The following is a 288,358-nucleotide window of genomic DNA, read 5'->3' as shown; positions in this document are numbered from 1 at the left end:
GACGCATTGCACTTAAAAGTAAAACTTATTTATTGCTGATGTAACAATAATGGCGATATCATAAAATTGCCACACTATCGTCTGCGTCATGTCACGATATTAAAAGCGGCATATCTCTGGCCAAAAAAAACATTACTTTTCGCCCGCTTCAGATGAACTCCATAGGCCAGGAGACTTGGCCCCACTGAGCCAACAGTAACGCATGACAACGAAACGACTGGCCATGCCAATTTCTTCGTCACTGCTGTTATGATAAAAAAAAACCACAATATTGTGCTTTTTTTTCAATATTATGAGCTTTTTTTTAAAACAACATCTTAAGTTTTTATGCAGTATTGTGAGATTTTTTATATCACCAACCTCCCTACAATATCATGATAATTCTCGTATCGTGATGTTTGGATATGTTAAATCCCTATTATTTACATGAGCAAGGCGTGGACGCTTCTGTGTTCTGCTCACCTACACCTGAGCGCTTGTATGTACTTATTAGTACATTCCATGGGGCTTTGCATCTGCAATAGTACCTCAGAATAACCAACAACATGTTGATCATTGTGAACTTTATGCACCAACACGCCTGCTAGATAGCGATGACGGATTTATTCAGTTCCACAATAGTGAATATAAGGGACCACTACCCACATGTCTGCTTTTACTTGTTTCATTACCTTTTATCAGCGCCCAGTGGACGGTTCACTATTTCGAGCAATGGCAAAAGCAGCTAACGGCTAAGCTAACTCGCTTTCCTCCTACCTGATGGCGAATCTGTCACATCCAGCTGCGCGTGGCTGCGCTACTCTGCATGGCGGTCGGAGGTGCGGGAGCCGCGGCCCGCCTAATGACGATGATCAAGCAAACGTGACCATTCTCAGACCTCCCGCTGCCTTGCGACAGGTAACTTTTTGGAAGCGTTCTAAATATGCTTCAGTAATGTGGCTGTCGTAAATCTCACAAGCTCGCTCACTACTTTTAGGCTCAGGAGGAAGCAACAAGCGATTTTGACAGTTCATGGACGCGAGTAAATGCGTCACGCAAGGGGGTGTCCCACGCGTCAAAACTGTAGTAACACATTCGTAATCAATAATTGGCCGCATATTACGATCATTTCGGACTACTGGTTATTTAACAGCGTAGTTATTTTTTCACACTTCGTTCATTAGGGGGGCAATAAATAAACTTTGAACCAAGGAGAGGCATACTACTACCCTATTGTACGCATGGATCAGTCCAGAAGAAGCAAGGGTAAAGGAGGGGGTGCCTGTTGCCAAGGAAACAACATTGAATCTCTCTGAGGGAAAAGATGTGGCCACTGATTTCTGAACAAGTCACTGTCTGTCTATCAAATAGTATGACGGGAACACTAAATGTACTATATGTATCCTGCTTTAACACCCAATAAACCCCTGTAAGGCACATTTAGGATGATCATGATATTAGTAATTGTACCAATTATTTACTATTTAATTTAGCACTGGTCACAACTACATCCACTAACACAATACATGAACTCGAACACTAACACTACTAACTATTATTTTAATCTCATAATAATACCATCATAATTTTCAGAGACGTTTTAATTTAACAGCAGGTTGGTTGTTGTAGTCTATTATGGTGTACAACTACAGTGCAGCTGTTTCTAATATTTGCAGCCATCATGTGGCTAACCAGTATTGTTCAGTTTTATACAAGTAAAAGTAGCGTTTTCGATAAGCGTAGCCCACTTCCATCCAATTTGTACTGTGTAGTGTGACTAACATACTGTGAAACAAAATTACAATCTTTGTGTATTTGACTTGTAACACAACATAATTAGTAAAGATGATCAAATTAATTAATGATCATTTTTATCAGGGTGCGTGAAATGCTATTGAGTGAATTTACTGATTTGAGTATCCTTTCCCACTATAGGACATACCATGTCTGAGTGTAAAGTATGTTGAAAATATTTCTGCAATGAACACAAACACAAATTTAGCCCTACTGACTGCTATCCTTGCTGTGTGCTTCCCAATGAGCGCAGGAACAATGCACAGAGCAGATGCACGTTGCTCTGTCAGGGTCAAGGCGAAATGCCATTAGAAGGAGATGTCACAGTTTGTCTGGACACAGACATTACGAGTCGGAAGCCATGAAGACATTACTGTTTGATATTGCTTGGGCGGATTTGACAAACAAGAATTCTGATGTAGTTTGTTAATGAATTTTGAAATGTAGGTGTGGTGAAACATTAAGCACGGTATGATCCATACAAACTAAACAAAATGTAACAAGGAAGAATTATGGGTAGCGGCACACATACTGTAGGTCGAGCTCCTTTCCCAAGGCCAAATGTATTGATCTTAATAGAGGGAAGGAATTTGTAGGGGGAGGGTGGGGGTACACTATTCCTGGCATACTTTTCAAATTGTCTGTAATACACCCACACACTAACAGTATAAACAACCAAAGAAGCAAACCTTGAGACATGCACTATACTTTCTTGCTGCACAGCTTGTAGATATTTTCCTCATTTACTTCAATGCAGAGCAAAAACCAGTAAGGTGATATACTGAAGCAAACATTTGTGTCATCCCCATTTGACTTTCCCCTTTCAACCCTAATCTCATCATGCTTATTTAAGACCACTGCTTTGATCAACTGCACCTAGACCTTGTTATTTGGCATTACTGAATGTATTTGTAGGAATATATAATTGCAAACAAAACATATCCAAAGTAAATATCTGATATTGGAAACAGGAAATAGAGTACTTTTATTTTGTTAGTTCGCACGAACAAGAGAATGACTTAAATCAGATGTTAATGTAAAATAGATTTTTTTTTTGTGACTAACATTGTGCTGAGTGGACCTCCAAGAAAGTATTCACCACACTTAGTTAATGATCCCAGTTGGAAGCAGCTTGCCCGCGCAAACAAGAAACGGGCACTCACACAAGCAAATATATATTAACACGCTCACGCAAAAAGAGCCCATGTTTTGACTCAGGGTGGCCCTGAGCTCCAACTACACATTCATATGGTGGGCAAAGCTTTTTCATCAAGGAAAATATTGATCTTGGACATCATCAATTGAGAGCGTATACCTGATTATGAAAGCTTTTAACCCAAATGCTTATTGCAGCAAATGTTTAATGGAAAGAGCTTAGTGCAGACTCAAAGCTCAATCGACTGTGTGCGTGTGCGTGTGTGTGTGTGTGCGTGTGTGTGTGTGTGTGTGTGTGTGTGTGTGAGAGAGAGAGAGAGAGAGAGAGATGTGCTTATTTCATGCTTGCAGTCAATGTGATGGATTGTCAGGTGATCACCTGAGCAGTTTGCCTACATACTGTGTCTTTGATGTCCAGTGGACTACATTACACAAGAAGCTATGAATTGAAAATGCATGCACACTGTGGCGGGCCAGTGTATTCAGAACACATAACAGCAATTTGAGGCAGACTCCAATGCCTCATAAATCAACTGTGGCAGCTTTGCTCGTTTTACCACACCCAGAGACCTTCATCACTTGACTTGCTGTTTTTTTTAAAAGAAGACGGTTTTAAAAGTATCAAATGTGTCGTCAGTACTTGTATTGTATACATATTGCATATGGCTGGAGTCTCTGCTTGGCATATTTATTGGAATAATTTCAGAAATGCAAGATCATCACTGACGTTCATCATTAGTAAACAATTGTGATTACATTCTGTCTTTCAATGATACACACACAGTACAGGCAATGGAAAGAGAAAGCATGCATTGTTACCATGACAACGTCACATGTGGCTTCTGGCACATCAAGGTTGCTGTGTGGTGTTCAACTGCAATAAGAACAAAGCAGTGATGATTGCACTCAGCTGGGAATCTTGGCTATAAATATCCCATTTTGTTTTTCACTGAACTTCAGTTGACTTCTTTCCTGAAATTGCTTGACAAAAAAAATCAATGTGCCTTCATAAGCTCCCCCACCACAGTGCAAAGTGCTTCCAAATACAGTATAGGAATTGTATTATTCATGAACATCATGCTGATGCAAGGCCAGCGGCTCAGCCCCGACTCCTTGATGTCCGAACTGGCCGTCATCACCATCGAAAACCTCCCTGTGATCCCGACTTGGTGGTCACTGAGCTCAAAGGAATGATACTTCTTTGTAATATTCAATAATGCACTCAGGAAGAAGTCAAGCCTTTATGCTTTGTTTCTCACATACACATGCAAACAACAATCATAAACACAGCAAATTGGCTTCAGTAATTAAGAATGTTGTTATGTTGACAAGCTGTTGTTGTTTTTATGAATTTGAATATTGAATTTGATGATTTAAGAGATGATACACAATGCTGTCATGCATTTCTATCACCACAGAAACAATAATAAGCTATGGCTCGGCCACCCATCCGCTTAAAATATTGATGCCTGTGCTGCAAGGCCGCTTGGTGCTGCCGCAGGTTGGAAGGACACTTCCCCTCCAATATAGTGAGTTCTTCTCAGGCCCCAGTCTGAACAAAGTGCTGTCTGGCTCTTTCACAACTATTTAGATGACACTGCATTTGTACTTACAGATCCTGCCAGAATGTTTCCAAACTTAATCCTTGAATGAATGACACAATACTAAATCAGAGCAGAATCAGACCCTATCATATGTTCCCTCACAACAAAAGGAAATGAATGTAATACTACCCATAGAGTGAAATCTCAAAGATCGTACATTGCTGAATTTGATCTCCATTTGATACACACAAACTCGATGGTTTGAGCCACTGACACGCAAGACGTCATATGAGACCTCAGCAGATCTCATCAGACCCCAGGCAAAAGCATTAAGGCATTTCTGTGGGTGTCTTTGACATTTACTCCAAAAGAAAAACCAAACGGCCTGAACAAGCACTGTTAAGAGAGGAGTGTGAGAAGAAAAACATATCTTTCAAGTTATGTGAAGTCATCATTTTAAAGTTGTAAAGAAATTTGTAATGTTTTGAAATTTAACTATTAAGGATGACTGTGTTGCTGATGTTTTATTTGATTGTTAACACCAATAATTCTTTTTTTTTTTTACCGCAATGTTTAACTGTACGGTTAACATTGTTTTTTCTGTTGCCCCTTCCAAGCTTTGAAATATAAACACATTAGTTTAATGGTACAGTGCAGTGATTCCCAACCACTGTACCGTGGCACACTAGTGTGTGCCATGAGACCATTAGGGGTGCCGTGAGAAATGAACAAATGTAACTTAATTAGTCCAAAAATTATTGTTTATTGCAAATAACGTTAAGCTATCTTTGTTCATCTACAGTAGCTTTGCCACTAGATGGCATAGTATCCATTGCCATCCATACAACAGAATTGTGTTCAACTAAGCACGGCCAAATTTCACACTGAGTACATTTGTAAGTAAATTGAACAAAATCATCATTTTTCCAGCTTTATTTTTTGTGAAATTTTTATTTGATGGTGCCATTTTTTTTTTCAAATGTAAAATAATTGTTATGGCATAATAGAGGTTGGGTAACTGTGTAGTGTTCCAACTAGGAGGGTAACAATGCTATTGCTACTCTCCTTTTTCAGATTTTCCATCTGCTTGGAAATGAATTGTACGTTGCACTTTCACTCTCATCATCAATTTCTAAATTGCCACTCTAACATCGTCAGTCAGTGCCCCCTCCAAGTACTGTGATTATTACATTACAGTAACCATGGTGATTTATATGCTGCATGATTTTCAGTGGAAATGTATTTATGGAGGAGAATGTGGGTGAGCGTGACAATCAGTGAGCGTGTGTGCCTGTGTACAAGAAAGAGTGTTGGAACCTAAAGCAATTACATTTTGCACGTGTGCCCAAAAACACACATTAGATAGCTGCAGAAAAGTCAGTAAATTATGTTTGTAATCAAACGCACGCACAAAGAGTTTCAATCATTTATTATATGCGTGCAATTATGCACTGTAATTCAATTTAATATCATTATATTTACTTTCATTCTATTTATTTTTGAATAAAAAAGATCAAATAATAAAGACTCACTCAGTTTAGAACTGTACAAACGTCATATAGTGTAATAAGGCTAATAATATCAATAATGAGTTTATGTCTCCATCTAGTGGTTAGACAATCAAAGTAAGAATTAAAAAAAGGCTCTTCCGTAGTCATCTGGTTAATCTGGTCGTTTTCTGTCTAAAAGCCTATTTGAGCCACTACTGTGAATCTTTTACACAGGTTTAAAAACACAAACAAACAAAAAAAAAAACATCATCAATCACATTATCATCTAAATATAGTGTTATGACGAACTGCACAAACAATGGTATGCGTGTAAACGGGGTGAAAACTATTAATAAAATAATGTCGTTTTAATGTGTATAATTGCATTTGCATAAAGTAATCATCCCTTTAACCCTTTCATGCACAGTGGTCACTACAGTGGACAGCTTTTTAAAAGTTGCTTCCGCCTATATTTAGTAATCGAAAAAATATATGTATATTTTAAATAATTACATCAAATCATAATTAATGCATGAAAGGGTTAAAATATTTTTTAAAGTTTGGATTAATTAATATAGGCGAAAGCAACTTTTAAATAGCTGTCCACTGTAGTGACCACTGTGCATGAAAGGGTTAAAGTGATGATTACCGAACTATTTACTTTAATTTTCACGAAAATAAACAGTGGTGGCTTCAAGTAGCATGATTCGTAGTTAATGACCATGCCCGATCATGATCATTGATCATGCCCTAAGATGCATTTATTTATTTTAGCTACAGGGGGCAACGTTGCTCCACAGGAATGAACACTGGCATTCTTTAGTCAGCTTTCTTTAGTTATTAAAGAGGGTGGAGCCGATCTCTGAAATAGAGCCTTTATGAAGGGACCTATCACGACCTATCACATTACCGAATGTAATGCATCTTAAATTTACAAAATCATTTGTCAGATCCATTTGCATCCTCGCTTTAGTCAGGCAGTGACTGAATGACTCGCATTAATTGTTAAACTGAACCAAAGTCTTAGCCAGAACTATTTCAGTGGGGTAGCTATGGTGACAGAGGACCCAGTGAGATGTGGCTAAGTGTAGTCGTTCGTGCATTTGTCATTCATTATCATAGTCAGGGTTTCATGACATGTGCCCATCACACTCAAAATCACATTCAAAGTCAAGCAAGAACAAATCTAAGTAAAAAGCAACATTTTGCTGACCTTAATTTAGTAGATAAGGACATTTTCTTTGCAGCGGTTTTGCTTTTGTGTACTATCGCATAGTCTACGTTAATCTCATGCGTTTATTAGCAAGATAATACCAAATCAAGTGATCAATTGTCACAACCGGCTGATGCTATTTTGCATACTTTGACAAATACCTCATTCATTGAAATTATATAAAAACCACAAAGACACAAAAGTCTCCTAATGCTTCCTGATTCTAAATGCTGCTTTTTACTTAGGTTTGTTCCTGCTTGTATTATGAATGTGCGTACAAGATTGGTATATGTGTACATTTTATGTCACGAAACCATGACTGTGATGGCCATGTTATTTGCTTGCTATGGATCGAAAGTAATGATTTTGATTGATGTTGATTGTAAGAATTGAATCTTCTTCCAAAATGTCTTTATTTAAAAAAAGCTCAAATTCCTAGGCTGATTTTCCAGCCCAGTAGGCCTAGGTCCCGATTGAGAACATTTGAGCCAACCTGGCAACCAAGTCAGCATCACTTGTTGATGTGAAGTGGCTACATTCAGTAAATTCCAACAGCAATGGGAGCAGCCATAAAGATCATAGATTTGAATTAATGGATGAAGACCACTCTATGGTCTTCTCACTCATGGTTTGCAACTCACAGAATGAAGACACAACAACGACAATATCTAAATTAATTAGTCACAACAAAACCCATAAAGATAGGAAACATTGCAGTTTAGCTAGCAATACGAAGATTGGTTTAAGACTGATGAAAACTCTGTGATTGTGAACATGTATGTACAGCTAAGTAACATAACTAGGGATGGGTTGGTTTACAGCAAGGGTGTCAAACTCATTTTCGTCGCGGGCCACATCGTGGCCGTTACGACTGTTAACCCATGTAAATGTTTGATTGCCTTATACACAACAAATTGATGGATCACTAGTTTTGAAACTATTTTTCTAAGTATTTTAAATGAAGCATTGGTAACAAATGCTTGAAATATTGAATATGTTGTGTTAACATTGAAGACAATTTAAAAAAAACCATGTCAACACATGATTTGTCTTCGCGGGCCACATAAAAAGATGTCACGGCCGGATCTGGCCCCCGGGCCTTGAGTTTGACAACAGTGGTTTACAGTATGACAATTCTCCAAACCATTTGTTTTGATGCAGTTTGGTTTGCATGTGGGTTCGCATAGTCATACGAAACTTCCCCCTCTCGCATTTAATAACCAGATGTAGACTTTAAAAGCAACGCTTATGCACCTTTAACACGGACGCCAACCATCCATCCATCCATCCATCCATCCATCCATCCATTATCTTCTCCGCTTATCCTCACAAGGGTCGCGGGGAGTGCTGGAGCCTATCTCAGCCGTCTTCGGGCAGTAGGCGGCGGACACCCCGAATTGGTTGCCAGCCAATGCAGTGAGTAAAAATCATTTTAGTGGATGACGTCATTGCTAGAGCGCACCACCGAGCATTCCGTGAATTTGATGGGCCTCGTACTTCTTGTAGTGTAAAAATCCTGGTACTCCTAGTGTTAAATTAAGCTCATCAAAATGTTGTTTTTTACTTAGATTTGCTCCTACTTGATTATGAGTGTTGATGGCCATTGTTCTGGATATGTGTGCATATAATTTCATGAAACCCCGACTGTGGATAGTATGATAAAGAATAACAGGTGGTGCGGCTACCCCTGTCTGCCCTTCACTGAGGCGTTGTGCCACTCTGGCCAACTCACCAAAAAATTTCTAGCTACACCCCTGGCAATAAATTCAATCAATCATAATCTCATTTGTTTATTGACCTTTTTAAGGTGTAATTATACTGTTTAGTGTTCGGGTTCGTGGAAAAAAACATTTTATCACTCCAACTGAGCAAGATTGTATGACTTGACTTACGACCTGCTTGAACCAAGTAACGATGACTCGACTTGGAATTTGGTGATGTCTTGACTTTTTTCACGCAGTAACTTGGGACTTGCTTGTGACTTGAAGGGTATGGCTCAAGACTGGCTTGTGAATTTGCACATATTTGACTTACTCCCAACTCTGGCAAATACTTGTTGAGAGATGCACAATTATTAAAGAGAGATACAGAAAGTAGATAAGATATTGCGTTCAAGGTACCATCCTTTCTATCCAGTTCAATTTCATTAGTGTGTGTGTGTGTGTTTTCCTATTTTCCTTCTTCCTAACTGGCCTATTTGGACAATATGTGAGATCTGGGACCTGTGCAGAATACCAGCAGGAAAGTGTGACGGGCGGAAGGTCATGAATATGATGATGTGGCTGGACACAAAATGTGGGTCTCACGCACATGGGTGGAAAAGACTCGCGGGGGGACTGAAACCAAGAGGATGGATTGTTGAGAAAAAACAGGATTTTGACTCTGTATGAGGCAAATGCAAACCAAAATAGAGGTGGTGACAGCTTCCTCTATCAAGACCCAGTGGGAGCGCTTATTCAGTTTTGTGCTGCGAGATAAGGGGGAGATTTATTTATTCAGGCTGATAGCGCTGGCACACTTTGAATGATAAAGGGGTATGTTTGTGTGTGGTGCGCGCATCCACTTTCAAACTGCCAGTCAGGATTAAAGGTCACAACCTGGAGGTTAAAAATGTGGAGCCATATAGGAGAATTTTCTGAAGTTGTGTTTGTGAACTTCTTCCTCTTTCAAGCAGCCTGGTGCGCCTGGGTACTAACATCAAACATCATTCTGTACATTCCCATTCTAGCATGTGGAAAAACAAAATCCACATCAAACATAAAGATCAGATTATTTTCATCCATTGTTTGCAGAAAAAAACACACATCTAAGGCAGGAATAAACGGAAAAGGCGCCTTTTGTTGTGGTTTATCCTCCTGGTGGTTTAAAGGAAGGTGGTGGGATCACTATGGGAAAGGAGTGTGTGTTATTTCTGTCCAACAAGACATCTGTTCTGTAGTATGTCACATCCGTGTTAAGTCGCTGGTTCAGATGCTCCCCAGCTTGCTGATTTATTTGTCTCGCATGTTTAGTGTTTGGGTCAGTGAGGTATAGCGCACAGTGCTGTTGGCACAGCTGAGCTGGCGCCAGGGGAGTGAAGGCCTCCAAGAAGCACATTATTTTCTATTATGGAACGCAAGGAGAAAAATCAACAATCAATGGATATTTTGGCCGTGCAGTCCTGTTCAAAAATCTCGGGTCACCATCAATTGATGTCTTGCTCCACTGGTTGTTACTACTGACCCAGAATGAAAAACAATGGAGTCAACTAGAAAACTTTGAAGAGCAGAGGTGGCATTGAGGTCCCATCAGGGGTGTGTGAAAATGCCGTAAGGTGGAGTGGGGGGTTCTTAAGGTGCAGATCTGTAGGTCAAGCCACCGCTTTCCTCTTCCCTCTTCTGGGAGGGAGCGCAGTGTCAGTTACAACAGGAAAAGACTGAAGGTCAAAGCACAGGCCTATTGTTTTCCTTCATGTGACAGACGCCTGTCTATTTTCACTTCCTGTGTCTGAGGAAAACACACACCTGAGCACAGAGGAACACAGTCAGACTGCACTATAGTCAGTTTATAATCTCAGCCCATAAAGCCCTTTGCAGTACAACTTCCTCCCCGCGAAAGACACACATGGCCTCCATGATAAGAGAGCTGTGGTAATGTTAAAGACTAGGCAAAGTGAAGCTCTTATAGTGTCTTCAGCCCAACAATTTAAACATCTTTTTCAGCAGATAAAATGAGAAAGCTCAGGAGACACCCACTGGTGCCTTTGTACACTGATTAAGGAGACTGGTGGATGCATATAATCAGCATATTATTGATAGTCTTAATGAGAAAGGCTCTGAGTCACTGAAGCCATTAGCCACCATAAGAGAGGCTTAATTGTTTTGTGTGCACGTGTTGGTACGGCTGTGATGTTGTGCGGCGTGCACGCCTGCCTGTGCAAGGGCTGAGCTAATTAAATCCACTTCTTTCGTTCACAACTTTTCCCTCTCTTAATTAAGAGGGTTAATTATGGGCAGAGCAGAGGTCACCTGCGTGTCTGCGTGCACGCGCATGCTCCACACTTGAGCAGGATGCGATAGCTTTTTAAAAAAGGCATAAATTACTCTGTGTGCTTACATGGTTTTCATTTGACAGCTTTTGATATTTGTCAGTGCAGTTCAATAAAGGGGCGCATCCTGCAAGTCTTGTGTGTGAAACATGTGAATGTGTTCAGTCTGGCAACGGGCACAGCACCGCACACACAATCTTCCACGAATATTCGTGAGCGTCGTCCTCATACTAGAAGTCTGTCATAGTTCGCAGACCAACCTGTGAGAAGTAGCATGGTGCCACAGGACATCCAGACTGCCAGAAGAAACAAAATACTCTACAAAGAAAAGAGTAGTGGTAGAAGATGACATAGAAGCCAGGTAAACTGTTATCTGGCAACTACAAAGCGGTTGGTTGCCAGCACTTCTCCTTGGCATTTTATTGTACAATTGCATTCTCATAAATCCTATAATCTGCAGAACAAAAGCAATTTTGTTTTGATGAAAAATGTTTTGAAGAAAACACTTTCAATATCTTCAGTCATTATAATGGACTTTATTTCAGAATGTTATATTTCATCCCAAGATATATTACGAGTGACCCAGGCCATGACATCAATTGTAACATTTCACTCCTTGTTTTTGAGATTACGTCAGGCATTTTCTGTTTGTGTTGTACAGGCATTCTCTATGCAAGTTATTAGTACACACTTGAAACTAGCTTGCATAGCAGTTTGAACAACCTAGGTTGAAACAGCTCATAGAGACATAAATGGTACGTTTGTCCCCGGCCTCCCCTATTTGAATATTACTTGAAGCACTTTGTGTTTGTCAAGTTTGTTTGTTTGTTTGTTTTACACTTTATTGCACACCTTGAATTTTAATTGTATTCATCGGACCTGTGGATGCTTAATTTGTTTCTGTAATTTAAAAAATATACATTTTAAATATTTCTATATAATATGAAATGTTTTTTTAAATGGAGAAAAGGTTGCTAATTGTTTCATTGTGAGTGTGAATTATTGTTCATCTATGTCTGCCCTGCAAGGTTATTATTGTAAATGAAAACGAACAAAATAACGAAAACTAAAATTAAAAAAACATTTTCGTTTACGAAATAAAATAAAAGAAAATGTTTTTTGAAAAACGATAACTAACTAAAACGACATTGTCTGCTCCCAAGACTAACTAAAACGGGCCACATCGGCCCGCGAGAAGGGTTTCTACAACCCCTGGGATGATATTGCTTTATTATTAGATCCGGCCCGCAGCAAGCCGGTGTGGATAGCAGATCTAATCGGTGCTTCGCACCTGCCGAAGACGTCACGCTTTAAAATATATTGTAGCGACTTCAAAGAACACGCCGTCAGACGTATTTTAATTATCACGTTTTTATTAGTCCAACCGGCTGATAAGGGCCGCAGCCGACGCAATACAGTATGACAACCGTTCAGTCAAAAAAGAGTTCGTCCTCCGCTACTCTCGCTCGCATGCCCTCCCATCCAGCGAGCCGCACGATGCATTCAATAACCTCGGAAACAAAACACACATTTGACCACAACACAGATAAACCAATTCGTTATACTATTTCTGTAATATATTTCTTTACATCAATGTTTGCCACCCCATGGCTGTTCTACATGCCGACTGAAGACTTCACGTCACTTTTCGTGGCTTTCGGAATCAGATTGTGGTGAAAACTTATTTGGAGTAAAACACATTTGATCAGAAATACTTCATGTTAGAAATCTCACGTTGTTTTGATATTAGTAATTGTTGCCATTTGATAAATTCATTGAGTTTCCATGTAGTCCTGAGATGTCCCACACTGTGAGCAGGCATTGAACGCTATTCGAGCGCTAAGTGTTGATAGTGAGTGATATTTTTTTTATCTTTCCTCCTTCAACACAGCTAGTAGTTTGTTCGTGCCAGCAAATTCAGTAGTTGCAAATTGCCTGTGTTTCACCACATTTGTTGTTGTGTGTAAATGTTAAAAGGTGAGTTTAATAATTTAAGTTCGTGTCAGGTAACTGCTGTACATAATAGCCTAGATATGTTCTCGTGAGTGATGTCACGTTGATGAACACTAGTTAGTTATTTTGGCTCATATGCTAACTATTTTAGTGATGAAACATCCATCCATCTATCCATTATCTGTACGTACCGCTTCTCCTCACAAGGGTCGCGGGGCGTGCTGGAGCCTATCCCAGCTGTCTTTGGGCAGTAGGCGGGGGACACCCTGAACTGGTTGCCAGCCAATCGCAGGGCACACAGAGACAAACATCCGCACTCACAATCACACCTAGGGGCAATTTAGAGTATCCAATCAACTTACCATGCATGTTTTTGGAATGTGGGAGGAAACCGGAGTGCCCGGAGAAAACCCACGCAGGCACGGGGAGAACATGCAAACTCCACACAGGGAGGCCGGAGCCGGGATCGAACCCACGACCTCTGAACTGTGAGGCGGACGTGCTAACCAGTCAACCACCGTGCCGCCGTGATGAAACATGTGAATGTGTATTGGATGTATTGTTTGGCTGATTAATTTCTTAATACATCCATCCATCCATTATCTATACCGCTTCTCCTCACAAGGGTCGCGGGGCGTGCTGGAGCCTATCCCAGCTGTCTTCGGGCAGTAGTCGGGGGACACCCCAAATTGGTTGCCAGCCAATCGCAGGGCACACAGAGACAAACAACCACACTCACAATCACATTTAGGGGCAATTTAGAGAGTCCAATCAACTTACCATGCATGTTTTTTGGAATGTGGGAGGAAACCGGAGTACCCGGAGAAAACCCACGCTGGCACGGGGAGAACATGCAAACTCCACACTGAGAGGCCGGGGCCGGGATCGAACCCACGACCTCTGAACTGTGAGGCGGACGTGCTAACCAGTCGACCACCGTGCCGCCTAATTGAGACATCATATCAATCATATGATCCTCTCTGTTTTACTTCACATTATGTACAGTTCATACAATCTTGCAGCCCGAGTCAACCAGAAAATAGTTTCCAGTATGGCAGGAGAAACGCAAACGGAAGTGACGTACAAGCTGCCTTGCAAAAGTAGCAGTAATGTACTTTATTTCATTTTTTATTTAGTAACTCCGAAGATAAAAACACAACAGCCAGGGGGGTGACAAACATAGACACAAAGAAATATATTACAGATATATAAAGCCTGACATCATCAGCAGGCGCAAAGGACCCGATCCAATCTGGACATTTAAAAAAATGTCAATGAACATTCTATCAGTCGCAAAATTTTGTATTTGGCCCTCCGTCCATTTGACTTTGAAGCCCCTGATTTAAAATGTAAAACACGGCGCTGCCGGTTTTACGACTGATGGGTATAAAACAAAACTAAAACAACATTATAATGGCGAAAGTTGGGAGAAAAGGACAGAGCCCCATTTGGGATTATTTTGATTATGATTGTGTGTCGGACAAAAGCAAATGCATTGTCACAGAGAGGGGTCTCGTGCGGCATATTGCTCGAGGGGGAAAAACCTCTCTCTATGTCTCTCTCTGTCTCTCTCTCTCTCTCTTTCTCGCACACGCACCCACACACTTTCAATATGGAAGGATTTAAATTTGTTGACATATATTCTGATGTTACAAGTCTGCACTCTCCTGTTCAATTGCCAGGTTTTTATGTTATGTTTTATGTTGCTTGTTTCATCTGCATTTTCACTTTAGAAGCAGCATTAATGCACTGCACTTTTCTTGGCCTTTTATATACATTGTTTGTAAGTTAATACATTTTTCAAATGGTATCTTTATTTGAATAAATAACGCTTACTGTAAAAAAAAGCCGCACCTGACAAATACATCAAATTCTAAAAAACTAAAACTAAAACTAATAAAAACTAAACCAAAACTAAGCATTTTCCCCAAAACTAAAACTAATAAAAACTAACGAATCTATTCTAAAAACTAATTAAAACTAACTGAATTAGAAATGGGCGGCACGGTGGTCGACTGGTTAGCACGTCCGCCTCACAGTGCAGAAGGTCGTGGGTTCGATCCCGGCTCCGGCCTCCCTGTGTGGAGTTTGCATGTTCTCACCGTGCCTGCGTGGGTTTTCCCCGGGTACTCCGGTTTCCTCCCACATTCCAAAAACATGCATAGTAAGTTGATTGGACTCTCTAAATTGCCCCTAGTTGTGATTGTGAGTGCGGATGTTTGTCTTTGTGTGCCCTGCGATTGACTGGCAACCAATTCAGGGTGTCCCCCGCCCACTGCCCGAAGATGGGATAGGCTCCAGCACGTCCCGCGACCCTTGTGAGGAGAAGCGGTATCGATAATGGATGGATAGATGGATGAATTAGAACTAAAAATTCAAAACGAAACAAAAACTAAACTAAAATGAAAAATCCCAAACTATAATAACCCTGCTGCCCTTTGATTGGCCATCAGTGGTAACCAGTTCAGGGTGTCTTCCGCCTACTGCCCGAAGTCTAGAACTAGGATATAGGTTCAGCAGCCACGGATTCATTTATTCACAGGCCCCCAAGATTTATTTCGTTTTTGTAAGCCAACTCCCATTTTTCTTGGGAAAAATATATTGAAGGTTTATCTGAGTTTTTTTTAAATTTTATTTTAAATCTAAAATTTTAATTATTTTTTTCCCTCAATGTGTTTCATTGGGCATCAATGATACCTGGATTTTCGCTATTGTCGGGCCCCTCATGCACACATTTTTGGGATCAGGCATCATTTTGCCAAGTTTGTCCTCTGAACATGAAACTCCTTAAAAACAAAAAAAAAAAGGGTTTTTTTTCTGGGTTGTAACCATACCCTCAAAAGTTCACCCGCAAAAAACGCAGTCACGTCCTTTCTAGATCACGTTGCATCGACGCAAAGCAAACAGGCCTGCTGCATTGCCACAAGAAACTCCCTGTACATCAATGCAATACAATTTCCCAGCGGTCTCACACTCTCCATTTCAGTTGATGGCGTCTGCTCAAGCGTACAAATGCATGAACAAGCATCGCGTATGCTTGTGCCTTTCGGGGTCATCCATCCCATCAGTGGGTTTACAAAAGGGGACGGGGGTTCAGTAACAGCTGCCACTTTATCAACTTGGGTCCCGACAACATTAGCACTTGTCTGCAGGCCGAAAAACAAGTCCTCTTAAGCTGTCCCTGAGTTTTGGATGTCCCATAAACGCCAAATACATGGTGTGTTGGAGGAAAAAAAATTAACATTGCAGGAGGCCCATTTCATGAACATTGTGGGAAGATTACCACTAAAATGTTTTATATTGTCTCATTAACAAATATCATAAAAAAAAAAAAGGCAAGCCCCACCTCATCATTGATTCTTTTTAGGGAAAACCTTATGGGCTTTCTTCCCCGTGTCTCGGTGTCACTGTCATGACTCCGTGCTGGTGTATCATTAGATATTTCTTTTTACGAGCCTCTGGTGTGTTGCCGTTGGGAGGGGGTCAGCGTTGCCCTGGCAGTAAAGCAACGCATCTGTCGGCTCTGCACACAGGAGCAAACACCCCATTAAATCAGGCCTCCACATATTACTGTAATAAAAGCCTCCGCTTCGCTTTTATGGGCTTTTTAATTATGTCTATTCGTCTTCTCGGGCTCATGAGCAACAGTTCATGATGAGCCCCATTTTGTGAGGACTCATCCACTGGCAGAATGCTAGAGGGGGCTGCTGGGCCAGTGGGGGGGATTTACAGGGAGAAGCTAAAATATGACTGCTGTTACAGGCATTGCACTTTGCGTTTTGGCTCGCAGCGAGGAACTAGTGCTGCTACATTTCCATTTTGCTCATGGGGTTGTCTTCCTGTTTGAGGTCTAAAGTGAGCACACTGTGCAGACTTGATCTCTTATTTTTCATTACTCCGGAGCTTTAACTTCTGCATCCATCCAGAACCAGCACCAACCCCTGTAGATTGATGAAGCAATAACTTTCCTTGGAAAACACGGCATAGATTTTTATGGCCTAGCCATTTTCCACAAGGCTGGACATAACTTAACCCCTTTTAAAACTAACCAGCTCATAACAACGCAAAATGAACCAAGCATCCACCTGTGTACTGGATATGTTGAGCAGGAACATCATTTCCAATTGTGGACCTCAGCGGGGGTATAAAAAGACCATGAGGCTTTGGCGCAAATCCTTTATTTTCCTCAGTTAGGTACAAACCTTTACAGTGGGTTTGTGCACTCTGCCGCAAATGGCTGCACCGCCGGCAGCACTGTACCCAGTGCGACTAAAGGTGGTGAGAAAGCTGAGCAAGGAGGATGAAGAACAACATAGCTAAGAATGACGTAAATGCACACCATGTCCATGCTGTGGCTTTATACCAACTTGCGTAACTTCTGGCATCTGAAGAGTAGAACTGGATTCTAGCTGCGACACGTTGTCCTTCACTTGGGTGTGGCCTAGATGAGCAGTCGCCTCGCACTGTACATGTGGAAAAAGACCTGCCACTCCAAAATCAGAAATGTAACAAGCGCATTAGTGCATTTAACCACAAGTGGAACAGGAGACACTCCAACCTTTCCCAATGTTGAGTTCCTGTCAACATACCGGCATCCTCTTGGAGGTTCCTTTTCCATCTCTGCTCACTGCAGCTGCTTTCACAACAGCTACACACATTGTTGTCCCCACCTGACGCCACCCATCTGCCCCCAGACGAACATTTATACAGCATTAAAAAAAAAAAAAAAAAAACTCACAAAATGAGAAGTGTTCAAGATATTGCTTCAATGAATTGCCTTTTTGAGCACTAACCTTTTGGCTTCAGCTAAAAATGAACATGCTTTGTACTGCGGGTTGACTGGAACAGAGACTGATGTTGCTTTCAGCCGACATGTGATGTAAAGCTAGGAAGGAATGGAATAAAAGTGAAATGCTGTACTAATAGTGGATTTGAGTAATACACTACTTACATAAAGTTTGGGATATGGATGAACCTAAAAATGTGCTATAACCTGAACCTCATTTGCCCTTCGGAGCTTTTTGAATGCTCATCCAAGTGAATGTTTCAGTACTTTTTTTTTTTTTTTTTTGCATAACATGTCTTTCTCTAACAAGTAAAGCAGCAAAAATTCACAACAGATGTTGACCCACGAAAAACTCCAAGGATGTTGACTTCTCTGCCTTTCTGTGACTCGTGTCTCTGACATGGCGATGCCACTCTGTGACACTAAGTTCAGGGGCCACTTTCCTCTGCGAACATCCTGTTTGAGGCCTCACAGTGGTGCGAGACCTTTAGGTGTCTCCTGGTGTCAAAACAGTGAATATTGTGACAAAGCGGTGACATGGCATCTGTATTCCTACTTTGTCTCTCATCTTCTTTGGGTACTTCTTTTGCATAGTGTTCCTAGTGTTCAAACTTAGACACCACATAACTGAAATGCCTTGTGTGACAGGCTAAATGCGTGGAAAGACTGGCTGGATGTTGTAATAGTAAAGTAGTCATTACACTACACTAAAAAGTGCTAGAGCTTAAAAATACATTATGTTCAAGAAGTTGTTTGATTCAAATAAGACATTTTCGTTACAATTGCAAGGCGTAATGTCATTATCAAGTATCGGTACTCAAACAAGTGCTTTTACTCTGTCTGGGGAAGGGGAGAAAATCAGCATCAGTGGATCTCTAACCACCACCATAAATACTATTACATTCATACCTCTATGACAGTGTCACTCAACATTATCTTTAAAAAGGCAAAGGTTTGAGACCACTCTGCATTGTATCTCAATGGCACACAATGTGTGTACTTAATATCTATGTAATTCTCACTTAACATTGGCCAACAGAGTATTTCATGCAAAGTTATCCCCCTCAGGGTATTGAGGGCTTCAGCCAAAACATTGTGCGCCTCATGAAAGACAAAACGATAATAAAAGGCTGCTCCCATTACATCACGTTTGTCAGATCACCTGAAGGGAAAATGGGTCTAAATGTCTGGCTTGCATAGTCTCGGGTTTCAAACTGCACTACTACGCGGCACACACACACAACCGGCACTTACCGAACTCTTGTGATCTTTGTGGAAATTGAAGGCTTTCAGCTGGAAAGCGAGTTTATTCTCACTGCTTCTCTGCATGAAGTAGGCCTTGGCTCCTGTCAGCTTAGCATCTATCAGACACCTTAGAAGGCAACATGCAGGCGCGGGATCCACAAACACAGATGCTCACACTTATTCACTAGCAATAGAGTAAATGCTGAATCGCAAGTCAAATTAGTCGCAATTAGGATGCTTTTATAGACAAATCAATAATCGGCAACTTCTCACCCATGATTGTCGATAAAGGTATATGCTGGTTGAGAATTTGGGGAGGCGCTCATGGTGGCCACACAGCTGTCAACGTAGACCCTCAGCGGAACATGATGGCCCTGGAGGGCCGAGGCTTCGATTTGCATCATCTCGCCCACGGAGTAAACACCGGTGGCCCTCTGCAACTGCCATTCCTCTAATCAGTCAATCCGAATACAGAATAGACGTAATCTTGAGGGAACTTGCGCATCTAATAAGATCAAGATGCATCACATACACCCATGATCATCAGACATTCACAAGCATCCATCAGAAGCATCAAGTGTTTAAAGACACTGTATATTATGTAGCATAACGAACAAAAGCAGTCAGTCCAATAAAAGGTCAGTTTTCAATTATTCCTTTTCTTTGCAGACAATATCACCACTGTGTGTGTGTGTGTGTGTCAATGAATGACGTGAAATGGACGAGTGACAAATCATGAAAATGTGTTCATGTAGCAATTTGTTTAGCAATCATTGTGAGTGTATGGTTTGCACTGCATGATGCAGAGAGAAGCCTCTATTATTTTGTCCTTCACATGGAGTTAACCAAAATGCATTACAGGAAGTCAAATAATTGTCACAGTATTTCAATAGTAAATTCTCACTGAAATGATCACACATTTAAAAGTATGATGTTAATCTTAATTGCCAGTTAAATGTTTAACTCAGAATTGTTTTGAACACAGTCGAGAGTGTACTGCGGGCATTTATGGAAATTCAGTAAAAACACAGTGATGGTAAAGCAAATTGGGACATTGCAAAGACTAAGGCAGAAATGAAAACGCACATTGCATCACAGGCCGGCGGTACGCATATTGAACATTGCTAAAGCTTTGTGGTATTAGTTATAAAAACTATTCAGGTTTAAATAAAAAATATTGTTGGGATTTTACCAAATTGTCTATTTTTCAACAAAGCCCATTTCATTTGTTTGCCTAGGGCATATAGTTACTCATATTCAAATTTCAATTGATTGGTACCATACCCCAAACCCCCCCCCACCAAACACCCGGTGCAGTTATAAAAACAGTACTCTCTAAGATGCTGTGCAGTCCTCCACCGCTGGAAACTACAACCACATGAATAACCTTTGTTGAATTATCTCGGACAGTGTCAATCAAAACTGAAACAGAATACATACGGATGATAACTTTAATAGTTTCATAACATCAATATTTGGTCAGGGCCAGGCCTAGATTGGCAGCCCACCCAAGTGAATAATAGCTAGCCAGCCATCTGGCTGCAACTCAATACAATGCCGTACCTTTTTCCTTTTTAGGCTTTATTGTTTTGCTCACCTGTCATGAGCCTCAGGGAGAAGTGTAGCTGCTGCTCTGTTAACAGGCTGGACGCAAACTGCTGCCAATGAGGCATAATGGCATCACTGCTCACATAGTGTCTCCTTTGACAGTTAGAGCAAAGTGTGAGCTCATGAAGGCAGCGTTTTGGATTTGTTGTATGATGAGTTTGAACGGTGCCAAATGAAATGCTTTACCTTGGATAGTGGCATTCAATTAGCACCTCGGAAGGGTTAGTCTTAAAAATTAAGGTGCTGCCAACTGGCGTTGGAGAGTAGGTGAGTGAAAAGGTGTAGACAAAGGCTTCATCTGTCATCTAATGAAGAGGAAGAAGAGTTGCACTACCTTTGAACGGACAGGAAATGAAGCGTCCAAAAATAAAAACCTGCCTTCTTTGTGCTGCCACAGCCGTGCAGCTCTGTCCGGAAACGTAGTATGTGGTCGGCTACGTGAAGCAGGGAGCAGCCACCTAAGGTCAGATCGCTCGGATGGATCAGCTGACCATTTCCTATAAGAACAGAGAGTAACAGGGCTCACGTAAGATGCCATTTACCCGGGTCTATTTTTTTTTGTCCTGCTCCAGTCAATAACACTCAAAGCAAGTGCAGCTTTCTTAATGCATGGCAATAAAGTCAGTGCCATTTCTCACATTCTCAGAGTAAAGAAAAAGGAGGACCTATTGATCGCCAGGTTTGATGTCTGTACCATTTACGATAATCAGCATGGAATGTCCTGTCATCACAGTTTTTCTAATGTTCCAGTTCTAGCCTGCTCAGAGGACATAATGCGGTGAGGGTGACTATTCATCAAGCCCCCCCCAAAAAAGGGAAAATAGCAGAAGTTGAGTACACACATACCGATAATCAACTTTAATTTGAGCTTGATCACCCCCCTCTGCCCTTCCAATTAAAAACAAGATTGTCTTGTGCAATAATCCTGTTGTGTGGGGTGTTATGAGTGATTTTTTATTCCTCCCAGATCCGTGCATAAAATTCTTAGAACCAACAGACATAAAACTATATTAATATTTCTGATCGCAAATGCAACCTAATGTGTGCGGCAAACACAGGCCAAGTGAGGCCACGATTCTGACTTGAAATGGAACATTAGCCGATCAGGAAGCTTGCTGAATCTCACGTTGTTGCCGGACACGAATAGAGGGGTACATGATGCCTCAAAAGTCACTGACCACAATAAAAACGACAAAAGTTTACCACCACCATGTAGTCGATGTGTTAACAGCTAAGGTAGCTTCGTTTTCTTCTACTAATCTTTATATTTTTCAGCAATCTGGAGGCCCCGTGGCCCCATGTTGCCTCTCACAGAAAGTCTTGGTACTGCGGCAGACATCTGGTTTGGTAGAGGAGACTTACGAATGCAACTGGAGTGGATATGACGTGCCATGTTGTGCTTTGTTTTTCCACAAAGAAAAAAAAAAAAATTAAAAATCCATGTGATTAAGCTTAAATAAGCAGTTACCCAAGAAGTTCTGCTTGACCTCTACGATGACCTCTCCCTCGCCACATTGCACCGCCAGGCTGTCAGCTGGCACGGGAACCCGCTGCTCAAAGTCAACCACCATCTAAAACACCATTCAAAGACATTCAAACTAGCACTTTGATAAGCAGTTGTGCATGTGGAAGCAGCAGGAAAGGCAAATGTTATTTCTGCAAATACCTTTGGATCCGCGTCAGCAGGTGGGTCAAGATCTGGGCCTTGAATTATGGTCTTTAAAATGTCATCTTGGACAGAGGGCTGCGGCTCACTGGCCTCCTGTGTTTGCAGGCTTTTGGCATAGTCTTCAACAGCAGGCCTCTTCAGCTGATGGATCCAGAGCCGGTGGCTGACAGGGGAAGGTCCTCGTTTGCTCGGCTCCGTCCTGTTTGACTGATGATCTGTTGTCTTTGGCTGCGTTGGCGGCTGTGTCCATGTCCACACTCTTTCATTTGGGATGCGAGTGGTGTTGAAGCTTTTTAAAGCAGCACAAAGACTTCCACCTGACAAAAGGAGCCCAAACAAAACTCCCCATAACCCCATTACAACAATCACAGAGAAATAGGGTTTTGGGGTGCTTTAAAGGAGCAGCACTGCTTTTCTCTTTTGACCAAATGAAAGATATGAAAGCTTGGCTCCGACTCCACCCACACCTAATGACTTGATTGCATTCCAGCCTGCAGGACTCATCCTTTGAGGCTTTCCCATCTAGCATTCCTTTTTACCAAGTAGAATTGCAAATCTGTGCACTCTAAGGTCACATTTATAGATAGATTTGAACCTCGCAGGCTGATCCAAAAGCTGATGATTTCTTGCTTTCTTTTAAGGGAAACTGCAATTAAAAAGCATATTCAATGACATAAGATAAATGAATGGCGACCTATCATAACAGAAATCAGGCTAAGCCGGGGAGCTTGTTCTCAAATCAATGAGCATATTGGTTGTCAGTCTTTGGCCCCTCTTAAAAAAAGAAAAAAAAAAAGAAAAAAGATCACAAACAGCATGTCACGATCAAAGCCATTATCTTGGCTGACAGAAAGCAGGGGCTGGGCCTTGAATCTGCGCCACAATCACACATTTAGGATGGAAAAAAATCCCTGTTATCAATCATGCATTGCTGAGTGGCAAAGCGTGGCGGCACTGAAATATTTTATATTAGTTATTTGTAAAAAGACACATGATGCACAAAGTAGGTCAGTTTTCCACTTGTCTAATGGCCACTGGAATTTCCAGTATCACGAGGCTTGATCAAAACCAAATGTAAAGACGTAAGAACAATAAACACATAAAAAAATGAAAACAGAAACAAAAAAACTGTTGGTGGCTTAAACCTCTTATTCCTGCATCCAGTGAGTACCAGTGAAAAAAAAAACATAGCAAAGGGAAAATAGGGCGGCACGGTGGTCGACTGGTTAGCACGTCTGCCTCACAGTTCAGAGGTCGTGGGTTCGATCCCGGCTCCGGCCTCCCTGTGTGGAGTTTGCATGTTCTCCCCGTGCCTGCGTGGGTTTCCTCCGGGTACTCCGGTTTCCTCCCACATTCCAAAAACATGCATGGTAAGTTGATTGGATACTCTAAATTGCCCCTAGGTGTGATTGTGAGTGCGGATGTTTGTCTCTGTGTGCCCTGCGATTGGCTGGCAACCAATTCAGGGTGTCCCCCGCCTACTGCCCAAAGACAGCTGGGATAGGCTCCAGCACGCCCGCGACCCTTGTGAGGAGAAGCGGTATGGATAATGAATGAATGAAAGGGAAAATAGGCAAACTCTACATGAAGGTCTGAGATGAGATTTAACTCAAAACTACTTGGTCATGAGGCAGAAGGCAGATGTTCTAACCTCTAGTCCACAGAAGCAACCCATTCCTTGTTTCCCACTCACAATCATGCTTTCACCTTAAGCCATTGAGGCATTCCAATTGTGGGGGGGTGGGGGCCTTAGAGATCAATTTTCAGTTCCAGCATGACCATGTGTGCTTGAATGAGTTTGATGTGGAAGAATTTGAAAGAGCTGATGGATGTAAATCCCATCAAACACAGACATGAACAGCAATTGTGAGCGATCAGTTACCTCTTCTGGATGAATTGACAAAAATTGCCTTAAATGCAATCCAAGGTCTTCCCAGAAGAATGAAAGCGCTTTCAGCATAATGTTGTGCTTTTAAATTATTTGCTGTTACAGCGGCCCGGGGAGAAGAAAACGTTTGGTGTCCACCAACTTTCCACTGCTACTATGAATGATTGGTCTATAAAATTCTTAGTCCACCTCTCCATAACATTGGATTGTGCGTGTATTAACATAACGGAAAACAAAAAAGAAAAAGAAGTGCATCAATTTGCCGGAAATTTAAAAATGATTAAAGGAATGAGAGCACCATGCCGCCACTGCCACCTAGTGCAATAGATGTGCAATTACACTTTATTCATTCATTCATTCATTCATTATCCATACCGCTTATCCTCACAAGGGTCGCGGGCGTGCTGGAGCCTAATCCCAGCTGTCTTCGGGCAGTAGGCGGGGGACACCCTGAATTGGTTTCCAGCCAATCGCAGGGCACACAGAGACAAACATCCACACCTAGGGGCAATTTAGACAGTCCAATCAATTTACCATGCATGTTTTTGGAATGTGGGAGGAAACCGGAGTACCCGGAGGAAACCCACGCAGGCACGGGGAAAACATGCAAACTCCACACAGGGAGGCCGGAGCCGGGATCGAACCCACGACCTCTGAACTGTGAGGCGTACGCGCTAACCAGTCGACCACCGTGCCGCCACACTTTATTCAATTTGAGCAAAAAAACAAACAAACAAACAAACAACGAAAAAAACATGTTCACCAAAGTCACACGTGCCCCTCTCGCCCCGTGTCTCCTTGCTATTTGAGAAGGACTGGCATACTGTGATAATGTGCCCATGTACTTTAGTTCATTTTCTGTTTACACACCTTATTTAAGGTTGTGAAAAATTTTGATCCATTGCAGATGCATTAGAACCATGTTCCATGCAGACAGACAGACACTACATAAAACTACATAAAAATATTAAAAGGGGAAGTATTATACATTATTATGGAAAATGTACTTTTTAATTGTATACAAGTAGTTGGATCTTTGAATTGCCTGCCCATCCATCAAGTGTGAAATTAGCAACAAATATTTATTTTATTTTATTTTTTTTCATTTTTGAAAAATTCTGTTAACAAGCCCCTCTGAATTTTGCCGCAGTGTGACATGTTAAGCCAAATTTATTTACATATTTTATAATCACAAAACAATCTCAAGGGACTTCACCTGCCCAAAGTTGACAAATATTAAAGGGATCATCCAGCCGGGATGGTCCATTTTTCAATAAGAAGCTAAATTTATGGGGTTTTTTTGTTTTTTTTTAATAAGGAAAGTGATAAATGAACGATATTACTTAGTATTAGTATTTTTAATTATCCCCTCCCTCCAGGTCTTCGTGGGAGTCACGCCAGGGACAATCACACTTTGTTCATTCAAAGTCATTGTAAATACGACGCTGTCAAAATAACGGGGACCGACCACCCCCAAAATGTATGTAGACATCTCTACTTGGCACTGATAGTGTAGTGGTACACACGCCTGAGTTGTGTGCGGGCAGCGTGGGATCGATTCCTGCTCAGTGACGGTGTGTGTGTGTGCCCTGTGACTGGCTGGCGACCAGTTCAGGGTGTAGTCTGCCTTCGCCCTTCTCTACTTGGGCTCACTTCAACCTCCGTAAATATCACAAAACGATGAGCCTTTGTATAAGAGAATGAGGAAATGAGCAGCTTACGTGAAGTTTGTCTATTTTTCTGTCTGTCATGTCTTGTCTGTTTTCTTTAATAATTCAGATAAAGATACACAAACACAATACACTGTGAGAGGCTGAGAGGTTAATTGCTAGTAGGTCATTGAGTCGTTATACATTAGATTTTAATCCATAAACATTAGCTTGACTTACTTTTTTTCAGCAAGGCCAGTCAGGGGCTACACCTGCACCACTCATCCGAAAATGACGCTTTGAACGTGCGGCCACACTCGGCTGTAGAGTCGGCCTCCTTGCTGGAGCTTTGGTGCTCTGAATTTTTCAAAGTCTGTCCATGCATCCATTTTCTGCACTGCATATCCTAACTAGTGGTGTACGCTGGCGTGCTGGATTTTTCAAAGTCCAACTTTGAAATTTCAGTGGTAATTGAATTTGAATTTTGGTGGCAATTGGTCGTCGTTTCAGACTACAGAAAGGGGCAAACCAAACAATATTACAATGCTTGCTTCCCTGCTGTGACATAGACATGCAGCTAAGATGGAAAAAATAACAAGAGTACCAAAGGGGGAGTACCAAAAGGAGGAGTACCAATTTGGCGTAAATCTCATCCACACAAAGCCCTTGAATCACTCCAGATTCTTTTAGGGGTGTGAATTGTAGTACTGATGCAATTTTTACATGCATACTTGCAGACCACATGCATAATGTTCAGCCCCTCCAAGTGTCCCTTTATTGCCATCCCCTGATCTTAAATCCCAGGAGGGCAAGGAAAAAAAAAATAAAAACATCTGGGGAAGAATGAAAATCCTTCAGAAGGGGTGGCAGATGGGCAAATCCCACTTCCAGAATGACCAGGCTGCAATGGATGCCAAGTGGGCAACATTTAACACATAATATACATGATGCAATACAATGAGTTGAAACAGCGTGAATGGATGTGGTCAACCACCGGTCTTGTACCAGTCAGTTTCTGGAGAATGCAAAGAGCGAATTCCATGTCGGTCCCTGAGAATCTAAGGAACAATGTCTCAAAATATTCAACAATATATCAATATAATTGACATTATCTGAATAAGAGTTATGCACTCTTTTAAACATGTTTTTCAAGACTTTGTACCCCCGGTTCACTATGCCGGTTCACTATGACAGAGCAGATTGTTACCCAAATATGTACATAGCATAAAAATACTGCATATCCAGAGATGGGCATTCCGTCCCAGGGACAGAACGGACGCCCATTTTGTGAATGGACGAATGGAGGATGAGAAGTCTTTTAAAAAGGACGGACCAAGCATGGACGGAAGTGGGGTTTTGTTTGTCCATCCCAGTAATTGGCCCTAACCGGGTCAAGTACCGACTGACGTGTTGTGTTTGGTTCTTTGAAAAAGCAAGATCACTGTTCTCTTCTGCACGTTGATCAACTGTCTGAACAACACTTTTCATGTACGTTCCCTTCCGTAACATTGCACAGGCATAATCTGCCATTTAGTGGTTCAACACATGTAATACCCATAGTACGCCATTTCACTCACAGATGACTGACAGAAACATGCCCTGCCTGTCTTGTTTGTGTAATCTGGGATAAAGTATGTATTGGGCATAGGGAAAAGGTGGACAGCAATTTTGTTTTGTTAACCAAAGCAATCTTAAATATTCTTATTCTTATTGACCGACGTGGTTGTGTTGGCAGCTCAATGCTATCTTGGTTTAACAGTTTTAAATAATTCAATCCACTCCCATAATACTTGCAGCCAGTAAGTGGATGTGAATAAGCGGTATCGATATATATATATATATATATATATATATAAATAAAACTCATATTCAATTCATACTCTTATAGTCAAGGCTGTAGGTGGGAAGTATAATATTACTGACAGTAATTTATAATGGTACTGTGATGACTTATAATACATCTAATACATGCAATATATGTAATTGTAGATTGACATAGGGGTGGTCGTCTGGTTAGCACGTCCGCCTCACAGTTCAGAGGTCGTGGGTTCGATCCCGGCTCCAGCCTCCCTGTGTGGAGTTTGCATGTTCTCCCTGTGCCTGCGTGGGTTTTCTCTGGGTACTCCGGTTTCCTCCCACATTCCAAAAACATGCATGGTAGGTTAATTGATCACTCTAAATTGCCCCTGGGTGTGATTGTGAGTGTGGATGTTTGTTTTTCTCTGTGTGCCCTGCGATTGGCTGGCAACCAATTCAGGGTGTCCCCCGCCTTCTGCCCGAAGACTGCTGGGATAGGTTCCTGCATTCCCTGCGACCCTTGTGAGGATAAGCGGTGTAGATAATGGATGGATGGATAGATTTGGGAATTACAGAACTGGGAATTGAAAAAAAAAAAAAAAACTGTTTGAAAAAAAATTATTTTACAAAAATTTTATCACCTTCCGCCTGCAGCTGGGGTACCCTTTCGCCGTCCATCCATCAGGCCGGACCAAATAGTAATCGACTATAGGCTGGTCCGCCTAGTATTTTAAAATGGGCTTCTGTTAGCTTTCCGTCTACCAACTTCGACCAACTACCATTTTAACCACACCCACCCCCCCAAAAAAATCAGGGAAACTGAAATGCGAAAAAACATTTAATGCGCTAGCTCTGCAGTTGAGTACAACACAATTCTCAGTCCTTGAACATGTTCTATCTTGAAACATGCATAATGTATTTAGAAACACATTTCAGAATTTGCTTTACAGGGTCTTTAGCCAGTGATTGCATTCATTTGCGGAATGTACGCAGAGGGGCGAACATCCCATCCCCTGCTCTGGTGGGAGTCTCAGAGTCTCCAGATGTCTAAATTAACGCCACTAAAGGTGTAAGATTTTTTTTTTTTAAATATGAGCTGACCTACAGAAATGCATGATTTTTCTTTGTCAGATGCCCAAACAGATTCTGCTGTTGTCAGGAGGTTGCTTTTATCTAATGCTGATCAGTGGCAAGACAAAGACACGAGGTACGCGCATGCGTGTGCGTGTGCGTGTGTGTGCGTGAGTGTGTGGGTGTATGGATTGAGATCAGACCTTCCCTGCCCGTCAGGCCTTCTCTGCACATCTCTAAACTCATTGTAGCTACCACTAATTTGCTCCCCGGAGGAGGAGGAGCCACCAATTCCATACACATTAAAGTGAAATCCCACCATCCTCTGCTTCCAGTTGTCTTCATACATGTGCAGGACAGAATGACCAGATCAGGTAGTTGGACATTGTCAACCAATGCGGCAGATGCAACCGCATAAAAGCAAGAAGACATAAAAGCAAGGCAGCTTGGCAAACAGCGCACCATACAGACTACTGTCCTGCAGCCTCATTAAAAGCATGTTGTGGGTGAAGGATTATTTGTGTGCGTTTTGTCAGCTCGGGTGGGGGCCTGAATAGATGCGCGGCGGGATATTTGTGGAGAAGGTTTTGCCTATTTTTTTTTTTATTGTAGTGCTGTCTGGGTGTTTTGGCAAATTGTCTGCCATAAGTCAAAGATGAAATATGTGCTCAGAGCAAAAATAGTGTGAGAAAAGAAAGTAAAAAGGCCCGAAACAAGAAAAAAATGAGAGTGGGGGAAGGGCGGAAAATGGTGTAAACTAAGCAGGGAAAGAAGAAAAATATGGCTTGGGTCAATGAACCTCAGGGTTAGGGATAACAGACGGCAGCTGGGTCCAGTGGGAGCAGTGTGGAATAACAGCTTCCACAACTCTGATTCACGGCCCATCGGCAGCCGTTTCCACACAAGGTCGCAAATGTTGTTTCCGCACATTCGAACGGACACACGCACGAGCACACGCACGTGCGCCCACACAGGCACCGTCCATTACACAAAGACGCACCCGCTAATGGACTGTTATTAAAGACATGCATCACACCACGTCGCCCACGACCACACACGGAGGAGAGCAGCACAGTGCTTACAGACACACAATAATGGAATTTCTGTGCACAGCTGTATCATTGAGCAAAGAGTCCTCAGTCACAGCAAGGCTCTCACACTTCACATCCGGCTGTGGGCGGAGCCTGCCAAAACTTTTCCGGCCACTTTTATCACATCATCCCTGACATTTTTCATGAAAGGACAGGTGGGAAAAAGCATTATTTCATGCAATGGCCTTTGTCACCTTGCAAAGGTCGTCAGCGACAGATGATTGACAGCTGACACCGCTTTGTACGGTGGAACACGGAAGAACAATGTGGCAGTGGAATCGACCTTTCACCTTCGCTCAACATCACGGCCTTCGAACTTTCTCTCAAGGGGACAACTCTGCTGTTACCTGAATGGAATTTGCATTATTTCTCACCGATGAAGACAATCATTAGATTTATTCAGCCTTGATGCTTCTTTGTTGTACATTAGGTGCTAGACCGTTTACCATGGACAGTACGTCGCTCTGTAAATGATTAATAATTAGGTCTGAGAGGTGCTATAGCTCTGTCAGAAATCTGTCTAGCCACAATTTAAGTTTAAAAACATTACAAAGTTCACAAGTAGTCATTTTGTTCAAACACAATTCCTGTTCCCCTGTTTGTGTTGCAACTGTACCCCGTATGTATTTGTGAGGGCAGCGAGGGGCAGCGGAGTCTTTCAATTACTTGGACGATAGGCTGGAAGCTAGACTTATGCTGCGCTCGGACCGAACGTGTGCCGAATGTTTCTGGCGCAGTTGCGCGACCGGTGCGTTTGAAGTGTTTGAAGCAAAAATGTTGCTCCTTTGCCCATTCCGCCCACATCGGCTGAGGTGAACATTTGGCAGTGTTGAGTCGCAAAACACAAAAACAAAAAGAAAACACGACAGCAAATGAAAAAAATAAAATGACAAAAAAAAAAAATAGTTAAACAAAACAACACTGTCCCCCTTTTCCAATCAGCCATAGGTATGCCCCCCCCCCCCCCCGTTGTTGCTGTTGTGTTTAGTTTTTTTAGTTGTTCTTGCACTTTTTCATCTGTGTTTAATTTATTTTTGTGTTTTGCATTTGCTGTTGTTTTTTATTCTTGTGTTATTTGATATCGTGTTGCAGGGACGGAGCCAGAACGTGGCTAATGAGTGGGCCTGGAAAAATCGGGGTAGGCCTGAATATTTCTCTCACTGAGCACAATCCTCCTTAGTTCAGATCTTCCTTAGACAACCACAATTACGCCATTCTTAATATTCATCCATCCATTATCTGTACCGCTTCTCCTCACACGGGTCACGGGCATGCTGGAGCCTATCCCAGCTGTCTTGGGGCAGTAGGCGGGGGACACCCCGAATTGGTTGCCAGCCAATTGCAGGGCACACAGAGACAAACAAACATTCACACTCACAATCAGGCCTAGGGGCAATTTAGAGTGTCCAATCAACCTACCATGCATGTTTTTGGAATGTGGGAGGAAAACGGAGTACCCGGAGAAAACCCACGCAGGCACGGGGAGAACGTGCAAACCCCACACAGGAAGGCCGGGGCCGGATTCGAACCCACGACCTCTGCACTGTGAGGTGGATGTGCTAACTAGTCGACCACCGTGGTGCCAATTTAACAATAATTTTCTAAAAATTCAAAATTATATATTTTTTTTATAAATCTCACTGGGTGGGCAGTCTGTCAATCTGGGTAGTCCATGTAATGTGCACATTTGTAAATCCCTTTTGAATCCGTCTCCATTTTGCTGCAATTCAAGCCTTTTGTCTGATAAAGAATTTGTCAGTGATGCATTGAATGGCAGATGTAATTTGATTGTCTGCAAAATGTGTCTAAGTTGGTGTGCGAGCTCTGCCTTCTCTTCGCCCTGCAGGTGCGTGCATGTGTGCATCTGGCCGTGGGCAGGGATGAGCAGAATCCCAAAGGCTTGGCAATTATAACTAAACGGCATAATCGGACATGATGGATGACTGTTGCCTTTTGCCGATGTCTAGACCCTAGCTCCAACAGTGCAACAAGGTTACAACAGAGTGGGAGGTGATGAAATTTTTAATTGTTTGGTCTGCTCTGCTCCAGCCTGGTGCCACAGCAACATCTCAAACAAAGGGCTGGTATGCTTGTTGCCGTGGGTACACTTACGGTTGGTTATGTTATTGTACTTTATTCTACAATTTAGATAAAATAGGCACAGGTGTTTGAATACAAAGATTTCTCAGACAACCCAGGTTATTACGAGTTTAGAAAGAAAAAAAAAAAAAAAACATTGCAAATTTCATGTTCCGGAAACAGCAGCACCTTAAGTGGTTGCCCTGCAGGACAAGCAGCAGTTTGTGGACGGCGTGTAAAATGTTTACCCTATTCCCTCAATAGGTGGCACTGTGGGACCAAACGTTTTCGTCTTTTGGTTTGCGACTCTGGGGAGGAAGCAAATCATTTGTCCAGTCCACAATATTGCAATATTGGAACAATGAGGTGTGATGTCTGTTGTTGTGATTCCTGAGGTTGCCTTGTTTAAGTTTATTTTGCACTTCTCCAACTCAGAGGACACCTACTAGAAGGGTAGGTGCTAGTGGTAGAAGCCCATAACTGATCAATTTGGTCAAATGTCAAATTGCTGGAACAATGAGAATGATTGCATTGAATCACATGGAAACAGCTGAAATAATAAAAAAAACATTTTGTGATAATTGTGTTAGTAAAAAAAACAAACATTTTGTGTTGATTAAAGGCAAGTGGACTGCACTGCACTTTCGATTAAGAACTTGCCTGTGCTTTAAGCATAGAGTGTTGCATGGGGCAAAAAAGAGTAGCGGCCCGCTCAGTTTTACGCTGTCATTACACAGAAGCCCGAGTGCTTGGCAAAAGTGAGGATCTCCGAGGGGGTAAACTGTTGGTGAATGTGAGGTGAAGACAGGTGATCAGGTGTCAGATGAGCAAAACAGACATCTTGCCTAAAGAGATGACAAAGAATGAGGTCATTCAGCACTCTCATCATCCGTAAAAAGAAGTTGCAGCTGCAGAGAGGTATTTTGCAATGCAGCACTCATGTTCCCTGGCATCCTGTCAGAAGAGTCTTTGATTGTGCATGTTCTTCCTGATTCGTGACATCACCAAGCGCCACGTTCCCCTGAGAGCTTCGTTACCCACGATCCCAGAGGTTGACAGCGTTGTTGTCATCAGCCGAAACGTTTGTTCTTCTTTTTCGGCACTTCGCGCTTTGCCAGTCACTGCAGGCAGCGCTGTCAGTCGGAAGCATCAGACAGATGCTCGCCAAGAGAAAAAAGTAACAAAAATAGACGTGATCCTGGAGACAATGCACAATTCACGTCAAATGAGGTCTGCACCGCTTCTGACCCGGCTGTGAATGCTCGCTACTGCATGTGGATCATAATAATCATATTCTTTTATAACATTCATATTTTTCCAGGCACGGCTCACATGCGCTTGATTTAGCGGTCGTGGAGATGAGAAAGCTCTTGTGCGCGGCAGCGTGTCAACGGGGACCGTGCGGCCTCGTCTCTTTGTTGACTCGTCTCTGTTGCCCAAGGAGGAAAATGTCCTCAGGCAGTGGGCAAAGCTATAGCACCTTTCTCAAGTCTTTACCCTGCCCACGCATCAGTTTGTCTCTGATATTTCTTCCCTCAGAGGTCCTTTTAGCATGATAACAACAAGCCAGTAGCACTCCAGTATGTTTGCTTCAAAATGTCCATTCCCACCCAGCACCGGACGTCTTCTGGACGTTGAATTTTGGGCTTAATCTGGTCGGTCCGTCTTAGACTTGATTTAGCCCAGAAGTAGTGGTTGAAAATTGGGCTGTGTTTGGATCATCCAAATGTGTCCAAATTTAGTCCAAAAATAGTCGTTGAAAACTGGGTTGTGTTATAGCACCTCCAACATAGTCCAAATTTAGCCCAAAAATAGTCATTTCAATTTGGGTTGTGTTTAGCCCGACCAATGTGGTCCAAATTTAGTCCAAAAATAGTTGTTTATAATTGTGTTGTGTTTAGCCCGTCCAATATGGTCCAAATTTAGTCCAAAAATAGTCGTTGAAAACTGGGTTGTGTTATAGCCTTTTCAATGTGGTCCAAATTTAGTCCAAAAATAGTAGTTGAAAACTGGGTTGTGTTTAGCCCGTCCAATGTGGTCCAAATTTAGTCCAAAAATAGTCGTTGAAAACTGGGTTGTGTTACAGCCCGTCCAATGTGGTCCAAATTTTGGCCAAAAATAGTTGTTGATAATTGTGTTGTGTTTAGCCGTCTTTGTTGTGATATTATTGTTTTTTTTTTTTTATATGTAATGTTCTTTGTTACAGTTGCAGCTGTTGTGAAATGCGCTATATAAATAAAGTTGTATTGCTTTTAATGCTGCATGATGTTAAGAAACTATCGTCTCGAAAATGTAATTTTTCTTTGCTATCGTAATTGGCATTTATTAAAGATATTTAAACTATATGTCACTCCCATGCACCACTTTGAATGGGGATGGACTTCCTGGCTGGCAGCCAATCAGAGTGATTTGCAGACTGACATAGAATTTGCCTCAATTCTAAACACTACTTTTTAATTTAGATTTGTTCTCACTTCCACCATGAATGTGCTGAACAAAATTCTGGATATGTATGCATTCTACTTTATGAAACCATGACTGAGCACCGCACAACAAACAATGACCTCCCTGCCATGTTAACATATGCAAATCACTGAGTTAGTTTGAGTTTGGCCAACTCGTATCCATGTCACATGCATGAGGGCCGATTGGTGGGCTGGACTAAAATCCTCTTCTGCTCTTACCTAATCAAGCCCCTTTTTTTTGTGTGTCCGGCCCTGAGATGCCGAGCACTGTCTTTCACTTTTCAACCAAATTTAGACTGTAAAAGGACATCTTTTCAAAGACGTCTTTTCAACGACATGAAAATGACGTCTTTTCACCTTTCACTTTTCAACCAAATTCAGATTGTAAAAGGACGTCTTTTCAAAGACGTCTTTTCAACGACATGAAAATTACATCCTTTCACTTTTCAACCAAGTTCGAATGTTTTTCAACAGACACAAGTGAGGTCTTTCCTACATCTTTTCAACCAATTTTTGCTGGGTGGGTTGTTCTCATCAGGGTGAGCTGCGGCCTAACCACGCTGACTTTATGCAAAAGATGAAGTACCCATTTGCATGGGTACGTTTTGATAGCTCTCCCGTGACGTCACATACGTTTGGACGTGCCCGCGGCCGCCATTTTGTTGGAGTTTGATGCAGTGTTTTGTTCTGGTGCTTATTGAGTGTTTGAATAGATACATCTGATAGCCAAAGTCAAAAATGGTAAATTACTGTGCAGTATGGCTGCAATAAGAATTGCAACATTTCTTTTCAACATTTACCGGCACCAATTTCGAATCAGGGTGAGAGGACTGAACATTTGTCAAGGAAAAGAAGCAGATTGTGGCTGTCAAGAATCAGCAGAGCTGATGTCACTCTGGCCAGATACATCTACCGGTATGTTTGTTCTGAACACCTCAATTAAGGTAAGCTTAGCAATGTTTGAAAACGCACATACATACTGTACACACAATACATACTCTATGTCCATTTTCAGAGTTTACATTTTAGTTTAGTACTCTTCAGTAACACATTTATAAAATGTGTACACTATCTTGCGTTAGATATCGGTTGATGTTTGCCGTGTTATTATATAAAACGGGCATACAAGTCAGAAATGTAGAATTATTTGATTACCGCTATCCAGAGCTGGGCATTTTACAAAAAATGTGCGGTCCGCTTACCTACAACCGAGGTACCCTTCCGGTTTCCGTTTGTCTGCCGTTTTGTCCGGCCAGACCAAATAATAGGCTACTCGCCTAGACCTGTCCGACTGTCAGTTTATAAGGCCTGAAATGTACCAGTTATAGTTTGGCAGTTATAATCAAAATAATGAATTGATCATTTTAAAGAAAGCCAATATAACCCCCCAAAAAATCAAAGTAAAAAATAGAAGAAAAAAACACTATAAATAGTGTATCACCTATGACTTGTTTTGTCATTCAATATTTATAGTTACTATTCTTATTTTAGCATTACACTAAGTGCTAAACATTGATCTGAAATATTGTTTCTATTATCCTTTTTGAAATTAACTACATATCATTTATTCACACCTCAAGCAGCATGTTCTGGATGCACTGAATCTTGATTTTTGCTGACCCCCCGGGCAAAATCACTCCTCAATAACATTCTAGATTCACACTTAACACATCACCACTCCTCTACTCATTACATTATCTTTAAAATACTCCTCTCGTTCTCATATCTTTTGCCTTCCATCAGTACATCATCATGTGTTAATGTTGTGACCTTATAACTAGTCACATTTCTCATCTTTATGTTTCCTCTTTATTAAGTGTTTTACTTCATCCAGAATGTCCTACTGTCCATGCACGTTCATCCTGCACTCAGCTTTTGAAGGATGCTCACAAGATTTTTAAGATGTACTAACTGAATACACTTCTATGTGAAGTCAACACAGAAACGTGTGCCCAGAGGTTGTGGTTCGATCCCCGGCCCTTGTGACCATGTCAAAGTGTCCTTGATCAAGATACTGAACCCCGAGTTGCTCCTGACGCTGCGCCATCAGTAGGTGAATGTGAACTCAGTGTGAAGCGCTTTGAGTTGCCTTCATTGGTGGAAAAGACGCAGAGTTGAGCATTTTACTACATATTGAGTGTCCGTTATTCATCATCCGTCTGCAGTGCGGGCACCCTTCTGTCGTCCGTCATTTGCCTTTTTTTCCGGGGCATAAAAAAAGGACCTGTATATAGGCCGGTCCGCCTCTTAATTTTATACGTCCGTTGGCGAGTCCGACTACACTTTCAATCGCACCCTGCATACCCAAGACGATGTTTGAACAGAAATAGTGACTGACTGCGCTTTGGAAGCCTGTTCACAGCCTGGTCTTTTACTCAAATCTGTCCCCCAAGCAACAACAACTCACTATTTTCCTCCTCGCGGCCATCTAAGCCTCGCCACGAAAAATAGACTAATGACGAACTGCAGATGAATGGCGGACTTAATGAAGGGTTTCCGTCTTTGTTCAATCTGTCTATTTTAAAAATGTTCCCATCATTTGTCAACTATTGTCACGTGACGCTCGGGATTTGGACCCATACGCAGACATAACACGGAAGTTGTAGAGTAAAAAGTCTTTATCAACGAAAATGCAAAGTAAATACAGAGAGCTGAACTGGAAGACAGTTTGCATCCTCACTCAAAGAAGGTTTGACTTACTGACAAGTTGTGACAACGTGTCACTGAGTAACTCAAGCTTATAAACTGTTAATACATCAGGCCTATACGACGTAATAAAGAACACAGCATAAAAGGACCAAAGAAACTGCATAGCAACTGATACATCACACAACAACCAGACATAACAAACGTCAGTAAAACGGGCGGTGACGGATAGATGGACCGGTCCGTCACATAGACGGAATGCCCAGCTCTGCAAAAGCACTATACAAGTGATAGACCATTTACCATTCTTTGATTAAATTCAGACCAACTTGTTAAAATGTGTTATCAACTGACAAACTTATTTTTTATGCATAGAAAACCCCTCATTTTAAGCTTTCCTTACCAACCCCATGAATCATTTTTAGAGTGTTATATAGTCAGCGACTATGTTTTTGTTATGAAGAAAAACACGAGTGCGTTCGTTAATTCGTAGAAGGGGAGCAGCGCACTTACCTCTTGGAATGCTCCCAATCTCAGAGAGGTGCTGGCGTCAGAGTGAATTTCTGAACGCACCAATGAAGTGCAGTGAACAAGCCCTTATAGATCAAGTTTGAAGTAAACTTGGCCAACCATCTTTTGAGTGATACTAAAGGCTAATACTATTGTAAGCATACCTTTGTTAGTGTTCATGACGCAACCCACCCAGATTTATAATTAAACCCATAGCAACGCGCTTAACAACGAAAATGCAAATGTTCGGCAATCTAAGGTAAGCCAAGTGACGTCATTTGAAGGGATCGAGTCACCAGTCACCCATTGTACTGCATTGTTCATTGTCCCGTTAACTGCCCTTTGCCGTTGTAATCACATTTTTTGTCGAAATGCCTTGACGTTGTGTGGTGATGCATTGTTCACATTCAGGCCAACAGTTGTTTGAGCAGCGAAAACATAAGAATATTGAATATTAAGAATATTGCACATAAATTGGCCAGTTTCGTTCTGCAAAGAAAATAATAGTGTTACAGTTCAACTGGCTTCACCACTGACTGGCTCGCGATTCCAGCTGTGGCCGTCCGGGCAATGCCAGTCCAGTAATTTAGTTTTTTCTGTCTGAAGATTCGTCCTATGCAACATCACAACTGTTCAACTGCATACCTGTTCAATTCTGCAATAAACGCTTGAATCAAAACATCTCGTTTACAACTCCCAACTGGCTGCAAGATATTATAAAGATAGTCTAAATAAAAATATAACAGTAGAGAGAGGTATTTGAACCCGTGACACTTAGGGGAAAAAAGAAACAGCACCACCAGCTCCAACACTCTACCCACTACTCTACTAATTTACAGCACAGCACAGCATTGAATTTCAAACAATAACACTAGCCTAATAACCATAGCCTATATAGCTTACCATTGTTCCAATCTCGATGGGTCTCGTCTCCATTCCATGTCTGGTCGTTCGGGGACCATATTTCAGCATCCTGAGCACATGGCTCGTACATGTATGGTCCAACATACATCATGCCAATAACCTCCTCTTCCTCCAACTCATCAAACACCTGGATCGCCTCGGACAGAGCATTTCACAAAAAAATCGTGGTCTGTTTATTGCCTTCTGCCCACAGCCGGGGTTGTCCGCCGTCTGTTTATCCGCCATTTTGTCAGGCCGGAAAAAATAGAACCCACCTACGATTTTAAATGGGCTTCCATTAGCGTTTCCGACTACAAAGTGCGACAAGCAACTACTGTCGAACAGACAGCCCACTGTGTACTGAAAAAAATCATAGTCGAACAGACAGCCCACTGTGTACTGTTGCGGAGAACTAGCACTGTATGGTAATTTTGGGGAGTTCACTGGAGCACCTCAGTGGTACAAAACAGCCTGGCTTTACATTTTTCCTCGTCATTCATTGAAGTCAGGCAGGAGGAGTAGGGCCAAACGCCAAGCAAAAAAGAAAGAAAAGTCGTCTGCGAGCGCACATCTACATTTTTCTACAGTCTATGTTGTGTTGTGACCCACTCGATGTGACGTCACGGTGCATGCTATTAGGACCCATTAGCTGACCAAAATCCTGCCTGACGTAAAATACACAAATCGAGCAGCAAATTTACCTGCATCAAACGAAACAATAATCATCAATGTCAGGTTATAGACAATTACATAGATGGGCGAAAATCCACTTCTGCTTATGCTTAATCTGTCTTTTTTTTATCTTTTATTTCCTGTTTATTGTTTATCGGTGCCACCTCAGTTCCGTTTGAAATACTGCTTTCTGGGTTGATTTCTGACTGGCTTTGTACACTTTTCATGTACACCGGGATCTCACTTCGGGAAAACGATTACTTTGTCGAATACTATACCAAATAGAAATGATTTTCTCATGCTTTCTTTGTATGATGAAATTTACCGTATTGGCCCGAATATAAGACGGTGTTTTTTGCATTGAAATAAGACTGAAAAAGTGTGGGTAGTCTTATATTCGGGGTCTAGGCATTATACCATTTCACGACGCTTGATGGCACCAGATATCATTGAAGCGAATGCTGAACTTGACTCCGCAGGCCAAAGCAACCCCTGTCACATAAGGATGATGTTCTAAGGGAGGAGCCAGAGGATGGGATTAAGGACAGCGACACTGAGCACAGCGAGGCAGATAATTGTTTGTGAGGAGTAAGGTTCTGTTATGATAGATCTCAGCTACTCTCAAGTTAAACCAGTTTGCATTATTTTATTGCAATGTTTTTCCTTATTCAGATTTGTTTCAAGACTACAGTTACCTAGACTTCACTTTGGTGGTTAATGCAGTTATTGCAATTTTGTTGTTTGATCACAATAAATTGGTTTATTTACATTTCAAAAACCAGAAGCCATTCATTTACGAATGTGATTCCACTTTAGTTTACATATTTAAATGTTGAGATATTAAGATTTGAATGAGGCAAAATAACATGCCTTTTCTCTCAAATATATTGTTATAATCATTTGTTTCTGATGTACTGTAATTATTTTCTGTATAAAAATTGATTTGGTGTTCAAAAAACTTTTTTCAAACTTGAGTCTTGAAAAAGAGGGAGTCGTCTTATAATCAGGGCCGTCTTATATTCGGGCCAGTACGGTACTTTACTTAGATTTCATTTGACATTTTCTGAAATTACTTCACACTTGAGCTTTAAGATACACCATGCAAAAATACCGTATATTCCGGACTATAAGCCGCACATTTATATAAGACACACGCACTCTATTTAAAAAAAAAAAAAAGAGAAAAAAATGATATATAAACCGCACCTTTCTATAAGCCGCACCATCTATGTTGAAAAATTAGGTATTTACTGCATTAACAGAATGATTATGAACTGTAAATGTACATGTATTTATATAGATATAATAGATTTTTTCCTAACAGTGCCTTTTAACACAGCATCAACTTTGCTGATTAAAACGGGACAAAACCAAGAGAAAATAAAGTACGTATCTTCATTTCACTGCCCGCTGCCACTCCAGTTTATCAGCTCTACTTCCGCATACCATGTAATTCATAACGTAGTGCTTACCGCCCTCGCCTGTTGAACTCCTCCACCTGCAGTCACATCCTGTTAATGGCAATCGTATTGTATTGTATTGTAATTCCGGCAAATGTTTTCTTCTTCCTAAGAGGGATAAACAGAAAATAATTGAGAAGCTAATGAACTAATGTAACATGCATGCTTTGGGGATGTGGTAGAAAATCTTGAAAAGCAAGAACAAATTCCACACAGAGATGTTGCAAAAGTGATGCAAACCCGGACACCCTTCCTGTGAGACAGATGTGCTCAACACAATACATCCATGATGCCGCAACCAAAACTCATTCAATCCATCCATTATAGTTCTTGACCTCATTAGAATCGTGTGACTGATGTGGCGCCTATCCCAGTTGTCATCAGGCTAGATTTGGGGAACACCCTGGACTGGTCACTAAGATGCAAACAAGAATCCACACTCACTCGAACATTCATGTTTTGTGAATGCAGGACGAAGCCAAAATTCAAATTCTGGACCTGTGCTGACCACTACACCACACGTGCTACAATGTTACCACGACGACGATCATTTCAAACATGGCAGAAACAAATGAAGTGGTAAAATAGCCGCTGGCAGGGAAATCATTTTGGCCCAAATGTCAGTACCGCTCTGACAGTGCATAACAGAGCAGTGAGGGAAAGTAGTTTCACCCTGCTCGCCTACTGCCATGACATTCAGGGAGATATTTACCTTGTAAAGATCTTGACATTTAACTGCACGCTCTAAATATGTCCTGAAATATGAATGAGGAGTGAAGTGAGTGGGAAGGAGCCCCTCAGAGCTTTTGTTTATAGATATTGATTGATACAGTGGCGGGCGGGCGAGCAGCAGGCCACCGGAGGGACACAGGGAGCCACTCTCTACTGATCATCTGTTAACCATGTCAAAATGTTTTGGTGGTGACGTGGTTAACATGTCTGCCTTGCAGTTGAAAGCTCCTAGGTTTGAATCTTGGATCCAGCCCTCTTTTGTGGAGTTTGCCTGTTCCCCATGTGCTTGTGGGATTTTTCTCTCACTTTCTTTGCATGTGTTTTCTTTCGCTTTTCCTCCCACAACATGACTGCCTCTTGCCCAAAGTCAACTCGGATGGGCTGCGATTACCCGTGACCCTAACAAAGACAATTGCTTCAGAAAATGGATGGAGGGAGTTTTGTTACTGATGGCGCCACTAGCTAATTCCCCCTCAAGGAAACTTACAAATGAGTTTAAAGTAATTGCAAGATTTTTTTAGAAGTTGCAAGCCGCAGATGAATCAGTATACTCGACTATGCAAGATTAAAACTTAGTTTTAAGTGGCCCTTAACATTACCTTGTATCTCTTCACTGTGGCCATTTCAGAGATTTTGTTTTGGTACATATCTTGAAAAAAAATTATTATAAAGTTTCTTGAATCTTAAATGATCCATAAATTCAGCGTTTTTGGATGAACGTGAAAAGGATGAACGTGAAAAGGATGAACGTTTCTTTTTGACACCCATTTGGTTTCCATGTGAATGAGTGTCGATGGTGCTAGCAAAAACAAAGTATTGTCAATCCTTGACCCAAGATGGGAAAAAAACTCACTTATCCTTGAAGTATTTTTAAAGTGGTGCAGGGTTGATAACACACTGACCACGTGTCCAAATTAATCCTGCATGGCTCATTTTGTTCTGTTACGTTGTAACATACGGGCTTAAAACTGTGAGTGGGATGGCAGTATAGGACAAATCCTCAAGTCAAACTGTGCTAATGAGCTTGATCCTGCCTACGCATTGTTGACTCACAAGTACTCATTGATCTCTTTTAGTCTTCAACAAGCGGTGCCTTCTCTACCCATTTAGTAACCTTCCAGACCCATCTTCTTAGGATGTATATTTTTAGCAAAGTTTTTATGGCTCTTTACTTTCTCCATTCCAATTTTCAAAATGATCGGTTGTGATTTCCTTGGCCAGCACACGGATCACAAAAAGCCCTGCTGGTTGTAGTGTTCGGAACCAATCACATGTTCAAACTGGGTTTACCTGGACGGCAGGCCATGTTGATTTTTCATGAAGTGATTAAGTGAGGCCTTCCATCATCTGTTTGAAACTCTTGTGAAAACACTCAAGGTTAAGACAAGATTTAGATCCAGTTGGCATTTGACCTACGCGACCTGAACTCTAGTGAATACCACCACTTGTATCTCACTTCGCATCCTTGCACACATGAGGGGACATTAGAGGAACTCCGGGTTAGTTTTAGGCGATTAAGTTCCCGAGACGCACTGGCTATCATCGGCTAAAAACAAGCACTCGAGTCCTACGGCGCACATTGTCGAACGAACTGGCCCCTCTGACTCTTTTAAAAGTCGGAACCTTGAAGACAAAGGTTTGCCCACCCCCTACGTTAGATCGTGCAGGTACAGTATACCTAATAATGTACTGTGAACAGGTTTTTCTTCTTTTTTTTTTTTTTTTGTGGTATAGAGACATCATTTATTTCAGTTTCCCACCAGTATCTTGGTGGTTTTATTTTTCATGCGCTGTGTTTTGTGTGTGGATGTTTCTGTGACAGCCAGATTTACAGGCCAGTGGTGTGTTTAATGGAGCCGATGAAGCAATGATCGCTCATCCGATCCCTTCTGCCCTTCCTTCCGCTCTGGCTGGGGATGATCCCTCCATGCACATAAGATCTGTGAGATGCAGGACACACACACACACACATACAACCACCCCTCCGCACCCCCCCCCCCCACACACACACACATAAACAGAGGAATCTGGCATGACTGTGGATAATCCAACAGCCAATTTGCTAGAGGGATATACTTTTTTGTGTATTCATCCATTACCTCTCCTTTTTACATGGCAATTTGTTTGGAAGTCAGCTGGAATAAGAACCAACAATTCCATTACCATACCCCACTCTAATAACAAAATCGTGCGCGCACCCCCCCTCCCCACACACACGCACACCGACGCACACATACGCACTTATGCTCCATCCACTCACCAGATCATCCTTTTAAGATTAAGCCGTTACCTCCCAAAAGAGGTGCAGTGTAATCATGAAAGTGTCACATTTCAGCTGAGAAAAGAGGAAATGTTGCCGTCAGGGTCACTCTGAAATTTGTCCTTCTTCCTTCTTGCCTCTCTTACCATCTGGCACCTGTTCCCCCTTATAACTCAGCCTCCATCTCTTCATTCGCCTCACCCAATTCCTGTTCTCTTTAATTCTCTCTCATTTCTTGTCGTTCTTTCTTGATGTTGTCTTTCTCGTCCATTCCTCTTTGGTCTTATTATGCCCGCCACCGCCTTCCTTTCACCATTTTTCGCTTGTTGTGACAGAGGTACAATAAGCAGCGCCTTCAGGGTTGTCTTGCACAGTCAGTGGCCAATTACCCACACACTCTCCCTGTCCTTGGGGATGGACGGGATTTGCAGGATCTGTTGTCTGAGCTGACACACACACACAAGCACATATTTGGGTCTTGGACACCTGTCGTTTGGGCCCACACCAACCAACATTTGCTGGCCAGACAGCCAGACGGCGGTGGTGGGACAGGAAGAAGCAAACTGAACGCATACACATGTGAGACCGGCAGACATCGGCACAAGGCGGTGCTGATAAAACATCTGGAATGGCGGAGTCAGCAGTGGTACTTGTGAGCTTGTGGAGCAGCAGGGACCAAAACCACTGGTTGCGTTCGCAGAGTAGCAGGTCACGGATGATTCCAGAGGTACTGGCCTGACTGTAGATCTTGAAGCCAAAACGATGAGGCTTGTTTCGGATGAACTGACGCAAATTTCCTGCTCTGGTGCCTTTGAAAGGAACCGTGACCTCATCCACTGACTGCTTGAAAGTCGATGGGATTTCGAGGCACTGCTTTTGCAAGATGTCAAACAGTGAGCGCATCTTGTAGAAAAGATCGGGTCTCTCTGCAACTCGCTGGTTGTCATCGAAATGGATGAAACGACGTAGCATCTTGAAGCGGTTTTGTGACATGATTTCTGCAATCATGGGGACATGTGATTCCATGGCCCTGTAGTCTTCAATGCAGGAAATTCAAATACTCCCATGAATAGTAACATAGCAAGGAAGTGTTCCATCTCTGCATTGCTTGTGTTGATTGGATCCCCCAATTGTTGAGCAGAATAGAGATTGGTGTGGTAGACAACGTGCCTGATCATCTCATCCGTGAAAATCGTTTTGAAGTAAGTGAAAGGTGTCTTCACTTCTTTAAGGAGGTCAAATATTTTTTCTGGAACCAGGAATGGCTCAACTAGATACTTGAACTACAGGCAAAAGGTATTGTTGATTTTCAACAAGGTCCATCAACTTGCCTTTGTCCACAGAAATCAGAAAAGTTCAGTGACCAATTCACACATGCCATTCTTTGGTTTAGACAAAGTAATAAGGCTCGCTACAAGGCTTACATTTGAATGGTGGGACAATCATGATTATTTGGAGTCACTGAAACACAAGAAATGAATACTGAAGCTACTTTGTGTCTGCAAATTCACCTATTGACTGAGATAACCATGCACATAATATTTGCAGAGACAGGCAACGTGTATGCCCTGTTGCTACATTCTAATGCCTAATTCGTCCAGAGGATCCGTTTGGCACAGCTTGTTTTTGAAAAATGATTGCTTCCCCATTTTTTGTTTTTTTTCTCCAACAAGTGACCTGATTATGTTCAGTAGTCAATCCTAAACGACAATATGACAAAAAACATTCCAACTTTTGAAAAACCAACCAGAAATATGTTATAAGCGAGGGGTGGGTTGAGAAAAATTTCCATCTTGCTGGAAGCCCTACTTAAAGTGCATCATGCTTCTCCCGAAAAAGGTTTTAAGTGTATTTTTTGGGCATAACACATGTATACCAAGTATAAGGGAAGGTTTAATGAGTTACAGTTAACTTCTAAGCAAATTTCTATATTTTAAAGCAATCTAAAGTTAGTGTGCCAAACGGATACTGTGGCCATTAAAGGGTTAAAACACAAAGTTTGATTGGCATTAAAACCCTCTGGCCTACAGAGCGCTGTAGGCTGAGGCTTGTAGTGGGAGGAAGCACCAAGCTTGTCATTATACACATCATGCCACCTCCTTTGCACAATGTTATCTTATTGGGAGTGTAGCACTGAGGAGACTCTTCATTTAGTCTAACCACACTTGTGATCAACGCAAGGTGCAACCGCATGTTGTTCGTGCGCGTGCACCTTGAGTTTTAATAAACACCCACCAAAATGAAATTGGCAGGTGTTAATTTAGAACCATGCTTCCATATAATAGAGAAGCTACCCCTCATGTCATTCCTTACTGTTACTATCCTGAAGGAAAGGTATTTACAGTGTCACAATAAAGCAGACATTTAAATGCATTGTAGCCCTACTGATGCAGGTGGTGGATATGCAGCAACTAGAAGGGATCAGGGCTTCCTCACGGCAACTTGAATTTGGACCATGACTGTGTCACTTTCCTCAGGCTTTTACACCTTGAGTCCTTGTGAAACTGTAACACAAAATTGCCACAACAAATGTGGTTGCTTTGCTGTATTTCACCATCAGTTGAATAACAGGATAATTGTCTACAGCCAAAATTTGAAATTTTTGAGTCAATTAGGGTCACAAAAACAACAACAGACTTTTGATGTCATAAAGCTGACAGCGCCTCTAGAAGTGACCAATTAACATGCTGAATCACTTCGCTTGAAGCTAATGACAAACAACATGACAGCATCATGTTTCGACGTGACAAGTTTAGGCTTAGAGGATGTTGACTTAATGGTCGTTGGAAAACTCACTGCACTGTGTCATAATTTAGGTTAGCCATTTCTTAAAAGTGACAACTTGAGGGTCTTTTCTTTCGTTGCAAATGCAAATTAATTGTAAATTTGAGTGTTTCTTTGAATAGTCCTATTTTTGTAAAGCTAATCAGGAATGGCAAATACCTATGTTTCATCACAGCTATATTCGCCATCCTGTCTTTGGTGGAAAGGACACCTTATTAATTCCATAACCATACAAAAGCTTCCTGGGAATACATATGTGTGTTTAGGAGCGCAGCGAGGGGAGTGACCAGCAACGTTGCTAGGCATAAAGCTCTACTGGGGCACAGGCACCCTACTACACTGACCCACAACAACGGGTCCGCGGCACGGTACTGCTCTCCGGGACACTCGATACTGCGTCGCAGGCATATTTTTAAAATATAATACAAATTCCATAGTGGAGAATACATGCCCTAAATCATGAGTGCCCAACCAGTCGATCGTGGTCGACCGGAAATCCGCGAACTGGATCCCAAGTTGACCGCGGTGGGTGTAGGGGGAAATGAAAAAAATATGTATATTTGTATGTGTGTGTGTATGCGTGTACTAACATTACATATTTTGTTAGCGTACACTGCACCCTAGGCATCCTATCAGTTTCAAGTCAACAAAAAAAACCCCAATTTAAATAAGATAAAAAATACGTTACCTTTCAGTGAAGACCGTAGGGTGCAAGTGTGGGTATTGGGATTGGACATTCGTTATCTTTTGCAACGGCGAAGTGAGTGACAGAAAGTTCAGTGGCAGAATAATATGGATCTATTAAAACTTTTAAGACACTTTAATTACAGACACGGCGCCACAAAGAATTGCCTGTGGATTGGTCAACTCATGCCAAGAATGTAAAGTGAAAGACAGAAAAATCTACGAATTGGGATTTTTAAAAAATTATTATTGTTATTTTTAATTCTGATAGGCCCTTGAGTACCATAGGCAACTTGGCTCAAGCCCAGGTAAGCCCGTTGCTTAAGAAGGCCCTTCTACTACTACTACCACTACTGCACTTTCTTCTTTGTATTTTCCATCAGTCTGGAAGTCCTGTGGTACTGTGTTGTCTCTTACAGGTCCATAGTGGTATTATAGATATCTTGTTTGCAATTGTCGATAGAGATATGAATATGTGTGTGGTACGCTGTAACATCTTCAGCAGGCCTACATCACACAGTACTAAGCGCACACACGGCAATATTTTGCTTGTAATTTGGTGGGTTTTACACATTTTAAAAACAGGTTAAGATATTAAAAATTGTTTCTTGTGTACCTGGCTCAAGATGAACAGATTGAACCCATGCAGTAGGTTCTAAAATTCTGTAAGCTTCGTTGAAAGTAGTCTTGTACTACAATATTTGGAACATTTTCCATGTCAGCTGCTGTAGCCTTGAAGGGAAGAGATTTGTCTCTACTGTGACTCCGCTGGCCTTCCAGATTAGAATGAAGCAAGCCACATCTGAATCAGTCTGTCACCTGGAAACCTTCCATGAATTTCCCCCCATATTTTTCCCTCTTAGTGTTTGCCGAGAGAGGCTGAAAATGATCTGTGGGAGAATTGGATCCTTTCCTCTGCTTCCAAATCCGTCTATGGGCCCTTTTGAACTCAGCCACGTCAAGGCCGGCTTATCCCGCCACTTCAAAGAAACTGGAGATGGTGCATTACATCAGGACCATTGTGACCACTGACATGTTCACCAGACGATTGGAAACAGAGAGGAATGTCCTCTAATCTCCAGGCTGCAGAGAGAGCCTTTCAATGAGGCCTGGCACTTTGAAAGGCAGGTAAGTGGAGGAAGCATGACCTGCAGTCCCTGGTGATGTGCGAAATACATGTTTACATTTCCAATATTATTTGTAATCAAATAGATTTTGTGTGTGTGTGTGTGTGTGGGGGGGGGGGGGGGGGTAATGCATCCATTTTCTATTGCACTTGTCCTCATTTGGGTTGTGGGTAGACTGGAACCTATCCGAGTACGCCCTGTTGCCAGCCAATTGCAGGGCTCATATAGACCGACAACCCTTCACACATATGGACAATATGTCTTCAATGAACCAAACATGCTTGTTTTTGGACTGTTGGAGGAAGTCTGAGTACCCATACAAGAACTGCGAGAACATGCAAACTATGCAAGTGGAAGAGTGGAGCTGAGATTTGAAGCCCAAACACACACGCTAATCACTCCCACATTTATTCATAATTATGACGCTACCGGGCGGCACGGTAGTCGACTGGTTAGCACGTCCGCCTCACAGTTCAGAGGTGGTGGGTTTGATCCCGGTTCCGGCCTCCCTGTGTGGAGTTTGCTTGTTCTCCCCGTGCCTGCGTGGGTTTTCTCCGGGTACTCCGGTTTCCTCCCACATTCCAAAAACATGCCTGGTAAGTTGACTGGACACTCTAAATTGTCCCTAGGTGTGAGTGTGAGTGTGGATGTTTGTCTCTGTGTGCCCCGGGATTGGCTGGCAACCAATTCAGGGTGTCCCCCGCCTACTGCCCGAAGACTGTTGGGATAGGCTCCAGCACGCCCGCGACCCTTGTGAGGATAAGCGGTATGGATACTGGATGGATTATGACACTACCACTCGCTCAAAGTCAGCTGAGTTAGGTCCCAGCTCACCATGACCCTAATGAGGACAAGCACTATACTGTAGATATTGGATGGATGGATGGATGATGACTGTACTCTCGTCCTTCTAGTTCCAAATCCCTTAGGCAGTGAGTGAAAAGAGCACAGTTATTTTGGACACTTACCGGTACTTTAAATCATTTTATTTCTTGCTACTAGAAAATCAGAGCAATTTACAACAGTGAAAAGGCACCAGGCGGCCACAAAATGACTATCATTTTGCACCTCTCCTTTCTTTTTAAGCTCTTCTTGATATTGACTGAATGAAAGAGGCGTCTCCAAGTAATTAGGGAAATTATGGCTGGGCAGAATTGTAGACTAGCTCAAGAATCAGTGCTGTATAGATTCCTCTCTAATTACAAAGGAGAGCTTGACAGAAATAGTTTCTTCTTTTATCCTCCACCATAGACGAGGCTGCTCTAAGCCTGGACTTAGCCCGTTCATCGACCCGCACGCCAAGACTTTATTTCTAAGCACCAACTATGTTCTTCCATCCACATTTCTTTTGTTCTACTCCATGGGAAAGCTCCTGTTTGAGTTTCATCAGGATGAGAAATGGTTGAATGTGCAATACTATACGATTGCGTGGATTTTATTTTTTCACTAAATGTTGATTAAGAGACAGTTACATTTTTCTGGATTTGAGACATTTCAGTAAGAAGTAGATACAACTACTATAATGTTAAAGCAGTTAAATACGAACATTCAACCACAAACAATCTGGAATCACAAATAATGAAAAAAATATCAGATTCAGATTCAAAAGGCTTTAATTGGCCGGACACTTAGCAACGCTAAAGTTTTGTTAGACTCCAGCCGCTAGTCCCCTCAGCTAACAGGTCAATGCCACTGCAGCTGTCGAGGCTCAATTAGTTTTTGGCCGCTGATACAGCTAAGGTGGCAATCATAGTGGAGGTAATATTGACTATTCCTCATAAGAGTTCACATTTATGTCATGTCAATGAAATCCTAAATATTGTGCTGATCGCTTTCATATTTTCACAGGTAGAGGTGGACATGAGTAGAGCTGTGCATATGAATTTTGGTGACTATTGGTCACTGTTTTCAGACAGGTGACAACAGAACGTGACAAAACAAACCAGGAAAAAATATTACAATGCTTGCCTCGTTCCCTCAATGACGCTGACAGGCTGAGATGGAAAAAAAGCTTGCCACGCCCATAAAAATTGGGCATCATGAAGATGTGCTGAGTGTAGTAATTAAATTAATAATAATAATAATAATAATAGTAAAAAAAATCACAACCGAGTTTTTTCCGGGGGTGAATTTTAGTGGTGACATAATTTTTATAGAGACCTATTAAAATATTGCCAATATTCAACTCAATCAAGTGTCACTTTAAGGGTGGGAAAGGAAAACTGGTTAAAGGTTAAACATGAAGAAACAACTTGGTTGATGTGGTTACATTTAGGAGTGTAAAGCAGGGTCGGAGCCAGAACGTCGCTAATGGGTGGGCCTGGAAAAATCAGGGTGGGTCTGAATATTTCTCTCACTGAGCACAATCCTCCTGTCTCGACACATCACACATTCAAATAAAACGACAAACTGAATAATATGAAGTTTGGAAATTTCTTAGACAACCACAATTATGCCATTTTTAATACAATACAATTCAATACAATTTTATTTATATAGCGCATTTCATAACAGCTAGGGCGGTAACAAAGCACTTTACAATACAATAAATAAAACAAAAACAATAAAAGGCTGTGGTACATGTATGAATAAATATAGACAAAAATAGTATATAAAGTATAAATAAAATATAAATAAATAAAGCCAATAAATTGACATAAATCACCATGTACAATTGATACCGGAAAAGAGCCGAAACATTCAGGTCTGATCAAAAGCCAGAGAAAAGAAATGTGTCTTCAACTGGGTTTTAAAAATGGACAGAGAGGGGGCTTGACTAACAACCAATGGGAGGTCATTCCAGAGGGAAGGACCAGCAACAGAAAAGGCTCGATCCCCTCTGAGGCTCCGCTTGGTCCTCGGCACCTCGAGCAGCCCCTGGTCCGCAGACCTGAGGCTGCGGGAAGGTGCGTAGGAATGAAGGTGAGGTACGCCGGGGCGTGACCATTTAATGATTCAAAGACAAATAGGAGAATCTTAAATTGAACCCTGAAATGCACTGGTAGCCAGTGAAGGGAGGCCAGAATTGGTGTTGTGCTCGATCTTCCGAACTCCAGTTAGTAGGCGGGCAGCAGCATTTTGGACCAACTGGAGACGTTTGAGGGAGGACTGGCTGACTCCAAAATAAAGTACATTGCAGTAATCTAGCCGAGATGTAACAAAGGCATGGATGACTGTTTCTAAGTGCTGACGGGAAAGGAGGGGCTTTACCTTAGCTAGCTGTCTAAGGTGAAAGAAGCTTGACTTTACAACAGCGCCTATTTGCTGGTCCAATTTAAGATCACTGTCCATTTTAAAACCCAAGTTTGAGACTGTTGGCTTCAGATGTGAAAACAGGGGGCCCAGGTCAACAGGGTGGGATGGAGACGAGCCACTGGGACTGAACACCATAACTTTTGTTTTCTTTTCGTTGAAATTTAGGAAATTTAGTGACATCCAGTCTTTGATTACCTCTAGGCCAAAAGTAATTCAATAATAATTTACTAATGATTTAAAAGTATATATGTTTTTCATGAATCCGACTGGGTGAGCAGTCTGTCAATCTGGATGGGCCTGTGCACACCCAGGCCCACGCATGGCTCCGCCCCTGGTGTAAAGCAACTTTAGTAAGATTATGTTTGCATTTATATGTAAGAGAAAAAAAAAGGTCAATTCATGGCATATTCAGCCTAAGTCACTTTTATTTGTTAAACAATTAAGGAAGGATCTTCTTCCTTTTGCTTACTTGTCGACACATCTGGTGTTTTGCTACAATATCAATACAAACTATTAGAGTGTTTTCTAAAAATTGTGTTTTCTTGTTTTCCAAAAACATTCACATATGACTAGGCAATTGCACTCCAGTGCAAATGTCGCTGATGATCTGTGCATGTTCAAGGGCTCAAATTGTTTAAGTCTGGACTGGAGCCAATGAACATTACCAAATTCTGAGTTTTATTTCCTGAAGATGCTTTAGCAGGCCTTCACAACAGCGACGTTTCAGTTGCTTTTTGTTTGTGGGTCTTGCTGCCTTCACCTTTGTCTTCACTGAGTGACTCTATTGGGTTGAGATGAGGCCACTGACTTGGGGGGTTATAATATGCCGTAAAACAGTCTCAATTTGTCTTTTGGAATAACTCGCAGTAAGACAACTAAAGTGGATGACAGCATTTCCTTGGTGAATAGAGCAAGGCAAGCCAGCTTGATTTATAGAGCACATTTCATACACAGTGCAACTCAATGTGCTTCTAAGCAAGGAAACAACCCCTATAAGCTTTTACAAACACAACAGTTAGTGACAGTCACAAGTAAATCTTTGTGGTTCATAGTAGGATTACAGCTCTTTGGTCGGTACTGCTACCTACTGTATAGGAAGCACAAAGCGTTTTCATATATAGTCAATGGAAGCAATCTTGCTCGTTTTCAAACACACGAGGCCGTCTTGAATATAAATAATTTCACCAAGATTTAATAGAAACCACAACTATTAAGGTTTATATGTTAATAAATACTCATATATAAAACATTAGACTGAAACAAACATTGTTGTCATAGCAAAGTGAAGGGATGTCTTCTGGTTCCACCTCCTTTTAACCAATCACAGTCAATCCATTACATTCCCCACAGAAATCCTACTGAAAACAGGATCATTCACTCTTACAAATATATAGTCAATGCACTCCTCTCTAAGAAACCCCCCGTAAACAAACACACACGGGACAGGTGTTGTGTGTTTCTGTCAGTCGTCAGCAAAACAGGTGTCCGTCAGTGACGGACTGAGATGTCTGTCGGTACTTGACCCGGTTAGTGACGACTACACTGATAGACAAAAACTCCCTTCCTTCTGTGCTTAGTCTGTCTTTTTTTTCCCCATCTATCGTCAATCGCTAGCAAAACGGGCGTCCGTCCGACGGTCTGACCTCTGTAAAATGGTTGTCAGACTTTTTACAGTCAACTCCTACAAACGCGAGGCGTTGTCTTCTTCATCTCTTTGTCCTTCTTCTTGGTTTACTGGCGGATTACAGCCCTTTGGTGTATACTGCCACCTACTAGCACAGGAAGCGCACAGGATTTCCATATATCATCAATGGAAGCAACCCTGCATTTTTTTCAGCCCCGCCAACAAAGACAGAATAGAGGCTGAGCGTGTTTCTTTCAGTCGTCAGCAAAGCGGGCATCTTTCAGTCACAGACTGAGAGGCCCGTCGGCACTTGACTTGGTTAGTGAAGATTACACTGACAGACGAAAACCCACTTGCGTCAGTGTTTAGTCCTTCATTTTTTGGTGAGTTTCCCATCATTCGTTAGCAAAACGTGCGTCAGACGTCAGAACTGACAGAATGCCCACCTCGGCTAATAACATAGCCATTCTTTGCTCAAATGTTCTAAAATTTTGAGGAAATGTGTAAAATCTAATAAGGTTTAATGTCAGTTTAGCATTCTACCATTTTCTTCAGTGTGAATAATGGCATTAATCAGCAAAATAAAGGCATTTTTTAGGAAATTTGACAAAAGTACAGTAAATGGAAATATGAATTAGACAATTCAAAAAAGTAGGCAAACTGAAAAACATTTTGCGGTTCACATACTGACAATTTGTGAAGCTTTGTGAAAGCAATTAAAATAAAATAAAATCTACATTGATTTGAATATGTTGCTATTCACACAGTGGTACCTCTACTTACAAAATTAATTGTTCTGGAAGAAAGTAGTAGTAGTAGAACATTTTGTAAGTAGAGACGTGTTTTCCATGTAAATGCCCTGATCCGTTCCAAGCCCCCCAATATTCAGACATAAATGTTTTTTAAAGCATAAAAATGCATCAACACATGTAACAAATACATGTTACAATTAGTTTATTGCACAATAAATGAGAGTTGCGTGTAATATAAAAAACAAAGAATAGAGTAAAGAATAAAAATGATCGTCGTTTACCTTTTAATTATTGTCCTCATCGCTTTTTGCCATCTTTGGTTCATGTTCTCTCTCAGAAGTGGTTTTTGCCTGGCGTTTTGTGAAGAACTGATTTAATAACGTGGCGACTGTCGATACATTACGGTCGTGTTCTTTGGCAAGATCAACCAAACGCATCCCTTTTTCATACTTTTCTATTTCTCCTTTTTTTCTTTTACTCGTTTCTAATTCACGTAAAACTATCGGAACACCTCATGGCCCGAGGGGCGAAGTACGAGGACGCTGCATAGACATATCTATCACATATATATCTATCTACCAGTCCATCTACACTCATAGACACAAACGGTAGAGATCCCTCTTTGCCATTGGGATGGCAGGAAGATGCTAGGTAATAGCCAATGGCAGAGCAGCTATGAGTTTGTTGCGTTCAGGAAACTCTGGAGCTGCGACTAGCAGTCCATACTGTAGTTTTACCTTTCGTATCCTGAAATTTCTTTCGTAACAAGAGGTCAAGGGCTCTACATAATTTATTTTCCTGTTGAGGCGTTTCGTAACTTGAAAATTGCGTATGAAGAGACGTTCGTAAGTAGAGGTACCACTGTATTTCAAAAGATGTCAACACCCTGAATTATAAAGAAGAAAGGATATTGTGTCTGTGTGGCATGTGGGTTTTGTGGCTACACTATTTCAGTTGTCAAAATGCCAACGAAGAAGTAAAACAAACTTCATTTCAATTCTTTAGATCAGCGGTGGGCCACACCTGTGTTAGATACTCACTCACTCACTAAGTAAGTATTGTGTGACATCACACAGGATGATGATTTCAACGTTTTATTTGCACATATTTTGATAAGTAGGTTAACATCTTTGACTTCTGAGGTGTGTACTTTCGTCAAATCCACAAATTAGCAGAATAGCCATGGTGGTGACTCTTCAAGCCACAGACAAGGCTACACCCTCAAACACACACATGCAAACACGCATACAAACACACATACATGCATGCATGTGTCAACACACACACAAGAACACACACACGCACACACATACACACACACACACACAGAGCTTGGTAATTGGTGAAATAAAAACAATATAATGGATGGATGCATGAATGTCATTGCGGTCCGAAAGGTATTTACAGCACTGCCCGCTTCCGTTACCAGCCAGGATGACCTATCAAAAGATTAGGTTTGGAGAGTCATCACCGTACTGTCGTGGAGGGGGTTGTCCCAATGATCCTTGGAGCTAAGTTGTCTGGGGCTTTATGTCCCTGGCAGGGTCACCCATTGCAATCAGGTCCTAGGTGAGGGACCAGACCAAGCATGGCTCACAGACCCCTTATGATGAGTACAAAAATTAGTCCACGTTTTCCCTTGCCCGGACGCGGGGCACCGGGGCCCCCCTCTGGGGTTTGCTGGTGAGCGCTGGGTGGTCGGGCCTGCACTCATGGGGCCCGGCCGGGCTCAGCCTGAAAAGGCAACATGGGTCCCACTTCCCTTGGGTTCACCACCTGTGGGAGGGGCCAAAGGTCGGGTGTTCTATGAGCTGGGCGGCAGCAAAAGGCAGGGAGGGACCTTGGTGGTCCGATCCCCAGCTACAGAAACTAGCTCTTGGGACATGGATTGTCACCTCTCTGGGAAGGGAAGGAGCCCAAGCTGGAGTGCGAGGCTGGGAAATTCCGACTAGATTTCATCGGGCTCACCTCCACACACAGCTTGGGCTCTGTTACCAGGCCTCTCGGAGGGGTTGGGTACTCTTCCACTCTGGAGTTTGCCAAGGTAGAGGCTCGAGCAGGTGTGGCCATACTTATTGCCACCCCGGTTTGGCGCCTGTACATTGGGGTTTACCCCGGTGGACGAGAGGGTAGCCTCCCTCCGCTTTAGGATGGGGGTATGGGTCCTGACTGTAGTTTGTGCCTATGCACCAAACAGCAGTGCACCCTTTTTGGAGTCCTTTCAGGATGTGCTGGAGAGCATTCCCCATGGGACTCCATCGTTCTTCTGGGGAACTTCAATGCTCACGTGGGCAATGACAGTGAGACCTGGAAGGGCGTGATTGGGAGGAATGGCCTCCTGATCTGAACCAGAGTGGTGTACTGTTACTGGACTTCTGTGCTCATCACGGATTGTCTATAACGGACACCATGTTCAAACATAACATAGGCCACAGTCCGATGATGGACTTTGTAGTTGTGTCATCTGAGTTGCGACCACATGTTTTGGACACTCGGGTGAAGAGAGGAGCCGAGTTGTCAATTGCACACCACCTGGTGGGGCACAAAGCCAGTCCTACCCGGCAGACCCAAACGTATTGTACGGGTTTGCTGGCAACGTCTGGCAGAATCCCCTGTCAGAAGGAGTTTCAACTTCCATCTCCGGCAGCTTCTCGAAAGTCCCAGAGGAGGCGGGGGACATTGAGCCCGAATGGACCATGTTTCGTGCCTCCATTGTCGGAGCTGTGGCCGTAAGGTGGTCGGTGCCTGTTGTGATGGCAATCCCCGGACCCGCTTGTCCCATCTGGCTCTTTTGGCCTGTGGGATTCCAGAGGCAGCTAGCAGATGTTGGCTGGCCAAGTTTAATGCGGCTTCGGTGGTCACTGAGGCAAAATCTCAGGTGTGGGAGGAGTTCGGCCAGGCCATGGAAAACGACTTCCAGACGGTTTCAAGGAAATTATGGACCAACATCCAGCATCTCAGGAAAGAAAAGCATTTCACCATTAACTGTGTATACTGTGTATAGTGGAGATGGGGTGCTGCTGACCTCGACTCAGGATGTCGTGGGTTGGTGGGGAGAATACTTCGAAGACCTCCTCAATTCCACTGATACACCTTCCATTCAGAAAGCAGAGCCTGGAGACTCAAAAGTAGTGTTGTTCCGATGCCATTTTTTGGCCCCGATACCGATTCCAATACCCAGCTGTGCGGTATCGGCCGATGCCGATACCGTACCGATACCAGAATTTTGAAAAAAACAAAACAAAACAAAAAAAAAGAGTCTGTCAGTTTTTTTTTAAATTTCCTGTCATTCCTCATTCGCCATCAGAATGGGCATTAGTGACGAACTCACAGACCTTCCGTCTGTACTGACGGAATACCCATATTAACATGAATACGATGGCCAATATGTGACTTTTTAGCATAACTGGATTTCCAAGTGAATGCTCAGGCTCACAAGGCTTTTTGTCCCTCCTGCTTCTGTATGCAAATCATCATCGGATCAATCTGCAGTCATCTGACACACTAATTATGCAGTAATTGTTCTTTTTTTCCCTCCTTTAGTTGGAAATGTCTTTTTCTCTCCACTGATTGTGAATGATAATTTTTGGGTAGAGGTCTTCACTCTCTTTTCAGCCACACTCTATTCACCAGAAACAAATTAATCTACAGTAACCCATCCATCCATTATCAATACCGCTTCTCCTCACAAGGGTCGCGGGGTGTGCTGGAGCCTATCCCAGCTGTCATCGGGCAGTAGGCGGGGTACACCCTGAATCGGTTGCCAGCCCATTGGAGGGCAATCTGCAGTAATGCCTAACTGTGAACTGTTTTTTTTTTTTGTTTGTTTTTTAACAGGATGCAGAAGGTTGAGCGGTACCAGTTGTGCATATGCTCAATTATTGCATTTGCCTGCATGCTGAGAGTGGGGAGACGAATGATCAGTGAACATTGAATTATGAGTCAATGAGTGCCAAAAAGTTGCCATTTGACCAATCATGTCATGCCACTGTCACTTTATAATGTCAGGCACGCTAAAGTTAGGAACCACAAAATAATGCGGTGTTATCCCGGGAATCCTTTCTCAACTATACAACTGTTTGACCGAATGCCAAAGCTGTGAGAAGTGTGTTTGGACCCACATCAAATACATTTTTGTTCATCATCTTGAATAAGTCAATATCTTATTTTATTTATTCATAATTTTTATTTATTTTATTTATTTCTTATGTGCAAGTTGTACAGCTGTAGAGTTAACCATTTTATCACTCGCTTTTCCCAGTTAGCAAGTAGCAACAAGCCACTCTTGTTTGTTCAACTCCCACGGCTAAATGAGTTGAACACAGTGTCATCATCATCAGGCGCAGCGAGCCAGACATCATTTGGCCAAAGATGCACTGTAAACTATGACCTCACGGACAAGTGTGAAAAAGTGGGGTGAACGAACTACGTCAGGACCCCAATTGACTCTACACCAGATAGACCTGAATGAATTCAACTATTATTTTAGAAGCTATACGGTGTCTTCCTAATAAATGTGTTATATGGGTTCAGAAGGTTATATGTCTGTTGTGAGGAGGTAGCTCTTGTTGTTTTTTCCCTGTTCTTAGGTAAAGGCAGGCTATTACTCAGGTATAAGTGAATCCTCTTCCGAGACTATTATGAGCCATAGACAGAGAAAAAGGTGCTATTTCAGAGCCATTAAACTATTTAGATATGTCGCCTTCCCCTTCTCTGCCCTGCTCCCTTTTACTTCCTCTGAAAGCACTTAATCCTTGATCCAAACCCTCTCCCCCAGCTTTCTGCTTTTCAAATGTAGCCCCATAATTGTCTGAATCAATGCTCAGCGGGCCTCTCGCTGTGATTAGGCAAGAATTGAGGCTATGCTGCTGGTTGTCATGGTTTCCAGGCAAAGGCAATTTCTGAAAGGAAATCTGCCAAGTGCTTGATTGACAGAGAATAATGAACATAAATTAAAGCATTTTCCCCCTGCATTTAAATGTTTGATTACCCTGAGGGTATACGATTGATGGTTCAAGGAATGACTGAAATGGATGGTACTGGTGTTTACAGTATGTGCCATAATACACGCCCACTGGGGGGCTGTGTGCGTTTCAGTATCTTTGCAACCTGCTTGGTTAAATAGGAAGTTTTCACACCCATCATGGAGTGGGATGAAAAGGGGCTGAATATTGTTAAACTTGACAAAAATCACATTCGTTTAATTAGGTGTGTGTGACAGTCGAAGATCCCCTATGCAGCTTTCACCCTGATGAATGTGAGAAAATGGGTTTCTAGCTTGAGCCGGGAATTAAGTGCAACCCTGATAATAACTCACACCCACAGTCAGATTTCTTCCTCCCAAACCTGCTAAATGATGTTCTTTGTATAGCTGATGAGATCATTATTCATTCAGGTTTCTCTGCCGCAAGAGAAAGTGATGATCAGCTTCTGTAGAATATTCATCAACAGAAAGTTTTTTTCTGTTTCAGATATCATTTGGCATTTACAGGACAGCTAAGGTTGATTACAATCTGTTCGGGGGTATTGAAAGTAATATGAAATAACGGAAATAGAAATAATCCCATCCAGGGTCAAACTGTACCCACCATAATACCCTTTTTAACTGTAAATGCAGATCTCAAGTTACACTTTAAACTTATTCTCACTGATAGTGTAGTGGTTCACCTGCCTGACTTCGGTGCACTCCACTTGGGTTCTGTTTCCGCTCAGTGACAATGTGTGACTATGAGTGTGTGTGTTTCTTTTTTTCCATGTCTGAATAAGAATCGTTTTTATTGGTAAAATATCAAAACACACAAAGAATTTGTCTCTTGTACTGTAGTTGGAGTCACTTTAGTACACACATCAAAGTCAATGTCCAGGATCCAGATCTTGGCCCACCACATCATCTTATGTGGCTCGCAAAGGCAAATCATTTGAGTCGACTTCATGCTTCTTGCTAAAATACCACAATAGCAAATTGTCTTCACTTTCAATAATTTTGAGTTTTGCAAGCATTTTTTAATCAATTCCCCTTTTAAAACAAATTCAACTGGCTTCTGATTTGAAAATTAGTTATTCACCAATTTATTTTGTATATGTGATAATATGAGGGGATCAGGCCTGGGCTCACAGTTATTATGGCCCTACAAGGGAAAGCATAACGCCAATGTTGTCCATCAAATGAGTTTGCAACCCCTGACCTAGTACTTAAAAAAAAAAAAAGACATGAGAACAAAATATTTACACATACAAAATATACGCATACACAATAATGCAAAGTTCGTTATGCCCCCCTCCCCCCTCTCTCTCTCTCTCGATCCATCCATCCATTCATCCCTCAAGTCCTTTTGACAAGTGTCAGCCGCCAGGACAGGCTCCAGCTTCCTTTGACTCTAATCTGGGCAAGCAGTATCAAAGGAGGGATCGATTTAACCAATATGAAACTGTATGACAAATAAGCCAGTTAGTAAGCAAATACAATAACAAGCAAAATTTTGTAATCATTAATGACAAATCTCTAATGACACGGTGAGTCACCAAATCATTGTACAGTACTTTTAAGCATTCCTGTGGATTTATTACAGCTTTTCTCCATTGGTTTTGCTAATTTATTAATTTATTATTCTTCAAACTCAAAGGTCGTTTGGCCAAACAGTCTTACAGTCTGTGCAACAATACAGCTCATTAGCAAAAGCTCATATCTCTCCCGAAACTGTTCACACAAGCTTCAAACAAGATCCCTTTCTCTCAAAATCAGTCAATACCACCAAAATTGCAAAGATCCTTCTCAATTACTTTGGCTCATTTTCATTCACTTTGTGCTTTTGCCAAAACTAACCTGGATGGTTCATTCCAACACCATGGGAAAAGCTCATGTCTATCCCAGAGCACTTTACACGTGTCAGAATAAATTCCTTTCTCATATAAATTGTCAGGCTTGCATCACTTAGGACACTACTATACAACACACAATGAGGAGAGAAGACACTCAACTCAACACAATATTGTCTTTTTGCTCGCGAGGAGAGCGAAGGGAACTGTACAATTACAATTCCTCATAGCGCTCTGAAACAGCCCCTCCTCCTCCTCTCTTTTTTCTTGGGTGCTCCCGAATTGTATACATCGAAATTGCTACTCTAAAGGGTGGGGGGAACATGTAGCATCGCAACAAACAGTTCGAAGACGGTGTGTGTGTGTGTTTCTTGTTATTGTTATATTCTGTCCCAAGGACTCAGAGTGTAACCTTCGATAAGAGCATCGTTCCTATTTTGCAGCTCCATCTTTCTCACATTCCACTTTCTTCACAATTTCGATTTAAATGATTCAAACACATTTATAATGCTGAATAAATGCCTTACAATACATATAAGAGTACATATGGGTTAACCTATGTACAATTATTTTTACATTAATAGTCAGTGCGGGCGGCACGGTGGTCGACTGGTTAGCACGTCCGCCTCACAGTTCAGAGGTCGTGGGTTCGATCCCGGCTCCGGCCTCCCTGTGTGGAGTTTGCATGTTCTCCCCGTGCCTGCGTGGGTTTTCTCCGGGCACTCCGGTTTCCTCCCACATTCCAAAAACATGCATGGTAAGTTGATTGGATACTCTAAATTGCCCCTAGGTGTGATTGTGAGTGCGGATGTTTGTCTCTGTGTGCCCTGCGATTGGCTGGCAACCAGTTCAGGGTGTCCCCCGCCTACTGCCCAAAGACAGCTGGGATAGGCTCCAGCACGCCCCGCGACCCTTGTGAGGAGAAGCGGTACAGATAATGGATGGATGGATGGATAGTCAGTGCCCCCAAAATGCATTGTCCTTTTCGTGTTGTTTAAAAGAGCTGCAAGTCCAAATGCATTGATGTTTTGTCGATATGGCAAGAGGACTAGCTAACAGAATACAATGATGTATAAAACAGAGGGGGAAAAAATGATTTCCCCAGTAGAAAAAAGCAAAACAAAAAAAGTCCAGCATAGACCACCATGGTTTTGTTTGTTTTCATGCTGGTCTTAGCAAGACCCAAACAGCAGCAAAACCAAAACACAACAGCCAAGATTTGAGCAGCCAAACTTTCGGTCACTTGGAAACATGTTCTATATCAGGGGTGGGCAATTATGGTCCTTGAGGGCCTGCAACCTGGATGTTTTACACGCCTCCCTGCTGCAACACACTTGCTTCAAATGATCAGATAATCAGCAAGGTCTGCAGAAGCTTGATAACGATCTAAAACATCCAGAACTCAATGAACAGAATTGCCCACCCGTGTTCTTGCCGCCCAGCAACACCAGCATGTTGCTGGGGTCCAGCCTGGAGCTGGTCACCAACTGCACTTGCTGGTTTCACCAGCTACCAGCAGAGCAACAACAGCATGTTGGTCTTGCTGTGTGGCTGTGGCTCAGTTGGTAGCGTGGGATGCCCCTTGAATGCAGGTTTGACTGTTCGAATCTTGGCTATTTTGCTTTGCTTTTGCTGCTCTTTTGCCCTTGCTGGTGACACCAGCAAGACCAGCACAAAAACACAACAAAACCACACTGGTCTGTGCTGCTTTTATTATTCACACACAACGTAACTTCCACACATTTCGGTACAGTACATACAAAGAAAATGTATACAGTATTCTGTAAATGTAATAGATATAAACACAAACAACAAAAGAAAATATCTATCTATCTTAGAGTGCTGTAAATAAAGTTTCACAACTACAGTAACACTTTCCCTGGTCGCTGTAGTCACCCTCCCTTCTCCTGGCCACCATTCTCATCCTCCTGAACCATACATGCGCTGCTCTCAGTTTGGCCATAGATTTTCGTCCATATTGCAACAGATCATTTCCATTGCGATGCAGCGAGACAAGAACTGGTGCAAATGTATCAACCAATCCCCTACACTGATCTCCTGTGATGTCTTCGCACGCAGCATCCATTGCATGGGGCAGGGACCTCAGATCCTGAGCCTGACACTCTCAACCTACAAGTGGGCTAAAATAAACTTCAATCAGACTGAGGAAAGCAGGGAACGGTGGTAGTCACTCCATTCCATGAACATTTTATCAAATGTTCCAAGGAATTCATACTGTATATGGTGTTCCTGGTATTATATTGTAACGGGGCGTCACATCAGCCTATTCCTACCCGTTGTATGGCATCTATGGTGTGTGTGTGTGACGACTCAGTGAACATGCTCCTATTGGTTCTCGGGCTTCGCGGGTTCTGTTGTGGTTTTTTTCAGCGCCTCCTGCGAGAAGTTAGTCAGTTGTCTTCTGGATCCCGCAGAGTATAGACGTCGAGTGATATATCCTCCGCCTATACCAGGGATCAAAGACCGCTCAAAGACTGAAGATCACAGACTGCCGTTACCACAACGAGTGAGTTCCAACGGGCCTACCTGTATGCCGTCCGTCCTGTGATACGTTTGCCGTTCTGCCAGTAAACGCACCTGACTGCCGAAATCCTTATTGTGGCATTATTGCCCTCACACTCGCCTCCACCACCGCGCCGGTACAAATACGCCCACGACGAATGGTGTCAGAAGCGGGATAAGGTGAAGAAGAGAGAGAGAGAGAGAGAAAAAACGGAAGAAGTGGCTTGCAGACCGGACCGTATTCTGTCTGCTAATTGTGCCAGCTAACTGCCGTGCTTTGCTGTCCCAGAGACGTTACATTTCCCACCGGTAGTGGGATCGCGTCGCGCTCGTTACCAGGTTCTCCCAAAATAAACCCGAAGTATTCTGGTTGCCAAGTTCTCCCCAAATCAGCAATCTCTGCAAGGATAGGTGGATGAAGAAAAATAAAAGTCTGAAAGTAAAAAACAAAGAACAGGAGATGTCATCAAAAGGTGATGAGGGGGCAGGTGCCGGCCAAGAACAGGCCCCAGCTTGGCTTGGCATCTTGCAACAGATGCAGCAGCAAAATCTGCAGATACTGCAGCAACTGCAGAGGATGGAGGAAGCATTCCAACATCAATCAAAGGGCTTGAACGAGGCAGGCAGTAGCCAAAACGTGGGAGCAACTGCCGCTACTCCCGCTCGATCATCTACTCAGATGACCCTCACAATATGGTGACCTTTGAAAGGCAAGATGCATCGACCTTGACAAATGAGGGAAGCCCAGACTTCACCCCAGAGCTAGGTGTCATTCGCCAGCGCACACTTACCTCAGCCCCTTCTGCTAGGCCGTGGAACATGGGACACACCAACATAGATCCAGTCATCCGCCGACGTCATTTCAGGGGAGGTGGGACTGCACTGCCGGACACAGCCACATTCCCCCCTGTCAGAGCCCCTCCATTAATTCCCCCATCAACAACAGAGGGACATGCCTTGCTCCGGGAACACTCAATCCCCAGCCAGATGGCTCCAGTGACCGACAGGTCCACAGCAGACACTCGCCATGTTGCTCCAACGCAAAGCTCCTTGCCCCCTTTGATGTAACTGAGGACTGGAGCGCATATATATATGCCCTTTGAAAGAATGGCTCAGAGACACGGGTGGAACCACATGGAGCGGTTGGATAAGCTCCATGAGTGACTTAGGGGCCCTGCCATGAGCTTCATTTGTTCTCTCCCAGAGCAGCAAAGAGAAGACTATGTGCTCCTCACAGAACAACTAAAACAACGCTTTGGTCGATCCGACCCACCCTTCGCTGTTCGCCGCCGTCTCAGCAAACTCCGTCAGCAGAAAGAATCCGCCATTGAATTTGCTGCAGAGGTCCGCCGACTGGTCACTATGGCCTACTCCAGGGTCGATCTAGTGATGCAGGACCAGCTGGCAGCTGATGTATTTCTGAAGGGACTTATAAACCAGCGGGTTGCCTATGAAGTTATGAACCAGGATCCCCCCCACACTCAGAGAGGCCCAAAAGTGGCAACCCAGGAATACAACCCAGGAATACAACTATAGGGCAACTCTGAAATAGAAGGGAGAGAGAAGGTTCGGCGCATATCCTGGGCAGATGACCATCCTGAAGTCATGGAAGCCTCATCAGCGGTCCAACCATTGCAACAGGAAGTCCTGCCGATGCAAAGTGAAATCAAATGACTCAAGGATAAGGAAGCATAAATTGGAAATGAACTCAGTCAACTCAGAGACCATATGGGGCAGCTGCAGTTCACCAGTACATCCAGGGTCGGAATGCACCCTGCTGCCAATGCACCTACTTCAATCCGTGCCCCACAAGTCGAACAGCAACGTGGGAGGTCGTTCAACCAGCCCTTCCGCCCGTCAAAAAGCTACGTGCTATAACTGTGGAGAGCTGGGGCACTTCAAGAGGGAATGTTCGCGGTCACCCAGCCCCAACAGGCCGGAAAACTAGACTTGGTCAGGTCCAAAGGCCTGGGCCTGGCCAGCAATGCAAGCGGCCGTGCTATTCTTTCTCAAGAAGATATCACCCCCATTACCCAGACAATTAACTAAATTGAAGTTTTAGTTATGTAGACTAACACTCTGGAGCAGTTTTTCGATTATGGTTTAGCCTATCAAATATTGCATGCTTCCATGTGTTCTGTTGTTATATGTTTTGTTCTGAATAACTCAGCCTGAAGATGGTGAAGGGACTCAGCAGTCTAGAAGGGGGGTAGTGTAACGGGGCGTCACATCAGCTTATTCCTACCTGTTGTATGGCATCTATGGAGTGTGTGTGTGACGACTCAGTGAACGTGCTCCTATTGGTTCTCGGGCTTCGTGGGTTCTGTTGTGGTTTTGTTCGGCCCCTCCTGCGAGAAGTTAGTCAGACCCAGATTTATTTGCATATGTGCTTCCTACAATGTGTTCCCTATTCCTTTTTAAACAGAAGCAGATTACGCAAATACAACTTCCGCTTACAGTTTTACATTAGTTAATTATACAATCGAAAATTGCATGGCAGTAGTGATGATCCCAAAAAAGTGTTGTTTCACAAAAGTGAGTACATCCCTCATATTTCTGTAAATATTATATAATGTTTTCATAGGACAACAGTGAAGAAATGACACTTTGCTACAATGTAGTCAACACAACAAGTAGTCAATGCACAGTGTCTATAACAGTGTAAATTTACTGTCACCTCAAAAAGAACTCATCAAGAAACCATTACTGTTTAAACGGCTGTCAACATCATTGGCATTGGCAAAAATGTCCAAATTAGGTCACAGGACATGGATCTCTGGAACTATGTCCTGTGGTCTGGTGAGACCAAGATAATTGTATCTACTTTATTCCTGAGGGCTCTGATGTAGAAACAATTATGAGCATGACTTTCTGTAAGATACCGGAAGCAGTGGTGAGCCATGTTTTACAATGGCTTTTGTACCCGTAGCTGTTTATTCATAAACGTTTTTTTTAAATATGATATAAGCCCCGTAGCATTTAAAAATATCTTGCACAGATTGAAGATTTGTTGGCATTTGTACTAACAACCAGAATAAGTCAAGTTTGCGGCTACAAGAGCAATATTTGGAACATGCATCCCAGATGAGGAGAAAATGTTGTTGTGATAATAGGTACAGTTTCCAGTGCCTACCTGGGGATGAGGAGCACAGAAGGATTCGGATGAAAATCTTAATTTGTTCGTGTGCTCCTTTTATTTTATGGTCAAAAAGCACGGACAGCACGGTGACCGATTGGTTAGCACGTCCGCCTCACAGTTCAGAGGTTTGGGGTTCGAATGCGGGAACCGGCCATATTGTGTGGGGTTTGCATGTTCTCCCCGTGCCTGCATGGGTTTTCTCAGGGTACTCCGGTTTCCTCCCACATTTCAAAAACAGGTTAATTCAACAATATAAATGGTCCCTAGTTGTGTTTGTGAGTGTGAATGGTTGTTTGTCTTTGTGCGCCCTGTGATTGGCTGGCAACCACTTCAGGGTGGACCCTGCCTACTGCCCGAAGAGAGTTGGGATAGGCTCCAGCTTGCCCGCGACCCTCGTGAGGATAAGCTGTTTGGATAATAGATGGATGGCTGGACAAAAGATAAGATAAGATAAGAAGATAAGAATGCCTTTATTGATCCCACAGTGGGGAAATTTTCATTGTTACAGCAGCAAAGATATAGGTCACACAGGGACGGCGGCATAATGTAGCCATTAATATATAACATTGACGGCAAAGCCCAGGGAGCAACATACACATCAAACTTTGTGCTTTTGTTACGACAAAGAGGTCTAGAGTCTGTGCGTGTGTGTTGGGTGTGTGTGCGTGTGTGAGAGAGAGAGTGTGTATATGAATAATGTGGTCTTTTGCCTGTTTTGTACAAGATGTGGATTAAATTGTTGATGGTAAACAAAACTTATCACAGATTTATTGCGCAGCCTTTCATGCAGATGGCACAGATTCAATTGTTGACCAGTGTCCTAATACCGAGCCACTGCTGGTCCCAAGCCTGGACATAAAATGGGTGGGTTACAAGCTGAACGTCACAACATAGAAGCTGTACATTGGCTACTTTAAATTGTTGTGAAGTATCATTTGGTCACTGTTGTCCCATTAAAGCAGGGTCCAGCAACATTTTTCAACCTGTACTTATTTGGTAATGGTTAATGAAAATAGGGAACAGGTTGATGCACACTTCTGAAATGTGCTCAAACTACCATTAATATTGTTATTATTGATAATTACTGATGTTGATTTTTTCGAAGACACTGATCTTGTTAATGAGTTCTCCAACAATTACAAAATGTAAATGTACATAGGCACATTTTTTTCTCAAAATCTATGCCAATGTTCATGTTTTCAAATGATTACTTCTACAACATTCTGAGGAAATCACAAGGTCCCATCACAGGCGATTTATTAGTAGTTATTTTTGACAGGCCCGTGGGCTACTCATGTGGTCCTTGGGGGCTTCCGTGAGCACCACATTGTTAACCCCTGCATTAAAGAATACAAAATATATTTACAAAAATGTATGTATGTATGTATGTATATATGAGTGAGTAAAAGTGAGTCACTTTTGTGAGCTACTGTATCAACTTTAAGCTGTGTGCGTTAGTTTTTTTTTTCAAGCACAAAAAAGTAAACTTTAAATCATTAATTTGATAACTCTTACACCTGACTTATTTTTGCCATCACTATCTAGCACAGGGGTCGGCAACCCACAGCTCCGGAGCCGCATGCGGCTCTTTCATTCTTATGTTGTGGCTCTGCGTGCCTTGGGGAAAATAAATGAAAACTGTCCGATTGACGTGCATGTTATTTACCTCAAAAATGTGTATCATGTCTTCTTGTTAAGTCAAAGTTTTTGGCCACTTTCATATGTGGTAGATTAGAGACCGATCAGATTTTTTTTGCTTTGTCTGAAACGCGGCATGTCGCATATAGGTCCGATGGGGCTGTTTGATTTTGCCTAACATGAAAATAAAGATTATTTTCTCTCAAACCCGATTTTATGATTACAATTTGTTTGTAAAATAAAAAAATTATGAAAAATGAAGTATTTTGAATTAAACTTAATTTTTTCTTTGAACTCAAAAGGCCAGTTAGTTTAATTTAATACACACAGAACAATCCATTGGGATTAACAGCATTTTACTTACACAATAGATTTCAGATCTGTTCTTAATTAAACCAATAATGAAAGAAGAAAGTGCATATCCCATCTGAAACAAAATCATTAACATGAGAGAAGGTAGACAGTCAAGTCTGTAAACCAAACAGTCTGTCAGCAAGTCATTTTGCCAACCAGCTAGTGACTAGCCTTTCACCTTTCTCCCTGGTCTTACTTAAACATAAATCAATGGTTAGTGCAAAACTGTCACTCAAAATAATACAATGCACTATCAAGCTTAAGTACGGATGCACCGCCAGAGGTCCGATGTAGAGGAGAAAAAAAGGGACGCTTTTCAGACGTTGAGTTTCTTGCTCGCGGGTTGTATTGTACATGTGGGGCACACACTACACTACAGATCTATATTTGCCCGATATATTAACTAAATGCTCAATTGCCTGTAGCAGAATCGCCGGTAGCCATGGATGGTGTTGTAGTTTTTCCGGTATGTGCGCTCGTGGGAGGTAGCGGAAATGCAGAGGAAACTACGGTGGCTTAGATACACCAAAAATAAAAAAATTGAACGTGCCAATTTGAACGTTTTTAACATCGTTTTATCCAGAAAATTCGGTTTCTGTTCAAAATCGCTTAATCGAGCAGCCCTAAGGTACGACATTGACGTCTTCTGGAGTCCAAAATGCCCTCCGCGGAGGCAGAGGGAAGATGCTGGCAGCAGGGGATCGAATCTTCAAAGCCCTATTGACTTTATATTTTACTTTACTTTAATCCCACTTGAAACATGATGCATAAAGTGGAAATTTATGGTGATAGTAGTAATTCAGCCACGGCTCAGATCGGCTCATTTTTTATGCCCGATGATGACGTGACATCATCTTTACTGATGTCTCCATGAAATGAGATCAAAAAGCCTCACCTCATAATTTCCCCACAAATACTGTATTTCTACCTCCTACCGAATAACCTCACTGTCGAAAAGCCCAGACTGTTAGGGTTTCGTGGAGGAGGACCCAAACGCAGGAGGCAAAACTGTATGCAAGATTAAGTATCTAATTTAAAAAAAAGGTTAAAAACAAGGTGCTGGGATAATAAACTAAAAAAAATGTTGAAGTCTCTAAAAAATAACAAGGAACAAAACAAACTAAACAAACACTAGGACTAGGACTAGGACTATGACTGGACTGGACTAGACTTTGACAAGACTTACAAAGACAGGATAAAACAGACGAACCAACAAGGGCTGAAAAAAAGCTGGCAACTAAATACAGACAAGTTAACGATACAACGAGGAACATCTGGACAAGACACAGAGGGTAGGAGGAAGCTGGTTGGTTAACACAAGGGACTGCATGACACAAGGAAAAGCATGAAACACAGACCATAACACAGACACAGACAGCCCTGATTTGCAGATGCTACGTGTTCAAGGTTCAGGAGCAGAAGTCCCATTAACCAGGTCAAATAAATATTCAGGCAAATATTTGCAAATATTTATCTTCATTGTTCAGTGAACTAGTGTTCTTTTTTGTCATTGTATTTTTGAATTCAGGTCAAGTCTACACGCTCTGAAAGCCAGGACGACGGCTCACAGCATTTTTGTTTGCTGGATAGATAATTTAAGTTCAGATTTTTAATTCATTTGAAAAAGACCTTCATATATATATATATATATATATATATATATATATATATATATATATATATATATATATAGCCACATTGTGCCTATCATTGTTGAGTATTGTCAACAACTATCATAAAACGTCACTACCGAAAAGGTCACTACCGTTCGGTTGTGACATAATGGTTTCGGTAGTGACAATATGATGTTTTGTTTTGAATAAAGTAACTTTTAAATAATATAATACATAGATACATATCTCATACATAGATCTTACTGATTTTAACAATATTCTATTCCATATTTTATCTTAATTTGAAGGGAAAAATAAAAACTAAACAGTCACTACCGAAACACACAGATAGGTTTCAGTTGTGACATAATGGTTTCGTTAGTGACAATATGATGTGTATTTTTTAATAAAGTAAGTTTTAAATAATATAATACATAGATACATATGTCATACATAGATATTTCAGATTTTAACAATATTATGTCATATTTTATCTTAATTTGAAGGGAAAAACACAAAAATGCCAAAAAGCCGAGCAGAGACAGAGTACCAGCAAAGGGTTAGAATGACCCAGTGAAATCCGAAGAATATTTAATAAAGGAAAGAGAAAGAAATAAGAGATGGAAGGAAGAAGGAAAGCTGAAGTCTACCAATGAATTATCCAGCAGAGAGTCAAAAGAGCATGGAGGAAAAGACAAGACCACCGGATGTCTCTCAAAAAACAGAGAGAGAGGGAACATACATACAGGGAAATGTATCTTACAAAAATGTTTGTCATTCCAATTAAATTATCATTTGGAAGATGAAACTACGCCCTGTGATTGGCTGGCAACCAATTCAGGGCGTCCCACGCCGACTGCCCGAAGACTGCTGGAATAGGCTCCAGCTCTCCCCGCGACCCTTGTGAGGATGAGCGGTATGGATAATGGATGGATGGAGATGAAACCACAGTTTTTCAATGATGAAGTGCCCTGTGATGCACTGGTGACCGGTCCAGCGTGTAGCCTGCTTTTGCCCTAAGTCGGCTGCGATCAACTCCAAGCCCCCGCGACCCTGAGTACAGCACAAAGCACTAGAAAATGGAAAAAATAATGTTTCATCAGTTATAATACACGTTAAAAGTTAAAATATAGCAAAAGTAGTTAAGTGATTACAATGCTACCCTCACACAAAGTATTACTGCAACAGCAGCAACAATATGGTCACATCTGAAATTTTGCAGTCACTACCGAAAAAAATGATGTTTTAACAAAAATAAAAAGTATTGAATTATCAACCAACATTTTTTGATACTGATTGTTTAAGGGTATGTTTGTTTTAATTAATGATGACTTTTGAAGTCAATATGATCAACTTTCTACATTTTACAATGAGAAATAACATATACATTTTGATTTATTTCAGAAAAAGTAATATTAAATTCTGTTAAAAATTCATTTAGATGTATTTTGATGTCAAAACCATATATATTAATTTATAAAAATACTCTGTAGAGGGGGGAATGGAAAAAAATATGAATCGGCTAGTAGAATTATTTTTATTCTTCTGTAATTGTGTGCTTCGGTAGTGAAACATTTTAGGGACAGGCAAGATATTAGGGAAAAGCTAGAAAATACTATTTGAAAATTGACTGTACTTTTACTATATATGTGCCCCTTAGATATGGTGCAACATGAATACAATAAGTATTTCTGGAATAAAATACAAATTTCACACATTTTCCAACTCTGAATTTGAATAAATTCAGTAGAATGGCCCATATATATATATATATATATATATATATATATATATATATATATATATATATATATATATATATATATATATATATATATATATATATATATATATATATATATATGTGACGGATCGGTCCACTTGCGTATATGGTTTGGTCCACTTGCTTACATATATATATATATATAATCTTCATTTCAGATGTCAAATTGCGGCTCCCAGTGTTTTCTTTTCCGTGGAAATCGGGTCGAAATGGCTCGCTGAGTGAAAAAGGTTGGCGGCCACTGGTCTAGCACATATTTTCCCAATTGCAATCCTCGATACTGACTTGACTTGACTGATAAAGCAGCGCAGCAGGAAGTGAAGTAAGTCACAGCTATTGAACGGCCTTAGTCTCAAACGGAACAAAAACGCGAGGGCGGTGGTGCTGCCGCTAAGAACGTCAATTTTGCTCTTTAGAAAAGGGGCACTGCTCAGAGAGTGAAAGCAAATCAACACAATTATCGACCCAGACAACCCAACCCTGTAAATTGCACTCAGAGAGACTAACAAAACAACAAAAACCATCACTGGGCTTTTATTGACAGCAAGCACTTTGGCTGGCACACTTCACTTCCTGATTGAAAAGACCCAAAAGACACACTTGATAGTGTTTGCTATGCATTTCTTTCTCTCTTTTTTATTTTTATTCCCATCGCTTGCATCTCATGTACAGTTACTTCACAGCATTGTGGGTGATGGTGTAATAGTGTGACATCAGAGTCAGTAATACTCTTATGCAGACACTGCAAAGAGGCTTTGTTATCAAATACTGGTCATCAACACCTTTCTTTTTCATGGGGGAAATGTAATGTTTGTAATCATTCAGCTTTGTGGACATGCTAACATGCTATCTCTTATAGTTGGAATGGAAAAACAATCTGCTATGCCCTCTTCTTTTTGGGTCTTTTATGGCTGGTGTTGGGCAGAATCCTTGTAACGGCAAAATCATCACTTTTCAGAAAACCAACAAAAGAACATGAACTGTACATTGAGCCAATAACATTACATTGTCAAAGAGATCAGGCCATTTTTAACACTTTAGATTAGTTAATTATCTGAAAAAACATACCCATGTGGGGACTGACCAATAGACCCCTTTCCATGTTTGCAAACAAAGGTGACATCATCGGAATGTGCATGCCTTGTTGGTGCACTAACTGGAAAGGATTGCAAAATCCACTTTAATAAACCCTCAGTAACAAATGGAGAGCAACTTTCTGATCCTTATGGGATTACAAAGTGGGAGGAAGAAGTTTCAAAGTGGCCCAATGTCCAATGGCCAGATATTCATCTGTACTTACGTGGAAACACCCAGTATTTATGCGAGAGAGAAACCGCAAGCCTAGTCTTTGGATGCTTACAAATATGTAATGTGTGGCCATGTACAGAGCATAAAACATCACAATTTCGATTTAGAGTTTTGCGTTTTCAGAACTAATGTTTTGCCACGCCAAATTGCAGTGCAACCCATATTTGCCTGTTGTTTGTTTGGCTGTTGTTTGATTCCCACACGATGGCTGGCAACAGACGACTGGCTTATCCCGGTGGACGGCTACCCTGTGTCCCCCATTTCTCCCTCTCCATCCATTCACGTTTAGGCAGCCCACAAAAAAACCCCTGATCTTCCTAGCCAAGCAACATTTTTTTGCATCATATATGCGCGCACAGCTTTTGATGATGTAGACTGGAAAGTGATCGACAGTGCAGATCTGTGAAAAAATATTAAATTGACCAAATTTTGGCCTGACTCTGGCATTATGTAAACATTGCAGATGACTAAAGTCACCTTGAGCAAATACAAAAGCTTCTCTCTTAAATAATGCTACACAAGCGATCCTGTGAGAAATCCATTGCTCGTGTGTGTGCATGCTTATGCGATTTGTCAGCCTTTAGGCCCAGTGCCGCATGGCAGCTATGTGAAGGTGCTGTTGTGCAGGATTCCTGTGTAATGAAATCAGACCGGCGTTGTATCATTGTCACATCCGGTGGCAGAAGCAGAACATTCCCAAGTGAAACTATGACGAATATGAGCAGACAGTTGAATAGTATGTGCTATCCAGTTGGCTCTGGGTGTGTGGCAGAGACCTTTTAAAGGTGTTGCTTCTACTGTCTCACATTATTCTCATCTCAAACTGACTGGAGATGATCACTAGCAACAAGTGAAGTCAGACTACTTAAGTCAGCAGCGGCAGAGAAGCGGTGGGCATTCTGTGCATTGCATAGTTTCTCTGCAAAGAAAACGTTCAACCAAGTGACCACCTTGTGATCAGAGTCCAGGGAGTACAGGACTTCAAAATTGTGGCAAGCGTTTGAATATGGATTTCTCTATTTGCCCTGTATTCAGACGACCGCTCAGCCTCTTTCACATACTCCTAATCGGACTGAATTGACCCTTCCGGTCAAAGTTGGCAACTATAGGATTACAGCATGCCTCTGAAAGACTACCCTGAGTTATTTAGCTCCCGTTTAGCACATCATGTTTGAATTTTTCCAAACCATGACGTCATCAGGCCTTAGGCATGCTATAGTTGTAGCAACATACACAAAGAGTCTGCTAAGCTTTTTTCCGGGTTTGGTCACGTGACATTCCGCATATAGATGATGCAATGTGCAAGGGTAGTTGTGATGTTAATTTCAGTCTACAGCAGGGATGGTTATTTCAACCAACATGGTGGCTCCCTGAGATCCATGAAAATTGATAAATTCATCTATCTGTCTTCATTCTTAATCTGAATACCATGTGTAGACCAGTGTGGGCACCTTTACATGGACATAAGTGTTTTATACAGGGCAGAGACTATATGTATGTGTATATATATATATATACATATATATATATATATATATATATATATATATATATATATATATATATATATATATATATATATATATATATATATATATATATATATATATATATATATGTATATATATATATATACATATATATATATATATTCGATTGGTTAGCACGTCACAGTTTAGAGGTCGTGGGTTCGATCCTGGCTCCGGCCTCCCTGTGTGGAGTTTGCATGTTCTCCGTGCCTGCGTGGGTCTTCTCCGCGTACTCCGGTTTCTTCCCACATTCCAAAAACATGCATGGTAGGTTGATTGGACTCTCTAAATTGCTAGGCTCCAGCACGCCCTGCTACCCTTGTGAGGATAAGCGGTATCGATAATGGATGGATGGATGTATATATATATATATATATATATATATATATATATATATATATATATATATATATATATATATATATATGTATATATACATAAATGGCTTATTTCACCTTCAACCACATTTTATAGTACTGCAGCATATTTTAAACATCAAGTAGCTCTTCAGTAACTAAGCTACTTTGTTGACATCGAGGTATACATACAGGTATTTATTGAAGTTTACACAGCTAACATAGCACCAGCTAGCAACATGGTTTTGGCAGCACTATAGAATAAAACTGTGTGTGTATGTGTGTGTGTGCTTGTGCGTGAGGGGAATTTAGGAAAGGAAGGAAAAATGAGAAGACAGATGAAACTGAAAAGTAACTTAGGGTTATGTTACTCATAAATATTTATGCAGTTTATTTCTCTACAAAACCAAATATTGTAGTTGTGGTATATTTAAATCAATTTGATATTGTATATCTTAAGAAAGTTCAATTAAATAGAGGAGAAGAGTGTGAGTGTGTTAAAAGATAGAGTTTGAGATTTGAGCTGGGAGTGAGTTTATCTGCTTATTTCTTCTGGTTGAACACTTATGGACAGGCTATATTCAATTCAAACAGACACGTGCCATTTTAAATAAAGACATTTACAAGAAAATACACAAGTAACTACAAAGAGTGGGACTGGAGAAATTCTGACTGGAAGAAAGTTTGACATACTAACAAGGTGTCACTGAATAACTCGAGTTTATAAACTAAGACATCAGGCCTATATGACATTATGACCTATATGAAATTGCAGAGCTGGAGGTGAATTCCGTGGAGCAACAGGCCTTCTTGCAAACCAGAGGGGTGGAGTTGGACGTGGAAAACATCGAAGCAAGCCACTCTCTCCCCAGGAAGAATAACGGCGACACACCAGCAATAATACTGAGGTTTGTGAACAGGAAGCATAAGAACACACTGATGAAACAAAGACGGAAGCCGAAAGGAACTAACATATTTATGAACGATCATTTAACTCAAGGAAACGCTGCAATAGAAAGAAAAGCTAGATATCTGAGGAAGCAAAAGAAAATACAAAACACTTGGGTCACCAATTGTAAAATATGTATTAAACTGAACGGGGCACCAGAAGAGGCCAAAGTTTTGGTAATTGGAAGTATGCAGAAGCTGGAGAAATATGAATAAGAATCAACTTCATAGCCTACGAGATACAGGACAAATACATTAAAAACGCCTTTTCATTTGGAAACAGCTTTATCTATTATAGGTGACACTGGTGACACTAAACACGACACGGGCTTGGGGACATGGCAGGGAATTCTGGACTGTGAACTGATGGAGCTGAAGCAAGATGCAATGGCCACGTTGAAGAGAGTTGGTTATATGCAGTGTGTATTGACTCACTGTCAGAACTATTTGAGTAATTTGATTTACAGATTTAAAAAACAAAAACGTTTTTTTTCTTTTTTCTTCCATACATGAACAATAATGAACAAAATTGGACCTCGGAAGAGGAAAGTAGTGATATTTCAGATAATGAAACTTTTGAGTTTGATCATGGGACAAATGTACACTTTTTTTCAAGTCAACTGAATATAAATCATATGATTTGACTAATGTTGACGCAGACTCATATCTTTATCACAATGACAAATGTAAATCTCACTATTATACTGCAAATAAGTTTGATAAATTGAATATAAATGGGTTTTCACTTATACATTTCAATAGCAGAAGCCTCTATACAAACTTTCATCAAATTAAAGACTTCTTACAATCATTGAAACATAAGTTTATTAGTTTAGTGAGACCTGGTTATCAAATGACAAGGGCTGGAATTTTGATGTAAAAGGATAGAATCTCACCATGGCAAATAGGAACAATAAAAGAGGTGGTGGTGTGGCATTTAATTGTTCAGAACGATTTTCACTGCAACGTTTTTGACATAACAGTTATTGATGATATTATGGAGGGTTTACAATTGAGATTTGTTCTTGTAAATATAAGAGTATTTTTCTGAGTTGTATATCAATCAATCAATCAATCAATCAATCAATCACATTTTATTTATATAGCACTTTTCATACATAAAAATGCAACTCAAAGTAAATATATATAGGACACCTGGTCCTTGTATTGATGCATTTGTTAGTACTGTTTCTAATATTTTGACAAGGGTTAGCAATAAGAAGTTATTATTTGTTTGTGGTGACTTCAATATTGATTTGATAAAATGGAATGAGCATACTCTGACAGCCGACTTTCTCAACAAAATGTTTAGTTTGGGTCTCCGGTCACTTATAGATAAACCTAGTAGAATAACTAGAGGAAGCGCCACACTTATTGACAACATTTTTACAAATGCTCATTATCAGGAAATAAGTGGTTTACTGATTAGGGATGTACGTGATTATCTTCCTGTTTTTGTCATCATACAAAAAATACATGTAAAATGCCTCACGGATAAAAATCAAGAGCAGTGCAAGCTAATGAGATTAAGAACTGCTGAGCGAATAGATGCGTTAAAGATTGATCTTCTAAGCTATGATTGGGGAAAAGTGTATGTGGATGATCCAAATCAAGCTTATGATTTTTTTGTCTATATTTTTGAATTTGTATAACAAGCACTGCCCAATTAGAAGGCTCAGGGTGAAGAGGGTGCCCACAAGAAAACCATGGATGACAAATGGTCTACAAAGAGCATGTAAAAAGAAAAACAACTTTTGTACAAGTGAGAACTGATGATAGTGAAGAAAAGTATAAGCTGTACAAGAACAAATTGATGCAAATTGATGCAGGGTGCAAAAAATGAATTATTACAGTAAATCCCTGGAAGAGTGGAAATTTGATATACGAAAGACTTGGAAAGTAATAAATCATATTATTCAGAACAGACGTCAATCAATGGACTATCCGACTTCGTTTATAAGGAGTGGTGATAAAATAATAAGTAACTTAGATGATATTGCCAATGAATTTAATAATTATTTTGTGTATGTTGGCAATACACTGGCTCAGAGAATTATAGGTTCCGATGATAAAAATGGGAAGTATAATAACTTGATAAAAGCTAATTTAATGTCCATGTTTCTTAGTGGTGTAGATGAGACAGATATATTAGAAATTGTAAGGAAAATGGGAAATAAAAGATCATCCATCGATTATCTATACCGCTTATCCTCACAAGGGTCGCGGGGCGTACTGGGGACACCCTCAATTGGTTGCCAGCCAATCACAGGGCACACAGAGACAAACAAACATCCACACTCACAATCACACCTAGGAGCAATTTACAGTGTCCAATCAACTTACCATGCATGTTTTTGGGATGTGGAAGGAAACCGGAGTACGCGGAGAAAACCCACGCAGGCACGGGGAGAACATGCAAACTCCACACAGGGAGGCCGGAGCCGGTATTGAACCCACGACCTCTGAACTGTGAGGCGGACGTACTAACCAGTCAAACACCGTGCCGCCAAATAAAAGATCAAATGATATAAATAATGTTGACATGGAAATTGTTAAGAAGCTCTGGAAGCATTGTCAGACCTCTGACCTATATATGTAATTTGTCATTTCAAAAGGGAGTCTTTCCTGATAAAATGAAATTGGCAATAGTAATTCCAATCTTTAAAAATGGTGACAAACATTGTATAGAAAATTGTAGACCAGTATCTCTACTTCCCCAATTTTTCCAAAATATTAGAAAAGTTATTTGTGAAACAATTAAATGTGTTTATTAATAAAAATAAAATTTTGAGTGAGAACCAGTATGGGTTTAGGGAAAATAGGACCACTACGTTTGCAGTTATGCATATGGTAGAGGACATTGCAAAAGCTAACGAAGATAACAAATATTCTATTAGTTTGTATCTCGATCTACATAAAGCATTTGACACAATAGATCATAGAAAACTACTTTTGAAATTGGATAAGTATGGGTTAAAGGGTGAGAGCAATACGAATTATTAATAAGACTCACTATTATGCACATACAGACCCACTCTTTTTCAAATCAAACATTATGAAGTTAAAAGACATATATTATTATTATAAAATCATGCAAATAATGTTTAAAGCAAAAACTCAATCTCTTCCTCACTCTATACAAAAGCTCTTTGAAATCCGGGAGTCTATTGCTTAAGAGGTGTTTGGAAGTTCATTCTGCAAAAAGCAGTTAAGGGAATTAAAAGAAGATGTGTTTCTATTGTCGGGGCGAACTATTGGAATGATACAAATATACATTGGAAAACCTGTGAATCACTTTTTTTTTTTTTTTAAACTTGTTCGCAAAGCTATTTTGGAAAGTTGCAGAGAATGATTTAAATGATAATTTATTTATTGCTATTTTGTTTTGTCTTGTATTTGCATAAAATTTGAATAGGTAAATGCAGTTTTACATTGCCTTAAGGGGGAGAAAAGGCCAGGCTTAAATAAGCTTCAGCTTCTGCCTGTGCCATTCTGTCATGGGACATGTGATTGTAACTGTTATGTTGTGCATGTATTATGGATTGTAATGATGACTGATGACAGAATAAACTATCTACTACTATTACTACTACGTAAGAAAGGACAAAGCATAAATGGACCATAGCAACTGCATAGCAACTGATACATTAAGGAACAACCAGTCACAACATACAATGCTAAAAGTAATTTGTTCTTTGCATCTGCTTGGGGAAGTTTTTTTGGGGGGCGGGTGTGTGTGTGTGTGTGTGGGGGGGGATCATTCCAATTAAATTTTCATTTGTAAGATGAAACCACAGTTTTTCAATGATGAAGTGCCCTGTGATAGAGAGGTGACCGGTCCAGCGTGTACCCTGCTTTTGCCCTAAGTCGGCTGCGATCAACTCCAAGCCCCCGCGACGCTGAGTACAGCACAAAGCAGGAGAAAATGGAAAAAATATGTTTCATTTGTGATAATACACGGTAAAAGTTAAGATATAGCAAAACTAGTGAAGTGATTACAATGCTACACTCACACAAAGTATTACTGCAACAGCAGCAACAGTATGGTCACAACCGAAACTTTGCAGTCACTACCGATAAAACAGATGTTTTAATAAAAATAAAATGTATTGAATTATCAACCAACAAGTTTTTATAATGATTGTTTAAGGGTATGTTTGTTTTAACTAATGATGACCTTTGAAGTCAATATGATCAACTTTCTACATTTATTTTATTTTGGAAAAAGTAATATTAAATTCTGTTTAAAAAATCATTATTATTATTATTATTATTATTATTATTGTTATTATTATTATTATTATTATTATTATTATTATTATTATTATTATTATTATTATCCATCCATCCATTATCTATACCGCTTTATCCTCGCGAGGGTCACGGGGGTGCTGGAGCCTATCCCAGCTGTCTTGGGGCAGTAGGCGGGGGACACCCTGAACTGGTTGCCAGCCAATCGCAGGGCACACAGAGACAAACAAACAGACACACTCAAAATCACACCTAGGGGCAATTTACAGTGTTCAATGAACGTACCATGCATGTTTTACCATTTTTTGGAATGTGGGAGGAAACCGGAGTACCCGGAGAAAACCCATGCAGGCACGGGGCGAGCATGCAAACTCCACACAGGAAGGCCGGAGCCGGAATCGAACCCACGAACTCTGAACTGTGAGGCGGATGTGCTAACCAGTCAATCGCCGTGCCACCCTATTATTGTTATTATTATTATTATTATTATTATTATTATTATTATTATTATTATTATTATTATTATTTTGCCAAACATCTCCACAGTATGCTGACCACCACTGCAAAAATTTGCCACATCCTTGATCAGATCATTCAATTCTACCCCTGAAATGAAATGATTAATAAATATATGATCACCATTTGTTTGAGTTTTTCGTGTTTTGTGGGGAAAAAAACCCCTGAAAACATGACTAATGCCATTATTTTGTGAAGGTGATGTGACTGGCGCTGCGAGTCTCCTCACGCGAGTGATTTCCTGAAGCGCCTCAGCCGCTGTGATTTCTTCCGGGTTTGAGAGGTGTTTGTTTTGATTGTTTGTCGGCCCAACATGACAGAACGCGTGCCGTTGTGACCGCGTTTGTGATCCGCAGGCGGCGGGGGACTATCACGACGATGTTTCGCGTGGATTTCCACACCTGTGCCGACCGGTAAAAGCTGCGAAAGGACTCCAACAGGTGATTCTTCCCCGACTGGGGACACCTGCTGCTTCACTTTGGACGCACAAGGAACACAGGCCAGCCATAAAACGGACTTTTCCCGTCCCCCTTGCATGATATTTCGAGGAGTACATTTGTTTCGCAATTATGAAGGTCACGGTGACTTTTGGGGACACAGCGGTGGTGGTTCCGTGCAAACCCGAATGGATTGTACGGGATTTAATTGACCAATCCACGCGAAGATACCGTAGGATTTTGGATCAGGTAAACACACTTTAATACCGTATTCAATTTAGAAAAACATGCACACGTTTTCAGTTGTTTTACATTGTGTGTGTGAGAGAGAAATAGTATTGAACCTGCATATGGTCAAAAAGTATTCATTCTTCATTTTTGTGTTTTGTTTTTTATTAACACATTTTTAATCAACAATTTGTACGTCACATACCATAACTTCACACAGAAGAGAAATAACTCATTCTTCATTCTCAATTTAACCAACTATGATTACGGTTACGTCATGTGTCACGTGACATGGTAACACAAACCAACGTTCAAAAACCGGAAGTTTCCTGTTGAACGGGAGACTGCTTCTCATTTGGTATGAAAGAAAAACACAATCATACTAATGTTTTTCTTTTGTTTTTTTAAATTACATTATTACATGATTAGAAGCCAGTCAAGGAAAAAAGGGGTCTGCACTTCCTGACATAATTACTACATAGTTTACATGTAAAAATATAAGCAAAAAGCAAGTAACTGCACCCCATGTTGCTCTTTGCCGAAAATATATAGTAGGCCTATTCATATTTACCATTCACCAGGGGCACAGGTGGGATTTTGGAACTGGGGAGGGACAGGGACTATTTATACTATACACACAGTGTGTATAGTATACATATATATATATATATATATATATATATATATATATATATATACACATATGTATATATATATATACACATATGTATATATATATATACACATATGTATATATATATATACACATATGTATATATATATATACACATATGTATATATATATATACACATATGTATATATATATATATACACATATGTATATATATATATACACATATGTATATATATATATATACACATATGTATATATATATATATACACATATGTATATATATATATATACACATATGTATATACATATGTATATATACACATATGTATATACATATGTATATATACATATGTGTATATACATATGTATATATACATATGTATATATATGTATATATACATATGTATATATATGTATATATATGTATATATACATATGTATATATATGTATATATATGTATATATATACATATATATATATATATGTATATATATATATATGTATATATATATATACATATATATGCATTCTAAAAACTATAGAAAATCTGTTGAAGTTCATATGACTTTCCAAAAAGATGTTGTAATTAGCGGAACATGAATCACTGGTTTCTGGACTGACCTTGGATTAGTCAGCAGAGTTAGTGCCATTAGTGTCTGTTGATATGTTTTTCTCCTCAGTGGGGATGCGAGATGCCCCGGCTGTCGACACGGACAATAGCTTCCCCTTAAAAGCTCCAGTATCTCAGCGGGCAGGTGGAAGTTGACTGTTTAATGCCCCTCTATGTGGCCATGGTCTGGGATGTGCGCAGCAGACAGAGGTCTTTGTCCTCTGAGTGATGGGGGATTAGGATTGGTGACAGGCTGCGCTCTTATCATCTGGCTGCTCCGCTTCATCCTGCCTGTGCGGCCTTTCCCTCGGCAAGTGGCGGGGTGACAAACACACCGAGACTCACGCTTGCGCACACACATTGGGCTTACTGACAGCCCACTCAGCCCACTGGCCCCAGTTGATTCTGAAGAAGTCTAAATGCGAGCGTGTGATTAGATTACACCCGGGGCCTCGATCCCTCTTTAACGGGCATGTTAATTAGCCGGCGTGGACGCTGACTCAACAGCCTGTGGCCTCCTCCTAATTGAAGCAGACCATCATGAGGACGCTGCAGCTTTGCCAACAACACCCACTTAGCAGCCACGTAAACTTCACTTCCTTAGGACAGCGTCAGAAAGCTGGTTTTAATCACTGAAGCTGGGCTCATTTATGGTGATGCGAAGAGGCACGTAGACCTTATTAATGAGATGTTTACTTCAGCGGGAGCTTGGCTGTGGTGCTCTCCAAGTTTTGACTTCCTCCCAAACTGACAAAGTCGCAAACTCACTACAGCCGGTAGGTCTTTGCAAGACCGTGATTGTATGTGATGAGTTGAGCTTTTTTCCTTGCGGTGTTGAGCACCAAAATGTTCATTGCATTGTGGATAGTAGCATTAGCTCCGTGGTGCGGCGGGTCATTAGCACATCAAATTTAGATTGAAGTAAGAGACGCTCTTTGCATACATTCGGCGAAGCAGAGACTGCATAAATACTATCAAGTTGTTTAATTTGTTTCCTTAAAGTAGCTAACTTTTCATTCCTTAGTTTATTCTCATAATGAAAAAAAAAAAAAAAAATAGGAATAACGTAAATATATCAAATAAATAAACACGCAGCTAAGGTTTGGTATAAGTAACGTAAATATGTCAAATAAATAAACACGCAACTAAGGTTTGGTATAAGTACAGTATAATAAATCCAGTTAACTACCCATCATTCAAAATGAAAGTTCACTATGATTACTTTAACATATGTAGTTGGGAAACAGAAATGACCACAGATTAACATCAACAGAAGTATTACTTAAGTAAAAATAGATTAAATAAAAAAGAGTGAAAACAATAGTAGGCTAATAAAATAAATCCTAACAGTATAACTCCCAAGAGTTACAGCAATCCCCAAGTACAAATGCCAGTCCTGAGTATATCAAACAGAAGGGAAATTTTAAACAGAGTCTGGGGCCACCACAGCTTTTATATTTTTTCAACAAAATCCATAGCGAGTGATGGGTCCTCAAACCTCTGAATTTGTCCATTTGGAAGAGTAATCCTCAGTATGGCCTGGTAGAAAAGGCCAAATTGAACGCCTGGGCACGAGTGGAGCTCCCTTTTAACCGTAGAAAAAGCAGACCGTTTCTGGGCAACTGTGGGGGTGAAGTTGGGAAAGATAGAGATCCTCTTCCCGTTGTAATTGAGAGTAGAGATTTTGGCAGCTTTTCGTAGGATTTCGTTGCGTTGTTGAAACATGCTGACTCTGACGACAAAGGGGTGAGGAGGTTTCCCGTCCACAGGTCTAACAGGAGGGTCCGGTGAGCCTGGTCCAAAAAGGGTTTGTTGTCCAAGCCAAGTAGTGTTTGTAGCAGTGTAGCCATAAAATCCATGGGGTGGTTGCCCTCCGATCCCTCAGGAACACCGACCACATGTGCATTATTCAATCGAGAACGTCCCTCCAAGTCTTTGCACTTCTTTGCCAAGGAGTCAACCAGATCCGTCAACGATGGAACAGTAGCTTCGAGGCTAGTTAGCTTCTCATCGTGGTCATTAGCCGAGCGCTCAAGGTCCGCGATAGCTTGATCGTGTGACATTACTTTAGCTTCCATTGGAGATAGAGCACTCGTGATTTCCCTCTTCACTGCCTCTGACACAATCTCGTCAAATTTACTCACGAGGTCCGAGCGCATGTCCCCCAACATCACCTGCATTCTCTCTAGCAGACGATCATTAGCATCAGGTACAGGAGCCGCATCGAGCTCAGGCGACAGTCGCGGCTTACTGCGGCCTACTTTGGAGGCATCAGATTTCTCTCGGTTTGCCATAGTTTAGACAAATAATCAAACAGGATAAGCACAAACGCCAAACCAAGGCGTTAAAAGTTATGCAGGTGTTGAATATTGTTCAACAAATCATGTGAACACAAGATTAAACAGTCACATCTCTGCGGAGCTCCTGCAGACACGTCCTACATGCTTGACGCTCAACCGGAAGCCTTGATGTCTATTTTTAAATATATTTTAAAATCTCCTGTTCCCCCCTGAATTGCCTTCATGTACTCCCAGGTGTACGCGTACCCCCATTTGAGAACCACTGGAGTCGTTGATGATGTCATTGATATTTTGCTCAACTCAGTGTGTGTGCGAATGTAAAAAAAAAAAAAAAAGAATTAAAAAATAGCTTTGCAAATTGTCCCTTTCTCACCCCCTCTTGCTGACGCTGGCTTCTGCCTTTCGGTTGCTGTCCTGAAGTCACATCCACATCCCTTGACTCGCTCATCCAATAATGTTAGGATACCTTCACGGTACTCTCGGAATTTGTACAATTTTGACACCAATTCATGAAATACAACAAAGCATTGCTACTTGTTACAGTACCGGTATACAATTTAAAAAAAAATAAAAATAGAGGAGCGGGTGTTTTTTTAACAATGTATTTTAGCAAATCTTCATTCGTGTTATATGGATTATTGTTGCATGAGTTTGTAAGACCCCGACTGTCGCTGAGAGTCCTTAATGTATGTCATGCCAGAGGCATTATAAGATGGGAAGAGAGACGACAGTTGTGTTGACACATTAACCGTTCATTTTTACATTAAAGAGATCATTGACTGACAATGCCTTGTCTCTGTGTCATTGTGCAAACAGACATGACAGTATATTGCCTTAACACAACTAATGTGTGAATTTAAGTCAGCAAGCAATAGCGACCTCGCATTAATACTTTTTCAAATGGGCACTAGTGTCGTGCGGCTCCCAGAATGGATTGCCAGGCACAAGGTCATACTTGTCATTCTTGTGTATTTATCGTATTTATAGTTGGTTGTCATTCTTGTTTGTTACCTGTCGTTCGCTGAATGTGTGGCCTAATTATCTGTCAGCTTCCTTTTCCTGTTACTTTGTTTGTCAATATAAAACCTGACTGACCTCCGTGTCAGTTTTGCTGTACAGTATATCGACCAAACAAAGGCAACATAGTATCTTAGTGACTTTCTATGTAAGATGATTCCATGCCTCTACTAATGTGTGTTCCCTAAATACGTATTACGTGGCAAGCTAAAAGAACCTCTGATATCCTTGAGATTACGGAAGATTTTAAAACTTTTTTTCTATTTATTTAGAATTGACAGTGCCTCCATATTTTTCATTATTTATTCTTTTAAAAATCATTTTACTCGTCAAACTATTCCAGTCAAGTTTTAGGTGTTCATATTCAAGCAACAAAATCTCCGAAAGCAAGTTTATAAAAGGGGCCCTTCCTGGCTCTCCCTCCTCCTTCTCCAGAGGGCCGGCTCCCCAATCCATTGATCTTTTCTGGAAAAGGCAAGGTACATATTTTTAACGAAGGCTACCATTAATCTTGTACTAAGCTCTACGCTTCCCAGGCCACCAAACTCCCTAGCCTATACCGCTCATCATGTTCAGTCACGGAGCTGGATTCAATCCCAGCTGACTGTGGTCTTATGTCCGACTACACCCTGGACTGGTCACGAGTCAAACCCTAGAACACTTGTGAATTGGAGGCCATTGCTAGTGATGAACTGGACAGAGTCTGGTGTTTGCAGCAGATCATAACAACAGCATGGTCCACTAAGTACGAAATATGATTGATGAAGTGGTTAAACAATTTTGAGCATGGCAAACCGTTGAAAGTGAACTTCTGTGTTGAATTTGAAATAACAATTTGTTATTGTTAGTTGTCTTGAGCGATTTGTATTGAACTCAATTTTGTTGTTTTGCATGTAAGTCATAATTTTTCATTGTATGTTAACGCAATTTTTTATTTGTTTTTTGTTTGTTTTTACTGTACATTTGTCTCTCTTTAAAGTGTCATGTAGCGATACCTTTTCATCATGAGTAGCTGGGAGTAGGATTTTGTTGGGCTATCCAGGGTTGCCCAAATAAGACTGTTGCTAATTAGCTGATGGACAGTCTCGTGCTTTCTTGGTGGAAAATCATGCTTGGCATTTCTTTATTTTTTTGTGTCATCGCTGCATGTGAGCTACTTATTGTTTTAAGTTGCACTTACTCAATCCCAAGTACACGCCTGAGACAAATGAGCAGCGGAAGAATGTCACCGATCAGGTTTGACCTGTTTGTCCTGTGATGTGCACATGCTTTGCCCTGATGTTGTTGCAGATGCAGGCTACAACGTGCTACTGTAGTGAACTGGCTACAACACAATCAGCACAATTTAATGAAATTCACTCGACTCAATTTGCTAAGATAAAAGTGATCAATATTTAAGCACTTTTTAGTGTCATTCAAATACATTCTTTCGAATGCAGAATTTCAGTCTAGTATCCCATTAGATTGTCTAGTTGTACCTCATGAAATGTCCAGTTTATACATAAAGTAATAATAAAGAACATTTACTCGGAGGTCTATGAGGCCATCTTACGATAAACTGTCTCACAAATGAGAGGAAGATGCATTTGTCAGTGCATTTCCACATCGATGAATGTTATTTTTTTAACAGGTCAAACATTGTAGCCTCCTCAGTGTCACAGCCCTAACAGGGTGTGTATGTTTTGAAATCTGCATTGTGATAATGAAACCAGCCCGGAATTTGACTGCTAGCACTCCACCCACATAACTGAAGAACTGTTTTTTTTCTGTGCAGCACTTGCAGTGCTTTAAAACAATGGCCCTCAAACTAAGTACTACTTAAAAAATTATTAGCTCTTAGAGACGTCACAATATCTGCAATAGAAAAGTTGACAAATCCAACATTTTCTTCTTTTGCAAGCATTCACTGCTCAGTGAGATACCACTTTTAAGGATTAAATGCGATGTCTTAAGCCTGCCCTGCTCATAGCGATTCAGCCAAACGTGACTGAATTGCCCCGCAGTGTGCCGGGTTCTGCAAGGAGCTGCATGAGCTTCCAACCGTCTGTAACTACTTTGGCTGCAATTTAAAATATGAATCATGGGTGAGTGGTGTCGCAACATCGGCCAATCAAGAGGACATGTTTTATCATATGACCTTGCATAACAAAAATGACATTTCCAGGTACCAAAGGAGATCCAGATCTATTTTTTTCTTTTATTTAAATTACTATATTATTTATCATTTCATGTGGCGAAAAAGCAAAGCACGTAGAGTTTTCGGCCGCTAAAATGCACAATCAACTATGAGGCTAGCAACTGCTCAAATATCCACACTCTCTTCTTATTCTCCTCTGTTTTCTGTCTTCGTATTTTTAAAACTGCAAGTGTAAAATGCCACAACCTTCTGTATTATTTTTAAATATAATGGTGCCGCATGCGAGATGTAAACGTTGTCAATAAATGTGTTAGTTACTGTATTTCTTCTTGCTTCTCTGCGCAGCATGGTAGGAGTGCCGTGAAAACCCTTCACCTGGAGTATACCGATGGAGGCATCCTGGACATGGATGACCTGCTGACAGACCTAGTGGATGATAGGGACAAGGTAAGTCAAGGAAGGGCTCTTTATTACTGCTAAGTGAGCAAAGAGAAGCCATTTGTCACCCAGTTTTTCTTCATTTCGATGTCTTAGCCTGCCAGGATGATTGTGACTGGGACTTTGCGCAAAACTTCAAGTCATCTGACAGTCTCTGCCTTCATTTGTTTTAAAGACTGAGCGTGCGGCAATGATGCTTGAGCTTTGGGATTAAGCTGTCATGTAAATTTGCACGAAAGCAGATAAAAATAACCTTTCATGTTATGACAAAAAATAATCCAAATGGAATGCTCTGATATCACTTTCTTACATGGGGAATGTGGAATTTCTCCTTTTAATTTTGTTTAAATGTATTGTACGGATGATGTTTTCTAATGGGGAAATTCACAAATAAACGAGGGATACTTTGTCAGATAGAAGACAAATTGACAATTTGACAAGTACTGTACACCGTCCTCTTGGTAGTTTAACGTGTGTGAACAAAAGTTCACTTGTATCTGTGTGTGCATGTAGGGTTGCAACTTTGCCAAAGCATCTTCCGTAAAACAAAGTGACAGAAGTGATTAACGGATGTGAAAGTGTCTGCAGAGGTGGGAAAGACGCTTTTTCAATCCCTCACAACAGAGGCGTCATTTTCTGGCTGCATCGTAATAATATGCGCATCATGTTTGTGACTCACAGGTTTTAATGAATCCATTCCCAGGCTCTGTCTCGCAATGTCACAGCTCAGTTCCTTTGCTAACAAGTCATACTGGCGTCAGCTGCCTTCCCTTAGCTGTGGTTCTTTTGGGCAATTACAGGCTTTGCTAGAACCTTTGCTTCTGAGGAACTGTCCTATTTACCTTGTTCAGCTTCCACCCGATTCTCGAAACAACTTCCCCACTTTCATCTCCACTCTAATTTTATTCTCTTGCTTTGCAGCTGATGACAAGAAGGCAAGGCAGTGATCCTCGCCATGTGCCAATCATCTGACTTTTTTCGTCTCTAGGCTTCTAGACACTTTCAGCTTGCGCAGATTAATGAGCTGTTCCTGGTTCTTCTGATTAACCTGGCTTTCTTTTGTTTGTCTGTCTTTTAATACCTTGCCACAGCAGAGAGATTCTGTCTTTCGTGGGGTTTTTTTTTGTTCCATTATTGTGGCCAACGGCATCATGCCATCAATCATACCGCAGTGGACGCATTGTGAAGGCGCGCCCCAGCACAGCATGGGCCCTGTATTAGCCCCGGATGCTAATGAGTTACAATGGCTGGCTGTTTACGCATGCATGCACACATGCATTCATGTGTGCACACACACACACACACACATGCGCACACACACACACACATGAAAACACACCACACACACGCAAGCACACCCCCCCACACGCACGCACACACACACACACGCGCTGTCATTAGCCTCTCAACCACCAGCCTCATAAATGTGAGGCTTAAGTTAATTTTCAGAGAGTACAAGTGCTGCAGTCAAAATTAACTTCTTTTTATCAGTTTCTTCTATTTATATTTATGGGTGTCATTTGCAATTGCCAACCTGTCAAGATGGCAGACTGTCGATCTATTTGGTCTTTTTTTTTGTCAAGTTGTGCCCATTTAGGGACACGTTTCTTTCACTTTGAAAAAGTATGAACGTTTCTTTCACTTTGACTTCCGTCAACCCAAAAATATGACATAATTTGTAATGTGACGATATTCACTCAATAAAACTAATAAGGCTGTCCTGAATACAGTTTTGATAAAAAGTATGTGATCTAGGGCCCGACAGATATGGATTTTTTTGAGGCAGATCCCGAATATGATATTTGGCACACAAAAAAAATACAGACAACCAACAATTTAAAAACCTATCATGGTATCATGATAATAAAATTCTTTTTTTTTTGTTCCCCTATATATCCTGGTATAGCATTTTCCCCTTAAAATTACATTAAATCAGTGTCAATTTTGAGTTTTGTTCCATTTGTTCTTCAAATACATATTTTGTGTAGAACACACAAAAAAAGAGTACAAAAGTAAATAAGTAAAATGAAACTTATATCCAGTGGCCAGAAAAAGTATCAATCAAAATATGTGGTTGTACAACTTCTTTTCAAGGAATGCAGTGAAGTGCAAAAATTTAAATTGGATACAACAGTGCTTCAAGTAAAATTTAGTTTAGTTTAGACCATAGTTTGTCATCTTGTGCTAATGACACCGTTTTACCCAAATGTCCAGAACTGGGCAGTCCGTCCCCCTGTCCCGGACGCACGCCCATTTTTTTTCAACAGGAAATACAGCACGAGTTCTAGTAGTACGACAAGTGAGAAGACCCAGTAGCGCGAACACTGTTAGAGCCAGCACACCTGCGAGTGACGTCAGCATGCCGCTTGACTGTCCGCTGCTGGAGGAGTACGTAGCTTTAGTTGTGCTAAAACTAATGCAAATAAATATTCAGTCACTGCATGATCTATTCTACGGAGGCGCCTTCATTAATTGCCTGCACAACACTTTTCATGTGCTAACCAGTAGTCACATCGCACATGCATATTCTGACCTCTAGTGGTTCAACACATGTAATTGCATGGATAATGCCACAGGAGTCAGCTATTTCACCTCACTGACAGAAACATGACCAGCCTGTCTTGTGTGTGTAAGCCAGAATAGTTTTGTTAACTAACTGTTCACATTTAGTACCTTATCCCTTTGCTTGCAGAGTATGCCCTTGTGTTGGACACCTTTAGACCGCAAAATTCTCTACCAGCATATACATTTAGAAGAAAGTCTTTTTTTCCTCTTAAAATAATCTTACGTTATTTTGCAATAACTATTTTACTAAAAAAAAAAACGTCTTCCTTTAAAACACAAACGTTTTGCAATAAAACGCAATAGTATTGCGTTATTACTCAATCTTAAATATTCTCTTGATGTCGCCTGATTTGCTCCAGTCGGCATCATCATCATCACTTCACGACGGGCTTGTGTTGCAGCTAAATGTTATCTTGGTTAAACAATTGTAAACAATTCAATCCACTCACGATACTCCCATCAGGTAAGTGGATGTGCACAGGAAATTAGCCAGCTAATGATCTTTAAATAATGTTTATGAGTGCACAGAAGGGTTTTTTTGGGGGGTGGGGTGGGGGTAGGACTGATGGAATACAAGGACGGAAGCGCTTTAAAAGGACGAGGCCGGACGGGGTCGGAGAATAATCATTTTTATGAGTAAGGACGGAAGGGTAACCATGTCGAGGACGCAGGACGGACCGGCAAAAAAGGCTCAAGTGCCCAGCTCTGCAAATTTCACAGTCCTAAGGCATGTGGGAGACACGGACTTACGGACTGACAATGCCGTGAGAAGCGAAGTTTTCTACAGAGTTTTAACATTATTTTCTCTCTCTGTGGCAAAAATGCCACAAAAATGCCACAGTGTGTGGTGTACGGTTTTCCCAATAATTCTGGGGGAAGTGCTACATGCACATTTTATCGGTAAGAATGTGATTGTAAATATTCTCTTATAAGGTACATCTCTGAGTGCTACTCAAAGATTCATCTTCTTCATCGCCTGAACCATGAACAATGAAATTAAAGTAAAACCCATCAGGAAAAAAAATCTGCAAGATGTAACTCACGATGCACGATACTGAGGTGATCTCTTTATGGTCGATACAAACAGTGAAATTTCTTCTCTAATTACTCCTTACAGGGATCCTGCGTAAGACACACTGATAACAGTGTTTTCATCAAAAAAGGGAACAGAAGTTTTCAGTAACAGCGGTAATGTAAGATGGCTTCCTATGGCTTCAGCTGTGAGGAGCCAATTGTGAGTCCATTCATATATCAGTCTGTGGCGGGAGAAAGTATCAGGCGTAACATTACGGAAGCCTGGACGAAAGGACAGAAAGAAATTAGAGCATCCCAGGAACAAGACCCAATGAGCCTGATGGGAATTTAGGTGCTTGCATTATGTTTTTGTGGCCCGTTAATACCAGAAAGGGGATCTCAGGTCCTTCCAGCTGATGTTTCTCCTCCTGAAGGGCAGTCACCACAGCCAACCATTCACGGTGTCTTTGGGGAGGACAATGTGAGTGAAAAGAATGGACAGGGATGTATCCTTTGGTCGCTGGAACTTCTCTGGGAGAGCACGGCCCCCATCCCCGGAGTTCATCATCCGCAGTGTCCACCCCGATGATGAACTTGAGAGCAGGATCTGGATGGACGTGGACCGGGGTAGAGGATAACAGTTGTTTGAAGGCAGTGTCAGCTTTGGGGGTCCATAAAGAATAAATAAGAATAAAGCCGTTGTAGAGGTGAGTTGGGCAAGGTTTGTAGCGATCTTGCTTAACTCACGGATGAACCTCCTGCAAAAGTTCGCAAATCCCAGAAACTGTTGGAACTGCTCGCAGCATGAAGGGACTTGCCAATTAGCCACTGCTTCAGTCTTAGCGGGATCTGGCCTAAATTGACCCTGGATGCGGATGTAGCCGAGAAAACTAATAGAGTGAACACGGAACTCGTGTTTATCTGCTCTGACCAAGGGCTTGTTGCCTATGAGGTGTTGTACAACTAACCAGACATGCTGGACGTGTTATTTGGGAGAAAATCAAAATATCTTTGAGATAAACATCCATAAACTGGTTAAGCTTATCTTGAAGAATGCCATTAACTCATTCGCTGCCATTGATGAATTTACTAATCTCAGGAATTTATTTATATTTTTTTCCACATTTCTTCAAACATGAGGGTAAAAGAGGGTGTGGAACTGTCTGGCAGTGAATGAGTCAATGACATTTCAATATTAAAATATTTGAAATGTCCAAGGGTGGTTTGAAAGGCTGTTTCATCCCCCAAATGATAAGCTTTGCCAAGATCTTGTTTGGTGAACACGGTGACTTGGTGGAGGGGCTCAAAGGATGGGTTGATGAGGGGAAGTGGATATGTATTCTTAATGTTTTCATAGGTCCTCTTTAGTTGATAGATGTCATAGGGTCTTGTCTTTTTTAGTCATAAAGAAGAATCCAGCTCCAAGACATGAGGGACAAGGGCTGGGTGATTCAATATCAATATGCATTGCGATAGTCACGTGATCGATTTAGATAAAAAATGCCTTTGATAAAATGTTTGAAAAATATCAGAAAGCAAACCCTTGCTTTACTTCCCCATTGCCTACCTCTCGGGACATGACAGGTTGTAAAGTCTACTACAAGGTTTTGGGGGCTCCGAGGAGTAAGTCGATAGCACAGTCATACGATAAGTGAGGGGGCAAAGAAAGTGCCAAAGACTTTCTAAATACTTCCCTCAAGTCGTGATATTCAGGGTATCAAGGAATGATTGGGAGGAGAAGGATGGGACATTGGCGATGCGGAACGCAGAAAATGAGCCTAAAAGAAATTGCTCCAATCAACTATGGACGACGACACCCAGTTTATGTGCCTTTTATAAAGTTTTAACCTGGGTAGCCCAATAACAATAGGGGAAGAAGAAGAGATGACCAAAAACCTGATGTGTCCCTGGTGGTTATCCGAAATCGTGAAGGGAAACAGTCTGGTGTGTAACAGTCTTGAGTGGGCTTCCGTCAATGGCACTGATTGAGGCGAGTCTAAGAAATTAGCATGAGCAACAAACTCTTGATCACTGAGATTGTTGTCTGCCCTTGAATTTACCAACACCTGAAGAGAGACGGAGGAAACAGTGGCAGGCACGTTAGCCTGATAAGAAGGTGCACTGGAGGATTTGTGGGCACTGAGCGCGTTCTTCCTAGTAGAGGCGGGTTCTGCTTGGTTGTGTGGGTTGTTCCCGAGTGGAAGCAGGTGTCTCAGGGCTTTTAGAAGGCTGCGTGACCAGTTGAGAAGAAGCGGCACGAGGAGAGGAGGGGCGGGATGGTCTTGTGTTCTGGCGGCGTTCTTTTATGTAATTGTCAATCTGAATTACTAGGGAGATTAACAGCCTCAGACTCATCCCGAGTGGTCTTGAAGCTTCTCTGACATTCCACAAACAAAAGTTGTCTTTTTTCTGATCTCATTTCACCGACTCTGAGGGATGAAAATCTGAACTTGATACCATAGTGTGCATCTGATTGAGAGATCTGATGTAATGGCATCAGCTGTTTGGCGGAGGGCTGAGTAATCATAAAGTTCTGATCAAAGACTCTATGCAGCTCAGAAGATAAAGACTTAAACAATTGTAATTTCTCCGACTTTGATTCCCATAAGGAATAGGCCCACGACCCTGCTCTTCACTGAAGCAAATTAATAACATTAGCCAAACTGGTGCAATTGTCCGAATGAGCAGTTGGTTGCTGATGGAAAACCAAAGAATAGTTCAACAATCTGTCACAAACTCCTTTGGGTGACGGGATGGTTGGCTCCCGGAGAAAAGGTTCCCGTTGACTGGGAAGTTATTGTGTTGACAGTGGTGGAAGGGCTCTTAATAGTCTCCAGAACCTCCCTCAGGATTTGCTCGGGTCTGCCGAGCAGGACTCCCTGAGTGCTGATTGTTTTGTGTCTGAGTCTGCTGGGTACAGGACTGGCCACAACACATTGTGACTTGAGGAGAAGAATTTGAACACACAAGCAGACAGGAAATGGCAAAGCAAAAGTCTGTATATACAACAGTGCAAACCAAAATCACCCAACAGGTGATGAACGGCACAAACAAACTAACAACAATGAACAGGGCTGGAGGCGGCAGTGGTGCAACGCCTGACGAAAAGGCATTCGAGAGCACTAGATGTTCTGGCGGTGTGTGACTGACAAAAGACAGCACCATAGCGACTGACAATATAAAGGACAACACACAGTCACAACACTGAAACAGCTTTGTACAGAGAATGGTCCAAAATTCCTGCTGACTGTTGTGCAGGTCTGATCTGGAACTTTGGGAAACATTTGATTGAGGTAATTGTTTGCCAAAGGAAGCTCAGCCATTTAAATCCAAAGGTTCTCATACCTTTTTCACTCTATGCTGTGACATCAAGTTGTGTTCAGTGAAAACATGGAAATATATAATTGTTTTTGTAGTATTAGTTCAAGCACCCTGCATTTGTCTATTCTTGACTTAAATGAAGATTAGATCTTAATGCAAAAATCCAGGTAATTCCTAAGGCTTCATGTACTTTTTTTTCTTGCAATTGTAGATGATGGATGATCTTGGTGCTGCTCTAAAAATTGGAGGTGCAGGAAAATGCAGGGAGGATAGGGGAGTTAAGTGAAAATGGCTTTACTTGTTATAAAAACTTGACACTCTTCCCAGAAGAGTGGAAGTTTTTATAGTGTTCAACATAAAATGACTACACCTGACAGATCTTTTAGAGAAAACATTGTCTTTTCAGAATCTATATTTTGTGGCATGCTATACTACACAATACTCCCACAAATGTGGGCCATTATCTTTTAGTGAAAACATTGTCCTTTCATCTTCGACTGTCACTCTTCATTCCATGAGTGTGAACGCTCATAAACAGTGTGCACTGAAACCTCATATGGGGGTGAGAATAAACAAAAAATACCTGTATGTAAAGCCATCTATCACATGCAGCCATACAAAGATTCTAATTTTGTGGTAAATGTTCTTTATATAAAAAAAGGAGATCATCACACTTCATGTCCCTTTCATTAGCTATACAGTTTTCAATTACGCAAGTGCACCTGTGAACTCTTGATGCTGTGATGCAAAGTGTACTAGTGCACATCCCAGTTGATCATCTTACAAATGTCAATCACTCCTTTGGACCATACTGTGATGTCACGTTAACCACCCTGTGTGGTCAGAATGAATCAATATAGTGTAACTGGATGTTCTATTGAAGTAAATATGTGTGCTAGATGTGGGATTAGCAGAGTAACATCGGATACAATATTTTCACCACCTATAAATAATTTTTAATGATGCAGCAGTTACGCAATAATATATACTGTATATCTCATCTGATGCATTGTGACATCTGTGTAACTGAAGTAGCGATAACTTGTGGAAGTATTCTTGTCCATTAAACAGAAAAATAAGTAAAATGATTCAATAGAAAACACACTTTACCCCTCATAATGTTACGATATATACTGTGGTTATTTGAAAAGCTTATTTATGCAATGTTTTTTTTAAAGACTAAGAGAAATTTAAATCGATAATTGAAAGTGTCGGCAGCAAATTTCATGATTGATTCGTTGTGTGAAGCAATTACTAGCAGTTACCCGCTGTGTCGCATGATTATTACATCAGCGTGTTGCTTGCTCCATGGCCTATTGTAATTTGAGCTCAACTTTTATTAATTCTTTTTAATCATAATTTAACTTCAACTTCAAGAAGTCTAGTATGTTCATGCAGTAACCTTTGTGCAATTTTCTGAACTGCCAATTTGAAATAATGTGCCGTTTATTATGGAATATATATATTTTTTGTCCCATTTGTCAATTAATCTAAAAAAAAAAAAAGATAGAATAATCTGTTATTAAAATAATCAGTAGTTTCAATCCTACAGTTTAGTATTTTATAAGATTACAACAAATTTCTCGTAATTCACAGTCGTCACTCTAAGATGTATTTCAACACTTATTGTCTACATACTTTATGTAGAAATAAGAATAATCTATAGTCCCAAAGACCCAAGCGGAGATTTACTTGTAACCGTTGACGTTCATGGACGTGACCGTGAGTGGCAGCTTGCCGGCCTTCTTCACCTTGAAGCTTTTTGCGGATGGCGGAGAGCGGCTGGTGGAGACGTAGAGTACATGGAGATAAGTTACTCCATGTACTCAATGTCTCCACCCATTAGGGCCGGCCGGGTATAGCCCAAAAGCGTAACGTGTATCCCCCTTCCCATGGGCTCACCACCTGTAAGTGAGGCCAAGGGGGTCGGGTAGGGTTAAACGCAGGGAAAGGAGGAGACGATACCATCCCGTCCTCCCGTCTGTTATCATGGGGAATGTTAGATCGCTCCCCAACAAGATGGACGAGCTAGCGGCGCTTACCCGGCACGAGAGGGACTTCCGGGAGGCTAGCCTGATGCTATTCACGGAGTCGTGGCTAACAACGCTAACACCGAACGCGGTCGTAGAATTGGATGGCTTCCAAATCATACGCGCGGACAGGACGCTGGAGAGTGGAAAGAGGAAAGGAGGAGGGCTGGCTGTGTTTGTGAACGATAGATGGTGTAATCCTGGGCACATCACGATTAAGGAGCAGCTTTGCAGCAGGGATATTGAGCTGCTAGCTGTTGGCATGAGGCCATTCTACATCCCGCGAGAGTTTAGTCACGTGATCGCGGTGACCGTCTACGTCCCACCAGCTGCCAGCAGCGACACAGCCTGTGATGTCTTGACTGCAGCAGTGAGCAGGCTACAAACACAGCACCCAAATGCCCTGGTACTCATCTCTGGTGACTTCAATCATGCCTCCCCTTCCTCCTCTCTGCCTTCATTCACACAGTATGTCACCTGCCACACCAGAGACAATAAAACACTGGACCTTTTCTATGCCAACACCAAGGAGGCATACACATCACTGCCCCTCCCCCCGCTGGGCAAAGCTGATCACAACCTGGTGGCTCTCCAGTCTGTGTACAAACCTCTGGTCCGCAGGCAGCCAGCTGTGACCCGCACGGTTCAGAGATGGTCTGGAGAGGCCGAGGAGGCCTTAAAGGACTGCTTCAGCACAACTGTGTGGGAAGTATTCAGCGATGCTCACGGGGAAGACATTAGTAGTCTAACGGACACTGTTACAGACTATATAAATTTCTGCATGGAGAACACCATACCCACCAGGACAGTAAGGTGTTTCTCCAACAACAAACCCTGGATCACACCAGACATAAAAGCTCTCCTGAAGGAGAAGAGGAGGGCTTTTGCGTCAGGCAACATAGAGGAGCGGAGGACTGTGCAGCGCCAGCTGAGGAGGAGGATCAGAGAGGGGAAAAGGTCCTACAGGAAGAGGATGGAGGAGCAGCTGCTGCAGAATAACGCCAGGGGAGTCTGGAGGGGCCTGAAGACCATCTCAGGCCACGGACAACCCAAGACCCGGACTGGGGGGGACCTGCAGTGGGCAAATGAGCTAAATCTCTTTTTCAATAGGTTCGATCAGATGCCTGCCTCCACTCAGGCTCTCCTGCTGCAGTCTCCACCTACTCCTCCTGCTGGGCGTGTCACCCCCTCCCCTCTTTTCTCCACAGTCTCCAGCTCCCAGCTACACCAGATAGCCACCACTCCTTCCTGTCCAGCCTTGGCCTTCACAACATCTCAGGTGAGGAACCAGCTGAAGAAGATGAAGGCGAGGAAGGCAGCAGGTCCAGATGGCATCAGCCCCCAGCTCCTCAAATCCTGCGCAGACCAGCTGTGTGGAATTGTCCAGCACATGTTCAACCTGAGCCTGAAGCTGGGCAGAGTCCCCCAGCTATGGAAAACATCCTGCCTGGTCCCGGTGCCAAAGACCCCCCACCCGAAGGAGCTCAACAGCTTCAGACCAGTGGCGCTGACGTCTCACCTGATGAAGACCCTGGAGAGACTGGTCCTTGTCCACCTGCGCCCCCTGGTGAGCTCCTCAATGGACCCACTCCAGTTCGCATACCAGCCTGGCATCAGTGTGGATGATGCCATCATCTACCTCCTCCACACTTCACTCTCCCACCTGGAGAAGGCGGGGAGCACTGTGAGGATCATGTTCTTTGATTTCTCCAGTGCTTTCAACACCATCCAGCCCACCCTACTGGGAGACAAGCTGGAGCGGGCGGGGGTGGCGCACCACCTCACCACATGGATCCAGGACTACCTCACAAACCGGCCACAGTATGTGAGGACACAGGACTGTGTGTCTGACGTGCTCCTCTGCAGCACGGGGGCCCCACAGGGAACTGTCTTGGCTCCCTTCCTGTTCACCCTCTACACCTCGGACTTCAACTACAACACCCCTACCTGTCACCTGCAGAAGTTCTCTGACGACTCTGCGATTGTCGGCCTCATCACAGGTGGAGATGATCGGGAGTACAGAGAACTTACTCAGGGTTTTGTGGACTGGTGCCAGTAGAACCGCCTCCTGATCAATGCGGGGAAATCCAAAGAAATGGTGGTGGATTTCGGTAGGCGCCAGCACTCTTCACCTGCACCAGTGAATATCCGGGGAACAGATGTTGAGAGAGTCTCAATTTACAAGTACCTGGGTGTTCATCTGAACAATAAACTGGACTGGTGCGACAACACAGACGCCCTCTATAGGAAGAGTCAGAGCAGACTCTTCCTACTCAGGAGACTGAGGTCTTTTGGGGTTCAGGGGACACTCCTCAGGAACTTTTATGACTCGGTGGTTGCATCGGTCATCTTCCAGGGAGTGGTCACCTGGGCAGGCGGCGTCTCGGCCCGGGACAAGAAGCGGCTGGACAAACTGGTCAAGAGGGCCGGCTCTGTCCTGGGCTGCTCCCTGGACTCTGTGGACTCGGTGGGGGACAGGAGGATGTTGACCAAGCTGTCATCAATGCTGGGCAACCCGGACCACCCCCTCCAGGGCACCCTAACAGCACTCCACAGCACCTTCAGTGACAGACTGTTACACCCTCGCTGTGCAAAGGAGAGATTCCGCCGTTCCTTCTTGCCTGCTGCTGTCAGACTCTTTAACAAGAACATTGTGTAGTCTCTACAAACTGGCGGACATTAGTGCAATTGTGCAGTCCTGCACCTGAGCTCATATCGTGCAATACCCAATATTCCCCACTACTGTAATACCGTGCAATACTCAACATTCCCCACTACTGTTAGTCTAGTTTTATTTTTATCCAATGCTGTTCCTTACATTTCACTACAGCACTGCAGCACTGTCACTTAGAGTATTTTTTCCTCTGTACTATGTACAGGCCGAAATGAGTGTTCCTCATATTTTTTATGTAGATGTAGGTTGGTGTGTATACACATGTGTATATACACATGTTACTGCGTATATCTACATAGGTTTGATTCTAAATGTTTGCCGTCAATGTTATACATTAATGGCCACATTATGCCGCCGCCCCTGTGTGACCTATATCTTTGCTACTGTAACAATGAAAATTTCCCCACTGTGGGATCAATAAAGGCATTCTTATTCTTATTCTTATTATTACAATGTGAGCTGGTTCAGCAGCGGAAGACAGGGACCTTGGCTGTGTGATCCCCAGCTACTGAAGCTGGCTCTAAGGACGTGATAGGTAAGGAACTCAAGGTGGTGTGCAATGTTGAGGAATTCAGAATAGACATAGTCGGGCTTACCTCCACACATAGCTTGGGCTCTGGTAGCATTCCTCTTGAGAATGGTTGGACTCTATTCCACGCTGAAATTGCACACAGTGAAAGGCGCTAAGCAGATGTGGGCATACTGATTGCCTCTGTACATTGGGGTTCACCCCATTAGACAAGAGGGTAGCTTCCTTTCACCTTTGGGTGGGGCAATGGTTCCTGACTTTTTTGTGCTTATGTACAAAGCGGCAATTCAGAGTACCACTGCCTCTGGCTGAACTTCACCCACATACTGGGGGAGGCAGGGGACATTGAGTCTGGGTGGTCCATTTTTTGCCACACCATTGTTTAGGCAGTCAACTGGAGCTGTGGCTGTAAGGTGGTGGGTGCCAGTCGTGGCGTCAATCTCAGAATCCGTTGGTGGACACCAGCGGTAAGAGTACATCAATTTGAAGGAGTCCTATCGGGTAGGCCTAGAAGATTAATCATAATTTGTGATTTAGATTTTGGCTTCACTCAATCTTTATAACGTTAGAATCGATGAGAAACAATCAGTCCCTTTCGCGAGATTTCGCAAAGTTGCGATCACAACTATTAAGACAAAATCAAGAAAACCCAACAAAATCCCACTTTCCCGCAATTTTCTTACAACACCCCAACTTTCCCGTAGCAACTATGTTTTAAAAATGAACATTTCATGTAACTTTGGGGTTATTTTGCCTAAAATGGCTCCGTGGTCGCCCTACGGGCAATAGAAGCAGGAGCTTAAGTCACAAAGAAGAAAATCACTATCATTCAATCATTCTGTTTCAGAAGCTGGTGCCCGTCGACAGCAGAGAGTCGTGAAGCAAAGAAACGTGAAGCATTTACCATCCAAAAACACGGTGTAGCACTGTGCAAACCCGGATCTCCTGCACGAAAGCAGGTGTAAACTATTTTGTTCGAAATTCTGTGTAATGATAGATTATAAAAGAAAGTCATCAATCGACAAGCCTTTCATGACTGTATAATTCCAATTACACATGAAAGGTTTTGAAAGAAACATGCACTCTACAAATACTCATGCAGGCGATTTAGCCGACCCACGTGGTCCCGGTCCGTTCCTCGTTGGCGACAGCCTGTTGGCGTTGAGAACTTAATGTACATGTCACACTCAGGCGCTGCACAAGCACACATGCGCCAAATACAGAAAAAATATCAAATGAAAACAACAGACAGACACACACGCACAGCGTGGTGATCGGTGAAATAAAAACAATATGGGGCATTTGTCACTGTGTCAATGGGACCGAAAGGTATACCTGTTTTATCTTTATTTTTCCTTTATTTGGCTGCGTGTCAGGAGTGTGGCACATGTGTGTGACGTGGTACCGATTAAGTCCCTTCTTGACGCTGTTTGGCTGACTCGGACGGACTGGGATCACGTGGGTTGGCTAAATATGCAGACGCGGAACTTCGTGACGGTTAAGCGATGCCGAGCTCTGTGAATACTTTGTTTAGAAATCATTGAATAATCTTGTTCATAATCGTGATTTCAATCTCAATTCAAATAATAGTGATTATTATTTTTTCCATAATCGTCCAGCCCTACTATCAGGCCTTTTTAGCCTGTGGAACACTGGAGAGAGCTAATGGGTACCAGCTGGCCCAGCAGAATGCAGCTTTGGCGGTCGCTAAAGCAAAAACCTGAGACCATGGGAGGAGTTTGGTGAGGTGGGGTGTTGACCCCCCTTTTTAAGAAGAGGGACCGGCGGGTGTGTTCCAACGACAGGGGAGTCACACTCCTTAGCCTCCCTGTAAGGTCTGTTTATGGTTGCTGTAAATTGAATCTCAGGAGCAATGGTCTGAATTTTGTCCTGGTCGTGGAGCAGTGGACCGCATCTACACCCTCGGCAGGGTCCTAGACAGAGCTGGGCATCGGCCCTCTGTCCCCGGTTTCCGTCCTGGATATTCTATCAGCCCACGTGGTCCCAGTCGGTCGGAGTCAGCCAACCTGCTTCGAGAACGGACTTTACCGATACCGCGTCACATGCAGGTGCCGCACTCCTGGCACGCGGTCGTGTAAGGAAACAATAACAAATAAAAGAGTGTGGTGTACCTTGCGATCCTATAGACGCAATGACATGTGCCCCATTTTCTTTTCATTTCACCGATGACAACGCTGTGTGTGTGTCAGGTGTTTTTCTTTCATATTTTTTCTTTGTTTGGCGGCGTGTCTACTTGTGCGTCACCTGCGTGTGACGTAAGGATTACGTAATCGGCGCCTATTGGCTGACACCGATTGGCTGACGCCGATTGGCTGTCGCCGGCGAAGGACGGGCTGGGACCATGTGGGTCGATTGAATATGCAGGATGGAAACCGGGGACGGAGGGCCGATTCCCAGCTCTGGTCCTCGAGTGTGCATGGGAGTAAGAAATAAAGGTACTGTAGACCAGAGATTATCAATGAACTGCGAACCTGTGCACACATCTGACTGGAGACTTGAAGTTGATAAAAACACAACGCAGTGGATAAATTGTCACAATTGTTTAGCTCAATGGGCCACCTGACTCCACTCCCACAGTGGTTGTAAGCAAGCAGGTATATTTCTACTGTCAAGGGGAGGTGGAGGAACTGAACTTTGCACACCTATCGGGCCTGGCAAATAATTATATTTTCATTCAGATGGATTTTTCTCTCGAAATGCATCAGATGAATGCTTTTAAATATGAAATATTCAATTTTTTTCTTCCAGGGGTTCATACCCCCGGATCCCCTAGAGGGGTCATGCACTTCTCAGCCCTGACCCGTTTTCATGCCTGAAAAAGAATAGGTGATCACAGTAAACATTTTTTTTTTTTGTGGACTTGAGTAACACTGTCACCCCAGTTTCTGACGTATACATATTAAATACAGGTAGGTGACAATAAAGCAGCTCTTAATTTCTGTTAATCCGACAGATAGAAACTTTGTGTGAGTGAAGATGATGTGATCACGGGGTGCACTGATAAGCCTTTGATGCTCCATGGCACCTCAGCCCCGCCCACCCCCTTGCTCCTCAAAAATCGTCACGGTGAGCAGCGTTTGATTGACATGTGAATAGTGGCTTAGGAAATTGGCGTGGGGCTCAAGTGCTCTAATCAGAAAACATCAGATGCGTGCCAGCCTAATCATCAGCTATACACTCTTTGCATGCTAATTATTATCCATACATCTTAACCTGTGAAGATGTTCAACACCTTGTCATTCTGACATGTTGGGATATTAACTATGACTAAAGTAAATCAGATGTAGTACATCTGTTGCTCTGCACACCCTGATTTTTTTTTTCCCTACTTTTTCTTAAATTAATTTACTCTTCAACCTCCACCTCCTCGCAGTTCTTCGACTAATCACAACAAAAGCCATTCCCACAATTGTACTCATTCCTTGTGTGCTGCTTAGCTTCTCATTCCAAGCAAGTTTTGCCTCTGAATTCAGTTAACGTGAGCCACTGCGCTAGCTTCCGACTTTGACTGATGGAGCCCCTCCAAAGTGATTTGTCGGCTCACCAAAGCAAAAGAGTGCAATGGAGCCTCTTCATGTCCTTCCCGCATCGGTGTGTTGTGACTAACGGAGGCGGCGCGGGGTCAACACAACGTCAGATCTTGTCCCGCACTGGCCCCTCCTGTGACAGTTACCCCAGGGTTATTCTGTCAGTATCGCATCACCCATTAGCTGCTATGGCTGCAGGGTCACAGTTATGAGATCCCAGTGGGGATGCACGGTCAGGGGCTACCTTTTCAAAGGCATACAGACCCAATCTTTGAAGGAAGAAAAGATGAATTAGCTTTAGCAAATAGCTGGCATTTTGGCCAACAAGCCTGCTGAGAAGCAGTTCACACCCTGTTCATGCTTAGATCAACTTATTTACATCAGACCTTCTCTGACTGGACTCTTTGTGTGTTTGCCGTCTGTTGTGCTAAAGACTCAAATCAGTTGAGAGTCACACTCTGGGTGGGGGCAGACTTTCACTGCAGCGGTGGGGATGATGAATGTGTGTAAACCTAAATACAGCTCATTTAGGCTAAATGTTTAATGATTCTTTGGTTCGACTGCACAGCTAAACCCACACCTGCATTCAGTGTGAGAACATCACCATTGCATAAACATGTCTTGTTATAATATGATTCTATTTTCCTGACTCTTAACACTCATCTTCAAGCTAATTAGCCAAATGAATTGAGCTCCACTGCCGCTAATGTGTCTGAACAGGCAACTTGAATTATCCTGTCAATGTTTAACGTGGGAGTGCCGCTTGAAAAGGGAGGTGTGTTGTTTAACCCATTAAGGCCTAAAGCGCCTGGCTCAACAGCTCCCCAAAACCTAAGGTCGTGTTTGGAATTACCCTTGAAAACCTGAAGCTTTCCCAGAAATTCAACACCTACAAAATAAATATCTCAGCCCCTGTAGCAGACAGAAACATAATTCCAAAGTAATTTGAGAGCTTAGACATTTATTTATTTATTATATTTTTATAGTTTCTTCATCTTTACTGTTTCAATCGAAGAGGTAAAAATAAAGTGTCAGTGCAAGAAGAGCACTACGTTTGATTAAAAAAAAATCGAGTGGTAATTACCATCCTCTTTTCTATTACAAAGATGTCAATATTGTCATTATCTACAAACATATATCTTAACCATATATCACATTCGACTGGTTCTACTGGTTCAAAGTCCACAATCGTGTTGTCTATATCACTGCCATTATTCCTTTCAGACCTCCCGCGATCAATTGCATCCGCCATGACTGCTCGAAAAAAAATCTGGATATCCTCCAACAACTCACTACACCGTCACATGTCTATTCTGATGCATCTCATTGGTTAAGAGACCAAAAATTAAATAATAAATAGAAAATGACGTATACGCTCTCCCGGCTTTAAGGGTAGAAAAACGCAACGCCGGTCCCGGCTCCAGTGGTAGAAGCGCTGCCGTCCTTAATGGGCTAAAAGTTATGTGATGTACACTATTTTGGACTTCTATTTTGTTAGAAAAATGCTTTATGGAGTCGTCAAGTGTTACCATAATTTAGGTAGCCCTCCTAATGTTCTGAGGTTTCATACGTTCCTTTGAGAAAATAAACAAAAAGAGAGTTTTATGGCGTCAGTAGCTGGCGAATGCAACCAGCGTCATGGTCCATGAAACAGGCGCACCATTCCAAAAAACAAAAATCGTGACCGATTCTCACACAAATTTATGTGCACATGGGTAGGCATGATAATCATTCTTTGTAATATTTGTACGGAACTCGCAGTATTTTTTTTATTCTATTCACGTAGTAAGGTTGTCTCTTCTAGTTGCCTCGTAGAGAAAAAAACATTACATCACTTAATGTACAAAAACCGGGACCGATTGTCACAAAAATGTATGTGCACAAGGATATGGATATCCTAATTGTAGTCTGAAAATATTTGAACAAAACTTTCAATATTTTAAGGTTGCAAATGTTGCCTTACTCATATGCATATCAATGAAGCAACGCTTAGGGCCATACGAATTTAATAAAATCCATTTTCCTAATGGAATGGTGCACCTGCTTAATGGACCATGGGACTGGTGCATTCACTAGCTACTGATGCCATAAATAAATTGTTTTTTCTTTCTCAAAGAAACATATGAATCCTGAGTTGGATCTAAATTGTGGCAATACTTGACGACGGCATACGGAATTTTTATAACACAACAGGGCAGGAAGCAAGTCCAAATGTGAAACAGTAGAGTGTCGCAGGACGCAACACGTCACAGTGATTGTGAACTGTTCAAAAATGTTCAATATGGCGGCGTAAAAGTTATGTCATTATTTTTTATACTTAATCGGCTAAAACTTTTTTTTTTTTTACAGGGAATCTGATGCCATTGATATTTGCACTTTTAAGGTTCATACTTTATACACATTCCCTAATAGAATGAAGGAAAAAATGAAGTGAGTTCCTAAATATCAGATCAACTCGCACAAGGGCGGACGACATATCGAAGGGGTCCATGTCGCAAATGTAATTACAGCACATCAGAACTGTTTGAAATTATGAAAAAAATACATGTCTCCTTTTAAACTATAGTCTTTTGTAAGCTACACCTGTTAGTTTCCTCAACATAAATACAGTTCTTAACTCTTTCCACTCTAAATTACAGTGCCAATTGGGACAGTTTAGTGCATTTGTCTTTTTTTTTTTTTTTTTTTTAAGTCGTGTATAATATCTGGGTCATTTGCAAATGTTTGCGCAATGTTTAAACAGCGGCGTGGTTTACTTTGCTGCAGTGGATGGGTCTGTCAGCAGCATCAAAGCAATGTTATGTTCGATGTAGATGTTTTTGCTTCAATGTGTAACTGCTGGCATCTCTTCAAACGACAAGCAAGAAAAATGTGAAAGTCGTTGTGGCGGCATCTCTGCATAAAATTCATTTTTTAAGGAGTCCTTTACCACAGCCTTGACAAGACCGATTAAGCATCTATTTTTGCACTTCACATCATGTTGTGTATGTTTCTGCATGTGTGTCTGTGTGCTATCCTATCAGGTTATCCTCCACATCTGCTACTGTGACGTGTAGATTTAGGATAGAATAGAAGGCGGATTAGCCCCACGCTCACTGTTAATACATCAAGTTTTCTACTGCTGCTACTACTACTACTACTACTACTAAAAAAACACATGCCAACAGGACATATGGTAACATGGTTATGTATTAGGACAATTTGCACAATAGTTTAAACAAATTCACACTTATTTTCATCAATTTTCTTGGCTGTGGGAAAATAATTTTTAACCGCATTTAGATAGCGGGACCCGCATGGATTGTTGTCGGCTCTAGCAGGCGCCGTAGGTGGCGGAGGCAACGTAAACAAAAGGGGGCTGCCTAGATAGACTATGCAGGCTCGGCGAAGGTAAATGCAAGCCGCTCACACGCCGCTGCCGAGACACCTCTCTACATCCAACGCCGGATCTGTAACACACAGAATGGGTGATCTGGAGGAACAACGAAAGGGAACTCGCTATGTTCAGAACTGTTGCATTTGTTAATCACAGAAACCTGGCTATGCGCTGAAATTCGCCGAGATACGCTTCAGTGCAACTGTACTTCGCGTGGCACAAAGTTTCATCGCCGGATTATCATGTCCTAATCCGCAGACTACAACTAACGACAACTTTATTGCACGCTGGCGGCCCCGGTTAGGAAAAGTGGTTCAGAAAATGGATGGATGGGTGGATAGCAATGCTATGACATTGCACTGTTTCGTTTCTGTCATAATAGTAATTAATACTTGTTGGAATCCAAACGGCCACGGCTCATTAAAGCGCAGCTATATGGTAAGTGATATTTTTATAATTTGTTTGATTTGGTCATGCTTTTGCATGAAAATGGCTATTAACACTAAAATGATTAGGAGCCTGCATTTATTCAAAAACATGTGTTCGCATGTATGTGTGCAATGTGCATTGTTGAACGGTCACTGCTAAGTAAATAATTCTGTGGGTGATTTATTCTTTGAAGCCTTAATATTAAATAATTATTTACAGTAAAACATGCACAGTCCCTGTAATGTTCCTGACAGAATTTTAAAAATAGCAAAATTAAAATAAACTGTTCAGGAAGGAAGGAAGAGAAGGAAGGAAATAAAAAAACATAATTTTACTCTGCCACTACAGATAGTACTGTATGTGGTGTATGTGTTAATATTTGTCGAAACTGAGCCTGAATCTTTTTTCGATTACATTTAATTATTGATTTATTTATGGATGATATTTTGTTCTTCTACAATTCAATGCAAATGTTCCATACCCAGGAGAATTGAAAGATAATTGCACTTAAAAAGATGTACACTTATTACTTTTGCTCTAACATCATCAGCATATCAGTGTCATTTAAAAAACAACAACAAACAAATGATACTATCGTTAATGGTAATAGTTTCTGGGTAAATATATCATCCGCAAAAATGTATTATTGTGATAGGCCTACCAATAATTACGTTTCGGAACCACTGGGATCGTCACACTTATTCTGTTACAAACGACAACGGCCCCCCCCATCAGAGAAGGGACACGTGATGTGGCTGCCTGAAGCTGCTTTCCCCGAGGCGGAGCCACGACCAACGGGCCGGGTGATCACCGAGGCAGCCTTGGTCGTGGCTTTCAAGCTTCGATTGGAATAGAATGTCATGTTTTATGCGTGTATTAGTCTTGATTGAGAAAAAAAAAAAATCACAATGCGTCTCTGGCATTGTTCAGGGGGCCGGGCTAAAGGTGGTGGAGGGCCGTACCCGGCCCGCGGGCCGTAGTTTGGGAACCACTGCTCTAGGAGAAGGTAAACCATCTTGATATGCTCAAAGGAGGAAAATGTGTCACCATTATGGAACGTGGCTACCGTACAGTCTCCATTGTCATTCAGTGGACTGTACAGATAATTCGTCATGCTGATTGTAACTCCTCATTACAAAATCCTCCTCATTATTGTAAAAAAAAACTTGGATTTTTGGTGTGTACTCATGCTAATGCAAATTTTTACTGTAACTACAATCTGTTTTTTTCAAGGGTACAGCAATGTTGTAAGAAACTATTAATATAGGCAATTCTAAAACGAAAAAAGTAGGTGGGCGTCACCATTGGGACGTCGTATTACTATGTTGCCTATCGTTTGTCATTTCTCATGTAATGCCATTGATATCAAGTCTTTCAATCTTTTCCACTCACTTCATTCAAAGTAAATTTTGCCATGTGTGGCCTCTTGATGCATTGCTCTGTGTGTGTCCTCCTTTTAGTGTTTTAGCAGATTTTCCCCCTGAGAGTTGAGTATTACACTCTCTCTGATTGATTGCCGATGCTTAAAAACAGTCTTTTTCATTTTTTATTTAAATGTGCAGCCACGCACACGCATGTGCGAGAGAAATGATTGGGTTACCATTAGCTGTCAGGATGCAGCATATGCCTTCTGAATTATGCATTGTTCCTTCAAAGAAAGAATGAAGGATGGAGAAGGGGGCACTTGTGAGATGGATGACAACAGCACAAAAGCAAAGTATCTCAATAGACTGGTACCTCACACACGTACTCAGTGGCGCACACACACACACACACACACGCACACACGCACACACATACCCACGCACACGCACACACACCCCGACACACACACACACACACACACACACACGCACAGACCACAGCCGAGAAGAAAAATGAGCTGATTAGTACGAGGCAATGAGAAAAGGAAGTGAGTGTGTTTTTAGGCTGTCTGTGCGTGCGTGTGCGCAACTGATATTGACTTTTGCGAGCATGCAGGCCTGTTTGGCTAAAGCAAGGTGGCACTGTTCATCCTTTATGCAGTGCAATGTGTTTCAGTCTGCATATTGTCCTATTAACATTCTTTATTTTTATGTGCAGATTAAGACATCAAGTAAACCCCAGTTTAACGTGAGGAATAAGTTCCAGTCCCAGAAGTGAAACTGCGAAATTTAAACAGTTTTATTCCCCCCACATACTTTAAAACATGTTAACTTGTTAAAACATGCTTAAGACTTAAGACACACTTTAAGGTATTCCTTCGCCTGCTGTTCTGTCTTTTTGTTAAGAAATGGGAAACTATTGTACTGTATATCACTTGAACAACAAGAAATTAAAAGAAGATACTTGCACAGTTCTCCAAATAATTCGAGGAACATCGCTTGCTTGCTTCAAGCTGTTTGTCGCTCATGGTTGAAGTTAACTTTAAAACTGACACTCAAACAAAAAAGTAATAAACATTGTACAATATATTCAACCCTAACACAAAAATGTTCAACCAAACCATGTAATTTTTTTCTAACAAAAGTCTTCTATCTTAAAGGAAAAATTGGATGAGCTTAACATTGGCACTTATATAATAGGTTTGCATGTAAAAATGACATCAGTACTAAAATGGAGCTCGGCTTGTTATTTTTTCGGTCTCAGCGGTCTACGTCACGGGAGGAAGGCAAGCGTGGTAATATTGCTCGCTTTGTCAGTTCTGTTGTCTAAAACGGCGACCGATCGCCACCAAAATGCAAATGCACATTACTACTCTTGTCCACTTCAACCTGTGAAAGTATAAAGTGTTCTGCACAATAGTTTGGATTTATTGACATAAAACGTAACATGGTGCCAATTGATCACCGTTTTTGGACATTATAAGCAATGAAAGTACAATGATTTCCAAAGGAGAGTTTCTAATCGGTCCCCCCGGTGACTCCGACTGGGCAAGGATAGAACGGTAGGGGGCGCGGCCATTTTCCTCATTAATAAGAGGCGTTATTCATGGAGTCACTTATTACCTAATTTCTCCCAAAATTATTGATAGCATAGAAAATGACAACTCTTTTAATTTTCCTGATCAAAAAATATATCAAATGAACTTGTTAGTGAAAACATGGCCATCCCGGCCCAACCATCCCTTTAATGCTAACATATAAATGCACAATGTCATAGGTGGGCCTTCGAAAATTACAGTAGATGTTAATGTAGTTATAAATCTGCAAATAACTACTACTTTAAAAGACACAGGGCATCAACACATGCAAAGAGTGCACACAACAACACTCACAGGCATAGATTGTCTCTGCTCCAAGGAAACAATGAATATGAAATGGCAAAACGTGCTGAGGTATTTCACTGAAGGGGTGACCTCTACTGTGAGCCGTTAGTTATCCTGCATCTCTTACAGTAGACCTCAGTGCTTCCTTGCATGTTGTGGCAAAAGTGATACCAGACTGAAGGTGCGTTAACTCTAAATTTAAACTTACATGTACATTGTAAAAATGCATGAAAAAGGATAGCTGAAAATTCCACGATTGAGGTGGGATATAAACGATGAACCGCAATGTAGCAGAAAATCACTGCAGCTTCATTTTGTGTGTGTGTGAGCGTGCGTGTGTCTGCGTGTGTGTGTGTTGGTTGGGTAGGGCGGCTGCTTTCTCTACTGGCTGTATGGCATTGCATGCAATTAATTTCAGCAAGCGATTGAACACTGTACATTATTAATGACACACTGCCGTTCCATCTGTGAGTTGTAGCATGTAAACAATGTCTACTGTTTCTAACATCTGCGTCTCATATCTGCTTATGCTAAAGATGGAAACAAAATGATGCACACAGAACAGTGTCAGCAATCAAAATAATGTGTTGCCTGAGTTTTAATGACAAGATTTAATGTGGCACCAGGAGTTAAGTGTCTGTTAAGCAGGGCCGTTTATTTTTGCGTGTGCATGAGAGGATATTTGATTCTCCAGCAGCTACTGCCTTTTTGTCAGAGTGCATGCAGCTGATTGCACAAATTCACACTACGATATGAACGGACAACACAGGCATCGCGCTCTGGAAATGTTGTCTGACAAACAGTTCAACCTTTGCAGAGGTTTAGGACCTCTTCCTTAGTTTCTCAGTGAATAATGTAATTCTTAAATGTATAAAATTAAGTGTTGATGCAATCAAAATTGGGTCTGCACTCTACGGAGTGCCGAGCAGTTTACCCAAGCATCAGGTGGCGCAAAGGCCCTCTTGGAATATATAAATACATGCCCTGACCAGTTTTGCTCGATCAACCTGAAATTCAGAGGACTTATCTATCATAGCAGTAAACACCAAATGGTCTCAAAGATCCATGCCTGCAATTGAACGGGGACTTTGACATTTTGCTTTACAGTGGCTATTTTGGGTGAATTTCAGGGCTTTTGCCCAAATGAGCCAAATTGGAAGCAGTCTTCCTGACAGATGGGCGATGCTAAACTGCTTAACTTTAGTCCCTCCGCCATCTAATGTGGGTAGAACATGATGTGTAAAGTTTGATCAGTCTCTGCTTCTTGTATTCGCTGCTTGTAGCTTTTAATTATTTTTGTCATTGGCAATTTGTTTATATTATTCCTGGTAGCTAAATGACGACAGAATGTTGGTGTCCATTTTCATCTTGGCCTGTATTGAAGTGCTTTAGAATTGATAGGGATGGAAGGGCATGACAAGGTCCAGAGAGATCAAACCTGCTTGCCTCAGGAAAGCTGTTTAATTCTCCTTTACGTATGTTTTGCCGCATTTGTGTGCCGCATTCATCCATTTTGTTAGGAAACAATCACACGCACAGTCCTTGCATCTGGGGTGGTCATGTGTATCTGGAAGAGGTATTGTCGACCAGATAGCACCTCAAGTCCACACCAAGAAACAGGGTTGGGAGGGTCAAAAGGTAATGCTACTAAAATATGCACCAATCTAAATAATTTCAGATTTGGAACCCTTGCTGAATTCCCTTTCCAACAATACCTGTATTGTGAAAATCGACCGAGTAGTTCCTGAGGTATAAGGGTTCAAAGGGAGGTGGCCATGCCCCTTTGTTTTTGTTTTTGTTTTGATTTGTGAAAATGTCAAGATTTCGCGGAATGTAGCTTCAAAAAAAAACCTGCTCCGATTGACCTAAAAATAGTGGTTTTGTGTTGTGTCATCACGATGACCAAGTACACTAAGTTTATTTAAAATCAAAATATGCTTGGCTGAAATACTCATGGAATGACCCTGAAGACAAAATAAATTAAATGTCGCTGCAATTTATTATGACCGGGAAAACAAAATAAATTAATTATCACTGCAATAATTTGTTTGTGTTTGACTTGTCTTTTTGGTCTTATCAATGTTTAATATTATGAATGGTTTTGGGATGAGGAAATGAAGCCAGACCTCCCAGAATTCAAATTCAAAGCCTCAGAAGTCAGAACTGTTGGCAGATGCAAGGTGGTATAGAGATATACAGCAGGGATGGATTGATGGATGGATTGATTGATTGAAGGTCATTTGAAACAATTGCTTAGTTTCCTGAGGTAAGATGTTTTCAAACTGTCCCTGAAGGCATCACCTCACACCTCACACCTCACTCACTTCATCTATGATATGCTTGCTCCACAACAAAGTTGATATTACCAGAGATATGGGCACTTTACGTTCTGTCAATCTGTCCGCATGGAAATTGTAATCCTGAATAATAATCCCCACTTTTCATACCTGTAACCTGATTGAGTTTTTTTTCTGTAACTGTAATGGAATACAGATGTTTTTATTTGTATCCTAAATATATAATGCCAGTACATTTGCTGTATTCCGTGACTCCCCATGCCTGACAGGAAAGCCCACGAGTGCCACTAAAATACGATGATTGAAATTTCAATTCTCCACTGCTCTTCATCAAGGCCACTCCCCTGCTGTGTTAGCGAGAAAAAAAAGAAATGATTACCACCTTTCCACACGCTGACAGAAGTTTCTCAAAATAATGAATGCTAGGCTAAGCTCATCCCTACAACTTTGTGCGCGTGTGCACATTGGTGTGTTCTTTCACACGTACAGCACTCAGCCCCTGAGCATCATCTTTGATTGATGCAGTCAGCAAGCTCAGGGGGAAAGAGATGGCCGCTGGGGATGGATGGAGATAAGGAGGGAAAGAGAAAGCTGATAAAGGAGAAAGAAAGAGCTGCAAATGCATTCATCAAGCGGCACAATCAGATTGTTTTCCTGGTGTCAAGTCTTTTTCCCTCATCCTTTGCAACTGCCAGTCCCTTCAATTCCTCTCTCCAGTGCACACTTGTGCACATGCATACATGCGCATGCCTGCACATACGGGAGAGTATTCAAGTGTCAAATCTTTGTGTGGCGAGGTGTCATGCTTATATTAAATCATGGGAGGTTGACGTGAGAGACGACATCATGGTGTGAGAGAAAATGTTTGTCACAATGCCTTAGTCGGTGCGAATAATTTACACACACACACGCAGCCCTTAACCCCTTTTGTTGCTAACTCACATCCTTCATTTCTGTACTCCAGCTCCAGTGTTCCATTGCAGTATTGCTTTTTATTAAGTGGTTATATTCTATGCCTTATATTTCTAATGAGACCACCTACACACACCCATTATCCACATTAAACACATCCACAGATCAGCAGAAGTGTTGCCCCACCGTTGATATAAAGGCCTTCTCATTTGATCTCTTTCTTTATTAAGATGTTTTTTTTGTCCTTCTGCCCTCCCTCTATACTGTTTATCTCCTGTGCCTGTCTCATTATGCCACCCGTGTCATTGTGTATGACAGCTTCTCATTTTCGTGCCCATTTCATACACACACCCACACATGCATACGCACCCCAACACACACAACCTCAGAGTACTTCACCGGCTTCTAATGTACCAAAAACATGCACACAAAGGGTGAAAATGATCTGAACGTGTGCGGGCAGTAACAAAAACTTTTTTGGTTTTTTAAATACTATCAAAAAAAGATGCTGATGGTGTCGTGGTACGCTCGTCCGACTAGTGTACACTGTGCGGGCAGTGGGCATTAACAAAAACTGTAACTTGACTTGTGTGCGGGAAGTGGCAGTAATGATGTGTATGGTTGTTCATCCCTGTGTGCGCCCTGTAACTGCCTGGCAACCAGTTCAGGGTGTTGCCCGCCTTTTGCCCGAAGTGAGCTGGGAAAGACTCCAGCCCCCTCCCCCCATTAACCCATAAAGGCCTAAAGCACCTTTATAAACATCTATCTAAAACCTAAGGTCGTCTTTGGAATCACCCTCGAAAACCTGAAGTTTTCCCGGAAATTCAACAGCTAGAAAATAATCAATATCTCAGCTCCTGTAGCAGATAATAAGAAATTGAAAGGTTAGACATGTGGCTTTCAAACTGGCCTGAGTTTATTAATCGTTACTGTTTCAATCGAAAATGTAAAAATAACTTTTTTTATCTATTTTTTTTTAACATTGCAAGAGAAGCACTATTTTTAATTTTATAAAATCGAGTGGTAAATACCATCCACTATTCTGTTACAAAGCCGTCGATATCGTCACTGTCTACAAACATATATCTTAACCATATATCACGTTCGACTGGTTCCACTTGGCATCTTTTTCACTTGGACGGCATCCGCCATCACCGGCGGACATTACTGACATCCTTCGAAGAGTCACAACGCCGTTACGTATTTATTCTGATGAATTTTATTGGCTAGGAGACTGAGAATTGGATTTAAAAAAACAAAAAGGATGTATACGCTCTTCCGGCTTTAAGGGTAGAAACATGCAACAGCGCTCCCGGATTTAGTGGTAGAAACGTGGAAATGTGCTCCCGGCCTTAATGGGTTAAGTAAAAACCCACGACAAATTTGCCATTCCTTTTATATTCTGAAAATCCTTCGTTGTGGTCATTGAACTTGTACCAACTTTTTACGTGGGGATGTGGTATTTCATTACCCAAAATGATGGTGAATGAATCGATTTATGGGCCTGGGCTGTTTTTTTTTTTTGAAAGGATCATTGCAGGACTGTCTAACCTCACAACTGTAGAATCACTTTTTGTGTATTTGCATGTTTTTTGTCGTGAATACAGCGTAACTTGCAATGATTCACAGATGCACCCTTGGCAGAGTGCACTACATCACGGCTATTCGCAGAAGCAAACATAAACACGTCTGCCTGTTTTGTGTCAGCAGCATATCGTCGCTGTTCTGTGAAAAACACTTATGTCCAATTTTGGAAAAAAAAAAAAAAAATCATGTTAATGCGATGTCCGTAACGTTCAAACACCATTCACATAAAGATAAGAATATTGAAAAAAAAATGGACATAAGTGTGTTTCACAGGACAGCGCCGATATTCACAGCTAGAATCCCCATGTTTAAATGCTGCAATAGCAGGAAGCTCGTTTTTCTTAAAGTGGAAATCAACCCAAACATTTTTTTTTCAAGAATATGTTCCCAGCAGGCCCACTAGTTGAAAAACGTCATTCTTATTAATATTGCGTTTGTGGAATATGACTTAAGCAGCAAAATCCACCCCTTTTTAACCATCTCAGGGGGCGGCCATTTTGACTGACCTGTTTTCTGAAACTGAGCCGTGATTGGTCATTACCAGAGCCCTGAGCAGTTTTGATGTCATTTTCCGTCGACAGAAGTGACAAAATGGCCCCCCCCACAGATGGCTAAAAACGGGTGGATTAACTCTTATTCCACAAACGCATTTATCAGAATGCCTTGTTTCAACTAGTGGGTTTGTATAGAACATTTTCTTGAAGAAAATATGTTTGGGTTGACTTCCACTTTAAGGCCGCCGCACACTGATCTGTCCTGCAGTGTGCGGTGTTCGCCAACTGATTTCATGAGTGGCCAATCACTCAGCCACTGGCTTTGTGAAAATTCAAAATTTAAATCTCAGTTGCACAATGTGGTGACATCGAATATTACAGCCAGTCCAAATTAGGGCTGCCAAGACTAGTCGACTTGTCACAACTAAGATGACGATCAAATCCGTTGACAGCTAATTTAGTAGTCGACGTCATTTTGCAGTTTTGCTTTTCTTCTCGAAACCCCTGCATCGCCCGCTGCTAATTTTGGGTGTCTGTGACGCACATGCGCAGTAGTGGTAGTCCAGGTCATCCGTGATGTAAACAGAAGCTAAGTGTCACAGGAAAGTTAGTTAGCACACACGGGTTACGGTGTGTGTTTGATGTATCGTCGTAACCCGATGTCGTGTTTGGTTGAGCTACTGTAATACCACAATGACGCTGAAACACGAAAAGCGCACGTACTCTCTCGCTCTGTTTCTCTTTCTGTCTCTTCCTCTTTCCCACACCTGGGAACAGAGTGATGCGTTGGGTACTCTGAATCAGGAGCACTCAAAGTAACAGAACTTGACATGTTTACCACAACCCCTCAATGGCAGCACAACAATAAAACACACTTTATCCAGTTGATTACAATATACCACATTCCACTGTTTTAAAATTATGGTCCTCCTAATCTTTAAAGGGACAGTGTGTTGTTTGTTTTGACAAAGTTTACTCATTTAAAAAAAACAAAACACTATTCATTTCAATCAAGTATACAAAAAATATATATTCTATCACATCAACGTATTTTTTTTTTTAATATCAGGTAGGTCTAGTAATTCCTAGTAAAATTCGGAATTACTAGACCTACCTGCTTGGTAGGAATGAATTACTAGACATACCTACCTACCTATATTGTTTGTTTTTTTGCGGCGGGGTGGGGGTTGGGCGGTCGAACCGATATAATGACAGAATCTCTTTAAAAGGACGAGGACGGACGAGGCGGGAGGACGATAATTTTTAGGAATAAGGACGGATGTATGAGGACGAAAGGGTACCCTGGTTGCGGACGGACTACGGACCGGCAAAAAAAGGTCAAGTGCCCAGCCATGCTGTTAATGACAATTGTATTGTATTGTATTGTAGACCGTCCCTAGCAGTGGAAGAAAAATCCACAGAATAGCCACACCTTTAAATAAGCCACATGGTTCAAAACCTAGGAAAAAAGTAATGGCTTATAGTCCGGAAAATACGGTACTTGATTTTGATTTTGTATATCAATTTAACACTTTTGAATTATACCTACAAGTGAAGCAAAGCAAAACCTTTGGGATAAATGAAGGTTAAATAAAAACACATACATACATACATAACCAGTACAGGTTTTTATTTTTGTTTTCTTTAACACAGTGCCTTTTCATAACTTTACTCATCTGATTTTTTTCTTCTATGTTAAAAAAATGATTGATGCCTGAGAATAGTGAATTATGTTTCCAAATATTTCTTTTTGCATTTATAGATAGTTTCATAATATTCATTGTACAATTATGCATCGTGCGCAGTTTTTGGTTCCATTTTAAAATGCACTTAACATTTACAGCTAAAAATTTTAAGGCCATAGTATCGTCTTCAATTTAAGTTGCACCATCATGTATTAACATGTCAGAAAAATTAGTTCAAAGTTCAGTAAACGTTAAATCTCTATCTTCCTAATTTTTCTTTATTTTTAATTTGCACATACCTTAAAATATTCCAGCTCTTACCTAATAATGGTTATAATAAGAGCAGCTGCTAATGTAATATGCTACTATTTAGATGTGCTCCAATAAGTCGACTAATCGTGACTACTATCGGTGACTAGTCAAATAGCAAAAATAGTTGTTTGTAACCGCCCAAGTCAAAATGCACAGAGGCTATTAAAAACACATTTCTGGGGTTTATTTGAGCGAGATACAATGTGGCTGCTAAGCCACATGGATACAGTTTGTACTGTACAGTACACATTATACAACACTGTTTAATCATGTTTATAATTTCACATGTAGTAAAAATGTACGCAAATGGTCTGTACTGCACATTAAAAAAAAATGGGAGTGAGCCCCACCTTCCAATAGATCCCCACTTTCCTCTTTGTCACGCACATCTTCTGTCACAAGCAATTTGCATCTCTTTCTTTAACTGATACACTATCTCTATATGGATTAAAAAAGTGGTACAGTGCTACATATTGTATGGGGACCCTCAGAACCTGATAAAGTCTGAAATCGTCCAATGTGCAGGGGCCAACTGTCATCTTTTGCGATGGTGTGGCCCAAGTCGGGTGCGGAAACATCACGCAGTGTGCAATGGCCCTCAGCATTCAATCATGGTGCTCAATTGGATACTTTGTCTTTTCCAGCTGGTGGCGCTGTTCGAAGTGCAGCGCGGGATGACAGACAGCCCCAGGGAGAGCATCTCAAATGGCGATTCCAGTTCTACACCCAGTCCAGAGCCCCTGAGCTACTATTCACACCTGCAGCTCCAGGAGCCAATCAAAGCGGAGATAGAAGTCAACGAGGCCGTTCTCAAATCCAGTAAGTCACACAGTGTTCAGATTCATGAAAATTCACATACTTTTCTTGTTGTTGTTGTTTTTCATGTGCTGAGTCATCTACTGATTCATGACATGTACCTAAAACTCCAGGCTGCTCAATCAATCTATTCATTAATAACTCAATTGATAAACTCATAATTAGGAAAAAAGTACAGTATCAATAAAACAACTGTTTGACTACAGCAAACAGAGCTTTCTTCACATCCAAATGCATAGCCCATGTGAGTGTAACATCCTCCATCTCTTAGCTGGACAGATACACACTTGTAAGTCTGTCCCCACACCCTCACAAGCTGGCCCAGTCCACTCTCATCAGCCGTGTGTTACCCACTCTGCTATTCAGCCTGTACCACCTGCCATCCAGCTAACCACCCGGCCTCTTGAGCCCTGACCTGACTCCATCTCGTTTCTCTTTGCCCTCCCAGTCTCTGCACGATCTCAATTCCTAACTAGATTATAACTGAAGCCTGTTGGCTCGGCTGAGCATGAATGGATTAATTACAGCCCCCCCCCCCATCTCCCACCCTCCTCCTTCTCCTCCTCCTCTCATCCAACCTCTCTAGCACTATGCGAAAAAGTAAATGCACCCCTGACACACAAAGCGAAGTAGACTAAAAAAAGAAATGCATCATGTCACAAGCTCAATAAATTCAATAACAAATGTGAAACATAGTTATTGAAATATATCAGTACAGGAAAGGTTAGAAAGCCATTTCCGTCTGCCATACGGAAATGACCTAACACACATTTTTGAGTTTTACCCATGAATGTTGGTGCCGCGTGGCGGCGAATATCGGACTTCACCACAGAGCATCAAATTGTTGTACCTCAATTCCAGAAGTCAGAGCTTGACACTACGACCTTTATGCGCGCAAATGCTCCCATTTTATTTCAGTGTGTGCTGGTAAAAATGTCATCCGGTCACACAGTGCGAGTGCATATTTTAATGCTTCGACAGGTACATACAGTGAAGGCGCTCCAACTCGGCGTCCGTCTGCCAGACTGCACACAGAAGGCGGAGCACGTGTCAGGTTAAATCCTTCCTGTATAAATTAAATAAATAAATATCCAAGTATGGATGTGTACTTGCCACGTTAACGGCCGTCTAAGTTAACGAGCGTAATTTCCTTTGTAAAGGACGGCTTTCCATTCAGCACGCCCAGGCGCTCACGACCCGCTCTGCATTTTGGCGATGGTGTCTGCTCGCTTGTCTATTTACCGTGGTACATGTGGAATTATCAATACTGTTGGTGCTACTGTTGGAAAACACAATATGTATATGGGTGGTTGAGTCTCGAACTATTAACTTGTATCAAGCGATCGCTATCTTAAAACACGGAAACTGTTTTATTGTGTGTGTTGCGGGCTCCTCACTTGGACATGCAGAGGCTTGTGACTGAATATTTGTATTATCGTTTTTAATACACTCCATTTTTGTGGTTCAAATGGATTGGGTCAATAGTGAGGGCTTTCTATCAATCTTTAAAATAAAAATAATGAAAGCGCTCACATTGGATGCATTATTCATGCACTTGCGTTTTCACACTCTGGCGGCGGTGAACAACTTATGTTGCCACAGCTGCCCTGGATCAGGCTCACAGAAGCTGACATATATCAAGAAGAATCATAGGGTGAAATCACTTTGCTATTTTACTTAATTGCAATCAGTGGTATGGGCGGCACAGTGTTTGACTTGTTAGCACATTAGTCGTCAGGTTAGCACGTCCGCCTCACAGTGCAGAGGTCCACGGTTCCATTCCGGGCTTCCTGTGTGGAGTATGCCCTCCTCGTGACTGCGTGGGTTTTTTCCGGGTACTCCGGTTTCCTCCCAAATTTCCCAAAACTTGCATGGTAGGTGAATGGAACACTCTAATTTTCCCCTAGGTGTGATTGTGAGTGTGATGTATTTGTCTCTGTATGCCCTGCGATTGGCTGGCAACCAGTTCAGGGTGTCCCCCGCCTACTGCCCCAGGTCAGCTGGGATAGGCTCTAGCACGCCTGCGACCCTTCTGAGGATAAGTGGATCAGATAATGGATGGACAATCAGTGGTCCATTTAGTCGCTTATATTATAATACCTAATCAAACCATATTCTGTCTAGTGGTTGGTATGTCAGACGTTAAATATTCAATGAGATTTTATACTCCCCAAAGGCTTAAATAACAAACAACAAATATTTTGGTGTCCTAAGACTTTAAAAGTTCTGGATATAAATAAAAATATCAGTAGTGTCCAAAAAAATGTCAAATGTTTTTCGTGTTCAATTGTTCTAAAGTGTTTAAAAATGTTCAAAATGTGTGTGTATATATATATATATATATATATATATATATATATATATATATATATATATATATTTTTTTTTTACGATTGAAAGCAATCTAATTTGCATCTTCACAGTAGTTTTTTGAACTAGTACAAATAAAAACAAATTTGAACTTGTTTAGCTGACAGTTAGCCCAAACCCATACTGATGTTTTACGTTTTTGCCGTGGTATTGTTTCTTTATTTTGGTCTTCTTTTAAAGTTATATAAAATAGCCATCCTGTTTGTTCCACTTGCTTATTGCAAAGTTGTCGTTACAGTCAAATATTTGGCGAATATATCTTCAGTCACTGTCAAGTTTTACAACATACGAAACTACGGTGTGCCAAGTGTGACAACAAATACATCAGCAAAATGGTCAGGCTGTACCGCACCAAAAAAGGGTGTGACCAATTCCTGTGCTAGCGCGACCAACTGCAAAAGTTGGTTGAAACAGTGCTACCAGTGCAAAAGTTAGTGTAGCGCCCTGGAACATCAGGTCTTCTCTAAAATATCTTTTAGTGATTCCCAATACTTGACAGAAATGTATAAAAGTCGAAACTACTGAATGTACTGTACGCGCCAATTTCCTTCCAAAGCTGTAGTTGTCCGTCAGCTACGAAGCTTGACCATCATGTGCCCCGTGGGTCGTAGGAGTGCTATGGCTCAGTCACCGCTGTTCACAGCTTTAATTATGTATTGTGTAATTTATTTTCAAATTACTGTCATCCCCTCAAAAATATATGCACAGTGCCACAGAACCCTTGAAAACGAAAATCGATGCATGCATTAACAATACAAATAACCGGTAAATGTTAGGCAGCCAGAGAAGCTGTGTGACAAAGATGTTACATTTTTTTTTGTGGGCCCCATTTTTTAACCACAATGTAAACTCAGTTTTCCTGGAAAGTCAGATTTATACTAATTCCTTTATTGGCATGCTTCCCTCCGTTTGATTATTCACAGTAATGCGGTTATAGTTAGCATGTAATTGCGCTGAGTGGTGGCGGAAGGAACAAGGAGTAATTCTGTAATCAGTTAGGCGTCAAAGTGTTTGTGTGTTTGTGTGTTTGTGCGTGTGTGCGTGACTGAGCGGTTTGTTTGAACAGGATGATTGGACTTCACACTGGCCCAGTGGGATGATTAGACCTGCATTGATTTGCTGCTACACGGACACACACACACACACACTCCCTAGGAAGAGAGTCCTTATCGCATCATCCCATGAGCAGCCTGAACCGGGTCGCTGGGTCGATTGCCAGAGAAACAGACCACTGGGCAACAGACACACGTACACGCATGCACACACAAACGTACTCTGTCAGTACACAGTATGCTTGCAAGATAAAGTCACCATCAGTGCCGCTGACATGCTCATAAGCTTTCAAACAGAAATGTCCTTGTTGTTACAGTTGCCCCCGCAGTGAACCAGCACTGGAGTGGTACTGAACTTTTTCAGAACCGACAACAAGAGGAAATCCTTGCAGTATACCTCCCAGAGCTGTACAGGCAGCCTAGTTAGCAGATGGAGAGTTCTAAGCAGATACGTTTGTGAGTCCCCTTTGGGTCTCTCTGAAAATTCACTGGAAAGTGAAGAGTTGAACCATACATTAACCTTTTTTTAACCTTCAACCGCAATCAGAAATGTCTCCTAGGCAATTTTGTTTATGCCCTCAGAAAGTTGCAACTGTCACTCTCATCAACATGCTGTATATGAACCCTGGTGCCCAAAGGTGACTTTAGCTCAGGGATCAAAGATAGTGGCCACTATGCTTCTTCAAATAGCTGAGGGGGGCATTGGACATGAAACAGCAGGAGGACTCGGATAAATGAACGCAGGAGGATTTATGGGACTCAGTAATGACCCTGGCTGTGACCATGGACCTGCCATGGCCTCTTTGCCATTCCACACAAGTGTACAGTATGTACGTCATGTACTGGCTTCAGGATGATATCACGTAGTTGTCATGGATCAGCACAGAATGTTTTCAAGGAGACTAATTGACTTTTCAATTGCTTGTATATAAATAGCTGGGGAGTTGGGATAAATTAGCCAGTGGTGGCATCAAGCAAGCGCCATTAGTATGCAGTTAGGGTGACCATATGTCCCGATTTGCGTGGGACTGTCCCGCATTTTAATGAATTTTAATGCGTCCCGCAAATTGACTCGCTGTCCCGCATGTCTGATCGTCAGGCACCAATTTTCAAACGTGCATCTAAAATCTTGTTATTTATTAAACACCTGTGTGAGGAAAGCAGACAACACATGGTGGAGGCTATTATGGGGGCGCGTCTCGGGCTGTGTGTGTGTGTGTGGGGTGGCGGTATGGTGTTCGGGCGGGTGTGACTGTCTGTGTGCGGGACTGTGAGAGGCAGGGGTATGCTGTCAATCAAACAGCCGGGCGCACATGCAGGCAATAGTTGTTTTTAAAGATGCGCCTACCAAAAACAAGCATTTTAGCGACGCGTTCCATACATTTGTGATGAATTAATGAAAATGGAGGACTCTAAGGAAAGTAAGAAGACTGCAAAGAAAATGAAATGCAGTTACAACAAGGTCTGGGAACTCATTGTCCATGGGTGAAGCCAGTGAAAGACAAGTTAGATAAAGCTTTCTGTGAACTTGGTGGCTGCTTTTGCTGTTACGGAGAAAAGTGAAAGACTTGAGTTGTGGTTGACATAACCTCAAGTGTTTCATCAGTGCTTTCCTTGCTTCTGGAAGTGCATATTGCTGCTCAGGTGTACACGTTTGTTTACAACTGAATTGATTGTAGTTACAGTATTGTTATCTCCTTTTGATATACTTCTTGTTTTATTTTCGTTTTATGCTGTGGCTGTTTAATTTGAAAATAATTTGAATTGCAGTAGTTGTAGTAGCCTGTCTGGATTGTCTTGGATTGTCTTTTTTACTGTAGTAAATTGTTAATGCACTTCATGCTCTACATGTTGACTTGAGATTTGACAAGGTACTATTGTGTGAGTGCGACTATTGTTAAAGTGCATCTAACTCAAGATATGATGAGACTGACTAATTGCAGCCTTTATTGTGAACTCCTATTGATATTAATGTCTCAGAGATTTACCTTTTTACTAGCAGTCTGTGTTGTATTGTGTTTAAAAAAGAAGAAAAAAAAACAGTTCAGAAAGCTGTAGTAAAAAACGCCAAGTATCTCAAAAATGTACCAAGCTTATATCACGAAAAGCTTCTTTGTACTCCCGAGTAGGCGCAGGCGACAACTGCCGCATCACGTGACCGACGCATTGTGCTGCGCGGCATGTGACGTCAGAAATTGTTGCTGCACGTAGAATGTCACACGGGTTCTTTCTCGTGATCGGTCCGTTATGTCACATGCTTTGTTGACATACAGTTTTCCCCGGCTCGATTCTTTAAGTGGCAAATCAACCCAAACATGTGGAATATGAGTCAAGCAACAAAATCCACCCCTTTTTAGCCATCTCTGTTTGCGGCCGTTTTGTCACTTCTGTCGATTGAAAATGACATCAGCTGCTCAGGTATCAACCAATCACGGCTCAGCTTCAGTCAGTCGTGACTGGTCGTTGCCTGAGCCCTGAGCAACTGTGATGTCATTTTCAGTCGACAGAAGTGACAAAATGGTCGCCCCCAGAGATGGCTAAAAACGAGTGGATTAACTCTTATTCCAAAAACGCAATATTTATCAAAATGCTTTGTTTCAACTAGTGGGCTTGCATAGAACATACACTTGAAAAAGAAAACCTTTAAGGGTCATTGATTTGTCACCACAGAGGAGAGGATCCACACCACACAAGCTTGTTTCTGCTGCGAAGCAAACAAGTTGTCTCGGCGTGTGTTATGTCACCTATGTGTGTGTAAGGAAGCCTACACACGCACGTACCACCTTCGCCACCACCTTCCTGGTCGATTTTGCAATACAATTAAATGCATCATCTAGTCATCTAGGTCCCTTCGTTCTAGCAGGCACAATATCCATTGTTGTCGCTGTCACTTAGTACGTTGCTCGGTAGTAAAAATGCCGACCGGAATTGGCCAGAAAAGGCAGAGAAAATTCCACCCTGTGGTGTCCTAGCTAATATCAGCCGTAGCGACAACCTCCGACTTGGAGTGAAACTTCATTTTCAAAACAACGCGTTTGGGTTGCACACGAGTATGAAGACAAACTGTGCGGGGCATTGCCGCAGTGACGTGCGCGCTGACGTTTCCTGCGGGGTAGTGTAAGAATGGAACTCGTTGTTAAATTGAGGACCTCCTTGGCCCGGTCACGGATTTTGAGTCAGCAAAAAAAAGTAAAAATAAAATAGAACTTTGTCTTCATTTATTTTATAAAACGCTTTTACCCATAACAAAAAAAATCAACTCCTAATGTCTATATGGCCATTTAAGATTTAAAAAAGCAACTTAATGCCGTGTAAGAAGGGATACACTCTTATTTTATACGCGATACAGTGTATAAAATAACAAGGTATCCTGCCAGACATTTTGAGCTGAATGTTTTCTAAAAAAATATTTAATGGGCAAAAGTGTTTTATAAGATAAAAGTTTTATTTACATCTTTTTTACCCCATAATGAAAAAAACTTCAAAGTGCAATTTAAAGTGAAATCTACCCAAACATATGTTTTTCAAGAATATGTTCCCAGCAGGCCCACTAGTTGAAACACAGCATTCTGATCTGATTCTGATTGCGTTTGTGGAATATGAATTAAGCAAAAAAAATCCACCCTTTTTTTAGCCATCTCAGGGGGCAGTCATTTTGTCACTTCTGTCGACTGAAAATGACATCACAACTGCTCAGATAACGACCAATCACGGCTCAGCTTCAAGAACAGGTCAGCCATTATTAGACGTTACCTGAGCCCTGAGCAGTTGTGATGTCATTTTGGATGAATCTTATTCCACAAACGCAATATTTATCAGAATGCCTTGTTTCGACTAGTGGGCTTGCATACAACCAGAGCTGGGCATCGGCCCTCCGTCCCCGGTTTCCCGTCCTGCACATTCAGTCGACCCACGTGGTCCCAGTCGGTCGGAGTCAGCCAACCGGCGTCAAGAACGAATTTAACTGATACCGCGTCACATGCAGGTGCCGCACTCCTGATAGCGGTCGAGTAAGTAAACAATAAAAAATGAAAGAGTGTGGTGTACCTTGCCATCCCACAGAGGCAATGACGTGTCCCATATTCTTTTTATTTCACCGATGACAACGCATGTGTGTGTCAGTTGTTTTTGTTTGATATTTTTTCTTTTACACCATTTGGTTGTCGCCGGTGATCAATTGAATATGCAGGACGGAAACTGGGGACGGAGGGCCGATGCCCAGCTCTGCGTACAAAATATACTCGAAAAAAATGTTTGTGTTGACTTAATCTTTAAGGCACATTCCCTTCCTTTAAACATGTAGAATGCATTACAAAGTAATGTATGTCCACAATATTGAAAAATAAGTAAAAAAAAAAAAAAAAACGTAAGCCTAGGAACAGCTGTTGGAACTGGCTACCACTAACGACTTACCATACAATGAAGGCGTTTTGTTAGTGTTTTGTTAGCTTCCTGAATTAGCGACTGAGCATGATTTCGGGATGGCATTGTGTTGATGTTGGTACAACTAAGTAATGTGGATTAAAACTCCAATAAACGCGATCTTAAACGTTGAAAACGGAAGTCAAGGTAGCTGATACAGTACCACACGGGCTAACGTCAAAGTAAAAGTCTACTAAGGCCAAATTGCATTGGCATCAATGACTCAATGTATTATTTTGTAAGATATATTTTGAAGTTAGCCTTTGCAGAGACTGTGTGTGTTAGTTGAATATGTTTGCAGCGTCCTTGACATGTCTGTCTAAATGATGGTGTCCTGACAAGAGACAGAATAAAAAAAAGTCCTGTATTGTTAATTTGAGGACCCGTTTCACCCCTCCCATACATGCGATGTACGTGATCCATGAGGGTTTTCAACTTCCTCTGATGCTATTACAGTGAATGCGGACTAATCATGTTGCCTTAAATGTGAACGTGCACAGTTTTTTAAATTTTTTCTTTTTTTTTTTATTCTCACCAACCATTCCGAGGATCGTGCCCGGCCCGAACCGTGGTCCTTGATTGCACTGGCGCTATCCTTTTCATTTTTTTTATTTTTAAATAGTTGGTTGAATGTCAGAGAAGTCACTAAATACACCGACAATATCGTTAAGTTGGGCAACTCTGGGGACAAGTCGTTGAGGAGGATGGGTTGGAAATAAATGAGCACCAAACAAAAAGCTAGCACATCAAATTAGTTGTGTGCACCCCTGATTATAGTACTCGTTTCACCAGTCACTGTAGGGGAGACACACTGTGTGGCAGGTGAGACTACCATCTGCAATCTGAACTGTGGAAAATAATTTTTAGTAATTAATATGAATTGCTCGACAAACCCGAACACATCACTGGTCGAGTGATACACGTGGAAGCTGTTTGAAAGGGTATTTGTGACCATTCTTAACAGCTACACACACATGCACGCACATCCACACACATACATCAGCTTTTTCATTCCAACTTGTTTTCCTCCTTGACACTCTATTCTTCCCACGTTGGATCAGGACCCTGTCACTGCCCCCTAAAGAGAGATTGATTACAGGAAAGGAGAGGATTTTGCTCGTATTCCCCCCTTTTCTCAGTTTTCTCCTTCTGTGTCACAATCTCTCAGTGCACTACTCTCATTTATCCTGCACCCGCTCTAATCTTTCTTTTTTCTCTGTTGGCTTCAGTGTGACCACACCCCGACAGAGCATTTTATATCACACCAGCTCCCTTTAGGCTGGATAATAAAGGCCCAAGGCAACACAAAGCTCCAAATTAGATTCTTTTGAATTGTTTCCTGATGGATTCAAACCTGCCCGTGCCAGCTCACTCTGCTGCTTCGGGCAGTGGGAAACATTGATATACGTGTGTGTGAGTGAAGGTCTGTTTTTGTGGGCGCTGTGAAAGCTTTGAAATTATTGTTAGAAGGATGGGGAGGTGGTTTTTCGACACTCCAGGTTCGTGACACAGCCATAAATAACTGCACACCTCATGTTATTGCATCCATTTTTATTAAAACTGCAAGTTATAAGTCTGGATTTCAACAGCCTGGTTTTGTCCGAGCAGTGCAATTCTGTTTAGCTCCCCATGGGACTGTTTGGAACCATAAACTGTAATCTGGCATCTATTTTCACTGCTGTGTGTGTTGGTGGGATGGCAATAGCTGTTGTTCGCTGTGTAATGTGACACGGTGTGTAACACATGTATGTGTTCAGGAAAAAAAATAGGCTGTAACTTGACAGCCGGGGCAAAGTGGTTAACATCATTGACTGCCACCCTGGAGACCCGGTTCAAGACCATCCACCCACAACATTCCCCAGACAAACAGTGGTGGTGTCCATGAGCAACACAAAATTCCTGGGTGCTTAAAGGGGGGAAATCAACCCAAACACATTTTTTTCAAGGATATGTTCCCAGCAGGCCCACTAGTTGAAACATGGAATTCTGATTCATATTGCTTTTGTGGAATATGATTTAAGCAGCAAAATCCACCTTTTTTAGCCATATTAGGCGGTGGTCATTTTGTCACTTCTGTCGACTGAAAATGTAATCACTGCTCAGGGCTCAGGTACCGACCAATCACGGCTCAGCTTCAGAAAACATGTCAGCCGTGATTGGTCGTTACCAGTTGTGATGTCATTTTCAGTCGACAGAAGTGACAAAATGGCCGCCCCCGGAGATGGCTGAAAATGGATGGATTAAGCCTTATTCCAGAAACGCAATATTTATCAGAATGCCTCGTTTCAACTAGTGGGCTTGCATAGAACATATTCTTTAAAAAATATGTTTGGGTTGACTTCCCACTTTAAGTAGCCCCATGCTCCAGTGTATGCCACTGTGTGTTTGCCATGTCCACCATTGTGATAGGTCAAATGCAGAGGACAATTTTTGTCTACATGTCCGTGACAAATAATGATAATTCTTCATCTTTTCTTCTAACAGAGTGGACATGCAGCCTTCTATGCACTTTCTTCTTTGCGTGAGGGCTACTTGTTTATTAATTAAAAGTAGGTTTGTTTGTGAAAATGAGCTTTTTGTGTTCTCCAGGTTCTCTTTGCTTTTCTAATTGGAAGTGACAATATCATTTTGAGCTGTACTGCTTGCTGGAAAAAGGTTACTATGAAATTAAACCTCCCTCTTTTTCTCAGACACACCCCTTTTGGTGAGGAGCAGCAGTGACTCAGTCTTGGCTCCTCCCATTGAGATGACCACTGCATCGCCACATGATGACCAACCCAATGAAGCCTCCAAAATGGTGAGCGTTGTGTCACTATGGAATACGTTTGCTCCTTTACATTTCACTGAATTCATTTGTTCCTGAAAAGGAGATGAGAACATTTTTAGTATTCGATTAAAATGTCGTGGGAAAAGAAAAGAAACAAGTAACTGAGGCATGAAGATGTCCCATTTGCCATTATGCTGTTTGAGGCATGCCGTCTTCGAGGACAAAGACGAAGAAGCATTCAACCCAAGCCTAGCACTGTGCTTCGGGCTGCACTTTGAAATAAAGTGCACTCCATCTTTTTCAAAGAAGCCGCCATTTATCAGCACAGTGTTGACTGTTTGTGTGTGTGTGTGTGTGTGTGGGTGTGTGTGTGGGTGTGCGTGTGCGTGTGTGTGTGTGTGTGTGTGAGAGTGAAAAGGGAAAACACGGTATCAACATAACACACTCAGCAATGACTGAGCATTACGGGAAGTAACTGCAATGAACACTGGCTCAAATATACCTGCATTGCATCATTTCCGATGACAAAGAACATTTTATGCCATTTTCCCACTCCAAGGTGTCTTACTACCATGTCTACAATTACCACCCTCAAAAAAACCCAAAGGGTAAGGAATAAATGCATATTTTATAAACCATTTTTTCTGGTAGCTCTTTTAAGTGGGCGGAGCCACAAGTGAGCCAGCCCTGATGCCATCCCACATACTGCTGGGTCAATGATTACATATGTCATCAATTGGATGACTAAGGGCTGAGCTAAAGGTGGCAACACTTGGATCTCTAATGGAAACAAGCAACTGTGAACGACAAAGTAGACGCGAGCTGCTGCAAGACAGATTGTATTCTATTTTCCTTCATGGAGTTAGCCCCAGGTTGCTGAATTACACTTTATCAATTATTGTGCGGACTGCGTACTTACTACTAAATGTGTAGCAAACTCATTGATGTCTGGGCAGGCACTTCAGACCCCCAACAATTTGTATAATATGATAATTTGTAAGTCCAAAAGGTTATGGGTTGCATAAAAAAAAAAAAAAAAATTCCATAATGTCCCCTCTAATGCTTGACTTCAGCTAACGAAAATAGTCGGGTTCGGTTCATTGCTTGTGCACATGTGCAGGGGAGAGGCCTTCTCAACTCTTGACCATATATAATTCTTTACTTAATGGACTTTTGTAGTCAGTACTAGGGTTTAACAATTAATTGCTTTTGAAAACGTATGATTTTGTAATAGCGAAGGCTGCGGTTTAGTCATTACTTTATTGACAACGGAGGGAAGACGGGCATTTGCAGAATGCGAAGCTAATGCTGTTGAGCTCGCTTTCATCCGTTCTAGCTTTCTAACATGCGTGATCCTTTTCACCTCACATGGTTAAAGTTTTCCATCTGTGGGGAAAAAAAAATCTTCACCGTGTACGTGTTGTGTATTTTGTGATGTTTTGGCCGCCATCGTATGTCGTGTGAGGAAGTGTCTGTCATTGCTGTCGGATGTGTGCCACCGTTGTAAGAGTTGACTTTGATTTACCTGTCTTTGAAGTTTGAGCACACACACGGACAGACGATGGTGTGTGCCTCCTTGAGCCACAACAAATAAGAATGCACCAGTGCAAAGTTATCAAGCGGTCAAATATTAAAAGGATGAATTGGGGCCATATGTTTCGAACCATAAGACAAGACGAAAAGATGTTTGATGATGAGATGCTGCAGAGTGGTAACGCCTTCTGGCGCTTGATATGACATCATAAGTAGGCATTATCCTACTTTTTTTTACCGGTTGGCGTGTGTGATGTTAGTAAGTGGAGATCGGATAAGCTTTAAATTTATACGTTGTATGTTTTATTAATTCTCCGTCAAGAACAGGGCTATTGAACTGGCGGTCTGGGAGTGACTTCAGGCACGCCAAGCATGTTGGTCCGGCCCGCGGATGATTGCCAAAAAGAATAAACACAGACGCTCGCCACATTTACACATCCTTATGTTACACATCGCCTGGGAAGGTAGGAGGTATTGTTGCGTTGTGCATTGCTATGCCTGCCTACTGACAGAAGAAAAAAGAATAAGGAAGCGGCTTCAGAGATCTTCTTCCTGCACGTGAAATTGAGGAATTACAGAGTGGGAGAGGCCGTGCATTTTCACGGTGAATATTTCCCCCCACAGCAGGAGGAGTAAAGGAAGAAGCCTGAGTGAGCCACGGCGGAGCCTTGCTGGGGCATCGATAACCGGGAATCGTGATGATAATCACGGTTCTCCCAGAATTGTTCAGATTTTAGAATGTCGGTGCTAAGTTTCGATTAGTTAGCCGCGCGAAAGAAGCACGAACGAAGCACGAACGGATAAAAAATGGGTGCGCGCGGCGTACAGCCTCTCCTGCCGCCGAAGTTGCAGTGCGAGTGCACAGCAGCTTGACCACACTATCTGCACCTCTCGGTCAGCACCTCCGCTCGCTGCGCACTGGCAATTGTGACTCTGGACGTACGCCGGGTCCTTTCTTATGGATCTCCACAGCTGCGGCAGCCACTGTGATCCTGCGGTGGCAGCAGTCGCCCTTTGCGGGGTCGGTGTTTGTGCCTGGCCGGCGGGCTGCCTCGGCTTAAAATTGTTGGCAAAGGTCTTTGCGACCATTTGCATCCTTGAACGAGCCCTGTTGAAAAAAAATAACATTCACTGTGTGCGCACATTTGCAAACTTTATGACATAGGTGACATATGCCCTTTCGACATGCTCACCATAGAGGGCGGCACACGCTTCTGTTGGTATGTGTAATATGTGTGACTTAAGTGCAACTTATGCATTGTTTTTTTTTTTTTTACAAACAACAAACAACAGGATGCGCCTTATATACCTAATCAATTTCTGTCAGACTTCCTTCCCTCCAATAGCTTTGTCAGATTTCCATCATCTTGAGGTACGGTGTTAGTGCTGCTGGGAGTTACACCTACATATCGTCGCTGTCATGTGAGAAACACTTACCTCCATTTTTTTTCACTTGCTTATTTTTACATGAATGGTGTTTCCGCGTTACAGACATCGCATTAATGTGAAAAATAAAAAAGTTCCCAAAATTGGAGATACATGCTTTTCGCAGGACAGCGACGATATGTTACACTATGTGTGGTGTTAATGTTCCCTGTGATGTAAATGTTGTAAAAGTTGTGATGAATGTGACGATAGGTGTCAACGAAGAATTGGCAGTATGCATTTGCACACCACAAACACTTTCTTCCATACCCAACATGCACCGTACGACAACTGTACACAAAAGACACACTGCATTACTCATGCTGCTGGCACACACCGACACGCCCACACACCCCCCCGGCCCCCCCCCACACACACACCTCATTTGGCAAGTCTGCATGTGGCTGTGAAACACACACACATACAGTATATGCACGCAATAATTATGACAATATTATCACATAACTAACATGCTCGCATGCGTGATAGTGATTTTTTTAATGTTTTGAAAGTAGGAATATTACGACTCAGAAATACTATGTTGATTTTATGACCAAGCAGAATTGCTCCTTATCAGCGGATTACCGTCACACTGGGCACTGTGGCTTGATCCTTTGTGTTTGTGTGTGTCATGTAGTGTACAGTATGCATTTTACATTATATATGGACTTTTCATTTAATATCCCATGGATATCAATTTGTGTACATTTCAAGTCTTAGCAGGTGCAAGTACAAAGTACATGAATGAGACCACAGCGTGTGCAAGTGATCACCTGCGCTGTTTTGCAGAAGCATGTGTTGTTAGGTGCTTGACAGCAGCCCATCTTGCGATGAGGTCACGGAAAGATGCTCAGCAACAATAGTGCCTCTGGCTCATCCCCCTGCAACCCCCACAGCCTTAATATACACTCCATTGTGAGATAATCTCTCACTGCCCGCATAAGTAGGTCACAAATTTTTTCAGGCGACATATGCATACGTGTATACATAAGTGTTTTCTCTCTCTATTTTTTTGAATCAACATTTCCAAGCTAGTAATACGTTTTGGGATAATAGTCATACAGCTTTGATTTACTGTGACAGAGGGTCGTTTGGGGAGTTGGTTGTGTGTTCTTCATTAGGGGATGGGCGGGGTGGTCAGGTTGGTAATGCTGGGTGTGTGTGCGGAGTTAGGGAGCTGGTGGGCGGGAACTTTTTTAGCCATTAGTGCTGGTGACAAAATGAAAGTGACGAGGCAGAAGGACCTAATTGTGTCCTTCTTGTCCTTTAAAAGATTCGGGGGCATTTTCCAGAGTGTGTCTACGGTTCTTGCAACAGTGGATGCTGCAGTTACCCTCAATTTATTTGCACGTCTCACTCCTCGTCCCGTCGCTCAAGGCTTGTTGACTTTGTAGACTCAAGAACTAGATCCTTGCTTGACACGGGACTGTGATGCAGCGTGGGGGTGGGACCACTAGAAAGACATAAACACAAAGGTAGTGAGGGAAGGAAAGCATCGCCTGGCGGAACTCAGCGTCCGGCGGTCCACAATTTGCGAAGGTGATTGATGACAGTTCTCGTTAACTGCACTAATTGAGAGCAGTTCGCTTTGTAGTAATTGCTTGCTGTGAGAAGTTAGTAGTATTCTTATTTTGCTGTGTTTATATGTCTCATTGTGTTTTCTTTGGCAGTACTGAATGAATTTGTCCTTTCATCATTACAGGAAATCAACCATGCGCTGAAGAGACGTCCAAAAAGTCCCACCAAGATGAACCAGATTACATTTAGGTAAGCTTGTGTGCAGGTCATGTGCGTTTATATGATGCCCCTCTAGAAGCTATCAGAAATATTTGACCCATATAGCAAAAACAGATTAATGACTGGACAAAAACAGGATCTGTTTTTTTAACTGACATTGCTGACCTTCATCAGTGTTTTTCCACTTTATTTCAATGCTCAGATACAGTAGACCACAAACTTTGATTTGGTGTGCCGAGGTTCTTCATGGTGAAAAAGCTGTTATATCGTTTGTATAATTAACATGTTTACTGGGCCCTTGCAGTCCCATGGCATGATGGGATGTTAGCGATATCTGTCACGTAATAACCAAGTCAACAAGTGACTACCACCGTTGGGTGGGCACTGGTTGGTGTTGTCATCATTTTACAGCACAGTGATATCTTGACAGCATCGTGACGGAGTGGAGGCCCACCTCGCACAGGTAGTTTGCCATGGTAACAGATGGATGGCAGTAGAAGAAGCCTCGTTTCAGCGAGCTCCAACTGCAAATTTGTTTGTCTCTTGGTCCCCGTTGATGTAGAGAAGTCAACCACGAGTGGGAGCGCCATCTGTCTCACTCCTTGTTGCTCTTTCCATTCATCCTTGAGCACCCCCCTTTCTCCTTTTGGTTGGATGACTTTGTTTGTGTGGGAAGTGGGAGGCTCAAATGGCTGAGATATTCTGCATATTAGCATGTTGCACTAACAAGCTGTGGCTTAATTTGATGAGCTGTATTCCACTATAAAATACAGTATATATGAATGTAAATAACTGAAGTATGTGCATGTGGGCTGCTACATGTAGTATTGTGAGACTATACATCATTCATAACCAAGTGCATGAGCGCATACTTTATCGATCTGCTTCTTTTTCACCACTATATGTGTATCTTTTAGTTAGAACATGATGTACCTCAATTGAAATGTTGTTACATAAAAACTGCTGTTCATTTTCAAAATTAATACAGTACTTATCTCTAGTATACACCATGTGGCAAGTATCCAAGTAGGTAAAACACGGTTTTACCCTACAGTTCAATTAAGGGTAGAAATAAACTACATCACTGTTGGTGAGTAAAAATTCACATATAGCTCCTTATTAAAAGACATTGAAGAGCAAAACTGCGAATCACAGATGGATAGGCTTTTCCGAATCACAGAAACTGTCCCAAAAAGCTTTGCTGGGATGGACGCACACGTTAACATTGCCACAATGCACTTACGTCACCTACGTAGGCCATTGAGGCAAGTTGGGTGCTACTTAACGCCAAAACCAGCAACCAGACCTCAACCAGGAAAAAAATTAAAGTTAAAAAAAAAAGAAACAGTGCAGTGCCATACATCTATAGATAGATAGATAGATGGATAGATAGATACCGTATTTTACGTTTTTTTCATAGTTTGGCCGGGGGTGCGACTTATACACTGGAGCGACTTATGTGTGAAATTATTAACACATTATATTGTATCTCTTTCCTTTTCAACGTCAGCAAACAATATACCAAACAACCACAGGAGGGCGTTCAAAGGCGGCATATAAACCTGCAATACATAATGACTTTACAACGGGCAGAATAACATGTATAGTGTATATCATTTCACATCTTAATGTAACCCACATAAAGAAACATAAAGATGAATCTTAAAAGCTATTAAACTGCATGAATAATTTAAACAGTTAAAATCTAACATTTTGATAAATAAGTAATTAAAATAGTATGATAAAGACAATTTGACTGTCTATCAATATACATCTATACAAAATAGTGTACTGTTGCTTTAAGACACTGGCTGAGGTCTTGCATCAGCCACACGTATGGAGCTGAGAGCGGGGATGAGAACAAAGCGATAATTACGACCGAATACATAAATACTTTTGTAGACTTGGAAACATTCTGCACGGTCGGGGATAAATAAAATACTTGTTTAATCGATCTACAACCCTTTTGGTGAGTTTAAAGTTATCTTACCGTTACTTTCTTGTATGTTATATGTGTGAATGTTAACTAAATGTTACCATTGTAGCTCGGTGGAAATGATGTGTACTAAGAGCACAATTAATTTCCTCCAAAAATGCAACTCATACTCCAGTGTGACTTATAAAAGTTTTTTTTCTTCTTTATTATGCATTTTATGGCTGGTGCGACTTGTACTCATGAGCGACTTATAGTCCGGAAAATACGGTAGACGGGTGGCTGGATGGCATATGTTGGCAACATTGGTGGAGCATTTTACATGTCCCACCGATCACACGCCAGCCGGTTCTTGGGTGTTGACAAGCTGATCGATACCTCCTCCAGGTGTCCATCTGTGATGAAGTGGTCCACACAGCCTAACGTGCATAAATAATAAATGGTTTTCAGTGCATGGGAGGGAAGCTGGGAGCACTATTTAATTCAAATGTAACTGTGCTCTCCAATGTTTCTGTTTCTGTTAATTTGTTGTATGCCAAATGATTTGCGTGTTTCTCAGGACACGGGATTTGCAATAAGAATGTAAATTTTGTGTTTATTTGTTTACCGTACACAGAGGAGTCTGACTTGTTTCAAGGCTTGTGTGCCAAGCCCCCAAATGTATGACTTATTTGCTGCATTGTGTGCAAAAGCAAATGATAGAGTGTTCATTACTCCACTCTTACTTGCCTGCACAACCGTGCTGCACAACTTTTGAAAGATTTGGAAAAGATTTATCCTGCATCAGACACACAGGCACAAAGTCTCTGTATGATCAAAAGCAGACTTCTTTTTCTATATCTTGAGTAGTATCATCATTGTTTTTAAGCTCTCTCAAGTCACAGTTCACATCTACCACACGCTTATTAGAGGGGCTCATTCTTGTTTTCTCTTGGCCTTCCACATCCGTTTATCTCTCCTCTATTGTCCAGCAGCTCGGGGTGTTTAAGAAGTAGCTAGATAAGGAGTGAAGCAGCAACCTGCTTCTCAGTCTTCCTCTCTCTCACTCTCTGACACACACGCACACAGATGACTGAGTGCAGCTACCTGTAAGCTACAGTAATTTGTTTTATCAGTGTTTCCTCGGCAAAAATGCAAAGACATTGTGCAGCAGTCCCATTTAAAAACATAGGAAGGTGTGCGAGTGTGTCTGTTTACACACATGTATTTTCTATTTAATATGCAAACACTGTACGGTATTTGTAACTGTGCATTTTATTGGCAGTGCCCTCACAAGAACGGTCAACTTACTGGGGGATCGCGGGCCCCTGGGCATCCAAGTCATGCCTTATTGCTCCTCTCTCAGCGGAAGGTGAGGACATGACTTGCACGCACGCACACACACACACACACGTATACATCACATACACACACACGGCAATACAGTCGTACATTGTTCCTGCACTTGTAATCCATCAGACAACATTACAGATAGGCAGATGGCAACGTTTGCTGGCAATGCATGAGAGAATCAAGTGCTGCCCTGACATCATATGCTGTATGTGTTCACCCTTCCATGAGTTGACATTTCTCCTCTCTGTGTTGCGCAGGATGTTGGGCCTCCACATTAAAAACATTGAGGACACCAGTCGCACCAAGAGAGAGAATATTTTTCAAGAGGACGAGTGTATCGTAAAAATTAATGGGATAAGCCTCCAGGATAAGTCCTTTGCGGAGTGAGTATATTGGGAAGGGATTAAGGTGTCTGTAAAATGTAGAAACACACAAAACTCAACAAAAAACATGTACTTTAAAATTTGGATGTGGCCACAATTCAAAGCCTAATGACACTGTGTGTATATAGACAGATATGTAGGTGGTATACACATATATACAAGCATAGAGGTAAACAATAATGATGAAACTCAGAGGCGCAACGCTGTGCCACACAGAGGAAATCGACTGCTTTAGTCTTGTAGTGAGTGACATGAATGTAATATGTTTTATTAACAGTAGCAAGTAACAAGAGGAAATAACGTCCATTTGCGTCACGACTCACAACGTCCGTGCGTCGCCATTTCAATCGGTTTATTCAAATGTGCGTGTACCTCTGTCCACTCATATGTATGTAAACGGGGTTTTCCAAATGTTTCAGAAATCAAAATTTTGACGTTAAAATGAATATTGACTGCATGTAAACGTAGTCAATGATGTGGATTTTCCTGATGGCAGGAGTGTCTCAATGTCATTTCTCAGTTCCTTAGTCTATTGTTTAACTTACTGAATTGTTTGTACTAGGAGTGCACCGATCACAATTTTCTGGCCGATCACGGATCCACGATCTTTGAAAATCTTGACCTACCGATCCCGATTTTTTTTTTTTTTCATAAACAACTGCAGACACCATCAATGGTCCAATCTTGTTTTTGTGTCAAATATGAACAATTAATGGGCATGAACATGAACAATACCTGTGAAACAATACAAATGGGTTGTTTCAACTGCACAAAGTAGTTCTCTCAAATAAAAAGGAAAAGCCTACTAGTAATCTCACAGCAGAAGAGGACAGTGGCTGACTTTTTCATACTTCTTCGGAAGGAGATGAGGTTGGGGGAGAAGATCAGTTTTATTTTAAGAGATCAGCTGATCATAGATCCCCCAAAATTAAGGAAATTGGCCTCGATCCCAATCCCTGCCAAACAGTGCACCCCTAGTTTGTACTGTTAATGATTTTTTTCAAATAGCTCCATGTTGATGTGTTCCCTTTTTTGGTTAGAAATGAAGTCCTCAAACACGAAGCATTCAGATTGGGATTCAGAGTTGCTCCGCTCAAGCGCACACCATCATGCTGATGACATTATGTATTGTTTTTGTTACGGCAACAGCAGTAATTTTACTTTTGTTACTTGGTACTGTTTCCACTTGTTTATATTCTACAGGAAGGTTGGCCGTTTTTGTTTTCTGCTGTGTTTGTATCTATTTTGGGCTCTATTCTGCCAAACTAAACACTGCATGTCAGTGTTTAGTTTGGCAGATAGCTAACAATTGTACAAATGAGAGGCAATGTTCTTGCTTCAGGCTGTTTGTCAGAAAATGTTCATTCAGAATAGTGTGCTTTCAACACAGCATCACTGCCATTATCATTAGCCTGATCTAAGATGCTAGCTTAATTCTATCATACGATAAGAAATGCCATAGATCAGCTAACGTAACTCAACACTGCTGTTGCAGTCATTTTAACCATCAAACAACTGTTATTGTAGCATTAGCAAGGCAGTAGCACATAGAGCATCCAACAATACTCACAAGCAGATATTGTCTGATGAAGTTTAGCGTTAGCTTTAATATTTTAGTTTCTTTGGGCTGTCTTGGTGGACTTCTTTTTGACACCATCAGTCTGCCTGTATCACACTACTTCTACCCTAAGGCTAAAACGTGCACACCAGAGGGGGCACCACAGAATGTGTAATAAGCATAGCCTATATATGGAAAAAGTTCAGATTTTATTTTTGGGTGTGACTTACACAGTAGGACCTTCTTTTACAAATGATTTGGTTTTCGAAAATAAATAAATACATTTAAGAAAACATTGCTTTGCTTGAGACACTATTTTCAGTTTACTAAAAGTCTTGTCATGGCTGCAGAAAGCTCACTTGTTCTTTTTCTCATGCCACATACACATTGGCCCCATATATCACTCTTTGCATGTCTCTGGTTCCAAGGAGAGCAAAAACTACAAGAGAGTATTATTAGGAACACTAAAGGTATTACTGTTGAAAAAAAGAAGGAAATAATTGCTAAACATGAAAATTGTGTTTGTGATCTCATTGCTCAGTTTGGTTTGGCATAATCTATGATTTGTACTATAAATAATTTTCAATTTTGTGATCGATATTTGCTTGTCTGTCGTATTGGAGGTCCAGATTGTGATGATAAACTAGACTTGAAACCGAAAAACTAGTTGACTGACTCAAGCTTGTGTTCGTGCATTCGTTTTTTTCTGTCTAAAGACAAAACATGATGACAAAGTGCCACAAAAATGATGATGCCGACACAATTCAAACATTTCTTACCACCTGTGTGCTAAGACAAGTGGAAATAAAATCAAGACTGTTTCACTAAATGATCATCAAAGAACCCAAACATTTCTGATCTGATGTGCCTGTATGTTTAATATAATACCACAGCCACAATCAACGCATATCCAACATCAATCAGACTTATATTTTATGAAACTATGTTACTTAACAGTACAGAACTAAAATGTTGCCATTTAAAATTGAGATGACCTGCATTCTCTAATGTTGCTAAGTTTACCTTGAACGAAGTGTTCAGAACAAACACGGATGCTTGAACTGGGTATCTGGCCAGAGTGAGATCAGCGCTGCTAATTCGTGAAAGCCACAATCGCCATCTTTTCTGTGACAAATGTTCAGTTTTCTCGCAGTGACTCAAAATAGGCGCAATTGAAAACAGACTTTGTCCCTCGCACTTGTACTGTTGCAACAAACACCTCACATAAATTCACAGTTTTTAGATGTCCATCCAAATTATCTCCTCAAATACTCACTAAGCACCGGAACATAGCAATGCGTCAACCTCCAACATGGCAGCCGCAGCCGTGTCCAGAAGTGCATGACGTCATGGGGAAACTTTCTACTTCAGGAATGATAGTACTTTGTAAATTTGTATAGTGTTATAATTCTTCCATGCATTGAATTTGCAAGTCTTAGGAGAGTTGCTGCGTGAATTTCTTTGGAAGATGTCGAATACCCTCCCAGAGCTGCTGTTTCGATATGATCTGTTTACCCTATTATTTATATTGAGATGTTCTTGGAGCTGTTTCGATATATGCTATTTGATAATCAATATATTTATGAAGAATTCTAATTAGATATTTTTATTGCAACATGTCCTGGTGTTAAGCGCAGTGTCGTGCAAGTCATATTTCCAAAATGGAATATATTACATATCACTAATTACTTGCATATGAAAGTAACACGTAACTTTACAATATTACTGTATTTGTAGAGTAATGAGTTACTCAAGTTTCAGTTACTTTAAAGTAACCTTTTCATTATTATCAGAGATTATTTATTTAACAATGATTTTGACACTTTAAAAGGAAAATGCAAAATTTGCTACCATACTGTAGGTGGTAAAGTTAACTTGTAATGAGGATATTTAACTATATATTGTGGGCTGTAATTTTAAATGTTTCGACTCTATGGTGGGAGCTCACTACCTTCGATCAATATTTGTCAATAAGATTTATTTATTTATTAACATAGATATTGGAACTGATATTTTGTCCAGTAAACAAATAATCCCAGACTGTAAACTAAACTGTAAATTAAATGACCAACCTACTCAAATTAATTTACACACAACCAATAGTGATGTATGACGTATAATTGATAATTGGTGTAACAAAACACGTAGACAGATAGATTTGATAGATAGATACATAGGCTTGTTCCACCTTGTATTTTGAGTAGATGTTTTGCATCTTATTTTATGAAACCATGACCGTGATTGGTTTCAAACAAGAACAGCCAAGAACAGCCATGAGAAACACTTATCATCATGTGAACAGAAATGAAACACTTGGAAGAGAGTTGAAATGGGCAATCTGTTCACCTTAGCTACAATACGATTCTAGTGAGTCAAGAAGTACTGATTGTGGTAAATGGTCTGTAACTGTAATAATATTAAAACATTTTTACTGGAACATGCTATATTACTTTGATACTGCCTAAATGTAATATATTACTGTACCGCGTTACTTTTGTAACGCATTACCGATAACACTGATTTTGCAATGTACGGTAATTTGTAAGATATGAGACCTAAAGCTAAAGGCCTGCTTTACTTCACTATTGTCCCTTTCCACGGTCCTGCAAAAGTAAAAAATAAATAAATAAATCGTTTTAATGGGAAAATGGAACTGGCCATTGGAAAACGACTCTGGGATTAAGTCTCAAGGATTTCATTAAGAACTGAAACCAGAAAAGCCATTTCTGTCGCCTGATACTTTACCTGTCAGTCAGCTTGCCAAGAAAAAAAAAAAAAATCCTCATTTTCCGTCTGCTGTATCTCGTAAATAGTGTGCGTCTTAATACGCTTCTGTCTGGAGCACACACACCCACAATCCCCGGTTGTTCTTTCCTTCCTCTTCTTAGTACCAGCTCATTTAAGGAAACATAAGCTTCATTTACTGTATCTTCTGTGTCTTTTTTGCTCTTATCATTTGCCTGGCAAATTTCCTTTCGTTACTTTGCAATGTCAGAGTAGTTCACAAACACTCATGGGCTCTCCAGTTATAGCCTATACACAGTTTGAAGTCTCCTTCCAACTTCACTTTAAATAATTGGATGGATGGATGGATGGATGGATGGATATATGGATCGATTGAATGATGGTTTGCTTCAACCCCATTTTCTCTTCGTCTAGTTCACAGGAACTGTTCCGCCAGGCCTTGTCCTCCCCTTCTATGCAATTGGAAGTTGTCCCCGTTTCCAACAAACCACGCTACGAGAAGGGCCTGATCGGTCATCTGTTCAGTGGAGACAACAAAGACTTTAAAGCAAAAAGTCCAATGGTGACCCGTGACAAAATTGATCTCCAACCTGTGCCCAAACAAGAGTCCAAACCTTATGAAATCTTGAAGCGTCAAAATACAGGACCCAGAACCCCAGAGTCACCTCTGCCAAATCCAGCGACAAGCCCTGTGAACCCACTGTCAGCAGATTCTCAATATGGCAACTCCCAGCTGGAAAGAATTTCTCCCACACCTCAAGAACGGACAGCTAGCTCGTCCCCACCGAGGAGCCGCAGGCAGAGCCCTCCGGCCAGTAAGAGCTCTGGTGTGCCTGGCCCAGTCAGCCTTACAAACAAGAAAAGTAGCAAGAGGATCAAAATTGACCTGAAGAAAGGTACATTCTCTATATTCATCTACACTTGTTTTGTTATCAGACTTTAAACCAGTGGTGGACAAAGTATGCCCACGGGCCACATATAACCCGCTACGTTCAAGCCCGCCGTATATTTTTGCTTAATATCAGGAGTCCAGTAAGAGTTGTTGAATTGATTTACTGTATTCTCCGGACTATAAGCCGCACCTTTAGATAAACCGGATCCACTCTATTTTTAAAAAAATAATGAAAAAACATGTATTCACCAGGTTATCAACCACACTTACGTTGAAAAATTAGATATATACTGCATTTACAGAACGCTTTTGCACTGTAAATGTAAATGTATGTACCTGAACAGATTCTTTCCAAACAGTGCCTTTTAACACGGCAGCAACTTTGATTGAAACGGAACAGAACCAAGAAAAAATAAACAGTACTTATCTTCATTTCACTGCCCACTCCCACCTCCAACGTCTCACCATAGATTCATTGACGCTAAGCTTGCGTCCAGCAGCATGGTTTCCTTCCTGGATAGCAAGATTGATGGCTGTCAATTTAAAACTTGCATCATACGAACTTCTTCGTGTGGGTTCCATGATGAAGGGGTGACAATTTGAAAATAATTTGCTGTTTGTAATTTGTCGTTCGTGTTTATCTGCTAAAGAAAAAGTAGCATATTCTTCTTTGCATTGATTTTTGTCTTAATTTTGATTCTAATCCTGGTTAGAGCGGTGGAAGAAAAATCCACAAATTAGCCGTACGTTTATATAAACCGCATGGTTGAAAACCTAGGAAAAAAGTAGCAGCTTACAGTCCGAAAAATACGGTAGTTGTGTTTTCCATAGAAATGGTTTATTAAAATGTATTGATTCATTTAAAAAAAAAAAATAATAAAAATAAATAAAGTATCCCAGTGGTGCTCACACTTTTTCAGCATGCGAGCTACTTATAGAATGACTAAGTCAAAATCATCTACCTTCCAGGTAGAGTATGTTTTGCATATTTGTAGTGGATAGGTCCCATTGATTGGATGCGAGACTCCAGTTCCTTTTACAAATGTTTATCGCTCAGCAAAACGCAGTAAGACGCCAACACACCGTAGAACTAAAAATTCAGTCATACAACATAAAACAGCATATTATATTTATGACAAAGATAGCTTCGCTTAGCGTCAAAGCTAATCACGATAGACAATGCAAAATAGTGCTGACCACTTTGGCCTGCTTTCAACCAACGGCAGTCTTCTCCCAGAGATAATCCTTACTGTCAAAAATGTGATGCTTCAACAAACTTGTTATATTAACTTTGTATATTCACTCGGCTTTGGCAAAACAGTGAGGAATGATGAGGAAAAAGTAAGTTGAAAGGTTTTCACTGCTTTTTTGTTATTTTTTTTAAAGCCACTTTTGCACCCCTATATCCATCTTTTCTTTGATTTTCGGCTTCCCCTGTCTCTCACCTGATCAGAGAGAAGAATATAATGGGATTCTAATGCTTTCTCACTCGGCCACAGCTTTTTTTTTCCCCTTTGTGATTGACAGGCGGCGGGGTTTAGGTGCGCTAATGTAGGGCAGGCAGAGGCTTAGTGCACGTACCAGATAGCATCATGTGCTGCCTTAGTATGCCACACTGGCTTTGCTCTTTCTACACACACCAACACATAGACAGCAAGCACGGCACATATCAGTGATAGCTTTGGCTTTGTGGGGCTATGAAAGGAGGAGCATGGTGCAATAAGCTGGCCGGGGTTAATGGCTCGTGCCTGTGTGTGGCGTCAGAGACACACATTCGCTTGTATACGCATGGAGAGAGACCCTGGCTCTCAGTCTGGAGGAACATCTTTGTGGAAATCCTGTTGCATCCCCAGGGAGGGAAGCTGAAGAGCGGAGTTATATCTCCCATATTCTGCTCTCTAACCTCCCATCTTTTTTTTTGTTACCGCCCTTCATCGGAGACCGCAAGGCCTGCTCAAACGTGAAATTATAGGCAGACTCTGGCTAATCCGACAAGGAGCGAAATGTCTCCCTCTTACTCAAAGGTGGTATCCAGTCCATTCAGAAGATACTAAACAAGAAACCTTTGTTGAGTACAAAATCCTTGTGTGACCAAAGTCTACTATTTTCTACATTTGGACACACATTCTTTTGCTGTCAAATGGGAACGTGTGTCAAAGTGTTTGACAGGTTCTGTTTGTATGTGAAGCAGGTGTGGTGGTTTGCATGCCTCCTTGTCCTCAGGTTTCATTCCGCATTCCAAAAATTGTTTGTTCATGCGGCCAGTCCGGGGGGGCCAACGCCTCTCTCCTGAATTTAGCTTGCATAGGCTCCCCTTACCTGCAACACCAATGAGAACCTGCCAAATAGCCAATGGATGGATAAATGTCCACTTCATGACTTTGACCTTTCAAAATATAATATTGTCCTTATTTTCTTGTAGCATGTTTCCATTAATTGCCAGAGGTAGTCATCCACCCATTTATTTCTGATGGTAATTATATTCACTCACTTTTTGTTTTCAGGATGAGCGGAGATTCACAGCAGAGTCAAGAGACACTTGTATGAGTTCTTTTTTAAAAATAAACTGAGTGTAGTGAGCTTTGGATTTTCTGTGTAAAATACGAATGCAATGATGTAGTGTCTGCTTACAGCCTGATAAACATGAAATGTCAATAAATGCATCCAGTGGTACCTTTCAATTTCAACATGGTAAAAACATTGGTCATTTAAGTACAAATATGTGGGTGTTGGATATATAGTTGGCACACTACGCTCACCACAGCTGAGCAGTGCAAAATATGACAACAATTGTTTGACAAGGTACTTTGCTGCAAAATTCTTTAAAAAAAAAACCCAAAAAACAAGATTTTTGAATTCTGATTTTCCAACTGCAGGCGCAGAGGGTCTGGGCTTCACAGTGGTGACTCGGGACTCATCTCCTGGTGGGCCTGGACCAATTCTGGTGAAGAACATACTGCAACGCGGTGCAGCAATCAAAGATGGCCGCCTGCAGTCTGGTGACCGCATCCTCGAGGTAAGACAGCGGTGTACAGAAAGAAGGAGGCCGTACATCATTTGCACCAGACTTGCTGACACCCTTGCTGTTTGAACTGTCTATGAGAATGACTGCAGCTCATGAAAATAATGTTATGGCTAACTTTTACAGACTCAATTAGATGATGCAACTTGGCAAACGTTATTCTGTATTGCGTAAACAAACCAAAAGTGTCAAAGCACCTTGCCTGTCATGTTGTGTAAGTGAAACTGTGCCAACAGAAGGTAGGCTTTATCAGCTGTGTTGCTGATGTGCGTAGGTGAACGGAATTGACATGACAGGTCGGAGTCAAGAGGAACTTGTGGCCATGCTGCGCAGCACCAAACAGGGAGAAAGTGTTTGTGTGGTCGTGGCCCGACAGGAGGACGTCTTCCTGCCACGGGAACTGGTAAGGAAGTGCTCAATTTGATGATAATGCGGCATCCCTTACCTGCTCTCTTACTCTTTGCATCTGCATCGCTGGCTTATCTGTCTCCCCCATTGCTCGTTGCTTTTGTCCCCTTTCACTGTCTCCTCCCATCCCATTCTCTCTGTTGTAGTCTCCTTTTTTTTTAACCGTTTCCTGCACATTGTGTCACTTTACCCCTTTCCCATCTCAAAGGATCAAACGCCTTAATGTTGATGCCCCTTTGCCTATAAACATACCACACGGATGGACATGCAAACATACGCAGAACACACTCCAGCTTTCCTGTCCCACTACGGTTTGTTGACTCAGCCATGCCAGAGGAAGTCACACACAAGCCACAGCAGTCCCACAGGAAGTGTGTGAGCACAGCCACGCATGTTGGCACACGGCGGGTGATGACAGAACCTTCAACTGTTCAGGCTGAAGGGTTCAGAGGGCACCATTTTGAGATAGGCCTCCTTGTGGGCGATAACAATAACCACACACAAACGCTAGATGTGGATTGCCGGTTCTGCATCTTTTGTTCTCTTTCCATTGTGGTGCACACTTTTCTAAACACCTAACATCATCTGCAATTAATTGAATGTAGTACCCATAATGCATCCACATCCAACCCATCACACAATACTTAAAAAGCCCAGTCACTGCTTCTGAAAATGGTTTCCTCTCATTAATGGTGCGGCACTCTTGGTGTGGTATAACAAGTGCACTCTCAAGAGTCTCTATAGTCTTTATCTAACAGTTGCTTGTTTTTGTACATTAGAGAGCGAGTCTTACATGAGAGAGTGTGCTTTCACTCTTGTCTCCATCAAGGCTGTAGAATTTGGTGGGGCCTTGTGAGAGCTAGCGCTTATCTGCAGCATGGTCCTCTAGCTCCAAGATGTTTTCATGTCCCCTAAGTTCGCACGCACACACATACCCACGCTCACACAAGTTATTTCCCGCTCGTTTAAATAATGGCAGCCTTAAAAGTCCGTCACTGCAAAAAAGGACACTTGCTGATTCAGCATTTAAGGCTCAGGTCATCTGGCTAAAAGGGTTCCATTGCTCAGTTCATCACGATGCGATGCCAAACTACCTTGTGATTTATATTCTTCACTGCAGTTTTCATGCAGTTGCTTTTATCTCCTGTGTACAAGTAGACTTGTCGCGTAGAGCAAGCTTAGCAGGCTGATTGATTCATTTTAATAGTGACTATTGATGTTTCCTGAGTAGCAGTGGCACGGCGAAAGCGCTCCAGCAAGCTGTGAAGCACCTCAGTCCCTTTCTGTCAGGGGAGTCACTGTAAACTTTGCTTTATTTCAATACAAATCGACTGCAAATTGTTCGTCCTTCTCCTGTATATATATCCACTTTCCATGCAACAAAGGTAAAAGATAAGTTCTAATTGTACCTTGATTCCTGCCTGAATTTCTGCTGGCGATAAGATAGATGATTTGTGATGGTTGAGTTGTAATCAGTCTCTGCGTGCATGCATTGGGTTTTTTTTCTCCTTTTTTTTTTTCAAAGAACAGGATGGTGGGGTCACTCTGCACATGGCTGAACCTCAGCTTGCAAGCTCAGGTCAGTTTGCAGGAAAAGAGTTCGGAGGGCAGAAAGTGACATTGCAGCACCGGTACTTTTCCATTTTGTCAACCTCCCCCAAACCCACCACTTTGTCACCGCCAACCGTGAATACCGACATTATTCTTTTCAATCACTCGTTTTGCTTTCCCCACTTCTCATTGTGTGGCAAAGGTGTAAAGCGCCATCAAAGTAGACATTAAGGCGATTAATTGGGGGCTCTGGCGTTACTGTGGCACACGGCGAGATCTCATCTTAATTGAATGTCGCACTCATCACTAATCCTGCCGCTTTGAAGCTTCCCCCACCCCACCATTACCCCCATCTAGAAATCCTCCATGACAAAAGCCTCTGTGTGTAATCGCTCTGTGTTCCTCACTCCACGCCACCCATACAGGGGAGAGAAAAAGCTCCTTTTTGTCTGCCATTTGGGTGTTGAAGAGGGTGGTCTATCTCTTGGTGCAAACTTGTTGAAAATCCATTGCTGAGGGCCATTCATGGAGGGAGCAGGGGTCGCACGACGGAGCCACGGAGTCTCAGCCACTCCAGGGATGCAATGTGCCCACAAGCAAAGAGCAATAGGTGGCTATAGTATTGAGTGGACCACCACTGAGCCTCAGGTGTCACATCAGCAGTAAGCTTCAACAAATAAACTGTTTTTGTGGTTTCGTTTTTATTGGCTTTTCCCCAAGCCTTGCACAGCCTTCCTTCTATGATTAGGCCATCTTCAACTCACTACTGCTGCTAGATTACAGAAGTGTTCAAAATCTTGCAGGTTGCCGGCTTAGTCGTCTTTGGCATTTCACGCAGGAAGTTGTGAGTCGTCTTTGTAGTTCAGCTAGTTTTGACAGAGCCTCCCATGCTTTGTTGATAAAAATAAGCCTGTACTGAAATTCTGGTATTACGTTAGAGTAGAAATTGATGAGTGGCTTTTTAAAGGCTGTTTTTTTTCCATATCATAGTGGAAAATATGCCACAAAAATCATGACAGAATTACTTGCTATTAGTAGTTGTATTACAGAAAACATGTCCATTTGATTTCAAGATGAAAAGGGAGCATTCCATGATTGGTGATTTGCTCCAATATATAAATAAACTGTCTAACCAATATGTAGTCACATAGTGGTAGAGATAATGCAGTTGATTTACTGATTTAATGTATTAATTGACATTATGCTAATTGTGTAGCAGTGGTATCATGATGGTTTAAAGGAGACACATTTTGTATTTTCAAACACTTAACTCATTCACTGCCATTGACAGATTTATTTGTCTTTTCACAGTGCAGCCATTCAATCCTGGGAACTTATTTGTATTTTTTTCAAACCTTTTCAAACTTTAGGGTAAAAGAGGGTCTGAAAATGCTTGGCAGTGAATGAGTTAAAACACTTTCCAGGTGTCTGTCAAAATAAACCAAGTATGAAGAATTCTAGCAGGCTTGATATCCTGATTGTTAAGCCTCATTAAACAAAGTCTGTTTTAAGGAGGCTGTTCCTTCTCATGAAATTGAGTGAACATTAACACCGCCTCTTCTACTCGGGCACAGATGGGGAGTGCGGCTTTGGTTAATATGACAACTGGGCGGCACTAGAAGGTTAAACAAGGCTAGTGGCTTTTACTGAAGTAAGTGGAGCCGAGATCAAATAAGGAAAAACAAGTGAGCCTCCACATAGACACTAGAAGCGCTTTCACTGGCGAGTCAGTACTCAATACACTACACTTCATGCATAAAACCAGTTTTGGCATCCAATAGTTAGGTACTGTAATTCCCAGACTACAGTCGCTACTTTTTTCCCATAAATGGAACACAGTTAATTTATGGATTTTTACTAACAAACTTCATGCTGCCGAGACATTTATGAGAGGAAAAGGCTTGTCACTCGGGGCACGCAAAACAAAGTATTTGCAGTCACTCGGTATTAGTGGGAATCGTGTATTAAAAGTTTCATTCGCAGTTCAGTAGGAGGCTTGGATTCAATAAAACCGGCCACATGCAGAGCGCTAGTATTGCTGAACTCTGCCATTTGATGCTAACAGCGTGAAGCAATGTCAAATGATGCACTCTTATCCAACGGGTTTCGAAAGGCTGGACTGCTGTGGGATGAAGAGGACAGCAAAAATTAATCTGCAAATTTGCCTCGTAACATAAGTGATGCTGACAGAAACAACGAGGGAGATGGAGAAAGTGTAAAACGAAGGAGCTCTGGGGCTATTCTATTCCGACACTGAAGAAGAGAAATTATACACCGACAAAGTACAACAAAAGCCGCTGGCTCCAACAAGCCAGGTTAAAATGAATTAAGAAAAAACGCTTGCAAACTGCAAGGATAACAAACAACGCAAAATCACTTGTCAAGAATAGACAAGGAAACTCCGAGTACAAAAAAACAAACATGCACAAGTAATAAACTGAAATACTATTCACGAGGAAAAACACAAGATCGAAAGAAGTATAAATCATGGATTAAGAGGTCTGGAAAATGAAACATTTGGTGCGAAGGAGAGCGAGCAAGGTTAAAGAACCCGACGAAGTCGTCGACGCTACAGTCCTTTCAAAGTCCTTGATTGTGAATGCGAAACAGGTGCGGCCCTGGTGGCCACGCCCTCCAATCCCTTTGATGACTGAAACACAAAACAGAACCATGACAGTACCCCACCCTCAACGGACGCCCCCTGGTGGACCACGCACTTTCAACGGGCACCGAGCATGGAAGTCCCAGATGAGAGAAGGGTCGAGGATCCAGCAGCAGGGGACCCACTGTCACTCTTCCGGCCCATAGCCCTCCCATTTGACCAGATACTGGACTCCCCCGCCCCTATGCCAAGAGTCCAGAATCTCCTTGACCGTGTACACTGGATCACCATCAACAGGCGACGGAGGAGCCAAAGGACAAGAACCCGGTGGCTTGAGCAGCGAGACATGGAATGTGGGATGAATCTTGAGTGTCGGCGGCAGGCAGAGCCTAACAGACACGGCATTCACGACTGCCTCCACCTCAAAAGGTCCAATGTAGGGTGGTCCCAAATTGCGAGACGTACCGGCCAGATGCATATCATGGGTAGACCATCTGACCAGGTTGGTAGAGCAGTGTGGGACGCCGGCGCCGGTCAGCGATCCGACGGTTGTGAGAAGCCATGCGTGAATGGGCTGTCCTTGTCTCCCTTCACACTCAGTGGGCTAGCTGCTGGTGGAACTGAACAGATGGGAGGTCCACTTGGCCTTCCTGGGAGGGGAATTGGGGGGTTGATACCCATTAGCAGACACAAAGGGAGACCAACCTGTGGGTCACGAGACGAGGGTATTGTGAATATTCCACCCATGGTAAATGAACGACCCAAGACATTGGTCGATGAAGGCGCACATATCGGAGAGCCGCCTCCAGGTCTTGGTTCAACCTGTCAGTATGTCCGCTGGTCTGGGAATGGTACCCTGACTACAGGCTCGGTGTGGCTCCCAATGCCCTGCAAAACTTCTTCCACACTTGGGACCAGAATGCCATGGAGGCTGAAGACATTCCTGACCATTAGCTAGTCACCAGTGATGATGGGAGCTTGGGTAGTGCCACAAAATGGGCCCACTTGGAGCACCTATCAACCAGGGTAAGGATGACTGAGTTCCCTCTCGACAAAGGGAGACCAGTGATGAAGTCCAATGAAATGTGAGACCAAGGACAAGATGGAACTGGTAACGGTCAGAGCAAGCCAACAGGAGGTTGCTGGGATGACTTTCCGCAGGCACAGGCCGAGCGGGCCCCAATGTGGTGACAATGTCTTTCTTAAGTTGTGGACACCAAAATTGTTGAGTGATGAGCGAGTGAGTATGGTTGATGCCAGGATGGCCAGCAATCTTGGAATCATGTCCCCATTGCAACACTTCTGAGCCTTGGGGGAACAAATAATCGTCCTGCGGGACAGTCACCTGTAATCTAGATGGTTTTTCAGGGCCTCAAGGATCCTCTTCTCGATCTGCCACTGCAGTGCTCCCACACTGCAGTGGCCGGGTAGGATGGGTTCCGCCTTAGTGGTATCTTCTGCAGGGTCATGGAGTCTGGATATGGCATCGGGTTTCTGGTTCTTTGAACCTTTTCAATAAGTCAGGATGAAGTTGTAATGGGTAATGAGTGCTTGTCGGGAGTTCTGTCTTGGCGGATCGAATGTAGGCGACATTCTTGTGATCAGTAGACACTGTGAATTGTTCTTTGGTTCCTTCTACCCAATGTCTCCTTTCTTGTAAGGCGAGAACAATGGCCAACAGCTCACGATTCCCCACGTCATAGTTAACTTTGGCTGGGCTGAGTCGTCAGGAAAAGAAGGCGCAGGGGTGGAGTCTCTGGTCGCCTCGGGATATCTGGGACAGGACCGCCCCCACTCCTGAATCTGAAGCATCAATCTCAACCACAAATGGAAAATCAGGGTTCGGATGGGTCAACACAGGCGGATTCGTAAACAACACTTTCAAATTTGCAAATGCTGATTCTGCACTGGTGGTCCATTTAAACTGAACTTGAGGTACTTGAGGCCTTTTGACTATAGTTGCTAATAAATCGTCAATAAAAATTGGCAGACCCCAAAAAATGCTGTAATTGTTTCCGGGTTGTGGGAGATGGCCAGTCAATCTCAGCCTGAGTCTTTGTTGGATTGGCGCTGAGCTGTCCCTTCTCTATAATGAAACCCAAGAATTGAATGGAATCAGAATGGAATTTGCATTTTTAAACCTTAACGTATAATCGATTTTCTAACACTCTTTGTAGGCTCATTCAAATGTTTCCAATGTTCCTTAATGTTGCATGAAAAAATTAGAATGTCATCCAAGTAAACAAAGCAAAACACATTGATCATGTCTCTATGCACATCACGGCAGGTACATTGGTGAGACCGGAACGGCATGACTAAATATTCGAAATGAAGTAATGTCTCTAAAAGACGGACTTCCACTCATCACCCTCATGTATACCAAACAAATGATAGGCACTACGGAGGTCAAGTTTGGTGAATATAGTAGCCGACTGCGAACGCGGAATCCAACAAGGGAAGCAGGTATTTATTCTTTATAGTGATGTCATTGAGACCTCGACAATCAACAGATGGTCTTAATGTCTTGTTTTTCTTATCTATAAAGAAAAATCCTGCTCCAACAGGTAACGTAGATGGGGAATCAAGCCGGCTGCTAACGAGCTAGAAATGTATTCATGTAATGACTCTTGTTCAGGTTGAGATACCTGGGAGAGTCTAGAATGAATAAATTCAATGGCACAGTCATAGTCATAGGGTCTTGCGGCAGTAGGGATTTGCCGCAATCCTTACTGAAAACTTTACTTAAGTCATTGTATTCACCAGTACATTGTCTAAACAAATTCGGAGGGAGAGTTGTCGAGTGTTGTTCCGACTTTAAACAGTGCACGTGGCAAAACATACTCAGAACCGGCTTGTCCCAAACAATGTCCTCGTTATGTAGTTTAAGAGCTTCTGCATACTCCCGTGGGCGTCGTCGACGAGCAAGTCACTGTGGCAATGCCGCGCGCTGTTTGCCTTTATACTCGCGTGCCACCCACACACGTTGTTTTGAAAATGTGTTGCAGTCTTACCCCAGGTCAGGGGCATCGCTACGGCTGATACTGACGAGGCAATTTCCTCTTCCTTTTATGGCCAATTCCAGTCAGTATTTTTACTGCCAAGCAATGATCAAAACGACAGCAACAACAATGGATATCGTGCCTGTTACAACAAAGGGACCTAGATGACTAGACGATGCATTTAATTGTATTTTCAAAACGATCCGGAAGGTGGAAGCAAAGGTGGTACGTGCGGACACACACATACGTGACACCCATGCCGCTGCCAAACTAATTTGCTTCGCAGTAGCAACAGGCTGCGTGGTGGATCCTCTCCTCTGTGGTGACAAATAAATTGCCCTCAAGGAACCGAGCCGCGGAAAAGTGTATGTCATGTGACATAACGGACCAATCACGACAGAGAATGCGCGCGGCGACTTATACCCAGCAACAATTTTTGACGTGTGCACGGCACAGAATTGTCGCCAACATGTCGCGCAGCACTACGCGTCGGTCACATGATACAATGCAACAGTTGTTGTCCCGCACTGATGCAGGAGTACAAAGAAGCCTTAACCCATGGGAACCCTAATGCTGCATTCACACCAACTCGGTTGGGAGCGCTGCGTGTTTCAAATGGAGTCGATGTAGTTCACGCGGGCGAGTGCGGTTGTGTGCGGGGCGGCGCAAATGATGCGTTTGGAGCAGTGGGACGCGGAGTGAAGCACCGAGAATCCGCCCATTCGTCGTGTATACAAAAGAAAGAAGAACTTTTTTGCTTCGCGGCAGCCAATCAATGTCAGGCATACTACGTCACGCATAGTCACACAGCGTCCTGTTCACTCGGCATCTTTTTTTTTTCTTTTTCTTACAGTTCTTGAATTTTACCAAGACAGGAATATTGTTAGCATTAGCATAGTGTGTCGGCCACTTGGTTGCGATGTTGAAAAATGCTGTCGTCGTCTACTACCAAGCGAAGCCCCTCCCTTCTCCGCTGTGCCCGAATGAGCGGCTATAGCGTTCAGGTTTCAAATTTGCGAATGAATGAGGCGAAGCGGAACGCTTCATCCGCTATTGGTGTGAACGTAGCATTCCAGTATGGGAACCACCTGAGATGGCATAATAAGGAACCTTTTGTGTTCCACATGGTTACCAGAAAGTCGCAAGATTAGTGGACCGGTGATTGTTTTATCTCCGCCAGGAGACGCCTGTCTAGGTCGAATACCCGATTTATGCCACTTAACTCTTCGATCGGACAACCTAATGCCTCAACTACACAGGGATCCACAAAGCAATCGTCCACCCCAGAATCAATGAGAGCCATCATTTTTTTGTATTTTCCCCAACCCTCCCCTGGGAGTTCCAATCGTTTCAGGCTCTTGGGACAGTCATTGGTCTTGCTCGATTCCGTGTTCCTCAGGTTGTACGCACAGAGTTCATCGGGGCCGTTTTTTGTGGCTGTGATGTCCAACTTAAGGTTTCTTTCTCTACGGTTACAGTGTCGTGAGTTGTCGTAGGATATGAGGAATTTTTTTCGAGGAGCAATGGAGGCACAGTCGAGCTCTGATATAAGTCACAGCAGTGATATAGATGACACGCTCGCGGACTTTAAAGCCGTGAAACCACCCAAACGTGATGTATGGTTAAAATATATGTTCGTAGACAGTGACAATTTCTCTGTAAGAGAATGCAGCATGGTAATTACCACTCTATTTTTTAAATTAAAAATAGTGCTTCACTTGCATCTTGGATTGAAACAGTAAAGATTAATAAACTGGGCCTGTGTAAAAGCCATATGTTTAAAATCTCAAATTCTTTTGGAATTATGTTTCCTTCTGCTACAGGGGCTGAGATATTAATTATTTTGTAGGTGGCGAAAATGTCAGGTTTTCAAGGGTGACTCCAAAGGTTTAAGAGAGATGTCTCACGAGGGGCTTCAGGCTTTAATGGGTTAAGTGATTTCATGATTAAACAGGTCTGGAGGTAATAAGGCTTGATTGTGGTCACTGAAAAAGAACTCATCTTTCCCCAAAAAATTATTAGCCAGAGTTATTGCATGATTTAAAAATGGGGGCAGGTACTTTTTTCTCAATCCTCCTATATCTATCTGTCCGTCCGTCCGTCCATCCACCCACCCATCCATCCATCCATCATCCATAATATGCACATATATACATCAGCTTAGTATTCCCATACACGCAAATGCTTCCGTGTTTTGTTCTTGAATGTGTATAATGACTAGATTTTTAAAAATTAAAAACAGAGACACTACAATTTAGCTGAAAATCAAATATACCATAAATTCTCACCAAAAACTGTTTATAACAAATTTAATCGCTAATGAATCTGGTGACCGGTGGTTGTGTTATTACTTTAGCTAATGCTAAATGCTATCTAGGTTGACAGTTCAACAGTGATTCATTCATTCATTCATTCATTCATTATCCACAACGCTTATCCTCACAAGGGTCGCGGGCGTGCTGGAGCCTATCCCAGCTGTCTTTGGGCAGTAGGCGGGGGACACCCTGAATTGGCTGCCAGCCAATCGCAGGGCACACCGAGACAAACATCCGCACTCACAATCACACCTAGGGGCAATTTAGAGTGTCCAATCAACTTACCATGCATGTTTTTTGGAATGTGGGAGGAAACCGGAGTAACCGGAGGAAACCCACGCAGGCACGGGGAGAACATGCAAACTCCACACAGGGAGGCCGGAGCCGGGATCGAAACAAGTCAATTTAGTCACCATTATCCAACCTTATTTGTTTGGTCCAGGTGTTGTGGCAATGTAGCCCCCATCCCCCAAAGAAATACAAAATTTTCCCTTGCACAACTTGAGTTGACTTGGGGCTGTTCTGTCGTTTACCACACCCACTTGTTCAAATTACCGCCCATTCATGCACAACACTAATACTCATATACAGTATGCATACACATATATAGTAGAGAGCGAAAGAGAGAGTGAGAGACATACACAGGCAGACAGATAGACAGAGACACCCCCCCGCCCCCCACACACACACACACATGCACACACACACACAGTATATCGACATAGATATGCGTCGTCAGGCTTGTGGGCGATGTGGTGCCTCTTGTCCCTGAGTGATGCAACCTAGTGCTTTTCGCTTGCACTCAGTTTTGCCACGCTCTAATGACAGACAGTTTCCTTCCCCTCTGCTGTTGATAATTCGTAACCTCATCTCACCGTGGGCTGCTGTTGAAGTCCCCACGGTCATTTTCTTAACATTGTATAGAAGCGAGAGAGTAGTTGGAAGAGAGGGAGAAAGTAGAGCCTGGGGACAAAGAGGGTGAGAGAAGGGAGGGATCGAGAGATTAAATGTAAAGAATCAGCATTGAGCGACAGAAGCGTGTGTACCTCGGGGATGGCTTATCACTTTTAAATGCTCCTTTGTGCCTCCCCCAGCCTTCCTCCTCCACTGTACTGTAGGAGGAAGTAAGAAAAGGTTATTATGTTTCCTTTAAAGATGGCTCGCTTTCCAGCCGCACTTTTCATTTCGAAATGGAATAACCTCTCTACAGTACTGTATTATTTTTTACTCTGCACCTTCATCTCTCTTTTCAGTACAAAACACCTGCGTCTCCCTGCAGCTTCTGGTTCATGTTGTTTTTTTTTTTTAAACCGAGATACCTTCAGCGCGTACTTCTTTTCAATCCCAATATTTTCCTATTGAGAAGAACCAGCAGCGAAGGGTCAGAACATACGGTATGAGAACAGTTAGCGCACTTGACTTGGAGCTCAAGATTCAATGATCATACGCAGCCATAGTTATTAAAAGTCGGCAAAGAAGCTTTAATCTTTCTAAATGTCATTCATACACTGGGGCTTGCCCCGTCCATCTTTCTCTCCCTTTCAGAAAGATGAAGATGCCGGAAGTCTGGTGTTGGAGGACGGCAGGGAGCAGCTCATGTATGAAGTCCCACTGAACGAGACGGGTTCTGCCGGCCTAGGAGTCAGCTTGAAGGGCAACAAGTCTAGAGAGACTGGTGAGGACTTGGGCATTTTCATCAAGTCCATCATCCATGGAGGCGCTGCCTACAAGGTACAACATCTGTTTTTACTGACCTACTATAGTAGGTTTCAACCACATTCATTGCTCGTCAGGCTACTACACACAAAAGATGAAGTGGAAATATAGAAATAGGATTTCAAAGTGTCATTATTTACAAGGTCTAACTAAAGGCCATATCTCACAGAGCGCCGAAGGTTTGCAAGTGTGTGCGCACCTAGCGAATGTTGGTCCATTCATGGTCGTAAAGATGTTGGCCAGCAATTTGAATGGTCTCAAAGAGTTTTTCTTGTCGCAAAGAACTTTTGAATATGTTCAAAATTTGATGCCGACAAGATAATCTGTTTGCATCCATTAAAACTGTTTGACGAATACCTATGTAACTGTTTGAAACATTGAACGAACGCTGACAGATAAACAACATCCGCGACATGCGCACACACTTGCAAACCTTCGTCGCCCAGTGAGCTACTGCCTTGAGGGGTTTCACAACTTGTTTTAGTTCAGGACCAAACGTAAAGCGTAAATAAAAACAGAATACACTTATTTGTAAATTTGCTAGGACCTATATCCAATTGAACACAGTACAAAGACGAGATATTTAATGTTCGAACTGATACACTATCTGTTCATTTATTTATTAATCAAGCAAATATTCACTCATTTTGAATTTGATGCCTGCAACACAATATAAAAATAAAAAAGGTGGTACAGGGGCATGATTATTCTATTTTGCACTTAATTGTGCACCGCAAAAGAAACGTTGGGTCTACTGGCAGGCCAGTCTAGTAGTAGCACTCTTTTGCGATGAAGCCACACTGTTGTAACACATGCACAATGTTGCTTGTCATTGTCTTGCTGAAATGAGCAGGAACACGTCCCCTGACGGACCTTTCAGCATTGATGGCGCCTCCACTAGTGCAAGTTAACTAACTCACCCTCACGTCATCACATATGCCACTTTGCGCTGATAACAACCCGGATGGTCTTCTTCCTTTTTGGCCACAAGGGCACGACGTCTAAGATTTCAAACGTGTCACACAGCACAGCATTTCAAACAGCACACTGTTGAACTTTGCGGCAGTTCATTTCAGATGATTCTGGGCCCATGGAAGCCGGAGGCCTTCTGGGTGTTGTTGATACGTGGCTTTTGCTTAGCTTCCAGAGATGGGATGTGTTAACTGGCAATTTTTTTCTGAAGTGTTTCTGAGCCCACATGACAATATCCTGGACATAATGTTGCCGGTCTTAATACAGTGGGGGATCAAAGGCCAAGGGCCTTGCCGCTTACATGCAGGGATTTCTCCAGAATATTTGAATAAAATAAAAATATACATTTTGGCCCATAGACGATGAAATCACGAATTTCTTTGCGACTGTACGTTGAGAAACGTTCTTAAACTGTTGGACTATGTGTTCATGCAGTTCTTCACAAAGTGATGAAGCTCATCCATCCTTGCTTGTGAACAGCTGAGCCTTTCTGGAATGCTCCTTTTATACCCAATCATGACACTCACTTGTTTCCAATTAACCTGTTCACCTGTGAAATTATTCAAAGCGGTTGTTGTTTTTAGCATTCCATAACTTTTCCATTCTTTCACAGCCCCTGCCCCAGCTTTTTTGGAACTTGCCTCTGGCATCAAACAAAAAATGAGAGAGTATCTGCCTAAAAACAATATGGTTCATCAATTTTAACATACAAAAGATTGTCTTTGATGTTAATTCTAGATTGGTACAAAAAAAATGAATCAGAAATGTGTTGTGAATGTGTGCAGCACCCAGAAATAGAAAAGTGTGATTAAGTTCGTTGTAATTATTTTTTAATGTCGTACTTTGTCTGTAATGAATTAATCAATCAGTCAATAGGAAAAATACACCTACTTGGCAAATACTAGAATTGAAAGAAACTATTGCGGTGTGTTGCTGTTCATTGATCCTGCCCTTGCCATTGTTGTTGTCATTATTCATTCATTTGTCTGGCTTTTGCCATTTTCTCTTTTCCTCATGTATTTTCCTGTTATCTGCTCCTTTCACACCCTTGCCGTCTCTTTGTCTTTCTTCCTGTCTTTTGCTGATGCCACAGCACCTCCCTATGTAGGGCATTTCTTGTGCAGACCCTTGACCCCCATTGACCTCAAGTGGCCTCGTCTCATCAACACTGCAGCCATCTATCTTCACTCCGAGTTGTGAGTGTAAAACAAGCCCCCGCCCTTCCCAAAAAATCCCATTTCAGCAGTTTGAAGATTCCACTACTTGGCCTCCATTCCTCTTTTCCCCTCGTTTAACATGTCAGCCCCTAGTGCCCCTCTTTGCTGCTCTCAGATCTGTAGCACATGACGAGGAAGCACACAGAGAGGAGTGTGGCATTGAAGATAAATGGCTGGTCTGGGATCAGGGAAGCTAGACAGGAGCTCCCTAAAGTACTTTCAGAAGTAGTTTTTCTGACAGCTGCCTGTGCAGATTGCACTCAGACAGAATAGGCCAATAACATATGTGCAAAGCAGATTTTTGGGACAAGATACCACACAAGAGGAGGAAAACCATGGAAAAGCGAAGACAGTAGTGAGGGAGTAGTGAAATAAGTAGTGTCACGCAGCAGAAAAGATGGAAAAGATTTAGAAGAGAAAATAATGAAACGTGGAAACACTCATTGGGTCACAATACCCGAGGGCTTGCGTGTCTCTTCCTCAGTATTGATGCATGCTAATGAAAAGCAGCACAGGCTCCCGATGAGACTTAACGGCGGCAGGCTGGGGCGGAGGAGGGGATGCCAGGTTCCACCGAGAAATGACATGCAAACCGTCATTCAGCAGGCAGAGTGGGGAGGAGATGAAAAAAAAGACTCATGGTGAGAACTAACCTATTTCTCTGAAATACATTTGAAAGTAGTTTTTCACTTTATTTCTGATCCACATCTTTTTAATAACTACTTAAAAGAGAACTCAACAAAATTTAGGCTCGATTTGCACAGTATGTGACTGATGCTTTTTGTATATTACCAAGTACATTTCAAGTGACACAAATGCAATATAACTGTGAAACGAAAGTGAAACAACCCACATGTGCAGACACCCAAATTGCATGTAAATTCAAAGTAACTCCCCTAGCACAGTGACAACACAGAAATAAACAAGAATAAATAAATAATACAAATATTAAACGTTACACAGAGCTTAGTTGGCCTGGGCTTACTATTTACTGTATTTATACTCTACTGCCACACCTTCAGATATAGTAATTATTGTTAATGACAACAATAATTATAGCTTAGATTGATAAGGCGTCGTTCAAGGGACCAAACAACATTTGTTTTCTTGCTAATAATCGACACGTTTCTTCTTTTCCCCCTTCTTTTTTTTCTGCATCTTTATGTAAGATTTCTGCCAAGACTGGTCAAAACCATGGATCAAAAATAACTAGAACATGTCAATTTGGGTCTGTAGGAGATGAGTTTTATTTCTGTGTGTGCGAGTGTATTGTCCAATCCCTGCCCCCTCTCTGAACCTAAAAATCAAAACAACAAAAAGCAGACCGCGTTTTATTATTTGAGGATCCACCATGCTTGTACTGTATGTAAAGCATTCTAAGACAAAAAAGACAGGTCGAAATTGACATATCTCTCTTGTTGCATGTTTACACCATATTGTCTAGGCTTTCACTGTCCTGTATTGTTGGACTATAAAATGATGTGGAAGAAGTAGTAGTAGTCATGGCAACTAATGTGTGACGCATCATTAATTTAGCATGCGGTTTTCTTACGCCACAAGGATTTTCAGCCCCAAAAGGTGCAATAACTGACCAGGATTCTACCTTTGGCCACAATGCGACGTGCAATTCTCGTTAAAACAAGCCATTTTGAACTAAAAAGAAAAAACGTATGAATGCAACCTAGGGATGTACGAAATCCAGACGTCACGAAACGATATCATCATATGAACCTCACGATGATTATTATCATATTTATATAATATTGTAGGGAGGTTGTCAATATAATAAAGCTCATGATATAAAAACTCAAAATATTAAAAAAATAAACTGGATATTGAGGGGGAAAAAGCACAAGATTGTGCACATAACAGCACTGACAACCAAATAGACTTATTGGCCAGTCACTTTATTGTCATGTCTTCCTTTACGTTTTTCAGTTTGTAAAGGACGATGTCATAATCAGGTGTGCGGACATTGTTGGCGCAGAAAAAACGGCGGGGTAATATATACAGGATATAAGTTGACTAATTGAAAAGGATTGCGACAATTACTTTAAAAACTAACGTTGCCGGATGAAAAACAACTTTCCGATCTTCATGGGATTACAGAGTGGGATGAAGATGGCGAAGTACGAAGTGGCTCAATGCTCATCTTGATTTAGTAGCGAAACCTAATGTTTACACTAAAGAGCAGACTGCGAGCCCTGCTTGGGCCATCGTCAACAGAAATGAGAACTACAGCCTCACAGGTACCTCTGAGTCTGCTAGTTTTTTTTGTTTCTTGTAACATAATTTTTTGGGCCGGAGATGTGCTTTTCATATTGTAACATGGGGATGACAATATCGTGGCCATTTTAATATCGGAATATCGCCTTTGTCGTTACATCCTTAATCCAACCGGATCTTGTTGGCTGCCATCAACCCGGGGCGCGTTTGGAAATTCACTCTGATGCCCTAACACCAATCTGAGAGTGTGCGTATTCGGAGAGGCAGAGTGTGCTCCCCTCCCATAATTTCCAAATTCAGCCCATGTTATACAGCAATCAGCAGTTTCTGCTTGAACTGTTTATACTGTCACACGGGCTACGGCACTCCGTTTTTGGGGTACTCTGAATAACGAACGGCACATTTGAACAACGCTCTGAGTTTCTGATTGGTAGGAGTGAAGCAACGTGCGCTCAGACCATATCATTTTGGGTGCGAACCCAGGCTGTACTGTTCTTGGTCTTGGTTTGTGTAAATAAATCTCTCCCAAAAACGTGACTCCGGAGCGACTTCTGGAAATCTGGTAATTTAGATTTAGAGTGGGTGTTTTTGATGGCTTTGTGTGTTTCCATTTCCAGATGATGTCAAGCTCTCATTGCCTGGGTGTATCCGATCTGTGGGTTCTGCATTCGCACTGACACATAACTGATACGTGTCAGATTTGAATCCACATTTCAAAGAAGCCTTATCCTGATCCAAAGATATCTGATTCCATGGTTATTTTTCTCTTCACCCTGCAATGAAGCATATCCCAACTGTGCCACTTCAGAGCAAAGAATTAGAATTTTGTCTCTTGAACCATGTAGTGGAAATACAGTCATAGTATGACGTTCAAGCCTGTTTTGTTCGTGCGGTAGTGTATGAATGTGTGTGGCATCTTTGCAGTCTACCTTTGACATCAGTCCAGACGGTGCTTGATTAACCCATTAAAGCCTGAAGCCCCTCACGAGACATATCCTTAAAAACCTACGGTCATCTTTGGAGTCACCCTTGAAAACCTGACATTTTCGCCACCTACAAAATAATTAATATCTCAGCCCCTGTAGCAGATGGAAACATAATTCCAAAAGAATTTGAGAGCTTAGACATGTGGCTTTCACACAGGCACGAATTTATTAATCCTTACTGTTTCAATCGAAGATGCAAGTCAAGCACTATTTTTAATTTAAAAAATCGAGTGGTTGATTACCATGCTGTATTCTCTTATAAAGACGTTGAAATCTTCAATGTCTACAAATATATATCTTAACTATGTATCACATTTGGATGGTTTCACGGCTTTAAATTCCGCGAGTGTGTCGTCTATATCACTGCCGTGACTTATAACAGAGCTACCGCGATCGACTGACTCCTCGAAAAAATTCCGGATATCCTCCGACAACTCACGACACTGTCACATATATATTCTGATGCATTTCATTGGATAAGAGACCGAGAACTGGATTAAAAAAAGAAAATGACGTATATGCTTTCCCGGCTTTAAAAGGGAGAAACACGATTATGCGCTCCTGTCCTTAATGGGTTAATGGCAAGGCAAGGCAGCTTTCTTTATGTGGCACATTTCATACACAAGGCAACTCAATGTGCTTCACACAAGCAAAGACACAACACCTACAAGCATTTACATAATATACACGTTATCAATACTCAGAAGCAAAGCAGAGAATACAAAAGTAGCTTCCAAAATTATTAGAATGTAAATTGACAATATATCGGAAAACGTTAAAAACATTTAAAAATAAAGAAATAAGAGTAGGTTACTAAAATAGCTAAATGAAAAAAATGATTTTAACATTTTTATAAGACCTTAATCAAAGGTATGGCAAAAAAGCAGTTTTTAACCTTGGATTTATAAGCATCTACATTTATTGAAGCGGGGTCAAAGGTGAGCACTAGCCATAATGGACCATTCATAATGTCCCACTCCCAGTTTTCTGTTCTCATCTTTATTGTCCTTTTATTCATTTTTCTCTTTACATTGCCTTCCTTATGACACTCATACAACACCTCAGGCATCTCATACCTCACTTCCTCTTTTCCAAGGCACCGCTCTGCATTGGCTCTTCACAAGTGGCTGCTTTGTAAAACACTTAAACATGATCTAATGCCCACGGAGGCTATTCCATTAGACGTGCTGTATATTTATCATGGCGCTCTTGCTCTCACGAGATTACTAACTCCACAATTATCTCGCCTTCACCTTTTAGACAGCCTTCCCTTTTATTTTTTTTTTCTGCACCTTGTGTGTTTTTCATTTGATGTGTTATTAATGTCAGCTGGGCGGCTTTCCTGTTAACATCCCCACCAACTTCTTCCCACAGGACGGCCGGCTGAGAGTAAACGACCAGCTGATTGCAGTCAATGGCGAAGCGCTGCTCGGACGGTCCAACCATGCCGCCATGGAAACACTGAGGCGCTCCATGTCGTCGGAGGGCAACGCCAGGGGCACCATCCAGCTTGTGGTGCTGCGAGCATCCAGAGTGGAGGTGACGCTCCATTGTTTTGATCATTGCATACTATAAGCACACCAATGCTTAAATACAACGACAACAACAAAATAGATTTGCTTCCTCCATGGTAATTTTGGGGTGTTACTAATGTTAAACAAGTGTTACTAATGGTCATTATGCGCATCACCTGTGACAGGTTTTTCCTTTTGCCTTACTCTTGGATTTTTTTGTGCCATTTCTTGATAAAGTATTTGCATGTATTTTATTTTTCTGTTTGTATCCGTGGGGTTTCTTCAATTATGTAATGCACTACTTTGTCAAATACAAAATCAAAACACAGGAACCCTGTTCATTATTATGCAAATTAACAATCATGTCATTAAGTGCCACAGTTGTATTCAAACAATCGATATAAGCCCAGCAGAAGCGCTTGCATAAACAAAGAATGGGTTCCTAATTCGTATGGTATGGCCACTTTAGCTTGAGACATTCATGTATTATTTTGGCGCTTTTCTTCTTATTAGATGAGTTAAAGACTGGTTTTCAACTGTTTCCGTTACATTCCGCACTTTCTGCTAGCATAATAATGCATTTGGAGTTAAAAAATACACCCAAATTGTGCAAGTTAGCTGTCATGAAGGAGCTTAAGTGTTTTTGTTAGTGTTTTTACGATGACTTAACGGCCTTATTGGGGACCTGAAAACTCACCAATTTTTGCAAGTGCATGTGTCCCGGTAAAAAGGAAAGTATTTTAGGGGTTCCAAACACGACACCCCAAAACTCACTCAGAAACATCTCTGAAAGACACTAAAGTTTGATGATCATTTTTCTTAAAGGGAAAGAGTGCAAAGTGCTTTATCCTCAGCATTTACACAGAAATTATGAAAGAATTTATATTTCTGCATGTGTTTTTTCTTTTTCCTGTAGGGGCAGTCCAATGCCATTAATTCTGCCAGCAATCGAGCCACTCCTCATCAATCTTCCGACAATCAGGTACAAGCGGCCAGCATCAGCCAGCCGCCTCTTCCTCAGCGCTCCTCCTCCCTCCTACCGACACTGCGGAGGCGAGCGTCTGAGCCACTAGCTCATGACCACCGGCAGTATTGCACACAGAAGCCAGGGGAGACACGTACCACCCGGGGTTTGAACCATAGGGAGAGACGCAGTTGTTACACATTTGGTCTAGCGCACGCTAATGTTGAATACAGTGAGGCGGCCAGTGGCTACAGGCCCGCCCACGACGTTGCGTCTCCTGGCCTCACGCCGAGAAGCTTTACGAGAACTGCGGAAATAATAGGGAACCTGGAGCACAGCTGCATACACGAACACTCACACGTGCAACCAGATATCGCACTCGATGACATACACGACGGTCGCGATGCCCCTCACGGTCACACTCGGGCCCACCCTCATGGCAGCGTGAAGAGGAACGCGTACACGGAAGACATCAGGGCAATGGCCGGCCAGATGTACGGCAACCCGCCCGCCCACATCAGTGACATAAGCACACAGAGATACAGAGATACACACTTGCATTACCACGCATACAACCACGCTCTCACTCGACACCATCACCTATGGCTTTTTGATGGACTCTGATAGCCGCACGGGTGTAGATGTGTGTATTTAGAAAGCATTGCCCAAAAACAAGCTTGCTTAAACACTTGTTGGTTTTGTATGCAACTCCTCTCCTGTCTACTTGTTTTTATGCATGAAAATGATCTTTGTCATCCCCTCTCACATCACTGTGATCTGTAGCCTCTTAGCCACTTTTCTCTTCATGTTTTTTTCGGGTGAAATCAAGCCGTCTGTTTATTTCGTTATTGCTACTGCACAATGTACTCTGCTTTCTGTTCCGCCTGCTTGACGTTGCTCTTTTAATAAAGGTAATCCAAAGCCTCCTGCATGCTGGTTTATGTTTCCCTGGGTTTTCAGCCATATTTTCTTTTGCACACTTTGCTTTTTAATTGATGCTCTGTTCTCTCTCCCACCCTTTTCTGTCCTCCTGCTTGGTATGCACACCCGTAACAATTTGGGCGTGATTTACTATGATCCTTAATGGTGAGCACTAAATTGCGTTTTCAATTTAACAGATTGCCTTAATAATTGGCAACAGGTGTAAAGTGGTGGTGACCGTCCTATTAAAATGAGGGGTTCGCATTTTGGGTAGCGCTGATGGTTTTCACCAATGAAAATTTTGTAGACCACTGCTACCAGCAAGTGAAGTTTGACGTTATGGAATTTAAATTACCCCTGGATATTTTGCACGCTCAATTGTGCATGCTATATTCATCTGTTTGCTTCTACTCCACCGAGTATTTTGCACATTTGTGTAGAAACATTCAAAATGAATAGTTCGGCTATTTTGCCTGTTTCCCCCTTTGCCACACTTAACCGGGTTGTCCCTAGTGCTAATCCGGGTGTGCCCGGTGAGTAGATCAACTTTCACATCTCCCATTTTTGCACACTCAAACCTTTAAAGCGGAAGTCAACGCAAACATTTTTTTTTCAAGAATAAGTTCTATGCAAGCCCACTAGTTAAAAAAAAAGCATTCTGATAAATATTGCGTTTGTGGAATAAGTGTTAATCCACTTGTTTTTAGCCATGTCTGGGGGCGGCCTTTTTGTCTTCTGTCGACTAAAAATGACATCACAACTGCTCACAACGACCAATCATGGCTCAGATTCAGAAAACAGGTCAGCCGTGAATGGTCCTTGTGAGCAGTTGTGATGTAATTTTCAGTTGACAGAAGACAAAATGGCCGCCCCCAGAGATGACTAAAAACGAGTGCATTCTTCTGCTTAATTTATAATCCACAAACACAAAATTAATCTGAATGCCGTGTTTTAACTAGTGTTTCGATTGACTTCCGCTTTAAACCTTCAGCGCAAACTCATAGCAAAAGAAGGGTGACTGAGGCACAATGTTGCTGTAAAAAAACTGTGTTCAAAGTCTGAAAAAAGAAATGGCGGCCATATTTTCACCTCTGCATTTTCCATCATGTGACTGGGAGATTTTGTTTTGGTCCAATGAAAGCAATGTTGAACTTTTTGGCCAGAATTCCCCAAAATGTCTAACACAAACACAACATCGCTGGTTACCAAAATAAAACCATACCTACAGTGAAGCCTGGTGGTTGCAGCATCATGCTGTGTGCCTTTCATACTTGTGCAACCAAATTATCTTAGTTGTTTATTTTCGCTTGAAAGATTTTTTTTTTTTTTAAGTCAGTTGAGTTGTACAGGTTACAGGTCACATTAATTGTGGAAAAGGCTTGGCAATTATTTATGTTGGTCTTGTTTGTTATATGGCAAAAGCCTGGCATTCGAGCCGGGGTGTGTCGACTTTTTATATCCACTGTAAGCCTCCGGAAGCCTGTTGTATACATGCGGCTATAGGTTGCAGCCAGCCTAATGGACGGATCCCCTCCTGTTTACGTGTGGTGTCGGTAGTGAGACACACTGTGAAGACGGGCTGTCTGCTTCGCCTCGGGCTCTCTGTTTGCGGGGAGCGAGCGAGTGAGCAATGATTAAGGCATCAGTGATACTGTCACAAATTTCTCACCAATCTGAAAAGAGATTGACAGCAGATACAGTCGTTAATGATGATACTCTTGGGACCCTTGTGATAGGAAAACCTTTCATTATTATACGGCTTCTTCTGTACTGTTTGTGACAGCTGCACATCTATTTGTCCGGGAGAATCTTATTTAATCCTCCATCAATCCCCCGCTATCTCCATCTTCAGAAGGTGGGAGGTTTCTTTGTTGTGGTGGGGGTCTGTTGGATAGTATGCTTGCACTTGCATTCATTCGATGGGAAAAAGGACCCTAATTGCTTTATGTTGTGTAGATAGAGCAGGGACCAGCGGGAATAAGGCTCTGGCAGAGATGCTTGTTGGCAGACTTTGAATTAAGTGCAGGTACATGTTTATTACTTCCACTAAAGGGTGGATTTGTTCAACACCCATTGGTGGGGTCTTGTTTGTGACCAGTGTACACTTTTTGAAATACTGTATCTAACTGGATTTTCATTTTAGTTCACTGTCCAGTCCCTACATTGAAGACATGAAATCCCTAACTCTACAAAGGGTAAACATTGAAGTGTAGCTCATGTGAAGTTTTTTTGAATTTATTTATGATGATAATCTCTAAAGGTTTGTGCTTATTGAAGTTGTAGTGCTGTGAGCTCCTTCCCATATTCTGGCCAGGCTGTTTCTATTGCTCCAATTTGAGAGCCTCCCCATGAACATTCGTCTGCTTTTTGAGTAAAGGTATCACAAATGTCTTCCCAAATTACAATCTGTTTTATCACCTGGATCGTGTAAATGGGCATAGAAGATCAAAAAGTAGATGCATATTTTGCTTTGTTCACATGTCACCAAATCACGATGGGCTGGGCGATGTAATGTTCAAGCGAGCGAGTATCTCCAGATGTCTAAATGCAACCCTAGATAACAGGAATACATGTGAATGGCGTGATTATTTTCATACATCTTTCATACATCAGCTGAGATGCAGTCAACAACAGGAATAAACACCACTAGTCCAATCCTACTGGGTAATAAAATGAGTAACTCTAATCTTGTGATGTTTTAGTCAACAGCATACATTTTTTATAAGTCACATTTGGTTTGCATGCAGCACATATTATTGCATATGTGCCTTTAATATCCAAGTTTGTCATCCTTCCTTCTCTTCTTTGTACTTTCTTTTCCAGGAGCCTAAGCGCCACCGGGCCTACCAGGGGGTTTCGAGACCCCCAGAGCTCAACGGCGGCAGTCTCACTGACAAGTATTCGTATGGTGGCGCCGGCAGTGGTGAGTGCAAGCTTGACTTTGCTGCACCGTAAACAATATTGGTCCATTTGAACTGTCACAATACTGAGTGTTTGTGCACTCCGTTATCTGCCACTGAGTGTGCACAGCATGTTTGTCAGCGTGTGTTTGTGAAGGCTTTTGACAGTGTTTTTTTTGTTGTTTTTTTTAACGCCACTTGAGCAGCCATTCAAGCGTTTTGATGTCCTACATTAGGACCTGCCAACTATTCATTTTCAATCCCGCTTATCCAGATCAGGGTCACAGGGAAGGTGGAGCCTTTCATAGCTTTACTTGGTGCCAGAAACGGCACCTTGATCTCCTGTCAATCACAGCATAGACAACCATTCACACTCAAATTCCACCTCTAGGCAATTTAGAATATTGAATGAACCCAACATACTGTATATGCTTTTGGACTGTGGGAAAAAGCTGGAGTACCTGTAGAGAACCCATTGAAGCACAGGGAGAACATGTCAACTCCACACACAAAAGCCCAAGCAGAGATTTGAGCCCACAACCTTGTAACTGCCCATTTTACAAATGTATTACATTTCTTTCTAGCAATGTTTAAAATTTGCGAGGATAAGCACTTCAGAAAATGAATGAATGAATATCTAAACCTCGAAAGGATAACAACAACCTGGGTGTCTTTGTTTTGGAAAAAGAGGAAGTCGACGCCAATGTTTCTTTTTCTGAATGCTGCATTAACATTTTGTGCGAAAAAGATCTGACCTTGGAATCATTGTCGATGTCATTGCCTGATTTGCATAAATAGTTATGTGCTTCAAAAGTGTCATCGAGGAAAAACAACAACAAAAAAGACTCTAATGTTGATTTGTATGCGTTATTTACTTCCCGTGCCCCTCATATCCCCCCATCTGCTGGGAGCTGGAGATCCTCTTTTCATCGTCAGTTCGCCATCAGATTATGGCAGCAGTTGTATTGACAGTCATTTTGTACACAGAACACAAAAGGATTTACAGATTTTCTGTCTGAGGGTTCACGAATAATATTTTAGCATGGAAAGCATTCTTTGGTGTGTTTTAGTTTTGTGCAGTTGTTTTGTCTTTGTTTTGAATTATTTTTGTAATGACCTATAATCTTACTCTGTGTTTATCATCCACATCTGTATATATTATTTTTTTATTTTTGGACTGTCTGGTCCCAGTTATTTAATATAGATTGATCCGTTTTTATGGGGCTTTTTTTTTTTTATACCTCCACTAAGGTTACTGTTTGTGTACTTGTTACAAATATAACTCTTGTGGCAAATGTGCACCAGTCAACAGGCATAATCAGAAATTAAAATATTGGCTGTGATTCTCTTTAGCGCTGTATCCTGGTGCAACCACCAATGGCAACTACGGTCTCTATGGCAACAATCAGGAAGACTTCAAGGAAGGCTTCCCCCAGCCGCCTTCATTGGGAACAATGGAGGAAATGAGTAGAGACCCAGCTCTTACTCACTCTCGCTACAGGTGTCCCTACACATCCCACCGCACAATCATCACACTATTAAATCACACACAAGGCCTGAGTTATTTAGGCCCGAGCACCATGAGGTTGCAAACATGTGTATCCTTGTGAATATGGATATATTTTCGGGGTCACCTACACCACAACACGGACACTCGTTTCACCGTCTGTTTTGTAGAGAGCGTCTCATGGATGCCCGAAAGGCCAACCACAAGGACATCATGCTTCGAAATCGAGAATCCAAAAGCATGGACCTGGGTGAGCTCACACACCAGCACCTCTTATCAGTACACTGCTGTAATGGAATATGTAGCCCCCTTGTATCATTCGCTGTTGTGAGGAATTGTACCTTTTGCGTGCATATGAACGGGAGGCACAGGTTTTTGTGCGTACATTAAAGGTGAAAACTAAGATTAGTTACTCGTATTGACCTTTTATGCTTTATTGTTTTACAATTTCGTTGTTTTCCCCGAGCCCATGTTCAATTCATTTTCATTAAAAATTGGTTGTCTTTGTCACTTTTTTTCCTCTGCAGCTCTTACTCAATGTGTAAGCCACTCTCTGTCACTATCTCCTATGCCTGTGTTTTCCAATCCCGGTTCATTAGGTTCTGCGGATTGGCTTTCTTCCTGCAGCACACGCCTCTGCCACCCAAGCTTGATTGCCTTTCATTATGGACAAGGGTGGCCTCACCACACTCTCCCCCTTCTTCTCTCTCAGTCTTTGGCCATTCTCAATGTGTTTGCATTTCCTCCATGTTATCTCTCCACCTCTGTTCATCTCCATTGCATCTTGGCTGAAGCAGGAATGTGGCGCCACTTGTGAGCAGTGCACCTCTCAGGCTTTTCAGTGTGCCTTTATCAGCACTCTCGTGTAGGTTGGCTTTTATGAAATACTACTTGCCCGAAACAGGTGAACTCCCTCTGTTGACCTTGAATGCCTTAAGCTCCAAGTGTATTGACCAGAGCTTAAGTACATACTTATGAAAGCGCGCACACCCACACACACGATGACTAGTGCAATTCCGGACCCTGTTTTTTACAAGCTGCTGTTCATCATCAGATGTAGAATCATTATGCACAGACCCTCATATATTGTAAATACTTGTATGCGAATAATAAACTGGAGTTGAAATGAGGGTTTACATTTCTAATCTTCCACTATAGTAGAAACAGACAAATACCTGATATAGTATAATTTTAAAATCCTCCAGTTCTGTGACATTCCACCTCAGTTTACCCAATGAGTGAAACCCTACTTTTTCAGATTTTTTTTATGTCGGTGTGTCATACTATGGAAAGCCAAATATGCAAATTAAAGCGTGATGGGAACAATGGGAACTGCTGTTGCATTTTTTTCATTTTTTCGCAAAAATGGCTGTGGCTGTCACATTAAATGATAAAGTATCCATAATCCAAATCTGGCATTTGTTTTATGCATCAGAGTGGCTTTGACATAAATTACCTTTTGGCCTATATTTCGACCTTGAAATTCACAATAAGGGCCATGACCAATTTCAACAACTTAAATAAAAAAGATGCAACCCTGGATGTCAACTAAAACATATACAGAAAAACTGCATGAGTTTTCCTTTTCATTTTCACTAAAATCAATTTAAATGATTGTCGTACTTGGTACCTATTTCTTGGTACCCATGTCCAAATATCCAATTGGTGTATCCTGCCATACATTTACATACAGTACATAGCGCCCACGCTGATAAAATCACAACACTGAAATGTCAATCACAAACCAAGCGTCACAAAAAAAATCACAACTATCCATGTTTTCTTGAAACTGCACTGTTAAGTGTCATTTGCTACTTGTCCACTACAGGCCCGTTCAAACAGTGTTTAGAAATGTTGGCCAGACCATTATGAGAAGTAGTTTCATGTTGAAGATGATTTCAAACGTGGAGTAGTTATCCCACAGTGAACATCTGAGTGAGGAATCCAACAGAAGTCGTCTCTTGATGGCCAGTAGAAGATCTCAGCTGGTCCGTAAGGGTGCATGAACTTTATTCTTCGTCACCAAATTCTTTGGAGACCTCCTCCACCAGACCAATCCTCGCAAGCTTACCGTAGCTGCAGCACACAAAGTTCAGAGGTCTGACAACAAGAGGCGTATCAGCAGTGCATTCGTGCTCATCACTCGAGAGTGTCCTTGAACATGTTGAATTGCAACTAAATCAGGAGGGTTCGCCTGTTGATTGACATCTGCGTCAGGGAGACGGATGCAAAATGATGATATTGCAATGTGCCTTTTTGATGGTCGAATCGGGGTTTCAGTTCATTCTCACATCATCTACTGGACCATGGAAGAAATTAATCCATGAGATGTTCCCGGTGCCGTAGTCAAACGTGGCAAGAGATGTGAGAATACGACCATCAGACCAATGCTGAACTTGTCTTAGTAACCAGCCTCTTGATAGTGCCACCAATTCCACAGCAGGAAGCACGTGCAGTTTTACCAAATTTGATCTGTTAAATGAAACTGGTATTCTCACATTTACATTTCGCCAGTCTCATTGACTGCTGATCTAGCACACAAAGGAAATAGAAATGATGAGCATGCTCTTCCTCTGAGAACTAAGAACTTCAAATGGTCATCAGTGAGTGTTAGCTGCTAACCAGTTCGTGACCCGCATAGCCTTGTAGCCACCCATAGTCGATATGCTTTGGATGATATTTTCCTGCAAAACAACACGAGGAATTGAGAAATAACTAAACTAACTAGCTCAGAGTTATGAATTAGACAACTTTAAGACCTTGTATGTACATTTTACACAGAATTGAGGAGGGGCTGTGAGGTATGCCTTTACTCTGTTTCCTCAAATATGAAAAAGAAAACCCCTCCATTTTTTTTAAATATGTTGTAGTTGACACCTAGGGTTACATTTTCTAAATTGTCATTGAGGTTGGTTGTAATCTTTATTGTGATTTTCAAGGTCAAAATATAGGTCAGAAGTTCATTTATTCCTTGGTTTTTGAAATGGGACCAGTGGTTGCTGTTAAAAAGCAATGTGAAATTTGGCGACCACGGCCATTTTCGCAAAAAAGTGAAAAAAGATTCAACTGCGATATCTCTAAATGCCATTTTTCGTGGTGATCTGGGGTGGAATGACCATTATCTTGTTTCACATGAATCTACCCCCTGTGAAAACTGACCTCATAAATTAAAATGATTTCAAAGCGAAAGCAACTCAATGAAAACCCATTATTGTCTCCTGTGGTGATCCGCCTGTGGTGCCTACCCACAATCATGTTGGACTAAATTGGGTGCCTCTTAGCAGGGTGGCGATGGTCTCCTTTTTACTTTTTGTTCCTTTTTAATTTCTCCAAATGTCTCACTCATCCCATTTTATCTCAGAGTCAAAATGTCCTTTTTTGCTTTGTTCGTCTTCTCCCAAAATCGTTTGCCGTAGGGTTAGGTCTAGCAGAAGCTTCTTGAGTCACTGCAATGAGATGTTGGACTACAGTTTGATATGATTTTTCTTAAATGCTCACTTTCTCTATCTTTTTCTCTCTGTGTTCCAGTGGCGGATGAGGGTAATGTGAGATCGCTGGCCGGACACAGAAAGGGTGAGTTATTACATTTCAAATCATGAACTAATTTGGTGACTCACGAGCTACGATACACTTAGTGGGGGCAAGCATTTCGTCATGCACATTTGGTAGGGTCTTGCATGAATGAAATTTCATTTTGGTTGTTTTTATGTGCAAAAAGTACTGTACATATGATTGCTGATATTGTATTTTTTTTGTATTCAGAAAAAATTGCAATGCTTTAGGCGCATGCAATTGTTAACATTTCTTATAGCAATATAATGATGATTCCGATAAGTGTGATAATTTTGGTGACCATAATTGTGACATGATAGTTTCTTTTTTATTCTGACGCTACTCTTCTGCTTTTCAGAGACATTTGTTTTATTTAATAATCAATCACTAAACTGCATTTGGCAATTTAGGGTAATTTAATAATCTGAATTGCAAGGCATCTAAAACCTAATGAGAATATAATTTACTGCATTTTTCGGATTGCTAGGTACATTTTTTTGTCATAGTTTGGCTCGTCCAACGATTTCTGCCCAAATTTGACTTATATTATAATTAGAGCTGGGATTCATACCCCAAATCCCCTGTTCCCTAATTTGCCGAGAAGTGAAATTGAGGTGAGTCTGCAGCAACCAGTTCTCAGCAAAAAAAGGACTAATCCAAAGTGGTGGTGGGGGGCGGAGATGGATCTGATTCTGTCAGGGCTTGTTACTCTGCTGCTTTGTTGGTCGCACAACAATAAGCAGCTGTCCAATGAAGCATAAACACATTTTTTTAGTGTGTCTGACAGAGTACAACTCTAACAAAGCACTGAGGGCCCTTGGCGTGTGTGTGCGCAACTGTCGGTGCTCTGTTGTGCATGCATCTAGGCTACCCAATGAGTCGTCCTGTATTTGTTGAACAGTAGTCTGCAATTACGTTTTCTTAAAAGACGGTTGTGTGTATTGAAAATGATATAGGAATTAGAGCTGAATTAGAAAAAAAAAAAAAAAGACAATCGCTGGGCCATATTGGCCTGGAATGGACCGGCCGCTCGGGACTTGTCCAGAATTGCCGGATTGCCACCACACCTCCGCTTGAGAGGGACCTTGAAGTCAAATTAGATCAATCCGACGTCAAGCGACGGATTGCACCGTCTGATTAATGTAGCGAACACCGTCGTAACATCGGATCCCGTCGGGAAGCATCTGGTGGGCATTTCAGCATGTTGAATCAACGTCCCAAGTCGTGACATTTGGTCACTCTGATTATTTGGGCAAGAACAGGAAGTGACGAATGTGGATAAACTGTAAGCGATGGAAAGCCTTGCGAATTTCGCCTTTGCCTCCTTATTTTTCTACAAGTACAAGAGCGAGGGTTGACAATGTAAGTATTTCACGATACTGTGTCAAGAGCGTGAGAGTTTGCTTTGCCTGTCAGCTCATCGGATTGGTCTATCTAGGCCTTAATCCAACCAACCAACTCAACCCAACCCTTTGCTCCTCTATAGGGAATTCCCTTGTCACTTCCTAATTGGTTATCGTTCCTTTTCACGTTGACTAATTACATACGGATTTGCTATAATAAATATTGAATTTATTTAACAATGTACGATTGTCATCCCTGATCGTTCTCCAAATAGATTAGGGCGTAAAAGTCACTCACCACACCCCACAGTACAGGATAATCGGTGGAGATAAGCATGCTCAAAATGGACCCTATTATCTGTATGTGTGTACCGTGCTTAAAGTGATCATTTCTCCCAACTCACCAGTATTGTTGCTCTAACTGCTTTTTTTTTTTTTACAAATGATGGTGGATGCGTGCTTAGATTTGATTTGGAAGTCAGTTTGAACTATCATCATTTTCTTTTACAGATTTATATTATAGCTCACCTTATTGCTGGCTTGATTTTATGCAATACATGCGGCAGCAAATAAGCCTGTTGCTAGCGAAATTGACATGCCCTCAACACTGTTGCTGACCTCGAATGCCTTACACTCAGAAAGTCCCATAAGTACAGTAGCTTTGCCTCCTCCCCCCACCTCATCCATCTCCTCATCATTTTATTCCTCTTCTACCAGCTCCTCCCACCAGCTCCTCTGCTATGATTTTCCTGGAATGTCTTATCTCTGCCCGTAACTCTGCGACCGACGATAAAAAAAAAAAAAAGAACTGTCTATTTATGCTCTCCAGCATTTCACTCATGTTGTTTTCCTCCCATCACCTGCTGACATCTTTGCTAATGCGTATTGACAGTGCTTTTGCGTGTTTCTCATTTTTGCTGACACGGCGTATTGGGCAGGCTTCCTTTGCTACACCCTCTCTCTTAAATGGCCTCAGAGTTTTTTATGGGGTTGACAAATTTCATTAGATGGATAGTCTTAAGAGGCTTGCCTGGCTACTTTTAATCTGCCTAAAACCCTCTTTTCCTCTCAGGCGGAAGTGCTTCACTCCGCTCTCTTTCCTCACACTCCCTTGTTCATTCCTTTTGAGTCCTCAGTTTTTTGAGTCTCATTTTACTTCTAAATACAGTGGTCCTGCCCTATATCGCCATTCACCTTTCGCGGACTCACTACATTGCAGATTTGTTTACAGTGCTATTTTGTATGTTTTTTACAGCGTACAAACCCATATTGTGTCCGAATTAATTTTTACTGTGTAATTCAGCATGCTGTTTTTTACAGCATACAAACACCGCTGTTGACCAATTTGAATACATCTCCTCCATGCCTTGCACAGAATGTGTTCGGCTTACTAAATTTAATTTAGGGAGGAAGAAGAGGACACAAGTGTCAATAAATATAGGAGGATGAACTTAAGACTTGATCGCTTGGCTGTCATGGGAGCTGTGCAAGACCGGACCCTTTCATGTTTGTTCTTACAGTTGTCAAATCTAATCGAAGGTGGCATGTCAGTTTCTTCTCATCTTCTCGCTCAAGAGAGAAAAAAAAGGCAACTACAGTATGTTTTTCTCTCAGGGAAGGAGAATATAAAAAAAACCCTACAGCGTTGCCGCCTCAGGACAAAGGTGAACAGTCAGAGGAAGCGTGAGATATGCGCGAGTCAAAATGGATAATTTCTTATGTTTGCAACTTCATATGTTCGTTAATTTGTTTGTTAAAAAATGTGTCATCATTATTTGTGCCAACATGATCACGTTTTTTTTTTTTCTTCGATGTTCGGGCGTCTAATTAAAAATAGTGCTTCTCTTGCACTGACACTATTTTTACATCCTCGATTGAAACAGTAAAGATGAATAAACTCGGGGCTGTGTGAAAGCCACATGTCTAAGCTCTCAAATTCCTTTGGAGTGATGTTTCTATCTGCTACAGGGGCTGAGATATTAATTATTTTGTAGATGTTGAGTTTCTGGGAAAACTTGAGGTTTTAGAGGGTAATTCCAAAGACGACCTTAAGTTTTGAGGAGCTGTTGAGCCAGGCGCTTTAGGCCTTAATGGGTGAAAGTGATCGTTGGGTCCATATGGCTATGTTTTCACTAACAAGTTCATTTTACATATTTTTTGAACAGGATAATGAAAAGCGTTGTCATTTTCTATTTTATCAGTAAATTTGGGAGAAATTAGCAAATAGGTGACTCCATGAATAACACCTCTTTTTAATGAGGAAAATGGCCGTGCACCCCACCGTTCTATCCATGTTCAGTCGGAGTCACTGGAGGGACCGATTCCAAGCTCTCCACTGGAAATCATTGTGCTTTCATTGCTTATAACGTCCAAAAACGGGGATCAATTGGCACCAAAATGTATGTGGACATCCTTACTAATGCACACTTAAACATATCAAAAGGATTAACCTCTCTGTGGCTGATTTATATGAGAATGAGGAAATGTGGAAGTGAACAGAGCTACATAGATTTATGCTAGGACGAGCGCACACTGCTTCTTTGCTAAAAAAAACAACAACAACAAAAAACACGACTTCTTTGCTGATCACGGTTAGGACGGGTGAGGCATTAAACACCACTTCACTCACGCCGAAGCTAGTGGTTACAAGCGGTGTCGGACAAAGCACGCGGCTGCTTGGGAGGCAACATGAGGACGCAGCAGGCTGGGCGGACAGTAAGGAGCTAATGTTGTTGTGCTAACGTGTTTTGTTTTAAGCTAGTTGTTGCTATTAGCCGTGTGTTATCCGTGTGTTAGCCGTGTGTTATTCTACTGTTCGCCTGGGAGGGAAGTGGGGGGATAAAGAACCATGGTTGCCTGATTGCTTGCCCGCTGCCAGTGACCGTCTGCCTCCTCCACGAGTTTAGCGTAGCTAAATGTCCGAAATATAAGAAGTCGGGTTCGTGTGCACATTCATGCTCTTGTCCGCTTCAGCCTGTGTAAGTGGAGATTTTTTTATTTTATGGAGGTGATCACGATGAGCTCACGTTTTATGTCAATAAATCCAACCTATTGTGCAGAACACTTTTATACTTTCACAGGTTGAAGTGGACAAGAGTAATAATGTGCACTTGCATTTTGGTGGCGATCCGTCGCCGCTTTAGACAACAGAACTGTCAAAGCGAGCAATATCACCACGCTTGCCTCCCTCCTCTGACGTCGATCGAAAAAATAACAAGCTGAGCTCATTATCAGGCACATATCAAAGTTAAAGCATTTACTATGGAGATGAAATGTACAATGCATACAAAAAAAATAACTCAGTTAACTCAGTTTTATTTACTTCCTGTTGCAGCTGACCTCTGTTCACTGTGCAGCCAAACTTAGAGAGTCACTGCCGCAAAGACAAACATTTATGTAGTTTTACTTTAAAAAGTTGCTTGATGGCTCAGTGGAGATATCCGAAATATTTTTCACACTTGGTAAAGGCAAATTCAAATACCATATTAGTTGAACGACGTTGGTGTATTGTTCAACTGTTGTATTTTACAGGAAAAGAATCATATTCAAGGATCAAAGAAAGCTATTAGAACAGTCTTTGAATCGAAATATAGTTTTTTCTTTCCACATTAATTCCAAGATTTTATTCAAGTAGATATCGGTTCCAAGCTTCGTAAAAAATTGTAGTTGAAAAATGCGATTAGTTGCGATCAATTATGGAAAATTTAGAGATGAATTAGTAAAAAAAATTGTACCGCTTGACAGCACTAATACATATACATACATCGGGCACCGATCATGATCAGCCGATTTTCGTGAAAAATTACGTGATCGGAACATTTGATCAAAGCCTTTTATTGCCGATTAAAACATCCGTCCGCAGCTCATGCTTCACAGCCTACAGCCGTGTTGTGTCCCTCCCCTCTGCTTGCCGCGGAGGCGTGGCTGCTACGTTCACACCAACTGCGGTTGGAGCGTTTCTGGCGGAGCGTTTCAATTTTGGAGTCAATGTAGTTCGCGCGGGCGGGCGCGGTTGCGTGCGGGGTGAGGCAAATGATGCGTTTGCAGCTGTGGGACGCGGAGTGATGCACCGAAAATATTTCCATTTGCCCCATTCGTCTCGTATTAAACAAGTCAACATTTTTGCAATTGCGCCCCACGGCAGCCAATCAGCATCGGGCATACTATGTCTCACACACAGAGCCAGAGCTCAAAGGTCCCCCTCGTACACTGCGGTGTGTCACACACAGCCAAACAGAGCCACTCTAAAAACTGTAAAAAAAAATAGATTAAAAAAAAAAAAAGCCTCCGAGTGAACAGGACGCTGTTTGGCTGTGACGTAGTATGCCCGATGCTGATTGGCTGCCGCGAGACGAAATGGTAAAAGTTGATTTGTTTAATACACGACGACGTGCCTCTGTCCAAGAGCATCACTCGTGCCGCCTCGCACGCAACTTTGACTCCAATTGAAACACGTCGCCAGAAAGGCTCCCTAACGCTGCCGCGCCTCTGCTGCGAGCAGAGTTGTGGGCTGCGGGTGATCGGATGTTTTGATCCACAATAAACGGCACATCTTATTGTAACCGACATAAAGAAACAAAGATAAATCCTAAAAGCTATTAAAATGGATGAATAATTTAATGGTTAAAATCTAACATTTTGATAAATAAGTAATTAAAATAGTATGATAAAGACAATTTGACTGTCTATCAATATACAGTACATCCATACAAAATAGTGTACTGTTGCTTTAAGACACTGGCTGGGGTCTTGCATCAGCCACACATACGGAGCTGAGAGCGGGGAAGAGAACAAAGAGATAATTACGACCGAATAAATAAATACTTTTGGAGACTTGGAAACATTCTACACGTTCGGGGATGAATAAAAGACTTATCCAATCGATCTACAACCGTTGAGTGAGTTTAAAGTTATCTTACCGTAACTTTCTTGTATGCTACATGTGTGAATGTTAGCTAAATGTTATCATCGTAGCTCGGTGGAAATGATATGTACTAAGAGCACAATTAATTTCGTCCCAAAACTTATATTCCAGCGCGATTTATGTTTTTTTTCTTCTTTATTATTTTTTATGGCTGGTGCGACTTGTACTCCGGAGCGACGTATAGTTCGGAAAATACGGTACTGAACGCTGCTTAGACTAATGGTGGTGGATAAGAAAGAAAAAAAAAACCTTGAAAAACGTGTTGCTTCATACAGACATACACTTGCCCACACCTTGTTGAGGAGTTTGGTAACTTCTTTCTCTTTCTTTCTCTATCTTTGTTCATGTAAGAATTTTTTAAGTGCCTAATTGTATTTTGATGTGTTTAGCACTATTCTGAGACATTGTTCACAGCTAAAGAGCCTGAAATAAAATTTTGGTGCTAATTACTGCAGACTGCTCAAATTAGACCGGGAACACCAAGAGAACTAGGTGATAGAGAACAAACACACGGGATACGGATCGTTTCTGTGTTCATATCCTGAACATGCACAGAAACATAAAAGCTTCACACAAGGCACACGCTTCTTCCACCACTATTTACAAAGTTTTATGGCGACTCTTCTTTTTTCTGGGAGAAAGACATACCATTAAGCCATGGCAGCTGCTCACTGTGACCGGACAGTGTCCTCTATGTGTGTCAAATTTGAGGTTTCAGACTGTGAATACTCAATCTAATAAAAATCCTTTGGTCCAAATGAAACATTTACTTTTGTTACCGCACTGTTAATGTAAATTACGTTAAAGTAATGAGAAAAAAAAACATTAAATAAATGACAGCTTTTGTATACTTTTTTCAGTGTATGCGGTGTGTTAATTGTGCATAATAGCTGTTTGCAATACAAAGGTAGCAAAACACACCACCACCAACACTCTGGGACAATGTTAGCATCAACAGTCAATGTCGCAATTGCAGCTAGAAGTGGCTAAATCCAGTCAGGGTAAATCTCTGCAGCGTTCATGATTACTTTTGTGGAAACACATATCTATGGTAAGACTAAACCTGTCTCAGGACAGGCTAAACCCTGCTCACATTCGTTAATGGACAAAATTAGTGGATGAAAATACGCTTTGTAAATTCTGCTTCACAATGACAGTAAGAGCCGACATCAAATGATTAAAACACGATGTTGTTATGAGTGCTGGACTGCCACAAGTTACTGATATATAATGTATTATCAATCAGAGCAAAGCTATTTTCCATATTCAGAGATCAGAAATCAAATCAGTGCAAATCTCATGCACTGTACTAATCAAATATTAATGAGAAGTCCACCCATCTTCACTGCAAGGGGTTTGACCGAGAATAGCTTGAAATAGGGCATCCTGGGCATTTTCAACACAAATTCTCTTGCAAACCCAATAAGAGGACATCAAAGAGTATTGAAAAAAAAATGGCCGAACCCATTTCCAAGTCTCTTTTGGCCAATACTCATCTTCTCACTGTACAACGCTCACATCTTACTTTCTTGTAATCATGGCAATCTTTCAGTCAGTGTATGTATGACAGTTATTCTGGCAGTGTAGCAGTGGTCACATGAGTGTGACACATCCAGTCACATCCAGGTGTCTGATGTCAAAATTTCCCAAGGTTCAAGAATGATAGCCCATTTTACACAATGCTTGTCTTGCTGAATTAGCCTGTTTGAGGGGGCAGCCATGCCTCATGCAAGTAAATGTCTGGACACTCTGTACAATACAGATGGGTCGATGGTGGGCATGGGTTTCATAACCATGACAACTGAGGATGGATCTAGAACAGGGGTCGGCAACCTTTAGCAGTCAAAAAAACATTTCGACCCGGTTTCCACAGAAAAGAAAGCATTGGGAGCCGCAAACACTTTTAGATATTAACACCCAAAAAACACCAGCTTTTTTGAGTTCACAGGGACTGCTTCATTCAGGTTGTATAAATTGCTATTGCACGCTCACGTCCACAAAACACTACCTACTAAATACATTCAGTCGGTAATTTGACGCTTGAAATTGATTAAAAGACTACAAAAACCAAGCCAGCGACATCTGAGTACTTCAAAGTCCGCGCTCATGTCAAGCCCCCATCATGCCCCCAGCCTTTGAAAAGTCACACTAGCAAACACACCTGCCAACACAATACAACTTCATTTTGGCTACAATGGCTTCACAAAACACCTTCTTACAGGTTTAAAGCCATGAGTGATGCAGTAAATAAAATAATGATCCACCTAACCGCGTCTAAAGTGCATATTAAAATGAAACGGAGACTTACCTCACAACACGTGAAGAGGTCTTTTTGCAACGAAGCATCTCATCTATCCATATTAAACAAACAAGCCAACGTAATCCAACTTCTTAGTATTTTCACTTGTTATTGTCTAAAAAAAAAAAAAAAAAAAAAAAAGGCCGCATTCAGCAGACGGCGAACACGTCATTGTGTCGTACACCTCTGGCTGTAAAAGCGTGCTTTATTTGACTATTTGAATTGGTTGGATTTCCATAGAAATTACAATTATTACAATTACAAAATAGGGACAGACCATTAGAATCAATTTGCGATAAAAAAAATAAAAATAATTTGACCATATTTGGACTTATGAGATTTTCGTTCAATAGTGACTATATAATTTTATTTTAATATTTCGGGGTCCCAATAATGTTACAATTTACAACTACAATTAAACGAAAAAACACAAATAAAATACTTTGCTCAGATATTGTGCAGATTTAGTGTCACTCTGCTTTTTGATCACGCCGGCTGCCTGCTGACACACGTCGTTAAGGGCTGTCAAACATATCTGAAGAAGGCGAATGCTGATCACAAATTAAAAACTTTGACTTACTAAGAAGACATGATGTACGGTTTTGAGACAAATAACATACACTTCAATCGGACACTTAGTATAATTTCTTTTCCCAAGCCACAGAACCGCAACATAAGGATGAAAGAGCCACACACGGCTCCGGAGCCGCGGGTTGAAGAAGAGCTTCTATTTGTGGAAGGCTGCATGTCAAAAGAAAAGTGAACGCTTGTAAAGACAAAAGTATTTTCTTCATGGAGGCAGCACTTCATATGCTACACTGTGTATGTGGTGCATGCATACATTACCAAGGGCAATTACCACTGCCGACAACTTCAATTTGTAATCAAGTATGCTGATTCTCTGAAGCTATTGCTGTTAGCTAATGCTAATCCCGTCATCATTTGAAATATGATTTATATCTGCCGCTGTTGTCACCTTTTGGATTTGTCATGATAGAAGTGGTGTTGCCCTTCAGAGAAACTTAATGAGGGGACGGTTATCATGTAAATTAGCCCCAGTATGACGTAATAGTGGGGTGGCAGTGTAGAATGGCTCGCTCAGGGATAACTTTTCTGCAATAGGCAGATCACAGAAGATTGTTTAATTTCACATGTGATGTTTAGGGTAGGCACCCAACTATTGTATATAAGGCATGTAAAGGTCAATTTTCATACGGCTCCTTTGACACCATAAAACCCTGCTAAGACACAATTGGCGAAATGATATCTAACTATTACAATGCCTTGATTATGCTGGAATAGCATTGTGATGGGCTCTGCGAGGGGAAAATAGAAATCACTGGAACAACACCGGTCTTGCATATACAGCAACAGAACCCAGAGGCAAGTTTCTGCACATGTAAAAAGTCAACATGCCAATTGAGCCTGGCTTAAACTTGGTACAGCCGTTATGGCCACTGCCCATCATCCCGGTCCTGGTTGACTTTTAGGCTGCTTGTCAAATTTGTGCACCAGCTTGAATCGGTGGCAATCAGGTGGACATGATCCGTGAGAGCATCTGCTGGCAAAGTGAGCAACGATATGTGATGAACGCTGATTTCACCCTCCACTGGATCGAGCTGACGACGACTCCAGCACTCATCCATCCCATTAAACCCTCATTAAATTCATTTAACTCCGACCTTAACCACCTGACACACATGGAGTGAGCACACCCAGACTGGCAAAGACCTTAGCAAAAGTGAATTGGGCTTTTTTTCCCCCTCCTCATACAGTCAAGGGTACACACCGCTATTCATTCAGGAATATCATGACTTTAAATGCCCCACCCCCACCCCCCATGAGAAACCTCACACTCATGTTTTTTTTATGTATAGTGCAGAAGTGTGCTAGGAAGGAGCTTAATTCTATCAGGCTGCAAGCTGGACAGCCATAATTACATTTGTGACACAAATCCTGCCTCTCAAATTGAGCGTTTTATTCTTGAACGCGCCCCTCTCTATTTATAACCCCTTATTCCTCACAAATCCCACTTCCTCCCGGAAAGTCAATTTAAGACTTAAAAGGCAACTGTGCTTATCCCCCCCCCCCACACAACTTTGTCGTCTCTTCAGTTTCACTGTTTTTTTTTTTTAATTTTGTTTTTTTAGCCCATTTTGACCGCCTTGAAACTTGTGGTTCTACCAGAAAATCGTCAGTGCTATGATTCAAGTAATCCATAACAAAAATGTTAAAATGCTTAAAAACCTCACCTCTTGTCATGCCATTTACAATGCCTTTCAAGAGCACACACCCAACTGGTTGCTTGAGTTGGAAGGGATCTTCTTCAGGTTCCTGTCCTATTGACTCAGCTGTGTCCTTCTACTGCCCTCCATCTGTCTTTTGAAGTTTTTGCAGGTTCATTTCAAAAGATGGTCACAGTATGAGAAAGGTAGGCCTTCAAATTGTCAACAACAAAAGTAAAAGTAAGAATGGCTTATTGGAAGCTATTACAAAGACAAAAACCTTTACAAATAAATGTGCCAATGTACAAGTACCAAACATGATTGGGATGCTTTGCTTAGTAGTGTTTAGAGGTGATGCAGTTTCAGCAGTGTGACATCTGTGCGACATCTGTGCCGCAGAGAAGATGCTCTGAATAGCACAGGTGATGACAGTGCACAACAGCACATGGTTAACATGGCAGCAGATTTGTGCCTCACCTGGCAAGATTTCCAATTTCGAGCTACAAAACCACACAGCTGTATTACAAATGTCTGAAATTTATTTATGGATCGCCCCTTGAGATCAGCAGCTATTTCATTTTTGAGGGATTCCAACAAATCCTCATGAGATGAAAATCAACATTTTTAAATTGAAATTATTAACAATCTTTCTGTAGTACACAGTATTTGTATAAACTACAAAAACAGAAACGCAAAAGGGCTATAACTCAGGCTATATTTACATTATATATATATATATATATTATATTATATATATATATATATATATATATATATACATATATATATATATATATACATATATATATATATACACACACAGTGATCCCTCATTCATCGCGGTTAATGGGGGGACAGAACCCACCACGATAAGTGAAAACTAGAGTCGGACTTATGATTACAGTGTATATATATATATATATATATATATATATATATATATATATGTATATGTATATATATATATGTATATGTATATATATATATGTATATGTATATATATATATGTATATGTATATATATGTATGTATATATATGTATATATATATATATATATATATGTATATATATATATGTATATATATATATGTGTATATATATATATGTATATGTATATATATGTATATATATATATGTATATGTATATATATATATATATATATATGTATGTATATGTATATATATATGTATATATATATATATATGTATATATATGTGTATATGTATATGTGTATATATATATGTATGTGTATATATATATGTATATATATATATATATGTATATGTGTATATATATATATATATATATATATATATATATATATATATATATATATATATATGTATAGAGACAGAGCAGTAGTCCACGTCATACTAGTTCAGATGTCCTGGGTTCGAATCCTGACTCCTGGCCTTCCTGTTTGGGGTTTGCATTTTCTCCACCTGCCTGCGTGTGTTCTCTCTGTGTACTCCAGTTTCCTCCCACATTCCAAAAACATGCATGATGGGTTAACTGAACACTCTACATTGTCCCTAGATGTGATTGTGAGTGTGAATGGTTGTTGTTTGTCTCTGTGTGACCTGCAATTGGCTGGCAACCAGTTCAGGGTGCACCCCACCTACTGCCCGAAGACAAGTGGGATAGGCTCCAGCATGCCCGCAACCCTAGTTGGGATATGTGGTTCAGAAAATAGATAGATGGATGTATTTTAGATTCAGACATACAGTGTATACATACATTTGTATTCACCATCATCTACTGAAAACAGTTTTTGCTGCCAACTCTGTTCACTTTCTTTGGAGTAAGACACACTGACCACAGGACTGACTACAACCTCAACAAAAAGTTGATACTTGTTTTAATATGGCATCTCACCAGAATGTCACCAGAATGCTTTCAGGACGTGATTGCAAATAAAAGTGTAATTTCTGCACAGGCATTAAAATCAGGTACATACATTTTAAGATGATGACATCGTGAGCTTTGTGGAAACGGTTTTACACCAACAACCCTATAACCCCCCTCTTTTAACTAATCCAAATGTGATGTCATTTTGGTTGCAGGAAGCATTTCAATTTTAAATAAATCGTATGTTGACTCTTTTATTTGGTCTCCATCCTGCATATATATTCTCCAAGAACCATGCCTTCCCTCTATTCTCTCTCAACAGCCGTTTAACTCTATGCACTTGCTCTGCTCTTTCTTATTCATTCTCCAGGGCCTACTGCTGGTGGAACACTGGGCCCAACCCTTGGCCTCTGGAAGTCCAGCTCTCTCGAAAGTCTCCAGTCAGCCATGTCGGAGGTCCAGCAGAATGACATCCAGGCCCAAGTCCCATTTCACCGTCCACGGCCACACATGGTCCGGGGACGTGGATGCAACCAGAGTTTCCGTATTGCCATCGACAAGTCTTATGAAGGACCTTCTGAAGATGGTAAGGCTTAACATTATTCTTACTGTACTTGCTGCACATTTTTTACATTTTCAGTCTATCTCAAGCCTAATAATATAGGATTCTGTGCTTAAATTAGATTTCAAATCACCAACACAACTTCCTCCAGTTTTATAGAATTGTGGCATCCAAGTAACTAGAGGCCAGCCACGGTACAGTGCTTAGTATAATGAAATGCCACGTATTTTATCAATTCAGCAGTATTTTATCAATTCAGCAGTTCAGCAAAGCAACTTTAAATCTTATAGGAGCATATTGAAGTGTTTGCCAATTAAAACTCACATTCACTTGTGATCAGAAGTTTTACACTCTTCATGGTCAAGAGTATCTTGTAAATTTGGGGATTTTAATGTTAAAGTTTAACTGTTTTGCGTCCTGAATGGGATGAATATACCTAGACCTTTGAATTTGTTTTGGGTTTTGATTAAAGGGGAAGTCAACCTAAACGTTTTCTTTGCAATAATGTGGCCTCCAATAGTCTAAACACAGCATCCTGATATTGCCTTTGTGGTATATGAGTTAAGCAGCAAAATTCACCCCTTTTTGTCCATCGCAGAGGGCAGCCATTTTGGCACTTTCCGTCGACAGAAAATGACATCACAACTACTCAGGGCTCAGGTAACGACAAATCACGGCTCACCTGTTTTCAGAAGCTGACTCATGGGTGGTCGTTACCTGAGCCCTGAACAACTGTGATGGCAAGGCAAGGCAGTTGTATTTATAGAGCACATTTCGTACACAAGGTAACTCAATGTGCTTCCTCACAAGCAAAGGCAACATCTACAAGGATTTACAAACACAACAGTTAACAACATTCAAAAGCAAAGTAGCTAACAAAATTACAACATTTAAACACATTAGCAGAAAACTTTAAAAACATTTAAAGTAAAGTAAAGAAATAAAAGTGGGTTCCTAAAATATATAAAAGAAAAAATGATTTAAAATTGTTTAGAGGACCTCAATCAAATGTATGAGAAAAAAGCAACGTTTTTAACCTGCATTTAAAAGCATTTACACTCGGGACTGACTTCACTTCTGTTGGCATCTTATTCAATTTGTGTGCAGCATAACAGCTAAATGCAGTTTCATCATATTTACTTTGAACTCTGAGCTCCACTATTCGACCCAAGTCTGCAGAGCCCTACTGGGTTTATATTCAATCAGCATTCCATTCATGTATTCAGGACCCAAACCATTCAGTGATTTATAGACCAGTAGGAACATTTTAAAAGTTAATTGGGAGCTGGTGTAAAGCCTTTAGGACTGAAGTAATACGTTCCGATCTCTTTGTTCTGGTAAGAACCCAGCTGCAGCGTTCTGAATGAGCTGCAGCTGCTTGATGCTCTTTTGAGGGAGACCAGTAAGAAGACAGTCAAAAAAATCAAGTCTACTGGAGATGAAAGCATGGATAAGTATCTCCTGGTCTGCTTGGAGCATACAACCCTTCAGTCTGGATATGTTTTTGAGCTGGTAAAAGGCTGTTTTTGTGATTGATTTTATATGACTGATGAAAGTCAGGTCTGAGTCTATCAGCACCCGAAGATTTTGGACTTGGTCTTTGGTTTTTAAAGACAGTGACTCCGGTGTTTTCAAACTGCAATCCCCTTTTCTTTATTGCAGAAAACAATTACCTCTGTTTTGTTTTGGTTTTGCCGAAGGAAATTTAATTTGTTATTGACAGTGACACAATACGCTGATTGAACTGCTGTCATTTGGGGACATCGATATATAGCTCTCTGTCATCTGCATAACTGTGATAGGCAACATTGGTGATCTGAAACATTTGACCCAAAGGTAACATATACAGACTGAACAGAAGGGGCCCAAGGACTGACCCTTGAGGTAACCCCACATGTCATGGCCATCCGATCTGATTCAAAACTTTCCTCTAAGTAAGACCGAAACCATTTTAGGACTGTTCCATTTAATTCCACCCAAGTTTCCAACCATTTCAACAGTATGTTATGATAAATTGTATCAAATGCTGCACTGAAATCCAATAGGACTAGCATCGACACCTTCCCTGCATCAGTGTTCAATCTTATGTCATTTAGTACTTTGATAAAATCTGTGTATGTACTGTGATGAGGTCTGAATCCTGATTGGAATTTCATCAAAAAGTCAGTTTGGGTTCATGAATTTGCTGAATGAATTAAAAAACACTTTCTCGACATTCTTTGATAAGAAGGGAAGGTTTGATATGGGTCTATAATTTACTAACAAGAGGTCATCCAGCGTTCTCTTTTTAGAAGGGGCTTGACTTCTACTGACTGAAGTGAGCAGTTGATTATTTGCTGTGATTCAGTTAGAACAGACTTCACAATAGTTTTGAAAAAGTCAGACCGTAATGAATCAAGGCAGCTAGTTGACGGTTTCAGCTGTTGAACCAAATTTGTTATCGTTTTTTGATCCACTGTATCAAATTCTGGCATGTCTGGCATGTCGTGATGTAATTTTCAGTCGACAGAAAGTGACAAAAGATGAGAAAAAATGCGTGGATTTTACTGCTTAACTTATATTCAACAATCGCAATTGTAATCAGACTGCGATGTTTAGACTAATGGGGCTGCATGGAACATAATATTGTAAAGAGAATTTGGGGGTTGACTTCCGTTTTAATCTTCACAGTGTCAAACATAAGAACAACTTGAAATATAGGCATTGGCTTGTCCATGTGGGCAGCTGTAAATTTCAGTCAAAAGTGTCAATTTCAACAAAAGCCATCCCTCCATAGATGACGACCCATCTGAGCTGAGCTCCGGTCATGAAACACCGGCTAGCAGTTCCTCACGCCAGGACCTAGATGTTGAAGATGTGAAAATGCAGAAGAAGGTCAATGGGAGGAAGCAAGAGAAAAAGAGCAAAGGAAAGAAGAGAAGTGAGAATGCTGCAGAGGATATGGAGAAGAAGTCCAAAAAAAAAGGCTTTGCTCTTTTGAGGTAGGTGACACACCCCAAACATATTTTCAGTGTAGTTGAGGCTTTTCTACTAAAGCTGACGGGTGACCTGTTGAACTTGAAAAATATGGTGTTTAACAAATTAACCCTTGAACAATGGGTTATGGGCTATTGGAAATGAATGGAGCCTCGACGGCAATAGAGGTAAACCATTGTCGGCAAATCTGAGCATTACCTAGCCAAACCGCTTATCGACCATTTATCAGCATGTCCCCATCTTGATTGTAGTGAGCCCAATCCTCCTACAAGCAACGCTTATCTCTTGCCAGTGACACGGTGTGGCCAGTGTATCGCCACACTTCCAACACCGCAGATTCAATTAGGCTGTCGCAACAGATAGAACATGCTGAGCGTGAGCCCACAGATGGCAGATAACAATTCAATCGGCTACAGTGTCAAGGGCAGTAATGGAGGAGATTTTCACATGGAAACAGAAGGGCAGAGTGAAGGACACACACACACACACACACACACACACACACATACACACACTGGGTGGACTCACACATGGGACCAGGCTTGAAGATCTGAAGAGCTCATTCGCATATTATTGGGTTGAGTTTTCCAAATTCCATATAGTTTTCTAGTGTCAAAGATGGTAATATGAATCATTTGGAACAAACCACATGACTCCATCTCTGAAGCAAATGCCTTGACTAATTTACAGTAGTGCTGCACACTCCAGCTTCCAGAAACTGCCAGCAAACAATGAGCCCCCCTCCTCCGTTCAACCCAGAGCTCTCACACTGGCCTTTCTCTGTCCAAGTTGATTGTTATTGAATTTGAAATATGACTTAATTAGCTGTAGCACTGTGTGTTTCAATCTAATTGCAGCTCTCAAATGTTATTTTTCGTCTGGTGGCAGCATTAGGCAAAGGGCAACTCAAGCTCACATGACCTCACTTCACTCGTGTGGTGAAAGATGCACAACAACAGCCTGCGCAACAACTCTTGGAGGTTGTCCCTGCCCTTTCGACGGTCATAAATGTTTGTTTTAGATGTGTTGGTATTTGTAGACCTGTGCGTGTTTTGGCGACCAATGCTGGGGTATTTGCAGAACCCTGCAAAGTGGATATTTAACGCGGGAACATTTGGAACGTGCAAAAACAAAACATTGTACTTTCAACATACGAATCCCATCATATTGGAAATTTATGTAGTAATGGTTCTGAATAGCCAATGGTAACGGTAATAAAATGTCAGGGTACAATTCAGAGTGAAAATGTGCTTTTGTCTCCTATATTTAACTGTGGTGAGGTTTCTCGTCTTCTTTTTATCACCTGGCTCTCCAAGGCCCATTGCTGTCTCGTCTCCTTGATTGCTAAATAAGCCACGACAAATGGCGACACCTCTAAGACCTTGCCCGTCTTGTCTGTGCTCGGCAGACAGCAATGAAGCCTTCACCTGGAAGGGTGCCTCAGGGGCCACTGACGAAGCGCAAAAACTGAAGCTTGACCTCTTCTCCTTTTCTCTCCCAACACCTCTGCTATCTTGGCACACTCTTTAAGAGTGCATTGACACTGCAGGTCACAAAAGTTCAAATCCTTTTTACGCCAACAAAGTTATTGGATGTAAACTATTACTTTTAACCATTGCTTTTCTTTCTTTCTTTTTTTTTCTTTCGTTTTTTCTTTCTTTCTCTATTTCTTTCTTTCTCTCTTTCTTTCTCTCTTTCTTTCTTTCTTTCTTTCTCTCTTTTTTCTTTCTTTCTTTCTCTCTTTCTTTCTTTCGTTCTCTCTTTCTTTCTCTCTTTCTCTCTCTCAATACAACTTGCACCCGTATGTATTTTTGCCTACTCCTCATGAGTAAATCGCTCTCCGAACTGCATGTTTCACCTTCCTCCAGATGTTCAATGGGCCTCAGTTGAATAATGTGTGTTAAGCTGTGTTTCTGCTCTTGATCTGCTCTTGTTGGATGGCCAATAACCTGCATCTGAGACCAAGTTTTCTGACACCGCGCGACTTATTTTGCTCCAGAATGCTTTGATAGTACAAAAAGTTTACCATGCTTTGCACAACACCAAAACTAAGTCATAACCGTGTCACCATATTTCACACTACTTCATTTATTATATTCAAATGTAATATTACGCTAAGGGTACGATCATTTTTGTCCAAATCACTTTTATTAATTAGTTTTTTAGAATTATTTTGTTGACCACAAAAATAAACCAATGATTTTCATTTATTTCTGAATACATTTTATTTAATTATGCTTTATCAGTACTTCATCCGATATTTTAATGACCTTTGTGTTTTATTCTTTCTTTAACAGAAAAGTACCAACAATTGTGCCCATGTGTATTTTTATATCTGCGGGCTTAAAAGACAGATCAGTTTGTTCATACTACACTGGCCACATTCAGCCATCAGTCTCCATATTTAATATTTACCTCTCATGCACCTGATCACAGTAGTTTTGCGTTTGCAGTCTCCATAAATTGCCATATTTCAGTGACATGGGGCTCACAAAATACCTGCCATGTCTGTCTAGTTACATTGCACATTCAAATTTCACTGTATTGTATACAATGACAATAACGGTGATTCTTGTTCAGTTCTGATTTTGAAATAGCAGAATAATTTAATCTTGATTTGGATGTGAGCATGTCCAATTCAATGCATTTTTGGGGCACATACATACATACATACATACATACATACATACATACATACATACATACAAATCCGAACTAGGTAACATGGGTTGATTAAAGCCCTTGACGCATGTCACATAAATAGAGGCCAAGAAGTCTTCAGATTGAACTCGGTCATGTCAACTAAGAGACGTACTGTCATCACTCATTTCCTTTTAATATGGTGCATGTCAAAAATATTAGCTCAGCTCTAGGCTTGGGGAGTTTGCAAAGATTAAACATTTGTATAGTGTTTGTGAGCAAGGATTACTTTGATCCAGCATGGTGCAGTCAGCAGGTCAGGGTTTGTGACTCACAACCGCACTTTCAGGTAGCGTTGGACAGTCTATCTTAATTCCGTCCCCCGATTGCCAGGTGTGCCAGCGTTTAACTGCCATGGCAAATCCTGACTGATGGTGACAAATCCCACCTGCCCCAGGATCAGTGTTCAGCCATCACTATCAGTGCACCTTCTCCTGAGACTCCTCCCCCTCTCACCAATATTAAGGACATGAAAGCCAGCACTGATTGACTGTTTACAAATCCGCACAACATCATGCTAAACCCCATTACTCCACCCGAGCACCCCCGCGCCCTCACTCCAACGCCTTCACGGCACTTCTTCATGTGTAGTGCTGAAGAAATCCGACAGAGAGGCAAGCCAATTAGCGTGGTCCGTTCCGCTTTTATCCTATCGCAGAGTGGCAGGATGTGCCTGGCTGAAAGACAGTCACTGGTAAACTGCGTTCAACGCAACCCACTTGTCAAACTGAAGGGGCTCGCCGCAAGATGATGTCTGATGGATTATTACGGTTGTTTTGGGGAACTTTGCATCCTCGCTCACTTCCCTTGAGCCCCTGCTCGCTTCCCGATGAGCCTCTTTACACTCAGCTTGTTGTCAAATGACATTTGCCACTGCTGCCATTTTGCCCAGTCTAGGGTAGTCAACTGTTAGAATCCTTTTGCAGCATCACCCAACAAGAGAAGGCATGATGACAAATCCAGCTGGTACTTGCAGACCAGATCGTGTTACTCCAGAGCAACCACCTGACATTTTTCACCACAAAAGGTGGTCTTTGCCATGCGCAAGCATGGGGCAATAGTTGGAAAAAAGTGGGTTTTGGCATTCTCATGCACACAAAGCAGCACACAAATTAGACTTGTATAATATTGTGCGTGTTCCTGATGCATGCACCATCCAATTTTCACACAATAACTGTATGAATAAGTATTAGGACCACATCAAAATTAAACAATACAGTCGTGCAATAATAAAATTGAGGATAAAGTTGCACCAGAAACCAGAAAATATCAATTTGGTGCAAATTGGTAATTTTCTAAGCAGAAATTTATACCTGTCATAAAATTAGGATTGTTGTGGATCTTTTCAATTTACACTTTCATGTAATTTTTAGAACAGATTTTCATGGTCCAATCCCCAGAGACCTGGAATGTATCGCAGAGAACACTAAAAGGCCTTGTCTATGCGTTGACGTCAATGAGAAGCAGTAGTTGGTTGCGGACAAATAAGTAAGCAAAAAGTGCCTCTAGAATGGCTGTACCCAACGCAGCTCTGCGGGCATCCATGTTGACTCTCTTGAAAACACAAGACGCGCAAGTGATGTGAGATTGTTGTCGCATAGTGACGCCGTACATCTCCGGGTCTAACTGTCCACAGCCAAACGCGGGTCCGGGGATATCCGCAAACTTCCACTGTGGCCAGAGTTTTACATTTTCAATGAAAAAACCTCCGGGAACGTGTGGATAATAGGGCTAACCGCAGGCTAATGTCCGCCTTTTGCAAAAACTCCGGGTATGTGTAGACAAGGCCTAAGACTATTCTTAAGAGGAGGGGCCTAGTGGGGTGAGGTGTTTCACAAGTGAGTATACATAAAAGTGTCTGGGTGAGAGCTGTGGCCGACAGCAGCTTCTGTGAGAGTGCGCTCACTGTTTTCCTGACGTTCAATAAATGTTTGTCACCACCTTGGCTCTCCTTTCCCGCATGAAATGCCATTGTAGTAAGTATAAACACATAAAAGTGATCACTTAAAAAAACAAGCTAAAGGATCTATGCCTCCATAACCCAGTGTCGTAAGGAAATATGGACCAGTGAAATATCATCGGACTTTTGAGTTGATGGGGGGGGGGGGAATGATGCATTACCTAATACCACCACTGCGTAGTGCATTACAGGTGGATTTCTTTGATCCATCATTTTGTCTAGCATTTAAAGGCGGTCTTCAAGAGCCTATTCATTCATATTAGCATTCTCTTTTATAAAATATACATTAAGCTCTTCAATTTGCCCACAGCTCCAAGCTCTCTCTTGTGGATAAGCAGAATTGCTCCCTTACCGCATCTCTACTCATCCCTTGATGAACCTTATGAATTGTTGATGCAAAAGTCCGTTTGGCAGTGCTTCTACGGCATGCATGGCGGTGACTCACTTATCAGGGTTGGCTTGAACGTTGATTTCCACGTCGATCCACCATTTTTTAAAATTCTGCAGATTCTTGTGTTTCTTGAATCCATTAATATTCTCAAGGCTTGTCCGCCGACCCAGTCCTCATTGCAGTTTTTCAAAATGAAGGCCTGTGTACAATTTCTGCAACCACACCATCCTCTAAAATCCACTAATTGTTAAAAAAATAAATAAAAGTATTATTGTTGGAAATGAGTTTTGCACAGAAAAGGCAGCATCCTTTCTGCACTACTGAGGCGCAATTCTAATTTACAACTTTCCAGTGTTGGCAAATGGACACGGGCGCTATCGCCGTCACCAGCCGCTAGAAAACAAATTAATTTTTCCCTCGACTTTCTGCCATCCATTCATTGCAATGGGCAGCTTTCCTGAAATGATGTGCGCGTTTGCTGGCACTGATGTGAGCTGCCAGTCAAATATCTGAGGGAGGGGGAATCAACACTAAGGATGATGAGGAAGTCCTCATGCATATATATCAGCTGATAAAGGCGCAGGCACAACAAGCTCCTGCATCTACATTTCTTGCACCTGAACCTGATGCATCTCTCAGTCCTTTCCTCCCTGTTCTCTTCCAACACAAAAAGCTTTTAGTTTTTTTTTTTCCCCCTTCAGTGTTACGGCAACACCTTCCTTGCTCCTCTTTTCTTAAACTGAGCGCTTGGCCAAATGGAGCGTTTCTTTTGCTTCTAAAGTTTGGCTACAAACTGCAACCCATGCCTCAGTTAAAGGATAAATAATAATACAAATAATAATGAATAAGAATTTAAACAGTTTAACACCTAGTTTTCCTGTCTCTTAGCAAGCAAAACAGCCCCAAAATCTCCTTCACTCTAAGCTGTGTCACGCATCAGTTTTCCCTTCGCTCGCCCGAAAGCTTATCGCATGCGGTTGTCTTTGCCAGCAACCATTTAAACAGTGGCATTTTTCACATGGCAGAAATCTCATTGAGAAATGAAACACTGTATTTTTTATTATTATTTCTATAGCCTGTGACTCATCCAGTTGGGAATTTGACACCGCCATTCAGGCAGTGAATTATTGTACGCAAGGTAATTATGAAATGAGACCCTGAGCGGAGACTTCCATTTGTGTTGATCAGCTATGCAATTCATCAGTTCTTGTGGAGTTATGACATTTGAATTGACCCTCAGGGACGGCCAATTTAAAGTGCAGACGCATTGAGATTGGCGAGACAGCTCAGAGGCAGTTCAGCTGCCGACTGCCCATCACTCAGCAGCCATTTCAAGGTATTGAAGATGCAACAGGAAACGGTCATGAACAATTAGTAGTTGATCATACATAGTCATGTACACTAACCCGTTAAAGTACCGGACGCCGGAAGCGATTGCACATCCACTGGTCTGTCCAGTAATCTTCCTGCCAAGAGTGATGGATGGACTTTCTCTGTTCTTTCATAGTGGTTAATGACACACATGTAAGAACTCACTCCCAGAATAAAACACACAAGAAACAAGAGCGCTGTCTTCTCGATGAGCGATGTTCAGTGTGTCTTCTCTGTGGGTGTATGGGGACCAGATCTCAACTGATCCCCCAAGTCTTTTAGTCTCTTCCACAGCTTCTTGAATGCTTCACTTAGTTTCCAACTGCAGGTCAACAAATGGCCATTAGGTTTGTTTTACCCTGGGAAAACTCAGAAAGCTCAGAAACCAGGAGAGCTAACGAGAATATAGATATTTTTATGAAATCCTATGTACTCCTCTGTTTTTGTTATTGTTATGAACTTTTTATTGTTCGTGAACTTTACTATGAATTTCTCAAAGGGCTGTTTTCAACCAGGATATTAACATCATACCTACAAACTTGAATTGCTCACTTGTGAGCTTTATTTTTGAAAAGCTCAAGAAAATACAGAAATGCAGCAGGTACTTCAATTATGCTACTGAACACCGATTACGGGATTAACCTAGTGTTGCTTTTCTATAGAAAGAAAAATATATGTATGACAAACCAAAACAATGCATTTTAGGAGCGTACAATGAAAATGTCTATTCTAATCCAAGCAGTCTACGTAAACCTGCTGTATGTGTATATTTGCATGTGTGTATGCATATACTGCGTGTTATAAGATAAGTATTAGCTGGACATAGTTCGAATTTAACTTGTCGGCTCAATGTTGGCATTAGAGGTATTTTACTGGTTTTCTTAGCCGATTCTGACTTGGGTGCTGTGGATGTGGTACCAGGCTGGCGATCGGAACTGGAGTTGGAGACAGCACAGGTGAGGAAGGTAGAAAATGGGACACTTTATCAACTCTAGTCTTTGTTTGCCGAGTTCACTTTTCCAAAGTTCAGCCACACTTTTGATCTCCGCCAAGTAGTGTACATTATGGCGACTTGCGAGCATCAAGCACACCTTTCCTGTTGGTTCTTCTGCGTGTCCTGTGTAACGTTGCGCTTTGCACACATTTCCTATGGGTCCTTCTTCGTTCGTGTTCGGCAGCTTCTTCCACGCAGTGAACTAGGCATTGAAATTTAGCGCGAACATTTTAAAATCTGTATGATTCCGAGAGAAACGGAATGCCAGTCCTTGTTCCACTCAATTGTAGATGCCCAACCCTAACATTATGATATTGAAGTATGCAAACTGTGCATTCCTTGATTAGAACAGGCTTTCCCCATTTCCATAGTTGTGCTCTCTTAAGAGCAGCCTGCTGTGCTTTCTTGCATTCCTGTCCGCCTCAATTTCTTTCCATCTCTTACAGTAGATTAGGATAATTAAAAAAAAGATTATTTCTGTTTCGGCCATTGTGCTATACACAATATGTACAACAGGGTTGTTGACTGCACGGGCATGGTGTTTTGGAAAAGCGGCACTTCATACTAGGATGCACGAAAATGAACATTTTTGGCCGAAATTGAAGACCAAAAATTAGCAAACTAAGGCCGAAAATCAAAACACCAAAAGAAATCAAAATACCTTAAAAACCTTTCATTAAAAAAAAAAATCAATAAAAATTACTTTGCTGGAACATTTTCTGCACTTTGCCAAATTTGTCTAAGGCTGTGTTCATACTGCAGGTCAATTCAGAATTGTTTTTTTTATCTGTGACATTTATCTGACTTATTTTTTTGCTCATGCAATGTGAACAGTACATTTCCATGTTTTTGTTTTGTTTTGAATCCTATGCTTCTTTTGAATGTGGACATACAGTAAATCTAATATGTATCTGACCTATATGTCATCTAAAGGTGAAAAACATTACATTCGACAAAACAAAAACAAAACAGACAGTGGTCTCACTATAATGTAGTGCAAAAACATTTCTGAATCCAGCATCATGGTGTGCAGCGTGAACATAGCCTAAAAGCAAACTCTCTGGTTCCTTCCGAGCGATGCACACGTTTTCACGGCTGTCGGATCGGCAGTTCTCAGTAGCCTTCTCAACCCCGACCAATGGTGAGAGAATTTTAGGCTAGTTTCCCCGCCTCTCACCTTCTCTCAGTTCAGCGGGCCGTCTGGGCAAGCGTGGGCGACCCAGATGGCTTCCGTGGGTGATCACGGCGGCATGATGCTCCGGATGTTTTTTTTTCCCTCTCCATGTTCAAGTTTAATCTCAACCTGAACTTCAAGGCGGTGCCGTCACCAGCTTGTGTCATCATAACATCCTGTTTTGGCTGTGTTGTTTTGATGACAAGAGACTTTGGGGCATTTTGGGCCAAACATTTTCGGTGACTGAATTTCCGTTGGATCCCTACTTTATACTTTATATATTCAATTTAATATATGTGAGCCTGAAATATCCCTCACTCCCTTTTTTGCAATTTTCTTCATCTTGTCCAAGCTAAAAATAAATTGTTAGAATGAAAACCAAGCAGGTGCGCTTTCATACCTTACCCTGCATTTTTAATGTACTGCACTCTAACTGCACTCCAAGTGAAGCTGTTTAAAAATGTAATTAGCTTTGTGTACACATTTCGTTGACATCCTCCGCACACCCTCTTATTTCTGATGGTAACATCTGCATTTTCTAAAAGCTGATTCAGGCTAAATTGCTGACAGGAGGTGCAAGACGTATCAATAGATTTAATTGTGCCTCGAGGGAAACACTGGTGCCTACTGCCTATATTTGATTATCGAGCATAGGTGAGCCTGTATTGGCTCGTTGAATTGTCACTCAGCTTTTCAATGGCCTGATTTGACCTTGTGATTGGGTGATATCCTCTTGTAGCCTGATCCTTATTTGCATCAGGACTCTAACTTAAAGAAAAACTCACTGACTGTGTGCTGTGAATGTTATTAGGTTTCCAGCCTGAAATAGTTTCCAAACGTATCAGCATGAAGGAGAGGGAAGCTCTGTTACACAACTCTACAGTGTTAATCTCTTTTAGCGGGCGCTCTCTTTCTGCGGCAAACTCCGCTGAGATATGTGCGCGCCTCTCAAAATACATACAGAGCAATCTAATTACTGAGATAGCAGTTCTGCTTGGCTGATTAACTGTTCTCCCTGTGCCTCAATGCTGTAGCATTGCCTCCACACAGTCTATAGCTAATCTCCTTATTCCTCCCCAGCCGAGCAGCAATTTCATTGGGGCTCATCTACCCTCGCCCTTTTTTTTTTGCTCACGCTTTGGTCTTCCCTTTGCTTCTCTCATGTATTCTTTGAAGTGATTAGTCTGGATTGCTCTAAATGTTTAACATCTTTATTAAGTCACTCTTCAGTTTAGTTCAGTATTTTACAATTTTGTTGTTGTTGTTGTTTTCATTGCCAGAAGTTGTTGAGGAGACCAACATAAGTAATACAGTAGTAGTACAAGACTTTTTATAGCACCCTTGGTGCCATGGTATCTAAAGGTTTGTAGTTGTAATTTCTCAGTTGGTAAATATTTGTCATGCTTGTACACCAGTGCAAATGAAAAGGGAAAACAAAAAGTGCATTTTTTCCACCAAATCTCATCTTTTCTTCATTTTCTTCATGACAATAAACAGCTACAGGCTAAGAGGAAAGAACCCATCAATACATCCTTTGTTTACTGTGTATTGTTTGTCTACGTTGAATGGAACGTCACTGGGTTGTCTAGTTAAAGAATACACATAATAGATGTCTAGTGCCTGGTGCTGAGGGTTTCACCATTTCTAATTGATGGTTTTCTTTTTGGAGTGATCTTTTGTAAATCTCTGACGCTACAACCAACAATTATGCAACGGTCAATGAGACATGGTGCTAAAAATCCTATTTTGAGGGATCGCACCATAAAGGATTTCATTAAAGAGGTAGCAGTAGCTCATCAGGAATGACTTGGGCTTTGGAATCGGAATGTTTGGGTCCCATTGTGGCAACTTGTTGGAGAGCTGCTTAGTCTGCTTCTTGACTATTGGTGGTACAGTAAGATGCAGCATTGTTTGTGCTCTAAGATATTTTCTTCCCCGCATGCGTGTGTGTGAGACATTGCAACGCAAAATATACAGCAGAGTGTAACTTAAATTTCCCATTGAAGGATTGCAATCAGTGAAATAGAAAAAGTAAAAAATGTCTTGCAGCAAATGTCTTGCTTGTTGCACTTTTGCTATTCCCATGACTGCTTTACTATGAATACGGTTCTGTTAAGATCGCTTTGTCTACTGTATGCATGTATGTGCTCTAACCATGTGTGTGTGTGTGTGAGAATAGATCCTTAAAATATATTGATACTGAATGATATTGAAATATATGGTTGACATTTGAATCTTGTAGCCATTATCTGTTTTGTATGTGGGACGAGCGGACATTTGACTTTTGTTGTTTTTTAATTTAATAGTGTCGCAGTGGTGTTTTCACTTGCAACAACCCAACAAGAAAATGTTTTCTCGTTCATTTTCCGTCATCTAATCTTTGGCAGTAAAGTAGGGGGGAAAGCATAGCCAGGCCTTTAGCACCGTTGGCCCACCATAACCCGGTTAAAGTGGAAGTTTTGAGGATGGTATGCGATAATAGGAGAGTGTGGGACAACAACCATCCTCATGGCAGGTACATGTCTCTAATTGAAAGTCCCACCCTCATTATGTATGTGTGCATGTGTGCGCGTGTGTGTTTTACATTCAAACCTCAGTTGGGTTGCCTTTTCCTAATTAATGCAGGTATAATGAGTCCAGCTGTGGACCTCTGCCCCCTTGGAATGTTAATTAAGGAACTCCGTCAGTATGTCTTTGGAGAGGGATCTAACAGCTTACACAATCAAATAAATGTGTTATTGTGAATAATAATGAGTAAATATAATTACGCCTGTTGGTGCATATGAAGATAACGTCACTTGACGTTCCCTTTCCAACCGAGCAAGGTTGTGTATGGCAGCAGTGAGGTAATTAGCAGTCTCTTTTGGTGCAGCCTTAACAAAAGTAGTGTGTTAGCTCTCATGCTGTTTTTGAGGCAAGAGGAATGGTACAGGTGTGATGGTAATGCAGTGTCGGATTACTTTCTGGGCAGGAGGAGAAACCTGTGGAAAGTACTGCTGTCGGTAATGAACATGCGAGCCGCAGCCAGTAAATAACCCTCAAGATACCAGTAATTGGTTTCCCTTCACTCCAGCGTTGAAACTCTCTGCCACTTTTAGGTGGGCCAACAGGTTACAATTCAGGCCGCGTGTCTTCCTGTAGTGGTAATGAAAAGTGTCTCGCTGTTAATGAGGTAAACGCACACATTAGATTGCCTCAGCAAACTTTCCGAGGAAAGGATGAGATGAAAGAATCTTAAATATTTAAAGGGAAAGGCTTAACGACGACCGCTCGAGCAAATGTGATGTGAAAATAAGAGATGCAGCAGTTTAATAACATGCGTGGTAAAAGAATTAAATATTCATGCATCGTATGCTGAACTACCGGTACATGGTTGCACATAATCTCTCTTGATTGTGGTTCTCACAAAAAAAAAATAATAATGATAATTTCCACTAAAATAGCCTGCCGCTAATACGTTTACAGGAGTTTCTTGGATCAAGTCTGCAAACAATTAATCTAGCTGAAGTAATTAAAAGATGTTTCTTCTGCGATATCCTTTTCCTTTACAGGTTTGGTAAGAAGAGAGATGACAAGAGCAAAGATGCATTGAAAGGGGCAAAAAACAAACTGGAAGCCTGGAGTGAGGAGGAGGTCGACAGGTTTCCTGACATCAGAGAGAGGTAGGAATCAGCGTGACGTTGACGTGAAACATCCAGGAAGTTCGGAGTCATTGCGATATCCTCTCCTTTCTCCCTAACCCTTGTCACTAAAAGCTATGATCCGCGGTATGCGGAAATCGACACTGGACAGCTGGCCCGTGCCGCACGCTCCCTCCCTGATGTGGAGGACGACGACAATGACCCAAACTATGCCCAGATCAACAACTTCCTCCAGTCCAACTCGCTGCAGCTGAGTGGCCGTACACCTTCCCCTGCAACTCCCGTGAATGTGGAGCCCAAACAGCCTCAGGCGTCTGCTGATGAGTTAGAGGGCCTCTATGCCAAGGTCAACAAGTCCAGGCAACACATTGCAGAAAGGTGAGACGGCAGGGGAGAGGGTCATTCATTTTGCATAATATGCTATTCACATTTGTGTCTTTACAGAAGAGGGTCAGACTGGATTAGCCTGAATTTCCACTGCAAGGTGCTAATTCTGATTTAGTGCATGTCCTGATTGATTGATTGAAGATGACTGTCTCTCCTCATGTACATAGCAAGTGGCGCGTATCCCATACTGTTGAATCCATGTGTGCAGGTGCCCAAATTGCACAGTAATATTTACACAAGTATCAACACCCAAATAAACAACAATACATTACACAAATAATGCAGTTATTAATTTGTAACACTGCTCTCTCATTGGCAGACTTAAATTCTTCCAAATATAGATGAAAAAATGTTCATCTACATTTGGAAGAATTCTTATTCCCATATTCCGATCGGAAGGGATCGGATTCCATGTGTTTTCTTTCGTCATGATATGACGTATACCACATAGAGAAGGGGTGGGGCCATAGAAGTAACCCATGGTGCGGTCCATACTTCGGATTTTGGGCCGCAGTTCGTTGCATTTTCTTTACATGTTTTGTGCATGAAGTGAACATTTTTTTTCTTGTCAGCAAAAAAATAAAACAGTTTGCAGTGCACTGAATAATATGCTGAAATTTATTTCAAATTACACAATGCTTTCGAAGGGCAAACTGCTGTGTTATCTTATTATATTCCTTGAGTAATTGTGAACACACAACTATGCAGTAGTATAAAATTTGTTTAACTAATAAGATGTAGGAATGTCCCAACCCTAGTGGAAGTCCAAGACACTTGAGTATCTGCCGATACCAAGTCCCCCACTCCAATACCTATGCAAGACCACATTCAAATTGTCTCAAGTTATCTCAATTTATATTTGAATACAGGTATCCCAAGGTGATGCCTTTTTATATGGCTGTAAATCAGCAGTGGTTCAAATCAAGTAAATAAAAAAATGTTTTATTCTTGACTTTAAAAGTTAAGAATGTTTTTAAAAAAATATATTTTTTTGTATAATATTTGTTATTTATTTTTCAGCCAATACCAACCAGCCAAAAATCAGTGATTGGCCCTGTTCCGATCATGTGATTGAACCAGGACAACCCAACAAAATGTAAACCAAAAAAACAACTTGAGTAGCAGTTGGGTTGGCTATGGGTCAATTGGCCGCTACCACTCTGCAGGCTTGACCAATCCACCCATGCTTAATCCAACTGTTGCACTTAATTAAATACAATTAAAACACTGCTGAAATGGGCACATGATTAAGTGACCAAACCACACATCTTGGACCTCAGAAAAGGCCTGCAAATCTTAAGTAATAAATGTCCCCACACTGCATTTTTTTGTATCTTAAGTGGCGCGATAGGTGTGTTCAAAAGCATTTTAAATAGTCATTTATTTTGAGTCATTCGATGACTGTCGTTTGTCCAGCAAGCGTTATCAGGATACGAACACAGGAGAAGCTTGGTCATATTGTTTGTGTCTCCTTTAAGGCATGGCACATGTTTCAAGCAACCCTTTCAGACAGTTAAAATGTCTACCAACAGTTTTTACTCCCGTGCTGTCGTATTAAATGGTGAAACCAAAATGAATTCATACCAAGGATTAAAATGAAGTCATTACATTCTTCACATTTTCAGATTTCAAATTGTCCACTCGTGCTAGTGGTTTTACATTATATAGCTTCCGTGAGCTGAGCATTTCAAAGCCGGGTACAGTTTAAGATTTGAGTAGATGGACATGCAACACACATGCTCCCACCCACATACACACGGCATCAACGCAAAGTGAATTGCCAAACCGAAAACACGCAATTCGTATTGTCCCATGCTAACTCCCCCCCCCCCAAAAAAAACCCCACACACAATCATCCCGACTTTACATTGTTAGATAGTACTTCACCATTTTATTAACAAATTAAGTATGTTTTTTTAAACTAAATGAAAAGATGGTGAACAAGCAAAAGCATTAAAACATGACTTACTCAACAGTAGAACAAATGTAGAACAACGTAAAATAACAGTGAATTAAAAAAATCAACCCCTAAGGAATAATGACTATGCCTTAAAATGTCAACATTATACATTTGAAGTTATGATGCTGGGAAAGGTGTTACCATCATTGCTACTTGCAAATGTGCAAGGTGACACGATTGGTTGCTGCTGCGGTGCAGTGGCTGCACGGCCAGTGGCTTAACTGTTAACAGCAACATGGGCAGGCTGGGCAAACTCTGCTTGCGTCTTCATGACTTTCCACATCATCACTTGTATGCTGCTGATTCAAATGATTCAACATGATTCTTGTCTTGCCAACCAAATGAGAGCCCCTTGTATTCAGCGTCTAAATGCTTAAGAAGACACAAAGTTTCTCAATAAAGTCCTTCCTCTTGAATTATACATCATGACAGTAGCTGATTTAGAGCTTCTGCGTTTAAATTTAGCTATGTAAGTGAGCATGTGTAAAATCTGAAGAGGATTATAATGCAAATGTGCCATCTCCCCGATGAAATAATACAGGCTGCTTTAAAACTCCTTGCATACTTAAATCTGTGAGAGGAAATTCTTTTGACTTGCAAATTGCAAAGAGGATGACAAGAGAAGGGAACAGATGGAAAGACATGGCAGAAGGAGGGACAAATAGCATAGACAGAGTGGGGTTGTGCGTTAGCGCCATCGAGTACATTGGAGACTGGAGGACGCAGACAAAGAGCGAGCAGGGATAATTAGCCACAGTCCAGCAGCCTGACAGATCTGCTGGACCACTTTAACTCATTTACTAGTGGTGGCTGCTTCATTACCGGGCCGTTTTCTCTCTGTCATTCTATCGCTGTGTCACCCCCTGCTTTGCTTGTTATGTTTATTAGTTAGTCTTTAGTATTAGCTTGATGGATGAAGAGACTTCTCTGTCTGAGAGTCTCCTGCAGGAATCACTGAAAGTCACATTTAATATTATTTTACAGTATGCAAAGGCACTGTATGTATTCTCGTGGCATGTAAATGACCCTAACTTTAATTTACCGTATGTTTTAGCTTGCGTCCTCAAATTAATTACCGTAGGCACCTAACTTCGTTCAACCTCACTGCCGACTGTTTCCATTGCAAGTGTGGCTGGTCAAGAGCCCACACGAGCACACTGCCTGCTGGTGTGACTTTCATTCACACGCTTACACAGGCAGAGATATGCAGACACAGACAACACCTAGCTTTTCTATTTTTGTGAGACAGCTAAGTGTAACCTAGCAACGATGTGTACGTGTGTGTTCCAATGACAAATCACTGCTTACATACAGTGTTTTCATTTGAGTGGCCTTTGTTAATGTCTTTCATTTGAATGTTCTAATCCGTGTTAACATATTGAATGACTTGAAATGAATGGACTAACAATTGACCCCTCGTGTCTGAAGCCAGAGGGAAGCCATCTTACGCTGTCACTATTACTGACAACTTCTGTTATTTTTTCGCTGAAAACACTGTTACCCGTGTGGGTTTTATGCCAGGATCCCAGAATAATATAAGCCTAGCAAAACAAAAACTTCACTGTTTGCATCAACATTCAGTGTTTTCTCAGTATCGTGAATCATCACTTACAGAGCTTAAGTTTACATTTCGCAGTGAATTTGTACTGATGGGCTTTCATTTCATTGTTGATGGTTCTGACAACATGATGCAGACAAGTCTTTGAGTAGCACTCACAGATATACCTTAGTAGAGAAAATGTATAATTACATTCTTCCCGATGAAATGTGCATATAGTGCTTCTCTCAGACTTCTTGGTAGTGTATCTCCCAGACTTATAGTTATACGATCATACGCCACACACTGTGGCATTTTTGCCGTAGAGAAAATGATGTGAAAACACTGCAGAAAAATCAATGTATTAAAGTTAGGCATGCTTAGCAAGTGGCAGCATAAGATGGCCAGTGGCTTCACTTCTTGCTACGACAAGGAAGTGGCATTGTTAGTCCAGTTATGTTTAAGTCCATCGGTGTTACCCAAAAATGATGAAATTATCTCCAATTTCGACTTTTTTTTTTTTTTTTTTTTTTTGTTAATCGAAGTGCTGCCACACACCGAGCTATGCAGCCGAACAAGACAGAACTGGACAATCACAAGCAAATTTCACTCAGAGACTGTGACCTTCACACAACTGGCGATATAGGCTTGCACACCAATCAAAGCACGGGAACAGAAATTGTGACCCCTGATGTTCTTAACAGGAAACATTGTTTCGAGTCATAACACGTACTTATTTTATTGAACCAAAAAGAACATGTTGCGATTTTCAAGGGAAAAACAGCTTGCCCTTACCCCTGAAGCTATACAGTATTATAAAACTGTAATAGAACGAGAGGAAACAAGTGACAATAAAGGAGAGACTGTGGATATTTGAGAGGCTTTTGGCAATCCCCATACATTAAATGCACTTGAGCTTTTCGGTGGCAGAGAAGACTTCCCACACTTTGCTTTTCAGCCACATATACATATGAAATTGTAAATGGTTAAGTATTATTGTATTGGTTTTTTTTGTTTGTTTGTTTTTTTCTTATTTAACATTTATTTTAAAAAAAAGACAAAATTGGACATAAGGGTTTTTCACCGGACCGCAACGATACTATATACTGTATTGGTACAGCTTGTTAGCTGTACCAGCTTGATCTTGCTTGCTTGGTGACAAAAAATGTAGTTTTTGTCATGAAAGACCATGTGATGCAACCTGGCAGCTTGATTGGCCATTACATCTGTGATGTTGTGTGATTCAAATTTCAAATCAGTGGCATTTGGCTTTATCTCTTGGTGTGTGGTGGCTTTGAGTTCAAATGAGACATATTCTGCATTTTCTTTCCATTTAAACTGCTCCCAGTTAACTTAATAACATTTCAGTGACATGCTTTCGTCGAAATACACTACAGATCAAGAAGTATAACAGACTTTTTCGCAACGTATTTCTTGCCTCGCTGAAATTTGTCTTTTGAGGGAGTAAGCCTTGTGTCATCTAAGTGAGCAACTGTAAGCTGAGAATGTGAGGCACTGGAAAATGTCACACAAGCCATGCTACGGTATGTTTGGCAGGAGTTGGAATACCAACTTAACGTGTTTTGTGACGGGCATTGCACATATTGAACTTGGAAAGCTTTGTGAAATTGGTCTTATTTGAGTATTTGTCGCAATTTGGTGAATGAATCATTTATTTTTCAACATGAAACCTTTATAATATTGTTTGGCTAGGACATCTACCGGTAGTTACTCAGATATTGACATTACAAATGATGTACAACATCAAAAATATGGAATACTCGGTTAAAGAGATCCTGTCTTTGGCATAATGTATTCCCTGGAAAGAGCCCACCTGCTTCCCCTCATCTTTTACATTTTATTGGTGCAAAAAAAAAGGATGATCCATCTGGGAGATGAGAGGCATGTGCTGATGAAACACTTAGTGCAGCGCAGCTTTATCCAAACGTTTTTGAAGCCAAGTCAGCCATAGAGGATCCCGCACCCCCCCCTTGCTTAACCCCCACCCCCACCCCACCTCCTTACCACACCCCCCATCCTGTCAAGCTATGAACAGTGGACTCCCAAGTGGCTGCCTATTTTACTGCTGGGACATTTTCATTAGTGCCTCCGATGGCAGGTGCGTGTCGTGACGGGCGTCACATTTGATTAGCGCCATGCGATAGTCTGACCTGTAGCGGGAAAAGGTTAGCTATGCTTGTCAAAACGTATTAAGGCAGAGGGCCCTTGTCATACAGTAGCAGAGCCAGAGAGTGGTGTGAGGAGATGAAAGAGGAGTGGAAGACTTGGCTTTAAAAAAAATGGAATTAAATAAAAAAAACAATGGTGAGCTAAGTTTAAAGAATGACACATGGCCCAATCTTTGTTCAAGTTTTATGGAAAGAAGCAACAAAATGCTTTTCAATACACAATAGATGTGTTCCTTTGCCTCACAATAACTCTAAATGTTGGAATGCCACATACAAAAAGCGGATGTACTTATCAGTGCAGAAAGTGCACAAAGTGCATCCGTTTTTACGAACAACTAACTTTATGGAATTTTCTGCCTACTGTTCTTTTAACGAGCACACTGCGAGACAGTTGTAGCTTTCAGTGAGGCTGATAAAAGTATACAAGATGGGAGCCTCCTGAAAGTTTGCCGTGCCTGTCTCTTTGTTCTCATGTTGCCTTTCAAATGGGAGCTCCTCAGAGCTTGTCTGGCAATTCCCAATATCACACCCGCAATCCAAACACTGACCGCATACTTTGATGTTTACTAACTTCCAGCATCCAGACAGTAAAGCAAACTTCCCACCTTGAGCTGCCTGCTCGCCCTCCTCTCCCAAGTGTGTGTTGTGTCTATTTCGATTCTCAAGAGGTGATGATTAGCACCACGCTGTCTGATGACACTTGACGCTGTCTGATGACACTTGACATATTTATCTTGATAAAACTGAAGCATGTGTGCTGGCGCTCCCGCGGGCACAGTTAAGGGTTTAGCTTCTTGCCCAAAGCGTTGGCGAAGACCTTGTCGACTTGCATATGCACTCATGAGTTGAATGATGGCAACGCTTTGCATATCAATAATGGCACAGGAAAGTGTATGACTCAGCCTTCTCTCCTTGCAAAGAGCTGCATTAAATCACAGGAGGGTCACCATCTTTACCACGTACTAAATGGCAGTTGTTAATGAATTCCTAAGGTTGTCCTCACACACGCACCCACGCACACATTAACGCATGACGCACACAGTCAGCCTTGAGAACGAGAGCGCAGTGTGTACTTCTCAAGTGAAATCTGCTACCCATTGCTCTGTCACAGTCAATACCTCTAGCAGGTCAGAGCATTCCAACCTGAGGTACAGTAACTGTTCAGTAAAGGCTTCCATGTTATTGTTGTTGTATTAGAACTGCATTGGGGCTTGGATGAATCCCTCAATTTTTCCACCTCGAGAAGTTCCCTTCAGATTCTGTCGCCAGCTGAGCGCCTGTTTCTGCGGGTGCTATCTGTCTGCCTGTCAGTCTCAATGTACAGTACTCTTTGCCTGCTTGTCATCGTACAGTGCAAGAATGAGGGAAGATGATGCTGAGTGCATCGTGTTCCTTCAGTATGAGCGTACTCTCGACGTGCTCGAATCCGCAGCTTTCGTGACAATCCTGTGTGCTGTTTGACTCCAAACACCACCAGTCCACATCGCTTATGCACATATGCATCTCCCTGCAGTGATCAGTGGCCCCAGGGGATGCGGCGAGAGTACCCTCAGGCCCGGGCTGCTCCAGGCTATGAGGAGCTGGACACGGCTCGACGTAGAGTGCTGGAGAACGACCCACAGCGGGTGAGTGTGACATGCTTGGCTTTCTTTACTTGACCTGAAGAAATAGAAATGAGCCACCATCTGGACGGGAAGAGTGTTTAAGGAGTTGAAATGGTTTTGCTGATCAAAACCAAGATAATGACAATATTGGCGGAATGCACAGTTCTTCATATGTCATGGCAGGAAGTGGTTAGTTAAGACAACTGCATAACAAGTGATGCGGCTGATCTTGACAGACCTGGCAAATCGGTGTCGGTGACGGACCCTTATGGACACTTACCAACTTTCGAAAAGAAAAAAATGAAACAATGAAACGATGTTTTGAAGTGCCTTTTACACTGCAGTATTTGATTAAACATGGCATGATTGTCTAGGAAAAAACTTATTATCTCAGCTGCCATAGCTGTATTTCTCCATCAGCATAGAATACAAAGAGCGGTGAAAAAAGAAGAAAAGTATAACTGCGAAAAGCCATGCCGATAAAGTGGCATTTTTCAATTTGGTACCAAGTTTGGGCATGATTTTCAAGGATCTCAAATAGCGGACACTAAATTGTGTGTTTCCACTAACAGGTTGCGTGTGATGTTCGTGGGCTCGTCGCCCTTTGATTTAACAAGTCTGCGATAAGCCTTTAGTAAATCAAATGAAGCATGTGATGTCGGACAAATCGGTTCATATTCTCCGCTTAGGGAGAAATATAGCTACTTAGTAGTTAAATTAAATGGCATACTGTAGGTGGCCTTTCAAAATGTTGTCTTGTATGTTTTATAAGAATGCCTGGGGTTGCATTTTTCGGTTATATCTTGCTGTTGCAGCAAGTTCAGGATCGTCAGCAGGTGTGCCAGGGTCAGTCGCCGACTGTAATTTGTTCACGTTTGTCCAGTTTGCATCACTTGGGGTGTACCTGGATTGAAGCAATGTTCCTTTAGTTAGGCACATCTGGAAAATTAATTGTCAAAAAAGTCTGAGATCAAAACGGAAGACACAGCATTGACATAAATCCTTCATGACTAAAATATATTGTGACATTGTAGAATGTAGAATGTGAAATCTGGATTTGCCAGATGACATTTTGCCAGTACATTATTGTTTAAAATTTGAATATGTTATGGGTGAAGTGTGGATTGTCACTCAAATAAAAATTTTAAAACTGAAATCCGCAAAAAGACCACAATTTTTTTTTTTTTTAAATGCACATAAATGTGCAAAAAAAAAAAGTGGATAAAAACACAACATTCTTGGCAGAGGTAATGATAACTTTGAAATTAAACACACACAATCCGCCCCCCAGCCTCCTCTGCGTTTACGCTATTTTCATCTGACTTGTTAACTTGGAGGCAGGTATGGCATCCAGGCAGCACCTTGTCTGCGCTTCATTTGATTTATGGAAACATCTTTTAGACCGCTGACTTTTCCATCTAGCTATTTTTTTTTTTATTATTATTATTTTTTTTTTTTTTCTGCAGCCCTCTTTTCTCTCATTGCTTTTCTACTCTGTCTTTGACTTTACTGTGCTGTGACGAGAACAGGAAAATGTATTATTATTATTGTTATTATTTTTATTATTGGTATTATTATCCCTCAATGTTCTGTAATGGCTTCCCTTGACCACTCCACTCTGCTAGAGTTATCTTGTCTCTTAAATCTTGATTGATCAAGCTTGGGGGGGGGGGGGGGGATGCAGATCTACCTCCCTAACACTTCATGGAAATCAGTATCCATTTATCAGCCTTTTCTGAATGGGATTCCTTGAAATAATAAATTCAAAGATGCTGAAAGTCATACTACAGAGTTGGTTTCATATTCCACAAGGCTCTACTGAGCAAAGACACAACCGGAGGCATGGTTGGAAATATGGGATGGATTTGCTGTCCAACTTCAACCTGCCTCCCGCTGCGCTTGTTACATTTCTTCACAGTGTTCTCTGTTTACTGAATGAAGCTGTATACGCTGGTTGTCATTAGCTACTCACAGACTCACAACACAGCTGCTATCTTTGTGGCCTGAGGCCTGTGCCGCTCATTACACGTCCCTGTGCAGCGTGTCGCTCTCTTAAGTTGCCCGCCATTCTCTTGTTATCCAAACGCTGATACGATTAAAGTGCAGCCGGCGTGGGTGTGCCCTCTGAACGGATTTTTTTTTTTTCCCCCATAAAAAGATAGTCTTGCCATCAGTAAGAAATAAAAGTATGTTTGTCCCCTAAGGCTATTAATGAAACAAACTACTCCCCGTTCACATACACACACATTGTGAGAACAGGAAATTCAAGACAATAAAATGTCCTGGAAGTAACACAGGAAAAGAACTAAAATAGTAAAGGATGAAATGGAATTTTGAGTGAGACAATGAAGAATATTCACAAATAAAGGAAGTGTGTTACCACTCGTTGATGCATTTCTGTGGATAAAGGTACAGAACACCACTTTTATTAACCAAGCATCTTTTTATATTTACATCAGCAGTTTGGAGCGTCGTTTTTAAAAATAGCTGAACAAATCAAATGACTCCACACTGTGTCAGTTAATGCATGGCACAGACAAAATGTAGGCAGGTACCTATTAAAGGTGTATATTCTTTTCACATCATGACTATAATGACCATAATTACCAAGGGTCTTGTTCTAATCAAAGAAATGGAAAACCTATTAGGAAAAGAATATTAAATAAGCAAGTGTTTGCACTACAGAAATTGTAAACAGCAGCTACCAAAATGAATTTTCATGTCTTCCCAAAATGCATCACGACAAACCTGATATAGTCTCTTCTCTTACTCTTCACAGGAATGTTTCACTTGCTTAACCAAAGAATACTGTACAGTATCCGTATCAGTTTGCTTGACACCTGTCGTTACGTCACCATAATGATTTTCGCGGCAGGCATTTTAATAACACCTTTTGCAAATAACACGTCACGTCACAGAATACAAAGAGCGACCATCAACACAGCCGTTAACTCTCAAAATACACCCACACTTAACCAAGTCTTCCTTGCTGTGCGAAAAAACATTTCCACCGTCACCTTGGAATTAACACATCTCACATGATATATACTTCTTCTTGGTCCTCTTCATCTTCCCCTGAAATTCATCCAAATTGTTTGCCATAGCAGCATGCTCCAGATCAAAGAAGTTGGAGGACGATGACTGCTCTCGTAGACGCTAAAAAGAGGCATGTCAGTATAGGTCCACAACTAGTGCTACAAAAGACATATTTCAAATCCAAACTACAAGTTCTTTATTGAGCTTGGGAGAAAAGAAAAAAATGACACTGAGCCAAGGTCGGGTGAGAAGCAAGGTTGCTCCAGCGTGGCAATATTCTTCTCGGCCTTCTTCTTGGTAATACGGTGTTTAAATAGTAAAGATTTGGGTGATTTGTGATGAGAATTAGTGTAGTATAAGTTAGTATTTACTTAAGTTGCAGGCGCAGGGCTAGCCCACTAGCTCCCCCCATAAGTTACCAGTAGTCTGGATGACTTTGTCAGCTCCCACATATGTTTGGGAAGCGAAAACGATACAAAGCAGTCACTATCAACTCTCAATGAGTTACTTTTGAAACCGAACACTTTAAAAATAACATGTATACAGTGACGTGTCATTTGCTTGTTCTGCAACAAAACCTTAACAGAGAATGAGGAATGTCAGTCCATTGAGCTATATTGTGACCAGTTATCCATGGAAACGCTTGTTTGGCCAACTAGTTTGAGAGCAGGTGAGGACTCCACTGCAGTGACTCTCTCCCCGCATTAAAAATGTAACGTGCAAAACATGTATCCTGAATACATATTCCATTACTCCCTAAGCCTATGTGCAAAAATTACAAAAATATTTGTGTTCTCATTTTAGCCATGTGTTAGAATCCCAGTTTATGGAAAACAGAAACTATCATTAAGATGAGCCCAAAATGGCAGGTGACACTGCCATACTATGTGTCCTTAATGTTCCACTTGGAAAAAAAGATGTCCTCTGTTCCAATGTCTGGGCAGACAAAGTGGTTGAGGTTGAGAAAGGGACACGCTCGTGTTTTGCGCTGGTTCTAACCGGCAACTGAAAAGTTTTGATGTCACGAGTCTCACTGTTCCCTCAAAAGGAATCACCAGCTTTCCTTGCTAGGAGTGAGCAAAGTTTGTTGCAGAAGTTAATCAAATAACCTTCATAAATCACAACAGTTCAATTTAATTTGACAACAATTAAAACGTTCTTTTTAATGCACTGCAGCAAAATTCGACCCCTTTAGCTAAACCTCCGTTAGTGTTGTTGTTGTTTGTGGACGAGTAAGGATGGCCCGTGAGCACATAAAATATATAGAATTTCGAACGATTCGAGCTGGTCTATTTCCTATGCTTGTGTTATATGGGTGAAATACAGTAGTAACGCAATTTATCCTACTTGTGAAAGGTAATTCCACACAATCCATTAAAGACAGTTTGGCGATTTGTGCAACCCCAAGCAGAACTGTGATGCGGCACTGTTGCTGAAGTCTTGACTAATGACAGCCACGAGCTGGCGGACCCCCTTGCATACGATCTAGCCAATCGGTTTGGCGTCTATAAATGTAATCCTTCTGACACTCATATATGGCTACGTTTACATGGAAACATTTATTTGGACTAAAAGCCTGATCGGAATAAAAATTCTTCATGTACACACCAAGCCCATTCCGATCAGAACGAGAGAGGTAGTTTATGTAAATTGTTAATCCGATCGCCGCACATGAAAACACTCAGTCCGAAATTTTAGAACAAACCATCTTTACCGCACATCTGTGACGTCAGTATATGCGTTTCTGCTATTCCCGGAAGCTAGTAGAAGCAGAGCGAGCGAAAGACACGGTGGGCGCAAGACAGAACTGGTCTTTATCTCCATTAGGATGTGTAAGCTCGACGTAACAGTGCAACCAGGAAAAATATGTGAACTAACACTAACGTTTAAAGTAGAAAATCACAGAGCGATGTTTTGTTGACACCGTCCAGTCACTATGACTTCTTCTTCTTTTACTACTAGTTCCGGTATATTTGGTCGGTCTGCGTATGCCAAAGAATTTGTTTCGATCAAAAGTCTGATACATAAACTTGCAAGTCCTAATCGGATCAATATTTGTAACGTCCATGAAAACAGTGCATCCAATCATAATTTTAATCCGAACTCTGATCGAGTTAAAGAATTCTGTGCATGTAAACGTAGCCCATATTAGTTCAGCTAATGCAACATACTGAAATTAAGCATGGTGCCAACTAGCGTAGTGTAGTTGCACATAGTTTGGTCACCACCACATGTACAATGTGGCGAGTACAATAGGATCTTAGAAAGGCAAAGGCAATCCGTTTTGGTAACTTGACTTAAGTGTGCATGTAAAAGTGCTCATTTTCTTTTTGGCAGTGTTTCCTCACTTCAAAATGACACGTTGAATGTGCTCTCAACATTTTTTGGTGAATTCCTCTTCCTCCGTGAGAGCAGTATCAACTCGAACGTGGCGTTCACTTGTATGTAGGTATCGACCTTGCAGAATCAACCCTTTAGCCGCTAAGCTGCTCTTTTATGCACTCATATTTCTGTAGCCTTGGTTGCTTAAAAGGCTTTTATTTTCCCAAGTGTTGCAGCTCAAGGACAGGTACCTTTCTCACTCTATTTTTTTTTTCCATACACGTTTGAAAGCAAAGGTGAGTGCGTCTCTATTTGCTCATTTGAGCTGGTTGATCCCAAGTTCAGCACTGACATAAACTAAAGGGTCTGGTTACAGTATCTATTCATGTCTTCTGTTTATTCTTTCAGTACTCTGCATGTAGAGAAGGTGTTTGACTGCCGTGAGCCCCGACTGACCCTGGCTTTTAAGAGTCTGTGTGTGCGCGTGCCCTGGTGCATGTGTGTGTGTCTTTAGATCATTGTGCGTCCATAAATCTAAAAGTAGTCTTCTTCACTCCTCTCCACACTTTTTCGCTCTGTGCCTCTGCTCCTCTAATTTGACCATGTTCCCTGTATCTGTGAATAGGTCACACTTCTAATTATGACAATCTCTCCCCGTCATCTATATCTTTATATAAATGTCAATCTCACTTTAATGGTGGGAATGCCAATTAAGTTGCAAAGAACATGACACGTTTCATTTTTACTGAACTCTGAATTCAGTAAATGTGACCTTGCCTCAAAAGTTACTTATATTACCCTTAGGGTTGACAACTCTCCGAAAAATAAATAAGGGCAATCAGTGGCTAATTGCTAGGGCGGGCTGACCTGATCACCTTCACTTCGTTGGATGTGGTGAAACTTTTGTGTACTGTATGTGTGTGTGTGTGTGATAAAGCTGAATGATTGTGTTTGCAATATAATTGCAACTTGATAAAATGTGATTTTCTTATCGCAAAGACTGCAATTTGACTGGTCATTTCTATATTGAGAGTGGAGCAGAGGGGAGGAGGAATGGGGGGGAGTTTCATAGCAGGGAGACGTCAACCGAGCGTACTTATCCTTTATTTGAATAGAAATGTCTTGCATCATAAACAGGTAGAATCTCAACTTTTCCTTTTCTGGTATCGTCTGTTGTGATAAAGATGAATTGTTTGTTGAAAAATACATTAGAAAGGGACCTTGAAAAAAGGTAATCGCAAATTAAATTGGAAACACAGTTTTGCGGAAAGAAAATTCAATTTGATTTTCCTTCATCGTTCAGTGCTAGCGTGAAATGAAGTTGAAACTTTTTGACACAAACCTGAATTTAATTAGACATGTTTTCGAGTTCCAAGTATACAATGGAACCTCAAGCTATTAACTTAATTGGTTCCATGAACCCATTTATAACTTGAAACGTCCATATGTTGAGGTAATATTTCTCATTGAAATGAATGGAAATGCAATTAACCTGTTCCAACAGCAAAATGAATTTAAAATTAGCTTTTGTCGTTTTGTGTTTTTTCCTGGTGTGTGTTTACAAGTAAATAGAATGGGTACGGAAAGTATTCAGACCCCATGAAATCTTTCACTTTCTGTGTCATTCTAGCCATTTGCCAAAATCAAAAAAGCTCATTTTCTTTCTCATTAATGTACACTCAGCACCCCATCTTGACAGAAAAAAACTGAAATGTAGAAATCTTTGTAAATTTACGAAACAAGGAAAACTGAAATATTATCTGGTCAAAAGTATTCAGACCCTTTGCAGCGATCTTCATATTTAACTCACATGCTGGCCATTTCTTCTGATCCTGGTTGAGATGGTTTTGCTCCTTTATTGGAGTCCAGCTGTGTTTAATTAAACTAATTGGACTTGATTAGGAAAGGTCTATATGAGACCTTACGGCTCAGAGTGCATGTCAGAGAAAACGAGAGGTCGAAGGAACTGTCCAAGGAAATCAAAGACAGATATTGTGTCAAGGCACAGATCTGGCCAAGGTCACAAAATAATTTCTGCAGCACTCAAGGTTCCTAAGAGCACAGTGGCCTCCATAATCCTCAAATGGAAGAAGTTTGGGCAGACCACAACTCTTCCTCGATGTGGCCGTCCAGCCAAACTGAGCAATCGTGGGAGAAGAGTCTTTCTGAGAGAGGTAAAGAGGAATCCAAAGATCACTGTGGCTGAGCTCCAGAGATGCAGTAGGGAAGTGGGAGAAAGTTATATAAAGTCAACTTTAACTGCAGCCCTCCACCGGCCGTGGCTTTATTTCAGAGTGGTCCAACGGAAGCCCCGTCTGCATAAGGTTTGCCGAAAAACACATGAAGATATCACAGACTATGAGAAATAAAATTCTCTGGTCTGATGAGACCAAGATTGAACTTTTTGGTGTTAATTCTTAAGCGGTATGTGTAAAAAAACCCAGGCACTGCTCATGACCTGCCCAATACAACCCCTACAGTGAAACATCGTGGTGGGAGCATCTGGCGGGGGGTTCAGCAGTAGGGACAGGACAACTGGTTGCAATTGAAGGAAAGATGAATGCGGCCAAGTACAAAGATATCCTGGAGGAAAACCTCTTCCAGAGTGCTCAGGACCTCAGACTGGGCCGAAGGTTCATCTTTTAACAGGACAATGACCCAAAGCACACAGCTAAAATAACAGAGAACAACTCTGACCGTTCTTGACTGGCCCAGCCAGAGCCCTGACCTCAACCCGATTGAGCATCTCTGAAGAGACCTGAAAATGGCTGTCCACCAACGTTCACCATCCAATCTGACAGAACTGGGGTGGATCTGCAAGCAAGAATGGCAGAGGGTCCGCAAATCCAGGTGTGAAAAACTTGTTGCATCATTCCCAAGAAGACTCATGGCTGTACTAGCTCAAAAGGGTGCTTCTACTCAATAAAATGTCAAGGTCTGAATACTCATGACTATATGATAATTCAGTTTTTCTTTTTTAATAAATGTGCAAATATTTCGACATTTCTGGGTTTTTTCTGTCTAGATGGGGTGCTGAATGTACATTAATGAGAAATAAAATGAACTTTATCTGTGGAACCGAGAGGTACACAACACAGCCAGCTTCCTTTACTGACCGGGACTGAGTCAAAACAGGAGCAGGCTTGGAAAAGGGAGAGCGCGAACGTTTACAGAGTCTCCAGCGCACACCTGCTTGTCATCATCATTATATTAGTTAGGTTCATAAGCGCTGCAGAGACAGGAGCTAGTCGCCGGAATATTATTTATCCTTGTCATTTGCATGTGTGCATTGTGCTTGTGTCTATATTCCAGTACTTGTGGCTCGTTTTGTCCAAGTAATTACAGGTTCTCGTTTTTCTCAGTTTTTAGATATCCTGCCGTAGGTTAGCTCCTGTCCTCTTGTACAATTTATTGTTCCCAACCAAGCAGCTGAGGTTTTCTGTTGGTGTTCCCAGAATCCTCTTTGTTTTCATGTAGTAGTATTTATTTGTTAGTCCTTTTTTGGCGGCTAGCTCCTCTCTTGCTTCACCCAATTACCTTAGGTCGTCTTACCTGCATTCTGCAGATTATCTCGCTTGGTGTTATTTTTACTCACGTCATATGTCCTCCCTTGGTTAAATAAATTACTGTTTGACTGTTAGATCTAATTGCCTCTGCTATTTTTAGGGGTCCACATTTCCGCATACACAAACATTACAATTGGACCACTTTGCATTATGATCGCAACTGCTAAAAAAAATAAATAAATAAAAAAGTCATTGACAAAAGTGGGTTCCACCCCTACTAAGTTATTATTAATATGCACAGTACCAGAGATGGGGTTTTACTAAAGTTTGCTGGTCCGTCATTCGTCATCCGTCAGCAGCCTGGGTAGCCGTCCATCATCCATCAATCCGTCTATTTTTCAAGCTGTACCAAACTATAATCGTCTTTCGGTCGTTATTTTAACCGCGCTTCCGTCAGCAAACAACAATGGTCCGCCAGTCCGTCAATCGTCAATTCGGGGGGGAAAAAAAGGCCTACAGATGAAATATCCATCCATCCATTATCTGAACCAAATTCATTTAAATGGGAAATGCAGTGCTCCGTGCACATCGTAATGCGTGTTTGCTGCTAAAACAGCTTTCCACTCACAAATTTGACATTTCACACAGCCTACACTTTTTTGCCAATCTATTGAACTGTTAAGTGTAGCTGTAGCTTTCACTCTAAAAAGTCTCTTTAAAGTTTTGCTTACCTTAACCAGAATCCCGTGTCACATTGTTGCCAAAGGTAAAATCCTGGTGAATTAAAATGCTTCCTAGTCCTTGTGAAAATTGAAATAGAGTACCCAGCAGATGGCAAACAACTTTAAATGCATCACAGCCACCTGAAATGGAGTGTGCCGGGCGGTAAAATACCGCTTCACAACCTCCTAACCCTACTCTTTCCAAAAGTAAAAATAGAAATGTAAAACTTACAAGAACTTCTCTGTAAGCTCTGTAAGACTGTCTTTCAAAGCTACTTCATTACTTCTTAGTTCAGCCTGAGCAACTCATGATTCTCTCATTGGTGCATACCGCCACCTGCTGTACATACTGTATACAGTCAATGCAGTCCTTGTTGTGTTTCCGTCTCTCGTCAGCAAAACGGGTGTTCGTCGGTGATGGACTGTGAGGTCCGTTCGGACTTAACCAGGTTAGTGATGATTACACAGACGGACGGAAATCCACTTGCATCTGTGCTTAGTAGACCTGCTCGATTAAGCGATTTTGAACCGAAGCCGAATTTTCTGGATAAAAGGATGTTAAAAACATTCAAATCGGCACGTTCGATTTATTTTTTTATTTTTGGTGTATCTAAGCCACCGTAGTTTCCTCTGCATTTCCGCTTCCTCCCACGAGTACGCATACCGGAAAAACTACATCACCATCCATGGCTACCGGCAATTCTGCTATTTGCTCAGGCAAGTGAGCGTTTAGTTAAATCGGGCAAATATAGATCTGTAGTGTAGAGTGTGCCCCGCATGTATAATACAACCCGCGAGCAAGTAACTCAACATCTGAAAGGTGTCCCTTTTTTCTCCTCTACAACGGACCTCTTGCCAGCCGGTGCATCTGTACTTTTAAGCTTGACAGTGCATTGTATTATTGAGTGACAGCTTTGCACTAATCATTGATTTATGTTTAAGTAAGACCAGGGAGAAAGGTGAAAGGCTAGTCACGAGCTGGTTGGCAAAATGACTTGCTGACAGACTGTTTGGTTTACAGACTTGACTGTCTACCTTCTCTCATGTTGATTTCGTTTCAGATGGTATATGCACTTTGTTCTTTCATTATTGATTTAATTAAGAACAGATCTGAAATCTATTGTGTAAGTAAAATGCTGTTAATCCCAATGGATTGTTCCCAGTGGATTGTTGAAGTTAAATTGACTGGCATTTTGAGTTTAGACAAAGAAAAATTAAGTTTAAATAAGACATTCAAAATACTTCATTTTTCATTATTTTTTTCTTTTACAAAGAAATCGTAATCGTAAAATCGGGTTTGAGAGAAAATAATCGTGATTTTCTTGTTAGGCAAAATCGAACAGCACTAGTGCTTGGTGTGTCTTTTTTTTGTTTAAGTTTCCAGTCTGTCATCCAATGTCAGCAAAACGGGCGTCCGTCAGTGACGGACAAACAGACCAGTCCGTCACTCAGACAGAATGCTCACCTTTTCTGTTGAGTGTTAGGATTAATAAAATACAAAACGAAATATTTTAACACTCTGTTTGTTCTGACTGAGCAAGATTGTATGACTTGACTAATGACTTGCTTGAGCCAAGCAAAGACTTGACTCAACATGCCTGAAATTTGGTCGTGACTCGACTTGACTTGATTTTTTTTCCACACTGACTTGGGACTTGCTTGAGACTTGAAGGTTACGACTTGACTTGCTTGTCGCTTTCACATACTGCATGTGACTTACTTCCACCTCTGCTGGACATGATCGACGATTATTGCTGACTGTGACTCAGCATAGAAAATCCTCAAAGATATGAATAATAAAAACTCTAGACGTTTACTCTGCTGTCAGAAATGTTTGATGAGCACAAAACACGCATCACTGTCCACTAATATTACATTGCATGATAAACAACACTGCAGGTAGTACATTTGACATTGTAATGAAATGTCTGGAACTCGCACTTACAGGGTGTCATGTGCCTGCGAGTCATGACCGCACATCCTGTTGCGGGTCTCTGTTTTTTGTATTTTCTTTGAATGTTGTGTGAATGTTGTGTGGTACGCACATCCATCACCTTGATGATATTTTAATGTCGCATCCTAGGGCTGTCTCTGCTTCAACTGCCACCAACCATCGCATACTTTACCCCTCCCTCCCTCTCTCACCTTGGCCATCACTTCATAAATAAACCCCCACATCCTTAAGTAAACGCGCACCCGCCTGTCACGGTGATCGATGGCTTACGTTCCCTCGCAGATGCAACCATGCGCACATTTAGGGTGTTGCTGATCTGTGCCATGGTGCTTCATGCCCACACACAAAGTCCCTCATAGTTTTTTCATCTGTTTGCTGTTGTGATGAATACACGCTTGTTCATGGGTGAATGTGCACGATAGAGACATCAGAAACTCCGTTACCATTAGGCTCTCACCCGCCACCCCCAAATCCTACTCAGTCCCTGCCATGGAAAGCCATTGCATTGATTCCTTGGTGGGATTCATCTGCTCCCACTTTGTCCGAACAACTTGCCGCTTTGACCTGACAAGCAGTTCCTCTGAGCACACCTTGTGCTGTGAACATCTCAGGCCGACACAGTAGAGAGGTGTAGATGATGTGCCGGCTGTCAATTCCCGCTGTGCGAGCCTGCTGCTGGGTAAGCTGCCAGTGCTGTGGCCCACAAAAAAGTTGCTCGTGCAGATAAAAGAGTGGGGGGGGGGGGCGACCTGAGGCAGAAATAGGAAGGTGGTGGTGATAAAACTGAGATTGGGTGACAGGAATGGGGAGCAACAACAGATGACGTATAACGTGAGGGAAAACAAAGGACGTTGAGGATGTGACAAACCAACAGAGCAAAGCCACAGAAAAGAAGAAAAAAATGGAGCCTAAGGGGGGAATATGGTAAGGATGAGAGATAACAACATCTAACGGGAGCTGGATTGGCATGGAGAGGAGGCAGATGGGATGGGATGGGATCGGATGGGATGGGATGGAGGCAATTGACAGACACTTGGAAGCATTGACAGAAAGTACAACAGGACAGGAAGACACAACCTGACGCTTTCAGGTGACAGAATGCAGCTTGAGTGTCATCAGCACCGTTCTGATGTAGAAGAATTCCCAAATTAGGCAAAAATAGCATCAAAGCACAACTAACATTAGCTCTAAATGCTTTCTCAAATGCCAAACAAATGGTGCATTCAGCATGTAGAGACAAGGCTCAAATATTATTTTTGAGCAGCTACAATCCATGTTATTATCTATGTTACAATCTGTTATTATCTTCAAAGAAGCTTTCTACGTGATTCCTCCTGGGTCAAAGGGAACAAAATAAAAATAAGGTCCTCATGAGGACAACAAATTACTACCTGATAGGGTGTGTTTTGGCATAAATAAATGTACTTGAATAAGTAAATGGGATCTAGATTAAACTTTGTTCCAGATCTTGAGTTGCTTGGCAACTTTTGTTCAAACCACATACAGTTTAGAGTAGATGTTTGTGACATGGACTAATGCATCAGATACCAATGAATTCAATAAATGTAGCAAAAGTTGTAGTTGTGGCAGTAGTAGTGGTGGAAGTACTAGTCTTAAGGTTGCACAGAGTGTGATCAGAAAAGCAGCACAGATGGGAAAATGAATTCCAATAACAAAAACAGCCTGGTTTCGGATCTTACCCTCCTTTGAAAACACCACAAAAAAATGATTGCTCATCATGATTATTTGATATTTTGTAGACCTGTAGTGGCCCCAAATGTTTTATTTATAGATCAAAAACTGTTTAGTCTGAAATGTGGATTTGTAAAATGAGATGGGAAGACACTAGGAGGAACACTTTCCCATCACAAAAGCACATGGTTGAAATGCCAAAAGAAGCAGGAGTTTGCACACACACAAATGAAAGACCAAATGGACAAACCCAAGAACTTTCTCCCCAGGGGACTTTATCATCAGGTTGCTTTTCACTGTATTTGCAGAAAAGAGTGCAATTAGATAGCTGTTTAAAATATGTGGATGTGTAGCACACTGTCATTTTTCTCTGACTGTCAACATCTTTTCCGCTGACGTGAGAATGTGCGGATCATTAGAGGGGTTTTGTTTTGTTTTTCAAACCCTCCGTGTTACTATGACTAACTTGGAACTGACTCTCAGGTTTTCATCAGAATAGTTTTGACAGATAAGATGTTGGGGGGATAATGTAAATCTATGGAAGGCGATGGCTTACAGAAGGTGTTTGAGGGGGCGCCAAGCCGCTACATTTGCGAAAGAACGTGATCGAGGGCGAGCAGCTGGTTTTGGGGTGTTTCTCTGAAGATGGCTGTTGCTTGTAATCAGGTTGGTTAGCTTATGTTTGCATGTGTGCATGTGTGTTTAAAATTTGTTGCACTCAAGCATCTCATTATTTTCACACACAAAGAGAAAAGGATATGTTTATTTATCATTGTAGTGCACAAAACAGACAACACAAAGGCTGCAATTTTTAGTACAGGAAAATGCCATCTCCATTTCCCTTTGTATGTTAACATTACACGAGCAGACTAACATTAGGCTAATGATTATGGTAGTGATGCTGTTTTGAAAGCACTTTGAATGAACATGTATGACTCATAAACATCTTAAAGGAAGAACTTTGCCTCATTTGGAGAACTGTTAGCTAGCTGTCAAACTAAACATTGCACATTGACGGAGGGCAGATGATATGTACTGTACAAATACGAGAGAAACCACGAACTATATGAACTATATCAAATAATGTATTGCGTTTTTTGTGTGATGGGATTGTGTGGTCGAAAAGAGCACATCTGAATACCTTGGGCCCTATTTTCATTCTGGGCGCAAGTTGATCGCTAAGTGCTGTCTAACTGTGTGCATGAGTAGTTGTCTTTCTCTTTTGGTATTTTGCTCGGCTTTGGCGCTGGTAGAATTGGGTGTAAAATTCAGTCAATGAATTGATTTCTTCATGATTCAGAGGGATTTCCCTGATGGGGTCATATTTATCAAAGAAATACCATGAGGTCCACCACGCACGGCCGCTGAGCACCGAATCTGTCTGCCTGCACCTCGATTAAATACACCAAAATCACGTGAGACCACCTGTCCTATAAAATAGACCACCTTTTAGCTAATGTAAAATGTAGTCTGCTTTTTGTCACAAAATTGTGAGATGCGCGGAGGGGCGCAGTAGCAAAGCCCCGTGAGGCGTAGCGCATTTACCAAATTCACAAACACGCTGAACTAGACCATGGCCCGGGCATGAAAATGACAATGCGGCGGTTTTTACGCCGAGCATAGACTACTTTCTGTTACCAAATTATCAAGTGCATCGTGACAGGCGCAACATGGGCCCCAAACACGCTTGACCAGACTTGCGCTGGCCCGAAAATGAAGTTACACCCGTTTTTACTATCGAGCACAAAGAGGGCCATCAGCCATCCAGATGCAGATGTCGTAATGTGAAGGGATTTGAACTAAACACGGGAGCAGTTAAAGCTTCAACATGGCGTTATTGAAAAATTCCTGAAGAGTAAACACAACTTTTGTGAGTTGGACAGAAACTAAGAATAGATGAGAATGTTACGTTACCTGGCGTCAGGAGAATCCGTAAATAAGCAGCATTGTTGTTTAAGACCTAAGGGTTAAAGATGGAGAAAAAAGTTGCGGCTTACTGTCCAAACTTTACGGTCGCAGGCCTTCCAAGCAAATTTGAGGATACAACCCACTTGCGACTGACTCCAACAAACCGCATGCATTTTAGCATGTGATATGCCGCAAACATGCGCCACAACGATATTGTGAAAGGCAACACCCATGCACACACACCCATGCACACGCACACGCCGTCACCATCTGTGTCACCTCAGCTTTGGCCACAATTGAAGCTCCTAAAGCAGGAAGCAAATGCAGGCTAAGCGCTTCTGTACACACACCCATGCACAAATAGAGTAGCTCATGATACGGTAACTAAAAGAGACGCATTGGACCTTGGACCTCCTCTGAGATCACAGGACACATGGCGTGGCCTTTTACTGTCACTCTCACCCCCTTACAAATGTAACCTGCTGCACCGCTCAAAGCCAGCACTAATTAAAGGACAGCTCGCTCTCGAGACCGGGCTATTGCACTATTTTGGCCCGTATAATTACACATACCACACCACATGTTGTTTTTTTTCCACCATAAACCCAGAATAACCCTGAACAAGTTACCAGGACCAGCTGCTGAGGAACAGGCCACGTTCACTTTCTTCGACACCGGCTCCCAGACAGGAACGCAAGTTGAAATTCAGTGTGAATTTTCCCCTATCCACCGTGCTAGCAGCAGTTTTCTCATTCACAAGCAAAGTCACCACGAGCTATTCCATCCACGGACTCCTCTCGGCTGTCATGTGTGCAGAACTTCCCTCAGGCTCGGCACGTACTCCTTACTGCTCGCTTTTATTTTAAGTCCCTTCATTCTGATGCTGCACATACCCTCCGTTCTCCCTTTACAGGTCGACAAAGGCTCCTATTTGGCCCACGGGCAAAGTGCCGAGTGCAACATGTGTTTGATTGAAGAGGTTCTTGCTGCGCTTGAGATACAATTAATGGCATTTTTTGTTATATTTAATGTGAATTGGGTTCTACAGTAATTGACTTTTGCTCAGATATGTCCAGACAGCAATTGTAATGAATGACAAAGAGAGTTGTGAGATAGTTTACACTAAAGGCATGTAGATTATTCACTTCGCTTTGCAGTGGGTTTGACGGAAAATTGTTTTTGTACTTTTGGAAGGACCAGGTCATCAGAACCTTGAGTGGGAGCATACAGTAACACATTCACTCAAACTCACAGGGATGTTTTTAGCCCAACCAAGTAAAAAAACATATCAAGGCCACTGCCATGGCCACACGTGGACACGCATGCGCACAAACACACACACACACACGCGCACACATAGCCCATGGCGGTTATGCTAATATAGAGTTTTGAAAGGTTTACTCACTGGATGTAAATGTAATTGCTGGGGAAATGCCAGTAATTTCAGGGTAATGGCTCGCAACAAAATATTGAAGAAAAAAAAAAAGAACGAGTTAGAACTTAGTTAAACAAATTTTAAGTTTAAACTCTGAACTACAAAGTAGTTCCATTTAGAATTTGTGAACAGAACCTTTGAGTAGTTCATGTAGAACATGAACTCTCCAACACTGGCTGTATGAATGCACATTCTATTTCACGCTACAGTCTGGAGGAGCGGTGGACAATTCATTTTGCAAAGGGGCCACATGAGAAACTGAAACGCTTGCCGAGGCCCAAGACAATGTGTATGTAAACCTCAACTTTGTCTATATTATTTTAAATGTATTTAGGAAAAGCATATACTCTTGTTTCTATAAAATTTAAATTTAAAAACCTATAGATAAGTGTGAAGTATAATATCATTGACAGAGATATACAGTATGACATACAGTGATGTACTGTGACATACATGATGACTTACATAAATGCACCCAATATGTACACTATATGAAACTGTAGAGTTATGTAGAGTATTATCAGGCCAAATCTTCTTGGCCTTCTTCCCTCCATTGTGCAGTAAATAAAATAATTGCTAAGATTAGGACCATTGGTGCACATTTTTGCTAATCTCAATTATGGAAAAGCAGTTGCTTGAGGGGTCTGAAAATTCACTAAATATAGCGAAAACGCCGCTAAGTTGGCAACACTGCAGAAACCAGTCGCTGGTCTTGCTCGCCCACATGTTCAAATTTTTGCTTCATTCGCTACAACATGCACAAACTCTCACAGGTATTCGCCGCTCAGTGAGATGTGTGTTTGAAACATTGTGTTAGAGCTCCACAGTGCAGGCAAATGAAATTAGTTTATTGTGAGTCTGCAATTTTGAACCACAACTGAAGTGGCAAAGAAAAAGAAAAAAAACGCAACAGACCATATATATATATATATATATATATATATATATATATATATATATATATATATATATATATATATATTAGTGCTGTCAAAATGTACCGTGTTATCGGGCGGTAATTAAATTTGGTAATTGATCGCGTCAAAATATTTAACGCATCCGCCGATGCATAATCCCACTCAGAAGTGCACAGTGAGCAGCAGAGCTGGAGTATAAAGAAGCATTTCGAAAGAAGGGGGCAGCTTTAAATCTCAGAAATGTGATTAAATTGGTTTGCCTCAGCGACTGGGGATGAGTCTTGTTTTGTGTTAACAAAGTCACTTTAAAGAAGGAACACACAACGTGCTGATACCACCCACAGCATAACATATGAGCTAATCACATTCGTGTGCACTTCAGGGACCACTGGGAAAATATAAACTCTAAGAATATTACGGAATATTAAGGGCCACATATAAACGTGTACATTACACACGCACACACACACTTTGTTTGCACACATTTGAAATATTTCTGTCTCTGTTCTGAGGCATATATATACATATATATATATATATATATATATATATATATATATATATATATATATATATATATATATATTTGTGAGTATGTATTGTTCACTGTTTGGCAAAAATCTCTCTCACCCTCCCTCTCGCTAGCTCTGTCTTTCGCTCTCTCTCTCCCACACTCACTCTTCCACACTCTGTGCTCTCGCACTCACACTGCCTGCCATAATTTTGTGTGCTATAGGGCTACTTGGGCAATTTTCTGTTTCTGTTATTTTGTCATCGTCTAGGTGAGAGAGTACCTGCGCAAATAGTGGAGAAGTTAAAAGTGTTTTTCCACCTAGCAAAGTAGAGTTGCAACCGTTGTGAAACAAGATACTGCATAATGATAGTCTACACGTGCAAGACACACGCTTAATTAGCATCTAAGAAGTATTGCGGGTGGGAGGAAGCTGAGGAAAGATTGATGGAATAAGGGAAAAAAAAGAAATCAATACTGTACAGGATCTTAATTATGCCATTTGAAAAGCGACAGCGGAGGAAAGCTGCTTGGAGAAGACCAATCCGGGCGTCTCAGTGGCAGAATGAAAGCTTTGGTTTTGTGTCAAAGCATTTGGACTCTCATTGGAGGCTTATTGTAAATGTGAGCGTCACAACATTGCATCAAAGCCCATAGTGCTCCAAGAAATTCATTTCCTGAGCTCCAGCAATACTAAGTGATGAATGTGACAGCTGTGCCGCCCCTGTGTGTGTGTGTGTGTGTGTGTGTGTGTGTGTGTGTGTGTGTGTGTGTGTGTGTGTGTGCGCATGTGTGTCGCAGTCTCATCTGGCACCGTCAAAGCAGAGCTCTCTAATTTGGGGAAAATGGACAAGAGTTAGTCTGGGCTCACTCAGCCAAACACAATTATACACTTTAGAAGACAGAGATTGTTTGGAGTGGGGTGAGCTGGCGGGGGGTGGGGCTTCTCTGATTGGCTGATTGAAATCTGATTGGAAGATTCTGCTTTATCAGGCCCACTGTTTCAGATACAAAGCAGCCACAATGCCACATGACAGCAACTTCATTTTTGCAGTTTCGTGTCTTTACTTGATATCTTTTTGATTGTGCCCTGAACGCCTGAAACCTTGGACTGAAATTCACCTGCCGGGATGACCTTGATTTTTTGTTTTTTGTTTTCCAATGACTGTCGCTAAAGCCCGTATTTCACCCAGCGCCGAAGGTTTGCGAGAGTTGAATCAAATTTGTAACATGTTCAAAATGTCTTTTGCAACATTGAATGAACCCTGAAGAACAAACATTCACTATGAACGCAAACACTCGCAAGCCTTCACCGCTCAGTGAGACCACCATCTTAAAATTGGCTGTCAAGTTTGGATAAATGGGATTGAAAAGCATCCATTGTGTGTTTGTGTGTGATTCAAACGGGCTAATCTAGACACTGCCTCCGGGCCATTATGGTAATATAATCAATAGACAAAAGAATTTTACTCGGTTTGTCTGAACACACTTCCCTCTCCTACTCACCACCATTTCCCCTCTGACCTCTTTTCTTTTTTTCCCCTGCATCCACTGAGACTGTGTATTGTCTTTTTCAGCATAGACACACATTAAGGTCCTCCACCTGACTCCCAGCATCCTGCTGCGCTTAACGACCCGTTTGCCTGACAAAATGTGCCTTGTCTGACACGCAAAGATGAAATATTTACTTTCTACCATCCTTTTAAATTTGAAAGCAAGACCTGATATTGGAACACAGGCAGATGGCGTGAAGCCATTCAAGTACACCTGCAAGAGACTGCCTCTCCAGGCCGTGGCTGTGGGGTTCCTGTTGAGAGACATTAGCATTCTCTGTAGTACCCCGACATGCTCTTGATGTGTGCTAATGTACAATAGCATTCAGAATGAGTTAGTACGTGCTTGCAGAATAGCGCTATAAGTCTTCTGCAGCTATTTGGGCTCACTGAGCTGTGTTTGTAGTTTCTGTCAACGCCCGTGTGCCGTATGTGTTGTTGTATGACCCGTGCTTGCTTGTTTAGCTTGTCAGTGGTCTTGTATACATCTGTCACTGTGCGTGTGAGCAACATGCGTGGTGTGCATGCTTTTACGCAACGGTGAATGGCACTCTTGACGGGTAAAGCCATGTCTGTGTTTGGATCAGAAAACGCAGACCAGAGCCAGGATTATAGATAATTGGAATTTTCCATAAAATACCATTAAAAAAGGACCCCAAGGGTATTAAAGACTTGTTAATGATAATGGCAGTGCTGATGTGTTGAAAATACTTTGAGTGAACCTTTATGTCAAATAAATTGCTTGTAGTGAGAACACCTTGCCTCTGATTTGTGTCTGTTTGCTATCTGCCGAACTAAACACTAAACAGTTTTTTGGAGGATATCCTGCATACTCTATTCAATTCAACTCACTTTTATTTATGTAGCACATCTTAACAGCGACCACAGATGTAACAAATTGCTGTACATAAAACAATATACAATCTTTAAAATACTATCCATCCATCCATCCATTATCTCCCGCTTATCCGAAGTCGGGTCGCGGAGGCAGCAGCTTCAGCAGGGAAGCCCAGACTTCCCTCTCCCCAGCAACATCCTCCAGCTCTTCCGGAAGGATCCCAAGGCGTTCCCAGGCAAGCCGGGAGACATAGTCTCTCCAGCGTGTTCTGGGTCGTCCTCGGGGTCTCCTGCCGGTGGGACATGCCCGGAACACCTCACCAGGGAGGCGTCCAGGAGGCATCCTAATCAGATGCCCGAGCCACCTCAACTGGCTCCTCTCGACGCGGAGGAGCAGCGGCTCGACTCTGAGTCCCTCCCGGATGGCCGAACTTCTCACCCTATCTCTAAGGGAGAGCCCAGACACCCTGCGAAGGAAACCCATTTCGGCCGCTTGTATCCGAGATCTTGTTCTTTCGGTCATGACCCACAGCTCATGACCATAGGTGAGAGTAGGAACGTAGATCGACCGGTAAATTGAGAGCTTCGCCTTTCGGCTAAGCTCCTTCTTCACCACGACAGACCGATACAGGGTCCGCATCACAGCAGACGCTGCACCGATCCGCCTGTCGATCTCCCGTTCCATCTTACCCTCACTCGTGAACAAGACCCCAAGATACTTGAACTCCTCCACTTGGGGCAGAATCTCATCCCCGACCTGGAGAGGGCACGCCACCCTTTTCCGACTGAGGACCATGGTCTCAGATTTGGAGGTGCTGATCTTCATTCCGACCGTTTCACACTCGGCTGCGAACCGCTCCAGCGAGAGTTGGAGATCGCGGCTTGAAGAAGCCAACAGTACTACATCATCTGCAAAAAGCAGAGATGCAATACTGAGGCCACCAAACCGGACCCCCTCGACACCTCGGCTGCGCCTAGAAATTCTGTCCATAAAGGTTATGAACAGAATCGGTGACAAAGGGCAGCCTTGGCGGAGTCCAACGCCCACAGGAAACGAATCCGACTTACTGCCGGCAATTCGGACCAAACTCTGGCATCGGTGGTACAGGGACCGGACAGCCCTTATCAGGGGGCTCGGTACCCCGTACTCCCGAAGCACCCCCCACAGAACTCCCCGAGGGACACGGTCGAACGCCTTCTCCAAGTCCACAAAACACATGTAGACCGGTTGGGCAAACTCCCATGCACCCTCGAGGACCCTGCTGAGGGTGTAGAGCTGGTCCACTGTTCCACGGCCAGGACGAAAACCACATTGCTCCTCCTGAATCCGGGATTCGACCTTCCGACGGACCCTCCTCTCCAGCACCCCTGAATAGACCTTGCCGGGGAGGCTGAGGAGTGTGATCCCTCTGTAATTGGAGCACACCCTCCGGTCCCCCTTCTTAAAAAGGGGGACCACCACCCCGGTCTGCCAATCCAGAGGCACTGTCCCCGATGTCCACGCGATGTTGAAGAGACGTGTCAACCATGACAGCCCCTCAACATCCAGAGCCTTTATGAACTCCGGGCGGATCTCATCCACCCCCGGGGCTCTGCCACCGAGGAGCTTTTTGACTACCTCGGTGACTTCAACCCCAGAGATAGGAGAGCCCACCTCAGAGTCTCCAGGCTCTGCTTCCTCAGTGGAAGGCGTGTCGGTGGAATTGAGGAGGTCTTCGAAGTACTCTCCCCACCGACCCACAACGTCCCGAGTTGAGGTCAGCAGCACCCCATCTCCACTATAAACAGTGTTAATGGTGCACTGCTTCCCCCTCCTGAGACGCCGGATGGTGGACCAGAATTTCCTCGAAGCCGTCCGGAAGTCATTTTCCATGGCCTCCCCGAACTCCTCCCACACCCGGGTTTTTGCCTTAGCAACCGCCAGAGCCGCATTCCGCTTGGCCTGCCGGTACCCGTCAGCTGCCTCCGGGGTCCCGCAGGCCAAAAAGGCCCGATAGGACTCCTTCTTCAGCTGGACAGCATCCCTTACCGCTGGTGTCCACCAGCGGGTTCGGGGATTGCCGCCACGACAGGCACCGACCACCTTGCGGCCGCAGCTCCGATCGGCCGCCTCAACAATGGAGGCACGAAACATGGTCCACTCGGACTCGATGTCCCCCGCCTCCCCCGGGACGTGGGAAAAGTTCTGCCGGAGGTGGGAGTTGAAACTCCTTCTGACAGGGGATTCTGCCAGACGTTCCCAGCAAACCCTCACAATACGTTTGGGTCTGCCAGGTCGGACCGGCATCTTCCCCCACCATCGGAGCCAACTCACCACCAGATGGTGATCAGTTGACAGCTCCGCCCCTCTCTTCACCCGAGTGTCCAAAACATGCGGCCGCAAGTCCGATGATACGACTACAAAGTCGATCATCGAACTGCGGCCTAGGGTATCCTGGTGCCAAGTGCACATATGGACACCCTTATGCTTGAACATGGTGTTCGTTATGGACAATCCGTGATGAGCACAGAAGTCCAGTAACCGAACACCGCTCGGGTTCAGATCGGGGGGGCCGTTCCTCCCAATCACACCTCTCCAGGTCTCACTGTCATTGCCCACGTGAGCATTGAAGTCCCCCAGCAGAACGATGGAGTCCCCAGGTGGAGCGCCCTCCAGCACACCCTCCAAGGACTCCAAAAAGGGTGGGTACTCTGCGCTGCCGTTTGGTGCATAAGCACAAACAACAGTCAGGACCCGTCCCCCCACCCTCAGGCGGAGGGAGGCTACCCTCTCGTCCACCGGGGTAAACCCCAATGTACAGGCGCCAAGCCGGGGGGCAATAAGTATGCCCACACCTGCTCGGCGCCTCTCACCCTGGGCAACTCCAGAGTGGAAGAGCGTCCAACCCCTCTCGAGAGGACTGGGACCAGAACCCAAGCTGTGCGTGGAGGTGAGCCCGACTATATCTAATCGGAACCTCTCAGCCTCACACACCAGCTCAGGCTCCTTCCCTGCCAGAGAGGTGACATTCCATGTCCCAAGAGCTAGTTTTTGCTGCCGGGGATCGGACCGCCAAGGTCCCCGTCTTCCGCCGCCGCCCAGCTCACACGGCACCCGACCCCTTTGGCCCCTCCCACCAGTGGTGAGCCCATGGGAAGGGGGACCCACGTATCCTTTTCGGGCTGAGCCCGGCCGGGCCCCATGGGTGCAGGCCCGGCCACCAGGCGCTCGCCGTCGAGCCCCACCTCCAGGCCTGGCTCCAGAAGGGGGCCCCGGTGACCCGCGTCCGGGCGAGGGAAAACGTGGTCCATTAATTTTTCTCATCATAAGGGGTCATTTTGAGCCGTGCTTAGTCTGGTCCCTCACCTAGGACCTGTTTGCCATGGGTGACCCTACCAGGGGCATAAAGCCCCAGACAACGTAGCTCCTAGGATCATTGGGGCGCGCAAACCCCTCCACCACGATAAGGTGACGGCTCACGGGGGGCTTTAAAATACTAATACAATGATATATAGCTAAATAAAATATTATTTCCAAATTAAAATGTACAAGTGCTCCCTTTATATTGGCATTCTGCATACAGGAGGTGCAAAGTTGAATTCCCTTTTTTATTCCCTTGTTGCACAGGTTGTGTGAAGCTGTTCGTAGATGAGAGAGTCGCTAACGACTAGTATGAGGGTGCCGGGATTCCTGATGTTGATGATAGCCGGGACCCTGAAATTGTAATTTGGGATTACAGCACATGACATCACTCACATTTGCTGCAAGTTGAGTTTCAACGTGAACAAGCAACTGTAGTTTTCTAACGGCAAATAGTTCACCTGTTTGTGAGTAACACACATACAGAGAGATTGGTCAAGTTCTCCTGTCCCATTTGGTTGTAGCTCCTTTGCTGTTGTAACTCCTTGCAATTGCAGTTCTTCACAGTCGTAGCCTTTCATAATTCTACAATCTGGACCACCAAGCGCTGAAAGTTCAAAGCACAAATATTCTCCACTCAATAAAAGTGGGGCCATTGCAAAAATGCCACTGGTAAAAGCGCAAAACAACATGCGCAGATACGCTTTAGCAAAGACTCTCACATCCAAAAATGCTGATAACAGTCCACAATGGCTTTACATGTTGCACAATGAACATTTAACGACAAAAAAGAAAGGTGGAAAAGTACTTAATGAGAAAATTAGCGGAGCTGTCGAAACAGGCTGCCAACTCTGAGGCACCTTGGGCATAAGAGAGAACACACCAACCATACTGAAGGAATTAAACAAGTGGAAATGGCACAAAGTAGCACAGTAGTGAACATACTGAATCCCACAACAGAATGTGTGAAACAAAAAACAACATGTCACATTTTTGCCATGGTCCAAATACTAATTCGGATACTTCAATGTGTGAACAGCGAACATTTCTACTTTGAAAAATGAATGAATAGTATATACAATTTTTGGAAGATGAAAGAAGCCAAGGGCCGTGCAGTGTTCGGGGGTGTACGACTAGCTCGTATGAGAGGTGACCGGTGACTACTCGTTTTGCTGCAAGTCAAAATTTGAATTGCAGGTAAATGGCATTGTAACATCACAGATGTCATAGCCTGTCAAAATGATGTCATATCACATGATCTTTAACAACAAAAACATTCCCAAGCCGTGCCAATGCGGTATTGTTTGTTATTATAATATTTAGAAGAACTATATTTATCATCTCATCTCAGATGAACCTGTGGCTAAAAAGCAAAGCACGCGGCAAGTCTCGTCACCAAAATGCTCAAGTGCAGTCTATGAATGGGGCTGTCACTGCCAACAGTCGCTCCGCACACTCTCCTTTATTTTGCGACTGTTTCCCCTTTATTATTATCATCATAATCCAGATACTGCTTCTTCCTTGACAATCGTGAAACGTGGTTGAATCGTGTTGTCTGGTTGGGTAGGTATGCTCTTGAGAATCACCGTCTCAAATTGGTTCGAGGTTATTCAGCTCCGTCACGTTTGCTCGAGTCGCTGGGTGAGCCGAGAAAAGACAGGAATGTGACGTCTTGGGATCAGATGCAGGGCTTAAGGATGGGTGAAAAGTCGCATCATATATTCCGAATTTCATGGTACGTGTCAACACGACTCCCCTCGTGCATCTTCAGCTCTTTTGTCTCAATCTCGCTCAGTTATCTGTACGCTTTTCAATTTCTTCTCTGTAAAAATGGAACTCTGGCGAGTCCCTCCTCCTTGTTGTAAGGTGGTGCTTTATGACTCACCAAAATCTGGTTCCTTTGAAGGTCTCTCTCACTGCAACTCGTGAAGGCCTTCATGGTCTGTTTTGTGTTGCCGTTCGGTTGCAGTGGGAGCACAAACAACTGACGGTGAGGGCGAGCTGAGTGCATACAATGTCTGGCATCGTTGGCAACAAGAGGAGGTGCGCGAGGTTTTGCTGGTCTTTTACAAGTTGGCGTGAAAACACAAATATGCACCAGAGTAGCATTTGTAGTTTTACTGGATGCGCCCACGAGTGGCTTTAATCAGCACTTCCCCGGCTGGGAGGATGTGTGCTCCCTCCGGCCTACTCTGCATACAGTTGTTTTTTTTTTTTTTCATAAGGCCAGCGTTTTTGGCATAAAACATACACACACACATGTTCATCATGAGGGCGCAGTGCTGACTTGCGGTTCCATGTGTTTGTGTTACCACATGTGGGGCGTTCCAGTCTTCACTCCTTTGTTCTTTGATACCACTGAAACTAGAAGACCACATGCAAACACATTCAAAATGTTTTATCCTCAGCCGCTTGTGTTAAATGACCCTATAGATTGCTTTTGAAGCAGGGACCCACATTTGATCCTCCCCATTTTGCGAAAGGACGATCCACAATGAGTGAGGTGTCAGTGGTAGCCAATAGCCAACATCGCACCAGCAACAAACTGCGTGAACCTTGACAGTGTGTGAGCAGATATGTTGTCGAACACTTTTGCCAAAGTGGATGGGTAATGTGAATAAAAGGCTAAATTGAAGAGAGTTTTTCTTGTCAAGCACAAAGTAGGGTGACCAGATTCTTGAGAAAGGGCTTTTTAATTCATTTTTCTTGGACTAATTTGATGTTGTGCACATTGTCATTATTATGTGGCAAAACGGGATGTGTTTTAGTAAGTATGGGTCGTAGGGAGAAATCACATTCTTGTTTGGGTTTATGCACATCGTCATATTGACTCCCTAAAGTGGAAGGATGACTAGCCTTGGGCTTTGAGAGTTAACTATTGTGTTCCCTTGCAGGTGGCACCCAGAGGTGATGAATCCCAACATTTGCACCTGTATGAGGAATTGGACCGGCCACACTCCACACACGCTAGGTAAGAGCTAGTATTTCTTCCTCAATGCAAGGGGAGAAGACAGGATTATGTCAATCTTTGTGCCCCCCTCACCCCCTCCCATTCGCACGCACGCACGCACACACACACACAGACGTACACGGCCCAGGCTAATCCTCTTTGGAGCTCATAATTAAATTTGGAGTGTTTGCCTTGGGAGTGTCTACTCATCCCAGGAATAGGACTGATCAGGTCTCCAGAGAGCACGACGTCGGCAGGAAGCTTACGCACAGAAGCAGCCCGAGGACGCTCAGCACTTGCAAGGCACGCGCAGCCTCTCATGTGGCTTTACTGCCGCTGTGTTCGCTCCTTGTGTTTGTTTAGCTGCTCTCCTGTCAAATTAGGAACGTAAACATGTGTGGCTCATCAGGTCTCTGTTGAAGGTTTCACATTAGTGCCACGCAGCCAAGGGGCGCACGGATGCAAGGTGAATGTAGAGGGGACACCAGTAGGGAGATGAGGAGAGAGAAAAGTCATTTCACGGCTTATTGGGCCGCCTGATATAACCGAAAGCAGGGAGTGAACCGAGAGCGCAGAAGAACGAGTAAGAATTCAAACTGAGACCCGATGACATTGGAACCTTAAGAAGCAACTATACTTTTTTATTTATTTATTTATTTGATTAACTGTGTGGGCTGACATGAAGTTGAGATTGAATGCGTACTGCGGCCCAACAGACAGGTTGTTGACGTTCAACAAATGTTTTGATTTGGATTGCAAAACATTCTATATTTGAAGACATGGCTCTTTTGTTAGGTAGCACAATGACCCACTGCTTTAGCATGTCTACCTCACTGTTCTGAAGTTGGGGTTCAAATCGTGGCTCTGTGTAAAGTTTGCATGTTTACCCCGCGCCTGCGAGGCCTGTCCGAGTACTCGGGCTTCCTCCCTCGTTATAAACATCTGCATGTTAGGTTAAGTGATGCCTCAAATTGTCTATAGGTGTGAATATGTTTATCAGTTGTTCTTTTTTTTTTATGTGCGCTGTGATAGGCTAGCAATCAGTTCAGAATGTGCCCACCCTCTAGCCCAGGGGTCGGCAACCCGCGGCTGTCGGCTCTTTTATCCTTATGTTGCGGCCCTGCGTGGCTTGGGAAAATAAATGATAAGTCTCCAATTGAAGAATATTGTAACATCTTCCAAAGACACAATGTCAGTTATCTCCCTTTTTATTATTCCCACACGGTTGCCTTCTTATTATTCCAACTATGGTGCAACAACATTTCCTCATAAGTACACACGGATCTCTTCGTCCTTCTCGCCGTCTGCTCATTCCTCACTCGAACACCCCTCCAATCCAGCGAGTCGAGATGCATTCAGGAACCTCGGAAACAACACAATTTACCAAAGCACAAATGTCGCCACAACACAGATAACCCAATTCGTTACGGTATGTTATTTGTCTCAGAATTGTGTATCATGTCTTCTTATTAAGTTAAAGTTTTTAACTTCTTTCTTCAGACCTTGTACAATTTTAGTGATCAGCATTCGCCTTCATCAGAGACGTTTGACAGCACAGGGAACAGTCAGCATGCGTGACTGCCTTTTGACACGCCTGCTGCCAGTGACACCAAAACTGCACAATATCTGAACAAAGTATTTTATTTGTGCATGTTCGTTTGTTTAATTGTAGCTGTAAATTGTAAGATTATTGTGACCTCCAAATATTAAAATAAAATTATATAGTCACTGTCGGCCGAAAATATTGGACGTTCAAATATGGTCTAATGATTTTTTTTTTTTTTTTAATCACAAAGCGATTCTAATGGTCCCTCCCTACCTCGTCTGTAATTTTTATGCAATTCTAGCCATCTAAAGCAGTGAAAATAGCAAATAGTCAAATAAAGCACAATTCCGGATGTGTGTGCAACACATGACGTGTTCTCCATCTGCTGAATGCAGCGTTTTTTTGTTTTTTTTTACGACAATAATGAGTGAAACTAGTAAGGGTCTTTGGATTACGTTGGCTTGTTTGTTTAATAAAATGCCACCTGTCATTTTTACCTGAGTGCCTAAAAAGCTGTACCCAAAGTAAATTTGAAGATGTACTTGAACCATTTAGAGTATCAGCATAGTTTTGGTCTCTTTTTGAAGACTTTGAATTTTTCTCTGCAACTGTCAGAATCTGTTAAAATGCTACTGGCACTGAATTATGGACATTTGAATACAGAAAACAAGATAGATTTTATGTCCACCTATTTTTATTTTATTTTTTTTTACCAAAATCTGCCTGTAAAATTAATGTAGCAGGGTGGTGGACTGAATAACGCAACAGAATTACAGCTCGAAGGCTTCTCCAATTCCATTTTAAATTTGAGAATAATACTACAGAAAATGAGCATTTATACAAGTTTTCCTAAGGAGAGGTCCTGGCGAGCCAAAAGTGTGCCATTTGGGTGACCCTTTGCAACCATGGTCACATACTTGGGAGAAAAGGCTGCTATTCTGGAATGCTTCAACATACAAAAATGATCATGAGTTCTGATGAAAAGTAACACTTGGGGCTATTTTATCCTACATCCCTACATTTTTTTTAAAAAAGGGCATAAAATATCAAAGAAGGTGACGCAGTGTGACGTGTGCTTTGAAAGTGTGTGTTACGCAAGTTACGCACGGTGTTTGTTGTCATTCAAAAAAGGTTTCCAAAGCAACCGAACACGTTTTTTTTAAGAATTTCATTGGCCGTTGAATGCGAAAATCACCAGCAAGCTATGTGTTTTAGTTGTGACTGGCACAATTGACGAATCATCAAGAGTGATATTACTATTTACGCACAAATTGTTCATTGGCTGCTGTTGAACTGGTGATACAGTAAACATTAGTTTATTGGATCAAGTGAGATGTCAATTGAGCACCAAGAAGCAGAGCTACGTTTTGATACCTCGCACACTTTACTCTCATCAAGCAGACTCGACCTACGATGGAAAATATGTCCAAAATATGCGTATCTGATGGAAATATGTCACGGTTGCAGCAGCTTATAACATAGCTTTATGGAGTTTTCTATGTCACCCTGCTGCAACACACCTGGTTCAAATCATCATATAATCAGCAAGTTCTGCAGAAGCTGGATAACGATCCTAATCATTGTATTCCTTGAATCAGGTGGGTTGCAGCAGGGTGACATAGAAAACACCGGAATTGCCCACCCCTGATGTAAGGCTTGTTGTGGACTAACTATATTACTGGAATACTTTTACTGGACCCTTGTCAACGTAATGGGATTATTTTTGCCAAGCCTGCAGATATGATTGCATCTTATAATGTTTGGCATCATTCGAATCGCCGGAAACTCGTTTTTGTAACCATATATAAACATGCCTGGGCATGTTTTGAAGTTGTTCTATATATAGCGAATATTTGCGTCCCGCCGGCGGGACTCTGGAATCTTAACGTGTATTGTGTGTATCGATGAGATGCTTCATTGCGAAAAAAAACAACCTCACGTGTGTCGTGAGGTAAGTCTCCATTTCATTTTAATATGCACTTTAGACACGGTTAGTTTGATCATTGTTTTATGTGGCTCTCACTCACTGTAAGAAGGCGTTTTATGAAGGCGTTGTAGCCAAAATGAAGATCGATTGCATTGTATTGGGCAGGTGTGTTTGCTGGCGTGACGTTTCAAAGGCTGGGGGCACGATGGGGGCTTCACATGAGCGCGGACTTTGAAGTACTCCGATGTCACTGCATGTCTTGGTTTTTGTACTCTTTTAATCAAGTGAAGTGTCAAATTACCGATTGAATGTATTTTGTAGGTAGTATTATGTGGACGTGAGCATGCAAGAGTAATATACGGAATTATACAACTAGAACTTAGCGGTGCCTGGGACTGTCAAAAGGTGTTTGCGGCTCCCATAGTTTTCTTTTCTGTGGAAACTGGGTCGAAATGGCTCTTTGACTGTTCATGGTTTCTGACCCCTAGCCCCTAGCTCTAGCCCATAGTCAGCTAGCTCACCTAGGAAATGGATGAATGGTCTAAAAACAAAACTATTGCGTAGTTAGTTATTAATAATTGTTTTTTGTAATTGCTTAAGATACACATTGATACATTGTATTTTGAACAGGAAAAAAATCAACCCCATATTCACTGTGTTTTGACTGTTCATCCCCATTTGGAGTTATCTTAAGCCTTACAGCTGCTGCTTGTCATCGGCGTCATACGCATGCACAGTTTTAATTCGCCTCAAAATGCAACAAAAGGCGAGAGAAAATCCAAACTGTGAAGAAGCATGGCGCTTAACATTACAGCAAGGGGAGCAGGCAGTATTTTAAAAGTGTTGTTTTGTTCCTTCATCAAGGTGAGAAAAGAGGAGGACGAGGAGGAAAGCAAGCAAATGCAGCAGTGACTAGAATGTGTCTTTGGTAGTGGGAGTTGAACTTAGTGCAAAATCCCCCCGGGCGCCGCCATTATTGAAAGCCATTTCCTCTCAAAATGAGTGCACCTCTGCCATTGGCCTGTCTCTCATTAGCATACATTTAGGCTGCCTTTGTGTGGCGCTTGTACGGGGTGCAGCTGGAAAGATGGAAGGCAGAAAGCGTGTGTGTGGGCGTGCGCGCGTGCGTGTTTGGATAATTTACAAGCAAAGCACCTCACAGATGGGATCGCATGGGGAGAGGCTAGTACGAAGTACTTAGCAAATGGGTTGAAATTGAGGCGACGTACAGTGAGTGTCAATCTGTAGATGCAACTTCCTCTCTGCAAACCAAAGCACATCTGGGTCGTTTTAGGACCAAAATGTGCCAGTTTTGTGTCTTTGCCGCCACGTTACCCCGGTGTCACACGTCATCGTCGTAGTTGAATCGAACTCACTTGTCGACACTTGAGGCTCCACTCAGCAGAAGAGGGGTTTCTAGTGAACAGGATTTTCAGCACGTTCTGGGAGTGGTGGCACGGAGAACCTCGCCCCACGATGAGGGTGTGAGTGAGTTTGTGGTCTGCCTCTCCATTGGCTGAGGGCTACAAAGCAGCCGGACGCTGCAGGCCACATATGCACGCTGACATATGGACAACATTAACATGGTTACCAATTCAAAGCAGCAGGTCAGGGGCGCAGTGACCCAGCCCCGGGTTATCCAATCACTGCCCCTCCCGTGCACCATTGCCTGAAGGTGATTGGATTAGGGGCTCTAACAATGGTGCGTTGTCATTTGCTAAGGCTGATGGATCCTTCTGGAGAATGGCCAAGTTTGCAATAGCCCCAAGTAAACTTTTTTATTTCAGTCCCCGTGTATGAGTTCCCTTTTCTTCTACAATTCCTCACTGTTATTCCTGTGCCTGTTTCACCAAATTACTATTTCTGGTGTTGGCAAAACATTTTCTTAAGAATATGTATTTCCATGAGCATCTTGGATAGGATGATGCTGTCTGTACTGCTGGCAGCTACTTGGTCAAATTCATCAACATGAAATTTCAGTAACAGGTGACGTGCATCCTGGCGCTTCTCAGTCCTCTTGCCTGTCCTCAAGTACTTTCAGTGGACCTTCCATGGACGTTTACATGCTTGCACACTTTTAGCCTGTTGGATTTCCCTGCCATATCTCAGTAATATATGAACCCTTTGGCACTGGTGACCAAAGATGACTAAAATGGAAGAATAGAGGACGCCCATGTCATATTTCGGCATGTGCTTGGTGTTGACTCCCAGTTTTTCCCAAATGTGGTCAATGTGATATTTGCACCATGGTGGTCATCCCTCTTTTAGATCTCACAGCTTTTGAAGCAGTCATCAGTCTCAGCGATCCATCTACTGAAAGACGCATTTTGAACTGTTGCAGCTCAGTGCAAGTCATTTAATTATCCTATAAAGCCCAAGAGAGGTCTTTTTTTTCTTTCTTTTCAACAGCTGCTCCTTCTGCATGCTGCATTTGAGACCGAGAACCAACCTTTAATAGTTCATAATGAAACTATGTGCAGGGATTGTGGACTTTTGTGTTCCCCTGCTGTGCCATGACTCCTTTCTTATTGGCTGGCCTGTTTTGAAGGTGCGCAGAGGCAGCCATGTTTGTCCAGCTAACCGCATTTGAGCTCACGGAGTCGGCGATCGGAAATGAAAGGTCTTTTGCCGGATTTGTCACCTGCATGGCTGAGACGCCTGTGGTGCAGCTACCTGTGTACAATAACGCTGCGGTCTCATAAATCCTCCCGCCGACATTTGTATGTCTCCTCTGTTTATGTCTGTCTTTCCGCATCCCTTCGCCACAAGTCCTCCCTAAGCTGGGAATGAGAAAATGGAATCATAGCATTCTAAATAAATCAAAAGGTAAACGCTTTGAGGTCTCAGTGCTCACTGTGAGTTCGATAAGTAATACACAGACTGCCATGTACATGACCGCGTGGTATTCGGGAAGCTCAGTGCGTAAAACCCCAAAACTCATTTTAACCCCGAACAGAAACAAGTAGAATAGTATAGGCAAGTGGTGAACTTCATATGAACTGTCCAGCCAGGAGGAAATTCGACACGAGCTGCTACAGCAAGCGCTCCTTTCTGAATTCATGGACAGAGAAATCCATCTGTTTCTGTCATTAACAGTAATGTTACGGAAATGTCTTTGGCTCTTTTCCACAATCTTTCTCCTTCGTCCAAAATATGACCTCTGACTACCCTTTTCCCTCAATGCAGAGACGAACGACTTTTGCTAATGGTGTTCCAATGAGCCGACTGAGGGAGTCCCCACATAGCGTACGAGTAGAACCCGCCAGTGACTCTACGCATCGTTTTGCCGTATGGTAGTGATCCGCACAAACAAAGGCCACGGCATACAGGGCACGTGTGCTTGTGGTTGACTTTGAGTGGTGGCTTCTGTGGCGTCAGGCCTGCTTGCTATCAGTGGCGCTAGTGTCATATCACGCCTAACTTCATTGTGTGTTTGCAAGGTTTGGGGAGTCTCGAGAACTTCTCACATACACTTTGCTTAATTTGTGATATTAAATCTGGTGAATGTAAACAAACACATTACTTCCCATAAAATAAGCAATGCAGTATGCATCTTGGTAATGGCAAGGCAACCACATGAGCAGCCAAGTGTCTGTTTGACGTTGAAATGTCACATACTGCCATTTTTGTCTTTTCCCTGCAGGTTAGAGGTCGCTGGCAGATGTGTTCACATACTGTATGTGTCTGTAAAGGCCTAGATAGACCAAAAAAAACTCTGGCCAACAGTGACAGACGCTTACCCCCTGTGGCATCTGGCCAGCTGTCGACACGTCACGCTGGAGGAATACACCGCAACGACAGACAGCGACGCTGACCATTAAAATACCTTCTGCGCATGCATAAGATGTAATACCCTTCCATACCATCGGCGGCAGTAGTCACCATTTCTCATGGTTAGAAAACTCCAACCGGAAAGCTGTTGGCCGGGGACGGATTATAAAAATGTAAACAATGCATTCAGCTCTATTCTTAGCTCACGATGAACTCCCACGCGAAGTAAACCATCACGTTCTTGACACGGTATTGTGAAATACTTGTAAGAAGATTAAGGCGGCGAAGGCGTGCTCACTGTTTTTCCGCATTTGTCACTTCCTGTTGGTGCTCTGAGTGCTGATTTGCTAGCTAACAGCCAATCAGAGTGACCAAATGTCACGACTGGCGACGCCAATTCAACAAACGTAAACGCCCCCAAGACGCTTACAGACGGGTTATGACACTACGATGGTGGCCACTACACCAAACAGATGGCGCATTCAGACGCCACAAGTTCTAGGGATGGGAATTTCGACTAATTTGCCCACCGACTAGTCTCAAATTTTATTTGCGACTAGTCTATAAGGAAGAAAACTTGAATTTTAATACATATTGAATTCAAAGTATAAAATGCAAATGTATGTATTTAGGGGCTATTTCAGCCCATTCATTCAGGACAGTTTGTTAATTTAAATGATATTGATGTAACAACCACTGACTGAATAAAGGTGAACAATTGAAAGAGAAATACATTTCTGATACATTTTCCAATGCAATGCATGGTATTTATTATGAATAAGTTTAATGAGTAATGTTACCGACTCCCAGTCCAGCAGGGTCTCATTCGCTAGCACCATGTTAGCTGCATTATCATGCACACTGGCGACGACTTTATTTTGTAGTGCCCACGTACCCATCGCATTCCGCAGGTGAGCAGACAAGTTTTCAGCTCTGTGTCTTTCCTCTAAGGCTAGGTTCACAGTACAGGCAAATGCGACCCAGATCGGATTTTTTTTGCCCATATGCGCCCTGTACCAGATTTTTTTATGACAGTCTGAACGGCTCAATTCCGATTTTTCCAAATGCGACCTGGGTCGCTTTCATATGTGGTCATAGATCGGATACGTATCCGATCTTTTCCAATGCGTTCGCGGTCTGAACGGCCAGGTCGCATATACTGTCTACGACATTGACGAGCCCAAGATGCGCTCCACGCAGGCGGAGGGAAAGTGCTGGCAGCAGGGGGATCGAATCTGCAAAGTTGTTTTGAGTAACACTATTGACTTTATGTTTTACTTTAATTTAATCCCACTTGAAACGTGAAGCATAAAGTGGACATTTACGGCGATCGTAGTAATTCAGCCACGGCTCAGATAGATTGATTTTTTTTTTTACGCACGGTTATGATGTGACGTCATCGTTAGTGATGTCTCCATGAAATGACATAATAAAGCCTCGCCTCATAATTTCCCCCAAATACTGTATTTATTTCTACCTGTTACCTAATTGCTTGAATGCCCCAACACGCTAGACCACATTTATTTCCTCAAACTTTCTGCGCAGGCAGGCCACTTTGACGACGCATGTGTTCATACAGACAAGACAGTGGGCGCATTTCTAATGTAATATGAACGCTTACACAAAAAAAATTTGATTTTTTAGGGGGGGATTGAGCAATTCTCTCTCTTGGTGCTCAGCATGATTACAGAGGCCGAGGCAGAGGCGTGTGGAACAAGATGCGTGATACTTAAAATAGAAAACGTTTAATGAATCGTAGACGGTTAAACGGTTAAACGACTAGCCACAACGCTTCACGACCTCCGACGTCGGTTTGGTCTATCAAGGCCTTAATACATCTGCATGTTCTCTTCATCTCTGCATTTAGTACATTCATTAGTTACATGCATATCTCATGTGTACAACATGGATCTGAGGTCCTCAACATTAACGTAAAAATGGTTCTGCTTTTGACACGGCTTTATGAATTTGCCTCCATTAATCTTGCAGCAAGGCTGAAGCCCGCTGAATGACCTCGGGAAACGAGGCTCTCCGTGGGTCACTGGGGCTCTTGGACCCTTTAATCCCCCATCTGTTTGGTCAAACACACACACACACACACACACATAAATACTCTCATATGGTTGAAGACAAACATGTTCTTTTTTTTAACGCAATAAGTTTGCATGTCCTGTTTGTTGGTTAAAAATGTAGTAAAATTAATTCCTTTTATTGCTTCCGGGTTGTTATTCTTAGGTTTTTTAAAAAAGTCTTTGTGCGTATTCATCACACAAGTGTTTTGAATCATCAAGCCAATTTCAATATCTCACAGACAGCTAAAACACCCCTCGTAAATACATAATGCAGTTTTTAAATGATATTGATTAAGGGGGGTAAAACATTTGAAATGTGGAAAAAGTAGTTGCACTCCTCACCCTTGTTAAATTATGAATTAACTGTGATTAACCACAGTTTTTGGAAAACTGAGTTCAATTTCACAGGCCACACCCAAGCATGATTACCGATAGATTTGTCGAATCAAGAAATCACTTAACTTGTTTCGTGACAAAGTGAAATACAAGATCTCTGAAAGAAATGCACAATATCGCGCAGTCTGGAAAGTGTTCCAAAGCCATTTCCAAGGGCCTCTTCTGAAAGTCTAAACTCATAACTTGGATGCCACCTTTCCAAAATCTTTGTTGGGATATGTCATCAGGCCAATTAGAGACAAAAAAGTGCTTCCGTTCCACCACAGGAAAGGAACAGCACTGTTTCAAATGAATTCAGATTCACTTGCCAGGAAACATCTTGACCCACCCAAGACATTTGGAGAAAAATGTGTTGACTAATAGGACAGAAGTTTAACTGTGGTGATTTAGTGGACTACGTTTGAATTTTTGTCCAAAATACATCTGCAATGACTGTTTGTTGTCACAAGCCTCCCACCCAGCTTGCTCTTCTTCTCTTGTGAATTAAATGTTGTTCGCCACAACCATGGAGGCTGGCGCATGCGCAGAAAGCCGGCTACGATTTTCCATCGATGGACTCGCCACTCGAATTTGGATTGCAATCAAATTGTCGTGTTGTGTTAATCCAACTTTTGAAAAGTCAAACACAAGTATAGTAAGGTCTTGCATGCATTTTAAGTTTATTTTCAATTGGTTTCATGCAATAGTTTGTTTTTAGTGTTGGTAAACTGACTGACTGTGGTTATTAGGGTTTAAAAAAGTATGAAGTCATATTTGGTCACAACTTTTGTCAATTGAACCAATCAAAATTCTGTGCCATGCTGAAGCCAAACTGTACATCCTCGTGGAAACGGAGTTAAACATTCCTTGAACTGAGCTACAGCAGCACATTTGTTGTCTGTGACTCCGCCTCTGCTGACAGACAAAGCAGCGCTGTTCATTCTTGGGACCACCTGTGTGTACCGCTCAGTTTGGGTGGTCAAAACACACACACACACACACATTTTTGTATAGCACTGCAGCTCACCACAGTCCAGGAATACCCTAATGGGAAGGCAGAAGTCACCCAAAGTCACTGTCTAATCTGTGGTTAGTGAGGCATTCTAATTGGCGAGTCAACAGGTGCTGAGCCAGACTCGGGACTGACAGCGGTGACGCTTTGGTATGATGGCAGAATAAGGGGAGGCTTCAGCGGGAGGGGAGTTAGCGTTAGCCAAACTCCAGCAAGCATTGTGTGACTCAGCACAATGCAGGGTCGTTTTTTCAATTTTGCGAACACTGAGTATCTTGCGCCCTCCACTTACCTTCTCTATGTCCCCCTTGGATTAGGGGCTATCTAATCTTATATTACAGTATTTTGTCCAATCGAATCCTAATCTTTTACAGCTAGTATGAAGCAACTGGACACTTCCATCTGGCACACACACACACCAGTTCAAACCAGTACAGCCTCCTCAGCTAATGTCTTTTTCTTCTCTCTCTTTCAGGAGGGACCCATATGATTACCCGACCCACTCTAGATCTTCAAACAGAGAGCCCGATCACTACCAAGATCGCTACCATGACAAAAGTCAGTCTGTCCATCAGTCAGCGTCCTACAACCAACGTCACCACACCTCATCTCCCCATGCCGGACAGCAGTACCGTGCGGCCATGGGTCAGGACGTTCTTCCCTCCCCGGCCACGACCCGCAAAGGACGCCACTACTATGAGGCTGTAGGAAACGGAGGGGAAGGCTACCGGCAGGCCAGCCCCGGTCGTTACGCCAGCCCGGACCGCTATGGCTACAGAGACGACAGACAGCCTGATCCAAGACGGAAGAACCCCATGATAGGTGCTGTTTAATTGAAACTAGTTGCAAGTGTGTGTTTTCCTCAATCTGTGAAATATTCTCCTGAGATTATTTTCTAAACCAAGGATGGCCAAAAAGCAGACTGTACTGTATATTTACAAGCATGTGGATGTATTGAAAATCTTGTGAAGTTGTCAAATCTAGGGTATTTAAATGGGTTACATATAGAGCAAACTGAATTTTTGCATAGAATCAACATTTATTGCCCGACAAACTAGGCTTCACTGGGTAGGAGGTAAAGCGAGGACACTTGGACTCGGAGTCGCAGGATGTCAGAATCACAATACAGGAAAAGGAATGATGACCTTTGTAAGTATCGTTTTGTCAGACAGCAGCATTTACATTTGCAAATGAAATGACTGCTTATAGTAATAATTTGTGGTGTTTCTGATGAAATGTAAAACGTTTGATCAAGTGTAGACTATAAATGACTTTATACACTGTGCCTCTATCAGTTAATTTAACACATTAATTTTTATACAAACTTTTTGCATTAATAAATGTGGAAATTATTTCGCTGCGGTTCATTTATTCACACGCATGCATATTTCAGATATTCATTTTAACTAATACAACATCATTAGTCATCACTTTATAATATTCGGCCTAATTTCCCTGCACATCATTTCCGATAAATGAGCTCTGCGAGATGACTGATAGAAGTAGCCAGTGTTCTGATAAGGACCAAATCATCAGCAGCAATTAGATATCCTCAAGGATGATGATTATGGCCCAATTTGCTCTCCGAACTAAAGATGGCACTGATTGGCAAAATTAGTCCTGAAAGGGGGATAATTACTGTGGAGAGAGAAGCCCTTTTTTAATCAGTCCTTAATTAGCGTCAAAGCCAACAGAGGGCAGACCTCCGCCGGTTAGATGCTCCTGTCTGCACCTTTAAACCAGCATCAGCAGCATATAGACAATCAAACAATCCCCTTGTTCCAATTCATTTGAACAAAATCAACTCTAGCTGTGGCTTCTGTTGGGGAGCAATTGCGCTCTGATGTGTTTTGTAAACCGGTTAAAATAGCACAAGAACTCTGGCAAGATTAAATTGTTAAAAGTGAGGGGGAGCATAGCATGGAGTGCCGTGTTGTGTTTGTTCAAGTTGTGGCAAACAGCAATTTCTGTAATCAGTGTGCGGAAAATCTGATAATTTACAATTAGTCATAAACTAGTACATAAACGACCAGTTTAAAATCTGTATTTACTGTCATTAGAAAGTCTTCAGTCTTCAGAAATGTATTCATCCATAGCTCAATTGATACTGTAAGGCCCCTTCATAATGTAATACATATATTACCGGTGATCATAATTTATGTGAATAATGCTACAATTGTGTAAGGTAAACGATTAGCTCGTGAAAGAAGTTAAATGGTTAAAAACATGACTTAAATGTGTTAAATATGCATGTCGTGACGCATCTGTTATACCAGTTGCGCCTTTGAGGACTCCTGAGCGATTAGTCATGCCCAAAGAGGTCAGAAGGCGATCGGAGAGCAGCATCATGTTTAACATCGTCAGTAATATCTCTCTTTTTTGGGTATGGTACCAGTTCATATGTTTTTGCCAAACACAAGTGCCTGATGTATTGTTTTTTTGTGTATTAAGAACCATTCCAATGAATTTTGAGCAGTATGTAGGCCAACATAGTGCTAGCGGGCACCAGGTAGGACAAGGACCACATGAGCAGCCCGTGGGCCTAAAACATAGATAACCAGGGATGGGACGTTGTGATTTTCAAGGAATACAGTAGAAGTGATCATGTGAAATGTAATCACTTGCAGAGATTTATAGAACTACATGAAGTCCTCAATTTACGAACTAGTTCTGTTCGTACACTGGCGATGTAACCTGAATTTCCACGTATGTCACATTTTACCGTTACAGTTGAAATTTACATCAAAATGCTTGGTATAAAAAAATGAAAATACAATAAAATAAAACGCATACGATGCTGTACTTATTAGCATTGCTGCTGAGAGGTGGATGGACTGCTGGCGCGCACAGACACGATGGAGACACTTTGCGCATGCTCAACCGCAAGGAATGATGGTCTTTGTAGTACAGGAAGTGCTTGAAAGCGGACGTGCAGTGTTTGGCACGCAAGCACCGCAAATACACAAGCAGAGGTAAATAAGCTCAGAGACGCAGCACAAAAGCACACTTTTGGAGTGAGGAGGAAACTGGCTGCTTCATTCCTGTGGTAAGTGACATGAATATCAAGTGTTTTATTGACAGTTGAAAGTAACAAGCGGAAATGATGTCCATTAGAGTCACGACGCCATGCGTCGCTGTCACAGTGGGTTATTCAAATGCCGCAGCCACTCTATCCACTCAATCATGTAAATGGGATATTCAGAATGTTTCAGAAATCTGAATTTTGACCTCAACCCAAATATTGACTGCATGTAAACGTAGTCACTATGGTGCTGGGCACAAAATGGCGGAGGAGACACGGGCATCGTAAAGTCGAAACGTTATAGGTCGTGCACGTGGTAATTCGAGAACTTGCTGTGAAGTGTTTCATTTCCTTTTACATGATCCATTAACATGATCATTGTCTTCTAATCAATGAATATCATGCATCAATAATGAAATAGAGAATTTCTGCAAATGTCTAACTTCTAGGGCTGTCAAGAGATTTAAAAACAATGAGCGCTTAAATATGATCTGTAATTAATTGATCTAATTAATCTATTTTTTAATCTCACTTAAAAATTGCTGAGAAAAGCCCCAAAGCCACCAATTGTCTGTATGCATATATCTGTATCTATGGTGTATGTCTTTTTTTCAATTACCCAGTCATTTGCCACCTTGAGAGACAGTTTGGCGCATTTATCAGCCAAGGTTTCTGTTTTCAAATTGTTGAAGTTCCCCTCACCATCAATAAAGTGTCCAGTGCAGGGGCGGAGCCAGAACATGGTTAATGAGTCGGCCTGGAAAAATCAGGGTGGGCCAGAATATTTCTCTCACTGAGCACAATACTGCTATCCTGACACATCATATATTCAAATAAAATGACAAAGTTCAGATCTTCCTTAGACAACCACAATTATACCATTCTTAAAAATCAATAAAATAAAAAAACACAACGAAACACGAATTCCCCCCAAAAAATAATTTACTAAAAATGTCAAAGTATATATATTTTTCATGAATCTCACTCGGTGGGCAGTCTGTCAATCTGGGTGGGCCTGTGCACACCCAGGCCCACCCATGGCTCCGCCCCTGGTTTCCAGTCACCCCAAAAAAATGTGGTTGCGAGTTGAGGTCCAGTGATCTGCAGTTATATATAGCAATACATTTGTCCGAATCCCCCACCAAACATCAAGCTCGCTTTTCTTTTCACCGTGATTCTTCTTCTTGGTGATTTCAGTCATCACTACAGTCCTGCACGGTGGTTTGTAGGATGGGTCATTGGATGCTGTTTGAAACACCTCAATCGTCTTGAACAATGTTGATCGACCTGCAGTTCATCGCCTTATCACTAGCAAAGAACCTTCGTCAGTCTGTCGGTCGCAGACTTGCTCATACCTGGGCTGTTCTCGAGGTTCGTTTGGTGAAGAGCTTTGCAATGGCTCGCTACATTAGCGTCTCCGTTGCTATCATTAGCTGTGGCTTTAGTTGCGGCTGGTTACTTTGCATTTATGTGGTAGGCTGGAATTGCTTCTTTGGTCAGCAAAGTCCTTCTCCAAAGAAGGCATATCACTCTGCCTTTATCAATAGGGCCATCAGGGCGTCTGTTAAATTTACTATTCATCAGACCAACAACTCTCACATGCTCCTCCATTTTCACATCTTCTCTCTGCTCCTGAATTTGCCTTCCCACCCACTACAATAGGAGCCTATCAGGTTGTGCCAAACACAATGACAGCCAATCAGTGTCCACTTCAGTGTGTGACATTAACCATTGTTTTTCACACTCCCAACAACTCAAGCACAAGCCCCATGCATCAAAATGGATCTCATCGTGATACAGAAACAGTAGAATTAGAGATTAGAAATTAGATTGAGATTAACCAAAAATAACTCTTTAACTCTGACTGTAATTAAGTCATCGCAATTAATGCACTAATTTGACACCCCTAGTAATTTCACAAGTATGTATCACACTGGTAGCCTTTCGCATTCATCAAGACCCAAAATGTAGCTCTCACTTTCAAAGAGGTTGGTGACCCCCGGTTTAAGCATTATTTCAGTGTCTAATTGCTCCAGTTTTAGCTGCTATTTTAATTCTGTGCGCTTGCTGGTGCAGCACCTTGTTAAGAGCACATTCGATGCACATGTGTGTATTTAACTTCGTGTTCGTATGGAGAGAGAGCACTACGCGAGTTGCGCTCCTGTTTCATTCAATGTGTGGAGCAACAACATTAGCGATCACATGGGCAGCTAACGAGACAAACATAGGTCTGATTGATGTGTTCCCATCATGCTCAAAAATCCTTCAGCCAATCAAAATCAGTGGGTGGCATGTGAACAGATTTGGCCATTGACTTAACCTTCTTAACTCCTCTAACCTTTTCAAGAAGGCTCACTAGTGCCTCTTTTTCCCAAGGACACTGAAGAAAGACCCCCTCTCTTTAAACATTCTGGTGATCTGCTACCACTACTCCATTGACAATATGATGACCAACTGTATCAGCGTTTGGACCAGGAAGCATTGCAAAAGGAAATATTAAAAAAAAAAAAAAAACAACAACGGCCGACGCATCACTGGAGTCTCGCTTCCTGCTGTGAAGGACATCCACAGGAAGCGTTGTCTCGGGAGCCTAATCTGCATCAGAAAAGACAATACAATGTCATGGAACAAGTTGGAAAAATGTATGTCAGTGCTTCTGACCATTTTTTTCTGCATGTAGTACTGTACTGCTAAAATCTTAACACCAGTTCCATTCACACTGCCCTGATGAGAAAAGGAAATGTCCTTAGAGCAGCACATGGAGCTCAAGTCGTGATTGTTTGCTCCACTTTCTGGTCTGTCAAGGTCGTCTTAGTACAGATTGCGCTTGTCTTGGTTCTGAATGTTGAGATGTGTTTCTTCTGCGGCTCAGTATAGTGCAACCAATATATAATTGCTTTGCATATCTTTACCCACACTGACAGATTGGTCTTAGCATTTGAAATTAATTAACGGTGAAGGATGTCAAAGCGGTATGTGCCCCTTGGGAAAAAAAAAGTTTAGACACCCTTGGAGTAGATGGATGCTACTCCAACATTTACACGCAGAAAAAAAAGAAGGTATTTTCTTGTTGTTTGTATGCGTATTTACAGCAAAACAATAGGCTAAGTAGAGGGCTACAACATTTTCTTTGTGAAAAGTGCCTGTGCATTCATTCAGTCATTCACAACCACCCACTCACGCGGTGGCACAGACGATGCACAGCAGCCACTCATCGTCCATCGATTAAACATCACACTGAATGTGGGCTAAACAGTTACTCTAAGTGCCGTCTGCCTGCTTCACGTGATGCAAATTAATAAGACCTTTTTTCTTGCCTCTGGTCACTTAGTGCGCATGATGATGTTCTCTCAGGTTGCCTGATGTTTGATTTCAGCATTTTTTTTTGTCCTCCACCAAGAAGGTTTTTGTCACCGTTTGTGAGCAGAATTACACAAATCGATTTCTCCCTGAAACTTTGTGGAAGGACAAGCTATAGTGGTAAATGTGTGTGCACATCCGAGGTTTGTTTTTTTGCACACTTTTTTTCCTTTAACTTTTCCTTGATGAATATTGCATGAAGGTTAATGAAAGAATTCAGACAGAATTGAAATTCGAGTTGTAATCTGAAAATTTGTGCTCCGTCGGGACGCTGTAAAAGGAAAGCAGAAGAAGAAGCTACTCCCCCGGTCGGTTTGCTCTGAGTTGTGGGCAAATTCTGTCCACCACCTTCCCTTGTTAGCATGTGTCAATCAAAAGGCATGCTCCAGGGAGGGCAGAGTGGAGGGCTGAACCACTTATCTCTCCCTCACACAGTTGCCAAAATGGCAGGGAGGAGTGGGAGGAGGGTGTCTGTCGAGTGCATGTTGGGATGACTCACCCTCAAAATCCACAATGAAGTTCCAGGTGAGCACCCGCAGTGACCTCGGCGTCCTCGCTATCGCCCTCGCTCATCTTCGTCATTAAAGACACATTCCCCCGTGGTGGCTCGCTATCCCAGCGTCCTTCACCTGCTGCCACTGATTTCATTTTAGCCCTCGTTAAAACGTCCCAAAGCCGCCGTGGCCCAAACGGGGCGAGCGGGCCTTCTCGTTTAATTATAGCATTCATTAAAAAGCCCCCTCCTCCCACCTTCAGGTGCGCTTGGGGCCAAGGGAATATGTGGCGGCTGATGTGCTTTTTCAAGGGCCTGAATATGGAGATTGGCACTGTTATGGATAACTCTTGCCAGCTAGCCTACCCTTCACCCACCTCATCCACTTTTATGTCTGCTGTGGTGGCGCCACACACGGCATCACTCAACTTGGAGGGCGCTTCAGCCACCGTCTTTGTTTGATATTGTTCACCAGCTGTGAAATTGGATTTCCACAGTTGGCCTGATATTTGAAATGATTTCATATCCTGTGCAATATTCTTGCTTGGTTTCTCACCTTGCGCTTTGTTTAAAGGTTCCATTTTTACATCTTGCGGGGGATTTTTTTTTGTCTGATTTTGTAGATTTACCCTAAAAGCGATGTTGCCGGCTGACTCGGGCTCGCCCACACATCACGTTTTACACCAACTGTCACCATGGAAACGTGGGCCACCTCTTCTGCACAGCAGCCCCTTTTTGAGCTGATGTCATCGTCGTGGAAACACACAGGTTGATTTGTGCATTGTACTGAGAAGAATTGCTTGCTGGCAGCACACGTTTATTAGTGAAAGCTGTCCTGATTGTCCATTGTTGACTTTTGGCATCATTTCTTGATAGCACATTAGCCGGACAGTTAGCATGCAAGCCTGCGGTGCCACTCAGAGAATCGGAGTGTCTTCTCACCAGGTTGCAAGTGTGACGATGGTTAATCCCGACAAGTATTTTTGGAGCCTTCTCTAGCTTTTTCAGGCATCCATACCTTCCAACCTTTTTTTTTCCCTCTGAAAATTGTATTATCGTCATTAGGATTTCCAGAGCTGGGCAGTCCGTCCCTGGGCCGGACCGGTCGGACCCTACGGCCCGGTCGGATGCCCAAATTTTGGGGCGGAGGGGTTGGGGTGACAAATTTTTAAAAATGACTGGACCAAGCATACTCGGTGAAAGGCTTCTTTTTAGGCTTCTTCCAAAACAACTTGGAATGTCTGGGAGTATATTCAAGGTGCGCGCAGCACTCAAGTATGGCACGTCATGCACTTTCCTACTTCCCGAAATACGCCGTAACAAAACTGCTGTGTAGTGGTTTGCTGGCATGCTTTTATTTTGAAGGCCGGGAAGTGTGAAGGAGGGAAAGTGTGGAAAATAAGTAACTTGTTGAATGCTTGCAGACTTGTCGCCTGTTGGACCCAAATAATTATACAATACGACAAAACCAACCCCAGGGCTCGCAATGGAAGTTAGTACACGCAGCGGGGTAAGTACGTGAGTAAGTGGCGCGTTTGAAGCGTGTCTACAGAGGGTTTGAATAGTAAATTAATCAGCTAATTGTCTTTAAATAAACCTCTTCCGTTAGCATCACTCCCGCGGAGGCATCATGCGGCGCGGGGGCCGACAATGTTATGAATATGGCCTTGGGGTCGCGGCCGGAAAGGGTACCCAGGTCAAGGGTGGAGGGTCAAGTGCCCAGCTCTGAGGGTTTCATTATGAGTATCCGTTAGTATTATATTACTTTATTATTATTGTTGTTGTTATTATTATTGTTATTATAATTATAAATATTTTGATTTATTTTGCCTTTCACTTGTTTGGACCCTAGGAGGATTAGCTCTTGTATATTGAGAGAGCTAATGGGGATCCAATAAACAATAACAACAGCATCTTTCTGTGCCTCATCTTTAAACCTCTCAGCTTTCTTTTTACGTCAACAAGACAAATGTGCGCTGCCCGTCTAACCTGATCCTCGTGCCCTCTTCACAGAGTTGCGATGTGGCCTGCGAACAGCTGAAGTCCGTGACCCCCACCAAACACCGGGACCCGAGTATGGAAGCGTGCAACAATGAAATGGACCAATGACAAGCCTGCCTAAATGTGTTCGCTAACATGTGCGCGTAAACAGAACCTTCTAGATGTTTCCCGAAGCTTTGACACCACTGCGTGTGTTTGTGTCTGTCATGCACAAACTTGTCACATTCTTGATTGTCTGTTGTGTTACGCTGAAGGGCGAACATTTGCCAATGTCGATTTCTTGTCCTGGCTAGTCAGGGTTCGTTCAAGGTCGCAAACATTTACCAAACGTTCGCCGGATGTTGACCAGACGATTGCCAACAGTTTAGAAGTTTTTTTCTTCTCACAAGGAAAATTTGAACAAGAAAACCGGCTTTGTGACCTTGAACGAACCTTGATAAAAAATCAATATTCCCTGCCCTCGTAAACACTTGCAAACATTCGCCCCTCAGTGGAATACGGGCCGTAAAGACAAAGTATACACACACAGGCTGGATATGTGTGTGCGTGTCAGTGTGTGTGAGATGGCTGTGGAATTGGTGCCCTTCTCATCCAGATGTCAGGTGTTTACTTGGTGGTCGGGGGTGCAGTGGATGTCACAAGTGTTGGGTTGCTGTGGGTGTAATGTGTCTGTCCCCAGCGGCCCACATATAGAGCACTGTCGAGAGGCCCAAGTGGAATTACATGCTGCTTACTTTCCATGTCTGATATATTGTCTTCACTTTGTGACTGGCTTTGAGTTGTTGACACCACATCGTGCAACGCTACAATAGTTTGACGTCCACCACACACTCCCACACTCCTGTCGCTAGCTTTGACCACCATTCAGTGTTCAATCGCGACTCTTTGTGAGTGCTACTGACTCTCCAGTTTGCTCAGTCATGTATTCATATACATACTGTATATATTTCACCCTCTTCTTTGTGGAAAGAACATTCTGTTGCTAAAATGTGCATCCAAGCAACAAAAAAAAAAATAATAATCAGGCCAGTCCCTGGGATTGGGCGCTCATGTTCATTTTGCCAAGATGGATAGATATGGTTAAAGACAAAGTGGAACCTCATTGGAAAGTCAACGTTGCAGCCAGCAGTGTAATCCATCCACGCATTTCTTCCAGGGTATGCCAAACAGCCTGCTGAATATGAGCCGAGCTCCCATTAGATCTCTGTGTTCTATCTCTCAAAACACACACACACACACACACACAGCTGCCAAATTCATTAGTGCAAAATGTCCTGCTCGCCCTATGAAAAGCTCTCTGCAGCGAGTGACACTGCTTCCGCGACCATACATCTGTATTTCGCACACGCTACCACTATTAAGGAGTGTCATTTCCTTTTGCTTGTTAGCAGGGTGGTGAAAAAAATATATATGTATACTTAAACGAGTTCCACACATACCAATAATTGGACAAATTAGAGCATTTTTTTCCCCTCATTTCCGATCAAAGTAAGTAGAGGCCCAATTACCGGATGTCTCTGATAGATTATCCTGAACATTGATCCTGTGGTGTGAGGTACAGTATGTTCAGGGTGATTTTTATTTTTTCCTGCCCAATCTGCTCAAAAAGCGGTTGGGGCTGAAAATTGTAAATGTTAACCTCTTCAATATTTGGAACAACAAATCCTTATGTGTGACCAAGGTCGGAGTTTGCCACCGAAATGTCGTTAGCAAATATAACAGTTAGCCTAGCTTCTCCTATTTCTTCTTCTACTACAACTTCTATTTTTCAGCAGTCTGCTTTGGGGGGAGGAGACTCACGTGATTGTCAGTGCATCCAGTATATTTATGTCTGTGGTATGCTGTGTTGCTCATCTCCAGTACATGAGACATTATTATAGCAGTAAGAACACAGATGCAGATTATTTTCTCATTTCATCAAAATTGTTTTAGATATTTAAAAGAGAAAAAATTGGTATGCGTGTCGTGAAACTGACATTGGCTGTTTATAATCCAGATTTTTTTCTTCACCTTTTTCTCACCACAAATTGAATAAATGAATAAATGAATTCATCCAAATGACAAAACTCAGGCAAACTGTATGCAGGAGGTATTTGGTTTCATTGGTTGTCGATCCAAATTTGGCTTGCTAGGCCTTGGATATGTAAGACATTTATTCTTCCAACAGTTCAATGCACACACACGCACACACGCATATGTCTATAAGTGATGCTGTAATTCCTCCTTGTGTTCCATGAAAGGTGTAAAACATTAAGTTATTTGTTACATTACAATTATTGGTTGGGGTAAAAAAAATATGGGGAAAAAAAAAAGCACGACTGTGTGTGTTTGTGTGCGCGTGGAGTGGGGGTGTGTGCGTGTGTGTCTGCCTCCTCACATTTCTCCCTCTTGGTGCTACCTCCATCCGTTACCCTCTGCCACCTGTTTCCATCGCCTCATTCGCATTCACGCTCCCAATTCAGCAGTGCACAGATGAGCACTGATAGGAAGGAAATGAGAGCAACATACATGCACACACACACACACACGCGCACGCACACGCCCGCCCACCAGTCATAAGGACTGTAATATATTTATGTTGAAATGTGCAAGCTGCAACTCTCCCTGACTCTTTGTCACCCTACTGACCTCTTTCCTTTATTAAAATTCACATTCCCTGGCAGTCACAGTGTGCAGTCACCTTGGGAGTCGCGCAGTCTTCCCCTGCAGATAAAAATGATGACTCGTCTCTCTCCCGTGCACACACAGGCCGGTGCTGTGCTCGTGTCCACTCACACTGTGGATTTCCCTTGTAAACAGCAACACTGATGACCTGCTCACCCGACCTCCCACTGAGCCCGTGTGTTTAACGGTCCCACTTCAGTCTGCAGAGCCCGGCAGGAGATTCCCTGTGCCAAGCCCGTCAGTCACACACACACGCACACACACACACATTCATCAATCAAACGTATGATAAGAGAATAGTGCTGCCATTGTGGAATCAAATTATATGGATCCTCACAGGTGAAGCCACATGTGAGCCCCGGGTTGCCTCATTGTCTTGTTCTTAGTCTTGAAGAACAAGAATTGAGGCGCTATGTGTACATCCATACAGCAAACTTGACAAGAAAGAGAGCAAAAGTGTATTTACACACACCACTGATGATGTGCCAGGCAGATGCGGATGTCAGAACAGTATCACAACACACTCAGGGCCCAGTTTTTGTGCCCAGCACAAGTCTCGTGCAAAGCGTGCTCAAACCGTGCACGTAGGTGGAGTTTTCTTTCTTTCTTTTGGTATATTCCAAGACAGTTAGAAATGGCCGTCTGCACTGTGGTGGGAGTGAACTGTCATAACCTGAGACATGTATTTTCTGTTGTACCTGTCTCTAGTTACATTAAATTACTTACTTATTTTTAAAAGCGGTGTCCTCCTATTGCTTGTCATGGCCGTTGAGCCAGGTTATGACAAAGTGGAGACTCTTCCTGAACCGTGACCAAAATCTCCCATCTCCGCCCAAATTAGTTTTTAACATCATTTTAACACTTTCCACGACTAGCGGCGGGTATTTATGCACTATTGACCGCTGGCCCAGTTGAGCGACTAGCACGCTAGCCACCCTTCCGAAACCACAGACATGCTCCCAAGCAAAGCTGCAACCACTCGCATCATGACACTATCATGCCCCATGCAACGAACCCAAAGGGGAACGCTGCTACAACCTACCAGTGAAAACTCCACATTGCTAGAAATTGAAAGCACACGATGATGACTAATTGTTACCTGTTCCTCCTGTTACACCAGTAATTAATATCAGTGCTGATGTTCCACGCCGCCGAATACGAACGGTAAAAACACTCATCAAAAGCGGAACACCCAAGATATGCTATGCGCACAAATCGAACAAGCCACGGACCAATTGATCTAAATGTTACAAGTTATTAATACTCGAAACAAGAAAATGTATCGCGCATGAACAAAAACGGGAAAAATACCTCGGACGAGGCCCCACTTTGTCATAACCTGGCTCAACGGCAATGACAAACAATAGGAGGACAGCGCTTTTAAAAATAAATAAGTAATTTAATGTAACTAGAGTCAGGTACAACAGAAAATAACAACCAAAGAAACTAAACAAAAGGCGACAGATGGCGTCAGAGGCCAGGAGGAGAGCCGCCACAGATCACGGAAGCAGGTATATATAGGGGTGGAGTGGAGTGGTCAGCCAGGTGTTCCGCATTTTCCTGATTGTCCCTGATGACACAGCACCTCAGAAACCAAGCAGAGGTTACCAGTCGCAATAGCCCGGGTGTTACTCCGCACACGGGCGTCACAGAACACAGCTGTCTTGCTACCCGACTTGCCAGTGGAAGTGGCTCCACTAATCCCCTTTAAAATCAGCGCGCCACAGGCGCACGGTCTACACGGCGGAAGCATAGACAGACTCGCTGGAATACATCCATGAGATCAATGCCCGAAAAGTAATCAATTGCAAGATTATCTCCACTCTGGCCATTGTGAGGTGGGTGCTTGGAGACTGAATTCCACCTTTGATTGAGCGTCCAGGTGTGCCAACACATCCACCCCCACACCCAAAGTTGTGCCGCGGCCAGGAGGGTGTTTTTCAAATGTTATAAAGATGAATCATAATAACAAAATAATAATAATAATAATAATGATACATGGGTGGTCGACTGGTTAGCACGTCCGCCTCACAGTTCAGAGGTCGTTGGTTCGATCCCGGCTCCGGCCTCCCTGTGTGGAGTTTGCATGTTCTCCCCGTGCCTGCGTGGGTTTTCTCCGGGTACTCCGTTTTCCTCCCACATTCCAAAAACATACATGCTAAGTTGATTGGACTGTCTAAATTGCCCCTAGGTGTGATTGTGATTGTGAGTGTGGTTGTTTGTCTCTGTGTGCCCTGCAATTGGCTGGCAACCAATTCGGTCCCCTGCCTGCTGCCCAAAGACAGCTGGGATAGGCTCCAGCACGCCCTGCGACTCTTGTGAGGATAAGCGGTATCGATAATGAATGGATGGATAATGATTCATTCAATTAATTGTTTTACAATGATTCAGAGGGTTTGATGCATGCTGTTGTCCTATTTATGAATGAAATATGATGACATGCACCACACACGGCGCTCAGAATCTGTTTGCGTGTGCCTCGATTAAATCCACTAAAATCGCTTTAGACCACCTGTGCCACAACCTAAGATCTAAAGATGATATGATCTACTTTCAGGTGCGCCGGGGGCAGGTCATAGAAAATGCCCTCGGTCTGACGGAATGTCAGAATGTCATGGTGTAGCACGGGCTGCCAAATTCCCAAACACGCTGAAAGAGGCTTACACCTGCATAAAAATCGAGATGCACCAATTTTTACGCTCAAGAACACTTGCGCTGTCTATGAAAATAGGGCCCTCAATCTTCATTTGAATCAGCACCAAAGACCCGCTTGAAGGCATTTACCGTAGTGTATCATTGCCCACAGATTCTCCCGAGCAACAAATGGCTGCCCAGTACTGGCATAGTTAAGTCTCTTTTTAGTGCAATTGAAGAACATTTAGCCATCCATTTTCTTTTGGTTGTCCTTATTAGGGCCTTGGGTAAGATGGTCATCACTCAATCACAGCGCACATACTTTATCCCATACAGCAGACAAACCAGCATTCACAGGCACATTCCCAATGAACAATTTAGAGTCTTCAATTCACCTAACATGCATGTTTGCAGAAGGTGTGAAGAGGCCAGAGTACCTGGAGAAAACCTAGGAAAGTATGGGGAGAACATGCAAACTCCACACTGAAAGGCCAGAGCTGAGATTTGAGCCAAAAACCTCAAAACTGTGAGGCAGACATGTTAACCAATAAACCATGATGCTGTCATTTGAAGATCCATTGCAAGCACTCGACTGAGTAACAAAGGGAAATGTCAGAAATAAAAAAAGAAGGGGGGAAAAAAAATCAACCATAAGATGAATAAAATTATTATCTTAGTGAAGCACTTCTGGGTTGCATTACATTGGTTCAGAATCTGCCCTGTTTTTTCTCTAGCAATTCATGTTTTCAATAATAATAATGGTAATGATAATAACAACAACAACAACAACAACAACAACAACAATAATAATAATAGGTGGCGACACGGTGGTCGACTGGTTAGCACGTCCGCCTCACAGTTCAGAGGTTGTGGGTTCGATCCCGGCTCCGGCCTCCCTGTGTGGAGTTTGCATGTTCTCACCGTGCCTGCGTGGGTTTTCCCCGGGTACTCTGGTTTCCTCCCACATTCCAAAAACATGCATGACAGGTTAATTGAACACTCTAAATTGCCCCTAGGTGTGATTGTGAGTGCGAATGTTTGTTTGTCTCTGTGTGCCCTGCGATTGGCTGGCAACCGATTCAGGGTGTCCCCCGCCTACTGCCCGAAGACAGCTGGAACCCTTACAACTCATGGTAAAATCCGTTGACGCAAGCTTGATAGGTCAACCTTATAAAAATAATGAAAATGGCTCAAAAATCTCCTGTGCTAGAAAGTAAATGTTTTTAATCAAGCGTCAAAAATACGTTTAAGGTGAAAATAAAATTATAAATTGATTTGAATTTGCTGTTGAGCACCATTATTTACAGCATTGGTCAAGTATAATGGAAAATGATTTTGTATATTTTTTTTAGCATATCATTCCGCTAACAATCAGTGATCGATCAAAATGTAATTTCCAAGTAGGGGAATGGCCCGTCTAGCCACATGAATTTTAATGTGTGTGATGCTCGCAACTTGCCATCATGCTTGCGCTCTCATCCCTCAGCAGTCCCGCCTCCACACCGTCTCTTTCCTCTCCGGCGGGCGGCGGCATATTGATGTGGCGCGTGAAGGTTAAGCCGTCGGTTTAGTGTCCAGGCGGCCGTGACATTCCGCCTCACCGGGCCGTAATTGACTCGTCAGCGTGAGTATCAGTTAAACCTCAGCTCACCTGCTCCTCGCATGTCCGCTGGGCTTGTGATTGACAAGTTGCTCTTTTAGTCCAGCTCCAGAGTTTGGGCTGGCATTTCTTCCTCTTTTTTTTCCCCCCATCTGCTGTATGTCTCTCTTTTCCTTAGCTCCTTCTCTCCGTCATTTTCTCTGCTTTCATCATCCTCAGATGGGCCCGGGCCTTCCCCTCCTTGGCTTTATAGCGTCGTTTCACGTTAGCGGCATAAATGTTACACAACTCTGTGGAGAGCAGCTGGAGTTCTCAGTTACTCCGGAAAGTTTGCTGCTCATGCTGAAGGCATGCCGTTCTGCCTTTGGCTCGATTTCAGACGTCTACTCCTGCACACGCACAACCCCCCACCCCCGATATCCCCCCCCAACAAACACACACACACTCTTGTTTTCCAACCCTTGTAGTGACTGCACCCAAGTAGAGAAGCGTTACCTATCTAGGGCAGCTGGAGATTGGGCCTCTTCATGACCAGTGTGGAGCCCGATTCACTCATACAAAAAAGTCCTATATGGTTTATATGGCAAGCATCATATTATCCATGTATAAATTGAGTAGGATTAGTAGTATATGTCACATACAATATCTACGTGATTATGGCCCATTTCTTACCAGAAAGAACCCATAAATCATATTGGGGATTTTAGAAAATCTTATGTGAGTATTATGAGTTCAGTTTACGTTTCATATACCATACAAATAAGTATTCAATAAAACACATACCTGAATTTCATAGGAACTAGTAAAGTTCGTATAGGAAATCACTTCATTTCATATATTCATCTAGTAAATTATGTATTATATTATATATTATTATAAAGTATTTTAGGCAATGTTTTTATTATGTTCTTCATATGTTTTATACATGCAATATAAAATGTTTCATTTACGATACAAATCAGTATTCAATAAAACACATTACATGAGTTATATAAGAATTCACTTCATTTCATATATGCATCTAGTATATTATTTATAAGTATTTTAGGCAATTTGAATGTTTTTAATATGTTCTACATGTGTTTTATACATGCAAACGGAAATGTTTCATATATGATACAAATAAGTATTCAATAAAACACATTTCATAAGACCATATTAAAGTTTATAAAGGAAATCACTTCATTTCATATACTCATCTGGTAAATTACATGTAAGTATTTTAGGCAATTTGAATATGTTCTACGCGTTTTATACATGCAATCTAAAATGTTTCATATATGATACAAATAGGTATCATATACGAAAATTTTGCTGTTTCATTCATATTTCACAAACGCAACATCAGTCAGACTAGAATACCGTGTTTAGATTGGTTGGGCTGTATAGAACGTATTATTATAAAGATTTTTGGGGGGTTGACTTCCCCTTTGAACATATTTTCCAACAGATGGCACCGCAGAAAAATTAAACAAAAAAATGATAATAAAATATTATTATATATAGGATAACTGTTCATTGTAATGAAATAAAACAATAACCAATGCAAAAAACAGAGAACAACCAAAAAACAGGACAACAGTTGTTTAAAGCAATGCTACGAAGGATTTAACAAAATGGTGTGCTATTTGTTGTCAATTTGGCTGTATTAATATCAATTACATAAAACTTGCTGAGGGTGTGTATTTTCAAGAAGACCCGCCAAGAATAGGCAGACACTCTGGAGCAGTCATCAGTCTCTGGTTACACCTACAGAAAAGTAAAAACAAAAGAATAAAAACAAAGAAAATCACCAGTGACGAAATGTTTCTACTTGATCATGACTGAAACGTATACACTGATGTTGCTTTGAGAGATATGTGAATGTGATTCTTGAACAACAGTGGCCTCATATTCACTTTACGCTTCATAGCTTCAGTTCTTTGTGACCTTACCCAAAATGATAGTGTTCACAGCAGCTAATAGTGAAGGAATTTCTGGAAAACAGGCCAAACCAATTAACCACAACAGGACACCAAACAAGTTGTAAATAAAAAATCTAAAAATCTAAAAGAAAATATCATTGTAAACAAAGCACACCTCTGCTTGTTTCAGGTGTCTAAGGCTGTGGCCGAACGGCCAGCCTTATCCCCTAACCCCTCCATCACTATAAAGTCAGGAACTATATACAGCACTAAAAAGTAGTTCTTTCAGTTTGTCGATTCGGACAGCCAGCTCACTACCTCGTCGCGAATTATGTGAGCACCGTGCCTTAAGATCGCCGACCATTTATTGTGAATACAAAATATTAATTTTTAACTGTATCTTATTTCCTTTGTTGTAGCCTACACATTTTCAATTAAATAAAATGAATTAATTATTTCCGCGGTGTATAACTACTTGATCGCTTTGACATTCGTGCTTGCGCCATATTGTTTTTCCGCTCGGATTGCATTGTGGTCTATATTAAGCTGTTGAGTGATCATCGATGTTCACTACTTTTCCCAGTGTATTGTGGGTAACTGAGTGCCCTACATTTATGCACATTCAGACAGAAAAGTGGGCAAAATGTGGTGTGGTTAGGGCTTCTATTATTACTACAGGTTTATGCTAAACCGTTCTTGGATTTTTTTTTTTTCTTTTTGGATACACTTGGAAGGTGTTCATGAGTGTTATGGGATACAAGCAGATGATAGCAAAGAATAACCCCATCATCAGAATGCATGCCTTGGTTTGTTTTGCAAACCCAGTCAGTACTTCCCCACCACACTGGATCACAAGCACTTTCACTGTTTGGTCTGAATGATCCTCACATTCCTCCTCCATGTTAAAAGAAACAAACAAATGCATAAAGATTTTACAGTTTAAGTCGAGTATGAGGAAGGGGGTCCAATATGTTTCAGTTCATCTCGTCAGTCAGTTGTTACAGCAATTACATAATTCTCGCATCTACATTTTGCATGATCTAACTGAATAGAGAGGAGATGAAAGAATGTAAGAGAGTATCAATCATGTCATTTAACAACATACCTAGCAATACAGGAAAAGCTCGTCTTGCCTTTCCCCAAGGTAAATGAAACAACAGATGATGGCATCCCTTTTTCCCCATCAATGCTTGGTGACTGCTGGGAGACATATTAGTAAAAAAAAAACACAATGGAAGTCAGAGTGTTACACTGAAGATTTTTGAAACACTAAAAGAGGAATTCAACCCAAACATGTTTTCAAGAATATGTTCTATGCAGGCCCAGTAGTTCAAACAAGGCACTCTGATTAATATTGCGTTTGTGGAATCAGTCAATCCACCAGTTTTTCGCTATCGCAGGCCTTGTCTACACGTAGCCGGTAGCCAAAATCCGGTCCATTCAGAAGAATCCATGCTCACTTGCATGAAAACACAAGTCGCGCAATGACGTCAAAGCATTGTTTTCGCACGGTGACGACGTAAATCTGTGTAACCATCCACAGCAAAACGTTAATCCGGAGATATCTGAAGATATCCGCAAATCTCCACTGCGGCCGGAGTTTTGCGTTTTGAATGAAAAAACTCCAAGGACGTGTGGATGATAGGGCTAAGCGCAGGCTTATATCCGGCGTTTTCAAAAACCCCGGCTGCGTGTAGACAGGGCCTCAGGGGGCAGCTATTTTGTCACTTCTGTCGACTGAAAATGACATAAATGCTCGGGGCTCAGGTAACGACCAATCACAGCTCATCTGTTTTTTGAAGCTGAGCCATGATTGGTCGTTATTTGGGCCCTGACAAATTTTTTAAAAAAAGGCTGGACTAAGCATGGCCGGAAGTCGATTTTAGTATGGCCCACTAATCGGCCCTCATGCGTGTGACGTATTCGCGAGGCGGCAAAATTTCATCTCAGCCTTCTCGGTGAAAGGCTTCTTTTTAGGCCCTCTTGTAATGGTATGCCCCAGTTGCAGGTGGGAGGCGCGGGTTACGCGATGTGAAAATAAGGAAATACAAACACGCTTGAACGCACGTTGCTGTCTCACGTCTCTTCTTACACAAACAACTGCCACATTGATTCACATGACTGACGCATTGTGCTGTTGGTGACAGGTCTTCAACACGTCACCCACACATAAGGATTTGTTGCTGCTCTGATCGGTCCATTATATCACATTTTGCAATGACATACAGTTTCCCACGCATAGAGGATGCCCCACGCAGCTCGTTGTTGTTGCAAAGCAACTAGTTTAGCAGCGTTGTGTGTGGAAAGAATTTACTCACCCACGTCCCCCCTTAGCCGCCACCTTCCAGATCGTTTTTGTCAACTCAAATTGTTTATCTGTTGCTAATTGCTAACTAGCTACGTCGATGATCGTTCGAACGCCCACAAGTGTCGCCAATTCAAACTTTCGGGAAGGACGCATGGCAAAGATGCACACCAAATACAACTTTCTATTCATGCATTAGAGAAAGCAATATTTAAAACAGTAGTCCCGTACCTTCTGTACAGCACGCTGCAAGTGTGAGCGGACCAGGTCAACATTCTGTCAACAACCTGGAAAACATTCAAATTCCGCAGACAGACCCGCGCTGATTGGGTGACTTAGTCGTGGCTTTGGTGTCCCAGCGAATCAATTTCTGGGAATAATACAATACAATTTTATTTTTATAGCCCATTTCACAACAGCTAAAGCTGTAACATAGCACTTTACATACAACAACAAAATTGCCACAATACAACAAGTTAAAGCAATAAATTAACACAAAACATTATATACAACAGACACCGGCAAACAGCCGAAAACTGTCAGTCTCAGGTCTGATCAAAAGCCAGAGAAAAGAAATGTGTCTTCAACTGGGTTTTAAAAATGGAGAGAGAGGGGGCTTGCCTAACAACCAATGGGAGGTCGTTCCAGAGGGAAGGACCAGCAACAGAAAAGGCTCGATCCCCTCTGAGGCTCCGCTTGGTCCTCGGCACCTCGAGCAGCGCCTGGTCCGCAGACCTGAGGCTCCGGGAAGATGTGCAGGAGTGGAGGAGCTCAGAGAGCTATGCCGGGGAGATGCCATTTAATGACTTAAAAACAAATGGAAAAATCTTAAATTGAACCCTAAAATGCATTGGGAGCCAGTGAAGGGAGGCCAGAATTGGTGTTATGTGCTCCATCTTCTAAGCTCCAGTTAGGAGGCGAGCAGCAGCATTTTGGACCAACTGGAGACGTTTGAGAGAGAGCTGCCCCACGACAAACTAAAGTGCATTACAGTAATCTAGATGAGATGTAACAAAGGCATGGATGACTGTTTCTAAGTGCTGATAAGAAAGGAGGGGCTTTTACCCTAGCCAACTGTCTAAGATGAAAGAAGCTGGACCTTACAACAGCTCTGACTTGCTGGTCCAATTTAAGATCACTGTCCAATTTAAAACCCAAGTTTGAGACTGTTGGCTTTAGACATGAAGCCAGGGGGGCCAGGTCAACAGGATGGGATGTATAAGAGTCACCATAACTTCTGTTTTCTTTTCGTTGAAATTTAAGACATTTTGTGACGTCCAGTCTTTGATGTCCGCTAGACAGGACAAAAGTGGTCTTAAGGAGAAAGCCTCTTTTTTGCTCAGCGGGACATAGATTTGACAGTCATCCGCATGGCAGTTGAAGGAAATACAGTGTTTTCAAAGGATGGAACCCGGGGGCAGCAAATACGAGAACAGCAGGGGCCCCGAAATGGAACCCTGTGGAACACCATACAATAGAGGGGCAGAACGGGACTCAGAGGAACCTAGGCTAACAGAAAAAGTCCTGCCAGCCAAGTAGGATCTAAACCGCTCTAGAGCGTTTCCACTAATGCCTACTTGGTGCTGCAAACGAGCCAAAAGAATACAGTGGTGCACCATATTGAATGGTGCAGTCAAATCCAACAAAAACAAAACATACATAGTCGCCAGTGTCATTTGCCAGGACGATATCATTAAAAACACGTAACAGGGCTGACTCTGTGCTATGTTTCATCTTGAAGCCTGACTGGAAAACCTCCATGACATTATGTTAATCCAAGAAATATCTTAACTGTGAGTGCACCACTCTTTCCAGAATTTAATAACGATCGACAATGGTACAGTTTGCTGGATTAAGTTGGCTTGTTTGTTTAATATGGATCGATATGATGCTTCGTTGCAGAAGGACCCTCGATCATTGTCAGGGAGTTAAGACTCCGTTTCATATTAATATCCAATTTATAGACGTGGTTAGTTGGCTCATTGTTTTATTTATTGCGTCACTCATGGCTTTAAATCTTTGAGAAGGTGTTTTGTGAAGGCGTAGGCAAAATGAAGATGCGTTGTACTATGTTGTCGAGTGCAGACGTTCGCTGTTGTTGTTTTCAAAAGCTTTTTGCACGATGGGAGCTTCACATGATCGCGGATTTTGAAGTACTCGGCTGCCGCAGACTTCGTGTTTGTACTCTCTAAATCAATGATAGTGTTATCTTAGCATTTGAATGTATTTTGTAGGTAGTAGTATGTACATGTGAGTGTGCAAGAACAATATAAGGTATAATACAACTTGAACGAAGCGGTGCCTGCGAACTCAAACAAGCTGGTGGCTTTTTTTACCACCTGTAAAGTTGTCATTTTGACACTATGAAAATTCTGCCCGACAGCAACGATATACATATTATGCCATATACATTTCCACAAGAAACCTGTATGATTCCTACATTACAAACAACATCCTCCTTCCTTCATAGGCAAGGCAAGTCAGTTTTATTTATATAGTACATTTCATACACAAGGCAACTCAATGTGCTTCACACGAGCAAAGACACAACACCTACACTTAAAGTAGCTAACAGGCATTGCCAGAGTGTACACTGACAACATTTAAACACATTAGCAGAATTTTTTAAAAACGTTTATATAAGTAAAGAAATAAAAGTGGGTTTCAATAATATATATAAAAGAAAAAAAATATTTAAAATTGTTTAGATGACCTTAATCAAAGGTATGAGAAAAAAGCAACGTTTTTACCTTCCTTTAAAAGCATTAACACTCGGGGCTGACTTCACTTCTGTTGGCATCTTATTCCATTTGTGTGCAGCATAACAATTAAATGGAGCTTCACCATGTTTATCTTGAACTCTGACCTCCACTAATTGACCCAAGTCTGCAGATCTCAGAGGCCCACAGGGTTCATATTCAATCAGCATTTCATTCATGTATTTAGGACCCAAACCATCCATCCATCCATCCATCCATCCATTATCCAATCCGCTTCTCCTCACAAAACACAAATAAATATTCAGGCAGTTATTTTGCAAATATTTATTTTCACTGTTCAATTAAATACTACTCATTTTCCCCACTGTATTTTTAAATTCAGGCATTTTTGTTTGCTAGATGGATAATTTAAGTTCAGCTTTGTAATTCATTAGAAAGAGACCTTCAACTCTGCGCTTGTTTGTGGCCCTTAGTGTTTTCTTTTCTGTGAAAACCGGGTCGAAATGGCTCTTTGAGTGTAAAAGGACAGTGACACAATACACTGATTGAACTGCTGTCATTTGGGGGCATTGGTGTATAGAGCTCAGTGTCATCTGCATAAGTGTGATAGCCAACATTGGTGTTATGAAGCATTTGACCCAAAGTTATAATATACAGACTGATCAGAAGGGGCCCATGCAAGGACTGACCCTTGAGGAACCGCACGTCATGGCCATCTGATCTGATTCAAAACTTTCAATGGTCACAAAGTAATTCAACTTTCCTCTAAGACCTAAACCAATTTAGAACTGTTCCATTTAATCGTACCCAAATTTCCAATCCGTTCAACAGTATGTTATGATCAATTGTATCAAATGCTGCACTGAGATCCAATAAGACTGGAACCGACACCAATCTTATGGTGTTCAATCTCATGTCATTCAGTACTTTGATAAGAGCTGTTTCTGTACTGCGATGCGGTTCGAAATCTGATTGGGATTTATCAAAAAGTCTGTTTGACTATTTTATCCACAATGTTTGATATGAAAGGAAGACTTGAGATGGGTCTATAATTTACCAACAAGGACTCATCCAGCGGCGGCACGGTGGTTGACTGGTTAGCACGTCCGCCTCACAGTTCAGAGGTCGTGGGTTCGATCCCGGCTCCGGCCTCCCTGTGTGGAGTTTGCATGTTCTCCCCGTGCCTGCGTGGGTTTTCTCCGGGCACTCCGGTTTCCTCCCACATTCCAAAAACATGCATGGTAAGTTGATTGGATACTCTAAATTGCCCCTAGGTGTGATTGTGAGTGTGGATGTCTGTCTCTGTGTGCCCTGCGATTGGCTGGCAACCAGTTCAGGGTGTCCCCCGCCTACTGCCCAAAGACAGCTGGGATAGGCTCCAGCACGCCCCGCGACCCTTGTGAGGAGAAGCGGTACAGATAATGGATGGATGGATGGACTCATCCAGCGTTCTCTTTTTTTTACAAGGGGCTTGATGGCAACTACTTTCTTCATACAAAAAAGACTGATGGTATTGAGTAAGACATATATGGCATACATGATTATAAAATCTATGAATTTCATGCAATTTGTATATGGATGTTTTTCAGCATGGATGTTTTTCAGCACATAAGATCCACATATAATTCAGTTGAAACTGATCATTTTCATATGCTATTTTTATAAGACTTTTTTGTATGGGCGGCGATTTCCACATCACAACAACATGTCCTCGCTCACAACACTACTCAAATCTTACATTTGAATCAGCTCTTGACAAGTCTCACATGGCTTTTCCAAGGCGCCGTCTCCTTTAACTGGAAAAGCTGAGTTGACTCCTGTCAGGAATGTATGAAGCAGATTAAAACATGTTATTGGTCACTTGAGACATTTGATCAGCTTTTGTTTCAAAGAAGGCAGTAATGGGTAGAGGCAGTGCTTGGCTCTCAAGTTCTGCTTCAACAGTCTTGATGACTAAATATGAAGCAAGTACGCAAGCTCGGCATTGATTTGTTGTCTACCGAATGTCTGATGTTGTCACACCTGTGCCACTTTGGCATAATGATGTTGGGTCATTTGCTATTCTGGGCTCCTGTTTTGTATTTGTTCCTATCATGGAAGCGGCGCTGTGGAATGGGAATAATGAGGCGGGCCTGTAAATAATGAATCAAAAGATGCAGCGCTTCAATTAAGAGCCATTTACAGCCTGATGTTCATCTCAACTTCTCAACTGCGTGTGCATGTGTGCGTGCGTGTGTGTGTGTGTGTGTGCGTTTTTTCGTGTCATCTGCACGTCTTTGAAAAACATGGCGCGTATTCTGAATGCATATTAATCAATCATGGCACCATAACATCACCTCTGATATGAAAATGAGCTGGCTATAAACCACACTGACATGTCACACTAATTGCTCTTTGACAGCTACGCACACACGCACACACACACGTGATCTTGCCTCCAAAATGTCTATGTCAAGATGGTGTTGCAAAGATAATAGCATGGGACCGGCACACTAATAGCATCTCTATTTTTAGCGTGCCACATAGCATGACAGCAACTGGTGTGCTCTGCCGTCAAGTTATGTGGCTGAATGCAAGTCATTAAAAGAATCGAAAGCAAAGCGTTACTCATGTGACTTCTTCAATCACCTGTCAGTCTGTAATATACAAGAAGATTCAGTTCTAGTTTCTGAACACCGTAGTCATTCATCTAATCTTTTAAGACATCATCTCAGAGAGCTGAGTAGGATTGTGCTTTGCCTTTTCTGCTTTGTTTTGGCATGCCACCAAAGAAGCGGCAAAGAGCGATGGCAACAAGAAGAAAATGTAACATTTGGCAAAGAGGTATAGTGGTCGATGCTTCTCAGTCCAGGCTGCTGAGCAAAAAGGGTCAACTTACTTGACAATAATAATGAAAAAGTGATCCATATTTTTAGCCTTTGTTAAGTACTCTCCTAACCCCAAATTGCATGTTTTACTGTTTTTAAGTTTTGCTGCTAGCAGCACATAAGTGCTTTTTTTACACTTGCGTGTCAGTCCACGGTGACGTGAAAAATTTGATGCATTTTCTTTACGTGTGGTGACTGGTCTTGCCTCTTCTCCCCCTCTAATGTTTTTTACTATGCACAATGGTTAACACATTTTTACACTTGTATGTCCAGTATGAATGTTAAAATGTTTCTAAACAAGTTCTGTTTGCCATTTGTAAAAGTTTTCAAATGAAAAGATAGTCCTCAAGAATTGATCACTGGACCGTATTTCCTTCACTGTGGGAAAAATATTCTAAATCAGAGGTTAACCGGCGTCTTGGAAGAGATTACGTGCCACTTTATAGGTAGCTATCTCACTGCAAATACTCTGGAGTCCGAGTATTTGATGCTACTGGTCAATTCATGCCACAAAGCTGCCGATAATTGTCCACCGTCTCTCGTGTGTGCACGTAAGGCCTTTCAACTCAGAGCCTGTCAATTGGAACTTTCACCACCCCAACTTTGTTTTTGTGCATGCTGCTTGCCTTTGTGTCCATTTTTGTCCGTGAGGAGCTTGCACAATGGCTTTTGGGCGAAAGACTTCTCATTTAGTAAGCTTTGACAGAAAAGCAGGCTGCTCACGAAGATGACCCAGCTAGCGTTTACAGCAGCTGCCAGGTCATTGTGTATGCATCGTGTGTCCACACGGCGGATCAGCTCACTTGCACACAGCAGAAAATGGCAATCCCAGCTCTCGCCTCCTTATCCAAGCTCTTAATTGTCATGGCACTAAAGCGTCCCTAAAAAGCCGATTGTGGCCGCAAGAAGCAAATGTGCTCCCAGACCTGAAGATTGTGTTACAAATGGTTCTGTCGCTGCGGCAAATACACAAATCAATGGGATTGCTACGGTTTGGCCTTCTCTCGATCAGCGAAAGGACATCGTTATTTAAAAAAATGGAATAGACCAAATTTGGACAAACAGGTTTTCCGCCCAACAGCAACAAAATAAATGATTTATGTATGGGCTGACAAGAGGATTTGAGGTGGCATGACAACAAATGCCATCACATTGCTGCATTTACAGAAAGTGTGTGTATGTGTGACACTTACAAGTGTGATGGGGACACTTGCAAGTGTAATGACTGGAAAGTTGTTGTCACGAGTCAGCGATGTAACCTCATTGTTGACATTACAGCACTACATGACCAACTGGACTCTCGCTATATTTGTTTGTTAAAGTCCTATAAAAAGAACCTTGAACTACGTGTGTGTGTGTGTGTGTCTGTGAATGTGTGCATGTGCACGTGCATGGCACATCGCCACATCCTATTGATTTTTGTATTGCACCTGTCTGTTACAGCCACTAGGATAACTTTGGTGGTCAACTGCAGCGATGCTGGCGCGAGCGGCAACAACAACATAGTAATGTATATAAAGAGTCAACTTTCAACACAATTGTTGTGTGCAGTTTGTGACAGCGTGACTTCTATAACCGCTGATGGTTAACCCGCTCAGACTGGAAGCATATTGACCCGAAGCTGGGCCCCACGGCATCGCGGTCTCTAACCATGTGGTCATTATTGATAATGAGCATGACACGCGAACATCTTGTTGAGCAAAACAGCCTTGTGACCCACCCCTCCAAACAATTAGAAGATATCACCGTGACCTTTGGCTGCTTGGTGCTCTGGCACCGGGAGCGAAAATAATGAGTACGGCTCTGTCCACAATATAAAGTACTGTATACAATCTAGGTCCAAAGCAACACAACAGCTACCTTCACAAAGTTAATAGTGCTCAGCTTGTGCGATATATGATTTTCCTAATGTTTTCTAAATATCATTTTAATATTCTTAATTGCCTTAGTAATTTTATGAGAATTTAATCGCTGTTAATGATAAACCCGAAGCACTAATTTGTGTACCCTCCCTTAATTCTGATGACAAGAGAAGCAGTGATAAAAATGCAGGAGATTAATGCTTGTACTCGGGGAAGGGGGAGTTGCTTAAAATATTGGTCCAAGTCAGAAAAGCCTCACAGCTCTGCACTTTTCTGGCTGCGTGCATCCTCCCGTCCACTCAAGTCCAAGTCAAATCCAAGTCCAGAAAGTAAAAACCATGCCACACTTTGGCTTTAGCCACAGGTGCCTCTACTCAATACGTCAGGTAAATGAGCTCTTACCTGCCAGATGAGTAGAAGCACCTGTGGCCAAGCGTGCCACATAGCATGACAGTAACTGGTGTGTCCCACACCGACAGCACCAGTAAGGTGCGGCTCATCAGTCTCTGGGCAGTTGCTGGACAGTTAACTGAATCAAAATGTGCAACATGATGCTTCACCTTCATGGGACACTGAGCTTACTACACCTTCTGACGAAAAATTGCTTCAATCCAAGGGAGAACGTGCAAAGCATGCGCACAGGGCCAGACTTGACAGGGAACTACCACATTTTAGGGTTGAGTGTCACCCTGAGTGCCAGAGGTGACAAATCCAGGTCCGGAAAGTAGAAACCCTGCCGCAGTTTGGCTTAGCCACCGGTGCTTTTACTCATCTGGCAGGTAAGAGCTTGTTTACCTGACGTAAACACTGCTGTTATGCAACTTGCAGAAACAACTCCAGGACACTACGACTGTCCACGTATGTAGGATGTATGATGAAGGAAGCCAAAATTTTGAGGGATAATTGTGAATGATGGGTCAAGTTGTGCGGACATCCAAAAGACCAGTTTAAGGCCAGCAAGGTGAAGCCTTTTAATTCATATATAGTAAACATTACGTTGGGGGCCATATGGTGTTACAGATTTATTTTATCTTTTCTTTTGATTGAAGATAATTCTATGTTTTGCTTTGAATGTTTTAAAGCACTTTGAGTTGCATTTTTATGTATGAAAAGTGCTATATAAATAAAATGTGATTGATTGATTGATTGACAGATGACAATCTGGCCGACCCCTTGCCGGCCACTGATTGCATCAAAGAGGTAAGCCATTTCGATCATTTCCTTTCTTTTTTGCTTGGCGTTTGGCCCTACTCCTCCTGCCTGACGTCAATGAATGACAAGGAAAAATGTAAAGCCAGACTGTTTTGTACTACTGAGGTGCTCCAGTGAACTCTCTAAAATTCCCATCCAGTGCAACAGTGCACAACCTGTCCGACTATAAGGTGTGTTATTTTTGTTTGGAGGTGTGGGGAGTTGGACGACGGAGGCACTGACGGAAGTGTGTTTAAAATGATAGATGGACCGACCGATAGCCGATTACTATTTGGTTCGGCCGGACAAAATGGCGGATAAACAGACAGCGGAAGGGTACCCCGGCTGTAGGCAGAAGGCAATAAATGGACTGCAATTTTTTAGTAAAATGCCCAGCTCAGGTATTTTTATATTTAAGTGTGGTGCATTTTTCAAATGGATTTGAATGTGACTCAGGAAAACTCCATGCTCCATGATTTAGAGCCAACCTCATATTTCAGTGAGTCACACTTCTTTGGTGTTACAGAAGTCTAGAAAGGAGAATCCACAAAGGTGAAAGGTGGGCAAGCCAGCCGTGGGAAAACAAGTCTTTACGCGCAATATGGCGTATAAAGAGTCGATCTCATTCTCCTGTGTAGTTCCATTCATCTTTTATTATTGTTGCTGTATTGTCACCATATTGACCTGTATGTTCCGCATAAGCATTACTTGTTTTTACCTGGAACCCTCTTGGCTAAAGCCTTGTCCCTAAAGTCTATTTACGTAATAATGCTCTGCTTTGCCTAAACTTTACCTGTATTCCTCACCTGTCTTGTAATAGTGCAGATGTTCTGCATCTAAAACTTACGCATCAACACACACCTACCAACGATATACTTCCAAATAAAAACTCAGTGGCACAATTACAGTATGTGCATGCAAAAAAATCCTGCGCTCTGTACCAGCCATTGTATAGCAACTACAGTCATGTCATACCAAAACAGCAATAATATGACAGTTCATGTTGTCCGGTTGGTTGTCATCTCTTCCTTCATGTTGCTTTTCATCTTTACCCACCTCTTTTTGTTTCCCAGCTGTGCATGTGATTGCCAGGAGTGTTTGATGTTGTTCCTGTTTGTTGCCCTGTGATCAATCTTCAGTAAACCGTCCTCACGCAGCTGCTTCATACTAAAAATGATGTCCACATTTGGGGCTAAATGTTGGCCTGGATTTGTCTTGGGCCAGTTCTTCTGTTTGTCCTTGATTTCCTGTTCTATTTTGAACTCACTTGGTTGCACGCCCACTCCATCTGTCCATTACAGACCAAGGTTTCATTTACACACCAACTGTTGTGGCGGCTGATTTACACGACATTTGCATTTTACAGCCTTAGAATGAAAAGATTTGAAAACGTGTCTGTTTCTTTCTATTCTTTTTTTTTTGCACTATTTACTATGTAATCACCTCTGAAAACATCTGTGAACACGAAATATATGTGCAAGCATTTTAAGCAGAGGTGGGAATAAGTCACACATGTGCAAGTCACAAGTAAAGGCCTAGATACAGCAATCCAACGTCGGAGGTCGTGAAGCGTCGTGGCGTCTGATTGCGCCGTCTGATTGGTGTGTAACTACCGTCGTAGCGTCGTAACCTGCCAGCAAGCATCTGGTGGGCGTTTCAGCATGTTGAATCGGCGTCGTGACTCGTGCCATTTGGTCACTCTGATTGGCTGTTGCAAATCAGCGCTTGGAGCACCAACTCCAAGCGCTGATTTGACAAATGTGACAAATGCGGATAAACAGTGAGCACGCCTTCGTTGCCTTAATCTTCTTGTTTTTATAATCCGCCCACAGCCAATAGCTTTCCAGTTGGATTTTTCTAACCATGCGAAATAGTGACTACCGCCGCCAATAGTATGGAAAGGTATTACATCTCAAGCAGGTGCAGAAGGTACTTTAATGGTCAGCTGTCTGTCGTTGCGGTGTGTTTTTCCAGCGTTACGTGCCGACAGCCGGCCCGACACCACAGGGAATAAGCGTCGGTCACAGTTGGCCAACGTTGGATTGGTCTATCTAGGCCTTTAGTACCTTCTGCGCATGCATAAGATGTAATACTCTTCCATACCATCGGTGGCAGTAGTCACTATTTCTCATTATTAGAAAAAATCCAACCGGAAAGCTGTTGGCCGGGGGCGGACTATAAAAACGTAAACAATGCATTCAGCTATATCGCTCACGATGAACTCCCACGCGAAGTACACCATTACGTTCTTGACACGGTATTGTGAAATATTTAAATTGTCAACCCTCGCCCTTGTACTTGTTAGAAGATTAAGGCAACGAAGGCGTGCTCACTGTTTATCCACATTTGTCACTTCCCGTTGGTGCTCCAAGCGCTGATTTGCTAGCTAACAGCCAATCAGAGTGCCCAAATGTCACGACTGGCGACGCCGATTCAACATGCGTAAATGCCCCCCAGACGCTTACTGACGAGTCACGACACTACGACGGTGGTCACTACACCAATCAGACGGCGCATTCAGATGCCACGACGCTTCACGACCTCCAACGTCGGTTTGGTCTATCTAGGCCTTTAAGTCTGGAGTCGTAACCATCAAGTCTCAAGCAAGTCCAATCGCCGTGGAAAAAAATCAAGCAAGTCAAGTAGAGTCGCCACTAAAGTCAAGTCAAGTCATTACTTGGCTCAAGCAAGTCATAAGTCAAGTCATAAAATGTTGCTCAGTAAAATATATGTTGAAGTGATGAAAAAAAAATCACTGATCCTACTACAAAAAGTACACTATCCCTAAAAATATAATGAATAATTAGATCTCTAAAACTGAAATGAAAAACAATTAACTAATAAAATGAATATCTACACTTAAATTATTTAGAAGAATGTAATTTTGTTTATACTTTATAAGAGTGGCGCACTGTTAACATGGTGATAAATACTGAAATATGCTGAATGAGGGTGTAAATGTGTACAATCATCAGATTTAAAAACTACATACTTTGTTTCAGGCGCCAATCTGTTACCCAAAACTAATTGGTGTGTCTTAATGGGTGAACGAAAAGCATTACGTTTTGTGCACTTTGTAGGTTGTCGCATTTTGAAGTTGAGTAAAGTTGACATGCATTAGTTAAAGGGGGGTGCTGCCACATAAAATATGGCGGACATGCTCGCGACCAGAGAAGTAGTCTGCATAACCTCTTTAGTGCTTTATGCTAGCAACATGCCCGTGACACCAGTGTTTTATGTTTTGATGTGTCAAATCTACTTTTGAAGTGCACAGCACTTCACTTCGTTATCAAATAGAGGGTGGGGAACTTTTGCATGAGCGAACGGAAAAGCCACAGTCAAAATGAATGATTCGACAGTTTTCACAAACCCTCACACCCCTAGTTATGTTGAGTCGAGTCATATGACTGGAGTCCCCCACTTCTGATTTTAAGTGTTTAATCCGGGCATTTATAGTACATCACAGACAAACCAATGGTGGGCCAGAGGGTGTACAGTCACACTTCTCAAAGAACATGAAATGTAAATGTACTAACACACTATTGCCTCATACATTACATCCAATCGTAACCTCGTACAGTATACATTACTTCATGATATTACTATATTAAACATCAATCCAAATTCTTATGGTTATAATAAGGGGGGCCACCAGCCTGGTCTGCCAAACCAGAGGCATGATCGCTGATGTTTTTGCAATGCTGCAGAGACATGTCAACAACATCCGGAACCTTTGGGAACCTCGGGCAGATCTTATTGCCCCCTGGGTCATGCCACCAAAGAGCTTTTAAACCACCTTCATGACTTCAACCCCAGAGATAGGAAAGCCCAACTCAGAGTCTCATGACCTTGCTTCCTCATTGGAAGGCATATCAGAATTGATGTGATGTGTAATATGTGATTTATGCTGAAATTCCAGTTGATGTCAACTAATTGTTGTTGACATCCATCCATCCATTCATTATCCAATCCGCTTATACATAATTGATTTTTTTTTTACTATACTTACTATACTATACTATACTATACTATACTATACTATACTATACTATACTATACTATAATTGAAAATAAAAAATAAAAAGAACAGAGACAGAGGGAGTGATATGCAATAATGTACTGTATATTCACTGACTAATGGACAGCTCATGCACCGGATTTCCATAAAACATATTTGTCAAAACGCAAAAGCATCTACAGTACATAGGCTGAAGGCCCGCCCGCTGACCCGTGATGGTATATCCAGCCAGAGAAAGAAAGCTCTCACTCTGTGTGCTTGCTATTGGGACAGCCAGGTAAACATTGCATATGGCCAAACAGGGAAACTTGTTCTCTTTCTCGTTTCTGCATGTTTGTTTTCAAATAATCACTGATATCTGTGTGCGGTGGAATAATCTCTCACAGTTTTTTTTTCCCCATTCCCTCATTCTCCCTCACTTACCAAAGTTGAGCATCCTTCCCACTATATAAAGCCAATTCATCACCAGGTGGTTGTGGACAATTGACAGCTTTGCCTCATGTCTGAGTGTCCAAGATATTGGATGCAAGTCCAGTGACAGGTCCACAAATTCAATCATCGAACTGCAGGGTGCTCTGATGCCAAGTGAATGTATGGTCACCTGGCTTGAATGTGACGTTTGTTATGGGTAGCACTGAAGTTCAACAGTAAAGCACCACTGTGGTTCAGATCGGGGGTCCGTTCCCCTGAATTACGTCTTTCCTCTCATTGCCCACCTGAGCACTGGAAGTCCTCCAGCAGAACGAGAGAGTCCCCAGCGGGAGTGCTGTCCGTCAGCCCTGCCGAGCATTCCAAAAGGTTCAGGTACTCAGAACTGCTGTTTGGTGCATAGGCACAGACAACAGCCAGGATTCATGCCCACCAGAGAGAGGCTATCTTCTCATTAATCCTCGTCAACCCTAATCTACAGGCACCATGCCATGGGGCAACAGATATGCCGACACCTGCTCAGGGTGGAAAAAAGTCAAACTCCTCCTAAAAGGACTGGTTCCAGATCCCAAATTGTGTGTCGAGGCCAGCTCGACTACATCAGGTCGGAGCCTCTCAACCTTGCACACCAGCTCAGGCTCGTTTCCTGCCTGTGGCCTTCCATGTCCTTAGAGCCAATTTCTTTAGCCGTGGATTCTGAACACCAAGCTCCCTACCTTTGCCACTGAGCCCGACCTCCAGACCTGACTCCAGAGGGGTCAACGGGGACACACACATTCGGACGGTTCCGGTTCCGATTACGGTTCTTTAATTCTTTCCTGTTCCTAACGATTCTCCATTCTGATTCTTTAAAAAGAAAAAAAAAGAGGGCAGGGGATAAGGAGGAGCTAACCAGAGTTATTTTTGAACAAAATCATATGAAGTTCTCTGTTTTTTAATTTAATAAACTTTTCAATGTTTGTGAACTTAACTATGAGTTACTCAAAGGGCTATTTTTAACCATTATATTAATTTTTCATGAGTAATGCAGCAGTTACTTAAAGCAACACCGCGTAAGTATTCGATCTTACCAAAAACATCTTCATAACTCTTCTGATGAAACATAGACTTACAACTGGTTGAATGGTACTTGGTGGTTTGAACTTTGTCTTGACCTGAGGGGGTCTGTATCAATTTTATTGGCACTAGGCAACTTTGAGGAGGAACCACAAACTCTGCCACACAAAAAAACTACAAATGTGCTGACTGTTTTACGGCATATGTCCCTTCTTCTCTTTCCCCATTCATTACAAAGACAAAACCTTGTTACATTATATTGTTTGGACAATCAGAGTCACTACATCATCGTCATTTATCCTAAAACACAGCGACTGGAAACAGAAATGCAATACAGTCCAACTTTAGGCGAGCGAGAGCTCAGGATTTCACGACAGCACACTATGTGCTGCGCCGCTGGCGCTCATGGGAAATGTGGTTGACTTCACTCAAAATACTACCGCTTTTGTCCACATGGCGCCGCCATAATCAATGGAAACTTAAGGTTACAGAGTGTTGCTTTAAAACAAAGCAAAGAAAATGTATCTAATCAAAGCAGTCTATAACTATTGCTTAGCCTATGTATGTTTGTATGTACGTATATGCTGTGTAAGTAAAAACAAAATATTATCTGGCCATTTGCATTTGTGTGTTGACTTCTTGTTTTAATTCCACTTTAATTTGTTGGCTCAATGGTGGCGTTAGACATACCCGATTCTGACTTCGGACACCGCGAAGGGCGACCACATCGCAGCTGGGTAGATCCGCAATACATTCCGTATCTCACTCGGCAGCGAAGGCTTGCGAGATCTCCTGCAATTTATTGTGAATACAAAATATTTGCCTGCGCCGTGTTGTCCTCCTGCTCACAATGAATTGCGGTCTATGTTAACCTGTTGAGCGAACATCAAAGCTCTCTACTTTTTCAAGTGCATTGTGGGTCATTTGGAGTGCACTACATTTATCCTCCCTGGACATTCGGACATCCCTACAAAATGGTGGAACGCTTAATAGTGCACTACAAAGGGAATAGTGTTGCATACAGCCTATTTCATTCATGGGATTTAATTATGTGCTGTCTTATGACATCACGCTTACTTTGTAACATTTTATTGAACATAGAAAATTACACACTCTCAACCCTCAGGCGGAGTTAATTGAACTGTTTGACAGAAGTGGTCAAAGCGGCAAGTTGACATGCACTCTGGGTGAAGACAGGGTTGTAGAGCCATGGACGCACATCAAGCGTCTTCAGGGGCCCTGACTGTTGGGGTGTTGAAGTTGGTTCTCAGTGTCTAGGCCAGGTGTAGAGAACTCCTGTTCCTCGAAAGCCATATCCTGCCTGTTTTGGATCGCTCCCTACTATAGTTCCCTACCCCTAGTCTAGGCCATTGGGTTCTAAAATAGTGGTCAAAAGATGTCTTCCACTTTGAAATTAGTGGTCCCCAGCAGAGGGCACACTCCCTGTATGGTGGCGGTTAGTATTTGGATTTCAGTCAATCAATCGAGTTGGTAATTTTCGATGTGAGATTAAGTGTTAAATTAATTGTATGATGTCATAAAATTGCGCATCGTTAAAGACACCAAGGAAATAGTTTAAGAAAAGAAAAAATCAGGCGATTAGAGGTTGAGAATCCATGTGGGCAGAGTCAAACGTTTAGGGCCATCCCACATTGAGCCACACCTCGAACTGCGCACTGCAGAAGGGGATGGGCGATACCCGTGATTCTGGATGTGATCTAATACCAAGTAATACCTGGGACAAATATCGCGATACCAATCTGATATTGATGCCAAAAGTGTTTGTTTGTTTGTTTGTTTATACACAAAGCTGCAAACAAAATCACATGTGCGTTACACACTAATGGGGGCGAACACATGATCAGTTGAACCAAACTATTTTAAATTATTTTGTTACCAACAGTGGCGTGCGACACATGGGCCTTCACCCTAATTTAAAATGCAGAGTCAAACTTTCATGTGGCCCTTGGGCCATTTGTGAACAAACTGTTAGCAGAACGCAAATATTTTGACACACATACTATAACTCATTGTAGCCAACGCTTCACTACACATTACGACATTGTTCTGCACTTCATTGGAATTAGTGCTGGCGCAGAGGGCAGAGTTTGTGCAGCACGTTTTTCCATTAACTCTTCATGCACTGTCGGATGAGCATCTCTCAAATTTTTTGGTGGGGTTGGTGGTATTTCCACGACATTTGACAGTCTTTGTCGCATACTCCGTCTCCATCTTGCCTCGTTGCTGTTTAGTAAGCTAAAATGGCTTCAAACCAGTCGACAATGCCGCCGCCATGCTTCCACATATTTACGATTATATTGGTGGAGGGCGGAGGAAAAGCATGCTTCTCATGGGTTTTCGGACGTAAGAGTGGGCGGGAACATACTCTGGTGCTTATGTGCATGCAGAAGGCGGAAGGAAAAAGTAGTTTGTATGCATTAAACATACATAATGTGGAGATTTTGAAAAAATGTAATAAATTAATTGCAAATATTGATACTTTAACTTGAGGATCGATACTCAAACCTGAGCAGCTTGGATCGAAATATATCAAATATCTATTTTTTTTTCAAAATAAATGAAAATTTCATGAAAATCAACCAATGAAAATTAGCCATTGCTTTTGAATTGTCAGTCAACAGAATTATTAAAAAAAACAACTCATAAAACAGGCCTGGACAAGAATGATAGTACCCCGTGGAGAAGAAAATAATTTGACCATAAGGACCATGTTCAACCAGTGCGTGTCCCTTATAAGCATAACAGGTGTCTTCAAACCTATAATAAGTCAGTCGTCAAGTGGCAAGTAGTCACTGTGAGGTTTGATGACATGATTTATACCACACTAAACATCGACCAGAGAAAGTAAAGGAGTTCACTCAGGAGATTAGAAATACAATTACAGACAAGACCATCTCCAAGCAGCTTGATGTTCCTGGAACTACAGTTATAATAATTCAGAAATGTAAGATCCACAGGACTGGTGGCAACCTCCCTGGACATCGCCGCAGGAGGAAAATTGATGACAAGTTGAAGGGACAGAATGGTAACTAAAGAACAACCTTCGAAGAAATAAAAGATGAACTGCAAGGTCAATGTACATCAGTGTCAGATCGCACCATTCGTCATTGTTTGAGTGGATATCATGGGAGACGACCAAGGAATACAAAACTGTTCAAAATAAATGAAAAAAATTTATGTTGACAACCCACAATGCTTTTGCCTATGTACAAACGAAACAAAACTGAACTTTTTGACAAGACACATCATCTCTGTCCAAACATATGCAAAAATGAAGCCTACCAAAAAAAAAAAAGAACATTGTCCCTACTGTGAAGGAGGCTCTTTTATGTTCTGCGTGTCTGGCACGGGTTGTCTTGAATCTGTGCAGCGTACAATGAATCCTCAAGATCGTCAAGGTTTTCCAGCGAAAAATGTGCTGCTCTGTGTCAGAAAGTTTGATTTCAGTCTCAGGTCATGAGTCTAACATCATAATGACCACAAAACACACATGCACACACGCAAAGCTAAAAATACTTGAAAATGGCCAAGAGCAAAGCACTATTCTGAAGTGGCCTTGCATGAGCCTTGATCTAAATCCTATTGAACATGTGGAAGGAGCAGCAACACACCTGGAGAAAGCACTCTTCAAACCTGAGACAGCGGGAGAGGTTTGCTCATGAAGAATGGGCCACAATACTTGCTGAGAGATGCACAAGTCTCACTGAGTGTTGCCAAAATCGCTGATTGGAGTAGTTGCCTCAAAAGACTTTGAAGCAAAATATTGGGCCCCATTTTAGGTCCGGGCGCATGTCTAACACAAAGCGCAGTCTAACTGTGAGCATTGGTCCAGTTTTCCTTCTTTTGGTATTTTGCCAGACTTTGCACCGGTACAATTGGGTGTAAACAGGGCGTTTGCACCTTCGTGCATCATTGTGGGATGGAACATAGCGTTTTCCTCGTGGGGTTTCTCATTTGCATCAAAATCAGAGCAGTACAGAGCAGGGGCGGAGCCATGGGTGGGCCTGGGTGTGCACAGGCCCACACAGAGATTCATGAAAAAAAAAGTATGCTTTCAAATTTTGTGTAAATTACGATTAAATTATTTTTGAATTTGTGTTTGGTTGTGTTTTTTTACTTTATTGAATATTTATAATGGCATAATCGTGGTTGTCTAATGAAGATTTGAACTTTATATTATTCAGTTTGTCACTTTATTTGAATATACGATGTGTCGGTACAGGAGGATTGTGCTCAGTGAGAGAAATATTCAGGCCCACCCTGATTTTTCTAGGCCCACCCATTAGCCACGTTCTGGCTCCGCCCCTGGTACAGAGCACACGCTTGAATATGCCCTGCTTGAACATTGCGGAAACAGAAATTAGACTCGTTGGAGTTCATGCAGGACATTGACACGTAAACTGCAATATCTCCCCTTTTGGATGATGTAGACAGCCGTGGGCAATTGCAGCATTGCACTTTCTGATCATGCGTCCGTGTGTGACCCCCCCATCACCAATAGCAACTGGGTACTATAAAAATATTTTTACCATCATAATGATTATAATTTGTTAGATGAATTGATTTCTTCTGCAATGATTGAGAGGGGTTGTCCCACGTTGGTGTCATATCGAGGAATGAAATACCATGAGGTCCACCACGCAAGTCCGCCGAGCACTGAATCTGTCTGCCTGTGCATCGATTACATCCACCAAAATCTCTTTTGACCAGCTGCGCTGCAAAGCACACCGCCTTTTAGCCAGTCTAATTGCGAGATGTGCTGGGGGTGCAGCAGGAACACCCAGTGAGGCGTAGCGTGTAACATCATTTTTGTCCATTCGTGCTTCATGAGGTTCGTATAAGCGTTCTGTTGAACTACAAATTAAAAGCAATATCTGATTTCCATTGGTTGATTATTATTATTATTTTTCCTTTCAGTAATAGGGGGGTACCAAAAATTGTGTCCACGTGTCTACAATTATATTATCTCCTCTATCTCGGACCTTGGTTGATGGAGGTTGTGAATGCTTCCCCTCCCCCAGACTTCTGTGGCTAATTTTGCTACGGACAATTTAATTTTCTCATCAAAGAACCTCCCTGGACCACCATTGTTAAAAGACAAAGATGAGGATTGGTGACTGAGAGAGGAAGATAAAGTCAGTCACTTTCTTTTTCACACACGACATCAGATTATAAACCGGTCTTCATCACTCCATCAGTCCACACACAGAAACACACAAAGGCACAGTGGCTGAGATTTCATCTCACGAGTTGCACTGTATAATTAGCAGCTTTTCTCTACGGGTGTGTTAATAGGCAACTTGTGTGAATGCATTGTGTTGAGTGTGTGTCAGCGCAATCTTGTGCCAGTAAGCACATCCGCAAGCATTTCTGTATCAAAATGTACCAATTCCATTTTTTAATTCAATTGTTCAAAAACTACATTTAGGAGCAAAACTCAAAAGCACTGATGGTGGCAAACCAAATTTCTCATTCTAGTGCTATCACTGTCGGATTATTAGGTCAGACATCTAATGCCTGGGGTGAAGCAATAATTTCCTAATTAATTGATCATTCACAAAAAAATTTATACAATCTTTTGTCTAGACTTTAGACCTGAGGGTACAATCCCATTGTGTCAAGTTAGCGCCACAGGAGTTTAATTTTGGTGTAATCAGATTTATCTCTAACCTCATTTACTGTAGCTTTGCTGGTGGTAGATGAATGTTGGAAATGTGTGCTACCAGGGTGGGAAAAAATTCTCTATTTAAATAATAATCAAAAATAGTTCTTTTTTTCTGATGAGAGTTTACACATAATTCAGAGGGAATCTCGGGGTTATTCAGGTATTAAAAGAAACACATTGTGCTCATCTGGCAACAAAAGTTATTTCAATAACTTCAAAAATAACTT

At 42.0% G+C, this 288,358-nt stretch overlaps 3 protein-coding genes across 7 annotated transcripts; 1 reads left to right on the top strand and 2 right to left on the bottom strand.

Moving 5' to 3' along the window:
- Positions 1 to 17,317: 17,317 nt before the first annotated feature.
- Positions 17,318 to 22,960, bottom strand: LOC147152548 (zona pellucida sperm-binding protein 3-like). 4 transcript variants are annotated; one of them, XM_086042447.1, is made up of 11 exons: positions 22,461 to 22,960; positions 22,263 to 22,365; positions 21,173 to 21,291; positions 20,981 to 21,099; positions 20,784 to 20,887; positions 19,460 to 19,637; positions 19,196 to 19,313; positions 17,949 to 18,040; positions 17,745 to 17,839; positions 17,523 to 17,644; positions 17,318 to 17,442 (listed from the first exon to the last, which is right to left on the bottom strand). In XM_086042447.1, the coding sequence occupies exons 1-11, from the start codon at positions 22,818 to 22,820 to the stop codon at positions 17,425 to 17,427; spliced, it is 1,428 nt and encodes a 475-aa protein (XP_085898573.1). In that variant the 5' UTR covers positions 22,821 to 22,960; the 3' UTR covers positions 17,318 to 17,424. The 4 variants fall into 4 exon arrangements, with proteins under 4 accessions (XP_085898573.1, XP_085898584.1, XP_085898555.1 ...); XM_086042458.1 differs by having other exon boundaries at positions 17,523 to 17,638; XM_086042429.1 differs by having other exon boundaries at positions 17,523 to 17,654; positions 17,746 to 17,839.
- A 57,949-nt stretch (positions 22,961 to 80,909) lies between these two features.
- pard3ba (par-3 family cell polarity regulator beta a) lies at positions 80,910 to 249,602 on the top strand. 2 transcript variants are annotated; one of them, XM_086048410.1, is made up of 25 exons: positions 80,910 to 80,969; positions 81,043 to 81,372; positions 88,398 to 88,499; positions 119,155 to 119,329; positions 129,861 to 129,967; positions 134,598 to 134,662; positions 137,830 to 137,916; positions 138,155 to 138,280; positions 142,998 to 143,479; positions 146,352 to 146,491; positions 146,772 to 146,900; positions 157,918 to 158,103; positions 164,864 to 165,028; positions 165,920 to 165,985; positions 169,712 to 169,811; positions 171,142 to 171,289; positions 171,466 to 171,545; positions 174,824 to 174,868; positions 187,858 to 188,073; positions 190,826 to 191,030; positions 203,167 to 203,277; positions 203,371 to 203,634; positions 210,843 to 210,954; positions 237,561 to 237,637; positions 248,795 to 249,602. In XM_086048410.1, exons 2-25 carry the CDS (start codon positions 81,256 to 81,258, stop codon positions 249,150 to 249,152), a joined length of 3,663 nt encoding a protein of 1,220 aa, XP_085904536.1. In that variant the 5' UTR covers positions 80,910 to 80,969; positions 81,043 to 81,255; the 3' UTR covers positions 249,153 to 249,602. The 2 variants fall into 2 exon arrangements, with proteins under 2 accessions (XP_085904536.1, XP_085904541.1); XM_086048415.1 differs by lacking the exons at positions 80,910 to 80,969; positions 81,043 to 81,372; positions 88,398 to 88,499; positions 119,155 to 119,329; positions 129,861 to 129,967 and adding an exon at positions 134,129 to 134,434.
- LOC147152547 (protein CFDP2-like) lies at positions 222,951 to 236,520 on the bottom strand. Its single transcript, XM_086043110.1, has 4 exons — positions 236,063 to 236,520; positions 235,128 to 235,273; positions 233,608 to 235,020; positions 222,951 to 223,166 (listed from the first exon to the last, which is right to left on the bottom strand). The coding sequence occupies exons 3-4, from the start codon at positions 234,631 to 234,633 to the stop codon at positions 222,951 to 222,953; spliced, it is 1,242 nt and encodes a 413-aa protein (XP_085899236.1). The 5' UTR covers positions 234,634 to 235,020; positions 235,128 to 235,273; positions 236,063 to 236,520.
- Positions 249,603 to 288,358: the final 38,756 nt, after the last annotated feature.

The sequence above is a fragment of the Filicampus tigris genome, chromosome 1, assembly GCF_054856515.1.
Source record: "Filicampus tigris isolate MCC_2025a chromosome 1, RoL_Ftig_1.0, whole genome shotgun sequence".
Taxonomy (NCBI): Eukaryota; Metazoa; Chordata; class Actinopteri; order Syngnathiformes; family Syngnathidae; genus Filicampus; species Filicampus tigris.
This window is presented reverse-complemented; position numbering and strand designations above follow the sequence as displayed.

Excerpts from the sequence above, each read along its gene's own strand:
- LOC147152547 (XM_086043110.1), bottom strand. The coding sequence starts at position 234,633 with ATGATGAGAAAAATTAATGGACCACGTTTTCCCTCGCCCGGACGCGGG. Across the intron at positions 223,167-233,607 it reads GATGGTGGGGGAAGATGCCG|CACTGGCAGCTTACCCAGCA; the intron begins GTCCGACCTGGC and ends TGTGGGCCACAG.
- pard3ba (XM_086048410.1), top strand. The coding sequence starts at position 81,256 with ATGAAGGTCACGGTGACTTTTGGGGACACAGCGGTGGTGGTTCCGTGC. Across the intron at positions 88,500-119,154 it reads TAGTGGATGATAGGGACAAG|CTGGTGGCGCTGTTCGAAGT; the intron begins GTAAGTCAAGGA and ends TGTCTTTTCCAG. Across the intron at positions 171,546-174,823 it reads ATCCAAAAGCATGGACCTGG|TGGCGGATGAGGGTAATGTG; the intron begins GTGAGCTCACAC and ends TCTGTGTTCCAG.
- LOC147152548 (XM_086042429.1), bottom strand. The coding sequence starts at position 22,820 with ATGGGGTTATGGGGAGTTTTGTTTGGGCTCCTTTTGTCAGGTGGAAGT. Across the intron at positions 19,638-20,783 it reads CTCCCTGAGGCTCATGACAG|AGGAATGGCAGTTGCAGAGG; the intron begins GTGAGCAAAACA and ends TTGACTGATTAG. Across the intron at positions 19,314-19,459 it reads ACCTTTATCGACAATCATGG|GTGTCTGATAGATGCTAAGC; the intron begins GTGAGAAGTTGC and ends TTGCCTTCTAAG.